This window comes from Mustela erminea, chromosome 18 (assembly GCF_009829155.1).
Source record: "Mustela erminea isolate mMusErm1 chromosome 18, mMusErm1.Pri, whole genome shotgun sequence".
Taxonomy (NCBI): domain Eukaryota; kingdom Metazoa; phylum Chordata; class Mammalia; order Carnivora; family Mustelidae; genus Mustela; species Mustela erminea.
In genome coordinates this window covers 43888404-44098885 of record NC_045631.1, presented here as the reverse complement: position 1 = coordinate 44098885, position 210482 = coordinate 43888404, and the positions used below count along the sequence as shown (strand labels likewise).

The 210482-nt window shown below is 49.3% G+C and overlaps 8 protein-coding genes and 1 pseudogene across 24 annotated transcripts; 5 read left to right on the top strand and 4 right to left on the bottom strand.

The window, feature by feature from the left end:
- The first annotated feature begins 39308 nt into the window (after positions 1 to 39308).
- On the top strand, positions 39309 to 46318 carry C1QL1 (complement C1q like 1). Its single transcript, XM_032322299.1, has 2 exons — positions 39309 to 40201; positions 45632 to 46318. The coding sequence occupies exons 1-2, from the start codon at positions 39605 to 39607 to the stop codon at positions 45809 to 45811; spliced, it is 777 nt and encodes a 258-aa protein (XP_032178190.1). The 5' UTR covers positions 39309 to 39604; the 3' UTR covers positions 45812 to 46318.
- A 7627-nt stretch (positions 46319 to 53945) lies between these two features.
- Positions 53946 to 73031, top strand: KIF18B (kinesin family member 18B). Of its 2 annotated transcripts, XM_032321909.1 has the most exons (17): positions 53959 to 54105; positions 59082 to 59154; positions 62469 to 62795; positions 63631 to 63788; positions 64072 to 64176; positions 64355 to 64465; positions 64568 to 64765; positions 64923 to 65099; positions 65656 to 65730; positions 65836 to 65936; positions 66399 to 66588; positions 66932 to 67059; positions 69864 to 70063; positions 70269 to 70800; positions 71757 to 71846; positions 72323 to 72426; positions 72626 to 73031. In XM_032321909.1, exons 3-17 carry the CDS (start codon positions 62477 to 62479, stop codon positions 72736 to 72738), a joined length of 2601 nt encoding a protein of 866 aa, XP_032177800.1. In that variant the 5' UTR covers positions 53959 to 54105; positions 59082 to 59154; positions 62469 to 62476; the 3' UTR covers positions 72739 to 73031. The 2 variants fall into 2 exon arrangements, with proteins under 2 accessions (XP_032177799.1, XP_032177800.1); XM_032321908.1 differs by lacking the exon at positions 59082 to 59154 and having other exon boundaries at positions 53946 to 54105.
- A 7561-nt stretch (positions 73032 to 80592) lies between these two features.
- Positions 80593 to 89959, top strand: GFAP (glial fibrillary acidic protein). 2 transcript variants are annotated; one of them, XM_032320606.1, is made up of 10 exons: positions 80593 to 81075; positions 81989 to 82049; positions 82260 to 82355; positions 83075 to 83236; positions 84806 to 84931; positions 85117 to 85337; positions 85908 to 85951; positions 86308 to 86427; positions 87661 to 87746; positions 88411 to 89959. In XM_032320606.1, the coding sequence occupies exons 1-10, from the start codon at positions 80615 to 80617 to the stop codon at positions 88450 to 88452; spliced, it is 1419 nt and encodes a 472-aa protein (XP_032176497.1). In that variant the 5' UTR covers positions 80593 to 80614; the 3' UTR covers positions 88453 to 89959. The 2 variants fall into 2 exon arrangements, with proteins under 2 accessions (XP_032176497.1, XP_032176499.1); XM_032320608.1 differs by lacking the exon at positions 86308 to 86427.
- Positions 89960 to 90071: 112 nt separating this feature from the next.
- Positions 90072 to 91929, bottom strand: FAM187A (family with sequence similarity 187 member A). The gene has a single exon (XM_032320609.1). It carries the CDS (start codon positions 91909 to 91911, stop codon positions 90670 to 90672), a length of 1242 nt encoding a protein of 413 aa, XP_032176500.1. The 5' UTR covers positions 91912 to 91929; the 3' UTR covers positions 90072 to 90669.
- Positions 91924 to 96282, bottom strand: CCDC103 (coiled-coil domain containing 103). 5 transcript variants are annotated; one of them, XM_032320613.1, is made up of 4 exons: positions 96200 to 96282; positions 95007 to 95158; positions 94441 to 94576; positions 91924 to 93335 (listed from the first exon to the last, which is right to left on the bottom strand). In XM_032320613.1, exons 2-4 carry the CDS (start codon positions 95147 to 95149, stop codon positions 92892 to 92894), a joined length of 723 nt encoding a protein of 240 aa, XP_032176504.1. In that variant the 5' UTR covers positions 95150 to 95158; positions 96200 to 96282; the 3' UTR covers positions 91924 to 92891. The 5 variants fall into 5 exon arrangements, with proteins under 5 accessions (XP_032176504.1, XP_032176501.1, XP_032176502.1 ...); XM_032320610.1 differs by having other exon boundaries at positions 95984 to 96252; XM_032320611.1 differs by having other exon boundaries at positions 96116 to 96252.
- A 186-nt stretch (positions 96283 to 96468) lies between these two features.
- On the top strand, positions 96469 to 137553 carry EFTUD2 (elongation factor Tu GTP binding domain containing 2). Its single transcript, XM_032320605.1, has 28 exons — positions 96469 to 96577; positions 99466 to 99574; positions 107598 to 107763; positions 109037 to 109115; positions 110578 to 110653; positions 111155 to 111220; positions 111988 to 112023; positions 114501 to 114591; positions 115473 to 115555; positions 118304 to 118470; positions 121074 to 121198; positions 124945 to 125008; positions 125342 to 125432; positions 127117 to 127252; positions 128386 to 128513; positions 129408 to 129601; positions 130827 to 130938; positions 131308 to 131448; positions 132081 to 132182; positions 133107 to 133189; positions 134134 to 134220; positions 134382 to 134508; positions 134706 to 134793; positions 135475 to 135593; positions 135746 to 135840; positions 136345 to 136498; positions 136646 to 136753; positions 137091 to 137553. The coding sequence occupies exons 2-28, from the start codon at positions 99470 to 99472 to the stop codon at positions 137184 to 137186; spliced, it is 2919 nt and encodes a 972-aa protein (XP_032176496.1). The 5' UTR covers positions 96469 to 96577; positions 99466 to 99469; the 3' UTR covers positions 137187 to 137553.
- LOC116577867 lies at positions 112783 to 113915 on the bottom strand (annotated as a pseudogene).
- Positions 137554 to 138035: 482 nt separating the features above from the next.
- HIGD1B (HIG1 hypoxia inducible domain family member 1B) lies at positions 138036 to 140664 on the bottom strand. 2 transcript variants are annotated; one of them, XM_032320615.1, is made up of 4 exons: positions 140547 to 140664; positions 139542 to 139691; positions 138803 to 138937; positions 138036 to 138180 (listed from the first exon to the last, which is right to left on the bottom strand). In XM_032320615.1, the coding sequence occupies exons 2-4, from the start codon at positions 139639 to 139641 to the stop codon at positions 138116 to 138118; spliced, it is 300 nt and encodes a 99-aa protein (XP_032176506.1). In that variant the 5' UTR covers positions 139642 to 139691; positions 140547 to 140664; the 3' UTR covers positions 138036 to 138115. The 2 variants fall into 2 exon arrangements, with proteins under 2 accessions (XP_032176506.1, XP_032176507.1); XM_032320616.1 differs by lacking the exon at positions 140547 to 140664 and adding an exon at positions 139780 to 140122.
- Positions 140665 to 149155: 8491 nt separating this feature from the next.
- Positions 149156 to 188099, top strand: GJC1 (gap junction protein gamma 1). 10 transcript variants are annotated; one of them, XM_032321455.1, is made up of 4 exons: positions 150260 to 150709; positions 150887 to 151191; positions 183517 to 183592; positions 185270 to 188099. In XM_032321455.1, exon 4 carries the CDS (start codon positions 185290 to 185292, stop codon positions 186478 to 186480), a length of 1191 nt encoding a protein of 396 aa, XP_032177346.1. In that variant the 5' UTR covers positions 150260 to 150709; positions 150887 to 151191; positions 183517 to 183592; positions 185270 to 185289; the 3' UTR covers positions 186481 to 188099. The 10 variants fall into 10 exon arrangements, with proteins under 10 accessions (XP_032177350.1, XP_032177348.1, XP_032177346.1 ...); XM_032321456.1 differs by lacking the exons at positions 150260 to 150709; positions 150887 to 151191 and adding exons at positions 169504 to 169543; positions 171647 to 171756; XM_032321459.1 differs by lacking the exons at positions 150260 to 150709; positions 150887 to 151191 and adding an exon at positions 149156 to 149615.
- The last annotated feature ends 22383 nt before the right edge of the window (positions 188100 to 210482 follow it).

Sequence of the window (210482 nt, the reverse complement as noted above, 5' to 3'; positions counted from 1 at the left end):
AAGGGAGGGGGGGAGGGAATGGGAGGGAGCGGGCGCCCAGCTTGCAGGCTGGAAAGCGGTTTGGCTTCAGCAGAGGAGGGCTGCAGTGCCTAGGAGGAACTGGGGTGGGAGAGCAGGGGTGGATGGGGAGGCTTATGAGGGCGGTCCAGTGAGGTCTCTAACTCATCCTTACAGGGTGCTCTGGGTCCAGCTTCTCTGTAGTAAAGACCGATGCTCCAAGCCACAGAGAGAGAGAACTGAGGGCCCATGAGGAGGGTCCAGGAAGTGAGGCTTGGAGTAGAAGGGGACAGAAGGGAGATGGTGAGACCAATCTCCTCTAGAGCCCTGGGGTTGAGAATGGGAATGGCTCCCAGGTCTCCCTGGCCCAGAGGAGCACCACCAAGCCATCTGAGTGCCTGGAAGCTGGGCACAGCGGCAGCACCTGTGATCCCACACCTAGCACTGAACCAGGGGGATCCTGGGAGGCCAGGGGAGGGGGTCTGAAGGGGAGGACGAGAGGAAAGGGGCTGCAGCCTGCAGCTGAGTGGACCAGCAGCAGCCTTGCTTAGTGAAGGGGTAAGTCTGGAAGTGACCCTTCTACCCCAGAAGGGGTGCAGCAGTGTGGGAGGGGACAGGGCTTCCGTGCTTCCCTTCCCAGATCCTCTGCCTTACTTCTCACCGCTGGCCCTCAAGAAATGTTCACTTGGATGGAAGGACCCCGACTCCCCTCCACTGTCAATCCATCTGAACTTACCCTACCTTCCACACTGACCTGGATGTCTCTTCGCTCCCTCCGCCCCAATCTCTCATCACACCTTTCCCAGAACTGTCTGATCCAGCCCTCAGGCTGCCCCAGCCAGCAGACCCTGAGATCCCTCCACTTCTCACCTCCAGTGACTGATTAGCTCCCCTTCCCAGCCTGTAGGGTCTCTCCCCCAAAGAAGGACAGAAACTTTTTTGTGGACTAATGTGCCCAGTGAATGACGTTGCTATGTTCATCTGGAACCCCACAAGGAGGCAACTGTGACCCAAAGATCCTTCCCCTGCCCAGGCTGTAGCTATCTCCCTGGCACACCTCCCCAATTCCCCAGGACCTCTCTGCTCCTCCCAGCTCCAAACCCTCTCCTTCAGGCCCCGCCAAGGGTGGGACGTGGGTTAGATTCACCCTCAGCGCTGAGGCCAACCCAAGGGTAAACAAATGCGCAGACATAAGAGAGGAGATAGATGGACCTCAGAGCCGGGTGCACCAGGCACGCAGCGGAGCCCAGGAAAGACGCTGAGTGAATGCTGTTGAAGGGCAAAGCCATCATCAGGGTTCCTTGGATGGGTGCACGGGGACGGGGGTCAGAGTTCTGGGACCCCCTACTTCCCCGGGATCCCTTGCCCGAGTACAGAGGCTTGGACGTTCGGAGTGGGGTGTCCAGGCCGGCCCTATTCTGTCCCCCGCCCGGCGCTCCGTCGAGCTGATTAAGCCGCAGTTCAAAGCGCCGCCTCCGCCTGCCCTCCCTCGGGCTCTGCCTGTCGCGGGCCGGGCTCCCGGAGCTCGGCGATCCGGAAGAGGGCGCCCGCCCCGCCCGCGTCCGCGGTGCCCCCCGCCCGGCGCGTGGGGCTCGCAGCCCGCAGGCTCCGCGCCATCGATCGGGCCGCGGGGACCCGGGCGCAGCCCCCCCCCCACCCCCTCGCTTTTCGCTTTTAATTGAAGTTTGTTTGAGCAGAGTGCGGAGCGGGCAGAGGCAGAAACCAAATATTTAGTTGCTGCAAATTGGCACCTCCAGATCAATTACCCGGCCCGTGTCAGGGCCTGCGCCGCCCCCCCGCGCCCCGCGGAATCTCAATGCCGCGCTGCCCCCGCCCGCGCCTCCTGCCTCTGTTCCGTGGCACGTTTCTCATCAGCTCCAGCCATACATCACCCGTGGCCGCGAGGGGAACAGATTTTCAATGGGAAAAGTTCCCCGGGAGGGTCCTCGTTGCTGATTCCCGCCGCGCCCTGCGCTGTCTGGCCCCCGCCCTCATCCAGCCTGTCTGATGGGGACAGCCCCCGAGTCGGAGTGAGCTTATAATAAAGAAGGGAAAAAAAAAAAAAAGGAGTAAGCTCCAAAGCAAGGACTTTGGGTCACACGGACTTGACCCAATCCTAACTCTTCTCACCCTCTGGGTGACCTAGCAGAAGTTATTTATGCTCTCTGAGCCTCAGTTTCCCCAAGTGTGATAGAAGGTCAGCCTTCACCTGGCAGTGTTGTTGTGGAGGTCAAGAGCAGAGAGGGCCAGAGCCCTGCACTGGGCTAGCACACCGTGGCTCTCCACAGATTTTAGTTATCAGCCCTGCTGGGGGGTGAAACAGGTTCCAGAATGAAGTGACATACACCAGGTTGGAAATGGCTCAGTCAAGCCACTGGGAAATAACCACAGGGAAAGCAGGGGGGCAGCGGGGCTCTCAGAGTCCCCAGCAGAGGCCGAGCCCGCTGCGGGACCCGGTCAGGCTCCATTAGGGAAAGGTTTGACCCTTAGCACAGGTGCATCTGGGTACAACCAGAAGAGAAACTGCTTCTCAGTGTCAGGGACAGAGTTAGCTGGGCCTGGAGCGAGCCAACAGAGCCGTGACCCCAAGGTTGGGCCAAGGAAAGAAAGAGGCTGGGAAGGTTCTGAAGGTCACCGAACGCTGAGTGTCAAGAAGCTAAGCCCATGCAGAGGGCGAAGCAGTGAGCCCTGGGAAGAATCAGGAAGCTGGGCTGTAGCTGAGGCCTGCCTTTTCCCAGAGGCATGACCCCAGGCAAGTTCCTTAACCCGAATTTCCCCTAGTATAAGATGGGGCCAACATGCTCTACCTCCCAGAGCATTTGTGAAGAATAAAGGAGACAAGGTATGTGACAGGGAGAGAAACACACCGACAGGCATTAAGAAGCTAGGGCTGGGGCACTTGGCTGGCTCGGTTGGTGGAGCATGCGACTCTTGATCTTAGGGTTGTGAGTTCAAGTCCCACGTTGGGTGTAGAGATTACTTAAAAAATAAAATGAAATAAAAAGAGAAGAAGATGGCGCTGGGTTTGTGAGTTCTCATGCTCAATGTTGTTTCCATTCCAAGAGCCCCTTGAGGGAACTGGAGTCAAATAGTTTGGCATTTTTAAATGGCTGCCTTGCCTGACAGTGTGATAGTCATTCTGGGAGGGAGGAGAGGTGTGGGGAGAGGCTGTGGGGCCAAGCTTAGGTCTCTGAGAGCCTTTCCTCCCCTCATCTTACCTTAAAGAGTCTCCAGACTCTCTCTCCTCCCCCTGGCTTCCAACACCACCACCTCCCTCCAGGCAGAAACCGATGCGCCCACCTTGAGTCCTCAGGACGGGGGTCACCCATGCCTGGAAGAAAGGTTCGTTCCCATCAGCTTCAGAGTCTGGCTGGAAAGTCAAGGCTGACCTGGACTCTGGAAACCCAGTAGCAAGTAAACTCACTCCCCAGCTTCTTGATTTTCCCAGCTGTGAAATGGGACCATAAATGGCGAGCCACTGATGATAAGGCACTATTTGGACTGGTGGGTGACCTCTAGGAGTTACTGAATCCTTTGCCCCATCTTCCATACAGGCTCCTACTCCTCCCTTCCCTAACTTGCAACAGGATTATCTCTGCCAGCATCCTTGGGGACAGCAGCCACTGTCAAGACAGGAAGACCGTCCAACAGTCTATCTTAAATCCCTCACTGCCTCCTTCAGGGAGAAGTTAAAGAACAAACAACAAAAGATAAATGCTTATGGATAGGCAATGCCACACTATTTAAAAAAAAAAAAAAAACCCTCAAAGAGGCCAGGGGGTGGGAATTAGCTTCGGACACAATGCTCTTTACACTAAACATCTTGGCGATAAATATAGCTATGTAATTCTTTTTTTTTTTCTCCTTGGCAGAGAGAAAGGCTGAGGCTGGGCAGAAAGGCAGAGGGACCCAAAAATATAAATCAATATGTGACTTTAATATATGTGCTCTCGGTGTCTGTGTGTGCTGGGGGATTATTAGTAACCTTGATTCCAGCTCAGTGTCCATGTGAGGCGGAGAGACGCGCGGCCCCCGGGGAGGAGAAGAGAAATTAGGAAGCCAAATTCTTCTCCTGATTGACACCTGGGTAAACATTATCCCCGGCAGAAGGGGAAGAAAAAAAGATCAATGCCCGGTATTTTTATCACGTTCCAGGGACGGACGGGGGGGGGGGGGGGACATTAAAGAAACAGTCTTCTCGCCTCATTAGAATATGCTCGTCTCTGAGAAGGAGGCAGGCGGGGTGGAGTCCAGGTGGACAGAGGTCAGCGAAGATCAGGACAGGGAGCGACAGAAGTGGGTGCGACCCAGGCAGCGGTGGTCCGCTGCTGCTTCTGCCCTGGGGCACTTCTGTGAGCAGAGGCAGGTACAAAAGAGCGGCGCTCTTAATGATAGGTCAAAGGCACCCGCTTTGATGGGGAGAATCACAGGCCATGGAGTCTAATGTGAAATAAGGATCTGGTTTCAGTGGAGGGCCAAGGGGTATCCATCATCATGGGGTTACCGGTGAGGCTGCTCCTAGTGGGGGGGGGGGCTCCTGTAGCATGGGGAGGGGAGAGTGGCGTCAGCAGGGGAGGGGTCTGGGGAGAAGGAGCGGGAAGAGGGAGGGTCAGCACCCCTGTGGAGAAAGGGGCATCTTTCTGGAGGGTCTTGGAAAGTGGGCCTCAGTTCTAGAGTCAGGAAACACCTGGGTTCATGTTTGGTCTCCATCCCTTCTTGGCTGTATGACCTTGGCGAAGTCATTTGACCTCATGGAGTCAAACAGAGGCAGGTCGCTCCCACTCCTCTCTCCCAGTTTTCAAGACAAAACGCTGCCGAGGGTGAAGGACTAATGTTATCTAGAGTGGCACTGTCGAAAAGAAACACAATGCAAGACACATATGTGCTTTTAAATGTTCTAGCAGCCGAGGTGAAACAGTCTAATGAGATAAGTAAAATTAACTTGCATCATTTTTTTTAAACAATGTAACCCAATATATCATCTCAACCTGGGGCACTAGCCACGCTCCAGGGCCTCAGTCACCGCATGTGGCAAGCGGCTACCGTATTGGACCAGCCAAGATCTAGAGTAAGAAAACCACAGGGCAGGGGCTTTTGCTCCTGTGACAGTGGGGAGGCAGAGGGCAAAGTGCGCCCCTCTGATCTAGGAAACAAACGGAGAGTTGCTGGAGGGGAGAGGGACGTGGGAAAGGATACTTGGGTGACAGGCATTAAGGGGGGCACTCGACGTAGGGAGCCCTGGGTATTCTATGCACCTGATGAATCACTAAATTCTGCCTCTGAAATGAATTTAAAAAAATAACAGATTAAAATAAAATCATTGTAAAAAAAATAAATAAAATAAAAACATTGTACCGGGACGCCTGGGTGGCTCAGTGGGTTAAGCCGCTGCCTTCGGCTCAGGTCATGATCTCAGGGTCCTGGGATCGAGTCCCACATCAGGCTCTCTGCTCTGTGGGGAGCCTGCTTCCTCCTCTCTCTCTCTCTGCCTACCTGTCTGCCTACTTGTGATCTCTGTCTGTCAAATAAATAAAATCTAAAAAAAAAAAAAAAAAAAAACATTGTACCGATAGGATAATTCAATAAAGTCATCAAAAATATATAAAATAAAACTGCTATTTATGATCTTTAAAAAAAAAAAAGAACTCCCCCTTTGCATAAAGAGGTCCCAGCACCCTAACAGGATTGGGAGGGGAGGCTGACTGATGGCAGCATCTTTCTTTGGGGAGTCACCACAGGTCCCCGGCTCCCCTGGGCAGGACCTGGCCCCAGGAGGACGCCGAGCCTCCTGGCATCCCTGGGCACTTGCGGCAGCCCGGTGTGGAGGGACAAGCCTGCCAGCTGAACTTGGAAATGCCTTTCATTCCTGGTGCCTCTGCTTTCTGGCTGTGGGGTCTAAGGCAAGGTCCCTCCCTGAGCTTGATGGGCTCTCAGCGGGGATGGTCACAATCAACTCTACTGCAGCCAGAAGAGAATGTGCATTTTGTAAGCCATGAGCCTGTGTAAGCAGAGGAGGAAGTGGGGAGGGTGGGCTGCCCCTTCCATGGTGGTGGTTGCTGGGCACGTTCTCAGGGTCTGCAGGGGTCACCCTACTTCTGGGGGAGTCAGGCTCTAGCTAGAGAAAGAGGATAGGGGCAGAGGCCCAGGAAGGGTGTGATTTTCCAGGAGTCACACAGCAAATCCAGAAACAGCTTAGCAGAAGCTTCCAGGTTTAGAACCAGGACACCTGGGTCCCGCTTCTCAGCTGCTCTAGACTCTTAAGATTTGTGGGAAGGAACAAACAGGGCTTATATCAGCACAATGTAAAGGGTGCTCGGTGCTGGCAGGGGGGCAACCCTCCTGGGTCCAGACTGACATTTTCTGCTGATGCTGGGAGTTAGAGAGGAGGAATTGGCAGCCTGGTGCTCTCACCCCTGGGCTGGCTGGTCCTATGCCCGAGGAGCCCCCACCATATTGCCCAGTAGTACTCCCAGTCCCGGCAGCAGAATTATCCTGCCAGGGGACAGGTGTGGGGAGAGGCACCCAAATGCCCAGGACCAAGGGCCCCAGGTACTCCTGCAGGGTCCTGAGAGGCATGCTAAGGTCTGAGTTCCAGCTTTTGCAGACCCTGCAACGAAGGATAAGCACCGAGATTTTGGGAGATCTAAACCCAGGGAGGTCTGGCGCATGGACTTCAGAAGCTCCAAGGGCATGCCTCCTGTCCCCTTCATGAAAGCAAAACCTTGAGTATGTGCATTTTTTAAAGCTAAGTGTCTAAGCTTCTGTGAAGGCTTAGAAGGGTCTGTGAGTCCTAAAAGGGTAAGAACTACTGCTCCAGACACACACACACACACTCACAAATACACACGCACATTAAACACACTCACACAGACACACAAATACATATACATACTTACACATATGCACACACGTAACCACACACAGACATGTACACACATACACACATATGCGCGCACACACACATACACACATTCTCTTCCTGTTTCGGATTTCTTCCATTTTTCTATCCTGCACAGAACTTCCTCCACATACGTCCTCTCTGCAAAACTGCTTTCAGCCCATTTTTCCCAGCGAGAGACCCGGGGTGATCCCTAGTGCCCACCAAATGCATTTCAGATACCTTGGTTTGCTATTCAAAGGTCCTTCCCCCGTAAGGCCCTCTCTCCGGGACACAGACAAGAACCTCATTTCCAGGCTGGCTTGTGAGGCTCACTGACCCTGCCGGGCGCCATCCAGCTCCCTGCCTTCTTGCAATTCCCCTTCCAGGCGACTTTCCCTTCCTGCAACAGCGGTCCCCTCCTTGTCCACCTCCCACCCAGCTGCAAGGCCCCCCGTTCACAAGCCACCTCTTCAGGACAGCCTTTCACAGCCTCATCAGAAACGCCTGCCTTCCTCCCATTCATCCCCGTGTCCCTTGCGTGTCCCCGGCCCTGGACCCTTATCTATCAGAGCCTCACACTCTGGGTCTCTGGGCCGTGCACCCAGCTTGCCACCCTGTGAAAACTAATACCAGGGCAGGGCCAGGCGGGGCTGGCCATGAGTCCGCTGAATCCAGATCCCACCATCACCCTTCCTGCCCTGCTCCCCCGAACCCGCAAGGTAATACCAAGGTCAGATATAAGAAAAAGTAGAGGAAACAATGTTTTGCAAATCACCGGGTGAACTCCCTTCAAGGGCTCCCCTCCTCCCCATATTCTTCCTGGACAGCTGCCCGCCCTTGGCTCCAGTTCCCCCCGCCTCTCCCTGTCCCCCTGGCCCAGATGTCCAGAGCCTGACTCAACTGTAGAGACTGTGTCTCTCTGTCTCTGAGTCTGGATCTCTGCCTGTGTCTCCAGACATCTGGTCTCCCCCCATCAGATTGGGATCACTGGGAATGTGAGGACCCACCTTTTTTTTTGTTGTTTTTTTTCCTCTTTCTTTCTTTCTTTCTCTCTCTCTCTCTTTCTTTTCCCCCTCCATTCAAATAAGGATTCCAAACAGCTTTCAGACACACGTGACAAGATAAAAAAATGAGAGAGGAAGCCAGGAGTGGAAAAGGTCCTGCCTTCCCCTTCCCCAGGCTCTGTCTCTGGCACCCAACAAAGGGCACCTTTCAGAACGGCCCATCCTGGGCCTCAGCTAAGCCCATTCATCCTGCTTTGCAGGGACCTCAGGTGTGGACTTGGCCAGCGCCCTCCTCCCTCACCAAACCACCAGGCTGTGCTGCCAGCCCCGGCCCTGCCAGCCGCCGCTCACCTGACCCAGCCCTTCATGCTCTGCCTCTTTCTCTCCGGCCTCCATCTGCAACCACAGCACATCCCAGCTGTCTGATTAACTCAATTGATTAATTAAGCTCTAATGAGAGCTGTGACTCACCCCTGCAGCTGCTGACCAGGAGGCCAGCCATGCCAGGAAGGGCTTAGGGGCCACGGGCACAGGCTTCAGAGGGCCCAGAGGATGGGAAGCTCCTGTGGCTGGTGCCACTGGTGAGGGAAACACGAGGCTCGCCCAAGGCTCAGTCTCCTCCAGAGCCCTGGAGGGCGAAGGGGTTCTGTGGGCTCTCTTGGCCAGCCAGTCAGCTCCAGAAGGATCCATCTAGCACCAACCTTGCTGAAGGCAAGGAGGGCAGAGCAGGGATCGATTGACAGAGAGGTGCAGGGAGAGGACTAGATCCCTTCAGTCTCAACATGTCTCGAGGGGCCCAGACGGTGCTGGCCACCGACCACAGCAGCCAGCCCCGCCAGCGGCTCACCAGCTTGGCAGTTCCCGGCCCGCACAACTCCCAGCCGGGTGGTCTCCGGCTGCTGGCTCCCAGTCCCATGTAACCTCGGTGGCTCTGCAGAGCAAGTCCTGAATTCCAGTCCCCCCTGCCTCCAGCCTGCCCCACCAGCCCTGACCACTGACCAACCCTCCCCCAGGCTCTGCCCCCTTGTCTGGGGTGGGGGACAAACGCCCCCCCCCATTAACAACAATAATCATCTCATCATCGTTTTCCATCTCACAAAGAACATCCATATCCAGGGCGCCTGGGTGGCTCAGTGGGTTAAAGCCTCTGCCTTCTGCTCGGGTCGTGATCTTAGGGTCCTGGGATCGAGCCCCACATCAGGCTCTCTGCTCAGCGGGGAGCCTGCTCCCCCTCTCTCTGCTTGCCTCTCTGCCTACTTGTGATCTCTGTCTGTCAAATAAGGAAATAAAATCTTAAAAAAAAAAAAAAAGAACATCCATATCCATTCTTCTCCAGAATCTTGTGAGGCACACAGAGCAGGGAGTCCATTCTAGAGATGAGGAAACTGAGGCCTCCGCTTGCCCAAGATGACACCTGGCTTTTTCAAGATGACACCTTGCTTCTTGGACTTGGCATTCATTGTAGGAAAACACTCCTCTTCAGCTCGGCGTAGGGGTCACTGCGACTGGGAAGCTGCCTGTCTCCCCAGCTGCGGGAAGGCACTTCCTATCTCGTCCCACTTGGGAAGTGGTTCATGTGGGCCATTGGACCATGAGGGCCGCTGCCGGTCTGTCTGTCCTGACTTACCCCTGGTGCCCTGCTCAGGGCCTCACGTGCCTTAAGGCATAGTGAATATTTTCAGGAGGAAGCAGAGAAGGAAGAAATGAATAAGCCACTGCAAGTGACAGATATTCTGATCCCCAGCCCAGGGCTGGCAGGAAGGATGCTACAGGGGACAGGCGAGTCTGACTGGTATGGACATTCCAGATGAGGGTTTGCATGGAATCTACAGCAAGCCAGGGCTGCCCTGGGACCAGGCAGCAAGCATGGAAACCCCTCCCCTTTCCACCCCCCCCACCCCCCCGGAGAGAATATGGTAGGGCCTGGGGTGGGGGGTGGGAGATGGTGGGGCAGGAGAGGGTGGGGAGGGCGTAGCTCTGGGGCACTGGAGCTTCCTACAGGGGAGACAGGAAATCTGGGGTGAAGACAGAGCCCTGGCTGGAGAGGAAGACTGCATTGGAGTCCTCGATTTGCCTGACACGCTCCCCTCCCCCCACACCGTGACTTTGGGCATGTGGCCTCCCTCTCTAGGCCTGTGAATTGAGAATGTCCCATGATAGAGGCTCAGCATCTGTCCTCCTCCACTGGTTTGGGAGCCCTGCCACCCTAAGAGACATCAGTGACCAGGGGAAGTAAGTAAATGGTGATGAACAGTAGGAGAGGGGGTTGTGACACAGCCAGGAGCCTCTGATCCCCACCCAGGACCCCCTCCACTCCTCCCAGCCCCTCCTAGTCAATTACCAGCTCCGCTTTCAAATCGGGCTCCAGCCAGTGACTTTACTGGAGAAAATGACCATGTGATCATTGCAACCTTGTTCCAAACACCATGTTAATTGGATCTGGGAAAAGGCTATTTGGGCATGGAGGGGCCGCTCGGGGGGCGGCAGCGGAGCAGCATGGGAATGTCAAGGAGGGGTCTGCTAGCCCCTGAGCCTTGAGCAGCTGTGCATGCTTCTGTACCAGTCCTCTGAGACCACCACCCTTGCTCTGATCTTCATCGTGGACCTGGGGTTAGCTTTAGCAGGAAAGAAGAAGATGGTGGTGGTAGTGGGGGTGCTTCACAGGCAAGCAGGTTGCGGGGGCGGGGGTTATGATTCCAGCAGCTGACTTTCCTGCCCAAAGCAGCCCTCAGCGACTTAGGAAACTGTTTTTCTGCCAATATCCTTTCTCTACCTTCAGCCCCAGCCCACCTGGGAGTAAACTGTTGCTCAAACACTAGCCCCGAGGAAGCAGAATTGGAAAGAACATCTGATTTTCCAGAATCCAGCAGAGCCTTCTAGAGGGATTGGGGATTATCTGCTCCAGGGATCACTCTGTCAACCTTCTCCCTATTAGGCAGATAATTGGGATTTGAGTACATACTAATCTTTCTGAGCCTCCGCTTCCCCAGCTGTCAAAGGGACAGTTGGTCCTAGGTGACCCCGAAGGCACCCTCCCAACTCAGGAGGAAGCCATTTCAGCTGATTCCCCATGTGTCCTCCACGAGGCTGGAGAATTCAAACCCCAAGCCCTCAGTGGCCGATTCTGGGGGTGCCTGTGGGCTCCAAGCCTTGCAGGGTCCATCGACCCTGGCCCCTAAGTTGTCCCTCCCCACCCCTGAGCCAGAGCTCTACCAGGGGCCAGGTGGAGAGCGTGAGCCTGGGATCAGGGCAGGAAGGCAGGGTTGGGATGTGCCCTAGAAGGTGAAGGGTTGGGAAGAAGGACACAAGAAAAGGCACCTCCCCCCCCCCCCCCCAACTGTGACTCCATCTTCATGTGTCTCCAGGTCTGGTCTTCCCAGGGCTCTCTCTAACGACTTTTTTCCATTGCCTAAATGAAAACTGTGTCAACGCTTTGTTAAAAAATTGCTTAAAAGCTGCCATTTTGGTGAATGGCTCCAGAATGCTGCTCACAGCAGGAGGGAATGTGTCCCCTTGCACCTCCAAACAAGACATGGGTGCCGGGACTCCAGGGAAGACTGGCTGGGCCCTGGGAGAGCCCAGCAACTGCCAGTCAGCGACAAGCACTTCCAGGCACTTGGTGGGCAAGGGTGGAGGGACAGTGGGTCAAGTACAAACGGAAGAGAAAATGTTGGTTAAATTCATCCATCTGAATTTAGCCCCTCCTGATGCCAGGAATGGGGCCAGTGTGGCCTCTGGGAAGCTGACAATCTTGTCTGTAAGGTAGGACACATTTTTCCTGGAATAACCTGGGACTTTAAGACATGGCAGAAAAGAGGATAAAGAAATGAGACCCGGGGCGCCTAGGTGGCTCAGTGGGTTAAGCCACTGCCTTCGGTTCGGGTCATGATCTCAGGGTCCTAGGATCGAGTCCCACATCGGGCTCTCTGCTCAGCAGGGAGTCTGCTTCCTCCTCTCTCTCTCTGCCTGCCTCTCTGCCTACTTGTGATCTCTCTCTGTCAAATAAATAAATAAAATCTTTAAAAAAAAAAAAAAAAGAATTGAGACCCTGGGCACTTACAAGCCATCAGTGTCCATGGGACGAAACCCAGGAGGACTTCCTGCAGGAAGGAGGTCTGGGTGTGGTTTGGTCACGGGGACATCGGTGGGCACTTTGGAGGACCACACAGCTGGGATGCTCAGGGTGAAGAGGCAAGTGGGAGAAAAGCAAGCAAGTAAGCATTGTGGTTGTATATTTTGCCTCTCAACACCTGAGAGAAGGGGCAATGATTATCTCCATCTTACAGACCAGAATCCCAAGATGAAGACTAGCTCACACACTTGCTGGGGCCACATGCAACCAGAAGGGACAGAAAGAAGTTCTGCTTCCCCTCTCCCTGAGCCCCGAGACGGCCGGCCTCATGCCGAGAGCACCAGCTGGCAAAAGCCCAGGGCTCCACTGGGATTTAGGCAGCCAGTGTCCTGGGGATGTCTGGGATCCACAAGGATCCAGGAATAAGATCTGAGACAAACAGGACCCCAGCCCTCCAGGGGAGTGGCTGGTGGGAGTAGAGGGGCTCAAAGGCATGGATGAAGGGAAAATTATATTGTCAAAGAGGAAAGCCAGCGCTGCCATCCCTCTTTCACTCATTAATTTCTGGGGAAGTATTAGCTGTCAGCAAGTAGCGGCCCTCCAATTCAAATTACAGAATTTGAATTCTTAATTTCTCCTAATCCATCAGTGAGCTGCCTTCCTGGGCTAATATTAGCAGCGCTGGCGAGGCTCATAGCGCAGTCATTGATGTCTCCCCCATCCCCAAGAAAGCCCTAATCGATAGGGTTGGGCTTGGGGTGGGCTCTCAGAGGCAGGGACCCCCCACCCTACACCTCAGCTGCCTCTAGTCCCAGGAAGAGTGCGGAGTTTGGGGGAGGTCCCTGGAGAGACAGGACAGCAAAGGAGAGATCAGGAAGGCAGAATCAGAGCCTGAGAGACTTGGAACAAGAGAGGGAGGGAGGCTGAGACCGGGGGAAAGACAAAATTAGCGAGACTAAGGGAGGTGGAAGCAAAGTGATGGGGATATTGGGCCAGAGGCCCAAAGAGATGGATGGAGATGAGGTGGAGAGGAGAGGGAGAGCCCTTCAGAATCTAGGGTCGTAGCAATCCACACGCTGACTTTGTTCACAGGAAAAGCACAGCAAAACCAAAGCCCTGTGGGACCCCGCGGGGTCATGGGAGCATTGTGTCTCATAGATACCAAGGAGCCCATAGTCCACTTTGCTTATAGATGTTCTGGAGTCAGTCATTTCTAATAAAATCTTAGCTCAAAGGTCTCCTCTGCCAAGAAGCCCTCTTGCTTTCCATCTGGCCGCATCATTTCACCACCTTTCAGCAGCAGCGCCCTCTCCTGGTCAGCTATTTGGGTCCTGGAGATGCCCTGTAAGGATGTTTCTTTGTACAGGTGTATTGAGAAAGAAAGACAGGAGGGATGGCTGCTAGGCAAAGCATTTATGTGCATTTCTATCTCTCTCTCCAACAAGACCCCGAAGTAGGAACTATTCTTACCCCCATTTAATAGGTGAGGAAACAGGTGGTAAGCCACAAGGTCATGGGGCCATGAAGTAGCAATGTCAGGATTTGAACCCAAACTTGCTGACTCCAAAGCAAGATGTTTAACACCATGTGACAGAATCTTGAGGGAAACCTCCAGGGGATTGTGATGCAGTCCCTGTCCTTGTTGAACTATGGAAGGGTGAAGGACACGTCAGACCAGCTCCATGACTTCCTCACGTGACCCTGCTTCCATCAGCCAAACTTATTAACAGCCAGATAGCCTCGTACCTTCTAGCCCCCGCACCCAGCCCACACCTCTCTCTCCTGCTTTTCCATCTCCCTAAATCCGACCCTTCATCCAGACAGGCCCGGTTCAAATCAGGCCTTCTGCCACAAGCCTTCCCGTAGCCCCATCTCTGGCCTCTGCAGCCTGTCCCTCCCTGGCCCAGTCCTCATCCTTTCTGTGAAAGTTCTGCCTTCTCAGCAAGTTGTGAGGCTCTCCGTGTGGAGCCCAGGTGCCCTCGGATGTCCTAGGAGCTCAGCCTTGCCCAGACAAGTGCTCAGTAAATATTTGTGGGCTTATCTACTGATTGATTAGGGAGTGAAGGCAGGAGGCCTAGCACAAAGACAGCTCAAGTGAGCAGTGTCCCTCCCATCCTGGGCCCCAGGGAGGTATCCAGGAGCTGGAGACACACAGGTGGGGACTCCAGGCCCCGGCACCTGTGAGTGGCCCAATATGGGCCATGCAGCTGTCCCTGTTGTCCCAGTCCCAGCTGTCCCTTGGGGGATCCTGTCCCCCAGGCTGGAGGAATTGGGAATATGAGTGGGGAAGGGAAAAAGAGGGGCCCCTCAGCTTGGGAAGGGAGCTCTGTAGGTGGCTCTTGAAGTTCCTCTTCCCTCTCCAGCTCTGCCCAGGTCCCCGAGGTCTCCAGGATCTCCCCCAGGGTTGAGGTCACTGTGCACACTCCCTTTGCTGTCCCTGCTACTCCTACTCCCCTCTCTGAGAGGCTGGGCCCGAACAGAACTATTTCAGGCCAAACTTCTGAATTATACATGCTCTGGCCAGTGAGGCCATCACTCCTGATCTATGGCAGTGGGGGTGGGAGTCGGCGAACACTGCATCTCACTTTAGGCTCAAGTGTTCTGGGTCTTCCCAGAACACTTCCAGAACCTTCCAGAAGGAACGTGATGGGGTTGCCTACATGCACTAATGTAAAGTTTGTGACCGAGGGATGAAGGGTGTGGATAATTCACTGTGGGTTCAAAGGTAGGACATACAGTTTCTCTCTCTCAGAAGCTCCAGGATGGTGCTAGTCCAACACCTTGTGGTCTCCCAGTCTGTGTGAGGTCAACATACAGGATGAATCGGGACCCAGATTCACGAGGGATGATACCACAAGTCATCCTGCCTTGGCTGGTTGTGGGATCCTCAGGAGCCAGATGGACAGAAAAGACATATTACCCCATCAGGACCAGACATGGGAGAAGTGAAGGCCAGGCCCTTAACTGCTGGTAAAAAAAACGACAGAGATGTTCACATGAGTCGAGGACCTCCTCTGCATGCAGACATTTTACATATAGGAACTGAGTTAAATGGCATAACACCTCTGTACCATACATACTATTATCCCCATTCTATTGACAAGGAAGCTACGGGTCAGAAAGGCTAAGCAACTAGCTCAAGATTGCACACAAGGAACTAGCAGAATCAAGATTAAGACAGCTAAGAAAATAACAGGGCAAGCCACAGCCTGGGAGAAAATATTTACCCTACCTATATCTGACAAAGGAATTAGATCCAGCGAACTCTTACAACTCAAGAACAAGACGATTACCTCATTTTTTAAATGGTCAGGAGAAGATAGAGAATGACCGGTATGCACATGAAAAAGATTTTCAACATCATTCATTAACAGGAAAATTCAAATTAAAACTACAAGGAGGGGGCACGTGGGTGGCTCAGTGGGTTAAGCCTCTGCCTTCGGCTCAGGTCATGATCTCAGGGTCCTGGGATCAAGTCCCATGTCGGGCTCTCTGCTCAGCGGGGAGCTTGCTTCTCTCTGTCTCTCTCTGTCTCTCTCTGCCTGCCTCTCTGCCTACTGGTGATCTCTCTGTCAAACAAACTAATAAAATCTTAAAAAAAAAACTACAATGAGATATCACTATACACCCATTAGAAGTCTGCCCACACTGAGCGTTGGAGAGGTTATGAAGAAGCTAAAACTCTCCTACAGGATGGCAGAAATGTACAAGGGTGCAACTACTTTAGAGAACAGTCTGTCAGTTTCATATAAAGTTCAGCATTCAATGACCATAGGATCCAGTGGTTCCACTCCTGGGTATTTACCCCAGCAAAATGAAAATATGCATTCACACAAAGACTTGTACACACACGTTCACAAACAGCCCAAACCTGGAAACAACACAGATGTCCGTCAACAAGTGGCCAAATGATCACATATTCATACAGTGGGCTCTGACTCGGCGATAAAAAGGTATAAGCTACTGACAGAACAACGACAGGGATGAATTTCATAAACATTATGAAAAGTGAAAAGCAGCCAGACACCAAAGAGTACATATTACATAATTCCATTTATATGAAACTCTAGAAGAGACAAACCTAATCTATACTGACAGAAAGCAGATCGGTTGTTGCCTGGGGCTGGGGGGAGGCTAGGGATCGACTGGGAAGGGGCATGAGGGAGCTTTTGGGGATGATGAAAATGTTCTATATCCTGATGGTAGTGGTGGTTATATGTGCATATAAATTTGTCAAGACTCATCAAACTGAACACTTAAAATGTGTGCATTTTGTCGTATGTAAATTGTACTTCAATAAAATTGAAGAAAGAAACCCAGGTAAGCAGAGCTGAAATCCATACCTGTAACTATTATATTGTGTCTCCTGAGATAGTGGCAGGTGAGCAGTGGGGAGGCAGGTGAGTAGGAGGAGAAAGACCTGGGGATCTAGAACTGATTACCTGGAGGAAGCTTTGAGCTTTCCTCCGCCTTACTGCCCACCCCCCCACTCAGGCTGTCTGTGGCTTTCCCTATAACCTGGGGAACTGACCACCTGGGAGTGTCTAGTCTCCTGCTGGGATTCCCCTCTTTGACTCACAACATCCTGCTTAGTGGGTCAGGAATCCCCAGAGGGGGTTAGTATTTTGTTTTCTTCCACCTCTAAGGATCAAGTCCAGCCTGCGTGTCCCCCCCCACCCCCGCCCCGCACCGAGAGGCCCCTCCTCCCCACCACCCAGGGGACTGTTCGGTGCTGCGCTTCCAGTGCCATGGGAGGGGCATGGGTGCTCAGCACTGGGGCAGGCCTCAGGGTCACCCACCCAGGAACCCCCAGGAGAGGCCAGTGTGCCGTGCTCAGAACCCTTGGTCCTTGCTATTAGCATCAATAGTTTCTTTTTCAAGATTTTATTTATCTATTTGACAGAAAAAGAAAGAGAAAGCATGCGCATAAGCAGGGGGAGGGGGAGAAGCAGGCTCCTTGCTCAGCAGGGAGCCCACCTCAGGGCTCCATCCCACCACCGAGGGATCATGACCTGAGCAGAAGGCAGATGCTTAACTGACTGAGCCACCCAGGAGCCCCTCATAAATCGTTTCTTGAATGCCTATTGGGTGCTAGGCTTTGAGTTAAGCTTTATGCCTGCATTTTCTCCAGCAATCCTCTGGGCAGCCCTAGAAGGCTAAAGCTGTTGCTGCCCTCATGTTACAGACAAGGATGCTGAAGCACAGAGAGGGTAAGTAAGGGCACACAGCCAGCGGGTGTAAGGAACGCTGACAGCAGCCAATGCATTTAATTTCCCAGCCCCATTTGAATCCCCTGAAGGACTTTTTAAAAATACAAATTCCTGGGGGAAAAAAATGTAAAAAAAAAAAAATAATAATAATAAAAGGAGCAATATGTCAGTTATTTAAAAATAAATAAATAAATAAATAAAAATAAAAATACAGATTCCTGGAACACCTGGGTGGCTCGATCAGTCAAGCATCTGCCTTTGGCTCAGGTCATGAGCCCAAGGTCCTGGAATCGAGTCTGGTATCAGGCTTCTTGCTCAGCAGGGAGCCTGTTTCTTCTTCTGCCTGCTGCCCCCACCCCCCACAACTTGTGCGCTCTCGTTCTCTCTCTGATAAATAAATAAATAAAATATTTTTTAAAAAATACAGATTCCTGGGTTGCTGCTTTGCTTTGTCCTTATTCCCTCTAGATTCTCAGGAGTGTATCCAGGTGAAGGACCAGCCCTGTCCCCCACCGGGCCATGGGACTCCCCCACCCCCAGGTACTGAGAACTAAGCTCTGCTTGGCTGGGCACCATGTCAGTCCATTGGACTGGGGAGAGAGGCAGGGCTGAACCTGGTCGGAACAGGCTGGGGTTGGGGGCCGGCAGGGAAAGAGGATCTACAAATAGCAGCAAATTGCTCATTGATTTCTGTCCTGTTGGGGGGAGCCCTGGGACCAGCAAGAATGGGATTGGGTTTTAACTAGAGAAGTGGAAAGGGCAGGCGTGCAAAGTCAGCAAGCTAGATACCAGAGCCCCCGTGCCCCTTAGGGCCTTGTGGTCCTGGGGAGCCCCCTCCACCCCTGGGGATGCAGGTTCCTGGAGGCTGACCCCAGGGTCCAACTGGTATGATCTGCAACCAGGGAAGGGGTGAGGAAAACACAGAGGAAAGTGTTCCACTACCAAAAATACCCGCTTTTCCAGGATGACCCATATTTCATTTACCCTATCAGACCCTTAAGCACACACACCAGTCACACCAAATGCCTGGATGCAGGAATCAGAAAATAACCTGTATGCCTAGAAAGAGCACTGGGGAGGCCTCCTAACAAGTCTTCCTCCTCCTGCCCGAGCTCCAGTCTCCTCGAAGTTCTTTACATGTCCCGCCTGCCCTCCCCTGCCCCCCCACTCCAGCCCCTCCATATCTCTGCACAGGCTCTTCCTTCCGTCTGGAACCTCTTCTCCAACTCCTCCCCACCAGTCCATGCCCTGTGCCATCCTGAAGACCCAGACTAACTCTGCTTCCCGCCCAAACCTGCCAAGCTGTCAAAAGCCTTCTGGGGTTCTGCTTCCCCTAAAGAAATTCATACCTGGCGTCTCCGTGCGCGCGCACGCGCGCGCACGCGCGCGCTCATGAGAAGGCTCAGTGAAGGCTGCAGTCCTGGGATTTCTTGGGCAGGAGTCCCATTTCTTCCACAGGTCAGTAAGGGTCTGAGTGCCAGGAGCCACACCTTAACCATGACCGTCATGCCCCCTCTCACAGCAGACAGCACAGCACACAGATACTGCCTGGTCAGCCGTAGACTCATTGCCTCAGAAACCCCTGCAGCTGGAAAGAACCATGGCGGCATCTTGTCCCCTTCGCCCTGCTCAGCATGTTCTAACAGTGGACGGCTGTCCTTGCCTCACTCCAGGAATTTCTGCCCCGTCATCTGGAACGGGCAGGTATCTTGACCTCAGTCTGCCTTTCATCTCGGTCTCCAACTCCTTCAGCTCCCAAGGCCCCCTGTGATTCCCCTGAGCCATCCTCTGTTGTGACCCAGGGGACCCCAAGCCCACCCTGCTTTTGTGCCAGGGGACGATGGTGACTCTCCTTGGATCCCTGAGATGAGGCTAGAGAGCAGGAAAGGGGTGGAGAAGCCAAGAGAAGGCATCACACTCAGCCTCGTTTTCGGCTCAGGACAAGTTACAGGGGTCTCTGGCCAGGCCCCAGGAGAAGAAGTGAGGAGCCCAGATATCACCCCTCAGGGCAGTGGGGGCAGCAGCCATCCTCCTTGGAATAATGGGGAAACTGAGGCCTGAGGAAGGGACATGATTTGACCATGGATGCCCATTTCAGAGTCCAATCCAGGAGCCAGTTTCTCACCTGGGGTGTGGGGTCTGCTGCGCTCTGGCTCCAATGTCAGCGGCAGTCAGGGTACCACGGATGGCACACACAGGTCCCTGGACGAGCCCCACAGAGGATGAGGATGGACAGAGAGCCTCCCAACCCTGAGGCTGGGGCTGGGCCAGAGCTTCCAGGGACAGAATGATTTCCTGTCACTTGGCCCCTAAGCCCAGAGCAGCTGCTCCCTCGTCTAATTAATGGCCCTGGTTCCAAGTCCTTGGTGAAGGGGGATCATAAGCAATCACTCTGTATGAGGCTCCACGGAGCTTTCCATTAAGCAGGGAACCAGGAGGGACCAGGAGCAGCCGGGGCAGCGCACAGTCCCGCCATGCCGAAGACTGCACCCCCTTCCCGCCTCGCATCCCCTTCTCTGCCCGCCATTCCTCAGCTCTTCACCCCTCCCCTTGGCCATCTGTCCGCTGCCCTTACAGACCCCTCACCTTCCAGTTCACCTTATCCCCGCCCCTCCTCAGAGCCTGCCCCTAACTCCTTCACCCTGAGCTCCCACCATCCACCCCTTCCCGGGCTTCAGGAAGGGAGTGGGCAGGGAGCGGTGCCACCGTCCCCCTAGAGCTCGCATGGAAGGGAGCAGTTTCGGAGCTTTCCCTGTGAGATCAGTCCAGGTCAGAACCATGACCTTCCACAGACTGTCACTCCTAGTAACGAACACCCTGGCTTGGGGGTGCGCGGGGTGGGGTGATGGAGGCACCCAGCAAGCAGCAGCCAGACTTTTCTGGGGACAGCCCCGAGACAGTGAGGAAAACCCTCCCAACCAAATTCTGCTGCTGGTCAGTGCCAGCTGGGAAGAGTCCTCAGGGCCTGGTCAGCTGAAAAGGGGCAAGACTAGAGACACAACAGTCCACCACTGGCTGACAGGACAGGTGCCAGGAGCCAGAGAAAGTTTGGATTATGTGCCCAGTTAGGGTTAGGGCAGTCCAGCTGTGACCAGCAGATGTCTGAAGAGTGGTAGGTAAAGCGTGGGATCCGGCAGAAAGCAACAGATGACAGTCAGTGGTAGGGGGTAGGGTCCTTGTTGGATACAGTGTCAGATGGCCAGTGGAGATTGGATTGGAGTGGTTAGTTTGGGGTAGTCAATTTGGGGAACTCCATATTGAGGTCACTACTGGATGTTGGGATAAAGATGTTGGTATGGGTGGCCAGTGTTGAAAGGATGTATGAGGGGCGCCTGTGTGGCTCAGTGGGTTAAAGCCTCTGTCTTCGGCTCGGGTCATGAACCCAGGGTCCTGGGATGGAGCCCTGCATTAGGCTCTCTGCTCAGCAGGGAGCCTGCTTCCCTTCCTCTCTCTCTGGCTGCCTCTCTGCCTCCTTGTGATCTCTATCTGTCAAATAAATAAATAAAATCTTAAAAAAAAAAAAAAAGAAAGGATGTATTAACATGCTGATGTTGGGCCATTAGGTATGGCTAGTCAGTGATGGTCATTGTGGCCGGTCAGTGATGGATGGTTGACATTGAAGAGCTAGTTGGGTGGGGCCACCAGTGTTGCAGTGTTGGGAGGTTGTGGGTGGGTCAAAAGGTGGTCAGGACTGCTGGAGATGGTCACTTGGCTAGTCAGCGTTAAGAGGTAGATGTTGAATGGTCAGTGCTTGGAGGCTGTGGCATGGCACCCACTTTCCCGCTCTGCATGTTGCATGATAAAGCAATACCGAGTTCAGCCCCTGGTTCCCTACCCCAGGGCTTCCTCCAGTCCCAAGCTACATTCCTGCCTTTGTCAAAGCAAAGCTATCCGGGGCCTGAGGTGGGGGGTTAATGTCTGGGATTATGGCAGACCCAGAGGCAGGTCAAGGTCTCTAAAAAGTGATGGGGAGTGAAGGGGATAAGGGGAGGGCAGGGAGCTGAAGTGCTTAGAGATGTAGCCAAACTCCACAGGGGCTGTGGGCCTCAAGGCCAGGATGCTTATTGATGAATCGATTCCCATTATTGATGCTGCTTGGAGAAGTTTCGAAAGATGGAGCTGGGGGAAGAGGATGGAGTTCTGGAGAAAACCACAGAACCTCCTGGCCGCCCAGAATACAAATAAGGCCATCTACTCACCTGGCCCTTCACGGCTGCCTCCCTACCCACCACCACCAGCAGTGCTGATGAGAGTGGGGGGGCGTGCCCTGAGTTGCAGATAGGGGTGCAGGGGGATCCATGGTGGGCGGTGGGCTCCAGCTCTTGGGCAGCACCCCAGCTCTGGGCAAAGCTGCAGGCTTGTGGGCACATGTGCAGGGAGCACCAGGTTTGCATGCGGCAGTCACGAGAGATGGAGTTTGACCACCTGTCAGAAGTTTTTCCAAAAAGCAGGTCATTCTCTGTAAGAGAAACTTCCCGACTTCCAGATGCACGGAGTGCCCCGGACTGAAAGTGTCCAGCAGAGTTTGGAAGACCCCACTCAAAAGCCCCCAAGTCCAAAGGGAAAAAAAGACTGTGCCTGCTCCGAGTGCCTTCATCCCTTGAGAGGAAAGCAAGCAGCAGGTTGTCCCGGGGTACCTGGCTGGCTCAGTCGGTAGAGTGGGCGACACTTGATCTCAAAGTTGGCAGTTTAAGCCCCACGTTGGGTGTAGAGATTACTTAAAAATAAAATCTTTAGGGGCACCTAAGGTAGCCTAGGGTGGCTCAGTGGGTTAAAGCCTCTGCCTTCAGCTCTGGTCATGATCCCAGGGTCCTAGGATTGAGCCCCGCATCGGGCTCTCTGCTCAGCAGGAAGCCTGCTTCCTCCTCTCTCTCTGCCTGCCTCTCTGCCTACTTGTGATCTCTGTCTGTCAAATAAATAAATAAAATCTTAAAAAAAAAGAGAGAGAAAAAAACAATAAAATCTTTGAGGGGAAAAGAAAGAGAGAGAGAGAGAGAGAGAAAGAGAGGCAGGTTGTCCTGATTAAAGGAGAAGGCAGTGCCCCAGACCTGGTATTGGAGGCAGACGTGGAGGCCAGGGGGGTGCCAAGTCTGCAGGGAGAGGTTCAGGCTGAGGACCCAAGCCCAAGGACCAAGCCCGAGGACTTCCCATCTCCAGCTTCCCTGGGGCTGGCCTCCATTCACCACCACTTGCTGTGACACTCTCCACCCCACCTTCTGCTTGCTGTTCCCGGCTCCTCTCTGTCCCTGATGAATTATTGAATATACTCAAACCAGCAGGAGGCCGGGCCTGCCCCCTCCTGGCAGACTGGGGACATTCTCTGCGTAGGCGGCCCTCCGTGCATGCACACATGCCACCTCCCAGGAGGCCAGCCTTGTCCACCTCTTTTCCCCTCACCCAGGCACCCCGCCCACAAGACATCTCCCAAGGGGATTTCGGCTCAGAAGGTGCAACAATCCCTTCTGTCTCAGACCTGAATCCACAGCCGAATTCTGGCAACTTGCTTTGGGACTTTGGACAAGTCACTTACCCTGTGTCCCTCTGGACCATGAGTGGGTTGGCCTGCCAGGTCCCTGCGAGTGCTGACCCTCTCTGAGCAGGAATGATTAGGAGCAGTCTCTGCTTGAGACCATGACTTGTGACCTCAGGCAGTGACTCAACCTCCTGGAGCCTCAGTTTCCTGTAAAATGGGCACAAGGCATGGGGAGATGGGCCCAAGGGCAGCAGTTGCCTCTCAGAATCATTGGGAAGAACAATGTGATCAAGGCAGGAGGTGCTCAATACAGGGCCTGCCATGTGGCTACCTGCCTGGTAAACGTTACTTATGTTGTTGCGATTCCCCTGCCAGGGGTAGTAACTGTCTCTCCGGCGGCTCTTCTGTGGACCCCATTCCTCTTCTCCAGGCAGCTCGGCCACGGCTGGGACTTCTGCCCAATTCTTGTCCCACGTGAACAGCGCCTGCACAGCCTACCGTCTGATTTCCGTAAGTGCCACCTTCACCGGGCTCCCCTTGCCAGGGACAAGGCTGCGCAGCCCCCTCCCTGTGCACCCGCTACCACCCCTACCGCGGGGAGGGCCGCCTCCAGGCCCCCCTCTCCTGCAATTATGTAGAGCAAACAAAAGCAGCTGATGGGAAAGGAGCTGCTATTAGCTTAACCTTTCGGGACTGGAGCTGCTGGGACGATGTGAGGAGGCCCGTGGGGAGGGGGCTCCTCATGCAGGTGGGGCTGGGAGAGAGGGAAGGCAGAGGAAGGGAGGCGGGGGGCACACTTGCTCTGAGCTACTGATGGGTAGGACGCAGGCTCAGAAAAAGCAAGAGAAGGGACAGAGAACGAAAAGAAGACATGGAAATGGAATGGAGGAGACTGGTATGGGAGAGGGGGAGGCAGACAGAGCCTGGGGAAATAGAGCCCAGAGCTGTGCTTCGAGCTCCCGCCATGGGGGTCAGAGCACACCGCCCCTTCGCACAGTGGGATGGGACATCGGAGGCCACAGACAGCTTTTCTCCATCTGTTGCTATGGAGAGTTGTAGAATGAGGATTGCCGGAGCTAAAAGAGGCCTTGGACATCACATGGCCCAACTCTCCCACTTTCCAGATAGGGAAACGGAGACCCAGAGAGGGCTTTCGGCTCTGCCAAAGTCACAGCAAATGCTCACAGTAGTCAGGTGAACATTTAGGTTCCTGACCTCATGATGCTGAACTCTTTCCTCTCTTTCACTTCCCATCCATCCTTCTGTCTCTGCATCCATCCGTCCATCCATCCATCCACCTCTCTAAGCAGGCCAGCTGGGTTCCCAGTCTGAAGGCATTAGTATATGGTGGGGGTGACAACACAAGGAAACAAAACACAGGATGGAGAGAGTCCCACAAGAGACAAAGTTCCCATAAGGCATGACTGCTTCTCCTCTGTAAATTTAATATTATGAAAGTGTGTCAGTTTGTACTGTGAATAAATATCTCCTGCTGGGTGAATCAGGGAGACTTTCGGGAGGAGGTGACTTTGCTGGGAGGCCTGAAGGATGAACTGGAGGAAGCTGTGAGAATTGCAACTTTCCCAGCAGAGCCAGGCTCGCGTGCTGCTAGAAGCTTGGGTTTCGGGAAGGCCTTTCCTCCTTTCTCCTCTGAGTTCTGGGAGGACAATGAAGCAGGTGTTCAAGGAGCTTGGACCTTGGTTCCATGCTGGCCTCTCCTTCCAGGTGGGCAGGATGGTGGACGGGGCCATCCGTGGGCAATGGGTCAGGAGTTGCGGGGTGGGGGGCATTGCTGAGGGTGATCAGGTAGCAAAAGGGGACTTCTGCCTTTCTTCCTGTTCCCACCGGTGTCTCAGTCCCAGCTCAGGTGGGCTAGCTGAAGGGGGTTGGTGAGTCAGAGACCTATAGAGCCTGGGCAAGAGCCTTCCTTCTGCCTGACCTGGGCTTGGTCAAGCACGGAGACTGACTTCGACCCCTTCATCCTGCAGCCCACTCAGGGGGGCCGCGGGAGGGGGAGGGGAAGGGGTGGGAGGCTTGACTCACACTTAGCCCACAGCCTCGGCGAGACAGCAAGGAATATTTTTAGGAGCTCATTAAACAGGGAAGAAAGAAAGGGAAGGGAAGGAAGGAAGACGAGGATTATGCATTATTTTTCATCCAAGTGACAGCTCTGAGCGTCTCCACTGGAACTGTCATGCAAAAGAAATGGCATGTCTAATATTATTACGGGACGGGTGTGCATGTGCGTGCGTGTGCGCGCGTGAGCGGGTGCGCCACTGGTGTGCAACCCTGTGGGGTGGGGGGCCCTCAGGTGAAACTGGTGGGCCCATGTGGGTGACACCAGGCCAGCGTGCTCGTGTGTGTGAGCAGCGGCGGGGCTGCATGTGTGAAGGCGATGTGTGCCCTGGATGAGGGGACGGGAGCCCAGTGACTGTCACTGTGGGGGAGACTCTGCGGAACTGTGTGTAATGGGGCATGCAGACTGTGTACAACACTGTGTAATTGGGTGTGTCTAACTGGGTGTATGAGACAGTGCCGTGAAGCTTGTATGTCCCATCCCCCTCCCCGGAGAGGTGTGGGGAGGGCATGGGGGTGGGGGAGGGGACAGCATCCCAGGTGAGGGGGCAGCGGGGATGCACAGCAGGGTGGGGACACACAGAGAGGAGGGAAGAATGGGTGGTGGGCACCACGGGAGGTCTCCTTGGCTTTCTGCCCTCTGCCGGGGCAGGGACTGTCATCCTTTCTGTTTCATGAGTAAAGTGCTCATGAGGAAGTTGAGGCTCAGAGGGGTTCAAAAGCAACCCCAGCCTCCCAGAAGCCAGCAGGGAGCTGAGCTGGGATTTGAACCGGCGTCTGCTGAGTCTCCATGTGCTTGTGGCCTCCAGGGTTTGCAGAGCGGAGCCTGAGATCTGGGGCAGTGGAAAGGATCGGCCCGGGAGGCTGTGACCATGAACTGGGAGTTTAGAGAGGCTTGCAGGGCTGCTTCGGGGTTCTCGGGGGGTCTCTTTGGATGACAGGTGTCCAGCATGGGGAGGGGTCCCAGAGAGCTGGTGGGATGCCCAGAGCGGCCAGCCTGGTGGAGTGTAGAGATCCGCCGCTGTCAGCGGCTGAGCCGTGGCGCGGGCCTGCCGACTCGGTAACTAAAGCCAACCTCGTAAGTGGCTAATTGATTTCTGTTCCCTGATTAAATGTGCGGCACTTTACATGGCAGCAGAAGGAGGTCAGCACTCCCCCCACTTCTCCAGCGCCGCGTGCGGAGAGACAAAGAAATTGATTTTCCAATCGATGCTCTGAGCAATGATTAAATGTTCTCTGCACAGCGGGCCTAATGAGTCCCCGAGGGGCGTGCCGGTCCTTTAATTAGAGACTCCCATGGGGGCCTGGGGTAGGTGCTGTCCTGGAGTGAGGGGGTCCAGCCCCCGGAGCAGACCTCACCCCCAGGGGCTGGTGGATGGGGTCCCTGAGGGAGCACTTTGGTCTAAGAGATGCTGTATAGGGGACTCTGGGCCTAGAGATCCTGGGGAGGGGTCCCTGCCAAGGCCTCTCTGCCCTCTGCCTCCCAGCATCCAGCTAGCCAGTGGTTCTCTTTTCCATGGGTCAGTCCAGTTCCTCCATGGCGGTGGCGGTGGCTGCCGCGATCAGACTGGACAGGAAATGAATCCCCTGTAAGCGACTGCGTTTTCATTACCCGGCTGCCCCACTGGAGGACTAAAGACTTTAGAAATTCAAATGAGGCTCTCGGGGGAGAGCGGGGCTTAAACATTCCCCTGCGCAGGCGGCTTTATTGAAGGAATAAAACTATATTTGCAAAGTAAGATATTGAGGCTGTCAGTTTCTCTTAGGGATATAATGAGATCCTGGGAGGGAGGGAGGCCAGCCGGATGGAGCTCCCGAGGGCGGGAGCCCTAGGCAGAAACTGGGGTGAGCTGCCAGCAGCAGGCCAGGCAGAGTGTCCTCTGCTCTCCCATTCTGTGACCACCAACTGGTGGGACCTAGACTCCTTCCACAGATGCAAGATCCCCACCTCCCTTGCCAGAATTCCCAAGAGAGATGCAGGCCAGAAGATAGTCAGATGGCACTGCTTGGCCATAGAAACCTCAAGACGGTGGAGACTTAAAGTCCCATATACACACAACAGATACACACACACACACACACACACACACACACACCCTCTACCCACCAGCTCTCTTGTATGTAGGAGATGCTGGTGTGAGACTGTGGCTGAGTCTGAGTCTTGGTTCTGCTACTTTCTAGCTGCATGACCTTAGGCAAGTTACTTAACCACTCTGTGCCTCAGCTCTCTTATCTCTAAAATATTAGTGCCTGGGCTATTGAGAAGATTAAATGAATGATTACATATAAAGTACTGAGCATACACTTGTTTTATGGGCGACATGCAGTAAATAGTAGCTGTTATTAAAGAGGTAGGAAAAGAGATAGAGGAAGGTAGCAATCAGCCAAGCTCCCCACTCCCTCCAGGAGGCCTTACCTTATTCTTATCATCCAAGAGCTACTATCACAGGCCCTACAGCACCACCACCACCACTGCCATCTCTACCACCACCACCATCATCATCACCATGGCTCAAGATTAGAGTCAGAGAGATAGTTTTGAGATGGAAGGGATGGTCAGAGGAGTCAGAGGGAGTGAAACTGTGTGGGATGAATCCCAGAAGGCTTCCTGGAAGAGGAAGTTTGTGAACAATGTGCAACCAAGGCGCAATTCTTCTGTTCTTTTTCCTTTTTTCACTAACCCTTGGTGGGTCGAGGTGTTCTTATCTGCAAAAGGAGATTGTGATCTCCCTGCATTGCTATGGAAACGATGCAAGTACCATGGGACCCGGCTGGCGCATGGTAGGCCCTCAGTGGATTAGCGAGAACTGAGCTCTCTCCTAGCTCTCAAAATCTGAGCTTAGGGTTCTGAACTGACCTCCTACACTGCCATCATCTACCACCAGCAGTACCAACCATCATCACTGTCTACCACCATCTGCCACCATCTACCACCACCTTCACTGTGGTGGTGGTAGATGCTTCTCCATCACCATCACCATCAACACCACCTTCACGATCACCACCTCCACTGCCACCAATACCACCAACATCTCCACATCACCTCCACCATCGCCACCTTCACCACCACCACATACCCACAATGATGCTTTTTTATTGAGAGGCAGAGGGGCATCTGGGTGGCTAAGTGGGTTGAGCCTCTGCCTTCGGCTCAGATCATGATCTCAGGGTCCTGGGATCGAGTCCCGCATCGGGCTCTCTGCTCAGCATGGGGCCTGCTTTCCCCTTCTCTCTTTGCCTGCCTCTCTGCCTGCTTGGGATCTCTCTCTGTGTCAAATAAATAAATAAAATCTTAAAAAAAAAATTACAAACTTGAGAGCCAGAGAGAGGTGAAACAGGATGAAGAAAAGGGCTGTTCCTCTGGAATGTTCAGAGAGTCCAGGGGGCAAAGCCAGGCTTTTTCACTCTCTTCTCCTCAAAGAGGAGGCTCTCTTCAGAGCAGAACTGGGTGTCTGCTCCTCATGGAGGACGGCATGAGGCATAGATTCATAATGCCTGGACACCCAAGTTCTCCTGCACCCTCCACCCGAGCTTCTTCCCCTCTGCCGGTGAAGAAAGATGCGGTGTATAACCCTGGAAAAGGGGTGGGGTGGGGGTGGCTAGCATAAGCTGAGGTCCTACTGTGTGCTGGGCACCATCTTTTGAGATGGAAGGAATGGTCAGAGGAGTCAGCACCATTTAGATACTTAAATCTTATTTGATGCTGGTGGTACCACTGTGATGGGTACTAGTTACTCTTTTAACATAGAAGGACACTGTGACTGGGAGAGAAGAATGATTTGCCTGAGGTCACCTGGCCAGTGAGTGTCCAAGCTGAGAGTCATTCTCACCTTCACACACTGTCCAACATCCTCAGATGGTCTGTCTGCCCAGGAGGCAAGACCTGCAGACGTGGGGGGAGGGAATGTGGACCCTGGGATGAGAGAAGGATTCTGCGTCACTTTCAAGCATTCAGCTGGAAGAGCAGGACATCTGGGTCCCCAGGCAGGGCGCCTGGACACTGCTCCCTGGCCTCCTGGGGGCATGATACGTTGTTGTGCATTTGTTGTCTTCTTCGATCAACTCTAAATACCGCACAGGCAAGAGCCCTGTCTGGCTTTCACACTGGCTCCCGGGACGCAGCACAGAGCCTGGCACCTGGATGAATCATGGCTGTTGAGCAAATACATGAATGAACCCGTGAAAGCATGAATCAATCAGAACGTCAAAAACTGGGTGGAAGGCTGCACCGACAATTGAAAAACAGGAAAACAGCAGCCAACGCCATTTCCCCTGCTTTTTATTATTATTATTATTTGTTTGCCTTTCTGATTTTATAGAAATGGTCATTCCCAGACTTCAGAGCACACACTGACTGATTGATGCCCCAGAATGAACACCCTGAGACAGACCCTAGGCGAGAGCGATGATTATTTAACACGGCACCCAGGGGCCCAGGGCACGAGGACATCATTCGTGTGCATGGAAAAGCAGATGAAATAAAAAGCTTATGCCAAAAACATGTTTGGTTCCGCATAGTGGCTTTCTTTCCCAAGCCCTTCCGCAAGCCCCTGCCTAACACACAGGGTCCTGTCCATGTCTGGTGGGTCCTGGGTGCCCCGGAGCTGAGAGATCCCATGGTTCCCAAGCTCAGATTCAGTGGCCAGGGGCCTGGGCAAGGTCTTTCAGAGAGCAGGGTCCAGTTGCCTCCCTCCCCCTGGGGTGGTCCTTGTGAGGTAAGGGCAGCTGAGCAGGTCACTGGTCTTATCTGGGCCCCTGTGGGTGATGAGATGGGTGCTGATGGGTGTGTTGGCAAGCCGGCCAGAGTGGCACATCCAGCCGCCCTGGGCACTGTCTTCTCCGCTTGTCACCACTCCCAGCTGCCCAAGCAGCAAAGCAAAGTCACAGTGACAAGGTCCAGAGGGGAGAGGCTCCAGCTGGGGGGTGGGGCTGGTCTCACAGGCCAATGGAGCAAGAATATGACAGCTTCTCATCCAGGGGGGCCCTCTGTCTCCAGTTCCTGCCCCATCTGTCCTGAGCCTGCTCAGTCTCCATGTCCGTGTCTTGCCTTTGTCTCTGTCTTGCTTCTGTTCCAAGCTGGTGGCAGCTCTGAATGGCTCTTGGACCACACCTCTATCCACTCCTCCTCCCTCTTCCTCACCCCAGACCTCAGGGCCAATGCACACACACACACACACACACACACACAGAGCCCACCTCACACAGGAAGCAAGAGGTTCCCTCCCAGGACCTGTGATTAAGACCTGTGGGGAGTGGCTGGGACCTGGGAATCCCAGGGGATCCTGAGAGCGAGTTGGTGTGTGTGTGCAAAGGTGTGAGCTTGTGTGTGTGAGAGTGAGATCAGTGTGGATGTTAGAAAGTGTGTGTGTACACGTGTGAGCGTGTATGTACATGAGTCCATGAGACCGTGAATGTACATCAGTGTTGAAAGGATGTGTGCGAGGGTGAGTCAGTGTGACAATAGTGTGACAATGGGTGCACGAGCGGGTGGGAGCTGGGCTGGGGCTGGAAAGAGGAAGGCAACTCTCGGTATGAAAGCAGAGCCCAGTGGTGGAGACACAAATGCATCCTTTGAGCTTCTGTTTCCAAATGTGGAGGCCACCGGCCCCATCCCCAGCTTGATCACCCCCATCTCTGTCATCCTGGGCTCCCTCAAATCAGGTCAGCGTGTGGGGAAGGGGGAATGGAGCTTCTGAGCTCCAGGCAGGGCCCCTGCCCGCTCCTTGGGCCTGTCAGCCACTGATCTGCTCCCTGTTCCTATAAATATTTACAAATCCCAGCTGCTGAGGAGCAAGATATCCTCCACCAGCTGGGTCTCCCAGCCTGGAAGCTGAAAGGGAGGGAACGTGGGGGACGGAAAGGCAGAGCTGCCCTGGAGGGGCCGGCGGCCAGGACCCCTGGGTTCAGCTCCTCGTTTCGCCAAAGGGGAGCCTGTGTGCCCCAGTGTGACCTCTTCAGGAATGGTGGAGCCAGAAATCTCCTCAGCGGCCTCTGCTTCAGGACTCCCTGCACCATCCCTACCTGAGGGGAGAGGGGTCGGGGATCTTGGGTTGGGGGAGGGGGCCTCCTTAATGGCCAAGCCTCCTGCCTCCTATTAATGTTTCTCAATTAGGGGTAAAGGGAGGGGGGCTTATTTTTTAAAAGATACAGAATTCTCCCTGAGCCCCTAGAGAGTACAGTCTCTCTGAACTTAAAATCTTCCCCAGGACGCCTTGATAAATCTATCTGGATATTTCTACACTGGAGGCTGAGGACCTGCAGCTTGGGAGATTCCAATCACAAGAGTCCCTTCTGTAGCCTCCCTCAGGAGTAAAGCATTTCCATCTGACCTCACGCTCTACCCCAGTCATTGGTTTCGGGAGCTGGGCTGCTTGAGGGACCTGGAGGAGGTTATGTTAGGTGACAGCCCTGGGGAGGGCTCACTTGTCCCAGTTTGTCAACACCATGGCCCAGGCTGATGGTCAGACACCCTGAGGAACCAGCCCAAGAGAGTATCTCTTCTCGGGCAGATTCCTTATCAATTATAGATCTATTCCCGGTGTCCTGTGTAGTATCAGGCATAACACAGGCCGTTGGGCACTTCTGTGGAATCATCAGTCATATTCCGGGATCTCCAAATTGAGTTTTCCCAATGGCACTTGGCAGTGACTTCCAATGCCTAGACCCAGAAGGCATTGTGCCCGGGAGGATGGTACCAAAGTCCAAGGTGACCGGGGTCTCCTACCTCAAACAGGCCCAGCACAGACACAGGAATTCCCAGCGCCAAGTCAGCTGAGATTTCTTCCTCTGTCTTAACTAGAATTTCAGATTTATTATTTATTTATTTATTTATTTATTTATTTATTTATTTTAGAATTTCAAAGTTATTAATGGTAGACCCTCCTGGGCCCCAGTGGACTTCCCTTGGCCTTGCCCAGGTAACGCCTGTGTCCTGGCCTAGATTTGTCCAAGAAGCCAGGCATTGGAGTGGAAGAAAAAAGTAGGAAGCAGGTATCCCATGACATTGTGGGGTCCTGGCTGCTTGTGTGGGACACCCAACTGGAAATTTGGCCCTAATGGGACATTAAAGTCAAAGTCAAGCAGGGAGTAGAGGCCATGACTGTGGTTTCCCATCTTCTCCCAGGGGCCCAGGCCAGCTGTTCCCTATGGCCAGAGAACCGAACCAGCGCAATTTCACAGGGTGAGAAGGAGCTAGGGAAATGCTAAAATCTGCCAGTCTCCTTAGGCTAGAGCCACAATGAAGACAAGAGGGAGAAGACACAGGTCAGGGCAAAAAGGGAAGCTCAGGTGGCCAGAAATGGGAGCTTTCCTTGGCAAAAAAAAAACATCTGGCCTCACCTCAGGGAAAACTGTGACCTTCTCAGCTGCCAGAGAGGAAAAGCAGGGACAGGGGAGGAGGGATCAGGAGGAGGACGGTCTGGAGCTGGCAGAGAGGTCCGGTGATGACAGTGGCAGGGGAAGAGTTAAGAATATTCCTAAAATAGCCCAGCCAGAGCCTAAACCAGCCAGCTAGTGCCTCTCCTGGAGAGCAGATCTATAGCGGGAAAAGTCAGCCTGCTCTGCGCCCACCGCCTGCTGCCTGGCTCAAGCTGCTAATTAAGCCTCCCATCCCACCCCACCCCTCGCCAGCCCCTTCTGCCCTAGCAGGGGACGGGTGCACACCAGCAGAGGGGCCCATGTCTCCCCCAGGGACAGGGAACTCCAGCTGGGACCAGCAGTTGTGTCCTGGAACCCACCTCCACACACCCTGCACCCCCGCCCCCCACCTGGGTCCAGGATGGACATACAGATAGACAGACGGGCAAAGTGCAGGCCTATGGACAAGAGGGACACTAGCAGGTCAGAGCAGCCAGGTTCTCCCAACCCGCCCCGGCCCTGCCATGCACAGTTAGCCGTTATAGGCCAGAGACCCTCAGATGCCCTCACATGCCCACTTCTCCTAGCTCTGTGCTCCCGTTTGCTTGGGACACCCTGGGCTGAGGCTGAGGCAGGGAAAAGCCAGGGGAGCCCCTCCGAGAATAAACCACATCTCTGTTTCGGGGCGGGACTAGCGATGTACTTTCCAGGACCCAGGCTCAAGAGGAAAATGTGGAACTCCATTCAAAAATTGTGAAGAACTTCGAGACAGTGAGATCGCATGTCCTTGGAGCTGGCCCTGTTCGGGGTATTGGTTTAATGAACATTTACTAAGGCCCCGCCGCCCTGCTCCGTGGCTCTCGGGGCTATGCCACCTCAGACAGCCTGTCTCAGTTACTGAAGATACAGAGCTGAGGCGCTCCAATGTGAGCGCCCGAATACGGACAAGGGACTGGACCACCCCTCCCCCTGGTTGATTTGGACCCTCCAAGGATAGTGCTGCAGACAGTGCCAACCCGCACACCCAGCCTTCAGACCTCTCTGAGCGGCAACCTCTGCAATGCCCCCAAAGGGTCTGTGGGGACCACCTAGTACAGGGGTGAGTAATCAGCCCCTCCTCCCCTTGCCTCCCGACCCCCACTGATGGGGCCCCAAAAAGAGCTCAAGGGGCTCCCATCTGGCTCTGCCTCGGATAGGTATGACCTGGGGCAAGCCACTTCTCCTCTCTGGGCCTCAGTTTCCCCGTCTGTCAAAGGAGAGGTCTCTAAGACCTTTCCAGACCTTAAGTTCTAAGTCCCCTGGAGTAAGAATACGGGAAAGCTTTTTCCTAGAAGAGACAGGGCTTCCAAAGAAAAGACCTTCCCCAGTCAATCTTGGGAGGAGGAAGCTTTCTCCCCAGAACCCAGGAAAACCAGCTGCTGCCCAACTCCCAGTTCCTGCTCCCCTGTCCTCTCCCCAGTCCTTCCCTTCTTCTATGCCTTCTACCGCCTGGCCTGGGAGCAGGGGGTTCTGGAATAGTCAATGCCTGTGGGAGGAGGGGAGAAGCAAGCAGACCCTGCTGGCCAGGCGGGGGCCTTCTCCCTGCTGCCTTTGCAAGAGGCTCAGCATAATTGCGCTGCCTGTCACTCCCGCGTCCTACTATCTGTCTCTCCGGCTGACCCTGTGCACCCGCCATTATATTGGTTCCTGTTGGGGCTACAGAACCTCATTACTTATACATGAAGCCGGGAGATGCAGGCTGCGCTGAGGGGAGATGAACCTCCTACTAGGTCTCCTGTCCCACAGCCGGGGCTTTTCGGGGGTCTCCCCAGTGTTGGGTTGGGACAGGCAGCAGGCGGCTGCTGGTCTGAGGTGGGGAGAGAAGCAGGTCTCTGGATCCCCCAGGCACAAAGCCCAGACTTCTCTGGAGAAGGAACATGTGAAAACCTGACTGTGACTTGGGTGCTTGGGCTCTGCCCCCCTTAATCCCATTCACTTCTCCTCCAGATATGGGGCTGGGGGAGGGGCTCCTAAAGAGGGTTCCTCACCAGCCTCTGAGACTCAGCCAGACCAAGGAATCCTAATCCCAGGCTGGTTCAGCCCACTGAGGTGTGTCCTGGTCCTTCATCCCAAATCACAATACAACTTGCATTCTCCCGTACTTTCTGACCAAACGTTCCCTCTCCAAAGGGGGCTGAAATTATGGAGGCTTTTCCTATGGAGGATCTGGAAAAGTGTCTGAGTTAAAAGGTAATAAGGGGATTTTAAATATTTTAATGGATGTCAGTGGAGAGTTTTAATAGGAGAATCGCAGCCTCTTGGGGCTGCCCTGGACAGTTCTCCAGTGCAAAGGAAGACATGAAAGCCCTAAAGATGTGATGAGACTTCCCTAAACACACGCGGCAAGTTCACCGCCTACCAGCCTAGAGAGAGCCAGCCTGTCTCCTGCTCTAGCTCTCCATCCTGCCCAAGCCAGGACCCGAGGCCAGTGACTTCGACCCAAAACCAAAAACATGCCTTTTATACAGCTGGACCTTTATCCAAGCTGTTCTCACTCAAGTGCCTTTGCTTGATTTTCCTACCAACGGAAAATGCCTGTTGGGCTGGTGGTAAAGAGCCCCTACCTGGGGTCAAACAGACTTGAATTCTAATCCTCTCTCTCACCAGTTGTGTGATCCCAAGCAAGTTACTTCTCTAAGCCACCACATCATCATGTCCAAGGCGAAGATGATGATGCTTATTCCCTAGCCTTCCAGGGAGGATGAAATGAAATACAGTATGTACATCTGTTCCCAGGTGACGACAAAAACATTAGTCCATCTTCAATCATTTCATAAAATTTCAAGATCCTTCTGGAAACCTGGAAATTCCTGCTCCCCACCCCACTCCTATCCCATCAAGACATCAAGATCAGGCCACAATCAGCTGTCACCTAGAGTCTGACAAATCTGATTATATCACTCACTCAACACCATTCAGTAGTTTCTAATGGCCCTTAGGATGGATGATACACTCCTTTTCACAGCCCACAATGTCCTGCAAGCTGTTCCCTAGGCCTGGAATAATTTTCGTGCCCTCCCTCTTAACTCCACCTCAGGTGGCCTCCCTCCTCAACTTGCCATTTTTTCATCAGGGCTTAACTTGATGTCGCCTCCTCCAGGAAGCTTCCCGTGATTGCCTCCCTCCAGCTGAATTTAGCTGACCTTGCTGCATGCTCCTACAGCACCCCACATGTTCCCAGGCAGCTTGTCAAGCTACACAAGCAGTTGCTTGTCCAGGTTCCTGCCATACAGTGTAAACTACAAAGGGTCAGAAGCCTTTGCACGCTCATCACTTTGTCCTGTGATAACAAGAGATGTGGTGGACAGTCAGTTAATATGAGCTTATAGAATGAATGGAAGTTGGATGCCTGGGTACATAGACAGATGGAAAAAAGTGACACCTCCCCTATGAAGTCTTCCGGGAGTGGTCTGGGCATGGAGTTTTTCATCTGTACTTCATAAAGCCTAGTGCAAACCTCCTCTCAAGCCTTATTTTTTTCTCAGCTATAAAAAGGGGAAAATAACACTGCCTACCTCATGGGGTTACTGATATTAAATGATATAAGCCATGTAATAGTTTAAGTCCAGGATAATAGGTTGTTAAATTTGAATAAGATAATCCACTTAAAGTGCTTAGAACAAGATCTTGCCCTTAATAAGTGCTGGGAGAACGTTAATAACTATCATAACATTTACCGTTGCTTGCTGCCTAAGTCACTTGTCAAAGAGTGAGCTCCTCAGGGGTATGGTTTAGGTCTTCCTCATTGGGGGGCACACCAGCCCAACCACACCACATTCCCTCGCAAGAAGGGGACAAATGAATGCAAATTTCCCAGTCTGATGATTCAGGGCACAGCACCCCCGTCATCACTCACAAACTCAGACACACGCTAACACAAACCATCTCTTACACATTCACACCCACTCACATTCATTCAAAGAACCCCAAAATACCACAGAGCAGCCACCTGGTTTCCTAAAGCCAGCCATGTGGAAATGAAGAATCTTGCTCAATTTACCGCACCCTCCACACACCACGGCCATGCCCAGCACCCTCCCCCAAAACAACAGGGGCTGTAGGAGTGAGGGGGCTCCCCCTCACGGGAGCAAAAGCTGGGTCTTCAGCCCCCAGCACAGGCAACATCGCAGCCAGGGATAATGCTGTTCTCCATCCCTTCCATCAGGGCTCATGTCTTCCCCCTTCTATAAACCGGGTCCTTGGCCTTGGCAGGTGGTTGAGGAAAAGGCCAGAAAGCCAGAACACCTGGGGTCCTTCTTCACTCATCTAGTCTTGTCTCTGAATCTGGAAGCATAGGCCATTGTCCTCCTATCCTAGTGCCAAGCACAGCAACCTGTAGGAAGATGTCAGGAGAAGAAGACCCAAGGCCTAGGGTGGTGGAAGGGACTTCTTAGCCTGGGGGTGAAATAATTATATTAGCCACCATTTACTGGCCTAACCGGGGTCAGACACTGAGCCCAGTGTTTCCAGTACATGATCCTTCATTGAATTCTCACAACCCTTTTTCCGGAGAAGGACACTTGAGGCGCTGCAGGTTAGACTATCCTAAAATCACCAGAGGGGACAGACACACAGATATCTAATTCCAGAATCCTCAACCACCAAGCTCTAGCGAATTTGGGGTGGGTGGAGTGGGAGGACTGGGAGGGTCCTCAGTCAGTAAAAGGGGGGGCACACATCCCCCAAGGCATCGCTGGTCCCGCAATCGGCCAGGTCCTCACTTCCCCCAAGGAAAAGGGACGCCCGATACAGCGGTGGGGGTTCGTCTCCCCTCACCCGGGGTGGGGGTGGGGACCTGGGCGGGGCCGAGGTGGGGCGGGGGGTTGGGGGAGACCGGAGCCGGTGGCCCAGGCTCACAGGCCAAGATGGCTGTTAATTAAAGTGCTGGCACCAGCTCCTCTCTGCAAAGTTTGAAGCCGTTATTTTCCACTCCAGCGAAGCGGGGAGAATCCGGCTGGGCTGACAGAGACGCCACACCGCGCCAGGGAGCCGGCGCTCTTTCGGGGGGCGGGGGGCAGGCCGCCTCGCCGCGCGGAGCCCGCCCCACGGACTGGGCGAGAGCCCGGGTTGGGGGGGGCAGTGCGGGCGCTCCCTCCTGGTCCTCCGCCTGGGGCGTCCGCCGCACTTTCCCGGCCGGTCCTGGGAGGGCTGTGGGTGACAGCCGAGTCCCAGCTGCACAGCAGGGGAGAGCCCCATGTGCGTGAGAACCTGGGGGGAGGGGGACTGTGCAAATCACACGCTAAAGGCCACGCAATTGTCCCTCGGGTCACCAGCCTTGTCACTTTACGAAGAGACATATTGGGGGAAACCAAGGTGGGGGACGGGAGGCCGGCTGACAGCTGAAGACGACTCTTTCGGAGTCTGGGAGGTCTAGCTCCTCAGACAGCCTAGCGCCCCCCTCCTCCCGGACTTAACACTTTCCTCCCTTTGGGCATTGAGCGTACCTGGAGACCCAGTCGCGCTCCGGTTGGAAGGGAGTCCGGCTGCCGGTTTGAATCCCGACTCTACCACTTATTAGTTGTGTGACTTTGGGAAAAATCTCTTCACTTGCCAGAGCCTCGGCTTTCCATCTGTAAAATGAGAAAAACGATGGGCTTTACCTCTAGGGCTTGGTGTGAAGCTCCAGTGTGATCATGTATGTAAAGCATTCAATACAGAGCCTGGCACACATTAAGCCCCAAATAAATGCTATTTATTGAATTGATTTAACTCCCTCCTTGGTGCTCGGGGGTCCCTCCAACTGGGCTCTGCCATCAGAGCCCTCTCTCATAGCCCTTCATTTGATATCCTCATGTCCTTTTCCTCCTTCCGGTGCTGCGTGGGGTAAGCAGTCTCATCTGAGGGTAGAGAAAGCCAGAGAACCATAAGAACAGTTGTGACCAGTCAGCACTAGGAGAGTGGGAGGTGGGAGGGGGACCTCTCAGAAGAAGAGGAAGAGGCTGGAGGGTCATCCTTTAGCTGCAACCAGAGGCCTCTGGAGGCAGAGCCCTCCTTGGTGGGCTGGGTAAAGGAGGGTGAAGGAGAAAATGTGGGGCAGCATGAATGGGGCCTCAAATAATGTGACAAATATTTTGATGGAAGCAGACACATTTCCGTTTATGCAAGCTAAACACTTTACTGCACTTGAGGAAGAGGGTGGCCTCATGCAACCTGATGGGGAGAAGAGGCAGGGGGCTGCTGAGGAGGCCAGGGTGGTGGAGGAGCTGAGGGGCTGGGTGAAACCAGTCTCCCCTTTTGGAGGCTGGAAAAGGGAGCTACCACCCAGGGACTGCTTGTATTGGTCAGAATGAAGACATGAAGTGGGATGGATGCCCACTTTCTTAGGGCCCTCATTTCTCCCTTGTCTAAAAGCAGGGACAACCGGAGTGATCAGAGGAAAATGGAGGACACCCCTCCCCCCCAGGAAAAAAGCAGCCTTGTCTGGCCTGGAGCTCGGTGAGGAAGGGGCAGAGGCAAGATGGCATGCTTAGAAGATCCCGCCATTCCTGGAGGAAGACGGGGTCAGGGAACAGCCAGCATCCAGAAAAGGGAAGGGGTAGCGGCTGTTAGTTACTCGGGATCTCACCGGGCACCCCGACAGGCACATGACCCCCAGGTCTCCTGAATGGGTGGTCTGGGAGGGCTGAATGCAGAATGGCCCCCTCCCCATCTCCCTTTTGCCTTCTACGCTTCTTCCCTCTCAGCGTCTTCCTTGTCCCTTTTTGCTCCCCACTCTATACGCCCCTCAATTGCTCTTTGTCCCCAGCAGACTGGGGAACCGTCCACCCCGGCCTCCACCCCCTGCGTGCGGTGGCCCCTAGAGCCTTCCTCTCGGTTTTCTTGATTTTCTTTAAAACCAACACTCGAGGCCTCTCCTCTCCGTCTCCCTCGGCGCTCTCTAGCTCTCCCTGTGGCCCTCTCTTCCATTCGGTCTTTGGCCCCTACTCTCCCCTTCCCTGTAGGAAACTCTACAGTTTCTCAGACTCTAGCATCCTCCCCATTTCCGAATCTCAGTCTCTAGCTCCCTGAGCCTCCCGGCTCCTCTCCCGGCTCCGGCCTTCTTCCCGCGGCCCCGCCCCCCTCGGTGGGCAGAGCCCTACCACCAGCGGCCCAATTAGGTGCCGGCCCCTCCCACAGCCCCACCCCTCGCGGGCGCAGAGCCGCGCGAAGCTGGTGGGGCGGGGCGGGGCGGGGCGGAGGGGGCGGTGGCTCGAGAGCTAGGAGGCGGGAGGAGCCGGGCAGGACGCGGCCGCCGCGGCTCTTAGTCCGGCCGCGCAGCGGGAGGGAGGCGCGAGGCAGGAGCCGGCGGCTGGGCTCGGCGGCGCATCCAGCGCAGCGCGGCGCTCCGGGCCCGGCCCCATGCCCGCAGCCCCGCCGGACCGCCCTTGAGCGCGGGCGCCCTGCCCGCGCCCCCCGCCCGCCGGCACCATTGCCCCGACGGCGCGGCCGGGCGGCCCGGCGCTCCCCAGGCTCCGCGCCGGCCGGAAAACGCTGCTGGCGGCCGCTGCGGGCGTGGTGATGCTGCTGGTGCTGGTGGTGCTCATCCCCGTGCTGGTGAGCTCGGGCGGCCCGGACGGCCACTATGAGATGCTGGGCACCTGCCGCATGGTATGCGACCCCTACCCCGCGCGGGGCCCCGGCGCCGGCGCGCGGCCCGACGGCGGCGACGCCCTGAGCGAGCAGAGCGGCGCGCCCCCGCCTTCCACGCTGGTGCAGGGCCCCCAGGGGAAGCCGGGCCGCACAGGCAAGCCGGGCCCCCCGGGGCCCCCTGGGGACCCAGGTCCTCCGGGTCCTGTGGGGCCACCAGGGGAGAAGGGTGAGCCGGGCAAGACCGGCCCTCCCGGGTTGCCGGGTGCAGGAGGCAGTGGCGCCATCAGCACGGCCACCTACACCACGGTGCCACGCGTGGCCTTTTACGCTGGCCTCAAGAACCCTCACGAGGGTTACGAGGTGCTCAAGTTCGACGACGTGGTCACCAACCTAGGCAACAACTACGACGCGACCAGCGGCAAGTTTACGTGCAACATTCCCGGCACCTACTTTTTCACCTACCACGTCCTCATGCGCGGCGGCGACGGCACCAGTATGTGGGCGGACCTCTGCAAGAACGGCCAGGTGGGCCCGGCGGGGGCATGGGGCTGGCCTGGGGGCAGGGCACCCAGGGAGCCCGGGACGTATGGGTACCAGCGGGCACAGGTGGAGACCCTACAGCGGCCCCGCTTAGGCATCACATGCGGGAATGGTGGACCGGTTGGCACTAACTCCTCGGCTCCTGGGCACTGGCTGCAAGGCAGACGCTGCTGGGCACCCGCGCGCAGCATGGAAATGCGGGAGATAAAACCAAATAACGAGGGCGCAGCTCTCCCAGAGGCGCGGACTGGTGCTTGGGGGCTTGGCCCTTGGGATGCGCTATCTGGGAGCTGGGACTGTGGTTGATACCAGCGGGCGATTAGGGGAGGGCAAAGATGGGCTCTGAGGAAAGGCAGCCTCTGGCGCCCGCGGGCGTCCAGGCGCACCGCTAGGCGCGCAAGCCGAGAAAGCAAGACGTTTTGGTCACAGAGGCAAAGGGAGCCAGGGGCGCAAAGCCTTAGCTGCAATACAGCCTCTGACCCTGAGAAGGGACCCCTGGGCCAATCGACACCCTTGCAAAACCCGGGGACATCCCAGTGGCTGCCCGCTGCGTTAGAGGGGCAGGCATAAGAAAGCAGCCTGGGGGGAAAAGTTTTTCCTCCTGAGGCTGGGCAAAGAGGTGGAAACTCCCCCTCCCTGGATCATGCAGCTGCAGCTCCTGACTCCAGGAGTGTCTGGGGATCCTCTTCGTCCCCTATCCCCATCTCAGAGACTCAAGCCTGCACTCAGATCGGGGAACTGGGGAGGTAGTGCATGGCGCTCTCAGAAACTGCTGCCTCCCCCGCCTCCAGGACCAACCTCGACCTAACCCTGCCCCAGGGTGACAATTTTGCCCAGCTGCCTTCCCTTTTGATACACCCTCCCTTTCCAGAGCTCCTAGACCACGGTGGCCTAGGGCACTCCCCGCTCATGGGGATGGGGTGGGGTGGGAGGGTGAGGCAGAGCATTCCTGTGGAAGAAGGAGACTAGCAAGGGTCTGGAGTAAAGCTAGGAGGTGGGAGTTGGGAAGGAATCTCCCACGCCTGGGACCCAAGACCCTGTTGGAACCCTTCCCACTGCAGTATTACCCTGAGGCAGAGCCTGGCTTGGGGGTGGGGGAAAGGACAGGCATGGGAGTCAGCACAACGATTACAAGGCACCTGTAAGTCTACCCCCTCTTCTTTTTCTCCTGCCTGCCTCTTTGCCTACTCTCTCGTCCCTGGCTCTCTCCTGTGTCCGCCAGTCCTATCTGCCTCTCTGGGGTTTCTGGCTTCTTTCCCTGGGCTTCACACCCCTCTTTATTCCTTGAGTGTCTCTCTCCCACTTGTGTCTGTCAGGCTTCCTGCATCTCTCCTCTTTGTCCTTGGTTCCTGACCCAATGGGAGGCCTCAGTGTCCAGTGAGGGCTCACTCAGCAGACAGCCCCATGATTCCCCTTATTAATCACCTATAAGGGATGCAGCAATGTCACCTTCATCAATGGAATGTCTTCCTTTCCCAAAGAAAGTTTGGGCTGGCCCAGAGATGAGGTTTCAGGGGACTGAGGGCCCATTTTGCCTGGAGAGGGAGCTGGTCACCAGACCCCCAGTGGGCCCTAGACCTTGCGTGACCTGGAAAGGTTGCAGCAGGGCCCTAGAGATGAGGCAAGAGGTGGCCCTGCAGGTGATGTGTCCTTGGACAGGGGCACTTGCTTTAGTCACTGGGAGGTGAAACTGTCTCAAAGGCTCTCCTTTCCCCGTCAGCAGGGGCAAGGCATTCTCAGAGCCTCACAAGGAGGTACTCATGGGAGATGGGACCCCAGGCTAGTAGGAAAAAGCAGGTGGCTTTTTCCTACTAGTTTTTAACGGTTTCACAGACCCAGCATTTTAAGTTACTCAAACCATCCCATCCACACACAAAAAAGGGGGTCTACACCCCCTTTCCTCTACATCCTTTGTGACTTGTCTTTCCAGATAGCTCAAGAGACTCATTCAATCTCTCGAGTCATCCCCCATATTCATTTTGAACCCTACTGGGTGCCAGGTTCAGAGCTAGGTAGCCAGGGGGCAGCTCCACCTGCCCTCAGGGACCTCGCGGTCTGTGCAGGGGGGATAGTGGCAACCACACGACAACACACCCCAGCAACTAGTGTGTTAAAGGAGGACTGGGAGCCCAGCTGGTGACTCCTGTCCCCAAACGTGTTAGCTGGAGGGAATGATTCAGTGGGCCCTGCCCCAACTCAGACCAACCTGGTCAAGGGAGAAGATGGCAAACCCGGGGCAGTCCCCAAGATAAGGAGACATGTCTAGAGAGAAAATAAGAAGATCAAGTGTAGGAAAAGTCTGCCTTAGAGGTAGAAGAGGACATTCAAGTGAGCAGAGAAAGAAGCACGGCCCTAGGCAATGGATGGGAACAGAACAGAGGGGCTTCTGCCTCAATTGACTTCAAGACCAGAGGCAATGCTGGGCTCTGTGCTTTTCCTTTCTGGCTCTCCGCCTGCAGAAAAGCTTCCAGAATTTCCTCAAGGAAGCTGAGCTGAAATTGTTCCCTGGCAAGACAGGGGGAGGGGACACTACCTTCCTGCCTGGTACAAGGCCCCCCACCTCCCTCATCCTTGCCACCAGTCCCTCTCCCTAAGGGGAGCCTGAGTCACCACTGCACAGCCTGATAGCACCAAGCCCTGGTCATTAGGACATGGGATTTGAGGAGCCCCAGGAAGGGACTCTAAGTTGGGGGTTACCTGAGTGAGGTAAGCTCCCCGCAGCTGCCTCAAGGGTCCCCGGTTCAGATGGGTCAGGGAAGATAGGAAACTAATAAACTGGGCTGGGAGAGTGGACTGTGTGGGAATGGGCCAGAGCCCATGGCCAGGGTGCAAACCGTCCAGGGCAGGGGCTTTGGGAAGGTGTGTGTATTACAAATGGGGAAGGGCTCAGACAGAGCCTGGGGGGCGGAGTGTATGAGTTGAAGACTCCCGTGGAAAGGCCTCACTGGAGCCCAGCCTGGAGCCCAACAGTGGGAGAGGGGCTCCTGCTGTCCTTTTCTAGCCTTGAATACCTTTCAGGGTGCAGACCTCTGTGCCTAGCACAGTAGGGACCCTGTCAGTGCGTGGCAGCACATGTCCCCAGCGAGCCCGGTGGGCTGCCTGTGGGAGCCCTTCCTGCACCTCTGACACTGCAGCATGACCCGGGGGCAGGGGCATGCTTTCTGGGTTCTCCCCCTCCTCCTGCCAGGGCCCTGGTCAGACCACTGCCTCAGTTTCCCTTCGGGAAGCACTCGCAGAGGTGATTCTACAGCACCCCCTCGTGACAAGTCCCAGACTTGCTTTCCTGCTTCCATGGCAACCTCCAGTCCCCAAATTTCCCCTTGGCCCCCAGGAGGAGTTGGATGCCTCCACCGTTTCCAGTCGCAGGCAGAGAATCAGGACCCCTGGGTTCTGTTCCTGGATCCCCCACCGTCTAAGGATGGAGGGGCATAAATTCTCCCTGCCTCCATGGATAATTAGGATAATCACAGCAACAATCATGGTGATGAATAAATAATAAACATAAGCGTAACTGTTCTGACGCCTGTCATATCACCAGGAGAACCCCGATGACAGATGACTCTATTCTGATGGATTTGGCTATTAAGAAGCACATTGTTTTAATGAGTTAAGGCTAAATTAATCTGGGTAATAAAAATAATTGTTATTAGTAGTAATTTATTAGCAAAGATAATGAAATGCATGTGTAATAATAAATACTATGAGGATTAGGGCCCAGGGAACAATACAGAAGTTGGCTGCTTGCTTTGAGCACTTGCCTAGTAGCACAAAAGCCCCATCAAGATTAAAATTTTTTTCTTCACCACCAAAGGCTTTTATAAAGGTTGCAGTGGTGAGGCGGGATCTTCTTATCCATTTTCTAAACAGAAAAACTGAACTTCTAGACAGACAGCGCCTTCCCCTTGTTTGATTTTCTCTCCCTTTGGCTGAATTGCGAGCTTTCCTAGCTAAGTGCCCCCCAAACAGTGCCTTCCCTGAGAGGAGGGAAGGGGCTGGAAGGATCTGGACTTTAAATGGCAGACCGCATGCAAATGCATTGAGTCCTCCTGTTGCGGACATATTGCTGAGTCAGCAACTGTGGCCCAGCGGACCTGGCAATTCTGCTGCCCGCCCAAGAAGGAGATGGGGCCCTTCCCCTTATTTGCCTGTGGCCAGGCCAGACTCTCAGCCCTTGGGGGAGAGCTGCCTTCACGGTAGGGGCAGGGTGGAGAGGGGCTGTTGAGGAGCCGGGCTGAGGGAACCCCTCAACACAAGCCTGCACCTTGGAGATGGCCCCTCTCTTCCCGTTCTCCACCCAGGATATCCTGGAGAGGCCCCAGATCCTATGGCTCAGGCCTTGGGTTGCCTCAGTTGTGGAAAAAGCATGCGTTGAGGGAATTTGCCCACCGCCACCGCCCACCCTCGATATCTTATGATTATAGTTAGAGCCCCCAAGAGTGACAGCAGGCTTCACACCCAAAGGCTGGGGCTCTCTTGTTCACTGTCCTGCCTGTCCCTCCCTCCCCCACCAAAACAAGGACAGCAAGGATATCAGATCAGACTGAGGGTCACAGAAAAATGTAAAACCTGGATGTCTCTTCTTCCCACCTACTTCCTTTCTACCACCCTGGGGTGAGAGATAAGAGGAGCCAGAAGTCCTCTGTCGGTGGAGTGGTGGTGGTTGTAATAGTCTAGGGCTATGTAGCAATAGCTCTTTGGAGACCAGGATGCAGGCTCAAACTGAGCCTTGGGAGGAGAAGTAATTACCAGGACTTCCCTCTCACTGCTCCACTGTGAAAGACTCCAGAATGAACTACAGACGAGAGTTGAAAGATTGGGTTCTGGTGCTAGGGTGGTTGCTTAGTAGCAGCTAGCGTTTGTCTAGCCACCTGGCCTTTGGGGCCAAGGAGCACCCTTGTGTCCATCCACTGATGCAAGCACAGGTGGGTATGGCTGAAAAGTAAGGCATTATTGGTACAGTTAAAGCAGAGAGGAAGGAATGATAAGGAGAGAAGGGGTGGTCCTCCATCAGCTAGTATTCCAGAGAATTCCTCTTTGCAAGGAGGGTGGTCCAGGCTGGGACATCCTGGAGGCATTGTTGAGGGCCTCAGCAGGCCAGAGGGAAAGACCTAGAGGCATTAAGGAGGCCAACTCCACCTCGATTCCTAATTCAGATCCAGATGACACCAGCCCTAGAAATCCTGGGCTCCTCTAGAACCCGGTACCAAAACACGCAGTTAGCATTGGGAGGGGGGGGGTGATGGGAGAGAAGCCGGCTGAGAGCTGAAGGCGGGGCTTTGAGGGCCTCCAAGATCCGCTGCCCCCACCCTCCCGTGGCTTCCGTACCTCTGACAGTCCCCCTCCCTCCCCGACCCTACTTCTCTCCCTCCTCCCCCCTACCCTCTCACACACACCACCCCTAACCGCCCCCCGCAGGTGCGGGCCAGCGCCATAGCCCAGGACGCAGACCAGAACTACGACTACGCCAGCAACAGCGTGATCCTGCACCTGGACGCGGGCGACGAGGTCTTCATCAAGCTGGACGGAGGCAAAGCGCACGGCGGCAACAGCAACAAATACAGCACATTCTCGGGCTTCATCATCTACTCCGACTGAGCTCCCCGCGCCCCTCTCGGTCCCGTGTCCGTCCGCCCACACCCCTGCCCGGGACTCCCCTCCCGGCTGGCTGAGGACCACCCAACCCCTCTCTGCCCAGCCCCGGCTGCCGGCCCATCCCGGTTATGACGCCCCCCGGCCCGCCCTCACCACCGCCCCGGCCGAAGGCTAGGCTCTCCTGCGGGCTCACCGCAGAGCCGGGTCCAGAGCGCGCCCCGTCCCGGTCCGCCGGAGGCGGTGTCTACAGCCCTCGCCCCGGCTCGCGCTGTACATTTGTACTATAGGACTGTTTATGGCCCACCCTGCTCGCCAGCCGGCCCCAGAGTGGGGACAGGTCTCGGCGGGGACCCTTCCCGTGCTCGGATGAGCTGCCCTCCGGCTCCAGGGTGGCGCCTCCTGGGAGAGGGGTGGGTTGGGGCCGGATTGCGTCCCAGCACCTGCTAAAGCCCCAGCCCGGCTGCGCCCCGTCTGACCAAAGCTCTAATAAAAACACTTCCACCCCGCTGGCTTTGCGTCTGTGCCCTGGAGAGGAGTTGCAGGAGGGGACCACAAACCCTGCCCTGTTCCAGAAAGGAAAGGGGTCTGATGGAAGTTTCTCATGGATCTGGGGGCAGCCAGGTGCTAGAATCTGAGCTGCTCCAGCCTGGGTAGCAGAAATGGGAAGCAGCCCAGTTCCATCATCACCTTCCATGGCGGAAAAGTTCCATTTGTTTGTCCTTGAAAGCGCCATCAGCAAGGTCTCAACTGGGACACCCCGGTTCTCAGTCCGGTACCACTGTCTGTGATCTTGGGCAAGTCCCTCCTCTTTCAGTTCTGGGTTAGTGACAGCAATGACAGGAACACACTTTGCACCGAAAACTGGTTGACTTTGGCCCAGGCGCTTCACCTCTGGGCCTCAGTTTTCTCATAAAATTTAAGTGACAAGACTCACCTTGCGTGACTGAGGAGGATTCGAGAGGTATCATGTCTGTGTCCAATAAACGCAGCTTTTATTATTTCTACGTCACTGAAAGCTCGCACAGCACTTCCAGTAATGGCGTCTCACTCAACCATCCCGAGAGCCCTGAGAGGCTGGGTGAGGAGATTTTGTTCTTCTTCCAGGGAGGTCAGAAATCTTGCTTCATGTGACATAGTCACTAAGTTCTGTGACTGCACTCGAATCCCAGAAGCCCGGCTCCAGACAACACACCGAGTTCTCCTTGTCCTGCCCCAGCCGACCTCCCCTCCTATAACTGGGACCCACAACAGTTGGCATTAGGACATTGCTAAATAATAATAACTGATACTCAGGGACACCTGGGGGACATAGCCGGTTAAGCACCGGACTCTTGGTTTCAGCTCAGGTCATGATCTCGGGGTCTTGGGATCGAGCCCCACATTGAGCCCTGGGCATGGAGGCTGCTTGGGATTCTCTTCTCCCCCTCCCCTTGCTTCTCCCTCCCCCACTCTGGCTCATGCGTGCTCTCTCACTCAAATAAATGAATAACTGTTAAAAAAAAAAAAAGAGCTAAGATTTAGAGAGTACCCAGTCCATGTCAGGTACCACATGACAACCTTATGGATACTATCTCATAGATATGTAGGTGGGGGGGTGGACTGGCAGGAAATGCTCCCATGTCCAATGACATGGGCACTGTTATCTTACCCATTTCAGATCGGGAAACTGAGAGAGGTTAATAACTTGCCAGGGTCACAGAGCTAGGAAAAGGCCAATGTCAGTATTTGAACCAAAGACCTTGCTCTTCGTCGGGATGCCATACTTCATAAAGGTTTGGGATACTTAAAGCAGAATTGGAGAAGAATGGCTTTGAGGCAGCTCTGTCCCTGCTGGGCCCAGCCCTTCCACTCCCACCCCCGCCCTACAGAAGCTTGGTGTACTTACAGGCATCTGTGCTGGGCAGCAATCCTGGGGTGAGCCTCTTGGAGAGTCCCAAGGCTCTATATTGAGGAAAAGTCCCATCTGGCCTCCCCTCCCCCAGCCGGCTCAGCTGGAGAGACAGGAAGGAGGGGTGGCCTCCTTCCCAGTGAGGCCCCATGTATGGACCCTTGTCATGGCTGGCAGTCTTGAATGACTTTCTTTATTCTGCCTTCTCTCCCCTACTTCCCCCTACTGCCAGCTGTGGCCATTTAATAAAATTAGCTTAATGCTTGTTCCTTCCCTGTGGGGTCTGGAGATTGAAATCCGCGGGTCCCCACAAACCCAATAAAACCCCTGGCAGGTCTGGCTGGAATGAGAGTCTCCTCGGGAAAAGTGATTAGATTAGAAGGCGCTTCCCCCTGCCCCCAGTGCCACCCACAGCCCCCTGTGATTCTTTAATGGCCACATTGGCCTGGAATCACACAGCCACATGCCTGGGAGGGCTCCCCCCCCCCCCCCGAGACAACAAGGACTGGTCTGGGACCTCTGCTACAGTAAAAAGCGTGTTAATCATTTCTGTAGGGAGTGCCTGGCTGGCTTGTTTGCTTTGATTTCTGGTGACCAGAAGATCCTCATGTCATTTTGAGAGATGGGCCTCATATCTCCATTTTGCAGATGAGAAAATCACAGTCTGATGAAAATCTGTGACTTGCCCATGGTCATGCAGCAAGTGTGTGGCACAACAAGGACTGGACAGAAGCCAAGTGCTTCTTTTCTTTTGCAGGGCACCTGGAATACCCAAAGTCACTAAGGCAGCATCTCAGCCACAGGGGAACCATTAGGAAAGTGTCTCCCTCATCAGACAGGGCATCCCCAAGGGCAAAGTCTGTTTTGTTTTGTTTCCTCTCAGACTTGAGATACCCGAGGGCAAGGACTGTGTCTTCACCATCAGAAATGAGAAGCTTCCTGAAGGCAAGATCTCTGTGTCCTCCATCAGACTGGGGGTCCTTAAAGACAGTGTTTTTGAACAAGTAGAGGGTAAGGTGTGTATCTTCACTAAGACCAGGATTGGGAGGGGGGAGTCCTAGATGCAGAGATTGTGGCTTTCCTCAGTGGCTCTGAGGGTAGATACTGCTTTTCCTATTAAACGAGGGCATTCTAAATCAGCCCCTGGGACTGGGGGTTCCCTGAAGGACAAACTCTGTCTCTTTATCTAGCTAGGGGGGTCTCTGAGAGCAGGAGCTGTGTCTCCCCTCAGACTGGGGGCTCCCTGAAAGCAGGGCCTGTGTCTCTCCCCTTTCTCAGTCAAGGGCTTTCTGGCACAAGATCATTCCAGGAGGGCAGGGCTGGCTGGGTGGTAGAAAGGAGGCTGCCCAGGCAGAATGGCGGTCCCACTCTGGAGGAAGGAAGAAAGCTCCCCAGACTGCCTCCCCTTTAGAAAGATGTGTGATTAATTAATGAATAATGTCCCTGCCAGGGGGTACGAGGATGGAGGTGGGCCTGGAGCTCACCCACACAAGGAACGGTAGGCCATCCTGTGCCCAGCGAGCTGCTAGCCCTAGGGGCTGGGGCTGCCCTGCTTTCTGGGGTCATGGGCACCAGAGGGGACAGCAGGAGCCCACCGCTGGGGACCGTCCTAATTGGATGACTTTGCAGGACGGCAAGGCAGGTGCGCTCAGCTCGCCGCATCAGCTTGCTACAAACACATCTGCCATGGCGAGGTCTGGGGGTTAATTGCCTCCCGCCTCACTCCTGGTAACCGATATTCCATTTACTGCTCGGAGGGGGAGCTGCCCGGAGAATCAATCCCGGACAAGCATCCAGGAGACAGGGGAGCTACGGAGGCATGGGAGCTGTTTCCCCGGAGGATCTCTGAACGCCAGAGGAGGAGGCAGGAGGCAAGGGCCCAGAGAAGACAGCCGATTGCTCCAGGCTCCCGGGGCCTCACCTGCATTCTCGCGACCCTCACAGGACCCCAAGGGCCAGGAGAAAATCCCAGGGGTCCAAAGGCCGCACTACCCCAGCTAGCCGTGCTGTTTCCCCTGCCCTGGTTCCTTCAGCATTTATTTATCTGAGTGCCCCCATAAGCTGTAGCAGGTTAGATGCTGTTAATAAGATTATTTTCACAAGCAATGAAGGTATATTTGAAAAGCGGAACTGGAGGTGTGAGCTCCCCGCTCCCTTCCAGGTAACAAACCTTAAAATCCTACAAATGAGGTGATAATAAAGTGGAAGTGAAGAGTCTGCACATATGGGGAACTGGGAGGGGGAGCAGGGTTCCTGAGAGGTGGCAGCTGGGGGCTGGAGGGGAAAAGGGGGGAACTACCTGCTTTCAACGTGCTCCCCATTTGTCCCATCCACTGAGAATCAAAACCACCGAAAGGGTGACTCCTTATTCCACAGCCGGGAAAACGGAGACCCCGAGAGGAAGCAAGGATTGCTCAGGTTGGTTCAGAGACAGCAGAAAACGGTAGACATGGAGCAAGTGGAGACAGAAGAAGTGGGTTCAAGTCCTGGCCAGGCTCGGTGTTTCTGGAAAAGACATGTGACCTCTGTGAGCCCCGGTTTCCTCATCTATATAACGGGGCCAGTCAAATTATCTACTTGAAGGATCGTTGTGAGATAGTGCCTTAAGAACCTGTTTTCCTAAGTTATAAAGCAAAATGCAAATGCATTACTAGCATGACCACCCAAGTCCCCTGAGCCCTGTGATTTAAACATCTTTTGGTGGCACTTCAATGCCTGGGATGGTGATGAGGATCATAGAAGAAGATGAAGGTGTTCACCCACCCCAGTAACCCCAAAGTGAATGTGGGGCCCTAGGGAAAGGGTCTGCTGGGCGTACCCAAGATGTGGAGCTAAGTATTGAGAAAAGGCGTGCTGAGTTATCCTGTGTCCCACGTGGACTCTCCCCCACCTCCCCCAACCCCCACCTTCTGTTCTATGGCCTCCGTTTGGGGATGAGAACACAGGGATATCTCGAGGCCGTGGTCCGCCTGTCTCTACTTGCTCTGCTTGTTCCAACATTACTGAACATCTTCAGTGGGTCAGGTCCTTGTTTGTGTGGATTCCAAGAGACACCCAAGAAACCCTCTGCCCAGTCCCGCTTCCCTTCCTTCTCTTCCACACCTGTTTGTTCCAACAGCACACCCCAGTAAACGTCCTGCCCCATGATCCCTGCCTCAGTCTGCTCCACAGAGGACCCAACCTGTGACACCTGCCCCCGATCCATCCATTTTCTAATCCCTTCTGCCAGTTTCACTGAGGACCCATTATGTGTCAGGCCTGAAGCTAATTATCCAATGGGTGATCACATCTCCTACCTCCCACCAATTTCTACTGTAAAATCCACAAAATTCTCTGCATCTGGGCCTCTCCTCTCCCCCCATTGCCTCCATGGGAGAGCAGTTCCCCCCTTCCAAGGCCCAGCCTGCCCCTATGCTCTGCATCCAAGCCCCCCTCCCCCATCAGGATGACCAAATCTGTCCTTGTATGCCCAAGAATGTCCTGGTTTTCAAACCAGAAGTCCCATATTCTGGTAAACCCCTCAGTCCCAGCTAAGCTAATAGGAGTGGTTGATCACTGTATCTCCCACCTTTTTGGGGACTTCTAACTGATCCTTACAGCTCTTCTTACTCTTCAGCAGCTCCCTCAGTATCTAGCCCCTTCCGTCATCATTTACGCGTCTCCTTAAAAATCCTCCCTTGACCGCACATCTCCCTCCAGCCTCTGCCTCCTTCCTCTGCTCCCCTGGACAGCCAGATGCCTTAAAAGAGTAGTTACTCCTTTCTCACTTCCCTCTCCGGCTGCTGCCCTTCTCTGAAGCTGCTCCTGCCAAGGCCACCTATGAGGACCTTCTTGTTGATAAAACGAGGGGACACTTTTCAATCCTCATTGCGCTTGACTTCCGTGCTAGGCCAGACCTTAAACAAGGTCTCGGACTTGGTTAAAGGACCTTTTAAAATCGCTCTATATCTGAAGCAGCGACTGCCACGCCTGCGTGCAAAGGACGGGCAGTGAGAAGGGTGCAGTTGAAAGGAGTGCCCCCCGCCCCCGGCCTCCTCTGAGCACCTAGGGTGGGGGGTCTTGCCTGTTGCAGAGCGTAAGATATCCACACACCTCACAGGAGCAGAGAGCCTGTCGCCTTTCACAGCATATTGGCCGTATCAGTTCAGAAACACCTGCCACCATAGAGGGCAAAAATTCTTCACCTAACCCTCACATCTGGGTTCTAGGCCTCGAAATTCGGATTAGGCCCAAGCCAGGCTAATCTCCCTTTATCAACATCTGTAGCATAGGACCCAGGGGTTTTCCATTTTTATTCCCTTAGGAGGGCCTGGGCATGCCCTACCAAGTCTTCTCAACATCACGGACTCCGTTGACTCTCATGCCTGCAAAACCTCTTTCCCTTGACTTCTGAGATCCAAAGAACAGCTCCTTTTGCTCCAACTTGCATGCCACTTTCCCCCAACCCCCTCTATTGTTCTCGTTATAGTCCATATATCACATCGTTTTTAGTACTTGCTTAATTGTCTATTTTCTCCCATAGACTGGCAAGCTCCATGAAGGTAGGAGGTGGCATTTATCACTCTCCACTCTATCTTCTGGGCCCACCAATAAATACTTATTGGAAGAATGAACACAAGAACAGCTATGACCATTTCACCGGATGTCTGCAGTGTGCTATACTTGCATTATTTCTAATCTTTGCAACAAGCTAAGTGTCCCCTTCCCATTGCCCACAGCCGGGACAGCCTCTGCCCTCTGCCTCGCCTCACCTTCTCCAGCTCATTATCCAAAACAGAAATGGACCAAGGTAAGACCTGTCTGACAAGGACACAAGAGGAACTTGTTCCCTTGGTGGCTCCTGGGGACCCCAAGCCCTTAACTACACCCTGAACCTCTGTTAAAATGCATGCATACCCCTGGGGTGCCTGGGTGGCTCAGTGGGTTAAACCTCTGCCTTGGGCTTAGGTCATGATCTCAGGATCCTGGGATCCAGCCCCACATTGGGCTCTCTGCTCAGCAGGGAGCCTGCTTCCCCCACCCCCCACCTGCCTCTCTGCCTACTTGTGATCCCTCTCTGTCAAATAAATAAATAAAATCTTTTTAAAAAAAACGCCTACCCCTGTGAGAGGGGAGGGGACCCCTAAACTGGAATCTGTTCTTTAACAGTTGTATTTCTCTTGGGTAGTGCAGATGGCAAGAATACCCTGGTTTTCTTGTAGCTTTACAGTGACAGCACCTTTCTGTTGTTTTCTTTTTATTCTCCCCCAAAACAACAAAGCTAATCCATTGTGTATCAGGCAAGGGAGGTCCAGGTAGGTGAATGAAGAGTCTGGGTCAAATCAACCGGGTATTAAACAGTGACTCCACTCTCTTGAGGAAATTTTGCCTCCTACCCTCTCACATACCTCAGACCTGCTCATTGGCCCAGGGTGGGGACAGATCAGGCGAATGAAACTGGCAAGCTCCTGGCGGCCACCACCTGTTTCATCCTGATCAGATTCATACAAAGCTATCCCCTTCCAAATGCTGGGGGTTTGGAGGACTTTCACATACGTGCTGTGTTAGGTGAGAAGGAAGGGCAGGGTATTCACCCCATTTTATGGATGAGTAAACTGACACTTCCCAGGTCTCGGCACTAATTGTGGCTGAAACCAAGCTCCCTGATTTCAATGCAGGGCTCTCTCTTTGACCACCACAACCTCCAGTGTTGAGGATCAGCATGAGGTTGGCCTACCGGAATCCAAGAAACAGGCGGTTATGAAGGATGTAGACAGTGGTGCTCTAAGGGGCCAAGTCTCGTATTCAACAATCAGTTCATTGTATTCCTGACACCGTTGAAAGGGTGGAATTGCCATTCTCTGTCTCTGATGGCTTTCCCATCTGAAGGTTGTTCTCAAAGTCCATTCTTTGGAGCGTCGCGGAGAGAGAAGAGGCCCTGGACGGCGGCTAAAATGTCCCTCTTGAATGGGTAGACGCCGTCTTAGTCCACAGAAAAAGACTTGAAAACGTGTTCGGTATCTGTTTGCTGCAGCTGGTGATGAACCCAGTCCCAGGTACGACAAAGGGGCCGCGCTTTCCCAGTACCCGAGCCCCATACAGGTGTCCGTGGGTTTGGCGAGGCCAGCCAGAGACGGTCTCAAAACCAGCAAGCAGGAAGGGCAAGTGCGCAGGCGCACAGTTGACTGCACCCGCCACCTCCGAGCTTGTACTTTGTTACTTAGGAAACAGCCAATCAGCGGTCCGGACGGGAACCAATGGGAAGCGGGGATGAGCCGACCCGGCTAATTTGAACGCGCTGCGCGGGGCTCAGGTTGGCGCGGGTGGGAAGGAGGGTGTGGGGAGCGCCTTCGGGTGGTCTGGGGCTCCGGACTGCGGCGGAGGGACCCGGCTGCGAGCGGCGACAGCAGCGGCGGGGAATCGACGAAGGGTAAGCTCTGACCCACGGCGGAGTCTGCCCCGCGGGCTCCAGCGCACAGGTGGACCCCGCCGCTCAGGGCGGAAGCAGTTTTTGTGCCAGACCCAAAGGTGCAGCGTGGAGACAGAGCAGGTTCTGGGTGGTGTCCTCTGAACAGGACGGGGGGGCGGTGCGGGGAGCAAGGCTCTTCCTTCCACATCTGCGTGGAGATCAGCGTCCCTCTGTTCATTTGTAAGGCATCTGGGCTGGGTCCGCACAACTGCACCGGGTCCTGCCCTCTGTGCATCTGATCTGTGAAAGGTCCTCCCGCTCACTAGAACTGGAGACCTGGGACTCCTGCACACCTGTGTGGAGTAGCTAAGACCCTCTCCGCGCATCCCTACGGAAGAATTGATTGCAGAGCTGTGCCAGCTGCCGAAAATTAGTTACTGGGGAGGGGGGGGTGCTCAGTAAATAATTTGATGGAATAAAGGAAGGAATGGAAAGACTGTCTGTATGACAAAAAGCTATGCCTTTTGCTACGGCTCCTAGGATGCCTCCCTTCTTAATTTTGGTACTTCTGGCCCTTTCAGATAGAACAGAACAACAGAATACATGTGTAGGAATTTTTTTAAAAGGAGTTCAAAGACATTAGTGAAATAGGATTTTATTATGTGGTAGAGAGGATTAACTTAACCAAAAGCTGTATCTTGAAAAAGACTAGTTAAAAAAGCCAAACCTCTGGCAATGTTGATTAAGATATAAGGAAAAGAAACAAAGAATGATCTTAGGAATGAAAATAGGGGCATAACTTCAGTTACTTGGAGAATAAAGAGAAAAAGAGACTTCAGTGGAACACCCTTTTGACAATGCTTTTGGACAATTTTCTAGAGAAAAAAAAACCAGCAAAATTAACTCAAGAAGTTATGGAAATTTTGAACACACCTGGAACCACTGAGGAATTGAATTCATTTAAAATCTCCCCATCAAACTAAACAAAACAACACCCCCCCATGAAACTCCACCAGAAATGTATAAGCAATTACAAGAAATTATTCTAATCTTATACAAACTCTCCCTAAAAAAAAAAAAAAGAACGCTTCCAGTCTATTTTGTGATATCAACAAAGAAATTTATACATTTACTGTATAAATGTATACAGTATAATAAATGTATACAGTATATATATATACTGTATACATTTTTCATAAACTGTATAAATGTAGTTGTAAAAATCTCAAAATATTAGCAATCAGAAGCCAACGATTTATATTTAAAAATATATCATGACCAAATGGGGTTTATCCCAGGAATATGAAAATGGTTTGAGATTAGAAAATCAAATACAGGGACGCCTGGGTGGCTCAGTTGGTTAAGCAGCTGCCTTCGGCTCAGGTCATGATCCCAGCGTCCGGGGATCGAGTCCCACATCGGGCTCCTTGCTCAGCAGGGAGCCTGCTTCTCCCTCTGCCTCTGCCTGCCATTCTGTCTGCCTGTGCTCGCTCTCTCCCCCTCTCTCTCTCTGATAAATAAATTAAAAAAAAATCTTTAAAAAAAAAAAAAGAAAATCAAATACAATTTACACATTTACAGATTAAAGAAGAAAACCTATCCCATTAGGCACAGAAATAGAATTCAATAAAATTCAGTACCCATCCATGAATTTTTTAAAATTTGGTAAACTAGGGTTGCCTGGTGGCTCAGTTGGTTAAATGTCTGGCTCTTTTTTTTTTTTTTTTTTTTTTTTTAATTTATTTTTTTTTATTTCCAGCATAAATGTCTGGCTCTTGATTTTAGTTCAGGTCATGATCTCAGGGTCATGAGATTGAGCCCTGCCTCAGGCTCTGCATGGAGTTGGCTTGAGAGTCTCTCTCTCTGCCCCTGTTCTCTCCTGCTTGCTCTTTCTCTCTCTCTCTCAAAATAAATAAGTGAAATCTTTAAGGGGCACCTGGGTGGCTCAGTCGGTTAAGCATCTGTCTTCAGCTCAGGTCATTGTTCCAGGGTCCTGGAATGGAGCTCCCTGTTGGGTCACCTGCTCAACAAGAAACCTGCTTCTCCCTCTCCCTCTACTGTTCCTCCTGCTTGTGCTCACTCACTCTCTCTCTCAAATAAACAAAAATAAATAAAATCTTAAAAAAAATTTTTTGGGGGGACGCCTGGGTGGCTCAGTTGGTTAAGCAGCTGCCTTCAGCTCAGGTCATGGTCCCAGCGTCCGGGGATCGAGTCCCACATCGGGCTCCTTGCTCGGCAGGGAGCCTGCTTCTCTCTCTGCCTCTGCCTGCCATTCTGTCTGCCTGTGCTCGCTCTCTCTTCCTCTCTCTCTCTGACAAATAAATAAAATCTTAAAAAATAAAAATAAAAATAAAAGCTTAGCTAAAAAAAATTTTTTGGTAAACTACAAATAGAGGTAAATTTCCTTAAACCAACAGAAAGTGAAATAACAGGACATCTCCTATACAATTAGGAAAAAGATACGATCATTCACTATTGTTGCCACCATTCAAGATTGTACTAGAGGTCCTAGCCAGAACCATAAGACAAGAGAAAGAAATACAAATAAAATTAGAAAGAAATAAACAAAATTATCATCAGTTATGGCCTTATGATTGTCTATATAAAAAGCCCAAAAAGACAGCTCCTTCCTCTGAACGACCCTGGTGGAAAGAACCAGTGGTCTCTGGATGTTGCCCTGTGGGTACTAAAGTCAAGGGAGGTGGGAACTGCAGAAACCAGGCTACAGAGCAGAATAGCCTAGGATGAAGGATAATGTCTCTGGTGACCATCAGAACAAGGTCAGGTTTTGGCCTTGCTACTTACCATCCCTGTGACAAGCGCCTTCCTGAGCCTCAGTTTCCCTTGTAGAGTAGGACTGTAACAATTGTATCAGTAACTACAGACTGAGGTTGTTGCAGAAGTTAAATGACACCATTTGTAAAGCCTCTAGCATAGGGCTTGATGCATAATTACGCGCTCAACAAATGGCAGCTATAATAGTAATTGTTTTTAAACTTTGGGATTCAGACTCTGCTCTTCCCTGGCTCTCATTCATTCCTAGGACAAACACCATACAACATCTGGGGTTGTTCTGGGGTTCACAGACTACATCAGAAGGGGGTCCTGCTCTCTTGAAGCTTGAGGACAAGAAACACACTTGTGTGAGAGATTTAAGAGAGTGAGGAAGGGGGCTACAGCAACCCTTGTGAAAACAGAACATCCAGGGGCTAGCTGCCTTCACCTTCCCAGTTCCCAGTGTCTGCAGGCAGATCCCCTCAAGTCCTCAGAAATTCTCCAGGGGCTTCTAGAGAGGTGGGGCTTGTTCAACCCTAACCCTAAGAAAGTGGGCAGAGGAGCCTACCCCAAAAACAACTGAATCTTGGCTTCCCAGTCCCAGCTCGGCAGCGAACTAGCCTCTGGGTTTTAATGAGCTGCCCTGGGTTAGAAACAGGACGTGATTGTGGCTGGCTCGGAACCCTGAAGATCTTATTAAAGAATCATCTCCCTTGTACTTTGGGCTGAAATGCTCTTTCCAACAGGGGATCAAAGCAAACTTGACAAACGTTCTCTCATTAATCTCCCCATCCCCCTGGGGTGGGAGCAGATCCGTAGCTGTTCTCGCTCTGGCTCTCAAAGAGGGGAAGCTGATGCGACATTGCCATTGCTGGTGGAAAGAGCTCCCCACCGGTCAGACGCAGGGCAGACACCAGGACCCAGGCATCCCAGCTGCAGCCCTGCCAAGTGTCACCCTAACTGCACCCCCCCACCCTGTGCCCCCAGCGCAGTCTCAGGAAGAAGGAAAACATCTCATTAGGCAAACAGTCTGCCTCACTGGCCCTCAGGAGGCGGAGAGGAGAGGACTGTAAAGGTTATGCGCATTCCGTTGCCAGTGCCCTTTTTAATTTCCTGCTTAGAATGTTGGGCTGCTCTGTGGCTCTTCCTCAGCTCAAACCCTCCCCGCGGGGAGCTGGGACTGCCATTAAGCCAGACAGCATAGACCTAGACGGCGGGGCCAGGCACCCTCTGCCCTCACTTCTCTGGGTACAAGAGTGGGGCTCCCTGGGGGGGCAGGAATGCAAAGATGAGAGTCAGGAACTCTCTCTGGGTGCTGAAAATTAGGTACAGTCCATATATCTGAAAGTGTTTGCTGAATACATAATGCTAGTTACATAAAAAGGATTATAATTATTATATAAACATATGGGACTATTACAACAATGTGATCATGAGAGCGTAATATATAATACCATTGTAAGGCAGTAGAGCAGACTCTGCCGTCAGACTGCCTGGGTTGGAACCAAGCTCCATCACTTACTAGCCTTGGGATCTTGGGCAAGTTGCTTACCCTTCTCAGTCTCAATTTTATTGTTGAAAAATGAATCTAATAATAGTATCTATCTTGTGGGATTGCGATGGAGCTGAAAAGGAGATGGTATGCATAGGGTGTTTAAAACAACCCCTGCCACAGTGAGCACTCAGCTTTTCTGTTTATTGTGGCAGTCCGATGGCTGGGACAAGGAAAGAACTATGCAATGTAACAAGATGTTTATTGGTTGATAGCTTTCCCTTGTTCTGCATGAGGAAGGAATGAAGACATGTTGGGGGTAGGGGACAAGAGTTTCAAATCAGCTCAATTCTGCCTCATTCCCAAAGGAAAACATGAGTTATTTACTAGAGTAGTAGAGAGAAATCTTACTTTTCTTTGCTTAATGACCTGGGTTCTAACAGTGGGACCTAAAAAAATCTTTCCTGGGAAAACATTCATCTATTTATATCCCCCAGAAATAGCCCCTATTCCTTAACCCTTTTAATATATCCCAAGAGTTGGGATGAGCTTTTCCAGGATAACCATGACTCCTGCATTCCAGAAATCCCATCTGTACCCTTGGTAGGCTGGCTTGATGGAGAAATGAGAAAAGCAGGGAGAGAGGTATGAGGGAAATACAAGAGGGAATAGATAATAATTATCTATAATAATTATTATTATAGATAATAATTATCCTTATTATTACCAGGTCAACATCAGGAAATCGACCCACGTCACCTCCTGGATTAACGGATTAAAGGATGGGACACCTGGCCAGCTCAGTCAGTGGAGCCTGGAAATCTTGATCTCAGGGTTGAGAGTTTGAGCCCCACATTGGGCACAAGAGTCCTACCAAAAAACCCCCAAAACAAAAACAAAAAAGATTAAAGGAGAAGCACTGTTATCATCTCAGCCCTTGTCAAAAACATTTGATAAAATTTAATGCCCATTTCATGGGGCGCCTGGGTGGCTCAGTGGGTTAAAGCCTCTATTCTCGGGTCATGATCTCAGGGTCCTGGGATGGAGCCCAGCATGGGGCTCTTTGCTCAGCAGGAAGCCTGCTTCCTCCTCTCTCTCTCTCCCCGCCTGCCTCTCCGCCTACTTGTGATCTCTGTCAAATAAATAAATAAATAAAATCTTTATTAAAAAAATTAATGCCCATTCCTAATGGGCAGTGGAGGGTAGGGAACTAAATATAGAAGGGCTAAAGATAGAAAGTATCTGTCATTATTTGCAAACTATATCATCATTTAATTGAAAAACCTAAGAGAACCCATGACAGTCTATTAGAGAGATCAGTAATGTGGCCAAATACAAGATCTGCATCCAGAAAGCAGTTGCTTTCCTCCATTCTGGCAAATAAAAAAAAAATGAATCAGAAAACACAATTTTATTTATTTATTATTTTTGTTGCTTTTTTAAAGACTTTATTTTTTAAAGATTTATTTATTTTATTTCGAGAGAGAGAGAGTGTGTGTGAGCGAGCAGAGGGGCAGAGGGAGAGGAGAATCCAAAGCAGACTCCCTGCTGAGTAGGGAGCCAGACACGGGGCTCAATCTCACGACCCTGAGATCGCAGCCTGAGCTAAAATCAAGAGTCAGAAGCTCGACTGACTGAGCAACCCAGGCGTACCATTAAAGATTTAGTTTTTAAGTAATCTCTCCACTCAATGCAGGGCTCAAACCCACGGCCTTGAGTTTTTTTTGTTTTTTTTTTGTTTTTTTTAAGATTTATTTGTTTATTTGACAGACAGCGAGAGAGAGGGAACACAAGCAGGGGGAATGGGAGAGGGAGAAGCAGGCTTCCCACTGAGCAGGGAGCCTGATATGGGGCTCAATCCCAGGAATCTGCGATCGTGACCTGAGCCAAAGGCAGACGCTCAACCGACATACCCCAACCCTGAGATTAAGAGTCGCACACTCCACCCACTGACCCAGCCCTGTGTTCTTGAAAATGCAATTTTGAAAAGGGCCTATTCATGATATAATAAAGACTAGACAATAACCAGTAACAAACCTATCAAGAAATAGGCAAAACTCACGTGAGAAAAGCTATGAAATTTTTCTGATGGTTTATATAAAACAAATAAAGAAAAGAGATATGGGGCACCTGGGTAGCTCAGTGGGTTAAAGCCTCTGCCTTCGGCTCAGATCATGGTCCCAGGGTCCTGGGATCGAGCCCCACATCGGGCTCTCTGCTCAGCAGGGAGCCTGCTTCCTCCTCTCTCTCTCTGCCTGCTTCTCTGCCTACTTATGATCTCTGTCTGTCAAATAAATAAATAAATAATATCTTTTAAAAAGAAAGAAAAGAAAAGAGATATGAAGTTCCGAGATAGGAAGACTTGATATGGTAAAGATGTCAGTTGTCCTCATAATAATTTATAGATGCAAAATACTCCCAAAATCTTAAGCAAGTTTTTTTCATAGAATTCTGTAAGCTGATTCTAAAATCATATGCAAGACAAGATGCCCAAGGACAGTGAAGAAAAAGAACAAGGTGTGGTGTAATATAGAACCACAGCAAGTTCCTATGAAAGGAGCTTATCAGAGTAGCACAGAGTGCCCCAAAATAAATTCATGTTCATATGAGAATTTAGTTCTGTTAAATGTGCCATTTCAAACTGGTAGAGAAAGAATGCACTTTTGTAAACGATATAATCACTTACCATTTGGAAAGAAAAGACATTTAGAAACCTCATTAAAAAAAAAAAAAAAAGAGTTCCATCTGGGTAAAGACCTAAATGTAAGAAAGAAAAAGTATCAGACAAAAATCTAAGAAAATTACCCTGGGGAAGGAGTCTTCTTAAATATGACATAAAAACCGTACAGAGAAGATTGACACATTTAGCCATTTAAAAATGAAAAACCTGAGGGTAAGAATTTTTCCCAAGAATGCATAGTTGGTTTGATACCAAAAGTAATATAAAAAAATTTACCACATCAACAAAATAAAGGAGGAAAAAACCCACATAAACATATCAGGAGGTGCTGAGAGATCATTAAATAAAGTTCTAGACATTTCCGATAACAAGTCTAAGTCAAATAAGAGTGGAGGAAATTCCTATTATGATAATTAACTATTTGTCCAAAACTAATTTCTAATTAGTGATGCACTAGCAACAGTTCCTTGAAGATCAAGAGCAGGACTAGGATGCCCCTTATCATCACTATTATTTAATATTGTTTTGGAAGTTCTAGGAAATGCAATACATAAGAAATAAAATAGTTGGTATAACCATGGAGAAAAAAAGGTAAAAAAGGGCGGGGGGAGAGGTTTTCTGACGTATAACTGTATACTCAGAAAACCCAGTAAGCTTTAATAAAAAAACAGTTGGAACTAATCAGAGAGTTTAAGGGTGGCGGGTAAAAGGCAAATGTATAATTATCAATTGTGTTTCTCCAATACTAGCGATCAGTACAGAAATGGGGGAGGGCACTCCATTCATAAGAGCAATTAAAGTACTTGGGAATTATCTTAAAAAGACAATTACAGGGGTGCCTGGGTGGCTCAGTGGATTAAGGCCTCTGCCTTCGGCTCAGGTTATGATCCCAGGGTCTTGGGATCGAGCCCCGCATTGAGTGGGGGGTGTCTCTGCTCAGCAGGGGGTTTGCTTCTCCCTCTCCCACTTCCCCTGCTTGTGTTCCCTCTTTCGCTGTGTCTCTCCCTGTCAAATAAATAAATAAAATCTTTTTTAAAAGGGGGGGGTGTAGAACAATAAATGTCTGAAAATAGTTCAGAAAATTAGGAGAAAGAAAGCCTAACAGTAGTGGTTGGGAGGGAATGGTTCTTGCCTCACTAGGTAAGCAGCATGCTATAAGGGACTGGAATTTCTAGAAACGGGAGTATTGGCGCAGGAGTAGACAGATTAGTGGGACAGAAAAGCCCAGTCATACACCTCTGAAGAAACCTCAAGTCATTTGGCTATGACAAAGAGATATTTATTAATAATAATATTCTTATTCTCTTGAGGTATCACATGGAGATCACCTGCTGGAGAGGGCGTGGGAGAAGGTCCTCGAACACTAGTCAGGCTAAGGGCGTACCTAGTCAGGGCTGGGGTCAGATCGTTCCTTCTCTGTGTTGTGTGTCTGCCCAGGTGTTGCCATGGTGATGCCAGTGGAGGACAGCAAGGTGCGGGTCGTGGTGCGGGTCCGGCCCCCCACTCCGAGAGAGCTGGAGAGTCAGCGGCGGCCTGTGGTTCAGGTGGTGGATGAGCGGGTGCTGGTGTTTGACCCTGAGGAGCCCGACGGGGGCTTCCTTGGCCTCAAGTGGGGCAGCACCCACGATGGCGCCAAGAAGAAGGGCAAAGACCTGACGTTTGTCTTTGACCGGGTCTTTGGTGAGGCGGCCACCCAACAGGATGTGTTCCAGCACACCACCCACAGCGTTCTGGACAGCTTCCTCCAGGGCTACAACTGCTCAGGTGAGAGCTGGGGCAGGGAGGAGGGAAAGCCCCAGCTGGTAGCGGCCTTGCCGCCCTGCTTCCTTCTTTTTTTTTTTAAAGATTTTATTTATTTATTTGAAAGACAGAGATCACAAGTAGGCAGAGAGGCAGACAGAGATAGAGGGGGAAGCAGGCTCCCCGCTGAGCAGAGAGCCCAATGCAGGGCTCGATCCCAGGACCCTGAGATCATGACCCGAGCCGAAGGCAGAGGCTTAGCCCACTGAGACACCCAGGCACCCCTCCCTGCTTCCTTCTGAGGGCTTCCTGCGTCCTGTGACTGTGCCCTCCTTACCCTCAGCTGGGCACTTGCCCAGGAGGATGCTGGCCCTTTCATTCTGTGTGCGACACACCCTCCCAGGCTCTAGTAGTGGGTCACACAGACGTGGTTCCTGTCCTCTTGAGGCTTGTATTCTAGAGGGGGGAGAAGATACTAATCACAAATCACCCCCAAAATGTGTGATTATAAACTGAGGTAAGTGATATGAGGAACAGAGAACCGCAGGCCTTAGACGGAGGAAGCTGCCTAGCCTGGAGAAGGGCCCCCCGGGAATAGGAGAAGCTCCCATGCGCAGTGGAGACCCTCTGCCCTGGCATCCACAGGCCCTCGGGGAGCTAGGCCATAGTCACAGGGAGCTGCAATGCTGCAGTGTGAACACGGAGGGGTGGAGGTGCGAGTGTGTAGGAGCCCTGGAACCGACCACAGGAAGGGGCTTGGGGAGAAAGGGGGCGCCAGGCTGGGTGGCAATGCACAGAGGGATTCCTAGGGCAGGCGGATCGGGCCCCCCCCACCCTCCCCTGACTCTCTCCCCCACAGTGTTTGCCTATGGGGCCACCGGGGCTGGGAAGACACACACCATGCTGGGAAGAGAGGGGGACCCTGGCATCATGTACCTGACAACCATGGAACTCTACAGGCGGCTTGAGGCCCACCAGAAGGAGAAGCGATTTGAGGTTCTCATCAGCTACCAGGAGGTAGGGCTGTTCCCTCCCAGGCCCGAGTGGCCCCAGTGACAGATAGTGTGGGAAGGAGTCAGCAGCCCAGAGGGCACAGATGAGGCTCTGAGAGACACCACATTGGAGCAAAACCTGTCTATCTTGCTCTCACCGTGTACCGATGTCCTGCAGAGGGCCACTCCTGGCTCGGTGTCCTGCCAGGCTTTCCCAGCCTGCACCTCTGCCTGCCTCTGGCCTCTGGGAAGAGGGTTCCTGAAGGGCCCTCTCTCTCAGGCCTCTCTCTTGCCTCCTTCCTCCTCAGGTGTACAATGAGCAGATCCATGACCTCCTGGAGCCCAAGGGGCCCCTCGCCATCCGGGAGGACCCCGACAAGGGCGTGGTGGTGCCAGGACTCTCCTTCCACCAGGTGTGGGACGGGGCTCGGGTGGCGGGAGGAGCCCCGCTGCTTCTCCAGGGTTCTCTCTCACCAGGCGGTCTGGGGATGCCCTGGATCCTGGGGTGGTTCTAGAGAGCAGCTCTTCCGGCTGGGGGAGAAGCCCTGGCTGGGGAGACCACAGCGCCCTTCCTGGGCATCTCCTCTGTAGCCCACCTCCGCGGAGCAGCTGCTGGAGCTGCTGACCAGGGGGAACCACAACCGCACGCAGCACCCAACTGACGCCAACGCTACATCCTCCCGCTCCCATGCCATCTTCCAGGTGAGACGGGTCGAGGGTTGGAGCCCGAAGCTGGGGCTCCTGATGCCCAGCACCCCTCACACCTGCTGTCTGCCCTCCATTCCCTCCCCCTCACCCCCCCAGATCTTCGTGAAGCAGCAGGACCGGGTTCCAGGTCTGACTCAGGCCCTTCGAGTGGCCAAGATGAGCCTGATTGACCTGGCCGGTTCGGAGCGGGCGTCCAGCACCCATGCGAAGGGGGAGCGGCTGCGGGAGGGCGCCAACATCAACCGGTCCCTGCTGGCCCTCATCAATGTCCTCAACGCCCTAGCCGATGCCAAGGTAAAGCCACACAGCCCCGGGGGCCTGCCTGGGACAGCCACTGAGTGCCCAAAGCCCAGGGTCCTTCCCTCCAGCCCTGGGCCAGCGGCCACTGGGTCTCAGCCGGGATCAGTCCGGTCCAGCCATCTCAGCTCATGCCCTCTTGCTGTCGCCCCAGGGCCGTAAGTCTCACGTGCCCTACCGGGACAGCAAGCTGACCCGTCTGCTCAAGGACTCCATCGGGGGCAACTGCCACACGGTGATGATCGCTACCGTCAGCCCCTCCAGTCTGACCTACGAGGACACCTACAACACCCTCAAGTATGCCGACCGCGCCAAGGAGATCAAGCTCGCGGTGTGTGCCGGCCAGAAATGGCCCACCCGGTGTGGGGTGGGGGGCAGGAGGAGGAAGGGATAGGACCCACCAGCGTTTTCCGGTACCCAGAGCAAGCATTTCCCCAAGGCAGAGGGGAAAAGTTCCCTAGCCTCCATCTTCAGGGAAATTCTTTGGGATAGAAGTGACTCAGTCCCCATCCTTGGGCAGACTCCAGCTCGGGGAGAGGCAGGACAGTCTCCAGGCTTGAAAAAGAGAGGAAGCTATCACAGCAGTGGGCTAACAGGCAGAATCATCTCAAGAGGGAGATGACAGAAAGGTGACCACACGCTGGCCCATGAGAGCTGCCCTGGCCTGGTGAGGGCGTACTGGTCAGGGAGTCAGGAGTCTCAGGTTCAAAGGCATCCTTCTGCCTTTTGCTGTGGCCTCAGGCAAGCCACTCACTGCCCTTCTGCAGTCTGGTTCCCCCTTGGGGAGGGTGAGGGAAGTGTCTCGCTCAGAACCTGACTCTTGCAAGCGGTTGCCAAAAGCCGCTTTGAATGAACACATGAACCTCTCCCCTGGGCCCCCATCTCAGCTTAAGAGCAACGTGATCAGCCTGGACTGTCACATCAGCCAGTATGCCACCGTCTGCCAGCAGCTGCAGGCTGAGGTTAGCGGCCCGCCTGGGGAGCTTGATGGGGAGGCAGGGCAGGGCAGGGCGGGAGGGTCAGAGCTGGACCCTGGGGCTCTGAGGGACTGGTTGCTTTGATGGCAGGTGGCCGCCCTGAGGGAGAAGCTCCAAGTATATGAGGCGAGAGCGGGGGCCAGACCGCAGGACCTCCTGAAATCCCCCAAATCGGGCCCTTCCCAGCAACTGTGAGTCCTGTGGGCGCACTTGTCCTCTTTGGTTCAGCAGGGAAAGCCCCCCTTCTCCAGCTTCTGTGCTGCCTCCTGGGGTCCGGGGTTCCCAGCCTGTGCCCAGCACACGGATTATCACTCTCGACGACACTGATTGTTGCCTCTAGTGCTTGCTCTCATAGGACACAGTGCCTTCTAGATTGTCCTAAGAGCAACTCTAAGTAACATTAAAGTAGAAGAAATGCTCCACACCAGATGACTAAGTGACACCCCCAGCCCACAGAAGCAGCATATACTCCCTTAAAAGAAGGTGAAGTTAGGGAGGAGGCAGCATTGTTTCCTAAACCAGGAAATCACGGACGCTTCCTACCCTTTGCTACTGCCCCCTTGTTACTCGAGCTGGGCCCTAGACCACCTTGTGCCACAGAGACCCTGCCCTGCCCGCTTTCCCACCTGTCAACCCTTCCCTCTCCCCACTAGCCTTCCCAGCCAGCCCTCACCCTCCGGCCTTCCCAGCCAGCCCTGCACTCCAGAGCTCCACCCAGGGTCTGCAGTCCTTCAGGAGGAGAGCCTGGGGCCAGAGATCCTAGTGGGGAGGGTCGTGGAAAGGAACTCCCCAGACCTGGAGCTGCCCCAGGAAGATAAGGACAAAGACGCAGTGGAGAAGGAGGTAGGACAGAGGGGATGGAAATTTGGGAAGCAGTGGCCCTCCCCAACTCATAGACTCCCTTCATTTCTGGGTTCCTTACTTGGATGTCTTTCATCTTAGTCATTAGGGGGCTTTCAGATCCTATGCAGGAAGGGTAGCTCCTCTGTGTCTGCATTGAGGGGCAAGCCCCCAGAAGGTGAGCAGGGAGGGGGAAGCGGCCTGGCAAAGAGAAAGTCTCAACTAGGACCCAGCCAATCCAAGAGTCCTCATTCCCACTCTTGCGGATGGAAAGGTTTTAAGATCTGCTTATGTAGGGGAGGGTGGCCATCCAGGGCCCTCTATCTATGACTTCCTTCCTCCTTAGGTTCCCATCCAGGTACCAAAGCAGACCCTCGGACACCAGCTGCCAAGGTCCGCTAGCCTGACCCTGCAGACCAAGCCAGACGTGGGCTGCCTCTCCCCACAGAACTTGGGCAGAGACCATTCTAAGCAGTAGGTGTCTTCTTGCACTCCTCTGGGGTTTAGAGTGGCAGTTGATGGGTTCCAGACTTCCTGGGGTGGGAGCTGGTATTAAGTACATTGCAAAAGTTTTGGTTTTGCCCTAGTTGAGAGTTGCATCTTTTTTCCTCAACATTGTCCCTTAACCACTTTCAACGAACTGGAAATTCTCACCTACTCTGTCTACTTACCATCCTCTCTATTCATTTTTTTATTTTATTTTATTTATTTATTTGACAGAGATCACAAGTAGGCAGACAGGCAGGCAGAGAGAGAGGAAGGGAAGCAGGCTCCCTGCTGAGCAGAGCCCAATGTGGGGCTCGATCCCAGGGCCCCTGGGATCATGACCTGAGCTGAAGGCAGCGGCTTTAACCCACTGAGCCACCCAGGCGCCCCCATCCTCTCTATTCTTCCACTCTGTCCATTTGGTGGAAAAAAACACCCAATTCCATCCCAGATTTGGCTGGCAAGTTAGCCCCCAAGTTAGCGTGGGGCTCCCGGGCCTAGCGTTCTGCTTCCCAGTCTGGGGGCTGAGCTGCCTGTCCCCTGCAGGGAGGAACCAAGCAACCGAGAGAAGTTGGGTGACGAACTCAGGAAGGGACCACCTTCTTGAGCCAGGTGCTTACCATGTGTCTTCACCAACAGATTGTGGCCATTTCTTCTCAGAAGTAAATACAGACCACTACCCAAAGCCAAAGAGAAATGGATTCTGGATCCTTCTTTCTGTCTTTAATAGAGAGGTCCTGCTAGTGTGTTTTTTCTTGGCCCCTAGAACATAAATCCCCGGCCACTTAGCTTTGCTGCTGCCAACCCCACTCCTGCCTCCCCAGCACGCTTCACGCTAGGCAGTATATTTAAAGCTTCCGGACAGAAGGGCTTGTTTAATTTTATTTCTTGTTGGGGAGTGTCTGTTCCCGACTCAGCAAAAATGCCGCAGCCTGAATAATCAGCGGCTCATTATCTGTCTGCGGTGCTGACTCCCCAGGGCCCTGGAGTGGCAGGGATGCACTGGCAGGAGGTCCCCTTGGCCCCGGGGCTCCCACCGATGAGTCAGGGTCTCTGTGCCCTGGTGTCCCCTTACTGTGAGGACGGAAGACACCAGGGTTCTCATTTCCGCTTTGCCTCTAGTTTTGCGGTACCTGAAAGGTGCTTCAGTCCTAGCTGTGATTTGGGGATCGGTCTTCATTCTCCCTACTTCTTAGAGCTAATAATAGATACTAATAAAATGTGACAGATAGACCCCACATATCAGGGGCTGCAGAACATGCTAGATCTTCTCCATACTTGGAGACACCCTAACAACCAGATAATGAAAAATCATTTCTCTTTGGCTTTAGACTTTAGAATCTTAGACCACCAGGGCCCTGAGTGGATCTTAGATTTTCCAGTTCAATGGTTTTTTCAGAATTTTTTTAGCTACCAAGTCCTTTTTTCAAATGGAATCTTACGCTGAAGTTTAATATGTAGAACAGATGAAGCAGAGTGACTCCCATTTTCAAGGTCCTCTGATGGGTTTCTAGAAACCTAATTTGGAAATCTCTGGTAAAGCTCTGCTCCCCGCTGGCCAGATCGGGACCTGAGGCATTCACCCAGGGCCACATGGCCAGAGGGACAGGGAGAGGCTTGAGTCCCCAACAGCCAGGCCAATGCATTTCTCCCTAGACACCCCCTTCTCTCAGTGGTCTAATCTTCTTATAATGTGTGGCTTGGGCAGACGTCGAATGAGTTTCTGCTATGTCCTTTTTAATTTATATCCTGCCTTCTTTCAGAAAGGCCTGGAGGCTGCTTTGTAAAATGAGTTTGGATTCCCTGAGCACACACTGAAGGCAGAGGAGGGGGCCCAGAGATGTCCAGGCAGGTCCTGCTACCTGAGGATAAATGATTGGCCATGAATAATCCCCACCGAGATAATTGTGTTCATTCTTTTATCACAGGTGTGCCTCACGGGAAGGAAATTTGCTTTATTAGAATCTAAATTTATACCATCAATAATCGCATTACCCTCATAATTCCCTTTAAATAACCCCTCAGTGCATATGAAGTGGGCACTGATTCGTACGGGCTCTTCTGGGATCCCAGCCACTGAGTAGGGAGGGAAGACTATTTGTGTTTTTGAGGGGTCTCTCAGAACCAAGACCAATACGGCCTATCTCATTCTGTCTCCTCTTGTCCTCACAAGGTAGACGTTTTCATTTTACAGAAAATCATTAACCTTACAGTGCTTCACATGGGGTAGGTACTCTTTAAACACTTCACGTATCTAATAATTCATCTCCTCTTCCCATAACCCTAAGACGTGGGTGCATCAGTTATCCCCATTTTGAGGATGTGGAGACTGAGGTCAAGGAGTGCTTCTGAGGTCACGCAGTGGGAAGTGTTGGAGCCTGGGCTTGAGCCGATAGGCTGACTTGAGCCTAGCTCCTCCCTGATGCTGCCTCATGTTGCGCCCTGGGTCAAAGAACTAATTCGAGATCATAGCAGCAGTGAATGGCAGAGCTGAGAAGAGGATGCAGACCTTCTGTTCTGAGGCCATTTAGTGCCCTTTCCTACTTCCCAGGTCCCTATCTTCGTTGGGGGGCATATTTAGGGATGAAGCCCCACCCCCACCTTGCTTGTGGCCATCTCTGCCAGCCTTGGTCTTTAACAAGGGCCCGGCAGAGCAGCACCCACTGCTGGGAGGGCAGGGTGAGGCCAGGCAGGAGGGAGCCGGGGGACCGGCTCCTCGTGGGCTCCTCACCACGCCTGGAGCCATGGCACCGGGTCTGAGGTGGGCTGGGACCCCCTTCCCTCTCTTCCAGGTTGGCCTTGAAGGTGCTGTGCCTGGCGCGGCGGCAGTACTCCCTGCTCCAAGAGGCCAACCTGCTGACCCCCGATATGATCATGGAGTTCGAGACGCTGCAGCAGCTGGTGCAAGAGGGAAATGCTGAGCCTGAGGCAAAGGCCTCAGGCACACCCAGTCTGGCCCAGGGGCTGCCTCTGGAGCCGTGTTCTGAGTCCGGTGAGTTTCGCTCCTGCTCTGTGTCCAGCAGGGTGACTGGGGCCTCCAATGCTGGGTCGTGTTGTGCTACACGGGACCCGTGGCCCACCTGTGGAATTAGGGGCTCCTGTGTGTCTCCAGTGTCTCTCTCCCCAAATTCTACCCATTCGCCTTCCTTCTGGCCGGTCCCTGATCTCTCCTCAGCACCCGCCTTCTCTGTGCCCAGATTCTCCAGGCTATTCTGGCCCCGTGACCCGGACCATGGCAAAGCAACTGAGTGGCCTCATGCCCACCCTTGGGGTCCTACCAGGACACGACCGCACCCAAGCCCAGGTATCCCGGCGGCCCACAGAGAAGAAGAAGAGGAGGAGGAGACCAAGCCCCTCGGAGCCAGACAGACCCCCAGCCCCAAAGCCGGGAACCAAGCGCCAGCGCCAGTCCTTCTTGCCCTGCCTGAGGAGGGGGTCCCTGCCTGAGGCTCAGCCTTCACTCGGGCCCACCACCCCCAAAGGGGGAAAGGCCTCCGTGTCCTGCCACTCCCCTCGCCTCTGCTCAGCCACAGTCATCAAAAGCCGGGTGCCCCTGGGCCCCTCTGCTATGCAGAACTGCTCCACCCCTCTGTCCCTGCCTGCTCGGGACCTCAATGCCACCTTTGATCTCTCGGAGGAAGCCCCCTCGAAGCTGGGTTTCCAGGAACGCGTTGGCTGGGAGGATGTCCCCCAGGAGCTGAACAGGCTGGATCAGCCCTTCATCCCCAGGTGGGTCCCCCGGGCTCCCTCCCAGCCTCCCTCCCAGCCCTCCAGACAGAGACTCGGGGGTCAGCAAGGGACAGAGGTGCTGCCGAGAGGAGTAGAAGCAGGCCTGATTTTTGGAGCCTGGTTTGCTGTCTCCCTCCTTTTGGTCTGACCAGTGTCAGTCCCCAGGCCCAGGAGGGCTGCTTCTCTTGGGGCCGCCCCTGCCTTGTCTGTCCATACTCCAAAGCTGCCAGCTCTGGGACAGTTTGTGGCATGCCCACGAGTGGCTAACGGGGACCCCACCCAGACTTGGGGAGGGTCAGTGGGAGCAGGAATAAGGAGGTGACCTTGTCCTCTCTATTCCTCTGTATCACTCACACCCCCTGGCCCAGTCTTAGTTCCACATCCCGCTGAGAAATGCGTATTTCTGCCATTTCCACCCTGATTTTACCCCCTAGCCCAGCATCTGGACGGGAAAGGGATCCTCAGAAAACTCTATTCAGCATTTTTTGGTGAAAAGATGAAGCTCTCACCTTTGCCTTCCACTCACCTGCCAGGGTTAGGGAAACAGTGACCAGCTGAGGAAAGTCCAAGGCCAAGGACAAACAGCAGACTGACCTTGTACTTGTGAGGCTGAGGGCAGCAGGCTGCCCACCGCACCCCCTGCCCCTCCTACCGCCGGAGCCACTTCTCAGTAACAAGCTCACAGCCGGGCAGGTGGAAGGGTCAAATTGTTTGAACTCCAGTTCCCTGAACGTGCCAGAAGCTGACATCTGGATGTTCTCCCAGAACAGGCCTGTCACTCAGCTGTCAGCCCAGGCCGAGCAAGGCAGGGAGAGGAATCCACCTCTAAGTAGGAAGAAACCTCAGAGGTCATCCTGTCCAACCTCCCCACCCTCCAAGCTGGGGGCTGGAGGGAGGAAGGGCCCTTTTCTGGTTCCTTCCTGATCTGCCTCCCTTTGCCTTCCTCCCTCCCACAGTGGACCTGTGCCCCTGTTCACCATGAAAGGCCCCAAAACGACATCTTCCTTCCCTGGGACCTCAGCCCGCAAGAAGAGGCGAGCTGCCAGGTGAGGCTGGGGCGGCAGATGGGGAGAGACAGAACTTTCCCCAGGGCGGTAAGCACTGAGTCAACTACGGGGTCTTGGCTGTGTGTCTGGACCCCTCGGAGCCCGTAGCAGGGGTCTCATGAGCAGGGCCGGCGTCAGGTTCCCTGACTGAAGGGGATTCCCTTGGCCCTTGCGAGTACTAGAAGGGAAAGGTAGCTCCCTCCGTCAGTGAAAGACTAGAGGCTCCCTCTCCTTGAAGGGGACATTCGGTGTTCACTGGTTAAACTGGGGGACAGACCCCCACCTCCCACCTCTACTTCCCTCCCACACCCCACTAAGCCCCCTCCCCACTGCCTCTCCTGCCTTCAGATCTGGCCTTGTTGGTGCTCAGCCTCCCCCCTGCTCTCAAGACTTAGTGTCCAGCGGTACCCCCTAACCCTACCCCGTAGCTCAAGGCACGGCTGTGACCTTCCTACCTTCCTTCCTTCCCTCTCCAGTTCCTCAGTCTCCCGCTCCCTGGGAGTGGCCCGTGGCCACAGCCGCATCGCCCGCCTCCCCAGCAGCACCTTGAAGAAGCCAGCTGGGCTCTTCGCAATCCCAGGTGACTGGCACTGGGGTCAGGGATGGTCTGGGCCGATGAAGACAGGAAGTAGGAGGGGACAGGATGGGCCAACCCCCAGGTGAAAGGAGGGCCTGGGGTATTTCCCAGCATCGCAGGGACCCTGATGAGAGGTGGAGGGGAGGTGGGGGAGGGGAGCAGTGGGACAGAGCCTCACCATCTTCCTCCCTGCCTGCCCCAGTCAACTGGCCCGTGGAGGCCCCCTCCGGTCTCCGCTGCCCTGGCAACCAGCAGGAACTGACGGGGATTGGGAGAGCCCTGTCGTCTGGGAGCTGTGTCGCCAAGGTGTCCTGACCCACCGACTCCTCCTGGTCCCCAGAACTGCCTGTGCCTGGAGCCCTGATCTGCCTTCCTGGGCTTGGAGCAATGAATGCCAACACCTTCTTCCTTTATGAACACTCATCACCATTCATTCTACCTGCCCTCTTTATCAATCTCTTGTTACACTCAGCTTCTCAGCAGGCAGATAATCATCTTGAATGTTAACACGTTTCTATTCTGAAGGTGCAGCCACTGAGGTGCCTGGGTGGCTCAGTCGGTTAAGCATCTGCCTTTGGCTCAGGTCATGAGGCCAGGGTCCTGGGATCGAGTCCCACGTCAGGCTCCCCACTTTACGGGGAGCCAGCTTCTCCCTCTCCCTTTCTGCCTGCCACCCCTCCTGCTTGTGCTCTCTCTCTCTTTCTGTCAAATAAATAAAATCTTTTAAAAAATAAATTTAAAAAGAAAAGGTGCAGCCATCATACCCCGCTAGTTCACAATGCTCTCCGTGCAAGCAGGTGGCTTTGGGGGAGATTGCTCCCCACCTCCCATCTGACAGAGGGCTCTGTGTGCTCCTGGCCACTGTGCAAGGGAGAAGGACAGGGTAGGGGGTCCCAGTTCAACTCTCCCTGGTTGGTGAGAGAGGGGGACACACTCAGCCTCATCCCCGCGGCCTGGAGCAGGAGCCCCAGCCCCAGCCCCAGGCCACCATCCTGGCGCTGATGCAGAGGATACTAGTGTCTCGATTTCCAAATGAAGTCAGCTTTATTGTTCTTGCCCTGTTGGGAACAGGATGCACACTCCGTGTAAAAAGAAGGATAAAGAAGAAAGGGACAGTCAGTTTTAATGCTACCACCTGGGCATAAGCGCTGTTCATACTCGATTTATAGCCTCTGATCCTTTATTTCTGCATATACACTTCTATATGTACTTGTAGATATATATTTTTTTATTACAATGATTAATAAACCATCTCCATCATCAGTGTATGTGTCTCTGTGTACCTGGGTGGGATAATAACACCTCCCCACTCTCCCAGACTTCAGGAAACTAAGTATAGAAAACATCCCCTACTGCCTCCTCCAGGGCCTTAGTTTGGGGCCTCGGGGTGAGCCCCCCCTCTACTCTGCGGCCCCATCTTCCACTAAGGGCCTCTTCTCCTGAGCAGGTGCAGAAGCCGTCACATCTACAGGCCTGCTCCATCCATCTGCAGTCGGGCATAAGTTGCAGAGAGTTTTGCTGTCAGAGACCGTGTTTAGGAGCCCCAGACCTCAGGCGAGGCCCCAGGCTAACCCCTGACCGCAGGAACCCCGTTCAGTCTTCCTCCCGTGGCCCCAGAAGCCCCATTCCCACCCCGGTTCAGTTCGTGGCTTTCCTCTGCTCTGCACCTGTTCCCATGGTGAGGGTTCCACCCAAGTTTACCTCCGTCTCTCTAGGAAGATGCAGCGGGCTGAGTGAATGAATAGTGTAAACAGGATGATAGGAGTCTGTGTTTAACTTGCTCGGGAAAACAAACATGTTCAAGGTATTTAGCACATTGCGAGCCGTGTGTAAATAATGCTGCTAATTTCAAATGAGTCCTTGATGTGCTGGGGAAGCAGCCGCCCCCTCTACCTGGTGAGCCCCGCCCCATTCAGTTTGGCCTCCATTTTTGGAGGAGGAGAGAGAAAAACCCGCAAGAGGAGCACTGGGTCCCTCCCGGCTGCAGGCAGCATACAAAACTTTGCGACCTAAGAGGTATAATGAGGACAGATTCCAGAAGGTTCACAGAACACGCCCAGGGTTAGACAGCAAGCAGCCGTGCCAGGATTCAGACCAGGGTCTGGTTCTTCACATGACGCCGAACTGCTTCCCTTTAGAAGCGAACAGGCATCATCTCTTTCCGTGCGCCTGGCGTTCCCGCCTCTGCAATTAGTCTTAATGAGTTTTTTTTCCCCCTTGGTGCTCCGTGATTCCCACAGAAGCCGCCACAGCCTCCCATCTGTAGCCCCCAGCGGCCTGGCGTGGTGCCTTGACCTTGGGAGGCCTTGCGGAGCGCTGGTTGGATTCAAATTGAATAACTTGCCCGTTTCCCGGGGCGCTCACATATATTATCTCATCTGATGGTCACCGTCACCCCTGCAAGCGCCGAGGCAGTGGGCGCAGGACAAGGCGGCTGGTAACGAGGGCCAGAAGGGCAAGCTTCACACGACGGGGTCCGCGGCACGAGGCAGATTTCTCCGAGGCTGGGGGCAGCTTGCCAGTGGAAGGGGTCACTCTTGACAAGGATGTTCTGCACCCGGCCATTGGCTTGGCAAACATTCGTGGCTCCGTGGTGGAAAATGTGCTCTCGGGTGACCCATTAAATGTACAAAGACTCTGCCAGTGGAGTTAAGGACGTGAGGCTCCTGCCCTCAATCACAGGAGGTCGGGTGGAGAGTGCTTGCCGCATGGCGTCCTGCTGGCCGGGGGGCAGCCTGGCTGGTCTCAGCCTCACAGGGAGCTGGTAGGGGCTGGGCAGGGGGGCAGCGAGCTGACAGCCAGCTCCCAGCTGACCTCCATGGGCGGCGACGAGGCTCTGAGATTGGATTGTTCTTACATAAAGAGAGTCATCCCTGAGATGCGGCCATCAATGGCTCCCCCAGACACGGCAGACCCCTTGTCCTGCTTCGCTGACCTTCTCCTACCTTGGGGCTCAGCACAGAGCCACCCTGGAGTCCAAAGTCCTGCCCAGTTGACAGAACCAGACTCAGTGCCAGGAGCGGCAGACGCAGAGAACAAGACACTGTCCCTCCCTGCGGGGAGTCAGGGGAGCACCTGTCCCTGTCACCTGAGGGTAAGCCCAAACCTCCTTTGGTGTTGGGACCTGTCAAGGTGGGGGGACTGGGCTCTCCCTTCAGGAGTCCTCCCTCTCACACCCCTGTTTGACTGTCTCTGGGTTTTCCCAGGAATGCCCCTCTGGCTTTTAGTTAAGTTTGGGGGACCCTGGCTCCCAGAGAGAATCTAGTTTGTGATTGTCTCCCCCGACTCCCATGGTTCTTTCCATGAAGAGGGATCTCAGAGGGCTTGGGATGGAGGCTGTTGGGGGGAGAAAGGGACCAGAGTCACCCCGAGGGGCCTGGAGACCATGGCTGTGTTTTCCAGCCCTCCCAAAGCGTTCCCCTGAGCCCGCCTACAGCCCTTCCATCCTGTTCCCTGGCTCATCCTGTCCATTTGGAGGACCACTGGATTGGAAATAACAGGCTGCCCGCCAGCCCTCTCCTCCCACCAGGGACACATCTGGGCCCCCGCTTCTCACCCTCCCAGAGGGACGCAGTCAGGCAAGGAGACAGAGGGGAGCAGAGAGCAGAACAGATCAGGGAAAGCAATTAAAAAGCAGATCTCAGGGTTAGAGGCTGGAAAGTGGGGGGCAGGCTGGGGCGCCCAGGAGGGTGGGAAGAGGGGGATTGGAGAGAAAGGACCTGCACTTATTAACTCCAGCACAGCAGCCTGCCGCCTTGGTGTGCGAGGTGAGCAAGGTGATGCCTCCAACAATGTGCTGACCGAGGCCAGGAAGGAGGCAGGGGAAGGAGTCTTGGTGGGGGGGGGGGGGGGGTTCATCTAAGAACACTTCAACAGCCACAGGAGCTGGGTACTTCTCAACAGCAGAGCTGGCTCGGCACAGGCTGACAGATGATAGGAGAGGGGACAGACCCTGGCCTGAGACAGCCCTCCTCCAGCCTGAGAGGGGAGGGCCCCTGCCCTCGAGGAGCTTCCATCCGACAGTGAACCATGGGTGCACACATCAGGGAACCCCCACAGCAGAGAGGGTGTCCTGATGGACCCTATCCTTAGGGAGACTCCATTCTGATGGGAGGTCATTGGTCCTAACTTCTGGAAGCCCCTATCCAGGGGGACCTTCTTCTGGGGAAGCCTCAGGCTGAGGGATAGGAGAGACCCCCTCCCACGTGACATGATAACACACCAAGAACTTCTCAAACTGATGGAACTGTGGGCCTCAAGTCTATGGCTGGGGAAGGGCAAGGATGGAGGGACAGAGCCCCAGGGGGAGTCAGGGAGGTGAGAAAGCAGGCTGGGAAACAGCCTCTACTCTCAGTCTCCTCCAGGGCAGGTAGAGATGACCCATGTGTGGTCCCTGGCAGACCCAAAGCCACGAGCAACTTGTGATCTGGGCGCAAATGGGGCTACCTCCCACCCTCTCTCCCTTGGTTGCTGCCCCCTGTGTCCTGTCCACACTCCCAGGTAACGGTGCTGGGGAGATACTTATATGATGTCCCTGTCCACCCCCAGTGGGGTCAACAAGACATGGCAGTGCCCAGGCAGTGCCCCGGCCCAGCCCCTGTCCCTCCAGGCCCACCCCGTCGCTGACAAAGAAATAAGTAAAGCTTCGGGTAGGTGTTGTTAAATGCAAGCTGTGATTTGTCGAGCAACTTCTGTGTCCAGCTTTCCCTGAATTTATCCTCCCTGCCACCTTGGAAGTAAGTGTTGTGAGTCCCCATTTTACAGGTGTGAAAATGGAGACTCTGAGAAGTTCCTGAAGTCGTCCAAGATCATGGAGCAGCTGAATGGCCGTGACCTCGCTCGCCTCTAGAGGGCGCTGTCAGAGCAGTCAGAAGCAACGCTAGAGAGTACAAGGGATGATCCTTCTGGGTGATAGGAATCTGGGTTTTGGAAAGCAGGCTCGCGGCTTTGAGACCCGCTCCCTCCCCACTGCAGGACCCTGCTGCTGCTCGGACACTGCCATCTAGTGGCTAGCAGGGCCTGTTTCCTTTCCTCAGGGAGGGGGCTCGTGTGGGAGGGATGGACTCAGTAGTAACCAAGGAGTCAGCCCCTTCGAGACTCCCAACTTCTCTTCCTCCTGCCCTCGCATGAGGACCACCATGCTGTGCCAGGCACTGGAACGGGGTGGGGGCCCTAGGGGAGTCAGTGAGCAGCCGTCTAGTGGCTTGAATCTAAGACTGGCAATTTAGAAAACACAGGGCACCCTCATGGGTGCTTTGAGGCCCCTTGCGGTACTGATCTGTCCCAAGAGGCAGGAGGACATCCTGGCGGATTCTCCCCACGCAGGGGAGGGGCGTGGAGGCAGGAGACCATCTCGTCTCCCTCTCAGCTTGAACTGGGTCTTGGCTTGGCTGAAGGTCCCGCCGAGAGATATCTGGGCATCCTCTCTCCAAGGCCTGCCGCTTTCTGTGGTCTGTGCAGAAGTCAGTCTAGGATTGGTTGGGGCTTGGGACGTTGAGGCCCTCCGATTAGGGAACCAGGAGAGGAGAAGCCACAGAAGGGGCCTGAGCCAGACCAGGAGGGCGGGAGTAGTCAGAGGCTGGGAGCTGCATCTGCCTGGGGCAATGGTGCAGCATAGTGGGATCTAGAACAGAACCAGAGAGGGAGGGAGGTAGGGAGGGAAGGGAGGCGCAGCAGGGGGTGGGAGTGGGAGTGGAGGGGGGGGAAGACAACTGTGTGTCTAACAGTAGGGCTTGGGTAAATTAATGCATACAGTGGAAAACCATGCAGCTGTTAAAATGATGATGCGGATAATATTTATTGATATGGAAAGATGTTCACAACATATTGCTGAGTGAAAAAAAAAACAAATTACAAAATAATTTGTACAGCATGAGCCCACTTGTAAAAAAGAAAACGAATTTATATATGTGGGGGAAATCTGGTAGTGTTTATCCCCAGGTGGTGAAATCATGGCTAATTAAATTTTTTTGTTTTGCTTATTTGTATTTTCTGATTTTTCTACCACGAATGTGTCATACAAAATAATGAAAGTTTGGCAAACAACCACGGCCCTATCGGTCTACCACTCTGGTTCTTGCGTGGACATCCGTGGATAGTTAAGGGCTGAGTGTGGGGAATGGGTCTAGGGTCAGATGGAGGTTGAGGGCAGAGCCAGGAAGCCTGGGTGACACAGGTCCAGGGAGGGGCCTCTCCCTGCTGCTGCTGGGTCACACACCACACAGGGACCTGTCACTGAGCCTCCCTGACAAGCCTTTCCTGCTCTCGTTCCATCTCCCCCCTTCCCCAAGATGGCTTTGCCCTCACTGTAACTACATTTCACTGGAACAAAGAGAGAAGGCTGCACACTGTGACTTGCCCAATGTGAGCTAGATGGACAGCCACTCCTAGTCACAGAGACACTTGGGATGAGGGTTTGTCCCATCTTTTTCTTCTTTTAATGCCCCATGACTTTCCCAGCTCCTCCACTCATAGCAGGATCAAAAGTCACGGGGCACCCCATCCCCAAGGGTCCCTTCCCCATGTTACTGTCCCAGGGTCAGCTGTGGCTGAAGACTTAGAGAACCTCACCTTCCCTCTCTGTGCTGGGATTCACCAGGGAAAACCTCGGCAGGCAGCCCATAACATGCCCAAATGGAGCGCGTCTCCCCAGCGTGGGGTAGGAGCTCAGGGGTGTGAGCTGGCTCTGGAAGCTGGGGAGGGGCAAGCAGCCAGGCCTTGTCTGCAGAGCTGGAGACCTGGCAGTGCCCAGCTGGCCGCCCCCACGGGGCCTTCCTCTTGTGCCCACTGAATGACTCACCTTGGCACAGACACAATGGCCGGGGGTGGGCACAGAGCCTGCTCCCCACTGTATCCCGGCCCCCTCGGAGGCTTCCGAGAAGCTCTTTGAGCTGGGGGCTTGGGGGGCTGTACTCTGCCTAATAGCCTGGCATCTTGGGATTAAAAACAGCGCAGCCCCCCGGGGGCTGCCCTCTCCGTGTGGCGCCCTGACCAGTGGTGGAAAACAAGGCTCTATTCAGCAAGTGTCCAGGAGAAGGGATCAGAGGCCCAGGCATGGGCGGGCGGGGGGGGGGCGTGGAGAGGAGGGCTTCCCAGAAGTCCAAGGGCACAGAGAGGTGAGGGGCCTGCGTGAGGCTCTGGCCCCCAGTAGGATCAGAACACAAGGGTGGACAGATCTGAAGGGTCAGGCTACAGGACGCCGGCCCTGGGCTCCTAGTGTTGACCCAGTGGCTCCCAAGTTCCCAAACTGACCCGTCCCCACAGGCCTTTCCATCCTCTCAGCCTGATGCATGGGAACTCAAAGGAGATAAATCTCCAGTGTGAAAGGGAGGTGAGGGGTAGCTGGGGAAACAGGGTGATGCGGGAACAAAGATGGGAGCAGGGACAGCCAGCTCATCCGTAAGTGTTTTTTGTGTAGCTGTCAGGGCCGGCTCCGGACGGGGGTGCAGAGCGGCCAGGCAAGGGGTGAGGGAGCCCCGTGGGACTGAGGCAGGGGCTTATGTGTGGTCCAGGGAGAAGGTCAGGGAGTGCAGCACCCGTGGCTCTGGCCCCCTCAAAGCTTCCCTATTCCTCCCTTCATTACCACCCCCCAACTGCTAGACAGAGGCCTCAAGTGACCCTCTAGACAAAGGGCTGGTGTCCTGTTGCAGCCCACAGCCCTAGACCTCCGGGGAAGGGAGAGCAGGCAGGAATGCTGGATGCCCATGTTCGGACCGAGGAGTCCAAAGGTCTGCTGGAAATGGGGCTCAGCAGGAAACTGTAGTGCAGGCTGTTTTCTGAGAGGAGGGAACACATTTGTTCTTTGCAAGTTCCCAGCACTTAGCAGGAGGAGCTCCGTGATGGGGTCTAAGAGGTGGAAAGCAGGTCAGAGTTTATCTGATCCAGATCTTTCTTGGCCCATCTTCCCAGGGAAAGGGCCTCCTGGCCCAGTGGTTGCCGCCGCTGACCAAGCATCCAGTCCCAGGCACAGCCCATGAGGACCTCTGTTGGTGGCCAGGCTGGGGTCGCCCTGCCTCTGGGCACAGGGACCTCAATGGAGTGAGACGAGCTCTCCCCATGGCCGAGATGTGGCCCAGCCCCTCCCCCTCAGGCTATGCCAGTGGGCGTTGCCAGGGGCAGCCTGGGCAGCGCCAGGCCGGCCCACGCCTCCATAAAGCCCTCACTTCCCAGGAGCGGCCAGAGCCCAGCCAGCATGGAGAGGAGACGGGTCGCCTCGGCTGCTCGCCGCTCCTATGCCTCCTCCTTGGACATGGTAGGGGGAAGCCTGGTCTCTGGCCGCCGGCTAGGGCCGGGCACCCGCCTCTCCCTGGCCAGGATGCCACTTCCACTCCCGGCCCGGGTGGACTTCTCCCTGGCCGGGGCCCTCAACACCGGCTTCAAGGAGACCCGGGCCAGTGAGCGGGCAGAGATGATGGAGCTCAACGACCGCTTTGCCAGCTACATCGAGAAGGTGCGCTTCCTGGAACAGCAGAACAAGGCGCTGGCCGCAGAGCTGAACCAGCTGCGGGCCAAGGAGCCCACCAAGCTGGCCGATGTCTACCAGGCTGAGTTACGAGAGCTAAGGCTGCGGCTCGACCAGCTCACAGCCAGCAGCGCCCGGCTCGAAGTTGAGAGAGACAATCTGGCACAGGACCTGGGCACCCTGAGGCAGAAGTGAGGAGGGGGCCCGGGGAGAGGGACCTCATGAACAGGGAAGATGCCCCCACACCCCAGCCCAGCCCCAGCGGGAGCCCCTGCAGACCTGCAGGATCTCGGGCAGGGGACTTTGCCTCCATGATACTTGGCTCCGCTGTTTCCCCGTCTCTGGGAGGATAGGGCTGTCCTTCCTCCCCGAGATAATGGGAGGGACAGGGAGGAGGCCCACAGTCTTAGGGGTCTGATTGCCAAGGAGCCAGAGTATTCTCAGCACCTCCGCAGCTGGGAGAGCTGTGCAGGGAGAGTCAGGGACTCTATAAGCAGGGACCCCACAGGCAGGGGCCCAACGGGCGGGGTCTTCGCATTTCATTCACTGGGGGGCCTGATGGCCTTGTGGGTCCGCAGAAAGGAGGAATGGGAAGGGAAGATTGCTGTGCACCAGGGGGCTGGGGCTCCGGGGGAGAGGAGGAGAGGGAAAGGGCCTGGCCTAGGAACACAGGTTGGTTCACCAGTGTGACCCTGGTCAAGCCGCTTTGGCCTGCAGGGCTGTGAGGCAGGGATTCTAATAAAACTGTTTCCAAAGGTCAGAGGAGATCCCAGGGACGGCGGGTTTTGCTGAGCTGGCAGGGCACGCATGTGTGCCCTCAAGGGCGGGAGGATGAGTGTGTTTGTGTATGCAACAGTGAGTGTGTGTTGGTGAAAGCTCTGGTGTGAGCAGGAGCAGGTGCACTGGTCTTGATAAAACACGTTAGTAATGAGCTAAAGCAAAGGCCCTAGTCTGCTCACCCTCCGGGCTAGGGCTCCTGCCATTCCACTGGCTCTGGGCAGGGGGCGGGGGAGGGGTCTCTCTGGCAGCACCCTCCAGGGAGATTGGGGAGGGGTCCAAGATCCTCAGAAGACCCTCACCCAGGGATGTGTTCCCCTACCCCAGGCTCCAGGATGAAACCAACCTGAGGCTGGATGCTGAGAACAACCTGGCCACCTATCGACAGGTGTGGGGGAGGGGCGGCGCAAAGGGAGGGGAGCGGAGGGGAGGGGAGGTGGGGGGTAAATGGTTGATGGCAGTTCACACAAACAGCCCCTAAGTCCTGCCCTCCAGAGCAATGTGCTGCTCTCCCCAGCCACAGGAGGGATCAGACAAGGATAAGGAGTGGGGAGGAGGAGTCTGGGGTCAGAGCAGCCTTTGCCCCTCCCTGCTCCAGGAGGCAGATGAAGCCACCCTAGCGCGCCTGGATCTGGAGAGGAAGATTGAGTCTCTAGAGGAGGAAATCCGGTTTTTGAGGAAGATCCATGAGGAGGTAAGGCCAACACAGAGATTGGGATGGATAGAGACAGAGAGGCCGAGCCTGAGAAATACTCAGAGAGAGAGAGAGAGAAAGAAAATGAGAAAGACTGAAGGAGACAGACCTAGAGACAAGAGAGCACCCTCAGCCCCTGGTGAAATTCACACGGACACACCCCACTTACTAAGAATTATAACAGACCTTGTTGCCCCATTTGTTATTTCACTACAGCCTTGTGAGATAGGGACCCATGACCTCTGTGAAACAGAGGAGGACATTGAAGCCCAGACAGGATAAAGAACTTGCTGAGGTCACACATCTCTCCGATATCACCCCTACTGCCACCTGTCTCCATTTAAGTGAAAGCCATTCGTTTTAAAAAGACACCACTGAGCTCTCTGACTTCAGATTATGGATTCCAAGTCCATGATATGGTAGAATCTGGGAACCCACAGACACACCCACACCACAGGGACTCGGTCGCTCATAACAACACAGGCATGCTTTCAGGGCTCCTGCCTCGCCGAACCTGGGAGGAGGACACTATGAGGCCCCCCAAACTACCCTCTGCTCCCCTAGCCTAGGCCATGCCCTTTCCTCTAACCAGGACTGCCCCGTTTCCCTTAGCCAATGTCGGTGTCCAAGGGGCAGCCAGACAAGGGCGTAAAACCGTGGGGAAACCCCAGGGGCAGCTTGGGGCCCTGGCTGGCCATCCCTTCTCTCATTCTGGCCAGGAGGTGCAGGAGCTCCAGGAGCAGCTGGCCCGGCAGCAGGTCCACGTGGAGCTGGATGTGGCCAAGCCAGACCTCACGGCGGCCCTGCGAGAGATCCGCACGCAGTATGAAGCCATGGCGTCCAGCAACATGCACGAGGCCGAGGAGTGGTACCGGTCCAAGGTAGCCCTGACTGTGGGCCAGTAGGCAGCCCTGCTGGCTCCATACCAGAGAACTGGGGAGCAAGGGAGGAGGAAGCTGGGAGAGGACTGATCGTCACTAGAGTAACTGACCGTCACTAGAGAAATGAGGTGGCTTGCCCAGGGTCACACAGGCACCATTACTTCCAATAAGTATTTCTTTTCTTTTCTGTTTTTTAAGGATTTTATTTACTTTAGATATAAAGAGCATGAGGAGGGGGAGGAGCCAAAGGGGAGGGAGACAGAGGGAGAAAGAGTCTCAGACTCCCGCTGAGCATGGAGCCCCATGCAGGGCTCGATCTCACCACCCTGAATTCGTGACCTGAGCCAAAACCAAGAGCTGGATGCTTAACCGACTGAGCCAAGCAGATGCTCCCCCGAATAAGTACTTCTTCTTTTTTTTTTTTAATATTTTATATATTTATTTGACAGAGAGAGATCACAAGTAGACAGAGAGGCAGGCAAAGAGAGAGGGGGGAAGCAGGCTCCCTGCGGAGCAGAGAGCCCGATGCGGGGCTCGATCCCAGGACCCTGAGATCATGACCTGAGCCAAGGGCAGAGGCTTTAACCCACTGAGCCACCCAGGTGCCCCTACCCGAATAAGTACTTCTTATTACTATTATTATTGTTATTACTGTTATTATTAGCCAACATTGTTGCGTGCCAGGCCTTGAGCTTTACATGCATTATCTTACTTACTATGAAGAAAGTACTGTTCTTTGACAGATGAGAGAACTGAAGTCCAGAGAGGTTAACGAGTTTGCCCAAAGTCACACAGCTCGTCAATGGTAGAGCCGGATGTCTAAGCCCAGCCATTGCTCTTGGGAGCCTGCATTCCTGATGCCTCTGCTGTCTGTGTCCTGGGTTACTGAGCAACCACTGTGTGCCAGCACTGCCCGGGGTCCAGAGACCTGTCCCACCCGGGGGACGTGATGTGCACCCAAATACGGTGTCTAGAGAGAACACTGCTGGGCAGAGTTTATACAGATGCAATGTGGGGACAGGGAGGGTATCATAGAAGGGAGGGCCTTGGGGCTAGGCGGGCCTGGCAGCCAAAGAACAAGAAGAGGGAAGAGGCATTTGAAGTGCAAGAAAGCACAGGGCAAGGGCCCAGAGATGCCAGCCCAGGGCAACGTGAGTGGCAGAAGCTGGCGATGGCTCCAAGCAGGTCAAGGCTGGGTGGAGCCGCGAGAGCTTCACTGCAAGCTGGGGAGAGAGAAGGATCAGAACCCAGGGTACTGCTCACCAGAACGCCCCGGCCACCTTGAGAGAGGCCAGGGTTCAGGCTCCTGGATAGTGCAGGGGATTCTGGTTCTGGGTTCTGGCAAACATCATTTGGTCCTTCATTCCCTACCCAGGCACTGTGCTAGGTGCTAGAGACGTGGCAGGGGCCTCCTGTGCCCTCTGCATAGGGGCCCCAGTCCTGGGGAGACCTGGACACCAAGCCTGGGGTCCTGCTCATCTCCCTGAATTCCCAGAGACCCACTGGCCCACAAAGCTCCCGCGATGTGGGGCCCAGCCGCCCCTCAGCGTAGGGCCCTCTCCCCCCTAGTTTGCCGACCTGAACGACGCCGCTGCCCGCAATGCCGAGCTGCTCCGCCAGGCCAAGCACGAGGCCAACGACTACCGTCGCCAGCTTCAGGCCCTGACCTGTGACCTGGAGTCCTTGCGGGGCACGGTGAGCTCCAGCAGGGCCACCAGCGGGGCGGAGGGGACCCGGGTGCACCCCGCAAGCCAGGGACGGGACCAGAACTGAGGGCGGGGGTTCTGAAAACTTACTTGGGGGACAGCGGGGAGACTGGGGACAGGCCAGGACGAGCAGTGTGACCCCGCGCTGAGGCACCTGTCCACTCCACCCTACAGAACGAGTCCCTGGAGAGGCAGATGCGGGAGCAGGAGGAGCGCCACGCACGGGAGGCGGCGAGTTACCAGGAGGCACTGGCCCGGCTGGAGGAGGAGGGGCAGAGCCTCAAAGACGAGATGGCCCGCCATCTGCAGGAGTACCAGGACTTGTTAAACATCAAGCTGGCCCTGGACATAGAGATTGCCACGTACAGGAAGCTGCTGGAGGGCGAGGAGAACCGGTGAGCTGCAAAGCCCCCACCCCCCACCCCGTGGCCCTGCAGCGTCTTCCCTGCTGTCCCTCCCTGGAGTCTCCTTTCTCCCTTCAGGGACTGTCATAATCCGCCTGTGTCCTGCCCCCTCCTATCTCAGTGCTCAGCATGATGCTTGCCTAACACACAGTAGGTAGCCAGTAAATGGTCAAGAAATGAATGGATTCGAGTCAAGCAATGTTGACGAGGCCACAGGGTGAGGACTTGGGTCAGCCCCCAAACTAAGAGGCTCACTCCCACCCTCCCAATGAAGACTGGACTTCTTTTCCCCTGACCCATCTCTTTTGGTCTTGGAACTTTCCCCCCACTTCCTCCTCCCCCTGCCATCCTCCAGGCCTCCACTCTTGCAAATAGAGACTTTTCCCCTAGCCGACAACACCCAAGCCCCTTGCAGACTCCTGCAGCCCCAGGGAGCATGTTGGCGGCTGGAGAAAGCCAGGAGATGGGCCTTGAGGCTGTCATGCTAAGCCCGGACCAGGGCCTGGCTCCAGGGATGTCCCTGGGCAGCGCGGTCACTCTTCTGCCTTTGCTGTCTTGCAGCATCACCATCCCCGTGCAGACCTTCTCCAACCTGCAGATCCGAGGTCAGTAGAGCAGGGCCTTGTGGGCAAGGGGTTGGATTCCTGCCCTTTCCCCCAGGTGGGCTGCTACTCTGGCCTGGAGCTAAGGACCAGGGCAAAGGGGTCCGGTCCAGGGGTCTCCTTGGGATCTTCATAATTCACCGCAGAGCTCCCAGCCAGAACACAGCAGCCCAGGGCATTCCAGGTGGGGCTTGTGGCTGCTCCTGTCCTGCACCCCATTCCCTACCCCTCCACCCCCTCCTACAGCAGAACTGGGTGAAGGTCTCAGCCTCTGCCCTGTCTGCAGATCCCTGAGCAGGCTCTTCCCATCCGAGTGTTTTATGTTTTTGTTTTTGTTTTTGAACTGCTTGTCACTACAGGGGGCAAAAGTACCAAAGAAGGGGAAAGTCACCAGGTCACAAGACATCTCAAAAGCCTCACAATACAAGTTATACCAATACAGGCTCACCAGATTGTAAACGGAGCCCCGCCGGCTCTCGGTTAGCAGCCTGCCCCTCAGACTCTCAGACACGGTGCTTTTCTCGTTTTCCCCGCCCTCCTGGGCTCCTTCCTCCCGAGTTTCCCTAAAGGGCCAAGCTTGCATCATTTCCCCAGCGACCTCAGTGCACAGCCCAGAATGTGGCACAGGGTAAATGTAGGCTAAACTAGCCGAGCTGGCGGCTGTTCAAAGTGGTACGTCCTCTGGTGCTCGGAGGAGATGCTCTGGGGCCTCTGGGCGAGTGCCAGCCTCTGCCTCACCTCTTCCCATCCCTGGGAGGGCCCCTGGGGTCTTGCCGTGCCTGGTGGCTGGGTTCTCTGCTCCATTCTTCTGTCCCCGAGGCTCTGCGGCTCAGCTCAGTGCTGATTCAGCCCACAGGATTATTTCCCCCTGGACCGCTGCTCTTGCAGTGAATAAAGTTTTATGCTCCCTGCTCTTAATTTTAAATATTAGTGAGTGTGACATGTTACATTTTTCTCTCGGGGGCACCAGGGAGCTAAATTACTTCTTACTTGGATGTGGCCCTCAAATGATTCTTATCTAAAGGGGGAAAAAGAAAACCCTACTTCTGCTCTAGAAATTGAAGAACATGAGCTATACATGGCCTAGGGGCCAAGTTCAGGATCAGAAGTTTAATCAGGCAGAGCAGGAGGAGGGAATACTGCCAAGTGCCAAACAGTAAAGGGTCAGTAGGGCCCAGAGAAGTGGCAGAGAGGAGGGAAGGAGGGACAGGGGAACAGGAAAGGGACCCGCGTATATTGGACACTAATACGTGCTAGGCACTTAACATGTATGATCTCAGTGAACTGACTCTTTGCTCCCACGTAGAGAGGTAGATGCCATCATCCCCATTTTGCAGATAGGAAACTGAGGCTGGGACAGGTAGATTAACTTGCCTACAGCCTATGGCTGAGCTGAGACTTGAGCTCTGCCTGATTTCAAAGCCCGTGTGCTCCTTCCTTAGCCCAGCACTGGGGTGTCAGAAGGCCAGGGGGCAGATGAGAGCTTGCAGAGGGACGGAAATGCAGCCAGACCAGGAAAATGGGCAAAGCACTGGATGGAGCGGTCATGTCTTGTCTAGCACCATGGGGATTTGGGGGTCTAGGCCCTCTCTGCCTGCTTGGATAGACTTTCAGTCCCCATCACTATGGGTTTCATGGGGAAGCTGGGTGGGGGGAGGATGTTTGGTGGCTCAGGAGCCAACAGGAGACCTCTCCTGTCTCCGTGCCTGCAGAAACCAGCCTGGACACCAAGTCCGTGTCAGAAGGCCACCTCAAGAGGAACATCGTGGTAAAGACCGTGGAGATGCGGGACGGAGAGGTAAGGGGAGAAGACCTGAAATTCTGGCCCCGGCAAGCTTGGGCTGCCTCCAGGAATTTTTGAGGGCAGGCTTTGGAAGAAAGCCTAAACTGGCACACAGAAGATTCTCGGTCACTCAGAAGAGTTTCTGGGGAGGCTCTGGAAGAGGGGAAGGACCCTGGATGTAATTCAGTTCCCTGTCCCCTCCACTGGCAGATCCAGGGATCCTGGGTGTAGAGGCCACCGGCTGGAGTCCTGACTCGGACTTTCTCACTGAAAGCCCGCAGGCTCCCCCAGCACCAGGCCTGGGGAGAGAGAGAAAGAAAATTAAAGTTAGTAGCTTTCACTCCCAACTTTCAACATCTGGCTTGATAAAAGGAACCAGCAGGAGGAATAAGAAGGGGGGGTGGATTTGACATAAGCCCTCCCCGTCACACCCACGACAGTCCTAGCCAAACTTACATCAGCTCGCCACGTGCTGGGCAGGGTGCTAAAGGCTCGCTAGTGTTACCTCATTTCCTGGCGGCTGCGAGGCAGGAGTCCTGGTTACTCTCATAGAAAAAAAAAAAAAAAAAGACCCAGGAAGTCTGGGGATTTCTCCAAGGTCACAAGGCCTAGCAGAGGTGGGCCTGGTGTCTGTGTGAGCCCCTGACTAGTGTGCTATGTGTTTTTCTGTCCCCTGCAGGTCATTAAGGAGTCCAAGCAGGAGCACAAGGACGTGATGTGAGGCAGGACCCAGCTGGTGGCCCCACAGTGGGCCTGAGCAGATGGGATTGTTGCCGCCTCCTCTGATAGCGGACTTCCCCAGACCCGAGTTTCCACCCACCCCGACTGCTCCCTTCATCCCGCCACCTCTACACCAGCTTGCTGCCCTAGACTCTGTGGGTACTAGACCCGCAGACAGCACCTACCTACACCCAGTAACTCCAGCTAACGAGGCACCCAACCCAAAGGTGCGGCCTGGAGGGGCGTGGCCAGCAGCTGGGGTTAGAACTGGGAGAAGTTGGGGAGGGCCTGGGACCCCATAAATTGCCCTCCACATCCCTAATCTCCATTGTCATGGCAACTGTTGCCAGAGCCGGAGGTCCCTGGGGGTAACTGGGAAGTGGGCCTTCGAGTTTCCTAGGGCTGCTGGAGGACAACAGAGACTCTGAGACAGGAAGGGGAACTCCCCATAGGCAAGATAGCCCTGGCCAGAGGTTTCTTCTTCTAGACTGACCCTGAACAGTCTTGAGAGTGGGCGGTGACATCCCGCCACTTGGGAGTAGTTTCTAGACAGAATGCCTGGCCTGCCCGGATCCCCAAGGGGCCTCCTGAGTGACGATTAAGTGTCTCGGTCCCACTGAGCTGACATGGGGGCACACTGTGGGCATGCCACGGGCGTGTCGGAGTGTGATTCTCAGCACTTGGGGGATCTATAGTGTAAGTGGAGAGGGAAGGGGTGCTGGGAAGGAGTAGACGGGGGCTGCCTGGCCCCTAGGTTGGATACAGAGAGAGGTCAAGCCCAGGAGTCCTCCCTCCATAAGGCTGGAGGGGAGGCAGGTGGAGATGGTGGAGGAAGCAGCTGGCAGGACGCCGGACATCAGAGCTGGGGGTTCTGGGCAATCAGGTGCCCCTGGCCTGTGGGTCTTGGGAGCCAAGGAAGTGACTCATCCTCTTGAAGTTGCTAAAACAGGACAGAGGGGCTGCTGTCCCCAGGACACGCTTTGTCCCATTTCTAAAGGCCCCTTCCTTGCTGCATAACCCCTCCATCCAGGCCTCAGAGTCACTGTAGCTGCTGCCTCGAGACCCCAGCAGACATGGCTGGGTGAAGCCACCGCCATACATGTGACACTCTCCACCCTACGGTGACCTGCTGCTTTTCCCTAACCAAGGGTCCTTGTGGTTCCTCTCCTACTCAAATACAAAATGTACCCTCGTATTGTAGGTAGCACTCTATTTTACCATTTGGGAAGTGGAGGCCGAGTGAAGGCTCTGGTTTGTGCTCTGGTTTTCCATGGAAAGACCGTGGGGGACAGTCACAGGACTATCTGTGCCCAGAAGTAGGCTGAAAGGGCCCACTCCAGGGTCCCCCTCGCCCCTCTAAAGCCAGAGAAATGAGAGTCCCTCCCTCTTTCCGAGCCCTGGTGCCTCTTCCCCCTCTCTCCCTCCTGCCACCCACTGCTGCTAACCTTCAGGGCACCACCACAGCCTTTACTCACTAAGGTAAATAAAGACAATTGCCGTGGCCTTCACCAGAGTGGACGCTGATCTGTTCAGGAGAGGCTGGGGCTGGGGAAAGGGCAGGAAGTAGCCTTGGACAAGACTCAACTTGCTTACTGCTGATCATCTTGGGACCCCCAAACCCCCCAGCGGCAGCCACCGGACAGATCCCAACTCCAACCCTGCTCCACATGGCACCCCAGTGCCCTCCACTCGGCCCCTCTTCTCACCTCCCAGCCCTGGGGAAAGCCCTGACTTTGACTTCCACTTTTCTCACCCATTTTCCCTGTTCTGGTCTTTACCTTTATTCCCAAACCTGCCATTCCAGAGTCGAGGACATATTCTAGGCTCCCCCACTCCCTCTTCCTTTCCCTGCTGCCCCCAATTCAACCAGCGACCACTTGGCAATCCTCCAAGGCAGAAAATAAAAGCACCCCAAACACTGTTCCAACATCAAAAAGGCCATTTGATAAATATCAGCTTCACTTCTTCCCTCTCTGAGCATGAAGTTGGAAGAGGCACGCTCTGGCTCCTTCCATACTGGCCTCCGTCCCCCATCTCTCATCTGCCTCGGGCTTCTCCACCTGCCAGGAGCAGGTTGTAACTAACATATTTACACACACACACACACACACACACACACACACACCCTTGCCGCACAGCCCAGCCAGAGGCATCCGGGATTACTTAACAAACACATCTGAGCACAACTGGTCTTCCAAGCCGGGGAAGAGGAGGGGACCTAGGGGGAGTAGTTGGGCCAACAGCGAGATAAGTAACAGCAGCAGCGACAGAGGTGAATGGTGACAAAGATGGCTGTGATGACCAGGTAGCCTATCAGGGTGAGCTGCACAGCGGAGCGAGTCTCAGGGTCCGAGAATGAGGCCCGGTAGTGGCCTCGGGCTGTGACACCCAGCCGCAAGCCGGCGACCCTCACGCCCTGCCGCCAGCAGTAGTAGATGCCCCGGTCACTGAGCTGGGTGAAGCGGATGTGGAGGTGGTTGCCATGGTCGATGAACACCCGCATGGACCGGTTGACACCTCGCAGGTACTGCGTGCGGTAGAAGTACTGGCGGTCCTTGTCCCAGGCCACGGCGTGCTCTGGCCGGGCCCCGGGGCAGGAGATAATGAGTCCTTGGCCCAGCCTCTGCTGGTGGAACTGGATGGGCACCTGAGGCAGCCAGGGCCGGCTGCCCACCTTGGACACGTAGCTGAGGATGGCCACCAGGCCCTCACGAACCTCCTTCTTCTCACAGGGCACCACGCAGCTCTGCACCAGGAGCTCGGGGGTGTGCTCCCTGGCCTGGGCCCGAAGCTTCTGGGGCACGGCCTGCGAGCCACAGGACACCACGTCAGGCAGGGTCCTGCGGAAGCGCGGGGACAGCCCCGGGCTCTGCAGGTAGCACAGGCCAATCCGCCACTGCTCCCCTCGCACCCCACAGCGGTCGCACGGGGTCCACTCCCAGAAGGTGGTGAAGATGTGCAGGTTCCCGCGGTGCTCGTCTGCGAACGGCTCCTGGCCCTGGTCCTTGAAGGTGGCCACCATGTCCTCCCCGCTTTGGATGTCCACGTCGTAGGCATAAAAGTAGTCCCCCTTGCGGGTGCCGCAGAAATACAAGCCCGAGTCCTCGGGCTGCGCCCGGAAAACCAGCAGGCTGAACATGCGGATGCTGAAGCGAACCAGCATGTCGCTGCCCACGCGCACCTGGGACTCCTCCGTCAGCACCCGCCCGTCGAAGTCCGTGAGCACTCTGGTGTGGTCGCTGCCCAGGTGCTTCTGATAGTACCAGACCACGGTGGACACCTCCTCAGGCTTGCAGCGGCAGGGAAGCTCGAAGCTCATGTCTGCCAGGTAGGCTGCGTTGTCAAACATCAGAAAGGCTGGGCAGGGGGTCCGCTGGAAAATATTCTCCTGCTCCACAATTTCGAAGGCCTGGAGGCTCCCCCACACCCACAGGAGCACAGCGGTGTGGGCGAGGTTCATGCCCACAAGAGGCAAAAGTCAGAGGGGGCGGGGCAAAACCAAGGCACTCAAGGCCTACGGGGTTTCTAGAAATCCCTGCCAGGAGCGGGTAGTCTCTAGGAGAAAGGACCGAGCAGCCAGGAGAGGAGTAAGAATCTACCGGGGAAGCGGCCAAAGGCAAGGCAAGTTTATTCCCAGCTGATGTACAAGATGCCCTTCTCGTGTTCTAGATGCGATCTTGAGGGAAAGACCATTCTAGAACCTGGCCCTCTCTCCCCTTTCTAGAACACTGGCACTCACCCAAGAATGGGTCGGGAAACCGGAATGAAGAGCAAGGGCACAGGTGCTAGAACAGGCAAATCTCTTGCCTTCCTGCTTTAGGCCCTGCCTGCCTGCTTTGGGTAATTCAGGAGTTGAAGAAGACTCACCTGCCTGCACGTCTGGCCATCTGAAACCTGGGAGGCTGGCCTGACCCAGGCTGATGGCTTGGGGCTTTCCCAGGCCCAACCTACACAGGAATTCAGCCCCCAAGGAAAATACTGGACCTCGAAGAGGTAGCATTTGATTATTTGCTGATTAAATGTCCATTTATTGATTTGGGATGTTCTTGTTAAGAGCTATGGAGATCAGTATTTGTTTACCAAGGAAGATTGATGATTTTCTTTTCTTTTCTTTTTAAGTAGAGGATTTAACTGGTATAGCCAGCATTTGGTTGGGCACACACTCATCTCTCAGGGCTGCAGGCTAGAGGCTTGGCAGACTCTAAGGGTGGGAAATGAACCTCTTTCAAGTTCTTGGGTCCTTGACCATTGTGCTGCTCTACATAGATCAGAATACTGAGCCACCAAGGTGGCTGGAGAAGTGGGGAAGATTCGATTCCTGCATATCCTCTGTAAATTCCAAGTTGAGAAGGGAATTAGGGGTGGGCACTCATTACAGTCCTGCGCAGCCCCCAGGACGACAAGCAAGTCACTGGGGGCCTCTGCAGGTAACTGGTCCTGTTAATCCATCTGGTACAGCACTAGCAGCTCTTGCAGGAGCCTTTCCTCCTCCTGGAGCTCACCAGGCTGCTCCTCCAGACCCCGCTCCTTCTGGCTGAGCCCCTCCTTTGTGGGCCCGGGAGCCTGCAGCTTCTGAAACAGGCCTCTGCAGCTCTCTCTCTCCGCGGGGCTCAGCAGGCTCAGGTTCAGGGCGAAGCGCCCAGTGCCGGCCAGGCTGTGCAGGATCCCTAGCACCATCAACCGGTCGGCTGGCCTCACCTGATCAGCCAGTGCCACCAGCAGCTCCCCTAGAAGTCCAAACCCCACGTCCGTCTGGAAGAGGTGACCCAGCTTTGGACCTCCGAGCTGCAGCAGAGCCTCATAGCGCTCTGGCCCGCTCTGCAAGTGCCGCCGCCAATCACGGTAGAACTCTGCGGAGGTCTCAGGCTGGAAAAGTGTTTTCTCCTGGATCACAAGGAAGGAAAGAAAGTCCCAAGCTCTTCCAGCTGCTCTGCGGCAGTGAGAGAGTGACAGTGAGGGGAGCCTGTGGGTTTTTGTCTTAGCTGTAGTGTTGCTCTCTGAGCCCTGGGTAGGATGTGGTCGCTGTGGGCCTGGTTTTCAGATCAGGGAACTGGGAAGGGACAGGGAGGGAGGGGGCCCCAAGGAACCCAGGCCACGATTTGAGAATCTCAGTTGCACCAGGATTTTCCACTGATGAACGTGAACACAGTCGTGCTCTGTGAGAGTAAGTCAGGCTTTACTCTGAGCAGGGCACAGGGGATGACTGGAAGCCTCAGAAAGAGAAAAAGGAATTCAAGGTGAGTGTTAAAAATCTGACGGGCAGGGCGCCTGGCTGGCTCAGTGGGTTAAGCCCCTGCTTTCGGCTCAGGTCATGATCTCAGGGTCCTGGGATTGAGCCCCAAACCAGACTCTTTGCTCAGCAGGGAGCCTGCTTCCCCCACCCCTCTCTCTGCCTACTTGTGATCTCTATCTGTCAAATAAACAGATAAATCTTTTTTAAAAAAAGTCTGGTGGGCTGGGCCTCTCTCCCAACACTGACACAGAGGATTACACCATATACCATATAATGTGGGGGCAGAGCACCTTAAATCTGATCTGGGAGTGCAAGCCAAAGTCTGAGTGAAAAAGACCGCCTAGTCCATTTTTCTGACTTGTTCTGCCCAGTTTAACTCACACTCACTATCTGCTGGTTGCTTTTCTCTCTCCGATGGGAGGCAGAAACCTGCCTCTGTTGGCTTAACATGAGAAAGAAGGAAGAAGTGTGTGTTGTAAGAAAATAGGATTGGGGGGGCACCTGGGTGGCTCAGTGGGTTAAAGCCTCCGCCTTCGGCTCAGGTCCTGAGCCCAGGGTTCTGGGATTGAGCCCCACACTGGGCTCTCTGCTCAGCAGGGTACCTGCTCCCCCGCCCCCGCCTGCCTCTCTGCCTACTTGTGATCTCTGTCTGTCAAATAAATAAATAAAATCTTTAAAAATAAGAAAGAAAGAAACCAGGATTGGAGGTTTAGGGCAGAGGATCCTACTGGGCAGAGGAGGCTGGGCCTCCCCTACCTGGGAGATTTCAGTGGCTTCATCCTGAGACTCGGTCTCTCGCTGAGTAGCTTGACAGTTCCAGGCCACAGTCCTCTTCCCTCCTATCTTGTCCTTCCGCTCCAGTGGCTTCAGATGTGATGCAAGGACAATCCCCCTGTGGGCAAAGGAAAGAGATCGGAGGATAGACATCATGCTATGAAGTGGGTGTGGCTGCGAGGTGGCTGCACTTTGCATGTTAGAGGTGAAATTTCCAGCAAGCCAATAGGACAGCAACAGCAACGGCAACAATAGCTGACCATTTTGAGCACCTCCCATGTGCCAGACTCTGTGCTCAACATCTTACATGTAACAATTTACTCAATGTTAACAATAGTCGCTCTCTTTTACAGATGAGGAATAGAGGCTCAGAGAGGTTAAATCACTTGCATGAGACCACACAGGTAGGGCCAGGACCCAGCCCAAAATTATCTGACTTCAAAGCACATGCTCTTATCCACTACAGTTCACCAAAACAGGAGGGTCTGAGAAAAACTGCATTAAGCTGAAAAAAAAAAAAAAAAGGAAAAAAATTGCGTTACACCAACCTGAACTCCTCATAGGAAGCCACCCTCTGTTCCACGGCCCGTAACTTAGCAGCATTCTCCCGTTTGTATTTCTCATCAGCAGTGAGTGCAGCTTGTAGCTCTTTCTCCAAAGCCTTGAAATCAATGATGTCATTCCTTTCCATGGCCTGTTTCTAGGAAGGCAAAGGGAATGGACATCAGTGGAAGATCAATATCGGGGGAGGAGGATGTGTCTGTATTCTTTGCCAGCCTACAGTATGACCCCAAAGTGCTCTGGATAACTTTCTACTTATCTTGGAGGGTGTTAAAACAATCTAGTTCTCTACTTTATAGACGGGAGCTAAGTTTGTTACACAGTGAGGACTTGCTTAAGACTTGCCACTGAAAATAGAATCCAGAGTTCTGACTTTCAGTTTGGAGCCCTATCTTAATTTTGTTCTCTGCCTCCAGAAGTATTTTAATTTTGGTGCTTCTGCTGAGGACACATTTGGATCTCAGAATTCAGTATTCAGTCCCTTCACTCTTCCATATGGGCTCACTCCATACAAAGTGACAGAGGACCTCCCACAAAAGCAGAACTATTGTGAAGTATACTCCTGAGCCCAGGGATAAAATTTCACCCATCATTCAGTGTTTTCAACGGGGAAAGATACTTTTCATCCAAACCAGATGCAATGACTGAATAGGAAGTCAATCAAAAGTGGCAGAGGAAGGGGTTTAGGGATCTCCGTTCCCAAATCCCTCGGTCCAGACCAGGTCTGGATCATAGATCTGTAGGTTCTTGAGCAACCTCTTTACTTCTGCCACTGTACTTCTGCACCCTCTGAGTATGTGAGGCTGATTGATCCGTTCTACAGGGAAATCATCTGTATGAGTACTAGTGAGGGCTCTGGCTTTTACTTCCTGTGAGACCTCCCTGAACCTCGGACGCGCGCTGAGCTAGAGTTTGTGGCCAGCCGTAGGGCAGGGAAGCAGGAGGTCTGCGACCAAACCCATACCTTTTCCCTCCACCCCGGCGTGGGTGAACGAACACCGAGAAAGGGGCGGGGCAGGCTAGGAACTGAACTCAGGTGTCTCGACTCCTGTCCAGTTCTGAGCCCTCCCCAGACTGAAGAGAGAGAACAACTAACCCTTCCGCCCCCCAGCACTTCACCCCAGAACCTGAGGCCTAGGTTTCCTTGCTTTCCTTAGAAATACTTAGATGAAAACCGCGCAGCTCAGCGTAGACCACGCCCAGCAGCTCTGGTTGCTCAGCAACTGCTCAAACAGCCTGACCACGTGATCGTCCCGAAGGCCCCCTTTCAGGGTGGCTCCGAAGCGCCTGACCAGATTCTTGCCTCCTAAGGCCTCGGTCTTTTTGGAGCAGCCCACGCCTTGGTTTGAGGGCCCACGACCCCACGTCGCCGGTGTCTGGATACGTGGTTGGCATTCCTCCCAGCCGGTCCTCAGGCATAGGGCTGTCCTCGGGGCAGAAACGCGACGGCAGCGTCTGCGGGGTCCTTCCTGACGGCGGGCGCAGCGGAGCGGCGGCGTGTGGCGGAAGCGCGGTCTCCGGCGGCGGACTTGGAGCTTTAGGCTGCGCGGGCCGGCAGGTGAGCTGGCGCTGGTCAGCGACGGGGGGAAGTTGCTCCGGTTGGGGTGGGAAATTAAATAATGTCAGATCTGCAAAAGACGTTGTAGGTTTTCTGTCCCCTTTCACGTTACGGATGGGTAAACTGAAACGTGGAGCGGGAAAGGGAATGAAAGACTCTCCCCACTACCCGCCACCCACCCCCCCAGCACATATCTCGATTCCAGGGTTCCCTCATTGTCCCTTCCCTGGACAGGGGTCGTTGTCTTACTCCCTCTTCCATCTGTGCCTTCTTCACCCCTTCTCTACTAAGCTCCCTCCGTCCTTACTGTGTATTCGTTTGAGAGCCGGTGTTCTAGCGGGAAGCTGCATTGAGGTTTGGTGACTAGTTTTATGCAACTGTGGGCAAGTCAGCTATCTTCTCTGTGCCTTGTAGGAGCCATTCACTCATTCAACAAAAACTTATCGAGGTTTCGTTTTGTGCCAGCACAGTTCTAAGAGAAAAAAAAAAAAAATCCTTTGCTTAAATTGTAGTTGGGGAGATGATAGTGAAAGTAACGTGAATAGATAAATGTGAGCGAGGGACTAGTACTACTACCAATAAAGTAATAATAAAACCGTTAAAGTGGGGGGTGGTTGGAGAGTGTGTTGAGAGGACTGTTTTATGGTGACATTCTCAGAAGTGACGTTTTAGTAGGGAGCTGAGTGAAACAATAGAACAAAGTATAAATATCTAAGGGAAGAGCATTTCAGAAAAGAGTTTCAAGTGGAGCAGAAATGAGCTTGATTTGTCCTACGAGCAGCCTTTTATAAAAATGTATGCAGGCACTTCATGGATCTTGGAAGAATGAAATGAGCACAGATGTGATAGCTCTTGGGAAATACAAAGAATCCCTAATATGAAAGTTTCCATTATAATTTACATGTAATTACAAGGCCCTGAAGCCAGTCCTTTACTTGGATAAATACCGCTATCTCAAAATTAAATATTCTGTTCAGTTAACATCCAGTTCCTGCTTATGCAAGGCACTATGTTGGGCATTGGTAGGAAGGCACAAGGAACACAGGGTTCCTGTATTCAAGAATGGCCAAAAAATAATGCTTGTTGACATTTATTAAGCTGAGAACTGTGATAAGTTGTTTACACAGACTATTTTGCTGTAAGTCTGAAAACTTTATGCAGTGGGGATTACTCGCTCCATTTTCCAGTTAAGGAAATAGATTTGGAGAAGTGAAGTAATTAACCTGAAAGTACCTCGTATAAGTGACAAAGTTAGGATTCAAGTCTAGGCCTTTCAACCCCAGAGCCCTAACCCTTACACGACCTCTGGCTTGTTGTTTATTAGTTATAAACTGTAGGGTTGTTGGGGGAGGGTAATTAGTAGTTAACTGCCATTTAAGGCAGAATTAAATGCTGATTAAGGTACGAAAGGCTATAGCAGTGTAGGGGAATGAGAAATTGAGAATCTAGAAAAGCCTGAAGGAGGTGGCATTTGAATTTTTACTTTGGATAGAATTTCAGTAATTGAAGTGGAGAAAACCCACAGAATACTTAAGAATTACAAAGAGAAAACAAAAAACTTTATATTGGAAAAGGTTGGCAGATACTACCATTACTTGTGAATCAAGTGATTTAATTAACATCACTACTAATGGGACGGATTAAAATCATGTACCACCTGATAGGAGATGTACTGAAAAGAACACCGCATTACTTCTGAGGTATCCCTGCCAAAAATGCAAAACCGGACTCCAATCATGAGGAAACAGACATACCCAAATTAAGGGACATTTTGCAAAAATCAGTCTCCTGTAATCTTCAAAAGCATCAGGTCGTAAAAGTCAAGGAGAGACTGAGGAGCTGTTCCTGAGTACAGGAGACTAAACACATGACCGTTAAATGGAAACATGTGATCCTGGATTGGAACCTTTGCTGTGCAGGACATTACTAGAACACTTTGTTCTAAGGGCACCTCGGTGGCTCCGTCGGTTAAGTGTCCAACTCTTGATCTCAGCTCAGGTCTTGATATCAGGGTCATGAGTTCAAGCCTCGTGTTGGACTCCACACTGGGCATGCAGAGCTTACTTTAAAAAAAAAAAAAAAAAAAGAAAAAGAAAGAAGTTTGTTCTAATAATGGAGATCTGTGGATTAGGTGGTAGTAACATGTCACTATTAATTTTCTGATTTTGATTGTCATATTGTGGTTATGTGGGAAAATGTCCTGGTTTGTAGGAATCACACTAAAGCAGGGGTTGGCAAACTTTCTACCAAGGGCCAGATAGTAAATATTTTAGGCTTTGTGGGCCATATGGTCTCAGTTACAACTACTCAACTTTGCTGTTACAGTGTGAAAGCAGCCACAGACATTATAAATGAATGAGCCTGGCTGTGTTCCAATAAAGCTGTTTTTTTAGATGCTGAAATTTGAATTTTATATAATTTGCACATATCATGAAATATTCTTTTGATATTTTCCAACTATTTAAAAATGTAAAAGGCATTTCTAGCTTGGGGGCTGTGTGAAAACAGGCAGCAGGCCATGTTGGCCCCAGGCCATAGTTTGCCAACTCCTGCATTCAAGTATTAGGAGGTGATGAAGCACTGTGTCAGCAACTATCCTTGAGTCATTTAGGAAAAAGAAAAATATTTGTGCTACTTTGCAACTTTCCGGTATTAAGTTAAAAAATTTTTTAGTGTTATGTAAGAGTGAAAGAAGAGAATGTAAACAGGTAGAACCATGAGGACGGTAAAGTACAGAGCTTTGGGAGGAGCCGCCAGTAGGCTGGTCTAACTGGAAAGGAGATGTGTTGAAGGGATATGGTCAACCATAAGGTTAGAATTGTGGGGCCGTGTTGTGGCGGCCTTGGTTACCTCGCCGGAATCTAACGCTTCTTTTCCTTGAATTTTAGCATCATGGATACCGACTTGTATGATGAGTTTGGGAATTATATTGGGCCAGAGCTTGATTCTGATGAAGATGATGATGAATTGGGCAGAGAGACCAAAGATCTTGATGAGGTAAAACAAATACATTGCTGTTTTCATCTCTCTCTTTTAAAAAAAAAAAATTAAAAAGACACTGTATCCTCTGTGCTCCCATAGTATCCTGTGTACATCTCTCACATTGTACCATTTATTAATTTTTTTTTAAGATTTTATTTATTTATTTGAAGAGAGAGATCACAAGTAGGCAGAGAGGCAGGCAGAGAGAGAGAGAGAGAGGGAAGCAGGTTCCCTGCTGAGCAGAGAGCCCAATGTGGGACTCGATCCCAGGACCCTGAGATCATGACCTGAGCTGAAGGCAGCGGCTTAACCCACTGAGCCACCCAGGCGCCCTTGTTGGGGTCTTATTCTGCCCGTACAAAGCTTAGCTACTGAAGGTCCGAAAGGGGATATAAGGTAGTTTCATGCATGGGGTGGTTTTTTTGTTTTTGTTTTTGTTTTTTGTATTTTAAAGATTTTGTTTATTTGACAGAGGCGGACACAACAAGAGAGGGAACACAAGCATGGAGAATGGGAGAGGGTGAAACAGGCTTCCCGCAGAGCAGGAAGCCCAGTGTGGGGCTCAATCACATCCAGGACCCTGGGATCATGACCTGAACTGAAGGCAGATGCTTAGCGACCCACCCAGGCACCCCCAGGTGTTTTTATAATACAGGCTCTGGTTCACGGTAATAGCTCTCCTTCCGTTTACCTGAAGTTTTTTTTGACAGTTAATGAGTAATACCAGCTTAGAAAAGGTAGTCCGTTTTTCCAAGTGCAGCTGCACTGACAACTTCCTCATAAGCTTGGGTTTTGAAAGGTGAATAAAAGCAATAGAAAGGGAAGATACAGGGGTGCCTGGGTGGCTCAGTCGCTTAACCGTTTACCTTCGGCTTAGGTCATGATCCCAGGGTCCTGGGATGAACCTGCATCCAGCTCCCTGCTCAGTTGGGAGTCTGTTTCTCCCTCTGCCCCTCCCCACTCATGCTCACACTGTCTCCCTCTCTCTCTAATTTAAAAAAAAAAAAAAAAAAAAAAGAGGGGAAGGGTGGTACAGATTCTCACGACTCCCTTCGGGAGAGTTATGGAGGATGAGTCCAGAGTGGTCTGAGGCTTGCAGAAGACATCAGAGGTTAGCAGTGTTCAGAACAAGATGAGCAAAAAGTAGACCGGCCCACTGTGTAAGACTAATAGGATGGCAGGAAGGCAGACCAAAGTCCTCGCTGCTGTCTGCTCCTTTTGGGAAAATGTCCTTCAAATTAGAAAAAATAGAATAAACATTGGAAGAAGAACATTGAAGGTGAGGTAAAAAGAGAGCATCTTGAAGCTTTAGGTGTGTTCAAGTCTTCCTGCCCAGATGAATTATTTCCTGGGTCGGCATGGTGGGGGAGACCTGGCAGAGGTAAGCTGAGAGAGCCATTGTGGTCATCTTTAGTAAACTGGGGAATGGCTGTGGTGCTAGCAAGTGAATCAGGCAACTTTTCTACTTTTCAAAGATGGAGATATGGCACTACGTTTCCAGAAACTACCAACTAGTGGGGCTCCTGGTTGGCTCAGTTGTTAAGCATCTGCCTTCAGCTCAGGTCATGATCCCAGAGTCCTGCGATCAAGCCCCACATCGGGCTCCCTGCTTAGCCAGAGGCCTGCTTTTCCCTCTCCCACTCCCCTTGCCCATGTTCCCTCTCTTGCTGTGTCTCTCTCTGTCAAATAGATAAATAAAATCTTAAAAAAAAAAAAAGAAAAGAAAGAAACTACCAAGTAGTATGTGTAATGTATATCCACGGTAAAAATGATGGAAGGAATTTTAAAACAAATGATTGTTGCAGTCTTAGGAAGCTCATATGAGTTTTATAAAAATGATTTTCCTCGGGGTGCCTGCGTGGCTCAGTGGGTTAAGCCTCTGCCTTCGGCTCAGGTCATGATCTCAGGGTCCTGGGATCCAGCCCTGCATCAGGCTCTCTGCCCAGTGGGGAGCCTGCTTCCTGCCTGCCTCTCTGCCTACTTGTGATCTCTCTCTCTGTCAAATGAACAAATAAAATATTTTTTTTAAATAAATAAATAAAAATTATTTTCTCAATATGATTACTAGATTGAGATACAGGTCAAGGGTATGCTGTGGATATTATATATATTGATTTGAGCAAGGCATTTAAAGTTTTTAATTCTTTTTATAAACCAGGTTTTTCTTTTTAAAAATATTTTAAAGAGGTAGTTTTCATTTTACAAGCAATTTGTGAGTACTTTTCATGCAGTTCTAATAAATAGAAAGTCTTCTTGGTCCTTATTCCAGTTCACTTTCCCTAAGGTAATCACTGTAACTCACGATGTCCCTGTGAAAAGAATATGGGTTGGGTCATAATAAAGTTAGGAGAGGTCACAGCTGATAGAACTGTGAGACCCAAAGAGTGTTGATTAATGGATCACCACCAGAGGTGACATGCCCTGGTCATCCATGCTTGGTTCCATTCTTTTCAACCTTTTTATCAGTGGCTTAGGTGAAGATAGGGGAGTTTATAAAATTCACACGTGACGGGGTGCTTGGGTGGCTCAGTGGGTTAAAGCCTCTGCCTTCGGCTCTCAGTTCATGGTCCCAGGGTCCTGGGATTGAGCTCCACATTGGGCTCTCTGCTTACGGGGATCTTGCTTCCTCCTCTCTCTCTCTCTGCCTACTTGTGATCTCTGTCAAATAAGTAAATAAAATCTTAAAAAAAAAAAAAATTCACACATGACATAAGCTAATACACTGGATAAAAAACTCTAAATTCAAAGTGATCTCAACTTGAATTCCAGGCTAAGTAAATAAATAAATTCATTCATTAAATATTTGTAATCAGGGCAGCTGGATGGCTCAGTGGGTTAAAGCCTCTGTCTTCGGCTCAGGTCATGATCCCAGGGTCCTGGGATGGGGCCCCACATTGGGCGCTGTGCTCAACGGGGAGCCTCCTTCCTCCTCTCTCTCTCTCTCTCTGCTTGCCTGCCTCTCCGCCTGCTTGTGATCTCTCTCTCTCTGCCAAATAAATAAATAAAATCTTTAAAAATAAATAAATAAATAAATATTTGCAGTCACTTACATTTGTAATCCCTCTATCCAAGGAATCACGATACTGAGAGCCAAGGCACTATCTCTGCCCTCCAGGAACGTACTGCTCACCAGGGGAGATGAAGTACAAAAAAAACTTAAGTATAAAGCAGGGAAGGACAAGTACTTAGATTATTTTATCTTACTTTATTATTATTTTTTAAGATTTTATTTTTTTTAAAGATTTTATTTATTCATTTGACAGAGATCACAAGTAGGCAGAAAGGCAGGCAGAGAGAGGGGGGGAAGCAGGCTCCCTGCTGAGCAGAGAGCCTGATGTGGGGCTCAATCCTAGGACCCTGAGATCATGAACCAAGCCGAAGGCAGAGACTTAACCCACTGAGCCACCCAGGCGCCCCAAGATTTTATTTTTAAGTAATTTCCACACCCAATGTGGGACTCAAAATCCTAAGGCAAGAGTTGTGTACTCCACCAACTGAGCCAGCCAGGTGCCCCATTCAGATCATTTTGACTTAGTACTGTAGTAATAGCTAGTAAGGAGGGAATCATTCTCGGCTGATTTGACCAAGAAAGTATCTTGAGGAAGTGACATTCCTAGTGGAGCTGAAGACTGAGTAGACATCTATAGGGAGAGGAAGTAGAGTGAGTGATTAGTGGTTGCCTTCGTTTTGGAGCATGGAATTGGGGAGTGATGGCTAAAGGGTACAGGATTTCTTTTTAGGATGACTGTCTGACATTTTGGTGATGGCTGCACAGTTCGGAATATACTAAAAACCACTGAATCGTGCCTTGAAAATGGGTGAATTGTGTGGCATGTGAATTCTGTTTTACTAAAGCTGGTAAAAAAAAGATACCCTATAAAGGAAAAGGACTGCTTGGGCCCTGTGTGAACGTTTTCACCTCAGTACCGAGTGTTGAGTTCATCCCACTCCGGTTCCTGCCCTTTGGTAATGTCGCTTGTGCAGGGCTCTGCTCCTATGTAGTTAACTTATTAATGCCTTTGTATTTCCTTCTCACGAATTACTGTTGTAGCTTGTGTGTGTGTGTGTGTGTGTGTCTTTTTGTGTGTATGAGCTACCAAATGTGAACGATTGCGTTGTTGATATAAGTAGTGTAAGGGGTTGTCTTGTGTGCCTCATTCTGCTTCTCACATTTGCCACCCAGCCTTGGCAAGTGATGAGGTTTAGGGTCCATCTCTGGTGCCGCATGTCTGTTTGGTCTGTCATCTGACTGCTGCTCGGTCATCCCTGGTGTGTAGTACCCTCTCAGCGATGGGCACAGGGTGACCTGCCACCACTGTCGCCTTCCCTCACAACAAATAACACTGCAGTGGATGGGTATTTGCAGATATGTCCTTCCTGCACCACATGAAAATGTCTTTGAGTTATATTCCCAAAAGCAGAGTTGTTGATCACAGGATGGTGTCCATGTTTAATGTGTTTATAGTTAATTAAGCGTTTTTTACTAAGTGCGGTCAGATGGCGCCTCAGCTTACCAGCACCAGTCCATACTCCTCCCGGCAGAATGGGAGTTCCTAGAGCCTCCCAGTCCACACAGGGTGCATGTATGTTCTTTTTTTTTTTTTTTTTAAGATTTTTATTTGACAGAGATCACAAATAGGCAGAGAGGCAGGCAGAGAAAGAGAGGAGGAAGCAGGCTCCCCGCTGAGCAGAGAGCCCAACGTGGGGCTCGATCCCAGGACCCTGGGATCATGACCTGAGCCGAAGGCAGCGGCCTAACCCACTGAGCCACCCAGGCGCCCGGGTGCACGGATGTTCTTAAAAAACTTTTTTTTTTTTTTAAGATTTTGTTTATTTGAGGGAGAGCAAAAGCAAGAGAGATCACAGAGGGAGAGGGAGAAGCAGACTCGCCGCTGAGTAGAGAGCTCAACGTGGGGCTCGATTCCAGGACCCTGAGATCATGACCTGAGCCAAAGGCAGAGCCCAACTGACTAAGCCACATAGGTGCCCCTATAAACATTTTTTTATTGAAGTATATACAAGTAAATAGTTGCACAGGATTTTGATAATGGAGACAGGAGGGAAGGAGGGACATTCTCGAAAGGCATGCTGTGACCAGGGGCCCAGAGGTAGTGTGTTAAGAGGAAAAGATTTCTCCTCCCAATTGCCAAAGCAGTTGGTCTCTGGGAGACAGCTCAAGAGGAGGGACCAGACCCTGGAAGGCCTTGGCTGGAGAACGTGGAGGAAGGGGTGACATGATCAAAGCAAGATCCTGGGACCCCTCCTTTACTGAAGAAAGGGTCAGGAGGCCAGGAGCTCTTCACCGTGGAAGGCTGCACAGGTTTGGAGTTGGAGGGGAGAAATTGGGGTGGGCGGGATAATTAGCAGAACACTGGTTATTTTTTTTTTTTTTTAAAGATTTTATTTATTTATTTGACAGACAGAGATTAGAAGTAGGCAGAGAGAGAGAGAGGAGGAAGCAGGCTCTCCGCGGAGCGGACAGCCTGATGCGGGGCTCGATCCCAGGACCCTGGGATCATGACCTGAGCCGAAGGCAGAGGCTTTAACCCACTGAGCCACCCAGGCGCCCCAGCAGAACACTGGTTATTAACAGACAAATGAGAGAAAGATGCTTACGTGGTTTTATTTTAGACTGGTCACGTTTGACTTACTGACAGGACACTCAGCTAGAAGTAATTACAGGTAGTTGGAAATTAATTGCATAAAATCCTACAATTAATTGCAAAATGCATTCAGCATTTTGGGGCAGGAAGAAACTGGCTTGATAGCTGTTTCGGGGCCCCCACCAGTGGGATATGGCTAAGCCAGGAACTACTGTACTGTCAGGCCATGTTAATTGAAGAAGAGCGTAAGGACGGGAGGAGGTGGTGGTGGTCAACACACCACTGGAGGGTTTTCTGTTCTTTTTAAGAAAGCAGTTGACATGCTGGGATTTGTGTGAAGGAAAACGGGCTCCCACCAGTACCTCCACCCGCCTCCCTACATCTGTGCCGTCTGTCTTCCCTCCTGTTCATAGGGATGGTCTGTTTATGTTCTTATCTACCAGAAATTAGGTCCCATCCCTCCTCACCTGCACCAGACACTCACCCCGGCATTTCCCCCCACCCCCGTGTCAGTTTTCCCTCTGCTGGACCATCCCCGTCCGCATACGGGCATCTCAGTATTTCTCCGAACTCATCCCAAATCCCCTTCCCCTCGCCCTGCTTCCTACTGCAGCACTCTCAAAACAGTTTTTGATACTTACTGTCTCCACATCCTCTCAAACCCATTTTTGTCCTCTGCCTCTCCCGTTCCACAGCACCTGCTCTTGTTAGCGTCACCAGTAACCTTGACCCCAGGCCCTGTCCTCATCATACTTGACCAGTCCGCCGTGTCTGACCTGGCTCATCACTTCCTCCTTAAAATCCCCTCTTCCATCAGCTTCCTTGGAACCCCCTGGTTTTCCTTCTCCCTGGCCCGTTCCTTCATCGTCTTTGCTTCTGCGGCCTCCTCGTCTCCCTGACCTCTGAGTGTCAGCAGACCCCAAGGACTCCGTTCCCCACCCCTCTCCTCTCAGAACACTCGCTCCCGGTGAACTCATCCATCAGATGTGTTCTGTTCGCTAAGGACTCTCGTGTTTCTCTGCTCTTCTCCTCATCCTGGCTTCCTTGCTAATCCTCTTGGCCCAGGTCCTTCGCATTTGTTGTTCCAGTCAACTAGAATGTTCTTCCTCAGCCACTTGTAGAGCTTTCTCTCTTTCTTCAGAGTTTTACTCAAATGTCATCACCTTTTTTTTTTCCCCATTGCTGTATTATCAATACCAGAGCAGTACCTGGGACATAGTATGTGCCCAGTAAGTATTTGTTGAGGGACCCCTGGGTGTCGCAGTCCGTTAAGCTCTGACTCTTGGTTTTGGCTCACGTCATGATCTCACGGTTGTGAGATCGAGCCCCGTGTCAGCCTCCACATGAAATCTGCTTCAGACTCTCCCTCACCTTCTCTCTCTGCTCCTCCCCCAGCTTGCTCACTCTTGATTGCTCTCTAAAAATAAATAAATCTTTTTTTTTTTTTTTAAAGGTATTTGTTGAGGGATGCCTGGGTGGCTCAGTCATTAAGCCTCTGCCTTCGGCTCAGGTCATGATCCTGGGGTCCTGGGATCGAGCCCCACATCGGGCTCTGTACTCAGCAAGAAGCCTGCTTTCCCTCTCCCACTCGCCCTGCCCATTCTCCCCCTCTCACTGTCTCTTTCTCTCTGTCAAATAAATAAACAAAATCTTCAAAAAAAAATGTGTTGAATAAATGAAAGAAACAGGATGTTTTAGAACATGAAAGGTGGTGTAGTAGCCACTTTTAATTATTCAAAGGACTCTTTGGCAGAAGAGGGCATAGCTTCCTTCAGTGTTGCTTATGACCACGGTTCACTTATAAGGAGGTGCTTTAAAGTCCTTTACCAAGACCTGCTTTCCAGCTGTGCTTAACTGCGGGGAAATGCGCCATCTTGTGAGAGTGCCATGTTACTGCAAGTATTCAACAGGGGCAGGAATATGTAGAAAAAATTGATTCAGGGTGCCTAGGTGGCTCAGTTGGTTGAGCGTCTGCATTTAGCTTGGGTTGTGATCTCAGGGTCCTGTGATGAAGGCCTGCTTTGGACTCCCTGCTCAGTGGTGAGCCAGCTTCTCCCTCTGCCTACAGCTCCCTCTGCTCGTGCTCTGTCTTTCACTATCTCTCTCCCTCTATATGTCAAAGGACTAAATAGAATCTTAAAAAAAAAAAAATGATATGCTATGATAAGCCATTTTTTTTCTCCAATTACAATCCATTTGTGAGTGGTGACCCACATTTAAAGAAGGGGCTGGCTTAGAGCAGGACTGCTGGCAGTAGCCATGGCTTACCGTGAAGGACCACATAAGAGCAGGACCTGCCCTGCTGATTCTTTGGCCCAAAACTCAAAATAAGAAGCTGTCCAACCTGAGGAGCCATTGCTCTTAACTCGTACAACATAGTCACCGAGAAGGGAGGGCACGCACCTCTCCTGACCTCGTCCCCTCTGTTCTCTTAGATGGACGACGATGACGACGAGGATGACGTAGGAGACCATGACGAGGACCACCCAGGGATGGAGGTGGTGCTGCACGAGGACAAGAAGTACTACCCCACGGCCGAGGAGGTGTACGGCCCCGAAGTGGAGACCATCGTTCAGGAGGAAGACACCCAGCCTCTCACCGGTGAGTCAGGAGGCGGCGGGCTAGGAGAGGTGAGAGGGAATCTAGAACTTGAGGTCGTGGCCATCGGCAGTGTTGAGAGGTCAGTGAATGGACTGATTGATTTCTCTCTACTACTTTCTGGTACTGCTTCTGGATTGAGCTTCCTTTCACCCTGTTTTAATATTCAGTACAACTCGTAGCTTATTACGAAGCAAATGGGAGTTATTTTTTTATTTACTGAATATCTGTTTAGGTGCTTAAAAACTATTTTTGTTAGTTTTGTTTTGGGATCTTTGGTTTTTGTTTTGTTTTTAGTATTTATTTATTTATTTATTTATTTTTAAAGATTTAATTTATTTCTTTGTCAGAGAAAGAGAGAGCACAAGCAGGGGGAGTAGCAGGCAGAGGGAGAAGCAAGCTTCCCACCGAGCAGGTAACCCAGTGTGGGACTTGATCCCTGGACTCTGGGATCATGACCTGAGCCAAAGGCAGACTCTTCACTGACTGAGCCACCCAGGCATCCCCTGTTTTTTTTTATGTAGGCTCCATGCCCAGGGTGGAACCCAACAAGGGGCTTGAGCTTACAACCCCGATTTTAAGACCTGAGCTGAGATGAAGAGTTCAACACTTAACCGACTGAGCCACCCAAGTGCCCCAACTTCAAGACTGTTTTTAAGTTCTCCCTCTGGTGTGATCTGTTCTTCCATCGAAATAATTCTAACTCCTTCCAGTCCTCATAGTGCCGATTTTCCACTTCTTTTATCCTTCTCATTGACCTTCTGGGAAGTGGTTAGATTTTATAAATGGGAGGAGAGGTTTTGAACTGACATTAACCTCAGCCTATATCCAGTCCCCCTCCCTTCCTTCACAAAGTGAAGTCCAAATCTCTCAGTCCACAGTTCCAGATCCTTCACTGTCTTGTGTCGGACAGCATTTCCAGAACTTGTTTCAACCTATGAATAGTCCTTAGAATAACATAAGTTAATGTCACATATACATTATGAAAGCTCAGTCTAGGGGCGCCTGGGCGGTCTAGTCGGTTGAGCATCTGACTCTTGCTTTTGGCTCAGATCATGGTTGTGAGATCAAGCCCTGCGTTAGGCTCGGTGCTTGCCGGGAAGTCTGCTTGAGATTTTCTTTTTCCTTCTTCCTCAGTTTCCCCTGCATATTCTCTCTCTCTTTCTGTCAAATAAGTAAATAAATTTAAAAAAAAAATGAAAGCTCAGTTTAATGGAATGGAGCTGTGTATTTTTGTTTTATGCCAACCTACACATCACTACTCTTTTCCCCCCAGAACCTATTATTAAGCCGGTGAAAACCAAGAAGTTCACTCTGATGGAGCAGACATTACCTGTCACGGTGTATGAAATGGAGTAAGTTTTCAGGTCTCTCTGCCTCTCTGCACAAATAGTGTGGGTTCATTTTTCTGTGGAGGTGGGATGTGGTGTGTGATTGAAGTAGGTAGTGAACTGAAAAAGCAAAGATCCTCTCCTACAATTTGCCAGAATTTTCCTTGAGCATGCATGGTTGCTGGAAAAGTTAAGCCCATCTTAACTTTTTCTCTTGGCTCTCATTCAGATCTCAGCCTTTTCTCTTCCAGCTCTTTAATTGGGTAAAAGAGGCTGGCCTTTGAGGCAGAACTGAGGATTGTAATTGTCATTGTTGGGGCCACCAGAACCTATTTTGATGTGGTAGGATCACTTAGCTTAGTTTGGGGAATATAACAACTCTTTATTTTGGAGACAAGGGCGCAGGTAGGTGGATTCATGTGGAGAGCGCTTTAGACTTCATGCCGCAGGCTTTCTGAAAATATTTTCGTTGGTGAAATGCACTTGTAAGTCCTCATATATAAAAGTGCTTGGGACTCATTATTAGATAATGAAATTTCTTTCTTTCTCTCTTTTTTTTTTAAAACATACTGACATCTAATTTGTCCAGAAGAGTGGGGTCCCTTCCGAATGCTCAGCTCGCCTACCAACATTCAGCCATTTTCAAAACGACTTTTCAGTTGTCTTTAGAACTTGCTTCAGATTCCCTTGTGTTCTCAATGGTGATTTTGTAAAATCTCAAATCTTTGAAAGTGAGCTTGATGTTTCAAAGAGCCAAAGTCCTCTGAAGGTGACTTGCCATGAGTTATGTGGGTGGTATGCAAGAAAGACAGTGCTGGTTTTGATCAAGCTAGAACTCCTCGGCATCATTAATGAGGTGGAGTTTTCTGAAAAGTTTCGTTAACTGGCTCTGAGGGCAGTTTTGAAAGAAGCTGAGGTGCCCGGGGGAGCTTAGCGTCCCACTCTTGATTTCGGCTCAGGTCGTGATCTTAGAGTCACGGGATCAGGCCGCACATCAGACTCTGCGTTCAGCAAGGAGTCTGCTTGTCCCTCTCTCTCTGCTCCTCACCACCCCTCCCCGCACTCTATCTCTATCTAAAATTTTTTACGTCTTTTAAAAAAGAAAGAGAAACTCACAGTAATTTTAAGTCCCCTTTGCATTAACAGAGTAGATGCATAAATGGAACAAGTCTAGCCTGAGGATTTTGAAAGGAACCAGGCTTGTGTATGTGCATGCGTGCCTGCTGGTCTTTTTTTTTTTTTTTTTTTTTTTTTTTTTGCTTTTCTTCTTCTTGCTTTTGAAATCTCATTTCGTGGGTTGTGTTACATAAGTCTGTTCCGTTTCCAAAACCAGACCTGTGTAGATATAGAAATTCATGTCTGCCTCTGAGCATTCTCCAGTTGGTCTGAAAGTTGTTCCTGACAAGATACATGAAACACCTTTGCACCACTTTGCATTTGGAAGCTTTTGCCCAAGTCCGTTTTCTCTTTTCCTATCTCCTTTCAGTTTCTTGGCAGATCTGATGGATAACTCGGAACTCATCAGAAATGTGACCCTCTGTGGCCATCTCCACCACGGCAAGGTGAGAGAACTTTCAGCTACTTGGAACAGGATTTCTCTTTGTTCCTGCTCATTTTTTCAGCCCTCAGAGTCACAGGTTGGGGTTTGAGGCCACAATGCTGGACCTCCCGACTCCGTGTGTGTGTGTGTGTGGCGGGGGGGCCCTCCATGCCTAGTGTGAAAACTGCTGTGAAATTCTAGCTTTTCCTGAGCAGCAGATGGAGCCTGTTTCTAAGCCACTTCCAGCCTTGTGTCTACATCTGGACAGAAGAGGGGAAATTGAGCTGTACTCTGATTTTATAAGTTTTCATTTCCTGGGGGAATGCTTGTCCAAGAAAGATTTCATCTTTCATTTGAAAATAATCCTGTGGCTTCAGTGTTAATCCCTTGCTGTCCCATAATCCTCCTTGCTCACTTCTTCCTCTCCTTATCCCTAAATTATATGGTGTATTGGGCACTGAGAGAAGGGTAGAGTAGATTTTCCTTTGTGTTTGGCAGATCTTAACCTTCTCCTCCCTTTCAGACGTGTTTTGTGGATTGCTTAATAGAGCAGACTCACCCGGAAATCAGGAAGCGTTATGACCAAGATGTAAGTAGAAAATCTGTGGAGGGTTTAGGATGAACCATTGAGAATAGACAGGGGTGTCTCTCTCCTTCCCCTTCCTTCCACCTTCCCATTTTCATTATAAATAATGATGCTTCCAAAGTGCTGCTTTATAATTGTAATCTCTATTCATAGCCTTAAAGAAAGTAATTTAACTTTCTTAGGAGCGTAGAGAATATTAACCTGCAGTATTTTTGGATGATCTGTTCTGCACTTGGGATCTTTCCTCTGTTCTGATATATCCTGACTTTTATAGCCTATTCTTTCCTGTCTTGGTATTAATAGCCTACTCTATAAATATAATACAATTGGACCTTGTTGTTTCCATGATAAATTTAAATGCCTCTGAATGAGGCTGAATATGGCTACAGGTCTCAGTGCAATAAATGCTCTGTGTCTGCTGGATTGAGTGTTCTGACACACGGGGGTTCCATAAAGGCCGTGTCTCCCTTTACCACTTTAGAATTCAGACCATTTGATAAAATTTAGGTCTCCAGCCATACCTGGTCCTCAGTGACCACCCTGACACCCACCCCCCGCCCCCAAAAATCCACCCATCCAGGAGCATTTTCCACCTGAGAGGCACTGGTTTTATTGTCTAGAATTTCTGTAGGATACCCTTCTGTCTTCCATCTGTCCTCCTGAGGCAGAAAGCCTTGAGTTGGGAGTTGGTGGAGGAAAGTGATTGATGGTTTGTGTGGGAGAGGAGTTTGGAGTCAGGTGGTAACAGCACTTTTTTTTTTTTTTTTAAGCTGTGCTATACTGACATCCTCTTCACAGAGCAGGAGGTAAGTGTGCCTGGGGAAGTCTGACTGTTCCCCACACTTGACCAAGCAGGAGTTGTGCAGGGAATGTGGGGGAGCCTTTATGCTAACAGTTTGTTCTGTACCCTCTCTCATTCCCACCTCGTACCTCTTTATCTTGCAGCTTCTGCCAGTTATCCCCTGATGTAGTACTTAAAAGAGGGCAGGGCAGGAAGTGGTGGGGTGGGTGGAGGGACCTTCCTACCCTTGACTGGATTTAATTTGGCTTAGTAGGGCAATGCTAAGAGATGATATCTACATTTATGCTGTAAGTTATTACAGAAACTCAACAGATTTTTTTTTTTTTGAATTTATTTATTTGACAGCCAGAGATCACAAGTAGGCAGAGAGGCAGGCAGAGAGAGGGAGGAAGCAGGCTCCCCACTGAGCAGAGAGACTGATGTGGGGCTCTATCCCAGGACCCTGAGATCATGACCTTGGCCTAAGGCAGAGGCTTAACCCACTGAGCCACCCAGGCGCCCCAAATAACATCATTCTAAAAACCTGTACGATGATTCCATCCATATGATGATCTCTTTCTAGGACTAACTTCTCTTTGAGAGTGTGTTCCTCTGTCTTTGCGCTTCTCTGCTGTGTAAAGCAGTGAGCATACATCGCTGTCTTTCCCACTCCAGCTGGTGGGTCCTTCTTCCATCTGGATCTTTCCCCTACTCTCCAAACCTTCTCTTTCCTCTCTCCTTTATTTACTGATGTCTCTTTTTCTTAAATCACCATATGGAGAGCTCAAGTTCGTAACTGTGGTTTACGAAAAGAGCTTTGAACAGTGCAGGCTTATGACATGCAATCAACATGTTAGCTATTATTGTTTTTTAATATATTTGGCTAGATATTTTTAAACACTTACTTCTTGTTAAAACTTTTTTTGGGGGGGAGCGCCTGGGGGGCTCAGTGGGTTAATAAGCTTCCGCCTTTGGCTCAGGTCATGATCTCAGGGTCCTGGGATCTAGCCCCGCATCAGGCTCTCTGTTCAGCGGGAAGCCTACTTCCGCCTCTCTCTCTCTGTCTGCCTCTCTGCAAACTTGTGATCTATTTCTCTCTCTCTCTCTCTCTCTGTCAAATAAATAAGTAAATAAATCTTTTTTAAAAAGCAACACTTTTTTTTTTTTAAGTAGGCTCCACCTCCCAGCATGGAGCCCAACTCTGTGCTTGAGCTCACAACTCTGAATCAAGACTTGGATATTTAACCAACTGAGTCACCCAGGTGCCCTTATCTTTTTTTTTTTTTTTAATAGATCCCCCCCCCCCTTTTTTTTTAAAGTAATCTCTACACTCAATGTGGGGCTTGAATTCCCAACCTCAAGATAGAGTCTCTTGCTCTATTGACTGAGCTGGCTAGGAGCCCCCCTTATTAGAGCTTCTATATATGTATGTGTGTTGCAGGGAATCAGTTTTTTGTTTTGTTTTTGTTTTTTTTTTTTTTTGATTCCCAAGATTCAATCAAGAATTCATGTAAGATATTTCCGATAAATACGTTTGAATCTTGCTCTTCATCCTGGTTAATCTGGAAGTGAACACAGTTCATGACTCTCTTTGCAGTTAGCAACTGCACGCAGTCCTGTAGATTCTTCTTCACATATTTTTTAGTGAGATCTATCAAATACCTTTTGGAAAAAGGCACATCAGAAGTTAGAGTAATCTTGCTCATGCACCTTTCAGTAGTTACAACCCAGTCTCCACCAAGATTCCCAGCTTTGCCATTCACTTTCATTCTCTTTTGAAGAAACTGCTCGAAATTAGAGGCATTCATGATTCTCCATCTTCCGCAGGGCGGGTGCAGTCAAGGTAGACTGCAGAACTTGCTTTTTTTACTGGGGGGGACACCCCTCCCCCGCCACAAGCTTTTTCACAGGCTCCATGGTGGCAGCAGGGGCAGAACGGGTACCGTGTTTTTTTAAATCCTTAAATGCCCAGGATGTCTTTTTACTTACATGATACTTCAGTTGTTGTGGTTTTTTTAGACTTTATTTATTTATTTGACAGAGAGAGACACAGTGAGAGAAGGAACACAACCAGAGGGAGTGGGAGACAGGCTCCCCACTTATCAGGGAGCCCAATGCGGGGCTCGATCCCAGGACCCTGGGATCACAACCTGAGCTGAAGGTAGACACTTAACAACTGAGCCACCCAGGCGCCCTGATACTTCATTTATTTTTGTTAACCATATATGAAGTTAAGATTATAGGACACTGGGTTCTCTGTTAGGTTTAATCCTGCTTTACTTGCTTGTTCATTTTTATTTTCACTCTTTTTTTTTATTTGAACCAAACCCCCGCAAAAATTATGTTTAATACCAAGATATTTCATCTTCAAGGGCCACTCTGGTTAGAGGCCACTCAAGGAGAGAGGTCAGTGTAACTTACTCGCAGCTGGCAAGCCCCAGGAGCAGAAGGAAGCCCTCTTGTAGGACACAGTCTTGACCTCTCTGCCTTTGTGACTTTCAGAGAGGTGTTGGCATCAAAAGCACTCCCGTGACGGTGGTCTTGCCAGATACCAAAGGAAAATCTTACCTCTTCAATATCATGGACACTCCAGGTAGGATATTCCATTTACTATCAGAACCTTATCCTCTTTGTATTTTGTGCTTTTGCTCTTTCCAGCACAGAGCAGAGCATTTCATCTTTGCGTTTATGTTCCCTTCACTTCTCCTTCCATTGAAATAATTTCTGTTTCCCTCAGTCTCTTTTGCTTCTGACTAGCTAATTAGCAGGGACTGTGCACCAGGCTTTCTATTTCGCTCCTCTCTGCTCTGCTCTAAAATATTTAAACCTCATTCATTTACTCATTTCAGCGTGTCAGGCCCCGTGCTAGGCGCTTGCTAACGAGGGTGAGTCAGACATGGCCTTGGCCTCAGGCACTCCCAGTCTTTTGAAGGAGGCCATGGGGTCAGCACACAAACTGGTAGTGCCCATACAGGTCACCGCAAGAGCAGCGTACCTTGCCCTGTGGCTGCCTCTGTCTTCATCTTAGGGAAAGGATCAACTTGGGGCAGAGTTTTAAATAGAAACATTGGAGTTTTGACAAACTGACCTTCTCACCCTCAGGCGCCCCGTGCCCTGATACCTCTCAGCCTCTGTCTGCCAGCAGCAGCACCTTGCCAGCAATTGTCTCCTGTGCACCAGGCCCTTCTTGCCCTTTCTCCTGCCTCTGAATTGTCCTGTGCCCCCGCAGAACTCTGCTGACTGCTGTTGAGAGCAAGCTGGTGTGTGAATGTCGATCTGTTAGGTCCTCCTAGGGCATACAGAGCACACTTTGTGCTTTTGATGTTTGGGGACCTGCTGTATGAAAGTTTAATCCAAGCATGTGACTCTAACTGGTTCACATGCTTTGCAATGTTCCCTCAGACCTCCTACACGTTAATTGTGCCTCATCCTGGTACCCTGCGGGTAGTGACTTACTTGGTATTTGTCTTACAGGACATGTGAATTTTTCTGATGAGGTCACGGCTGGCTTGCGCATCTCAGATGGAGTTGTCCTGTTCATTGATGCCGCTGAAGGCGTGAGTCTGCCTCTACTCTTATGACCCCTCCTGCCTTTTGGGGTTGCCCCACCCAATGCCCAGAGTGGAATCAGAGATGATTACAAGTCTGTGGGATTAAGGCTCACGTTTGCTCTGAAATTAAGGCAGCATATGAAGTTCAAAATTAGTTCTCAGTGTGAGTCCCTCACTCCCTGCTCAGTGAGGCTCAAAATGATAGGACCCAAAATAAAATGACAAATGTAATTAAAAGAGAAGGAGGCAAGTATATTCATGTAAATTGACTTTAAATATTAATGCGCTTTTCGAAACTAGAGAGACTGGAGTTAAAAGGCCCAAAGTGTCTTGTATATTTCTAAATTGAAAGGTAATTTGGCTAATCCTGTTTATGTTGTCATTGATGAGATAGCCAGCAGAGGGAGCCAGAGTTGCTTTTTTTTAACCCCCTTTCCTAATTGACTTCATTTTGGAATAATTTCAAATTTATTGAAAAGTTGCAAAAAACGGTACAGGGAGTGCACTCTCATCTGCTTTGTAATTCTTTCTCTGTACACGTGCCCCCACGAGGACATTCACTGACGTGATCAAAATACAATTACCAAAATCAGGGAATTTAACACTGGTAGAATATATTATATAGATCTTTTTCTCTGGATCTTACTGTCCCAGTAGTGTCCTTCATGGAATTTATTTTTTTCCTGATCAAGGATGCTGGCTAGCATTCAGTCCCTGAGTCTCTTAATTGAAACTGTTGAGTAACCTTTCTTGGTCCTTTGTGATGGCATTTTTGAAGAGGGTAAGCTATATTTGTTTTATAGAATGTCTCCGTTTGGGTTTGCTGAATGTTCGCTCATGATTACGTTCAGGTTATTTTTGGCAGGAACGCTACATGAACATAGTTGTGTCCTTCTTAGTCCCGTCTCATCAGGAGGCCCTGAGGGTCACTTTATCCCATTACTGGTGATACTAACTTTGGTCGCTCGGTTCAGGTGGGTTTGCCAGGTTTCCCCAGTGTAAAGTTACTATTTTCCCTTTAGTAATAAATAATTTGTGGGGATATATGTTGAGTCTGTATATACATTCTCCTTTCCAAACTTTGCGTGCTAGTTTTATCATCCATTACTTTTTTCTTCTTCTTTTTCTTTTCTTTTTTTTTTTTTTTTTTTAAGATTTTATTTATTTGCCAGAGAGAGAGAGAGAGTGAGTGCAAGTGAGCACAAGCAGGAGGAGCAGCAGGCAGAGTGAGAGGGAGAAGCAGGCTCCGCACTGAAGCAGGGAGCCTGACGTGGGACTTGATCCCAGGACCCTGGGATCGTAACCTGAGCTGAAGGCAGCCACTTAACCAACTGAGCCACTCAGGTGTCCATGTTACTTTTTTTCTTAAGATTTATTTATTCATTTAAGAGAGAAAGAGTGGATACAGGTTGGGGAGGGGCAGAGGGAGAGAATCTCAAGCCAATTCCCCACTGAGTGCAGAGGCAGATGCTAGGCTCAGTTCCATGACTCATCAGATCACAACCTAAGACAAAACTGAGAATTGGAAGCTTGACCAACAGAACCACCTAGGTGCCCCACATTTCTTTACTCTTTGCACCTAACACAGGGCTCAAACTCATGACCCCAAGACTAGTAGTCACACCCTCCAGCCCAAAGTTGTATCTTCCATAGATGATTCCTAGTTTATTTCCATAGTAGTTGCACATGGTGATTTTCTAACTTTTATTATTCCTTCTATATTTTTTGGTTGGAATTCTGTTTTAAGGAAGAACTTTCCCTTCTCCCTCATTTGTTTACTTATTGTCAGTATGGATACACGGATTTTTATTTCATCAGTAGGTTATACTCCACTGCTATCCTTACTTGATACCCTTATCCATATCTTGATACTCTGCCTATCCCAGATTCAGTTAGGTAGAGCTCCTTTGGGTTGGCTTCTTTGTCTTTTTGACATGTCCCATCTTCTTTCAAGTACTTCCTTTCTCTTAGGCATAAAAAGATGTTCTAGACTCATTTTGTGCTTTCTCTGCACCAATTCTGGAATCAGCTGTTTCTTTTTTTTTTTTTTTTTTTAAGATTTTTATTTATTTATTTGACAGAGAAAGATCACAAGTAGGCAGAGAGACAGGCAGAGAGAGAGGAAGGGAAGCAGGCTCACTGCTGAGCAGAGAACCCGATGTGGGACTTGATCCCAGGACCCTGGGATCATGACCTGAGCCGAAGGCAGCGGCTTAACCCACTGAGCCACCCAGGCGCCCTGGAATCAGCTGTTTCTTAAGGAGTTCTGGCTCCTTACAGTGGGGACTAGTATTTAGAAATAAAGGTCAGGATGTGTTCACTGCTTTGGGGTCCATTCCTTCTAGACCCTTTCACTGAACACAGGCATCCCCGCACACATCCATAACAATTTCTGCACATGTACAGGAAACGTGATTAACAATAAAAAAAGAAGAAAGTGTGTGTCGATCATAATACCTGCACTTCTGTCCAGCACCCCAAGTGTTCCCTGGGCCTGGCTCCACCCCTTTTCCAGGCCTGAGAGACCTGGCTCCCAGCATCATTCATGTGGTTGTCTGTCCTGCCAGGTGCCCTCTTCAAGGTTCTGAATCAGCCTCTGGCCAACATACCCTCTGCTTCCACCCAACAATCTATTTCCGCAGGTCCTCTTTTCCTCATATTTCATATTTTCTGATAGTACCCTCTTTGGCTTTGCTCTGGACTTTTCTGCCCGTTTTGCTCTTCTCACCACCTTCTGGGCCTTGTGTGTCTCAGGTGATGCTGAACACAGAGCGGCTGATCAAGCACGCGGTGCAGGAGAGGCTGGCGGTTACCGTGTGCATCAACAAGATTGACCGGCTGATTCTGGAGCTGAAGTTGCCTCCCACCGATGCTTATTACAAGCTGCGGCACATCGTGGATGAGGTCAATGGACTCATAAGGTATAGGACCCCGGGCATGGCTTTCCTGTCCTTGGGAGCTCTGTGTTTTATCAGTCTTAACCTTAAACACCCGTGAGAGGCAATGCTGATCTCTTGGGAGTGCTTAATGGGCTTTTTGGACCAGGCTCTGGGCCTGTTCCAGGTTCCTCTAGGGTTTGATTCAACACCCTTGGCCTCATTGACCCTGGGCCTTCACCAGCTGTGCAGCTGAAGACACATGTTCACTTCTGCATCGTGCTTAGTACCTGGGCCTCTAGAACTGGTCTCATTTTTACCCCATACCAAGTGTGTGAAGCTGGGCAAGTGACTTATGCTCCTAGAGCATCAGCTTCCACCTCTGTGAAAGGGGAATAATAATGTTAGCCTAATGGGATGTTTTAAGAAGCTTGATAGATATTTGATGCAACACGCTGAGCACACTGCTTAGCATACAGGACCTGCCTGGTGAATCGTTAGCTGCTGTTACCTTCTAACGCAGACTCAGTAAATGAAGGAACTCTTGGCTGTTGTTTCTGTGGCCCTGGTTGCTTTTCTGCAAGATGCATCTCAGGCTTCTATTAACAAGTATGAGTGACGGCTGGGAGACCTTAGAACGCAGTATCAAGGTGACTTGGAAGAATAGGTTATAAATATATCTTAACCACAGTCTTATCTGCAGGCTGACAGATGGACTGCATGACTTCTTGAGGCCCCTCAAAGGGCCCAGAACAAAGCTGTTCTTTTGAGGGAAGACCTCTCCAGTTAAGGACTGGGGATAGTATCTCCATGACCAGAGACAGATTTACCTTCAGGAGCCTCCTCATATGTAGTCCTAATTCCAACAGCGATCTCTCTCCCTGGCCCCAGAAGGGCTAAGAATGACTGGAGACTAACATAACATTAGGAGCCCCCAAATGAAATGTTAGACGTCTCTATGCATCCCTGTTAAAGTGGGAGATGGGGTAAATCCTCATCACCAGACTAGGAAGTCCAATCTCAGCCTCTAAACAAATTGAGGGCAACATAAACATTTTCTTTAGAAGTACGGGACAAGTGATCTGAGAGCTTTAAGAGTTGAAAGCAGGCGTGCCTGGTGGCTCAGTGGGTTAAAGCTTCTGCCTTCGGCTCGGGTCATAATCCCAGGGTCCTGGGATCGAGCCCCGCATTGGGCTCTCTGTTCAGCAGGGAGCCTGCTTCCCTTCCCCTCTCTCTCTCCACCTGCTTGTGATCTCTGTCTGTCAAATAAATAAATAAATATATTTTTTAAAATCATTAAAAAAAAAGTTGAAAGCAGTTGCTTCTGGGGAGTATAACTTGAATAGGTAGGGAACTGCTCTTTATAAGTCAGTACTTTCACCTCTAAATTCTTGGGTGCCTGCGTGGCAAAGTTGGTTAAGCAACAGCCTTCAGCTTCGGTCATTATCCTGGAGTCTGGGGATCAAGTCCCACATCGGGCTCCCTGCTCAGTGGGGAGTCTGCTTCTCCCTATGACCTCTCCCCTCTCATGCTGTCTCATTCTCTCTTTCTCTCTCAGATAAATAAATAAAATCTTTTTAAAAATAATAATAAGGGGTGCCTGGGTGGCTCAGTGGGTTAAGCCGCTGCCTTCGGCTCAGGTCATGATCTCAGGGTCCTGGGATCGAGTCCCGCATCGGGCTCTCTGCTCGGCAGGGAGCCTGCTTCCCTCTCTCTCTCTCTCTGCCTGCCTCTCCATCTACTTGTGATTTCTCTCTGTCAAATAAATAAATAAAATCTTTAAAAAAATAATAATAATAATAATAAAATGAGTTAAGACGTTCTGTAAAACGGCACCTGGGTGACTCAGTTGGTTACGTGTCTACCTTTGGCTCAGGTTATGGCCTGGGATTGAGCCCCACATTAGGCTCCCTGATCCTTGAAGAGGCTGCTTCTCCCTCTCCCTCAGCCTGCCCCTCCCTCAGCGTGTGCCCTTGCTCCCATGTGCACGCGCTGTTTCTCACTGTCTCTGTCAAATAGATAAATCTGAAAAGAAGGGAAATTCCATAAAACAATCTGTCAGTAAGGCTAGGATTATGGATTGGATTCCTGTGTTCAACTGGTTTTCTTTTAAACGTCAGTGAACGTGGGATGCTGTGGCTTCTGCATGGCTTTTAAGACAAAATTTTAATGTGAATTTGTATAACAAAGCCAAACAAAACAATAAAGAACAGGGTAATTAAAGCGGGGAGCAAAGTTACTCTTATCTTCTGTTATTTATCCCATTTCTAGTGTTTATGTCTGTTTGTATTTGTGAAATTGAGATTTCTCCAAAATACACTCCTTCCACATTAGATTGATTTCCTGCTTTCCAGGAGCTTTGTCTCTGACCTCCAAGTTTTCCCTTGTCTGTCCCGTGTGGTTAACTTTTCTAGGATCCTGCATGAAGTTCCCGGCTCTGGGAAATTAGCTCGTTACTGGGAGCTAGGGCGCGACTCCACCGTGTCCACTTTCTTGGGCCAGGCCGCTGGCAAAGCTGAGTGTGTGATGCCGGCACGTGCCGAGGGCAAGGGCTGGAGAGAGGCTGGGACCCTGAGTGGTGGGACCCCTGTGCGGTGTCAGTGTTGCTGCTTGGCCTGGCTCTGCACTCACGACTCTCTCTGTTTCAGCATGTATTCCACCGATGAGAACCTGATCCTTTCCCCACTCCTGGGCAACGTCTGCTTCTCCAGCTCCCAGTACAGCATCTGCTTCACGCTGGGCTCCTTTGCCAAGATCTATGCTGACACCTTCGGTAAGCTCCGGCTGGCAGTCTGCCTTCCAGCTTCTCCAGAGCCATGTGCGCCTTTCCTGCGGAAGAGTTCCGAAGTGGCTTCATGCCAGCATCCCCTGTTGGGGGAGCAGCTTATCAGCTGTTATTGTCACAACCATTATTGTCACTCTCTTTGGCCCCTAGATCCCTTCTTTTGGCTAAGTGGTTCCTAAAGAATAGAAAGATAAAGGTGCCTGGGGAAGAAGTGGGGGGAGGGGGAGCTCGTTTTAGGAATAGGAATCTCTCACAGTGTGAGACAGATACTGTCCGGAAGGAGTGATCCGTGCCCACGAAGCCCTTTCAGACCTCTTCCTCAGAGGTGGGTCTCGTAACTGTGCTTCCCGCTGTCTTTCTGACCGTATGTAGGCACATCGACATTTTGTAGGCCTCCCCGAGAGCTCATGTTGGATTCGCAGCCCGCCGGGATGCCCAGCCGAATGATTTCACAGGTCCCGGGAGCCTTGACGCCAGAGCCCTGGGACCCACTTCCCAACTCCAGAGACTGCCACTCTCTGCCTCTGGGCCTCCCGGTTCCCTCCGATTCCGATGATAACAACCGTGTCCTGAGGGCTGAATTCTCTGCCCCATTAGGGGGTGATGATCACCCAGCTGGCGCTCCAGTGTTTCTGTTCTCTCCAGAGTTGTCCTTCACTTGCTCTTATGAAAGAAATAGGCAAATACAACTTTCTTCTTTAAAATATGTACATATTTACCGAGTCCTCACTGTAGAAAACTGAGAGATACAGTAAAATCCAATCCAGAAAGCAAATCTACCCTTAACTTCATTATTGTAAGTGCTGCAGACATTTGTCAGCTCTCTCTCTGTGGAGTGTTCTACATAAGCGAGATCACGTTTTATAGAGAGAGAGATAACACATATAAAATATGTAATAACACACGATAGATTTTCACTCAGCAGTGGCTTATAAGCATTTGCCTGTTTTATTAAAATTCATTTCTAAAAATTATTTTCTCTAATTGCCTGTGGCTCCAGGGTACAGATAGTTGTGTTGTAACTTAACTGCTTTATCATTAGGCGTATATTTTAGTTGTTTGTAGCTGGCTCTTTGGAACGGGGAGAAATAGATGGACCGTAAATGAAACCCCTCTGAGGAGGGTTCTAGTTTATAGGTTTCTGAATGTTCTTTATATCAGCATGTGAAGCAAAGACCGTCTCTGTAACTACCATGTATTAATGGTTCAGCTCCTGAGTGGAAATGGCCCTAGGCCTCCGGAGAGTATTACCCATCCTCAGACCCACTGTTCATTTACAGAGCAGCCAGCTGGGGGCTCTGATGTCATCGTGAAAAACCACACGTGGACTTGTAGAAAGTTAGCTCTGGAAGGACTATCAAAGATCACTGAATCCTTCTTTTTCATTTCATGTATGGGCAAGTGTACAGAACCTGATGGGTACAGAACCTGATGGGTTGGGGACTAGAATCAATTTGGGGGTCTTTCCCGTCACACTGTACTGCCACAGTGGATGCCCTGTCCTAGATAAGAGGGGGTAGACAGAAACCCACGGAGTATGAACAGCAGTGCATGGCATCAGCTTGGGCAGGAGGAGATGGGGTTTGGTGGACAGGGGTAGAGTAGGGAGCTGGGAATCCCAGACTCACAGTGTTGGGCAGGGAGGCCCAGAAGCAGGTGGTTTGGACGCATGGCCTGCTTTAATATTGGTGGACCGTCTCACCAAGGAGAAGAGTTGAAGTAAAACTGTGGGCAGGCAGGGGTGGGACCACATCGAGGAGGGTTTGAAATGCCCGACAAAAGAATTTTGACTTTATCCTTTAGGCAGTTGGGAGCTATTAAAGAATGGGGGTGCTATAGCCACATGGTCTCTGTCACCACCATTTCACTTCCCTGACAGAGCACAAAAGCAGCCGCAGACGATACGTAAGTGAACGAGTGTCACCGTGTTCCTATAAAACTTCACTTACGAGTGTGGAATATGAACGCACATGTCACAAACTACTCTTCTTCTTTCCGTTTAGTCAACCATTTAAACCTGCAGACAGAGCCTGTCCTTTGCTACAAGGACATGCATCATCTGTGGGCTGAACTTAACCTTGAGGGGCAGAACCCTCACCAGGCTCCCCCGCACCAGCTTACGGCCCTGACCCTTCTTTGCCAAACATTCAGAGAGTGCTCTGAGGGGGGACGGGGAAGATTTCTTGCGTAAATCAATACCTCAACTAATTCTCCTTTCCCAGGAGCTAGACTTCCTGCACCGTGGCCGACCTAAACCTGACTCTGTACTTTGACAACATTCCCTCCACCCTGTTCCCTCACCTGTTCACATACTGACCCCAGAAGTCCTCCAGTAAGATTGATGCTTCTGGGCAGGACAGAAGCCTGTGTCCCAAGGCGGCTTCTTTCCCCAGGCCGTCTTAAGCAAACAAGACATGAAATTCGTGTCCCCAGGCCACTTTCCCAGCCCCTGTAGTATCCTGAGGGCTGTATGTGTTTCCCAAGATCCAACTTCTCCCTCACAACCTGCTTAAGAAAGATTTACATATAAAATAAATGGGGAAAATGCCACAAAGTAATGTTTAAAAAATTAATAAATGAAAATAAAGATTGGGGTGGGCTGACATGGGCAAAGCTGATGGAAGGTGGGCCAGAGAGAGGAGAGGATGCTGGAAGGAACACCCACTTAGACACTTCTACCAGTATTCAGATACAGGCTTGCAAGTGCTGGATTCCTGTTCTCTGTGAGTTGGACAAGGAGGAGTTGGGTCGGAGAGCCGTGCTCCCGTTCTTTCAGTGAGCGTTTGTCCTACGTCTGTAGCACGCTAGGCCTGGTTCTTGTGAGTGTGCGCTGCGTGAGTGTGCTGTGCTGTGTGTGTAATAGATACAGTGGTGCAGAGGAGAGAGCTTCACTAATGGGGGAAAGAAGGGGAGAACTTGGTAATCAACAAAGTGCGGAAGAAACAGATTTTTAACTTGGTTGAAGTGCCAAGGAGCCTACTGAGAGAGAGAACAGTCTGAAGGGGAACGTAGCTTTAGGGAAAAGATGAATTCCCTGTATGCCATCTCGAGTGAGAGGAAACAGTCTGACATCTGGATAGAAATACTCGGGAGCTAGTTGGTGACGTCAGTGATCTAGCTGACTGTATTACAGGAGCTCTTGACTGAGAAGATCTTGAATTTTAAAAGGCCCCATTGCTTGGCTTAGACTGACCAGGATTAAGGGTTACAATCAAACTAAAAAGATTAATTGGTAAAAGATGAGATGAAGGTTGGCTTTGGTGTTTTTCTCTCCAGAGGACTGGCTGTCTGCCTTCCAGAAGCTTAGGGCTAGTCAGAACTTCAGCATGGCACTGCAGCCGGAAGACTGCCCACACTGGCTGCAGAGAGTTTCTGTAGATCCAGGAAGAATGAGGGAGCCATTAAGCTCCACTTCTAGAAGGAACAGTGTTTGTAGAGCATAACACGTGAATAGCTGAGCCTGTTTTCTCGCAGGAAAGAGTATAAACCGTACCCTTGTCCATAGCTCAGTTTTTTGCTTGCTAGACATGGAGAGCCATTTAGGTGCTCATTTTGGCTCCAGCATAGTCTTGTTGACTTTGGGCCAGTGCTATCCTTGTCTGCCTGCCTGAAGGAAATGTCGAGACCTTGGAAAGGAAGATGCTAGAATTCCTCAGCTGTAAACCACTTACACACCTGAAACAGACTTTCAAACAGTACTCGGGCAGGTTATAATCGTATGTCTTCTCTTACAGGTGACATTAACTACCAGGAATTTGCTAAAAGACTCTGGGGTGACATTTATTTCAACCCCAAAACGTAAGTAGAGTGGGGACAGAGAAAGAGTTCCTAAGATTAAAACCTACATTTTTATAAGCCACGATCCTGCCTCCTGTAAGTGGAGTGGCTTCCTGAGCTCTTAGCAGAATGAAGCTGTTCCTCTTGAGGACGTTCACAGCTCAGTTCAGGCGTGCGTGCGAGTCAGAACCATATGCCCTCTCAGGAATCTCTCTTTGGAAATGTTATGATCACATACACACTCCTTCCCTTTGACCGTGCTCAGATTCAGAACTTTAGGAGATATACCCTTAGGATCAGTGACATGCCTTCTCCCTGCTGGCTCACCCATAACTCTTGTTTTTTCCTCTTTAGACGAAAGTTCACCAAAAAGGCCCCAACCAGCAGCTCCCAGAGGAGCTTTGTGGAGTTTATCTTGGAGCCCCTTTATAAGATCCTCGCTCAGGTGAGTGTGTCAGGCCACCTGGTTCAGGTCTGCCCTCGTAAGCATGAGGTGGAAAAGCTAGTGAACTCACACCTCCCCTTGCCCATAAACCAGCTCAGTTTCGTATCACTAAGTATGAGGATAGTTGATCACCAGTCTTCTCGATCTAGAACACTACAGTCCTCTAGATGCTGTTGAATTCAGAGTGAAGAGGAAAGATACAGAAGGAAAAGGCTCTGGAGAATTGGGTGTAAAGATTTTGTATTCAAAGGATTATGATGCTTAAGAATTAATAATGTCAGTTGCGGGGATTTGATTTACAGATCAAGTTGAGAAAGTCCTCCAGGTTTAACATATGTATATAATGTATAAGTCAAAGCATTATTTAAAAACTGGAAATAAGTTAAATGCTTACCAATGAGAATCAGGTTAAATGAATTATGGTACATCTCAAATGATTTAAGTATTTTGCATCCATTAACAGAATGGCTTATGAGCTAGCTTTTAATGACTTTTGTGGGTGTGTATGTATGTGATGTTTGTCAAATTGAAAAGGATGCATCATGGGGCCCCTGGCTGGCTCAGTGGGTAGAGCATGCGACTCTTGATCTCCGGGTCTTGAGTTCAAGCCCTGTGTTGGGCATAGAGCTTACTAGAAAAAAGGAAGAAAGGATCCATCAGACAGTGGTAAAGATGTAGTTAAACATGTGGGATGCAGGGCGCCTGGGTGGCTCAGTGGGTTAAAGCCTCTGCCTTCAGCTCAGGTCATGGTCCCACGTCCTGGGATAGAGCCCCGAATCAGGCTCTCTGCTCAGCAGGGTGCCTGCCTCCCCCTCTCTGCCGGCCTCTCTGCCTGCTTGTGATTTTTCTCTGTCAAATAAATAAATAAAATATTAAAAACAAAAAACAAAAAACCCATGGGATGCTTCATAGAAAAGAGCATAGCATTGCATTTGCGTGAATTTGTGCTACCTAAAAGTCAGAAGAAAGAAGTAAAAGGGTGACATTGTATTGGAATTTTCATAGACCTTTTTTCCAAGACAGTTATAAAATATTCCAGTGTTTAATAAGCCCAGTGCACAGTGGGCACATACACATACACAAAATGTGTGTGGCCATTCCAACTGACAAAAAAGTAGAACATAGCAACAACAAGACAAAATAGCATGATTAAAATTTATTGGTGCTGAAAAATGCTTAGTATCTTGTGTCAGACTGGAATGGATTAATAAAAGAAATTTATAGAATCTGTCTCAGTAGAGACCTTGAGTCTGTTGAGAATGATTTAGCTTGGCTTTGCCCGACCAGTGGGTGGACTGCTAGGTGACCTTTTTTGGTTCCTTCCAGTGCAACAATGCTCTCAATTGGAGAAGTCTCTAAAATAGGGAAGGGTGAGGGATTTCCTGAGTTTGAGGAGATGCTGCTTTGCAGACACCAGGGGGCAGCACTGAAGGTCCGTTCCAGAGGTCCAGGTTTATTGGCTGGTGTGGCATTTAACCAATCTTCCCCCCACCCACACCCCCCGGTTGGTTTAAAGAGTAGGTACCGAAGATTTCCCTGGAACCTAATGGTTGTCCTTGCCAAGAGCCCTTCCTATAGAAGAGAACTTAGTGGAGTGACCCTTGAAATTGCCCTCTGGCCTTCCCTGGTAGCAGGCACCACACCAAGGCTGTCACTGCAGCTGACATGTCTCGTACCCACACAGGTGGTGGGTGACGTGGACACCAGCCTCCCCAGGACTCTGGATGAGCTTGGCATTCACCTGACCAAGGAGGAACTGAAGCTGAACATCCGCCCCCTGCTCAGGCTGGTCTGCAAAAAATTCTTTGGCGAGTTCACAGGTAACAGAAGAGCTCACGGCCCCTTTCCCATCCTCATCGCCACATTCTGCCACAGGTGTCATGCGGAGCTCTTTCTCCTCCCACAGGGGTGTTCAGAGGTGTGAGGCTCTTGTAAATAAACTGCAGGCTGGGATCCCTGCCTGGCACCCAGATTTTCTCCCAGCTCTCTTCTTCAGTGGACAGTACCAAGGACTCTCTCTTGGGAAACAGAAGCAATTATATTTCCCTACCAGGAGGAGCATGCAAATAAAGGAGATGGGGAAGCAGATTCTGAGGTTCTAGTGTTTTTGCCAGGAGCCCATCAGGAAGGTAGACTCCTGAGGGATATGAAGTAGTGGGAAAGCACCCGGCTCGGATTTCTTTCCCCCGAACTCTTGTCTCCTCTAGTTGAGTGACACGGAAGGCAGGTGCCTCAGTGGAAGAAGCCCTAGCCTGGTTAGGAAAAGACCTGAGTCTTGCTCCTGTTATGGCCCTGACCCTTCCATGTGGTGAGACCCTGGGCTAGACCCCCAGTTCTTCTGTGACTCGATTTCTCATCTGTAAAATAAGGGAGGCAGAAAAGGCAATGGCTAAGGGCCCCCTCAGCAGTCTCTTGGTTCTAAGTTGGGTGGTAATTAGGTGTCTGAATCCTCCAAGGGCTAATTCTAGTAGTTCATTCTGGGCAGGCCATCAGCCCAGCCTAGGAGATACCCACTGAAAACAGATCTGCCTTTAGCAGGGTGCTAATGGAGGTCCTCTCTGGCGTGGCTCATTAGCTGTTAGAAAAACAGGAACATGTATAGAACAGAAATGTGCAGCGTTTCCCAAAAGGAAAGAATCGATTTAGGGATTGTTCTAAGTAGATCTTAAAGAGATAGGGTACTTACTTAGTGTAAGCGCTCAGTGAGTGTTTATATTCATTGAAAGATTGTGGATTGGTAGAGATACTTGAAAATTTTTGTCTGCTGAGTTCCACGGAACCAGTGAGCCCTGCTTCTTACTCTTCCCTGGCGTAAGTGTGGCGCCGTAAGTTTCAGAGCTGAACATCAGTCCCCTCGCTTTTAGCTCTCTGGCCATCACAAGTAGACCCATAACTCGCCACCCACTTCCCCCGTGAGAGCGTATGCTAATGGCCTGCTCTTCTCCTTCCACAGGCTTTGTGGACATGTGTGTGCAGCATATCCCCTCTCCAAAGGTGGGCGCCAAGCCCAAGATTGAGCACACCTACACCGGTGGCGTGGATTCTGATCTCGGCGAGGCCATGAGCGACTGTGACCCCGACGTAAGGGAAAGCCCCCATTTCTCTTAATGTTTGTTCCCTCATATGTGGGGAAGTTGTTTTCTGGGTCATAGAAAGAATGCCTTCTTTCCATCCTTGCTTGTCACCCACTCTCCGTGAGCAAAGTCAAAGAGACCTGGATTCAGAGCCTAGTGTTACGGTGGTGTGAGCTTGGGAACATTATTCAGTCTTTCTAAGAGTCTTGGTCTGTAAAATGAGGATAATAATTTGTATGGGATTGTTACAGGAATTGAATAAGATAGAGAAAGTATTATACTGTGTTCTGCGCGGTGTCTGACAGAGAGTAAAGATTCAACAATGGGAGCTAACCTTGTTAGCCTTGGGCTTTAAAAAGATCTTTCCCAGGGGTGCCTGACTGGCTCTGTCAGTAGAGCGTGTGAGCAATGATCTCAGGGTCATGAGTTCAAGATCTGCACTGAGTGTACAGCTTACTTTAAAAATAAGTAAATAAATAAAATTTAAAATAAAAAAATAGAACAGTTTTTCCCAGCCGTTCCTAAGTCAGTCTAGTTTTTTGGCATAAACACCCAACCAGTTGAGAAGTGAGTTCCATCTTCAGAAAGAATTTGGGACAAGCAACTTGTAATTTTGCAAGTGAATAGTGCCAGTCTGCCATCTTAAACCTGCTTTTCTTTGCCATTGCCCTCATCCCCCTAAAGAAAAGGAAAAGAGTTCTGTTGCTCTGCCTGTGACATCTGTTAACTAAGCAGGGGTCAGGGCGTGGTTTGGAATTTTCCCAGGAGATTGACGCATCTTCCTCTAGGTCTGGGCGGTCTTTTCTCGGACCTCATGTCATTGCTATCAAGGGAGATAGAGACCGTGGTATTTACCGTGGGAATATGTGTGGTTGACCCCGCACTCCGTCCCAATCTCCAGGGTCCCCTGATGTGCCACACTACCAAGATGTACAGCACAGATGATGGAGTTCAATTTCATGCCTTTGGCCGGGTGCTGAGCGGCACCATCCACGCCGGGCAGCCTGTGAAGGTGCTGGGGGAGAACTACACCCTGGAGGATGAGGAGGACTCCCAGATATGCACCGTGGGCCGCCTCTGGATCTCTGTAGCCAGGTACCGCCAACCAGAGCCCATAGAGGCACACCTTGGCCTTGTCACTGGAGCCACCGCAAGGAGCTGGAGGGAGTGGTCCTGCTTGGAAGCACAGTAGCTGCATGGCCCCCTGTAATAGATCAGCTGACCCTCCCTCACATCTGTTGACTTCCAGTTCTTACTACCCAGAGTTGCTAGGGCCAAAAGGCAGCTACTCTTGGGATAATGCCAAGAGCCTTGCCTTTGCATTTGGAATGGCTTGTATAAACTTTGGTGGCAGGATTTCTATTTTTACTCTTAATCCTCTCTTCCTTTTCTGTGTTCCTAAGTCATAACCTCTATGTTTCTTCCCAAAAGAAATGGTCTCCCAGCCTCCACTGACTATTCTTTGACTAAGAAGATTTTGCTGGATCCCTTGTAGCTCCCCCATCTGCAGAATCAGACTTAGCTTGGGCCTCTGGGCTGCTTGTGAGTTCCTAAGTTTGGCTTCTCAGCTAGCAAGCAGAGCGGAGGCAGTCCTGTTCCTGACACCGCTGCCGCACCTTGCCGACAGCCCCCGTCCCCTCCAGGCCCACCCATTCCCACTCCCAAGAAGGTAGAAGACTGATGAGCCAAGATAGTTACAGTATCTTCTGTGATGCTTTTGGCATGTCTTTACCTTGTACCCCTTGGCCAGTGCCTTGCTTACCACTAGTACTAACTGGAACTGGGTTTTCCTATAGTCCTCTTATAGTACCACAGGCTTTTCTCTCATGTGCTAATCTGTTGGTAACTCCACTTGACCCTTGAACAACACAGATTTGAACTACATGGGTCCACTTTAATGTGGGTTTTTGTTTTTTTGTTTTTGTTTTGTTTTTGTTTTTTTCAATAAGTATGCTATAGTCCTATAAACATATTTTCTCTTGTTTAGGACTTAACTTAGTATTTTCTTTTTTCTTTATTTTATTATAAGAATACAGTGTAGAATACATATAACACACAGAATATGTGTTACTCGATTATTTATGTTATCATAGCCAACAGTAGGCTGTTAGTAGTTAAGTTTTGGGAAAAGTCAGCACATACAAGTGGAGTTTGGCACCCCTAACCTCTGCATTGACAAGGTGTCACCTATACATATGTGAGGTTTTATGATTGGTTGTTTATTGTGTCCCTCCCCTGCTGGAATGTGTCTGTCTGCTTCATCCCTGCTCCTGGCTCAGTGCCTGGCACCCCTCCTTATTTCGCTTCTCTGTTGCTCCAGGTACCACATTGAGGTGAACCGTGTTCCTGCTGGCAACTGGGTTCTGATCGAAGGTGTTGATCAACCAATTGTGAAGACAGCGACCATAACTGAACCTCGAGGCAATGAGGAGGTAGAGTTTTTGAAAAGGCAGCTGGATTTATTTAAGCTAGAGGGTCACATGGAGCCGTACCACCCATGAACAACCAGCAGCAGAACTCACGGGGTACTAACCCGCAGTCATGGCTACTTCCTGGTCCTGGGCCTCGGCAAGGCTCAGTGTTCTACATCTGACCCTGCTTGATTCTCCCTGTACTCTGCTCAGAGGCTAGGAACTACGGGGAGTTCCTTTATCTTTCCCTCTTTGTTCTGCCAGAATGCGCAGGAGTAACTCCAAGCAGCACAATGGTTCCTGGTGGGGTGGTCTGCTCCTCTCTGACCTCTGCACCTCTGGTGCCCACTCAGGCCAGGTGTCCTCATTTTTCTGCATTTTGAATTTCAGGCTCAGATTTTCCGGCCCCTGAAGTTCAACACCACGTCTGTTATCAAGATTGCTGTGGAACCGGTCAACCCCTCAGAGCTGCCCAAGATGCTGGACGGTCTGCGCAAGGTCAACAAGAGCTATCCATCCCTCACCACCAAGGTACGCTCAGGGCGTGCATGAGCTGCTAGGCCCCACTGCCCAGCCGACGGGTCGGTGCTGCCCACGGCTTCATGTCCACCAGGGGTGTCTGATCCCCTTCCAGCAGCCTGCGTCAGGAGCAGATGTTCCCATCTGCTGCTGTCATCTCAAAGCAGGACATGTTGGGGAGAGGGTGAGAATGCACGTGTGTGTGTTCATAGCCCACGGTATGGGAAAGAGATGTGTCCTGGGTATGTGTCCAGAAAATATAGAGGGAAAAGTGAGTCATTTTGATCCTTCTGCATTCCTGAGCCTTCTGGCGTACTTCTCTGAGTAGCTGGCTGGGGCTGAGGGGTCAGCTTATGTCCTTAGACATAGGGCAGAGTGTTCCCTAAACGGTTGTGACGGGAATAAGTCAGTGACCTTATGCCTAGCAGCACTATGCTGAATGGTCCAAGTGTCTTGAGAATTAACCCATAGGCCCCTGCTCCCCACTGGTCCTTCTTGAAGAGGCTAGAACTGAGGCTGAGCAGTGGCTCGCTGAGACTGGGTTCAGGCACCGCCTCCTGGGCTCGTCGCGTTGCTTCTGTTGCTAGCTGTTGTGGCTGGCACAAGAGGTCCAGGCTGTGACCCCCAGGGCTGTTGCATTTCAGGTGGAAGAGTCCGGGGAGCATGTGATTCTGGGTACCGGGGAGCTCTACCTGGACTGTGTGATGCACGACTTGCGGAAGATGTACTCAGAGATCGACATCAAGGTAAGTTAGCGTTCCCTTTCTTGAGCGCCTGCCCGGCCAGGAGCTTGACTCATGACTCCAGACTGATTTTATAAGTATCCAAACCCTTGATTCGCCTGGAAGGCCTGCGTAAAGAGGGGGTTGCTAGGGGAGGAGATGTGTTTGGGAAGAGCATGACCTGTTGCTCCCTATATGGGAAGGTATTTGAGATCTGGTTTGGCCCTTTCTACAGGGTTATTCTCAGTGTCATACGTTTAAAGTCAAAGCTCCCAAGCCAAAGTGATTCTTGGTCTTCTGTTAAAAAAACAGTTAACACAACCCATCTTTGGCAGTGAGGGCTCAGTGGATGGTTTCAGGGAGTGAGGACTGGCCCTCCTGAATTTGCTCTCAGGTCATGATATAGCCCCTCAGTTCAAGTGCGCCTTTTTGGTAAACGTGTTTTCTCCCAGCCCCTGTGGTGGTGGGGGCGGGTGCCCTCATGTACCTGTCTTAAGCGCTTCTCCTGATGTGCCGAGGATGGGTGCTCTGGAAGACACTGGGTTCCCAGTAGCCAGCCCTGTGGGAGCTTCTGGGAGAGTGGAACGGGGACCTAGCAGGCTGTCCCTAGTGCCCTCAGTGACAGAGCCACACGATGTTCAGTGAGCGGTGGGGGGGGGTTGGCTGAACGGATGTTGGAAGACACCTTGAGGGACTATCATTTATGCCCAGGTTCAACTCACACTTACCCTTGGCTGAGGAACACAAACTCCACAGTCTGCTAGGTTTTCTCAGGCTGCTTAGTGCCGGTCTGCACTTTGCGCCAGTTGTGGGGCTTGTTGCCGACGCTGATTGAGAACGGAGGGTTGTTGCAGAGGTGGTGCCAAGCAGACCTCAGAATTCCCTTTGGCACAAGGTTGTCCTTCCAACAAATTGGGACCTTGCCTAACAATTTATTCTGTTCCCCAGGTGGCTGACCCTGTTGTCACATTTTGTGAGACGGTAGTGGAAACCTCTTCACTCAAGTGCTTTGCTGAAACACCCAATAAGAAGTGAGCTGGGGAGGGGCACTCCTGGGTGGCTCAGTGGGTTAAAGCCTCTGCCTTCAGCTCAGGTCATGGTCTCGGGGTCCTGGGATGGAGCCCCACATTGGGCTCTCTGCTCAGCAGGGAGCCTCCTTCCTCCTCTCTCTGCCTACTTGTGATCTGTCGAATAAATAAAAAAATAATCTTAAAAAAAACAAACTGAGCTGGTGGGTCCGAGTGCCCCTGGGACGGACAGGGGACACTTTACTTTCCCCACGCCTCTCCACCTTAATCACAAGCACTGTGGAGAAAGAGACCCTCAAGCCTTGGGATGGGGTCTTAGGATGCTTGAATTTTACCCCAGCACTCTCATCCCTTAGGCCTGTAGACATGATGCTGTGGTGTTCTTTGCTGGAGGTACCCCAAGAATGAGTGGCCTTGTCTTTCTGTATAATATGATCATCTTATGGGGCGCCTGGGTGGCTCAGTGGGTTAAAGCCTCTGCCTTCGGCTCAGGTCATGATCTCAGGGTCCTGGGATCGAGCCCCGCATTGGGCTCTCTGCTCAGCGGGGAGCCTGCTTCCCCTCTGTCTCTGGCTGCTGTTCTGCCTACTTGTGATCTCTCTCTCTCTGTGTCAAATAAATAAATAAAATCTTTAAAAAAAAAAAAAAAATGATCATCTTAAAATTTTGCCCTAGCAGCAGCTCCACTGTTTCTTGGTTTTTTAAGATTCTATTTTTAAGTGATCTCTACACCCAGCATGGGGCTCAAAGTCACACCCCTGAGATTAAGAGCCACCTGCTGCACTGAATGATAGATTTGAATGAAAGAAAACAGAAGATGAACCCTTTTTGCTCTACTCTAGCCCTCTGGCTTCTACTGGTGTCACTGCCTTGCCAGCCTTTTCTTAGGAATGCCCCTTCTGCAAGTCCTGCTGATCTTTATCATTACCTGTGTCCGTTATTACTAGGAACAAGATCACCATGATTGCTGAGCCCCTTGAGAAGGGCCTCGCCGAGGACATAGAGAACGAGGTGGTCCAGATCACGTGGAACAGGTGAGAACGTGGCTGTGGTTCCCAGGCTGAAAGGAGAGGAGGCGCCACAGCCTGCCCACCCAGTCTCTAACGCCACCTGTCCCAGGAATCGAACTGTGACCCCAGCAGGCAGGAATCAACAGAGCTGCCGGATGCCTTCATTGTCTCCTTCTTCCCCCCAGGAAGAAACTCGGAGAATTCTTCCAGACCAAGTACGATTGGGATCTGCTGGCTGCACGTTCCATCTGGGCTTTTGGCCCTGATGCCACCGGCCCCAACATCCTGGTGGATGATACCCTGCCCTCTGAGGTACAGCAGAGCTGGTGGGAGCCATTGGGGTGGTTTCTTTGCTGTTGAGTGGAAGAAACTACAAAGTGTAATTCTTTTCCCCGAAGTGTTTTGTGGCTTCTGGTGAATCTTCTTACCAGTATACCTACCTTCTCCTCCCTCTAAACTCTGGTTGTTGCTGGGGTCACTGCTCATACATGCCCTCATGTTCTGTGCAGGTGGACAAGGCTCTTCTTGGCTCAGTGAAGGACAGTATCGTTCAAGGTTTCCAGTGGGGAACCCGAGAGGGACCCCTCTGTGATGAGCGTAAGTTCCACCCGAGCCTCGGCCTCCCCTGCCCCAGCCCTCCAGAGGCCTCGTGCCTGGGTATTTGAGGTGAGTTGGGCTCATCTATGGGCCCTGGCAGGAGAAGCAGCTCAGGACACACAGGGCCAGCCCCCGTCCTGGGGCAGCATCCTCTCCCCTCCTCCGTCCCCGTCCTAGTGCTATTGCTTGGGACATTGTGGAAATGAAGTTACTCCTAGACTGACACTTGCTCTCCAGTCCTGAGAAGGAATGTGTTCGAGGAGGGGTATCAGGTGGGAGGTTGGATCAGAGTGGTTTATAGACCAGGATTGGATTTAGTGGGAAGCAATGTGCAATTCCTCGAACTTACTCTTTATCCAAAAACAATTAAACATTTATCCAAAACAATTATCCAAAATGATTAAATCCTTTATCCAAAACAATTAAACAGCAAGAAAAACACATAAACTTTTAGGAAGGCTTTACGATTCTTGAGCATGATCTGAAACAAACACGAAGAATGTGTGCTTCACCTCTGTGCTCTTCTGTAGGCCTTGGTGCCCTATCAGAACGCCCATCTGCAGGGTGATTGGCCTCAAGCCAGCTGCCACGCTGCTAGAGGCTCCTGGCTGCTCTGCTCTTGGGCTCTTGACGAGTACCACAACTGCTCCTCGCTCAGCAGCTCCCCCATCTCCGTTTCAGTGATTCGAAATGTCAAGTTTAAGATCCTGGATGCAGTGGTTGCCCAAGAGCCCCTGCACCGGGGCGGGGGCCAAATCATCCCCACGGCAAGGAGAGTCGTCTATTCTGCCTTCCTCATGGTGAGTAGATGGTGGTGACCTGGTGCGGAGCATTAGGTAGAAGTCCAAGCTTTGGGGGCATCAAGACTATGGCCTTTCCAGTCTTTTCTTTGCCCGGATCCTTGGTCCCCAGCCTTCCCCAAGCTGAGGAAGCTTTTCTTGTCCCACTGCAGGCCACTCCTCGTCTGATGGAGCCTTACTACTTTGTGGAGGTCCAGGCCCCTGCAGATTGTGTCTCCGCTGTATACACCGTCCTGGCCAGGCGCAGGCGAGTCACCAGGATGGCGTGTCAGGGAGGGTGCAGAGAGCAGGAAGGAGCACAGCAAGAAGTTACCGGGCTCCTGTGGGGAAGCAGTTGGGCCTCCTGCACAGTCTCTGTTCCTAAAAACCCACTGAGCTGGTTTTTCAGAAGGAAGTGCGAAAGATTTAAGGCAATCCCCAGCTTCACCACAGATAAAAATTTTGAGATTCCTTCTTGGGTCCTCTCTCCTTGGAGAGCCCTTGGGGAAAGTACTGAAATGTGTCAGTGGGGGGAAAGTCTGTAGGACCTTGTCTCGTCAGTGTTTCCACTCTCGCCTAGCGGTCACTGCCCCCTTTGACAGCCACAGGAAAGGACACTGAGGGCCTCAAGCCTTTTCCGCCCACTATAGCATGATTGTGGTTATTCTTTCTTTGATGGGAACTCTGTGTTGTGATACATTTGGGGCCAGATTCTTTCTTTGCTTTTGGTCTCCGTAGGACAAGGGACTCAGCCTTTCTTTTTCTGTCGCAGGGGGCACGTGACTCAGGATGCACCCATCCCAGGCTCCCCTCTCTACACCATCAAAGCTTTCATCCCCGCCATTGATTCTTTTGGCTTTGAGACTGATCTGCGGACTCACACCCAAGGGCAAGCCTTTTCCTTGTCTGTCTTCCACCATTGGCAGGTGAGAAAACGGTGCAGGCTGGCCAGCGTGGCCTCCCACCTGTTCAAGGCCAGTCCCCTCTGGCCTGTTCCCCTTCCAAGCCCCAAGTGAGATTTCTAACATCTTAGACAAGAGTCGTAGACCTCCTGAAACCACTTTACCTTCCAGATTGTGCCCGGTGATCCTCTGGACAAGAGCATTGTCATCCGCCCGCTGGAGCCACAACCTGCTCCTCACCTGGCCCGGGAATTCATGATCAAAACCCGTCGCAGGAAGGTATGCGTCCCTCCGGCCCATGGCCAGCCCTCATTCCCCGGGGCTCTTGGCAGGGGTTGGATCTCTTTTCATTTCTTCCTTTGGGACCTTTTTCCTAAAGAGTGGGAGCAGTTCACTGCACAGTGCAGAGAGGTGGTCTGTACAGCCCTCCAGTCCCCAGACCCAGGGCCCAGTCCGGCTGGCAGGGGAGCACCTTTTCCCATTGGCGATTCCTGAAATAGCTGGCCCAGTTCTCCCACACCAGCACACACTCCCACCCCCAGCACGGGTCTCAGATGGCCTTCAGCTCTGTCGGCCACCACACAGGCTCTTCCCTGCGTCGCCCCCACTCCTGCAGGGCCTGAGCGAGGACGTAAGCATCAGCAAGTTCTTCGATGACCCCATGTTGCTGGAGCTCGCCAAGCAGGATGTTGTGCTCAACTACCCCATGTGAGTGCTGGGGCTCCCAGCGGCCCCTGCTCCCTGCAGCAGGCTGTGTCCTGCACTTGAAGCTGGGACCTGGCGGACCCGGACTCCACGTTGTCAGCGTCAGAGAGCTGCTGTGGCCGTTTTTAACCACCCCAAACCCTCCGACCCAGAGTCCCAGGAAGGAAGAAGTATCTGGCCTCCCAGTTCCTCTGCAGCCTCTGCCTGGCTCCATGCCCAGGGACCAGAGCGGAGCTTGGACTGCGGGAGGGAGAAGGGGATGAAGTGTTTAACCCCAGGGGGCCCTGTCTTCAGGATTTACATGGAATGTTTTTTGTTGTTTTTTATTAAAGTTTGACCTTAGACATGGTTTTTAAGTGAACAGAACATTCTGACCTCTGCCTTGCTCTGTTCCTTTCATCTTCACCCCCATCCCCTTCCCTCCAGCACAGTGTGGTCCTGCCACTTGGGTTCTGAATATATGTCGTCTCCTATGGCTCTGCTCCCAGCTGCAGTCTTCCTGCCTGGATGCTCTGGGCAGCAGCCTGTGCTGGGAAGGATGCCGGTCTCTCGATTCAGTGCTCCCGTGAATGTCGAGGCCACTTCCTTACCTCTGCCCTTCCCCTTCCCGCGCTTGCCTCTTTACTTTCCTCCTCCTGGGTAGGACCTGGGCTGGCTTGGGAGGTGTCAGGCTTCTGGGACCAGAGGCTCTTGCCCCTGGAGAATCTCCCTTGCCCTGGGGCTGGGGGCTTCAGTCCAGGACTCCGACTTCTAAACCTTTCTCTAAACCACACACACACAGACACACACAGACACACACACACACACTGCTATCAGTCCCTTACTCTACTATCCCCCATGTGAAGAAGAGACTTGATTTTCTTCAAAACTGCTTTATTAGGAACGTACCAGGGATTGATGGACGAGGCTCTGACTGCCCCAGGCCCTACAGGAGTCCTACTTCTCCCCGGGGTCCTGTGCTGATCTCTTGATGTAGTCTCTGTACATCGTGTACACAGCACCTGCGAGAGGGAGGAGAAACGTCCCATAACACCGAACCCTGTACCCATCCTCTGGCTCGCCCAGGAGTCTGACTCCAGCCATTCCCCTGAGAGTCCAGCTTCCCTGCTCGTCTTGTTGCTCTAGGTCTCAACAGCTGCTGCCAGCGCCCAGCCACAGGGCCTAGGGAAACACCCCGCTGGCAGTTCACAGAGCACTTCCACGCAGATCCCCTGTCTGGGACGCCTCACAGCAGCCTGCGAGGTGGGCCAGCCAGGGTGCTCATCATCCTGTCAGGGCAACCAAGGCTCAGAGAAGGGCGTTTGTCCACTGTCACACAGCTAGTCCGGAGTGTCTGCCTCTTGACCCAGAGAGGAAGAGAAGTTCAGCATATGTTCTGCTCTGTGATATTTCTCATCTCTAGAACCGACTGTCACGAAACCAATGGAGCACCACCCCCACAGGCCCTGGGATGGGAGATAAAACAGGGAACCCTGAGATGGCTTGGGTTGAGGAATTCATCCAAGACTTGCTGTGGAGCCCAGTATAGGGAACAGGGACTAAAATCATAATCGCTTAACTGTCCGGACTCACAGCCAGATTTTGCCTAATCAGCTCTGTTCTGAGACCCCAGCAGCCACTCACCTAGCATGACCGCACCCACGGCACAGGCCTGCGCTGCCACGCGGGTGTGAATCAGGTGTATGGACATCTTGGTGGAACCACGTGCCTTCAGCCGATAAATCCGGTAGGCTGCCACTGCCAGGCAGCATCCTAAGCCTGTAGGCAGAGAACATGACCATTGGGCCTCAGTCACCACTGGCATGCCTCCCCTGATGAGCAACCCCCTCCCTAGGCAACCTGGGTATCTGGAATAAACCCCAGCTTTCCTGCCACTTCATGGAGGGAGAGGGGGACCGTCATCCGAATATTGAGTTGTTTCCACTCCGTGGTGTTTTCGGAGTGGCTGCTTCCCTCCAGTGTCACCCACCCTGAACCCCCTCCCCCCACTGGCTCTGCCCGGGCCCTTCTCCAACCACTGTTGGCTCCCACAGCCGCTTTCCTGCTCTCAAGACCCTGAGGAAGGAAGGCCTGGGAGACCCCAAGTGGCTCCTTCCTCTCCTGACACTGTGTCGATGCCCCACATTTCCCTGCACCCCAAGCCCTCAGTTGGCCACCGCCTCCACCTGTCCAGGCTCCCTCATTTCCTTGTTGGGCATGTCCCTTTGTTCCTTGGCACCTTTGCTGCTGGTTCACTCCTCTCCTGGCTGTTGAGTGCTCCGTGGGCAGAACACTTGAGTTCTCTGCTTCATTTGAAAAGACCAGGAGACCATTCTCTGAGGGCAGGCCCCTCCTTGCCCTCTTCCCTTACTTTCCTACTCACCGACAGGCACCAGCGGAGACTCCCTGGTCTTCCTCAGGAACTTCTGAGACACACTGTCTTCGCCCTCAGGTGGTGCCCACCAGCCTTTGTTTGCAGACATGGTCCTGGCCCCAGGGTTTTCAGCTGGGTCTCTGAGGCTTCAGCCCAGTCCTAGAAAGAGGAACCCCATAATAAGAACTCTGATTCTCCTCAGTCTACGGTAGAAAGGAGGGAGTTGCCCGCTAAGACCCTCTCTTACCATGCCCCAACACAGCCACTACTTGAAAAGATGTCCCAAGTCTCCTGTGTCAGAAGGCTGGACCACTACTACCGTTTCTTCCATCCCTTCTTTCTAACATAGGCCTCTTCCTCTGCTCATTCTGACTTCACTCTTTTCCCTGCTCTCCCCTCCCGTCCCCAAACTTCCATTTGTATCCCTATGTGATCCTTGGGTCAAGAAAAGCAGCTGGAAAAATCCGCAGATGAGGGTGGGAGGAACAGGCCTTGAGCCTTGGGACCCCCACTGGCCTTGAATCTGTGACGGCTGTTCCTGAGGGAGCTACAGAACGGGATCTGGCCCCAGGGAGCCAGAGTCATCCCAGTGTTAAGAGCACTGGTTACTGAATCACCAGAGCCAAAGACTAAAATGAGTGGACATTGATTTGTGAATAATTTAGCATAGATTTGGGACATTAGTACTAATGGAAATAATTCTGGTCCCTGAACTGCTCCCATTTCCATCTCTTGCCAAGTTCTTTGCCATTGCCGAACCCCTGCCTCCCTCCCTGGGCAGGTGACCCCTATTGCTCTACTTGCTAACCCCAGTAAACATTTTCCCTGATCATAAACTAGACGGAGTCGCAGCGTCCTGGTCCACAGACCAGGGCTTCTGCCTGTGAGGTGCCTTCTAGGTCTGACCATGAGACCGCCTCCCTGCGGGAGGTGGCCTCCATTCCTAGTTGCCTCTTCTCTCGTGGAGGAGCAAGGACTGTCGGCCCCACAAGTTCTCAGCATGCTGGTGCTTACCCTAGGAGATGGCTAGAAAGTAGAATGCGAGCAGCCCGGCCAGGGCTCAGCATCTGTTGTTTTGAACCGGCCAGGAGCCGATGATGGAGCTGCCACTGTGGGGTCAGGGAAGCAAGCTTTAATGGGGACTTTGAAGTCAGGAATGGAGAGGGGAGGAGATAGGCCAGGGCATCAGTCTTAACCCCCCATTTGCTGAGTTCCAGGCCGCAGCTCCAAGCGCTGGAAAGTAATGAAAGATAGATGGCGGGAGCCCTTAACTAGATTCAGTCTGTTAATTCCCATGGCAGTAAGGGGCTGGATCAGACAGGGACTTGCTATGGAGAACAGAGCTGGAAACACAGAGGCGAGAAACGATAGAGATCCTTGGTTCTCCTGCAAGCTACACTGCTTCAAACACGAACAATGTGGGATGTAAATAAAACGCCCCAAATCCCAATCGTGGTCTTGATCCTTCAAAGGAGGCTTTCTAGATCAAGCAGATTCATCCAGGGTATGACCACTAGGACTTCCTCACGTCTCCAGGGCTCCTTGGACTGCCCATGGGGCTAAGATGCTCACTCATGCTCCCTCGGGACAGAGATGACAACGACCTGCGTTATCATCTACTTTGTTTGAGGTGCTTACATTGCAGGCCTCCCAACTGTTGTGTACGGTAAGTAGTAGTTTATTCACAGACCGGGAACTGAGCTTCTGAGAGGCTCAGAGACTTATCCAAGAGTGCCTAGCACCCTTGGCCATGTCAGGATCTGAATCTAGGTCTGACCGTCTCCAGGCTTTGTCCTTGTAGTCCGCTTCCCACAGGCTGACCAAGCAAAGACCCTCCATCCAGGCTGAAGCTTAGGACGGCTGATCAGTTGTGGCACCCTGGATTCAGAGAAGAGGAGAAAAGAACTTTCTTGTTCGTAAGCAAGTGGACAAAGATTGAAGTACACTATGGAGAGTCCCACTCCATCCCAGGCCTTTGCTCCTGCCCTAGATCCTCAGCCCTACGTGTCTGTCCAAAAGGGGCTTTTCAGCCCTGGATATCTGTCCAGCAGCTGAAGTCTTTCTTTTCTCTCCCCAAGCACTCACTGCTCTAGGAAAAGACCCGGGGTCACAGCAGCTCCCCAGGGCCTTCGCGTATCCCCAGCGTCCATGGGAACTCTCCTTCCAGTCATTCACACACACTCTCCCGGGCCACCCCTCCTGGTCCCAGCGGTGGCCTGAATTCTCAAGAGATGGATGGTCTGGGCCAGAGGCAGAGGGATGGAACTTCTTGGATGAGACAGAGCAAGAATCAGGATCAACTTCATGCTCTTTGGAGAACAGGGGCCAAGCTATGGAGAGCAAAGTTCAACTTCCTTGAGAGGTTCTCCCTTCTTGCTGGGCTTCTGTTGATGTTCCTGGAGCCTCTCAGCCCAGGATTGAGAAAAGAATAAAACACATGGGGCGCCTGGGTAGCTCAGTGAGCCTCTCCTTTGGGCTCAGGTCATGATCCCAGGGTCCTGGGATCGAGCCCCGCATCAGGCTCTCTGCTCAGCAGGGAGCCTGCTTCTCTGCCTACTTGTGGTCTCTGTCTGTCAAATAAATAAATAAATAAAAATCTTTTAAAAAAAAAAAAGAAGAAGAAGAAGAATACACATGTTTGCTATGATTTTCTGAGCACCTACAAGGCCAGAAATGTGCTCATTGCTTTAAGTAGGTTATTTTATTTAATCCTCACAATTCTGTTAAGGTGGGTACTATTATTCCCATTTCACGGATGAAAAACTGAGGCTTGGGTAAAAGGTCTTGCTCCAGGTCACAGTAAGTGACAGAAAAAAAACAGCCAGACTAATAACTGTTCCTAAAATCAAATCTCACTGCTCTGGACTAATGGGAGAAGGATTGTAAACCGGAGGGAAGCTCTTGAAACAGAGGAAATAAAATTGCTTTTTACTTCTGAGAGCACACTAAAACTTCAAAGAACAGACTTCTGTAGAGTACCACTTCAGTAAACAGCTAAGATAAATTATGATAACATTTTTGTTACTATGCCAAGTCTTCAGTAATTATTTCTTTAAGCATTTCTACATTTAATTTACTTAGTAAACCTTTTTTCCTTCCAGGTCATGTCACACTCATAGAAATTCTAATTTAGAAGGGTCTAATTGAGTGATGCAGACAGACTTAATGGATCTGGAGCGTAGGCCACAAGCAGACATGGGGTCAGTCAGCTGCTTGAATGACCACTCTCTGAATACTTGGTCTTTTGCCACTCTGTCTTTTGAGTCTATGCCGTCATCTGTAAAATGGAGAATGGAGGTAGCATCTACCCCTAGGATTATTGTAAGAGTTAAATAAGATGATTGTTAGAATCCCCCTGCACACGGCCTGCTCCTATTCCTCCAGAATGAGCAAGCATCAGGATAGAGAGAGCAGGCTGGGGGAGAAGTGGAAAGTCCCTAACAACAGATGGAAAGGTTGCCACGTTCCGGGTGGTCCCAATTCAGCATACCCTTGTCCCTCCCCAACCTTCTTTTCTTTCTTGGCCTTCCTTACCCTAACTGGAAGCTTCAGGGTTGTTCTCCCTATTGTGTTGAGAGGCGGGTGGCTAAGACTTTAAGTGCTGCGTGAATTAAGACATTTGCTATACTATATATAGCCCAAGGGAGCTGAGGGACCAGACAGGGAAAGGAGGGCCAGCAACTCTTTCACCTTGAACTAAGGAGTGCTGTGAGTGAGGGGATGCTGAAGAATGAACTGGACAAGGAACAGAAGATGCTTGAATTGGGGTTGGAATGCGGAGGACCCAGGCTGAAGGGCTGGGGGAAATCACAGGAGAGAAAACACGAGGCCATATATAGTAGTGTCTCAGGGACTTGAGGTGCTGGGAGTGGGGGGGAACAGGAGCAGGCTGGAAGCTTCCAGATAATAGGGCTAGGCGGAGGCAGCCTCTCCAGAAAGTGCCTGGGGTGACATCCCCTCCCCTAAAAGCAGGCAGGGAGTTCAAAGGACCTTGCAGTATTTGTCCAAGGACAGCCCCAAGAGCCACAGGCCTGGGGCCAGGAAAGTGCCTTTGTTACCACCAATCTTTCTGGGGAGACTACTCACACATTTAAAAAGCTTCTAAGAGGGGCGCCTGGGTGGCTCAGTGGGTTAAGCCGCTGCCTTCGGCTGGGGTCATGATCTCAGGGTCCTGGGATCGAGCCCACATCGGGCTCTCTGCTCAGCAAGGAGCCTGGTTCCTCCTCTCCCTCTGCCTGCCTCTCTGCTTGCTTGTCATCTCTCTCTCTGTCAAATAAATAAAAATTTAAAAAAACAAAAACAAAAAACTCCCTCTTTAAAAAAAAAAAAAAAGCTTCTAAGAGGGTGTGGATGGTAGTGATTGGAAGGCTGCCTCCGACTGTAGTAGTGCTGACGATGTAGGATCACTTCTTGTGAAGGACCAATTTTGAGCACACCTGTCTCAGATGATGAATGGATGTGCCAGAGATTTGAATGTTTTGCTAAGATCCTTGTGTTGGGTGCTTTTGAATACCCAAATTACCTGGCTTCCACTGAAGAGCACTGGGAGGACTAATGCCTTTGGAGCCTACAAGATTTAGGCACTTCACGTATTTTACTTCATCCTCACAACAGCCCCCAACAGATGGATCTCGTCCCCATTTTACAGATGAAGAAACCACGGCTCAGAAAGGTTAAGTAACGGCCAGATCGCACAGCAGGTAAATGGCCGAGCTATCCAACCAATAATATTAACCACTATAGACCAGCTGACAGTGGAAAATTAACATAGCAAATAATAATGGGACTTCATGTACATTTCACCATCACTTTCTCCCACCATCCACCATCGTAGCAATATAAGTAAACAAGTACAAACAGCTGGGCAGAGAGAACTTCCAGAAATTCAAAGACTGCACCTACCGCACCACTTCTCACCAACGCAGGGTGGTTCCTGAGCCAGCACACTGCGATCTAGGTGCATCCAGAAGTCCTCGCCTGGTGGGTGGTACCAGAACCGGTCCTCTCCCAGATGCTTCTCCCCACCCCTATCTCCTGCACACACTTCACCTATCCCTCATTTGCAAGTAAATCGACCGTAATTTAAAATTCTGCCTTAGTACGTAGGAACTGCTAACTGGGCTCAAGGAAGCACGGGGGAGAGGGTGGGGATGGGAGGGGGGAAGAGGGTCATCCTACTGTTCTTTCTAATCTTTCTATCTGTACAAACACATTCAAAAAAAATTTTTACAACAAAAAAATATGCTTCACCCACCATCCCTGGAGGCAGGGAGAAATAATATAATGTGTCCCATAAGTCAACTGAAACTGCCGGGGATTCTGGGGAGAAGGGTGTGCTACTCATCCTCGCAACCCCCCCCCCCCCCCAAGCACATGCAATCAAGACCTGGTTTAACAGGAAGCTTCCTCACTACCCAGCCTGTCTGGGGCCCACAGGGCTTCCCGTTGCCAGCAGGCAGCTTTCTGAAAATCCTACCTCTCTGAGCCTTTGCTCCCATCCCCCGGGACACAGCAATCTACTCTTGAGTTTATCAGCCAAGTGGGGACCCTGGAAAATGTGTAATGGAAATAGTGACACACACTGCAGTCTTCAAGTTGACCCTGCAGTTCCCAAACCACAGAGCCCCAGGGTGACTCTCAAGTTCTCAAACTGGGTTTTGATCCTTTCCTGCCTGGGCCCCATGTGAATAAAAAGTGATGCGGTTCTCACAACACCCGCCTCCACCACTCTCTGCCAGAGGCTTGGAAACCAGACCCCTTCCCTGTTTGAAGCTGGGGCTCTTTTTCTGCCCTCAGGTAGCCGGTCTTTTTGCGCTAGCCCGGGCAAGCGCTCAGTCACTCATTCACTCTGCTTGTACTTGCTAAGCACCTACTACGTGGTGTGCTCTGCTCTAGAAGCTGAGAGCCAGTGGCCCTCCCTTCAGGGAACTCACATTGTAGCGGTTGCCCTCCTGCTCTAGACCCTGGTTGACGAGGGAGCAGAAGGCAAGCTGAAGACACAGCACAAGCTGACACGCGATGACCCCCTCCCCCACCCAGGTGGGATCTAGGTGACATTCCTCAGCCCTAAAGCTAAGAGAATGAAAAACAAATGGCTCCCCATGACGAACCCTTCCCCTAGGTAACCTCTATAGAGGTTACACTCCTTCAAGACCGAGTTTCCCTCCGTTTACAATAGTCTTAGTGATTTACAGGGAAAAAGCATTCTTATCAATAACCTAGCTTCCAGAAGGAACTGTAGATAAAATTAAATGTTTTTATACCTGCAGCCCGTTGACCCATACTTGAGGCAGGCAAAGTATAACTTCCTCCAGGAAGCTCCCAACTGTCTTAATGTTAATGCCTTGCCAGAGGGGAAAACAACCTTAGCTCGACAAGGGCAAAGCCTCCAGCACCTGGTAGGTCCTCTTTAGCATATGAAAATTCTTCTGAAAACCTCCCTTTTCCCTTACCTCCCCCAACTCCAAGTACTTCATCAATTGCTCCTCACAACTCCTGCACCACTCTTTCCGCCCACAGTCCAGTCCCCGGTGCTTTAATAAAACCATATATATATATTTTTTAAGATTTTATTTATTTATTTGACAGACAGAGATCACAAGTAGGCAGAGAGGCAAGTAGAGAGAGAGGGAGGAAAGCAGGCTCCCTGCTGAGCAGAGAATCCCATATGGGGCTTGATCCCAGGACCCTGAGATCGTGACCTGGCCAAAGGCAGAGACTTAACCCACTGAGCCACCCAGGCGCCCCAATAAAACCACCTTTTTGCACCAAGACGTCTCAAGAATTCTTTTTTGGCTGTTAGCTTTGATCCCTAACATCTTTCCTATATCACTGGGACCGCCTGGATCAGAGATCCTCTGACTTGGGTTTCTGGCTTCAGTTTATCACCTATAACTAAATTAAAAGATGTCATTATCTGGGAAGGTGATAAAAGAGAGAAGAGTTACATTTCTGGGGTTATTTTCAACTATGCGCAGGTAAAACAACTTAGCTTCCATGGATCTTATTATTTCCATTTTTTAAGATATTTCAGTTATTTATTTGAGAGAGAGAGAGGGCATGAACAGGGGTTAGTGGCAGAGGGAAGGAGAGAAGCAGACCCTCCAGCTAAGCAGGGAGCCTGATATGGGGCTCGATCCCAACACTCTGGGATTGTGACCTGATCCAAAGGCAGCTGCATAACTGACTGAGCCACCCAGGCGCCCCTCATTATTTCCATCTACCAAAAGAGAGATGGGCTGGCTGCAGGCTGGGTAGTAAGGTAACAATTATAGAAAGTGTATTGTTCCCAAGCTCCATGAGGAATGGTCAATCCTAAAAGACCGTGAGCCTTCCTCAGCAGTTTCATCCATGAACAGGAAAATAATACCTAATGAACATTTAATATAAGCTATTAATATATAATATATACATATGTAATCAAATATTTTGACACCCTTCAAAGGTTTGGGTTTGTTTTTTTTTTTTTTAAGATCTATTTATTTCAGGGGCACCTGGCTCAGTCGTTAAAGTGTCTGCTTTCAGCTCAGGTCGTGATCCCAAGGTCCTGGGATGGAGCCCTACATCGGGCTCCCTGCTCAGCTAGAAGCCTGCTTCTCCCTCTCCCACTTTCCCTGTTTGTGTTCTCTTTCTCTGTGTGTCTCTTTGTCAAATAAATAAATTAAATCTTAAAAAAAAAAAAAAGATATATTTATCTGAGTGAGAGAGGGTGTGGGACAAGAGGCAGAGGGAGAGAATCTCAAGCAGGCTCCCTGCCAGGTGCAGAGCCTGACACAGGGCTCAATTCCACAACGCTGAGATCACGACTTGAGCAAAAGCCAAGAGTCGGACACCCAACCAACCGCGCCACCGAGGAGCCCCACCATTTTAAAGATTTTTGTTGAAGTCTTAATATGCTGCACAAAAGTGCACTATCAAAAGTGTATAGCTCAGATGTGTATGAACACATTCGTGTATTTAACCTTCAGATCAAGAAAAGAACAGGATCAGTCCCCCAGAAGCCCCCTCATGCTCCCCGTGACTAAACTTACCCCTAGGTATCCATTAACCTAACAGCACAGGACACTTCAGCCTGTTTTTGAACTTCATATAAATGGAGTTTTGTGAGATTCATCTATCTTTTTTTTTTTAAAGATTTTATTTATTTGACACAGAGAGAGAAAGCAAGAGAGGGAACACAAGCAGGGGGAATGGGAGAAGGAGAAGCAGGCTTCCCTCCAAGCAGGGAGCCCAACACAGGGCTCGATCCCAGGACCCCAGGACCACGACCTGAGCTGAAGGCAGATGCCCAACCGACTGAGCCACCCAAGCATCCCCTATCTTTTTTTTTTTTTTTTTTTAAGATTTTATTTACTTCTTTGACAGAGAGAGATCACAAGTAGGCAGAGCAGCAGGCAGAGAGAGGGTAAGCAGGCTCCCTGCTGAGCACAGAGCTCGATGCAGGGCTTGATCCCAAGACCCTGAGACCATGACCTGAGGTGAAGGCGGAGGCTTAACCCACTGAGCCACCCAGGCACCCCAAGAGATTAATTTACATTGTGTGTAATTGTAGATTGTTCATTCTCCTTGCATTGTGTGACTACAACATTTCATCTATCCTTTCTACAATTGTTGGACACTTGGGGGGTTTCCAGTTTTTTTGGCTATTGCAAATAGTGCTGCTATGAACACACTGATACATGTGGTTGTACATCTGTACACATTTCTGTGGAATTTCCATGGAATTCCAGTCATAGTGTAGACGTAGTTTTGGTCTTAGTAGATATTGCCATTTTCCAAAGCAATTTGTACGAATACAGAGTTGCACTAGCAAGACGTTAGTTTGAATATTTTAATCAGCATAGTGATGTTGTCTCCTGTGTTTAGTTTGACATGTTCTTTACCATACTTCCATATAATTACAAGGTCCTCGCACTTGTCATCTTAAATACATTTGTAGAGGGAATGTGATAAGGAAGGTGGCTGGGGATGACTGGGGCATGGCGAGTTCCATGGGGAGAGAGGAGAACTTAAATTCAAAGGGCAAAAAAGGTAATGAAAATGATTCAAGCAGCTAAGTGGGAACAGAGCCTGTCCTGCGTAAAAAATACTACTCAGAAGTAGCCAGTGATGGGGCGCCTGGGTGGCTCAGTGGTTTGGGCTGCTGCCTTCGGCTCGGGTCATGATCTCAGGGTCCTGGGATCGAGCCCCGCATCGGGCTCTCTGCTCTGCAGGAAGCCTGCTTCACTCTCTCTCTCTCTCTGCCTGCCTCTCTGCCTACTTGTGATCTCTGTCTGTCAAATAAATAAATAAAATCTTTAAAAAAAAAAAAAAAAAAAAAAGTAGCCAGTGAAACTAAAGGGCTCAAAGGAAACAAACTTTTTTTTTTTTCATTATTTAGAGAGAAGCCAAAAATCTGGATTTTAAACTTTTGGCAATTAATTCATACTTTTGAAAACATCATACTGGCCAAACAAAACTTGTCAGTGGGCCAGATGGCCAGCCCTCTGGGCTAGCCGTTAGTTCCGGCCCGGCTTTGGGAATGGGAGGGTTTGACCTGTAGCAAGTCACCTCATTTGTTAGAGCTTAATTTCCTCTGTGGTCAAAGGGTAAAATGGAAGCCTATTCTTGATGGTCAGATGAGATAATTCAGGAGTAGAGGAGTTGTCAAACTCCATACAAAGTGAAGTACTCGCCCATCTCCTTGAGATGCCTTCCGTTGTTATGCACGGACTGGCTGGACTTAAAGCATTTGAGGAGTTTCCAGATTCCTTGGAGGCGAGGCCGTTTAAAGCGGGAGATTCCCAAGCGTACAAATTCTTCAGAAAGTCCTTTGAATGGGATCCTGCTGGGATGCAAGGGGTTAAGAGGAAATGGCCTATTAGGGTCTTGCTAATCTGAGAAGTCCAGGACCTCGAGAAAGTATCTAGAACGCCACTAAAAGCCAAGACTCAAAGGAGCTAGGATGATTGACCCGACGAGGGCCAGTAGGAGCAGAACCTAGAACCGAGAGTGAGCAACCTGATGTGTCACACCGGACCCAGGCCTCGGCGGAGCGCACGGAAGACAACTCCGGGGCTCGTAGGACCGACTTAGGATGCTCAGGTAAGGCGTGTCCTCACGGCGCCGTTAGTACCCCGCCCAAAGAGAGGCGCGGGCCTCGGGGGACGGCTATCCCGAGAGCCAAGCTAGAGGAATGAGTTGTCCCGCGGGCGAGGTCTGCGCCCACCCAGGTCCAGACTCCACGCGGGGGGTACCGACACGCTCGGCGCCACCGGGACCGCCCGAGAGCGCGCGAGGGCCCGACCGTAGAAAGTTGGGACGCCAGAGCCGCAGCCCGCGCGCTCCGGGGCGCCCCCTCCCACCCGAGCGCCACGTGCCGCGCGCCCCCAGCTCCCAGGCCGCGGCGGGACGCCCCCGCCCCCACCGCGGCGCGTAGTGCGCAGGCGCCTCCCCGCGGGTCCCGGCGGCGGGAGCGGGAGGCGGCGGCGGGAGCGGCTTTGGCCTCGGCTGGAGACTGAGGCGAGGGCGGTGACGGCGGCGAGAGTTGGAGGAGAGGCGCGGGTGGCAGCGAAGGCGATGGCGACGCGGGGCACATGAGGCGGCGGCCGGCGGGACGGGCCGAGGCCCGGCGGAGGAGGCGGCTCCGGGGGAACACGCCGCCCGGTGAGGGGCGGCCGCAGTGCCGGCTGAGGAGCGGGCAAGGGGCGGGGCCGGGGGGGGCGGGAGAACTTCTGGGGAGGATGGAGGAGGGGCGGGGGGGGAACGCAGGGGACAGGGGTCCCAGGAAGAGTGCGGCGAGGGGGGGCCGCTGCTGCCGAGACTTCCCGCCGATCCCGGAGGGGCGTCTGACCAGCGGCCGCCCGCTGCCCCCTGCGCGCCCTCCCTCTTTGTCCCTGGGCGCGCGGTTCCCAAATTGGGAGGGAAACGGCCCGGGGGTGGGCCCGGGCGGCGGGGGCCGCGCTGGGCGGGCGGAGAGCCCGGAGGACCCCGGGCGCGCACTTGGGCGGCGCTCGGCGGTGCTCGCAACTCGTCGGGGCGGTTAGGGGCGCAGGGCCGCGCCGGGGCCGCCCCTCGCCGCCGGGGCGCTTCGCGGGCTGGTCTTTGTCTCCCGACGCTCGGCCCCTGACATCTCTCCCGGCGGCGTGCGGTTCGTTTGACTCCTTCCTCGAACACCGCTACCGGGACTCCTGCCTCCCGTTAGTGATTGAGACAAGATTTAGTTCGAGGGCTGGAAGGAGGGAGTCGGGGCGGGGGGGCGGTGAATGGCGCGGTCGCCTCCTGATTTACATGTTTCCTTTACTTAAAATGGGTTTTTTTTCACCTCCGCTGCGTGAAACTTTGGACAACTGTTTTGTTTTCCCTTCGATCTGCAGATTCAAAATGAAGAGAAGGCGCTAAAGCTGCGATTGTAGCCAATTATGTGGTTGGTGGCTGCGTTTGGAGCTTTGAGTTGAAAGGCTTTACGTGAATGTGTGTTTTAGAATTTGGGTTGTTTTCCTTCCCTTGCGATTGTTTTCTAAGATTGGGATTACTTTTTCTTTGCGAAGCGGGCGGGTTCGGATTTATGATTTGAAGGAATGTTTGTTCATTGAGAACCTGCGATGCTCCAGATTTCATTGTGCTCACGCTTTATTTTGTTAGCCTCAAGACCGGACTTGGTGGAATCGAGTAAATCAAGGTAGAATAAGTTCTGGATAAGCTTTATCTTGCGCCTGATTAGTCTAAAATTATATGTTCGTGTTGTGTATACTTGGAAATGAGTATATGGGAAAACGCTATAAAAATCAAACTGTGTACATGAAGGGGATTTTGGTTTTTGATAAACGGAGAAACAGCATATCTCGACTACTTCACGTATCTGTAGAAAAGGGGATTAATAATGTAATTTAGGGATCAAATCCTTTACCCCCCTAAAGAGGGTTTAGATATTATTCAAAGTAAGAATGCAGAAAAATAAACTTAATTCCAAAGGTTCTGATTAAATGTATTGTGAATTGTAGTTACCACGTTTCCAGGAGTTTTGTTGGGTTTATTTTTTTGGAATTTAGCATAGTGTATTGTAGTTGCTTTAGATTTCTTAAGTGCTGTATAATGGCAGAATTGAAGCAATGCACCGACCCTTCTGGGTAGAAGGAAAAAAGCTGTGGTCTTAGTGTTCGCCAGATCTTTGTGAGCGGAGTGTTGTAAGGAAAGGGTATTTTGAAGAGAATACATAGGAGCCATATGAAAGCTCTTTCTTTTTTTTAATTTGTCCTGATCTGTAGTTGTTTGATACTGTCTACCACTTGTTTTAAACTGTTGTGCAGTTTTCCAGAGCCTTTGAAACATCCTTTCTAAAAGCCAACGCTTTTAGCTTCTTTTTTAGGTTGTGTGACTTCAGAATTGGTTTTCTGTCTGTGCCAGGTAGCCACCACAGTTCTCTCTCAAAAAAAAAAAAAAAAGCTAAGGACCCAGAGACTTTCAATTCAGTTCATGAAGGTAGAATTGACTTTCAGCCTTCACTCTAAAGGATTTAAGAAGTTTGTTTTGTTTTGTTTTTTTAAGATTTTATTTATTTATTTGACAGAGATCAGAAGTAGGCAGAGAGAGAGGAAGCAGGCTCCCCGCTGAGCAGAGAGCCTGATGCAGGGCTCGATCCCAGGACCCTGGACCATGACCTGAGCCGAAGGCAGAGGCTTTAACCCACTGAGCCACCCAGGCGCCCCAGGATTTAAGAAGTTAACATATCTTCAACATAACAATTTTACTTAAATACTGTTCCCCTTAATATTTTTATTCATATTTTATATTTGTGTAAATTAGCAAAAGGGAAGGAATAGAGGGTCTGTCTCTGATTAGCGGCACCACAACCCTAACTCCAGGCTCTCCTATAAAGTCAGTAATTGGGATCCTAGAATACAAAATATGTAATTAAAATCTAGAGTATCATAGTCTTAATAAATGAATAGTTTGTTCTATGCCTAATTCAGTGCAAAGAGATGAGTTCCAAAAAGTTGGGTTTTTTATCTGAGGTTTGTTCCCATTTCAGAATAAATGAGCTGTGCACCCCCCCCCCCCCCCCCCCCCCCGCCATTATCATTAGTCTGGATAGTTAGTGCAACTGGGAGTATACTTTTTTTCCAAACTGGTGCTTTCTTTTTTTATTTTTTAATTTGCAAATGTATGTATTTTTATTAATTGGTGCTTGTTGCATAGAAACATGTGTGGCTTCTATCCAAAATATCTGAAAAGAAATTTAGGCAGAGAAAAACGGGATTACTTTTTTTTTTTAGACCATTTCTTTGAGAATACATATGGTAATAGATTTTAGTTGATATCATTAACCTAAAACACAGTTCAGAACTGTTGATATCGGCTAAGTGCCAACAATTTTCAGACATAACTACTGCAACTGATGAGTTTAGTTTTTGTGGAAATATAAGGACTTATTCTTTTAAGTGTGAGCATTGCTATTTTCTACTGCTCTTTAGAATGAATGACCAGACAGTACTGGCTGGCATACTGTAGTAGTACATTCTTGAATTTTGGAAACATTGTAGGGGTTGACAACCTTCAAGTTTGTCATTGAAACCTGTGTGTGGAATGTGTTGCCCAAAGTGTTTTTTCCCCCCTAGGACAAGGACAAGATCTCTTTGCAGAAACCATTTTATTTCTGAGAAAAGAAGTGTTCTGTGGAATGAGTAGAGCCCTCAGTTAAAGTTTGTACTTTTGATCTGTATTGCTTATAGCATCAGCACAACTTGGACAAAAGTACTCAGTGGCTGTTCATTCATTTAAGGAAGATTTTTTTGTGGGTTTTTTTTTTTTTTTCCATTCAGTTATTTTTGAGAATGCTGTAAGATGCTGAAGATGAATACTACGTGGTTTTTGCTCTCAAAATGCTTGCAGTTTAACATGAAAGGTTTAGCAATTTGGAAATTCTCAGAAATATTTGAAACAAAAGAAATGTTCAGGATTTTGGAGTAAATTTTTGTTTTTTCTATATAGAAATGGAATAAACTTCATATATCCCTATTTTCCTTTAATCTCTAAACTGGATGTTCAAGTCTTATATAGTTACAAAGATTATTTTCATCTACATCTTTGTATGATTTATCAGTTTTGACTGAGTTTATTGTTACTTAACTGAGTTATAACATTTGGGGGGGGATGTTCAGAATAAGGTAGATCTGAACTTTCTGTTTTTAGGGAATTCTATTTGACTCATTCTTGAACCTCAGGTTCCTAAATGCCCATTTCAGAATAGGTGTTTATTTTATTTTATTTTTATTTCCATTTTTTAAGATTTTATTTACTTGGGTGCCTGGGTGGTACAGTTAGTTAAGCATCTTTCTTCAGCTCACATGATCCCAGAACCCTGGGATCAAGTCCTGCATTGGGCTCCTTGCTCAGTGGGGAGCCTGCTTCTCCCTCTGCATGCTCTACCTGCTGCTCCTTGGTTGTGCTGTCTGACAAATAAATAAAAATCTTTTTAAAAAAATATTTTATTTTATTTATTTATTTGAGAGAGAGAGCGTGCATGTGATGAGCACAAGGTGGGGAGGGGCAGAGGGAGAAGCAGACTCCCAGGGAGCCAGACATAGGGCTCAATCCCGGGACTCTGAGATCATGACCTGAGTGGAAGGCAGACACCTTAACCAACTGAGCCACCCCGGCATCCCAGTAGGTGTTTATTTCTGTTCAAAAATTTCTTCCTGAAGTACTCTTTATTTCCTGGCTTCTGATTTTACCACCTTGCTCTCTGGCTGTTCCTTCAAGTCCCTTTGGCCGCCGCCTGCCATCCTCTTCTACCAGATTTTTTTTTTTTTTTTTTAAGATTTTATTCATTCATGAGAGAGAGAGACCTGGAGAAGCAGGCTGCCTGCGGGGTGCCCAGTGAGGGACTTGATCCCAGAAGCCTGGGATCAAGACCTGAGCCGAAGGCAGACACTTAACTGACTGAGCCACTCAGGTGCCCCTCTACCAGATATTTAATTGATGGACTTTCTCAAGTCTTAGTCCTCTGATTTCATCCATTCTGTGGCTTCAGTTACAATATGTATTTTGAATATTCCCAAATTTTTGTCTGCCTCCCAAACTTCTTTTCTGATCCCAGCTGCCTACTCACCATCTGTACTTAGTTTCAAGAGGCACTTTGCTCGAGATGCGCAGACTGACCTCTTGATTTTGGCTCCAGACCTAGACCTTCTTCACTGTACTATTTAATTAAGTGGCTCTATCAACAACTTACTGAGGCCAGACTTGTGATTTTTCTCTACCTTTAGTCTCCATTCTAGTCTAGGTCACCTTTCCCTAGGATTATTACAGTCAATTATAAATGGTCTTTCCACATTGACTCTTGTTTTTAAAAGGGGGGTAATATGAGATATTTAAGATAGAAAAAGTAATAAATAATACTACAATAAATACTTAACATAACCACCTTGCAGCTTAGGAAAATAAAATATTGCCAGTAAAGTTCAGGTGTTTCCCCACCTGATTGCATCCTCCTTTCCCCAACCTCCATTGTAGACCTCCTTGCCAGAGGTAATTACTAATTGAATTTATTTTTATTTATTTTTTTAAGATTTTATTTATTTATTTAATTGACAGAAAGAGAGAGAAGACAAGTAGAGGGAGTGTGAGGGGAGAAGCAGGCTTCTGGCTGAGCAGGGAGCCTGATGCAGGGCTTGATCCCAGAACACTGGGATCACCACCAGAGCCAAAGGCAGGTTCTTAACCAACTGAGCCACCCAGGTGCCCCACTAATTGAATTTATTACTCCTTTGCATTTCATTGTACTTTTACTACATACATATATGCTCTAAGCAGTATATCCTCATCTTTTCTTCTCAGAACAGCTAGAATTGTCTTTATAAAACAAATTTAACCAAGTCATTTACCTGAAGACTTCTGTTTTCCATTTAAGACTTTCCCTCTTCATTTAAGAAGGTGTGATCTGGCCTTGCTTACTCCTCCAGCATCATGTCTTTGTACCTAACCTTCTTATTATGAGTGGTCTGGCTTGCTGATCTTGCTGATCTCCCCCCCCCTCATTCCTTAAAGGTTCAAAGTTCACCCAAGGCCTTTGGGCATGTAGTAGCTAATTCTTCTGCCTGGAAGGCAGCTTCTCAGTTCTTCAAAATATGCTTAAATAGCAGTTTTGTGGAGAAATCTTCTGATCCTCCTAGATTCAGTTAATAGTATGCTGCACTTCTCTTTTATAGGGTTTATCACAATATTGATTAATTATTTGTATAATGCCTATTTCACCATTAGTCTGTTCTGTATATTTCATAAAGTCAGGAGTAATAACTGTCTTGGGCAGCCCAGTGTCACAGCACCTAGCTCGTAGTTCGTATCTGTATTCAACAATTAATTGAGTGCTTACTAATTATTTATAATTGCTGATAGTAGCAAAGTAACTTCTGACAAAGCTTTTGTTATTCTAATTAGAAGCCTCGTTATTGGGGCACCTGGGTGGTGCAGTCAGTTGAGCATAGTCATGATTAGGTCGTGAAATTGAGCTTTACATCAGGCTCTGAGCTCAGTGCAGAGACTGCTTGAGTTTCTCTCCTTCTCCCTTTGCCCCTCCCCCACTCACTCTCAAGTAAGTAAATAAAATCTTTATTAAAAAAGAAAAGAAGCCTCATTATTTTATGTTGTTTTTTGCTCTGTTGGTCTTATATGCCAATATAGTGTTAGTTCCTTAGTAAATATTTATTGATGTAAACTTGCTAATAGCCATGGCCTAAGCAATCTTCAGTAGTTTTAGTAGACCAGAAATACAGTGGTCACCACTGGTGTAATATACACAATGGTTACACTTGCCTGGAAAGTGTCATAGGAAATAATCATAGCTGGCTTAGGCAGGCTGTCAGATGTAATAAAGAAATTGAAGATTAGGTTTTTTCTTTGACATTCTGTACCTAGTTCTGATTTTCATTTCTTCTTCCTATTTGCTGGGCCAAGCTTCAGTATAATTAATGTCCCAAGAAACTGGGACAGTTTATACATTACGGCCAATGTTGATAGTTTCGCACTTGAGTATTTTACTTTGTAGACTTTTTTTTTTCTTTTGACAGGCAAAGATCACAAGTTGGCAGAGATGCAGGCAGAGAGAAAGGAGGAAGCAGGCTCCCCACTTCCTGAGCAGAGAGCCTGATGCGGGGTGTGATCCCAGGACCCTGGGATCATGACCCGGGCTGAAGGCAGAGGCTTTAACCCATTTCACTGAGCCACCCAGGTGCCCCTGTAGACTTTTTTAAACATTGCTTTTTGCGGGGGCACCTGAGTGTCTTGGTCATTAGGCGTCTGCCTTCGGCTTGGGTCGTGGTCTCGGGGTCCTGGGATTGAGCTCCACATTGGGCTGTCTGCTCCTCAGGAAGCCTGCTTCCCCTCTCCCTCTGCTGCTGCCCTGCTTGTGTTCCCTCCCTCGCTGTGTCTCTCTGTCAGATAAGTAATGGCTCAGCGGGTTAAGCCGCTGCCTTCGGCTCAGGTCATGATCTCAGGGTCCTGGGATCGAGTCCCATATCGGGCTCTCTGCTCGGCAGGGAGCCTGCTTCCCTCTCTCTCTCTCTCTCTGCCTGCCTCTCTCTCTGTCAAATAAATAAATAAAATCTTTAAAAAAAAAAAAAATCTTTATGGAAGAATTTTTTTTTAATTCCTTTTTTGGAGTAGGTAATGTATTAGGTATTATATAATCCCAAAGGTATAAAAGGATTTGCAGTGAAAAGTAAGTCTTCCTTTATTCTCTTCTCACTCATTTTCTTTCTGCTGAAGCAATTATTATTTACCCTTTTTTATGAATTCCTCTGGAGGTATCCATGGACTCAGTAATTCTCCACACATACACATAAATGGTAGCATACATAGGCACTGTTGTGCAGCCTGAATTGTTGGCTGATATATCTTAGTTTATTTCTATCATTAGAGATAAATGTGTCTCCTACTTTTTGACTACCAGATGTGCTGTAATTTGTTTACCCAATCCCTTCCAGATAGACTTTTAAATTTTTTCCAGCACATTATCAACAGTGCTACAGTGAATATTCTATGTATGTAAGCATATTTATTAGATGAACATTCAGAATTGGAATTGCTGGGTCAAAAAGAGTGTGTGTTCTTCATATAACCAGTTCACCTCACCATATATATAACCAGTTCACCTCACCATATACCCTATTCTGTATTCTTCCTTGTCAGTGATTGGCTGTCACTTCTTAAATTTTTTCCAATTGGATAAATAAAAAGTAGTATGTTGGTATAGTTTTAATTTGTAAGTCTTTAATTACAAGTGATAATTATATATCTTCTCATATCCTTAAAAAACATTTCTATTTCTGGGGCACCATAGGCGGTTAAGCATCTGCTTTGGCTGAGGTCATGATCCCAGGGTCCTGGGATCAACCTCCATGTGGGGCTCCCTGCTTAGTGAGAGCCTGCTTCTCTCTCTTCTCCCCCCTTGTGCTCTCTCTCGCTGTCTCTGTCACTAACTGTCTCTCTTTCAAATAAATAAAATCTTTTTTTAAAAAATTTATATTTCTTTTTCTGAGACCTCTCTCTATCCATTGCACATTTTTCTATTGAGTGGTCTTTATTATTATTATTATTTTATAAAGATTTTATTTATTTATTTGACAAAGAGATCACAAGTAGGCAGAGAGGCGGTTGGGGGTGGGGTAAGCAGGCTCCCCGCTGAGCAGAGAGCCCGTCGCAGGTCTCAGTCCCAGGACCCTGAGATCATGATCTGAGCCGAAGGCAAAGGCTTAACCCACTGAGCCACCCAGGCACCCTTTTTTATTATTGATGTTAGAGTTCTTTATGTGTTAGAGAAATAAAGCCTTTTATTCTGAGAGCTGCAAATCATTTTAAGCATTCAGTATATCTTTTGAGTTTTCTACAGGTTTTTTTTTTTTTTTTTGCTTTCCAAAAATTACACTGGATAATTGAATTTATCATTTCTTTCATTTGACCTTTAGGTTTTTGTATCATTTTAGAAGTCTTCTCTACTCAGATTATCAAGGGGAAAAAATGTCCATGGCTTTTTCTAACTGCCATTGTTTTTAATTTAATTTAATTTTTATTTCTTTAAAGGTGTGCTTGGCGTATTAGTAAGCCCTCCGTACATGTTAATTTTTTTTTATTTTTTTTTATGTTAGATTTTATTTATCCATTTGAGACAGAGAGATACAAAGAGAGAGCATAGGGAGGGAGAGGGAGAAGCAGACTCCCCTCTGTGCCAGGAGCCCACTGTGGGGCTCCATCCCAGGACCCCAGGATCATGACCTGAGCTGAAGGCAGATGCTTAACCATCTGAGCCACCCAGGGGTCCTGTTTTTAATTTTAAATCCTTGATTCATCTGGAATTTATTTATTTGACAAGAGAGAGAGAAAGCGAGAGAGGGAACCCAAGCCCGGGGAGTGGGAGAAGGACAGCAGGCTTCCCACTGAGTGGGGAGCGCATGCAGGGCTGTATCCCAGGACCCTGGGATAATGACCTGAGCCAAGGCAGACGATTAACAACTGAGCCACCCAGGTGCCCGTCATCTGGAATTTAAAAACCCAACTTTAATTTTTTCCAGAGAGCTACCTATGGTAGTTTATTACAATTTATTAAATATTCCATGTTTTGTCCATTGCTTTGAAATGCCACCTTATCATACATTACATTTCCAGTTGTATTTTGATCTTCTGGACTTTGTGTTATGTTCCATTCCATTGATCTGTTAATCTTTTTGCCAGTTCCACCTTTTAAAATGATTAGTTTTATAATCTATATCTAGAGAAGCTTGTGTGCCCTTCTTACTCTTTAAGAAAAGTTCCCAAATGGGGGCGCCTGGGTGGCTCAGTTGTTAAGCTACTGTCTTTGGCTCTGGTCATTATCACAGCGACCTGCGATCAAGCCCCACGTTAGGCTCCCTGCTCAGCGGGAAGCCTGCTTCTCCCTCTCTCACTCCCCCTGCTTGTGTTTCCTCTCTGGCTGTCTCTCTCTGTGTCAAATAAGTAAATTAAATCTCAAAAAAAAAGAAAAAGTTCCCAACCATTCTTAACTTTATTTTTCATATTAAATGTGTTTATTCATTATTTGATTTATTTAAGTTTATTTTTTTAAGGAATCTCAACACCCTATGTGGGCTCAAATGCACGACCCCCAGATCAAAGCCACATGCTCTTCTGACTGAGTCAGCCAGGCACCCCTTCACGTTAAATTTAGAATCAGGTTGTCTGCTTCCTAAGAAATCTGATTGGCATTTTTAGAAATCAAGATTACATTACATCTTAGATCAGTTTAAGGAAAACTAATATCTTATGATGGCTTTTGTATCTAAGAATATGTAATATTTTAAGCTTTTTTTTTTTTTTAAGATTTTTTTATTCATTTATTTGACAGAAAGAGCAGGAGAACACAGGCAGGGGTTAGCAGCAGAGGGAGAGGGAGAAGAAGCATGCTCCCTGCTGTGCTGGGAGCTGGATACAGGGCTCAACCTCGGGATCTTGGGATCATGGCCCAAGCCAAAGGCAGTTGCTTAACCAACTGAGCCACCCAGGTGCCCAGTTTTCAGTCTTCAAAGCATTTACAAAAATTTTTTTTTTCAATTTTATTTATTTGACAGAGAGAGATCACAAGTAGGCAGAGAGGCAGACAGAAGGGCGGGGAATAGGCTCCCCGCTGAGCAGAGAGCCCAGTGTGGGGCTCTATCTCAGGACCCTGAGATCATGACCTGAGCCAAAGGCAGAGGTTTAACCCTCTGAGCCACCCAGGCGCCCTAGATTTTATTTTTAAGTAATCTCTACACCCAACATGGGGCTCCAACTCACAACCTCAAGATCAAGAGTCCGCATGCTCTTCTGACTCAGCCAGCCAGGTACCCCTTGGGATCTCTTTTTAAGAGACCTGATTGACTAGCCTATCTAGATTTGTATAAAGAATGTTTCATGGGCGCCTGGGTGGCTCAGTGGGTTAAGCCGCTGCCTTCGGCTCAGGTCATGATCTCAGGGTCCTGGGATCGAGTCCCGCATCGGGCTCTCTGCTCAGCAGGGAGCCTGCTTCCTCCCCTCTCTCTCTCTGCCTGCCTCTCTGCCTACTTGTGATCTCTCTCTGTCAAATAAATAAATAAAATCTTTAAAAAAAAAAATAAAGAATGTTTCATGAGAGAAACCGTATAATACTTTCTGAAGGGGAATTTGTTGTTTGTGTGTCTGACTCAACTAGCTTGCTTTGACCTTAATGTTCCAATTTAGTAGTGTGAAAGCTTTGTATTTATTGTAGGTTGAGCAGGTCAAGCAGATGTGCGTTTCTCAGAATTACTTAGGAATAGGGTTTTTTTTGTTTGGTTGGTTGGTTTTTGTTTTGTTTTGTTTTTTGAGTTTGGAAAGATTGTTAGGAATTGGGGGAGCATCTCGGTTCTTTTACTGAATTGTGTATCTGAAGCCGTTGTATCCTATTACTTGAACTCAGAAAAGAGGGTGGCAAAATATGTTTATGATTGAGATGTGTCCTGGGGAGGAAATTATATATACATACCTTGCAAAGCATTCTACTGATTAGATTTATTTTGATTACCAGTTCATTATGGTTACTAGTTCAGGGAGAAATTTAAATCAACCTTACATTTCTTTTTAAAAAGCTCTACAACACCCAGTGTGGGGCCCAAACTTACTATCCCAAGATCAAGAGTCCCAGGCTCCACCAGCCAGCACCACCCCCATCTTAGCATTTGGAACCCATAGTAGAATGCTTTTTTTTTTTTTTTTTTTTTTTTTAATTGAGAGAGAGAGAGAGTACTAGCTTGTGGAAAGGGCAGAGGGAGGGGAAGAAGCAGACTCCCCACCGAGGGAGCCCCACATGAGGCTTGATCCCAGGACCCTGGGATCATGACCTTCCAGAAGGCAGGTGCATAACAGACTAAAACCCCACTAGAATGCTCTTTTTTTTTTTTTTTTTTTTAAGATTTTATTTATTTATTTGACAGAGAGAGATCACAAGTAGGGAGAGAGGCAGGCAGAAGCAGGCTCCCTTCTGAGCAGAAAGTCCAGTGTGGGGCGCGATCCCAGGACTGTGGGATCATGACCTGAGCCTAAGGCAGAGGCTTTAATCCACTGAGCCACCCAGGCGCCCCCAGAATGCTCTTAATAGAAGTTTATTTCCTATGGGTACCTGGCTGGCTCAGTCAGTGAGGCATGCAACCCTTGATTTTTTTTTTTTTTTAAAGATTTTATTTATTTATTTGACAGAGAGAGCGAGATCACAAAGTAGGCAGAGGGGCAGACAGAGAGAGGGGGAAGCGGGCTCCCCACTGAGCAGAGAGCCCGATACTGGGCTCGATCCCAGAACCCTAAGATCATGACCCGAGCCAAAGGCAGAGGCTTAACCCACTGAGCCACCCAGGTACCCCTAGAGCTTACTTTAAAAAGAAAAGAAAAAATTCCCTGCTGTATTTTATTTATGTGCCACAGAAAACTGTTGGTTTTTTTGTTTTTTTGTCTTGTTTTGTTTTGTTTTTTCTTTGTGGTTTGAAATTACATACATACTGGCATGTTTGTTTTTTTTTTTTAAGATTTTATTTATTTATTTGACAGACAGAGACTACAAGTAGGCAGAGAGGCAGGCAGAGAGAGAGGAGGAAGCAGGCTCCCTGCTGAGCAGAGAGCCCGATGTGGGTCTCGATCCCAGGACCCTGGGATCATGACCCGAGGTAAAGGCAGAGGCTTTAACCCACTGAGCCACCCAGGCACCCCTGGCATGGTTTTTTGAGGTAGGAAAATGGGAGATGAAATCTGTGCTCAGAATAGTGGTCTTATTAGATTCCAGTTTAGCTAATCTTCAAAGCCCTAAAGTAATAGATGATTTTGTTTTAAATAATCAGCATGTTAGCATTTAGTATTTTCTCTCAGGAGAAATCTCTTGGGTTTATACTGAATCTCATGGGCATATTCTTAGCCCACCAGAAGAATCCTTGATATGAAGGGGAAAAAAATGAAGTGGAGTGATTAGGACAGAAAGTATGAGTTTTTTTTTTTGTTGTTTTTTTTTTTTGTTGTTGTTGTTTTTTTATTAATTTGACAGAAATCACAAGTAGATGGAGAGGCAGCCAGAGAGAGAGAGATAGGGAAGCAGGCTCCCTGCTGAGCAGAGAGCCCGATGCGGGACTCGATCCCAGGACCCTGAGATCATGACCTGAGCCGAAGGCAGCGGCTTAACCCACTGAGCCACCCAGGCGCCCCCAGAAAGTATGAGTTTTATAACATTTTCACATGTCAAATAAAGATTTACTAGAACTCACTTATAATAGAGACTGGGAGGCGCCTGAGTGGCTTGGTTGGTTAAGCAGCTGACTTCGGCTTGGGTCACCATCTCGGGGTCCTAGGACCAAGCCAGCAGGAAGTCTGCTTGTTCCTCTCCCTGCTCCTGTGCATGCTCACTTGCTATCCCGCTCTCTTAAATAAATAAAATCTTAAAAAAGAAATAATGGAGACTGATTAAGTTTGGGTGGCATTTTAATAATAATTTCCCCAAATAAGGTAGCTCTTTCCAAATACTCAGTAGCAGACATTCAATAAGCAGATAGCAATGGCAACAACTGTATATTTAAAGGGACTGTTGGATATGTTAATTTTCCATGTTGCTTCTGAACCATATTAAAATCTATTTATTTATTTATTTGAGAGAGAGAGAGGGAGCATGAGCAGGGGGAAGGCTTGGAGGGAGAGGGAGGAGCAGACTCCCTGCTGAACAGTGAACCTGATACGGGGCTCCATCCCAGGACTCCAAAATTGTGACCCAAGCTGAAGTCAGACACCCAACCAAGTGAGCAACCCAGGCACCCCTTAATGATTTTATAGTGTTTCTAAAGGAATGTAAAGAGCAATATTATGATATAGTAAGCTGTGATATACGACATCATGTCAGAATACTAGTCTTCTGGGGTGCCTGGCTGGCTCAGTTGGTAGAGCACCTGACGCTTGATCTCAGGGTCATGAGTTTGAGCCTCATGTTGGATGTAGAGATTGCTTAAATAAATAAACTTTTTTAAAAACTTAAAAAAAAAAGAATAGTGCTATCTTTTGATATATCCTTACAAATTACGAATTACCTTCTAGACACTGTTTTACTCTGGAGTGGAATTTTACGCAAATTCTGTCTTGGACCCCTTTCTGCAGGGGGGTGTAGTAACTGTATCAAAGGTTTTATGAGATAGTTAACACTTTTCTGTGATATACCCATTACTTAATTAGGTCTTTATGAATGTGTGCAAATATGAAATTTGTGCCCTGACCTACTTTTTAAATTTCCTTCAGGGCTTTTGTTGCATAGAAAAAAGCTTTTCCAATTCCTTTATTACATGTTTGTTATAGAAAATATGGAAAAGCAAATAGAAATTGTTCAAAGGCCATTGTCAATGTTGCTGTATTTCCATTCAGACATATTATTACTGGAGGGTTTTTGTTTGGTTGGTTTTTGTCTCTGCTACATAGGAGCATTTTCCCACATGATGAAATATTCTTTTTAAACAGGTCACCAATTGACAGGCTTTATTCAGCCAATAAGATTATCTGACTCCATAGTATTTAAATGTTGGGTTACATGGGTGGTACAGTCAGTTAAGTGTCCAATTCTGGATTTTGGCTCAGGTTATGGTCTCAGGGTCTTTTTTGTTTTTGTTTTTAGATTTTTATTTATTTATTTGACAGACAGAGATCACAAGTAGGCAGAGAGGCAGGCAGAGAGAAGGAGGGAAGCAGGCTCCCCACCGAGCAGAGAGCCCGATGCGGGGCTTGATCCCAGGACACCGACATCATGACCTGAGCCGAAGGCAGAGGCTTAACCACTGAGCCACCCAGGCGCCCCTGGTCTCAGGGTTTTGAGATCAGGCTCTGCACTGGGCATGGAGCCTGCTTAAGATTCTCTCTCTTGCTCTGCATCTCCCCTCCCCTGCAAAAAATATATAATATATATTTTATAATATATAGTAATTTATATATATTATAGTTAGTTGCTGACGTGAACAAAAAGGAGACAAGAAATAATGTGAATTGATACAACCCTCTTTGGAAAAGTACTAACCTATGGAAGCTGACATGACAGTTTGCTTCTAGGTATTCAACAGGAATTCATACACGGATTCACCAGACGACATACATGGAATGTTCATAGTAGCATTATTCATAATATTCAAAACTGGAAACTGCTTAAATGCCCATCAGCAGTAGAATGGATACATTGTGATACATTCACACAATAGTAATATAGTAAAGAGAAGAGTGAACGGACTAGAGCTTTAGGTTTAGTAAAATTGGTGACTCTCAATAGATGCTGAACAAAAGAAGTCAGACACAAAAGATTATATTCTTTTTGATTCTGATACAAGAAAGCCCATTTTGTATGATTTCATTTACATTAAGTTCAAGAACAGGTAAACAAGTGGGTCTTAATGTGGTTGTGGTATAATATTGTACCCCAAGGGGGATTTGGCAATGTGTAGAGACATCTTTGGTTGCCACAACTGGAAGAGACCAGGAATGCTGCAGAACACCCAAAGTTCATAGGACAGTCTCTTAAAACAAACAACTATCCCTGGGCTAAACTTACATATACTGTTGGAGGAAGGATGGTGGTTTCCCTTAGGTATGATTGTGGCTGTAGGTGGATGGTAATGTTCTTGATTTTAGTGCTGGTTACAGGCGTATGTTCGGTTTGTGACAATTCACTGAACTTCATGCTTACATTTATACACCTTTCTCTAGTTATTTTCCACTTCAGTCAAAAATTAAAAAAAAAAAAAATCAGGGCAGCTGGATGGCTTTTTCAGTTAAGGGTCTGCTTTTGACTCCCGTTATGATCCCAGGGTCCCATATTAGACTCCCTGCTCGGTGGGGAGTCTGCTTCTCTCTCTGCCTCCCCCTGCTTGTGCTGGTATTTTCTCTCTCAAACAAAATCTTTAAAATAATTTAATTTTAAAAAATTGTAAAAGGGGCGCCTGGGTGGCTCAGTGGGTTAAAGCCTCTGCCTTCAGCTCAGGTCATGATCTCAGGGTCCGGGGATCGAGTCCCGCATCGGGCTCTCTGCTTGGCAGGGAGCCTGCTTCCTCCTCTCTCTGCCTTCCTCTCTGCCTACTTCTGATCTGTCTCTGTCAAAGGAATAAATAAAATCTTTAAAAAAAAAAAAAATTGTAGGGGCGCCTGGGTGGCTCAGTGGGTTAAGCCGCTGCCTTCGGCTCAGGTCATGATCTCAGGGTCCTGGGATCGAGTCCCGCATCGGGCTCTCTGCTCAGCAGGGAGCCTGCTTCCTTCTCTCTCTCTCTCTGCCTGCCTCTCAGTGTACTTGTAATTTCTCTCTGTCAAATAAATAAATAAAATATTTTTAAAAAAAAATTGTAAAAAATCAGACTTGACATAAACATCCAGGTCAAAGATATGAAAGCCTTGAGGTGCCTGGGTAGCTCAGCTGGTTGAGCCTCTGACTCTTGGTTTTGGCTCCGATCAGGATCTCATGGGTTATTAGATCAAGCCCCAGGTTGTCCTCCTTGCTGAGCAGGCAGTCTACTTGAAGAGTCTCTCCCTCTGCCCTTTCCCGCACTTGCACGCGAGCATGCTCTCCCCCCAAAAAATAAATCTTTTTTTTTTTTTTTTAAGATTTTGTGTATTAATTTGACAGAGAGAGAGATGGTGAGAGAGAACACAAGCAGGGTGGGTGGGAAGGTGAGAAGCAGACTTCCTACTGAGTTGGGATTCTGATGCGGGGCTCAGTCCCAGGACTCTGGGATCATGACCTGAACCAAAGGCAGGCGCCTAACGACTGAGCCACCCAGTCGCCCCAAATAAATAAATTTAAAAAAAAAAAAAAAAAGAGGATATAACCATCTGGTAGCTCCATAGCTGTAGCTTATAAGCAGTAAGCCCCCACTTTGGCTGGTATTTTTTCCAGGCCCTATTTTCCTATTTTGGTTACTTTCATCTCCTCACTGGTATCTAGATGTTTAAAAAATACCTTAAATAGCTTGAGTGAGATATAACTCATACCCTGTACAGTAACCTATTTAAAGTGTACAATTCAAAATTTTCAGTGTATTAACAGGGTTGGGGAGCCATGGCACAATTTAATTTTAGAATATTTTCATTGTCCAAAAAGAAACCCCCTACTTACTAGGGATCACTCCCTGTTTCCCCCTGTCCCATACCTTTCAGATCTAGGCAACCACTAGTCTATTTTTTTGTCTTTAGATAATTGTATACATTTGAATTTTGTGATTTCTACTCTAAAACAATATTTATAGTAGTTGTGCAGTATTTTGTCATGAGGTTATATCCTAAATTGCATAAAATTTGTCTTATTTTTGGTCATTTATTTTGGATAAATTACTAGATGTGAAGTTACTGATCAAAGGATATAAACAACTTAATAGTTTCTTCTTTTTTTCTGTTTTTTTTTTTAACGATTTTTTTTTTTTTAAGATTTTATTTGTTGGGCGCCTGGGTGGCTCAGTGGGTTAAGCCGCTGCCTTCGGCTCAGGTCATGATCTCAGGGTCCTGGGATCGAGTCCCGCATCGGGTTCTCTGCTCCGCGGGGAGCCTGCTTCCTCCTCTCTCTCTCTCTGCCTGCCTCTCTGCCTACTTGTGATCTCTCTGTCAAATGAATAAATAAAATCTTAAAAAAAAAAAAAAGATTTTATTTGTTTATTTGACAGACAGAGATCACAAGTAGGCAGAGAGGCAGGCAGAGAGTGAGAGAGGGAAGCAGGCTCCCTGCTGAGCAGAGATCCCGATGTGGGACTCCATCCCAGGACCCCGAGATCATGACCTGAGCCGTAGGCAGCGGCTTAACCCATTGAGCCACCCAGGCGTAGTCTCTGTACCCAGCGTGGGGCTTGAACCCACTACCCCAAGATAAGAGTCGCATGCTCTTTGACTGAGCCAGCCAGGCACCCCAGAATGTAAACACTTTAAAGTTCCCAGTAAGTATTAACCACAGTACCTTCCAGAGAAGTTATACCAGACTGCCCTCACCATTAGTGGATGATAGGGTTTTTTTTGTGGGTTTTTGTTTTTGTTTTTTTGTTTTTTTTTTTCAAATTTTATGCTGTGAACCTAGTCATACTGGAAATGCTACACATTTTTTGTTTTGTCTTAGAGGTGTTCATTCTCCTAGAGTGATTATTATTCAGACAGTTGATTTGACCTAAACTCAAGCTGTTTTGGGCAAGTGTACCAATACTGTCCTTTTTTACATGAAGATAGTACCACTTAGGATGTGAATGAATGCATTATTCCCAGGTTACTCATACTTCTCCAGCTGGTTCCTGAAGGTTCTTAGATTCAAATAGAGTGGCTTTTTGCCAGCACAAATTGACACTTCAGCCCACAGTGATGTATTTTGTGTCCTTGTTGGTTAACAGAGCCAAGATTTCAAACTACATTCTCTCTACTAGGTTTTATAATTCGACTCACAACAAATTATATTGTGTTTCTCAAATACTGTCCATAGCCAAGAGCTCTTTTGAAAACAAGTTTTTATGTTTGTAATACATAGATTACTGTTTGCTAGTGAACTGCCATAATGCTTTTGCTTGGAAATTGTCACTAGCTAGTTATTAAACATCTATTACCGCTCATGCAGAATTAACTTCCACTTAAAACATTTCCAGTTGAACAAAACTTCATTGTAAACCCTTTAATTGATTCCTTGTCTCTGTACATAAAGCAGTCTCATTCAGGAGTGTGAGTCACTAGCACGATTCTTAGTGGATTGCTCAGCTTGTGACCCGGGATACCCAGATAGTTAATATTTTAGAATCATGGTGAGTCGGTATTGAAATCTTTTAGCTTGATTTAACCACAGATTTTCTGGGATGACTTGTTGGGGAAGTGCCTTCTTGACACTTTGACATCTTATCATTGTTAATTTCACTGCAGTTAGTTCACCTCTTTCTTGCTCCCTAGAGTTCTGAATTCCACATAATTTGATGGTTGGCTTGGTTTTGTTTTTGTTTTTTGTTTTTTAATTTTTATTCTGCCTGAGGTGATTTTCATCAAGTGTTAATAGCCAGGACCTTAGAAATTATCTGATATTCTCCACTTATTTTACAAATGAAAAAATGGAAAGAAATACTCCTGAAGCGCCTGTTAAAATCTCTTGGCTCCTAGTTCAGTGCTTACTTCATCTTGGTTTCATAAAATTCAACATTAGGAATGACTATTCTAGAAAATTAATTTTAGTTCATCCTGGACTTTTTTTTTATTTTAAAAAGAAACTAAGATTTTAAAATCTGGCTTATGATAGGTTTGGGTTTTTTTTTTTTTTTAATTAGAAGGAGATTAAAGCTTGGCTCTGATCCATTTGGACTTCGTTTTTGGATTTGCAAAACATTTAGAATAGCACTACCTACTTTAAAATTTTAAATTTCCTGGTTATAATAGTTTAGTAAGACTAAAAATTGACAAGGGACAAGTTACTGGGTTTTTTAATTATTGATCTGGAACCCTTGGGAGCTTTTTTAACATGAGTACTAGAGAGTCCTTTCCAAAGATATATATATATTAAAGTGATATTTTTAGATTAACAGTTGTTTTTTGTGGCCAACATAATAATAAAGAGCTTGCAGTGGAAAAAATGAATCAGATAAACTGAAAAGTAAAGTGTTTCCCTGTAGTGTTACTATACTCTAAAATGTTTAAACTTTAACAGATGATTCTAGTTAGCTTCTGCTACTCCTTTGTTGCTTGGCATATGTAACTGTATTTTTAAAAATTTTTTTATTTATATAACTGTATATTAACTATCTCTTGAATACAACTGTAGTTTTTTTAAAAAGTGTAAATTTCTTATAAACTGCTGGATTGCAAGCTTCTTGATGGTAGGTGAATACCAATTGAGTGAATGAATTTTAGTCTAAAACTTTTTTTTTTTTTTTAAGATTTTATTTATTTATTTGAGGGAGAGGAAGAAGAAGAAGGCTCCCCACTGAGCAGGTAGCCCAACTTAGGCTGGATCCCAGGACCCTGGAGTCATGAACTGAGCTGAAGATAGATGCTTAACTGACTGAGCCATTCAGGTGCCCCATCGTCTAAAACTTTTTTTATCCTTTTTTATTATGGTAAAATATACTTAACATAAAATTTATCATTTTACCCATTTTTTTAAGTGTATAGTTCTGTGGCATTAAGTAAATTTACATCATTATACAACCATCTCCCCAACTTCTGAATCTTACCAACAGAAACTATACCTATTAAATATAGTTCCCTGTTCCTCTCAGCTCCTGGCAATCACCATTTTGTTTTGTTTCTATGAATTTGCTTAGTGTAGCTATTTCATGTAACTGGAATCATATAACATTTGTCCTGTTGTGACTGACTTTCACTTGGCATAATTTTGTCAAGCTTCATCCATGTGTCAGAATTTCCTTCCTTTCAAGGCTGAAGAACATTCCATTGTATATTAACGAAATGTCCTGTTTTGTTTATTCATCTGGCAGTGGACACTTGGGTTGCTTCTTACCTTTTTTGGCCCTTGTTAATAATTCCGTGAACATGAGTATACAGAATCTGTTTGAGTCCCTGCTTTTGTTTCTTTGGGTATATACCCAGAAGGAGATTTGCTGGATCATATGGTAGTTGTATATTTAATATTTTGAGGAAATTATAACCATACTGTTTTCTCTGTAGCAGCTGCACCATTTTAGATTCCCAGCAAAGGTTTCACTTTCTCCACAGCTTTGTCAGCACTTGCTCTTTTCTTGTTCTGTGATATACATTCTGATGGGTGATGTGATGTATCTTATGGGTTTTTTGTTTAAGATTTTATTTATTTGTTTGTCAGAGAGAGAGAGAGAGTGCGAGTGAACAAGCAGGGTTCATGGCAGGGCAGAGGGAGAAGCCAGGCAACCTGATGTGGACTCTATCCCAGGACCACCTAGGTGCCCCAATTTAAACTCCTATTAACCCAAACTTTGTTTCTTTCTTTTTTTTTTTTTTTAAAGATTTTATTTATTTATTTGATAGAGAGAGATCACAAGTAGACGGAGAGGCAGGCAGAGAGAGAGAGAGAGGGAAGCAGGCTCCCTGCCGAACAGAGAGCCCGATGCGGGACTCAATCCCAGGACCCTGAGATCATGACCTGAGCCGAAGGCAGTGGCTTAACCCACTGAGCCACCCAGGCGCCCCCAAACTTTGTTTCTTAAAAAATATATTAAGGGGCGCCTGAGTGGCTCAATGGGTTAAAGCCTACTTGTGATCTCTGTCAAATAAATAAATAAAATCTTTAAAATATATATATATATGTATATATATAAATTGGGGCACCTGGGTGGCTCAGTGGGTTAAGCCTTTGCCTTCAGCTCAGGTCATGATTCCAGCGTCCTGGGATCAAGCCCCACATTGGGCTCTCTGCTCAGCGGGGAGCCTGCTTCCTCCTCTCCTCTTTCTCTCTCTGCCTGCCTCTCTGCCTACTTGGGATCTCTGTCAAATAAATAAATAAAATCTTTAATATATATATATATATATATATATAGAAATTATTGGTGAGGGAGTGAGGAAACCAGCATTCTCATACTCTAGTAGTGGAGATATAAGTAGGCACCAGCTTTTTGGAGGGGTAATTTGGTAATACAGATCAAAAGCTTTAGAATTTTTGAAGAGAGAGTGGGCAAAAAAGTTGACCTTTTCTTGTAAACACGCACACACTGCCTCTCTGCCCTCTTGTGATTTCTCTCTCTGTGTGTCAGATAAATAAAATCTCTAAAAAAAATTATCTCTTTCCCTTCTCTGAGGTTTTTTTGGTTTTGGTTTTTGGTTTTGTTTAAGATCTTGTTTGTTTGTTTGTTTGACTTGAACAAGCACAAGGATGGGGTACAGCAGGCAGAGGGAGAGGGAGAAACAGGCTACCCACTGAGCAGAGAACCTGATTCAGGGCTCCATCCCAGGACCCTGGGATTATGACCTGAGTGAAAGGTAGACACTTAGCCGACTGAGTCACCCAGGCACTTCCTTCTCTAAGTATTTTCACGTTTCGTACTTTTATACTATTCATTGTATTCTGTCCTGAAATATGATTGTATCCGTGAACATGATTTACATTTTCTACTTAATACATATTCATTCAAATCTTCTGTTTAATATAGCACACATTCATTGAGTGCTTTTTGTGTCCTGGGCAGCATACTAGGAGCTAAGTGTCCAGAAAATTTTAAAGAAACAGACTTTCCAGACTTCAAGGAACTCCTATTCCAGCAGAAGAAACCAGTGTCACTAATGTTGATTTAATAGAGTAAGTCCTGGTACTGTGGGAATGAAGAATTATTATGGGCTTTGGGGGTTGGTTGATTGAGGAGGTCAAGGAAACTTTAAGTGACCTTTGATTAGATCTTAAAGGATGAAATTTTTCCAGGTAATAAATTGTGGAAAGACATTTTAAAGCGGAGGAGGGTTGCCTGCCTGGCTTAATTGGTAGAGCGTGAAACTCGTGATCTCAGGGTGGGAGAAGAGAATACTTAAGGTTGAGGAAAAGTCAATGAGCAGAGATTTAAATTTATTTATTTATTTTTATTTATTAGAGAGAGACACAACGAAAGAAAGTACACAAGCAGGGGGAGTGTGAGAGGCCGCGTGGGGAGGCGGACACTTAACTGACTGAGCCACCCAGGTGCCTTGGGGGAAGTGGATTTAATAGAGGAAACAACAAATCATAACAATTCATATATGAAAGTGCATAGTGTGAATTAATACAAATAATGAATTTCTTCAATTTGAAGTAAAACACATTAAGATGAACACAAAACATTGAGGTTTTTGAAGAAGAATTTGTTAAAAAGTTACAAAAGAATTTTTTTTTTTTAAATCTCAAGCAGACTTTATTCTATAGGGCACGGAATGCCTTTAGAGGTATTTTCTTTTAAAAGCTAATATATTCATTTAGTTCAAAAAAAAACAAGACAATATTAAAGGATGCATAGGGGCACCTGAGTGGCTCTGTCAGTTGGAGACTGACTCTTGTTTCAGCTCAGGTCATGATCTCGGGGTCTGAGTTGATGCCCCATGTTGGGTTCCACCCTCAGCAGGGAATCTGAGATTTTTCTCCCTTTTTCTCTGCCCCTACCTGTGCTCGCTTGCACACACACTCTCTCCCTTAAGTAAATCTTTTTTTTTTTAAAAGATATATAGGACACTTGGGTGGCTCAGTTGGTTAAGCGTCTACCTTCAGCTGAGTGTCCTGGGATCACACTTGATTCCAGTGTCCTGGGATCAAGTACAGCATTGGGCTCCCTGCTCAGTGAGGAGTCAGCTTCTCTGTTTACCCCTCCCACTGCTCTCTCTCTGTCTCTGTGTGTGTCTCTCAAATAAAATCTTTCTTAAAAGATTTAAAAAATAAAAATTAAAAAGATATATAATCAAAAGTGTTGATTCTACCGTGTCCTCCTTACTCTCGTACTTTTGTTGGTTTTTTTTTTTTATGTCCTTGTAAGCCTTTTTTTTTTTTTTTTTTTTAAGTTTGTTTATTCATTTAAGTACTCTCTACACCCAGTGTGGGGCTCGAAACTACAACTCCAGGATCAAGAGTCCCATGCTCTTCCAACTGAGCCAGCCCATTGCCCCCTTGTGTGTCTTTATAGAAAGAAAAGGAAAAACACATTGGAATTTTTTTTCCTCTCTACATAAAAGGCATGCCTTAATATATACTTACTTACCTTGCTATTTCCACTGATTAAATGTCTTGAATGTCTTTCTATACAGGGAGAGCATTCTTCCTTATTTGTGTAGATAGACCATAGTGAATTTAACCATTGCTAGATAGTGGACATTTGAGTCCATTATAAAAATAATGTGATTATTCCCAAAAGTGAGATTATAGGTCAAAGGATGGGTGTGTTTATACTTTTGTTGGATCTTGCCAATTTGCCATCAGAAGTTATACCACTCCCATCAATGATGTATGAGAAATCTATTTCTCCATAGCCTCCCCAACTGTTTTATTTTTATCAACATGATAGAAGAATTATATCTCAAAGTAGTTTGTTTTATTTTAGAGATATAATTCACATGCCTTACATTTCATCCTTTTAAGGTGTACAGTTCAGTGATTTTTTAGTGTATTCAGAAGGTTGTGTAGCTGTCACCCCTGTCAAATTTTCATCATCCCAAAGAGATACCCCTGTGTCCATTAATAGTCACATTCTATTTCTCAAAGCCTCAGACAACTACTAATCTTTCTGTCTCTGGATTTGCATTTCATAGAAATGGAATCCTATAAAGTTTGACTTTTTTGTGTTTGACTTATTTCACTTAGCTTTATTTTTTCAAGGTTCATCCATGTTGTGCATCTTTTTTAAGGCGAACTTATAGGGGGTTTTGCCATGGAATGTGTGTTTGTGTACCTTGCCTATTTTCTGTTGGATTGATGGATGGGGTTTTTTGTTTGTAAGTTTGGGTTGGTTTTTTTTGTTGTTGTCGTTGTTGGGTTTTTTTTGTTGTTGTTTTTCTTTTTTGTAACTCTTTTTTTTTTTTTTTTTTTTTAAAGATTTTATTTATTTATTTTGCAGAGAGAGATCACAAGTAGGCAGAGAGGCAGGCAGAGAGAGAGAGGAGGAAGCAGGCTCCCCACTGAGCAGAGAGCCGGATGCGGGACTCGATCCCAGGACCCTGAGATCATGACCTGAGCCGAAGGCAGCGGCTTAACCCACTGAGCCACCCAGGCGCCCCTCTTTTTTGTAACTCTTTATATGATAGCAAAATTAGGTCTTTACCTATAAAAGACTTAACAAAGGGGCATCTGGCTAGTTAGCATCTGGTTAGTGGAGTGTGCAGTTCTTGATCTCAGGGTTGTGAATTCGAGCCCCACATTGGTGTAGAGATTGCTTAGAAATAAAATCTAAAAAATATTTTATTAGGTGTGCCTGCATTGCAGTCATTCAGCCAACTGAGCCACCCAGGAGCCCCTCTTCTAAGATTTTTTTTTTTTTTTTAAAGATTTTATTTATTTATTTGACAGAGATCACTAGTAGACAGAGAGGCAGGCAGAGAGGAGGAGGAAGCAGGCTCCCCGCTGAGCAGAGAGCCCAATGCGGGACGAGATCCCAGGACCCTGGGATCATGACCTGAGCCAAAGGCTGAGGCTTAACCCACTGAGCCACCCGGACACCCCTGTATCCTATATTTTATCACCAGCATTTTTATTTTTTCAAATGTTTGAATTTATTTATTGAACAGATACTTATTGAGCACCTACCACCCTTTGTCAGGCCATAGGGTTTTTGATACTAGGGATAAAGGAACAAAATTCTGCCCTCAGAGAGCTTCTATTCTATAAACAATGAAATTATAAATAAGGAATATATATATTTTTTGAGAGTTAAGTGCTTATAAAGAAAATTAAAGCAGAGTAAAGGGGCTGGTCTGGGGGAGGTCTCTTTTTTTATTACTACTATTTTTTAAGTTTTTTTGTTTGTTTTGGTTTTGTTTTGTTTTGTTTTGTTTTTTTAAGATTTTATTTGTTTATTTGAGAGAGAGACAGTGAGAGAGAACATGAGTGAGGAGAAGGTCAGAGGGAGAAGTAGACTCCCCAAAGAGCTGGGAGCCCGATGCAGGACTCGATCCCGGGACTTCAGGATCATGACCTGAGCCGAAGGCAGTCGTCCAACCAACTGAGCCACCCAGGCGCCCCTGTTTTGTTTTGTTTTTTAAGTATGCCCAGCATGAGGATTGAACTTAACCCCAAAATCAAGAGTAGCATGTTCTACTGACTGAACCAACCAGCTGCCCCTGGGGGACATTTCATTATGGAGGTGACATTTGAGCAGACTTGAATGAGACAGTCCTGCCAACTAGCTATGCAAACAGTGTTCAAAGCAGTGAAAATAGCAAGTGTAGAAGTCTTGAGACGAAAGCATGGCATATTAGGTATGATCTGAGGAGGATAGGATGCAGGTGTTCCTGAGTCAGAATGAGCAAAAGGGAGAATGGAAGGAGTATGCAACCAGAAAGTGAGCTGTGGCTGTATGACAGGGGGTGTTACAGACTGTGGTAAAGATTTTTGGTTTTATTCCAAAAGTTTTGAGCAGAAAAGGGAAATGATCTGACTGACTTTTTATTTTTTTTTTCCTAGATTTTATCTATTTATATGACAGAGAGATCACAAGTAGGCAGAGATGCAGGCAGAGAGAGGGGGAAGCAGGCTCCCCGCTGAGCAGAGAGCCTAACACAGAACTCAGTCCCAGGACCCTGAGATCATGACCTGAGCCAAAGGCCAAGGCCCAAATCACTGAACCACCTAGGCGCCCCCTGACTTACTTTTTAAAGCTTTACTCTGGTTGCTTTTTGGAGAAAGATTTGAAAGGGATAAGATCATAAGCTAGGAGGCCAGTTAGAAGACTTTTGCTTTGGGGCGCCTGGGTGGCTCAGTGGGTTAAGCCGCTGCCTTCGGCTTGGGTCATGATCTCAGGGTCCTGGGATCGAGCCCCTCGTGGGGCTCTGCTCAGCAGTGAGCCTGCTTCCCTTCCTCTCTCTCTGCCTGCCTCTCTGCCTACTTGTGATCTCTGTCTGTCAAGTAAATAAATAAAAAATCTTTAAAAAAAAAAAAAATGAAGAAGAAGACTTTTGCTTTTACCGTAGTCTTTGTTAGAAATGAAGGTGACTTGGATCAGAGTGGTTGTCATGCAGGTGGTAATAAGTGGTTGGACTGTGGTTATATTTTGAAGATAAAATTAATAGGATTTACTAGTAGCTTGGCTTGAAGTGATAAAAGGAGTGAGGCTGACTTGAAGGTTTTTGGCTAGAGGAACTACATGAATGGTGGAGGCATTTACTTAGATTTGGATAACTGAAGACAGAGTCGGTCTTTAGAGGATAGGAGGATTGGTTTGGGGTATGTTAAATTTGGTGCCTATTAGACATCCAAGAGAAGTTGTCAAGTAGCAGTTGAATTTCCAGTCTAAAATTCAAGGAAGGTGTTAAAGCAAATGTGACATCACTTCCAGCTTGAATTCAGGTTGGAGGAACCCACAAAGAAGACTGAGGAGGGTAGGCCAATAAGATAGGATAAAGATCAGGATATGTATTTAGAAGTGTTCAAAGGAGAAGTGAGACTGAAGTGGAAATTGAAAAATAATAGCCAGAGGACCATGATACCAGGGAAACCACAGGTGTGGGGGCACGGGGAGTATTTCAGAGAGGAAGGAGTGATCAGGTATATCAAATATAGCTTAAAAGGTTGAATAAGAGAGGGGCGCCTGGGTGGCTCAGTGGGTTAAAGCCTCTGCCTTCCGCTCAGGTCATGATCTCAAGGTCCGGGCCCTGCATCGGGAGCCTGCTTCCCTTCCTCTCTCTCCCTGCCTCTCTGCCTGTCAAATAAATAAAATCTTTTTTTAAAAAAGGTTGAATAAGAGAATTGACCATTGATTTGGCAGTGTAGAACTTATCTTTGGTAAGTTTTGGTAGATTGGTGGTATGAAGGTTTATTGGTATGTATACTGTATTCACCACTCATCATCAGTTATTAACCATTTAGTAGTTTTCAGTTCTTTTTTTAAAAATATTTTATTTATTTATTTTGACAGAGATCACAAGTAGGCAGAGAGGCAGGCAGAGGGGGAAGCAGGCTCCCTCCTAAGCCAAGAGAGCCTGACGTGGGGCTGGATCCCAGGACCCTGGGATCATGACCTGAATGGAAGGCAGACACTTAACAACTGAGCCACCGAGGTGCCCCTTATTATTTAGTTTAATTCTGATGCCAAAGATTGGGTTTAGTTCCTCCCATCTGTGTTCACATGAAACCTATATATAGTTTCATCTGTAATGTAATTCTTTATTAGTGGTTAAGGCCTAGCTTCACCAGTTTAATAACTGTATGATCTTGGGCAACTTTTATATGCTTTCTAGACTTCACTTCTTCATTTTTAGAAGGGATCTAGTCATATAATCTGCCTCCTGGAATAATCCAAGTAATATGCTTTGTATTTAATCTTCAAAAATCCTGTGAGGTTTTTTTTTACAGAAAAATGTGGTTAACTTAGACTTGATCCTATTAGGGTATAACTGTAGAAACTTCAAATACAAATAATTTGGAAGGGAATTAGGTAATTTATTACCATGTTTATGCCAACTAATTTGGAAAATTGTTTTCTAGTACAAGACAAGGTAGATTTGTAACTGTAGTTATTTGGAAAATGGACTAAAAATAGCACATTTGGTTTCTGCCCGATAAATGTTATATAAGCAAACATAATTTTCTTTAGTGTGTTTGTGTGTGTGTGTGTGTGAGTCTTTTTGAATTATGGGCTACCATGAATTGCAGGGTTTTTTTTGTTTTTTTTTTTTGAGATTTTATTTATTTATTTGACAGAGATCACAAGTAGGCAGAGAGGCAGGCAGAGGGGAAGGCAGGCTCCCCGCTGAGCAGAGAGCCTGATTGGGGGCCCGATCCCAGGATCCTAGGATCATGGCCTGAGCTGAAGGCAGAGGCTCTAACCCACTGAGCCACCCTGGTGCCCAAATTGGAGTATTCTTTTTTTTTTTCAGTATTCTTTTTTTTTTTTTTTTTTTTAAAGATTTTTTTATTTATTAATTTGACAGAGAGAAATCACAAGTAGACGGAGAGGCAGCCAGAGAGAGAGAGAGAGGGAAGCAGGCTCTATGCTGAGCAGAGAGCCCGATGCGGGACTCGATCCCAGGACTCTGAGATCATGACCTGAGCCGAAGGCAGCGGCTTAACCCACTGAGCCACCCAGGCGCCCTGCAGTATTCTTTACTTAAAAATTCGTCCTAGAAAAAATAAAAAGTTTTCCACCTTTGAATTTAATCAAGAAATTGATCGATGAGACTATATAAAATAAGAAAATTTGAAGCAAGACGATAAACTGAAGTGTTTACATTAAAGGTCAGATGGTTAATGTCTGTCTATACTATGTTGAGAATACATTCTCCAAATAAATGGGCAAAAGTCTAGAAATAGTCAGTGAAGGGGGGTGGATATGGGATACCATGTCCTGATACATTAAAAACAAAAACTGGGGGCGCCTGGGTGGCTCAGTGGGTTGAGGCCTCTGCCTTCGGCTCAGGTTATGATCCCAGGGTTCTGGGATCGAGTCCCACATCCCACATCCGGCTCTCTGCTCATTGGGGAGCCTGCTTCCTCCTCTCTCTCTGCCTGCCTCTCTGACTATTTGTGCTTTCTATCAAATAAATAAATAAATAATATTTTAAAAAAACAAAAACAAAAACCAAAAACTGGGGGGCGCCTGGGGCTCCTGGCTGACTCAGGAGAGCATGCAACTCTTGATCTTGGGGTTGTGAGTTTGAGCCACATGTTGGGTTTAACAATTACTTTAAAATAAAATCTTAAAAAAAAATTTCAGGACACCTGGGTGACAATCAGTTAAGTGTCTGCCTTCAACTCGGGTTATGATCCCAGGGTCCTGGGATTGAGCCCCACATCAGTCACCTTGTTCAGCGGGGAGCCTGCTTCTCCCTCTCCCTGCCTCTCTCCCTCTTTCTCTGACAAATAAGTAAAATCTTTTAAAAAACAACATACAGGGGGGACGCCTGGGTGGCTCAGTGGGTTAAGCCGCTGCCTTCGGCTCAGGTCATGATCCCAGCGTCCTGGGATCGAGTCCCACATCGGGCTCCTTGCTTGGCAGGGAGCCTGCTTCTCCCTCTGCCTCTGTCTGCCATTGTGTCCGCCTGTGCTCGCTCTCTCTCCCTCTCTCTCTGACAAATAAATAAATAAAATATTAAAAAAAAAAAAACACACCAACAACAACAACATACAGGGGAGCCTGGGTGGCTCAGTGGTTTAAGCCTCTGCCTTCGGCTCGGGTCATAATCTCAGGGTTCTGGGATCAAGCCCCACATCAGGCTCTCTGCTCAGCGGGGAGCCTGCTTCCCCCTCTCTCTCTGCCTGCCTTCTGCCTACTTGTGATCTCTCTCTGTCTATAATTTAAAAAAAAAAAAAAAAAAACCAACATACAAATTGACATAATTTTTAAATGCGATTGGCATCTGTGTGAAGTAGCGTAACAGTGCTGATGAGGTTGAGGTGAAATTATAATTGTTCTTTGCCAGGCATTAGTAAATTGCTAGGATCTTTTTAGAAAGTTGGATGACAATGGTGGCTCTGAAGGTTAAGGGTCCAACTCTTTATTTTTTTTAAATATATTTATTTGTTTGTTTGTTTATTTGACAGAGAAAGCACAAGCAGGAAGAGGGAGAAGTAGGCTTCCTGCTGAGCAGGGAACCCGATGTGGGACTAGATCCCAGGACCCTGGGCCCATGAGGGTCCAACTCTTCATTTTAGCTCACACGCTGATCTCAGGGTTGTGAGTTCAAGATTCACTTTGGCCTCCACGCCCAGCCTGGAGCCTAATTTGACTGATTGATAAATAAATAAATAAATAAATAAATAAATAAGTTAGATGACAGTACAAAGCAAGAGCCATGCAGGTTTACATTTCCTGTGACCTAATACCGTTTCTTAGAATTTGTCTATAGATAAATTCAACAAAAGCATAAAGAATCTATTTTTTCAAAAAGCTATTAAGTTCAAAAGTACGTGTAAGTCAGTTGGGGCTTTCTTAGCAAGAAACTTTGAGGTATTTGCCATCCCCCTCCTCTCACCACCACTTGTCACATGCTCTTCTGTCACTTCCCTTCATAGATAGAGAGTATGGAAATGACTCTTCCTTTTTCATGAGAGCCATTCACAGGTAAATTACAAACTCTCACTCCCCATTCCTTATCCATGTCTGGTTGCTGAAACAGGGAAGTCAGAAAAGACTATGTCCTAAATTTTAGGCTTCTGATAGCAGAGCAAAAAACGGCAGAAGAGAGGGAACTGTAGTAGAGCAAGAACACAATGAGACCACACTTGGTAATGACATGTTCTGCTTAGAAATGGCAATTCCAGAACCCACCCTTCTACTCATTCCATTTTCTCTCTCTCTCATTACCTCCCTCCCTCTCCCCGCCGCTCCCCCCCCACACCCTTGGAGCAGTGTAGTCTGATATTTAAGGCATTCTCTTTAATGTTTGCAAGGAAAGGAAAGGAATTTGGAAAGAGTATCAAATCTGTTGACTCTTTTTTTTTAAAAAATTTTTTTTAAAGATTTTATTTATTTATTTGACAGAGAGAAATCACAAGTAGATGGAGAGGCAGGCAGAGAGAGAGAGAGAGGGAACAGGCTCCCTGCTGAGCAGAGAGCCCAATGCGGGACTCGATCCCAAGACCATGAGATCACGACCTGAACCGAAGGCAGCGGCCCAACCCACTGAGCCACCCAGGCGCCCCAATCTGTTGACTCTTTAGTAGAATAGTGATGGCTGCCATTGATTTTAGGAAGCCCATGGTTATTTTAGAAAGAAAATTTCCCAGGCCCCTTTTTATGAGATGCTGAAATTAAGTTACTAAACACAGCATTGCTTATACTCTAGCTGTGGGTGTGGGGTGCTTTGGCACTTAAAAATGCCCCTGGGAAAGCAGGTTCTAAGGGTTCACCATTTTCTAGGCCTACCCCACAACTTAGCCAATGTGCAGTGCTCACTTCCGGTGTGTTTCACTGCTTTATAACTTATATGAGGTTTGAGGGACATACCCCATTCCTCCTCCCCCAAAGAACTTAGATTATTACATGAGATGGTGAACTGTTGAGAGATTCTTTCATAGCAATAATTACTAAAAAGATACTTGTTGGGGTGGCTCAGTCAGTTAAGCGGCTGATTCAGTTTCTGCTTAGGTCATGATGTCAGACGCATGAGATCAAGCCCCACGTCAGGCTTTACACTCAGCACGGAGTCTGCTTCAGATGCTGTCTCCCTCTGCCCCTCCTGCTCATTCTCTCTGTCTCAAATAAATTTTAAAAATCTTTTTTTTAAATGATATTCATTTGTCTTTGGTATGGAGGAAGGTGTAGAGGATGAATTTTCTAACTAATTAACAATAGTACTTTGATGATTTTGACTCACTGGAATAAATAGAATTTCGGGCTTCAGGGGAAATGCTTTCGATGGGGTATTTGGGAACAGTCTGAACTTGGATGTGAATCATGACGGGAGTTCCGTGTTGGAAGCTTGAGTTATGTCACCATTTAAAGAATATATATTTCTATGTTGTGGTTTTATAGCTTGTGTATTCAGTGAGAGAAGTGCTGAGCTCGGGGCGCCTGGGTGGCTCAGTGGGTTAAGCCGCTGCCTTCGGCTCAGGTCATGATCTCAGAGTCCTGGGATCAAGCCCCGCATCGGGCTCTCTGCTCAGCGGGGAGCCTGCTTCCTCCTCTCTCTCTGCCTGCCTCTCTGCCTGCTTGTGATCTCTCTGTCAAATAAATGAATAAAATCTTAAAAAAAAAAAAAGAAGTGCTGAGCTCATAGACTTTAGGGCTGGGAATGTACTTGAAGTCCTATGGTAAGATGCTTGTGTGCTCGGATCCTGTACGTAAGGAGATACTCTCATATTTTGTAGGTGCCTGGACTGATATCTTTTCTTATTTTCACTGACCTTTTGAAAATCGCTCTAGGGGTGCCTGGGTGGCTCAGTGGGTTAAACCTCTGCCTTTTGCTCAGGTCATGATCTCAGGGTCCTGGGATCAAGCCCTGCATCGGGCTCTCTGCTCAGCGGGGAGCCTGCTTTCCCCTCTCTCTCTGCCTACTTGTGATCTCTCTTTCTGTCAGATGAATAAAATCTTAAAAGAAAAAAAAGAAAAGAAAAAAAAATTGTTCTAGGTTTTTCCCCTATATCTTAACCCCCTCCCCAGATTTTTCTAAGTTACCATGAACATGTAACACTTATGGATTGTTTTAAATTTATTAAATTAAATGATAGCCAGTGAACAAATTTGCCATCTTATGGATGCCTCTTAGCCACAGCTACTCAGAGCTGGTAGAACTTGATAATAAACAATACTTTATCCTGGGTTGGTTGGTTTGTTTGTTTTTAAGTTTTTTGTTTTTTTTTTTTAAGATTTTATTTATTTGAGAGAGAGCATGAGAGGGGAGAAAGTCAGAGGGAGAAGCAGACTCTCCAAGGAGCAGGGAGCCTGAAGTGGGACTCAATCCCAGGACTGTGGGATCATGACCTGAGCTGAAGGCAGTACCTTAACCAACTGAGCCACCCAGCCGCCCTTTAAGATTTTATTTTTAAGTAATTTCTATACCCAGCACAGGGTTGAACCCATAACCCTGAGATCAGGAGTTGCATAGTTCACCACCTGAGCCAGCCAGGCGCCCCTGGGACTTTTTTATTTTATTTTATTTTATTTTATTTTATTTTTTTAATCGCAGTACAGATGCAGGTGTTTTCTTTCTGTGAGCAGTTTCTTTGTGTGAATTTATAAATCACCCCATGTGGATTCGGATGTCCCAGTGACTGAGAGCCAGCTGTTGGGTGTTTTAACTAAACAGCTTACTCCCAGTTGGCCGCTTAAATCCCGGTGAGAGGTATTAGCTGCTCAGAGCATCCAGGGTGAAGATTTTCACAAGGCTTTTTGTGACCTGTTTTAAATTTGTTGAGATTTTTCTGCCTTGGCTTTTTCCTATAGGTGCCAGAGTTGATCTGCTTCAGATTTCCACAAATGACTCATCTTCCTGTCATATTTTCTTAGACTACAATGACTTAAGATTATCTCTGGGTTACTTTTAAACATAGTTTTTTCTACTGCATGCATTGGGAGGAATAAACAGTGGTATTGAAATTCAAGCCTGGGGCGCCTGGGTGGCTCAGTGGGCTATAAGCCTCGCCTTCGTTCTGCTCAGGTTATGATCTCAGGGTCCTGGGATCGAGTCCCGAATCGGGGGGTCTCTGCTCAGCAGGGAGCCTGATTCCCTCTCTCTCTCTCTCTCTGCCTGCCTCTCTGTCTACTTGTGATCTCTGTCAAATAAACAAATAAAATCTTTAAAAAAAAGAAAGAAAGAAAGAAATTCAAGCCTGTTTCTAGCTCATTCTGATTGATTCCTGCGCTCCATTCATTTCTTCCTGAAAATTGCACTTTAATGATTCATTATTTTCTATGGGAGGAAGCTTGTGACCTTCTTTTGTCTTTTTTCCTTCCAGAGGGAATCTGGAAAAGTTGTAAGCAAAACATCATTTGTCTAAGAAAGTACTGGGTAACAGAAGTTCCGGATAACAGGTAAAGTATAAACTTCAATCATGCTGATAATCACCGATAATCTGCAAAAGTAAACTGGGAGAGAGAAGTGTGCTTTGTGTCAGGTGTTGCGTTAGGGATTTTAATTTTTTTTTAAAGATTTTATTTATTTATTTTTAAAGATTTTATTTATTTATCTGATAGAGAGATCACAAGAAGGCAAAGAGGCAAGCAGGGCGGAGGGTTCCCCGCTGAGCAGAGAGCCGGATGTGGGGCTTAATCCCAGGGCCCTGAGATCACCACCTGTGCTGAAGGCAGAGGCCCAATCCACTGAGCCACCCAGGTGCCCCAAGATTTTATTTTTATTTGAGAGAGAGTGAGAGAACAGGAGAGGGGAGAAAGTCATAGGGAGAAGCAGGCTCCCTGTGGAGTTGGGAATCCAATGCGGACCCAGTCCTGGGTCTCCAGGATCATGACCTGAGCCAAAGGCAGTGGCCCAACCAACTAAGCCAACCAGGCGCCCTGTATTAGGGATTTTATATACATCACTTCATTTAGATGATTTTTAGTAGGATTCTGGACAGAGATCTAAGACTCTCAGAATAAAGCTGTCCTTGAAAACGCAGTTTCAGGGGCACCTGGGTGGCTCAGTGGGTTAAGCCTCTGCTTTCAGCTCAGATCATGATCTCAGGGTCCTGGCATCAGACTCTCTGCTCAGCGGGGAGCCTGCTTCCCCTTCTCTTTGGCTTCCTCTCTGCCTACTTGTGATATCTCTCTCTCTCTGTGTCAAGTAAAGAAATAATTTAAAAAAAAATTTTTTTTTAAATGCTGTTTCAAATGGATTTGCCTGTTGATTGGATTTAATGTCCTCACAATTCAGTTTGGAAACATTTTTAACATCTACCAAAAACAAAGTACAGCAACATAGAGAATCCTAGAATCTGTTACGCTGTGCAGCCCAGCTAGGGAGTGACTTCCTAGTTCCTTTCTGTCTTTTGTTTTAGTTCTTGATCGTTGCCAGTTATTTGCAGCTGTATCATCTCCTTAATTCTTTCTAATACTTTGTCACCAGGTCTAAAATTTAAATTTCTCATACAGTGCCTCTTTACAATGGAGTCCAGCTCAAGTGTCCACATTATGCCTGTTTGTTTGTTTGTTTGTTTGTTTTTAAGATTTTATTTATTTATTTGACAGAGAGAGAGTGAGAGAGCAAGTGCACAAGCAGGGGGGTGTGGCAGGCAGAGGGAGAAGGAGAAGCTGGGTCCCTGCTGAGCTGGGGGAACCCGATTTGGGACTCGAACCCAGGACCCCAGGATCGTGACCTGAGCTGGAGGCAGTTGCTTAACCAACTGAGCCATCCAGGTGCCCTCCACATTATGTTTTTAGTGATAATCTCACCATGACTGAACAGAATAAGCTACACTTTGTTCTTTTTTCTTATTTATATCTCACAAATAAGTCTTATGACATGATAGTATACATAAAGAATCCAGTATGCTGAGTCTGAGAAATATATCTCAGATGTTAGCTACAATTTGACCTTTGGGACTAGGGAAGACCGGAAAGCCAACCAGACTTCCTAGTGTTCTGCAGCCCCAAACAAGTGCTCACAGACTGAGATGTATTATTCTATGTGAGATAGTGGAGCGTGAGGTGCTCTTCATGCTATCATTTTAATAATTTGTTGATTTTCCTTTGGGGTTTTTCCATTTTTATCAGGGCAAAGCAGTTCGGTCACCATGAGCTGGAGCTTCCTGACACGCCTGCTAGAGGAGATCCACAACCATTCGACATTTGTGGGGAAGATCTGGCTCACTGTACTGATTGTCTTCCGGATTGTCCTTACGGCTGTAGGAGGGGAGTCCATCTATTATGATGAGCAAAGCAAATTTGTATGTAACACAGAGCAGCCAGGCTGCGAGAACGTCTGCTATGATGCCTTCGCGCCCCTCTCCCATGTGCGCTTCTGGGTGTTCCAGATCATCCTGGTGGCAACCCCGTCTGTGATGTACCTGGGCTACGCCATCCACAAGATCGCCAAGATGGAGCACGGCGAAGCAGACAAGAAGGCGGCTCGGAGCAAACCCTATGCCATGCGTTGGAAACAGCACCGGGCTCTGGAGGAAACAGAAGAGGACCATGAAGAGGATCCCATGATGTATCCGGAAATGGAATTGGAGAGTGAAAAAGAAAATAAGGAGCAGAACCAACCTAAACCCAAGCATGATGGCCGACGGCGGATTCGGGAAGATGGACTTATGAAAATCTACGTGCTGCAGTTGCTGGCAAGGACTGTGTTTGAGGTGGGTTTTCTGATAGGGCAGTACTTCCTGTATGGCTTCCAAGTCCACCCATTTTATGTGTGCAGCAGACTTCCTTGCCCTCATAAAATCGACTGCTTTATATCTAGGCCCACTGAAAAGACCATCTTCCTTCTAATAATGTATGGTGTTACAGGCCTTTGCCTATTGCTTAACATTTGGGAAATGCTTCATTTAGGGTTTGGGACAATTCGAGACTCACTAAACAATAAAAGGAGGGAACTGGAAGATCCGGGTGCTTATAATTACCCTTTCACTTGGAATACTCCATCTGCTCCCCCTGGCTATAACATTGCCGTCAAACCAGATCAGATACAGTACACCGAACTGTCCAACGCTAAGATCGCCTACAAGCAAAACAAGGCCAACATCGCCCAGGAACAACAGTATGGCAGCCATGAGGAGAACCTCCCAGCCGACCTGGAGACTCTGCAGCGGGAGATCAGAATGGCCCAGGAACGCTTGGATCTCGCAATCCAGGCCTACAGTCACCAAAACAACCCCCATGGACCCCGAGAAAAAAAAGCCAAAGCAGGGTCCAAAGCTGGGTCCAACAAGAGCAGTGCTAGTAGCAAATCAGGGGATGGGAAGACCTCCGTCTGGATTTAATCTTGGCGGGGCTTGAAACCAGTGCTTTTCATAGTGCATGGTAAGCAGCGGCTCACTGAATAATGACTTCCATTGAGTAAACATTTGGCTCTGGTTATCTTCAGGGATGCTGTTGGCTCATGATCCAAGCTCAGGGGACTCTGAAAGCGGGGCTGGGACAAGGGAAAGAAAAGGGGAAAACACAGTGTTCCTGGGCACATATTCCAGCAATAATACAGTTATGGAACTTTACATATATGTCTTCCAGATCTGGAAAAGAACAAATATATTTAAATCATTCTTTTTGAAAAGTTTTTGTATGTACAGTATTATGGTACTTTTTTTAGTATGAGAATTTTTTTTGTATTTGTATATTGGACCACTGTAGTTATACTTTTATATTAAAGGAAAAAAAATCCTTAAGGTAATGCCTACTAGGCTAGTGTTATTACTTTTCAGCAAATGCAACCCTGGGTTTAAAGGTTTCATAGATGCTACACCTAATAAAAGTGGCTCTTGTGTTGCCAGGAAGAGTTCAGATATGTAAGGAGCCAGAGGAGGAAGCATCAGTTTTTAGTCTTGGAAAGAAAGTCCACAGTAGCAGGAGGCTCGGGTCTTTTCTCCTTTACTTAAGAGGTTCTTGAGTCTCATTCATGTACCGAGACTTGTATCTCATCTTTGAAAACCTGTTTGTGTTTTCAAAGGGTATAAATGATTCCCTGCAAGATTCCTGTAGTTACCAAGCATTACCAGCATTTCCCTTGGTGGTGTGTATATAATTTAAGTTCTTTCAAAAGGCTTGCAGACAGAGGTATCTCCAGCCTGGTAGCAGTGCAGAGTCCCTGTCCTGAGGTGTGACGAAGAGTCCTGTTGCACAGCAAAGCGTCAGAAATGAGCCCCACCACGCTGCAGTTCAGTTGTGGACCTGTTGCCTGAAATCTCTACCTAGAAACCTGCCTCTTGGGTTGCTCAAGAAACCAGTGACGGATATTTTCTTTACATATTAACATTAGAAATACAAAAATTCCCCTATAGGCTAAGAAAACTCAGAGCTTCTTGCACTGTGTATGGCAGAAGGCCTAAATCTGAATTCAATAATTTTTTATAATTTACTGTAAAACTTAAAATTTCTATACTTCTGCCAGTGTGGATTTCTGTGTGGAAACCAGTCAGGACAGGGATTCTGCCTGTAAATAGACCTAAAGAGAATTTCAGTATTTATTCCTTATAGGCATATCTGTTTGTTAATGACAAGCATGAGGGTTCACATAACACCCCTAATTTGTAGCATTTTATTGATGTTTTCCGTCCTGGATTATGTTGGAGAGCTTTGCTCTCGCATCACGTTCACATTATTTGTCTCTGAGTGTATAAGCATCTGAGTAAGAATTTGGTAAAGATTTAAAGGAAGGGGGGCTTTTGCTTCCCAGGGAGCATTTCCATTTGAGTGTGTCACTCTCCTAAGACGAAGCAAGCCACCTCTGACTTTGGAATTCCCAAAGTATTACTTTTTATGTCTTAGTTTTAGAACATCAGTTCTTTATTATTTAGGAGAATCCTGGGGCAGCACCCTTAGGTCATTTCTTTTTCATTTCTTTCTTTCTTTGTTCTACTCAGTAGAAAATTTAAAATGATCTTCTAGCCATGCGTTAACCCTTATTTTGCTTTTCTTTTCTTTTCTTTTTTTTTTTTTTTTTTTAATCTATAAATTTTAGCCCAGAGAAGCTCCTTAGAATCTCTAAACGTCTTAAGCAGGAAGGAAACTCAGGTGAGACTAAAAGGGAATTTTCAAAGAACAGGAGACCTGATGTCTTGGATGATTAGTAAACACGCATAGTTTCCTTCATACTACATGTTTTATAAGGAAATTCAAGTGATTCTTCTTAGAAAACAAGCAAGATTTTAAACACCAAAGCTTAGCTAAGATGAAGAGCCATCAGTTCAGTCTTGTGTCTCTAGAGCTTCAAGGAGATTTCTTAATCAAAGGACAGAAAACACACAGACACTCGCATCCATCTACACAGAGCCTGAAGGAGAACAGAGTGGCTTCGCCAGCGGAAAGGTTGGGGACTCGGGAGTGACCGAGAGGGAAAGGAGCCGAGCAGAAATGCCAGGCAAAGACGTGCGGCGCCAGGAGCATCCACTTAGTTCCTGCACACAGTGCCCTGGGCGTTTCTTCTTGGCTTATTCCGAGGAGAATGTTATTTTGTATCTGGATAATTTCTTCAACATCTAAGTCACTTCACATGTACACACACTTTAAAAACCTATTTTTTTTTTAATTCTCTTGCCAGAGCTTTAATTATGACATGGAGTTCCCAACCCTCACTACTTTCCTGGTACATTTCTTTCAGCCTTTGAACATGGGAGTTGGCCAAAGCCATTTTCCCCTCATGGCATGTCACGGACCTCCATTAGGAAGACAGCCCTACCAATGTCTACCTTAACCCATTAATTGGGTTGACGTTGAATCTATTAAAAATGCCGTTCTGGTTATTCTGGAACGTGCAGTTATCAGTATAAAAAGCAAGTGAGCAGTATTTTTTTTCTTACCAAAATCCTGTTCCTTTGGATTGCCGCATCGACCTGCTCTGTCTGTCGTGTGACCTCTACTTTTCTAAATTGTTAAGGTCTTAGTCTTCCCACACCAGAACTAGGGAACAGTCAACACATTTATATTTCTTAACACGGTATTAGAATTATTCAGATGTGGTGTGTCTTTTTGCTCTTCATCTGTGTTAAAATCTGTTATTCAGAAGAGATTATAAAACAGACTTCTTTCTTAGTCAAACTGAAAGGGAGAATTAGAATACATTTTTGCCTAAGAATTGTTAATGTTCGCTTTGTGGCTTCATCTTCGCTTATGACTTCATTTTTCCTGTCTCTATATTTGCTTACTTAAACCCACAAGTGTGTTACCTCAATCGAAGTCATTCTTCTGGGGATTTTCCTTGACTAATATCTCTAGAATTACTTTTTGATAAAAATGAACTTTGCCATCTAAAATATGTTTCACGGTCCCAACAACTCTTACCCATCTGTCTTTCAGAAGGACACCTATGTCTTTAAAGAGAAAAAATGTCATCATTTGGTACCTTAACTCTGTCATTTCTCCATGGTATGAAATTAAGCAGTTTATTCGCCCTTTCCAAGTTTCGGGAGCTGCTTGCTTCTCCAAAATGTTATGAAGTAGTTAGACCCTCTGGTAAAAGATACTAAAAAAATCATCTATGGGTCATTTGTCTGAACCTGGAACTTCAAGGAAAAGAGAGTTGACAGAAGAGCTTGACAGTAGTAAGACATCCTTCAGTGCCCTCCATCTCGGGCGTCAGTGATGGTTTAAAACACTCGCTTGAAGCAGTCTATACCAAGAATGGACTTCAGTGTTAACTCCCGTTAGTCATACCAATGCTTTGCCCTTTCAGCTTATAAATGTCCGTGTTTTATTCCTCTGTCTCATTTAAGAGACAGTACACCTCTAAAAATAACATCTATAGTTTACGATAAATTTTTGGCCAGCCAGCCTTCAGTAAAAGGCAAGTATGTTCTACTTGAACCTACTTCAAGAACCTTTTTATAAAAGGGTCTTTTCTGACTGAAGAAAAGCACCTGAAGTCAAAGATACACAGTTGCTAGTCATTTTGATTGGAAGATTCCAAATATTAGATTAATTGTATCTCTATAAAATCATGCACTCTCATGAAGGGTCTTACCACCTGAAAATAAGAAAGCCCCGGCGCCTATACAGTATTTGGAAATAAAACTTCACCTCTATACTCTAAATCTGTAATAACTCGTAGTCACCATCAAATGTTAGAACCATTAGGTTGAATTGCATACTTGTCACTCATTCTGGCCACAGATCATGGAGAGATTAAAAGATTTTATTTGTTGTCCCTGATGCAATTGTGTTGTTCTTAATAATGATGTTGAGTTTGGGTCATGCATATTCCACCTTAATAGTCATAACTTAAAGAAGCAATCCTTAGTATTGCAAAATACAGGAGTCCAAACAAACAAAAGAAAATCTTACTCCCATGCAAAACCTCTACAGAAGTAAAAGGAGTAAGCATTTTGCATTTCAGGATTGGCTTGTTGAGCCAGCCAAGACCTTTGGCTATATGCTTCCAAGATTGGAAATGTTTTTTATTACACTGTTTTGGGTTTTGTTTTGTTTTTTAAGATTTTATTTATTTGACAGAGACCATGAGAGAAGGAACACAAGTTGGGGGTGGGGGGAGCTGGAGAGGGAGAAGCAGGCTTCCCTCCCACTAAACAGGGAGCCCGATGAGGGGGCTCGATCCCGCATATAGCAATCATAAGCTATAATTTCCCATATGCAGTTATTCTCAAGCAGAATGAAAAAAGTTCACTTGATAGTAAAGATGGGAGCCCAGTTCACCGCCACATGCTCTTCAAGGACTTTCTGCAGCCTCCCCCACAATATGCCTGACATCAGGCTATAGCTATAAACCCGTAACTCCAAAAGTAACACCATTTTAAGGAAGGCGCTAGAAAGAGCTGTCCTCCTGTCGCCACTCTTCTTATGCAATCAGTATACTTACTGTTATCACACACTTTGGGTTGTAGTGTGGTTTTAATTATTTAAGCCAAGTAGAGAATATTTCATGTTTTTATGAAATACTTTCGTTGAGAAGTCTAATTTTATTTTAATCATAGCATCTTGCTCTCATATGGTTGAATATTTCTCTTTCATTTCCACTTGGTTTGACGGGTTTTTCCCCCCCACAATATATACTTTGCCTTTTCCCTAATCAGTAACTATAATTTGCACAAATTTTTTTCTATTATGTGAGTCAAGATTTATTTGTACAGTTTTGGTATATAAATGCAGGCTTTGGAGATTTTGGCAGTTCTATGAGGGCTTTGGTTCCTTTAAAAATCTGCATAGCAGTGACTCAAATAAGTTTTATCTTTTACCCTCCCCCCCAAAAAAAAGACCCTGGAATCATGACCCGAGCTGAAAGCAGACAGTTAACAACTGAGCCACCCCAATTTTACTCTCCTTTTGTATTCTCACTTGTGTTTTCTTTAATAAAGCTCTTAGAGAAGTCTCTTCCCCAGGCACTAAGTATTAGATGTGGTTAACATACGGATATGAAAAAGGTAGCTAAGACCTCCAGTTATTTAAGGTAATTTAAATGTAAACTTCAGGGGCGCCTGGGTGGCTCAGTGGGTTAAGCTGCTGCCTTCGGCTCAGGTCATGATCTCAGGGTCCTGGGATAAAGTCCTGCATCGGGCTCTGCTCAGCGGGGAGTCTGCTTCCTCCTCTCTCTCTCTCTCTGCCTGCCTCTCTGCCTACTTGTGATCTCTCTCTGTCAAATAAATAAATAAAATCTTTTTTAAAAATAAATAAATAAATGTGAAATTCATCTCTTTTTTTTTTTTAAAGATTTTTATTTATTTATTTGACAGACAGAGATCACAAGTAGGCAGAGAGGCAGGCAGAGAGAGAGAGAGAGGAGGAAGCAGGCTCCCTGCAGAGCAGAGAGCCCGATGCGGGGCTCGATCCCAGGACCCTGGGATCATGACCTGAGCCGAAGGCAGAGACTTTAACCCACTGAGCCACCCAGGCGCCCCTGAAATTCATCTCTTAAGCAGCAATCGAAGGTCATGTGGTGTGCAGCTTAGATGTTGTATGAACAGCTAAAGAATTACCATTCTAGTGCCAGAGATCACCCAATGCTAATTTTGTTCTGTATGTTGATGTAAAACTTAGTGGTGGGACAGACTGCTCGTGGCCACGTCTCGTGAAGACGGGTCCGTGCCACATACAGTTAAGATTAATTCGTGGTCAGTGCATCTTTTCCCAAACTTGAAAACTCAGCTGCCAGTAAGTATCATATTGAGTATTTACCCCATTCTTTGTGTAAAATAGTACCTGAGAGCTTAATGGTTTGTGCAGAAAACCTGATACGAAAACCTGTGGACCTGGCATTGCACAGTAAATTGATCTCAGTGGGAATGCACGACCAGGAAGATATCCAAGTAGATGTTTGGGCTCAAAACCTGCCCTTTTTCACAGCTGAGTTACAACCCCTGGCAGTGCTGTGGCTGTATGGACGGGCTTATTTCTGGCATCCTAATCCGGGAAGGATGAGGTCTAAGCATAGAAACTGGGATCACACCCTGTCTCAGGCTCCCTTTCGTTCTCAGGGCCTTTACTCCGGGAGGAGCGCCTTCTGGAGGGCTGTTTCCCACAGACCCAGCCCAATCTTGGTATGGCTAATCTGCCCTCTGCGGGAAGTGCAGGAGAGGGTAGCATCTGTTGCAAGCGTGGCCTCTGTTCCCCCAGACACAGGAGATTGGCTGGTAGGTCATGCACAGAGCGCACCCTCAGCAGCACAGATTGTAAACTGGTCAGCCAACCATATTTGGTAATGAACTTGTGAGCTGTTGGGAAAGCTGTCCAAGCAGGGAAGGCCCTCTCTTCCTTCTGAAAGTGGATTCTTTGGCAGATTTGCTATCAGAACAGAAACTAACACCTGGAAAAGGTGTCCTCAGAGTTAAAAATCTTTGCTACATGGAGTTTAAAACTATTTCTAGGGCTTATATAAATTATAATATACAATAGTTTATGGGTTTTCTCTCCTTTGGTTACCTCAAATTTGGAAGCACGTTACCCAGGGGCGTGAAAAATTTGGAGGTTGAGGCAGAGCTGAGAACAGAATCCTGGTCTACACAGTGGCTCTGTCTAGCACCCTTGGAGCTTTTCCTGGAGGGGCAGCAGCTGCTGCTGGGGCTTCCTCATGGGGGCAGGCGGGTCTGGGTCTGTGGATCTTTGCTGCGGGAACCTTGCTGTCTAGAGCGTGTTTTCCAAATGCGACCATTGAGCCGCCTGTGGAAGAAACAGGAATGCCTATTAAAATGTAGGTTCCAAGGCGCCTGGGTGGCTCAGTCAGTAAGCATCTGCCTTCGACTCAGGTCCTGATCCCAGGGTCCAGGAATCGAGCCCTGCATTGGGCTTCCTGCCCAGTGGGAAGCCTGCTTCTCCCTCTCCCATTCCCACTGCTTGTATTTCCTCTCTCTGTGTGTCAAATAAATAAATAAAATCTTTAAAATAAAATGTAGGTTCCTTGGATACATCTCAGGCCTTCGTAATCAGATCTAAGTTCTCTAGGCAGTTGTTTAAAAATCTTTTAAGGTAGGGGCGCCTGTGTAGCTCAGTGGGTTAGAGCCTCTGTCTTGAGCTCAGGTCATGATCCCAGGGTTCTGGGATCAAGCCCTACATCAGGCTCTCTGCTCAACCAGGCACCTGCTTCCCCCTCTCTCTCTGCCTGCCTCTCTGCCTACTTGTGATCTCTGTCTGTCAAATAAATAAATAGAACATTAAAAAGATATTTTAAGGTAGAATTTCACATGTGAAATTCACTATTTAGTATATAGTTGCAAATGCATACGGTTGAGTAACCACCCCTGGAAGGTACAGAATAGGTGCCTCACCCAACAATTTTCTGCATATAATAATCACATTAAGTTTTGAGAACCACTGATCTTAGGAAAAAGAAACAAAAACTTCAAGTGTGTGCCAGGGAGAGGGTTTATTTTGAATGGTCTCCTTTCCAGGTTTAGACCTGGCATTGCACAGGAGCCCACAATGCCTGATGGCCTGGAGTGGAGCACTGTAGAGTGATGGGCAGAAGAAGCCGTAAGGGACTTGCAGGGGCTGGGTGCTGGGAAGCATGCGGTCCTGGACTAGATACAGAAGTGTTTTAAAATCTCGTGCAGTACAGACTCCGACTTCCACTTTATGGCTATGACGAGCCGCACGTAAAGAGACTCCTCTCCCCTTCTGTGTCATGAGTTGGTATCATTACTTAGAAGTTCCCCCACCCTACGTTGAATGGCATCTTTGAGGAAATGAGAAATGGGAAGTGACTCAGGAGTGGAAAACAAGAAAAAGAGAAGATGACATGGTGACAGGCATTCGCTGTCGGTTGGCTTTCTCCTGCCCTCTCAATCCTGAGGAAATGGCACAGCATTTCCTTGCCCTGTCCTTGACACGGTAGGCCTATTTTCTACTAGATTCAGGGATTGTGAGAGAAAACCCAAGGAAGCCCACTGCTAGTGCCTGGAGGAAAAGCTGACCGGATTCCCTCTTTACCCTCGGCCGAACCTTCCACAAGTATCCTTGTCTGCTCTGCTCTCTGGGGCCATCACAGAGGGCACGGCTGGCTGACAGCCTTAAACCCCAGGCAAGGCAGAGCCAAGCAACTGTTCATAACCGATTTCCCTGCACAGCCAGTGACCTGAATGGGACCTGACCATGGGGAAAAATGATACAGAACTAGATCGCTTTTTTTTCCAATTTTATTTTTAGTTTGTGTAGTCCTGTGAAAGTGAAATTTTATCTTTGCACTGGGAACATTGAAAAGCACTGACAGGGAGCCCCTTTGGCCTGGCCCATTTTTCTGAAAGCACGTTGCAGCTGTGGCTTGTGCCCAGCAGGCAGAGATGGATGTTTGATTCTGTACCCAGGTGCTGTGGACAGCAGTGACAGGCCCCAGCCTCTGCAGAATGGTCTGCATGAGGATTGGGGCTCCTTGAGATGCCTTTAAAGGCAAAAGCCCTGGAAATAGGGTAAGTGCAAATTGTCAGCAGATTGTTTACTTCACGTTTTGCTGGGAAAATGATCGTGGACAAAGTCTGCAGCGTTTGACCCCGTCTCGATCATAGACCAGCTTGCGATGATGCTGCTTGATTCCAGCGGTCGGTCTGCTTTTGGGGACTCGTTGGCCTAGAAGAGACAGCGTGGGGTGGTTACTGCTTTTCTTCTCATTTAACTCATTGCCCTTAGGCAGTGAGTGGCCACTCAAGCTGGCTCTTCTGAGTAGTCTCCATGAACCTGGGAAGAAATAGGAGAGGGAAGGGCCGAGCTTGCACCGTGGGGCTGGGGTGTTGCGGTCAGGAGGGCCTTGTGCGGTCAGGAGGGATCTGATGTGCCCGAGCACAACCAGGGACTGCCAGAGAAGACTGAATAGATCAGCATAGGTTGGCCTGAAATACATGGCCTGGCCAGGAACCCATTACCTTTGGCTTAGGGTTGCCAGATAAAACACACGACGCCTCGTTAAATTTGAAGTTCAAATCCACAACGAATCGGTTTTTATATATCGTATATTATATACAGGCAATACTGATATGTTCAAAATTATTTGTCATTTTTCCAAAATTCAAACGTTACTGAGTGTCCTATGTTATTTGCTAAAACTAGCAACCCCATCTTGATTGGACTCAGGCACGGGTTCTGAGGCTGGTAACAGAGGATGGAAAAGGCTTTTAGTCTGGGACACCTGGGTGGCTCAGTTGGTTAAGCATCTGCCTTTGGCTCATCACGATCCCTGGGTCCTGAGTTTGAGTCCTGCTGAGAAGGGAGCCTGGTTCTCCCTCTGCCTGTGGTTTCCCTGGCTTGTGCACTCTCACTCTCTCTTGACAAATAAATAAAACCTTAAAAAAAAAAAAAAAAAGGCTTTAGTCAACTATTAGAAAAACAGCAAGCAAAGCACTGTGCCAAGTCTGAGCCCTTGATGAGGAAAGGTAAGAAATCATGCTCCTGGTACACAGTGTGTTTTGGACTTCCCTGTTTATAGCAATTCTTCTCTAATGCAAACCATTTTTTGGTTCTGTGATTTTATCAGCAATTTACTAGCCATATCAACCCAAACTCGGGCCAGCAACCAGCCTGCTTTTTTTTTTTTTTTTTTTTAAGATTTTATTTATTTATTTGACAGAGAGAGATCACAAGTAGGCAGAGTGGCAGGCAGAGAGAGAGAGGAGGAAGCAGGCTCCCTGCTGAGCAGAGAGCCCGATGCGGGACTCGATCCCAGGACCCTGAGATCATGACCCGAGCCAAAGGCAGCGGCTCAACCCACTGAGCCACCCAGGCGCCCAACCAGCCTGCTTTTTAAAAAACTCATTTATTGGGATACTTGGCTGCTTCAGTCAGTAGAGATGTGACTTTTGATTTGGGGGTTGTGAATCTGAGCCCTACGTTGGACAGAGAGCTTTAAAAAAAATGGGGGGGCACCTGAGTGGCTCAGTCTGTTAAGCATCCGACTCCTGATTTTGGCTCCAGTCGTGATCTCAGAGTTACAAGATCAAGCCCCTCGTCAGGCTCTGTACTGAGTGTGGAGCCTGCTTAAGAACCTCTCCCTCTAGGGCACGTGGGTGGCTCAGTTGTTAAGTCTCTGCCTTAGGCTCAGGTCATGATCCTAGGGTCTTGAGATGGAGCCCCACATCAGGCTCCTTGCTCAGCGGGAAGCCTGCTTCTCCTTCTCCCTCTGCTTGTGTTCCCTCTCTTGCTGTGTCTCTATTGAATAAATAAAAATTTAAAAAAAAAAAACCTCTCCCTCTCCTTCTGCCCCTCCCCTGCTCACACTCTTTCTTTAAAAATAAAAATGACAAACTTACTAAAACGAAATAATAAAAGCATCTTGATCAGTACTAAAAGATATAAAACAGAAAAAGTCTCTCTCATTTCTTCCTATTACTATTCCTCAGAGCTAATCACTGCAGGAATATTTATGCACATACAAGAATATACACATGATTATTTGTTGCTTAAACACCATTTATTTGTGTTTTTTTTTGTTGTTAAAAGTTTTATTTATGGGGCGCCTGTGTGGCTCAGTGGGCTAAAGCCTCTGCCTTCAGCTCAGGTCATGATCTCAGGGTCCTGGGATCGGGCCCCACATCGGGCTCTCTGCTTGGCGGGGAGCCTGCTTCCCCCCACCCTCTCTGCCTGCCTCTCTGCCTACTTGTGATCTCTCTCTCTCTGTCAAATAAATAAAAACTTAAAAAGAAAAAAAAGTTTTATTTATTTAAGTAATCGCTACACCCAGTGTGGGGCTCAAACTCATGACCCAGAGATCAAGAGTTGCATGCTCTTCCAACCGAGCCAGCCAGGCGCCCCATTAAGCAAACTATTTATTCAAGAGAATTACAAATGTCATCTTTAATAATAGGCTGTAGGACCCCAAACCCAGAATTGGTGACACCAAAGTTAGCTTTAATGAATTGTCTTGCAAGGGGGCACATAGAAATTTCACAGGAGGGGCGCCTGGGCGGCTCAGTGGGTTTAAGCCTCTGCCTTTAGCTCAGGTCATGGTCTCAGGGTCCTGGGATGGAACCCTGCATCGGGCTCTCTGCTCAGCGGGGAGCCTGCTTCCTCCTCTCTCTCTCTGCCTGCTGCTCTGCCTGCCTCTCTGCCTTCTTGTGATCTGTCAAATATAAAATCTTAAAAAAAAAAAAAAAAAAAAGAAAAAGAAAAAAGAAATTTCACAGGAGTGGCTAGTGCTGGTGTTCATGAATTTACTCACCAGGAAGTTGATGAGCTCTGCACGACAACATGGATGGCTTAAAATGAAATGTAAGAGCTCTAAAGCTTTTTTAATTTCTTAAAATGAACTTTAGTGGGGGTGCCTGGGTAGCTTAGCCAGTCAAGAGTCTGCCTTCAGCTCAGGTCATGATCCCAGGGTCCTGGGATTGAGCCCTGAGCAGGGAGCCTGCTTCTCCCTCTGCCTGCAGCTCCCCCTGCTCCTGCTCTCACTCTCTCTCTCAAATAAAATCTTTAAAAAAAAAAAAAAAAACTTTATGGGGCATAATTTGCAGACAATAAAGGTGACCTTATCTAGTGTACAGTTCAATGACTTTTGTGAGGGTTTGTTTTTGTTTTTATTGTTGTTTTAATGCAAATACCATTGCCTGCTGGGGCTTTTTGCATGGTTGGTTATTCAACTTCAATGACATCTTTTCTGGTTATGAGGATATTATCACATGGTCCTTATAAAAGACTTGGAAAATTCAGGAACGAATAAAGAGAAAACAAAAGATGTCAATACTTGCCCCTCCCTAAAAAAGTCATTCTCTTGTTCAAAGCACACATGCAGGGGCGCCTGGGTGGCTCAGTGGGTTAAAGCCTCTGCCTTCAGCTTGGGTCCTAGGATCGAGGCCCGCATCAGGTTCTTTGCTTGGCTTCCCCCAGTCTCTGCCTGCCTCTCTGCCTACTTGTGATCTATGTCTGTTAAATAAATAAAATCTTTTTTTTTTAAATTACCACCCTGAGCGCACAGTGAGGGTAGAGTGGCCTTTGGCTCCGTGGCCCAACATCCCTCCAAGCAGAGGTTTCCAGCAGCCCACAAACCACAGCATGGCAGTGGCCTCATTCGTGGTCAACCATGACTGTCACCAGTGCCACTGGGCTGTCATGTCCAGTTACAGGTCCTGAGCAAGTGCAGACAATCCTGGGGAAGCCAGTCCCGGCTACATGGGTCTCCAAGTTGCACCCGAGGCACCGGGGCACAGGCTTCTTTTGCAGGAAGTCCACTCTCCCATCCATCCATCCATGGCCACCATGTTGGAGTCCCCGGAACAGGGAGTCCACCCACCTGGGGGCCAGTGTGGGAGATGGGGGCAGGTGGAAGCAGCCTCTGACCCTACGTTCTCCCCCAGCGGGGACTCTCCCTGGGCCTCCAGGGGCAGGGTCACCTGTGACTTGGCTCTGGAAACCCTGAGGGAGCAGCCTGGTGGGGAGCCTGGCAAAGCCAACAGTGGGGCCCAGTCCTGAGCAGCCACTGCCAGGCGTCAGGGGTTGCTGAGCTCATCAGAGACCCTCTCCTCCCCGTGGACTCCAGGCTGCAGCCCGCTGAAGAATATGGGTTCTTTTAGAGCAAAACAGCAAAACACCAAAGGGGAAGTTGAGAGAACCCCGGTCCCCTTTACTATCCAGGCCCCACGTAAGTCTTCGTGACACCCTGTAACCGTATGCCTTGCACCAAGTGGAAAATAAACTCCAAGCAGCCAGGAAATAAATAAATAAAAATTAATTAATTAATAAAAGTGTATTAAATGCTTTTTCTCTTTAAGATTTTTTAAAAAATATTTTATTTATTTATTTGACAGAGATCACAAGTAGGCAGAGAGGCAGAGAGAGGGGAGGAAGCAGGCTCCCCGCTGAGCAGAGAGCCTGATGTGGGGGCTCGATCCCAGGACCTTGGGATCATGACCTGAGCCAAAGGCAGAGGCTTTACCCCACTGAGCCACCCAGGCGCCCCATCTTTTTAAGATTTTTTAATTTATATTGACAGAGAGAGAGAGGGGAGCATAAATGGGCGGAGTGGGAGAAGAAGAAGCAGGCTTCCTGCTGAGCAGGGAGCCCAATGCGGGGCTTGATCCCAGGACCCTGAAATCATGACCTGAATTGAAGCTTCAAACAACGGAGCCAGCCAGCCACCAAAATGTATTAAATGAATGAAAAATAAAAATCCCTACATCCGGTTTCCCAGCAGCGTTTCTCCCTCGTGTAGCCACTGCTCCACTTCTTCGAATTCTCCCACAGTTTTTTCCTGTGTGGATCGCAGCTAGCACGGAAGGTATCACCTTGTCCTGTGCACCTGCTGCACTGTGTCAATGACCATGTGGCCGGCGACACAGCTGGGCCCACCTTCAGCTTCAGATTTCCAGCCCCCAGTAACATGGCCTTGCCTGGCTCCATGTTCTCAAGAGAACAAGAGAGATCACCTCCCGGAAGGGGCTTTGCAGGTACCAGAAGGAAAGAGCTTGCAGATCTTTAATGGGGGGTCCCTCCGCTGTCCCTCCAAGCACAGCTTCTAGTTTTAACGTGTAGTCAGTTCTTCGAACAAGGACTGATATACAGTCTCTGGTACCTTCCTAAAAACGAAAAGCTACATCAATTTCGTTCAAAGAACTTCCTCAGGGGCACCTGGAACAGAGCATGTGACTCTTGAGCTTGGGGTGATGGGTTTGAGCCCCACACTGGGTGTAGAGATTATTTAAAAATAAACTCTTGGGGCACCCAGGTGGCTCAGTTGTTAAGAATCTGCCTTCCACTCAGGTCACCATCACAGGGTCCTGGGATCGAGCCCCGCATCAGGCTCCCTGCTTCACAAGAAGCCTGCTTCTCCCTCTCCCACTCACCCTGCTTGTGTTCCCTCTCTCGTTGTATCTCTCTCTGTCAAATAAATAAAATCTTTTTAAAGATTTTTTTTTTAAAGATTTTATTTATTTGTCAGAGAGAGAGAGGGAAAGAGCGAGCACAGGCAGACAGAGTGGCAGGCAGAGACAGAGGCTCCTGCCAAGCAAGGAGCCCGATGTGGGACTCGATCCCAGGACGCTGGGATCATGACCTGAGCCGAAGGCAGCTGCTTAACCAACTGAGCCACCCAGGCATCCCAAATAAAATCTTTTTAAAAATTTAAAATGAAGGGGCGCCTGGGTGGCTCAGTGGGTTAAAGCCTCTGCCTTTGGCTCATGTCATGATCCCAGGGTCTTGGGATCGAGTCCCGCATCAGGCTCTCTGCTCAGCAGGGAGCCTGCTTCCTCCTCTCTCTGCCTGCCTTTCTGCCTACTTGTGATCTCTCTCTCTCTCTGTCAAATAAATAAATAAAAATCTTTAAAAAAAAATCTTTAGGGGCACCTGGGTGGCTCAGTGGGTTAAAGCCTCTGCCTTCAGCTCAGGTCATGATCTCAGGGTCCTGGGATTGAGCCCCACATCGGGCTCTCTGCTCAGCGGGGAGCCTGCTTCCCTTCCTCTCTCTCTCTCTGCCTCTCTGCCTACTTGTGATTTCTGTCTGTCAAATAAATAAATAACATCTTTAAAAAAATGAAAATGAAAATAAAAGAAATTTTTAAAAATCTTTAAAAATAACAACTTTCTCAGATTTCCTGTCTACGGATTTAGGCCAAATCATGGTAAGACGAAGGCGAATGAATGCACGTTGCTGCTGTGGTCTGATCTGGGCACCGTTACTACTGGGTAGAGATAGGATTTTTCATCCACGAAGGCGACGGGCCCATGGTTCTGGCTCTACTGGGTTCGGCGCACTGGGCTTCTCTCTGTCTTTGGGCAGGTTGGGGGGTACCCAGAAGACAATGGCAGCACAGGTCAGACAATGAGGAGCACTTGAATCCAAAGGATGATGAGCCTGAGGAAGAGAAGACTTGCCCCCGCGGTCTTCACATACTTCAAGGACTGTCCCAGTCCTACGTCTCCGGATCCTGCACTTCTGTCAGAATAAGCAGGATTTCAGTCTCCATTCCCTTTGCAACAGCACCGGTCACTAAATTCTTTTTCTTCACATCCTTGATTCTTTCTCCTTAAGCTGCTAGAGATGCTGGGCAAGTATTTTAGCAAATAAACACTAAGTCTTTGACATTTATGAGAGACTCAGAAAGGGGAAGCACCCATAAATGTCCTTTGAAGGGAGCGTTTGGCCCTGGTGTTGGAGCCGCAGACCTGTTGTCCCTCGCGTTCTGGACCACGGGGACGGCGCAGGGTGCCCTGCCCTCAACCATGAGGCTGTGCGAGGTGATCCTGGGTAGAGAGGCCCTGGGGAAGATGCAGGGAGAAAATGAGACTCGTGGGGGGCTTCACAACGCTGCAGAAAATAGGACCTTCACATAAAAGTGAGAGTGTCAGACCAGTGCTACAGGAACAGTGAGTTCAAGGGGGCGCGTCCTCTAAGGCCAGGTACGCTTCTCTGTGCTGTGGGGCTGGTGATGGCAAGTGAGGACTACGGGAGGTGCTGCCCCAGTGCCTGGCCCCCGGGGAGCACTCTGCTGGGGCCTCATAGACAGGGGTTGCCTGATGTTGGAAGCATAAGATTTCCACGGATCCATCTGGAAAGGCTAACAAGGGAAGCTAGTTGGGGAGGGAGGTGGATTTGCGAATATATTCCTAATTCTTTTTTTTTTTTTTTTTTTTTTTTACAGCAGCAAGTCAATTTTTCTTTCTGTTGTGCTTTGGGAAAGAAGTTTCCACAGTGATGGGATACCTGGGTGGCTCAGTCAGTTAGGCATCTGCCTTTGGCTGAGTCCTGGGATCTAGTCCCTCATCGGGCTCCTTGCTCAGCAGGAAGCCTGCTTCTCCCTCTGCTTGTGCTCTCTCTCTCTCTCCGACAAATGAATAAAATCTTAAAAATAAAAAATATAAAAAAAGAAAGAAAGAAAGAAAAAGAAATTTCCACTGTGAGCACATGCCATGGGGTACAGGCTCAAATGAAACTCTTTTTGCCTCCACACCCCGAAGTCACTCAAATTCCAGATTAAACTCCAGCTAAACAGGAGCAATCCTGAGCCAGCCCGATGTTCAGGCCCAATTTTATGTTTCTCCTTTTTCTTCTAACTCAACACACAACCCACCAGCCTGCTCTAGTCTTTGGACGGCCCCACTTCGACAAACATTGATTGAGCGCTATGGAGTGTTGCACGTGCTGGAAATATGGTAAAAACCAGAGCTGGCCCACCCTTCACGACCTTGGGAGTGCTGGAGAGCCTGCAGGGGACACCCAAACCAGGTTGGCCTTCTGGAGCAAATGACATAAACTGAGAGCCAGGAGACGCCTGGGTAGCTCAGTCAGTTATGCAGCTGCCTTTGGCTCAGGTCATGATCCCAGGGTCCCGGGATCAATTGAATCCCCGCATCAGGATCCCAGCTCAGGGGGACTTCTGCTTCTCCCTCTGCCCTCACCCCCATCCAGCTGCTCGTGCTTACTCTCTCTTGCAAAAATAAAATCTTTAAAAAAGAAATAAAATAAAGTAAGTTGAGAGCAAAAGGTAGAATAAGAATTAGCCAGGTAAAGTGAGAGATGAAACTGTAAATAGGGAGAAATTCCAAGGGCAAGAATTGTCAAGGAACCGAAAGACATTGGAGCTGAGAGGTGAGCATGGCCCTGAGAGGGAGGAGGGGGCAAACAGGTGAGCCAGAGCTGGGGGGGGTGGGGGGGGCGGGGCGGGGCCCGAGGCAGGACTGGAGAGTGCAGGCCCAGAGGTGGCCATTGCCAGGATCCGGATCCGGATCCGGATGATGGGGTGGAGTAGGATTTGGATTCCGAGTTGGCAACCTCCACTGTTGGCTCCGAGGACTGGATGGGTGGTGAGGAAATGGGGCTGTTCTATCAACAGATGTGGCTCTGAAGACAGGGGGCTGGTAGCCACGGGCTGTTTTTGACGTGGTGGTTTTTGTTTTTATTTATTTATTTTTATTTATTCTTTTTTTTTTTTTTATTTTTTAAGATTTATTTATTTATTTATTTGACAGACACCGATCACAAGTAGGCAGAGAGGCAGGGCAGAGAGAGAGGAGGGAGGAAGCAGGCTCCCTGCTGAGCAGAGAGCCCGATGCGGGGCTCGATCCCAGGACCCTGAGATCATGACTGTAAGGACCTATTTAGCTAGAGGCTTCCATCAAGGTTAAAACAATAACGTTGTTTAACCCTTAAACTGTCCCTGCGCCCCTTCCCCAGGGAACTTACTTAAAAACAAGTCCCAGAAACAAGCTCCAGGTAACAAAGCTCAAATACAAGGGTGGGTCAGGCCAGGTGGAGACATCCGATCAGTGGGGGGATGCATACTGTCTCCCTAGTTACCAAGGAGTGTGGTCCCCGCCCTTTGGGCACCTTTTGGGTGCCAATTCTGATCAAGGTGGTAGGCTGGTTCAAATGTCTACTAGGGTAAATTGTAATTCAATTGGTCACCTAGAATGACTGTGCAGCTTTCTCTGTGTGTTACAGTCCCATTGGCCACCTGTGTGTGGCCAGGCCCAACCGCATGGCCTTTGCCCTTAAAAGCTAGTCTGGGAAACAGAGAAAGTTCGCCCTCTCTGTAAGAGGCAAGGCCCTGGCTGGTCAGTTTGATTCTTGATGCTTGGCGTGAAATAAAGCTTTGCTTGACCTTCGCTTTATATCAGTCTCACTGCTTTAATCACGGACCCATTTTGGGGGCGGATAACATATGGGGGATCTGTCGGGATTAAACAATGAGAACTGAGCCAGCATCAGAATTTCCGGGAAAAGCCTCAAGGTAAGATCTCACAGATTTTACTCTGTGGGATCCACTGATCTCCAGGTGCTCTGTGAGATCGGTCTGTCTGTCTGGGTGGAGATCCAGGTATAGCCCACCGGGGAGAAGCGGCCATGCTCCCCAGGGCTGGAGAGGCTGCGGGGACACCCCTTCCCTCCACTGGCAGATTGCCAGGGGGTTCGAGTCCCCCTGGACGGCCAGAAGATCAAAAAGTCCCCACCGGTGGCAGGTTCTGGCTAAGAACTTCTGGGCCTGTAGTTGTCTTTGTCTTGTCTTTTTGTTGTCTCCTGTGCTGTTTGCTGTGTTTGAAGGAATGGGGCAAGCAGAGAGTAAGGGACTCTGACTTTTAATGGCTTTACTGGAGCCAGTTGGGGGTAGTCTAACTTGAGACAGAGACTTTAAGGAATATTCCCAAGCAGCTGCCGAAACAACTTTGTTTCGGGGACATTCCTTGCCCTCTCTGGCCCGACAGGGACTGCCTAGCCCCTCCCCCTTGCTGGTGGGAAAGCATGGCGTCTGTTCCTCTCTTGGAGCTGATGAGTCCTAGAACTGGGAACCCTTTCTCTGCATTCTGCTGGCACTTTTTTCTGTTCTTCACTGTTGGGAAACAAGAAGAGCCCCCCCTGGACCCAATACCCCCCACTCCAGATCTTCCCACCTGGGTCTCAGGTAAACATTCGAAACAGAGTGGCCTAGGTGGAACAGAAATCAGTATTTGAACTAAGTTAAATTTGTTGGGTTAATTAGGATAAACATGCCCTTTGAGTTCACAGTAGTAAATGTGAAACTTCAGAATTTTTACTTCAGGTCAGATAAGCTCGTGTTATGTGTTAAAATCTGTTAAAATCTGTGTTAAATCTGTCAGCAAAGAGATGACTAAACTGATGGTTAATTGTCTCAAAGTTTTTTTTTTTTAAATATATTTATTTATTTATTTATTTGACAGAGATCACAAGTAGGCAGAGAGGCAGGCAGAGAGAGAGGAGGAAGCAGGCTCCCGCCGAGCAGAGAGCCTGATGCGGTAATCAATCCCAATGATGAGGGAGCAAGAGGCTGGCTGAGGACAAAGCAAAAGCTGGCGCCTTGCACCCCCCCCTTCATCTGTTCCCCTCCATATGTGTAGCAGGCACCCCTGACTGCCATAAAATGATAAATAGTTAACTTGCTGAGATCGCAATCCTGCAAGACAGGAATCTCCCTTGGTTTGCAAATTTCCTTGAGATTACAACAAAGAAGTTACCTTATCACTAGCCCAATCTCCAAAGACACAGAACTCAGTTCCTCAAGCCTAATGTTACCCTCCCCTCCATAAAAACTGAAGGAGGTGGAAGTAGAAGGAAAAGTAAATAAAGTTAAATTTCTTCTAAACCTAAATCTTATTAACAAGGATGCTTGATAGCAGGAATGGTACATTCCACCAGACTTCCAATTGTCTTTACTCGATAGCAACTAAGCCTTCAATATCCTGATAGTATTCTTTGCCCCAATAGCCCTTCTGAACACCCCTTTGTCCTCACCTACCCAACCGTGGGGTATATAACATGCCCACCTTCACAACCCGGGGCAGCCGCATCTCTGCCTGCCCACGGGCCCTGTCCCCGTGCTCTAATAAATCACCTTTTGCACCAACGACGTCTTAAGAATTCTTTCTTTAGTCGTCAGCTCCGAACCTCCTCACCCCACCGAACCTGACTTGGGTTCTGGGACTTCATCACCAGGACCCTGAGATCATGACCTGAGCCGAAGGCAGAGGCCCAACTCACTGAGCCACCCAGGCGCCCAACTGGTCTCAAAGTTTTAGTGGATAATTGTTAAAGCAGCTTTCAAAGTCTTTGCTAACCTGAAACTTTAAACCAAATGGGATAAAATGCTAGAGCGCTGGTCGCTGGAACTAGGTTTGTGCTTTTGAAATCTGTTGGTAAACATGTTTTGTGCTTAACTGATTGATAAACGTGTCATCTAAAGAATTCTGTTGTAACAGTTCACAATTGGTTTATATTTAGTCTTCAGTAGAGGTTAAGGTATTTCTAAGAGTACAAAATTCTGGGACGCCTGGGTGGCTCAGTTGGTTGAGCAGCTGCCTTCGGCTCGGGTCATGATCCCAGCGTCCTGGGATCGAGTCCCGCATCGGGCTCCTTGCTCAGCGGGGAGCCTGCTTCTCCCTCTGCCTCTGCCTGCCATTCTGTCTGCCTGTGCTCGCTCTCTCCCTCTTTCTCTCTGATAAATAAATAAAATCTTTAAAAAAAAAAAAAAGACTACAAAATAGTGCTAAGTGTAACTAAGACTGATGGAAATACGGGAAACAACTCTGTATGTAGAAAAGTAGGAGATGTGTAAAAAGGAGAGAAAAGACCAGAAGCCTGATCCTGTTTGAATAAAAAAGAAAAACAGCCCCGGGGCCACTGTCTGAGCTAGATCCATTCATAAAGAACGGAAGGGGAGACTGATTGCCTCCCATTAGCCAGGGATACCCAGAGCGGGGTGTCCAACCTCTTTGAATGAAGAGGGCCTGATTCTGTGAATGTGTCTGTGTGGCTCCACCACTTTGGCTACAGAGTCTGAGTGGGCTGCATCGTGAGTCTCGCGGGGTGTCATATGGCCTTACGGTCATCTTCTCCACGGAGTAGCCTGGTCCGGGGCTTATACGGACAGACCTTAGCTAAGATGCTTCTAAGTTCCCGCAAGGGATGCAAGCAGGACAGCATCTGAAAGATCCCCTCCCTTTGTCTGCGACATCATTCACGATGGGAGGGAAACCCAGAAAACACTATTTTAGAAAAAAGAGAGGAGAAACACTGGTATAAAACAAACAAACAAACAAACAAACAAACACCTGGTTTTGTCTCTGTTTAAAAGGGCAAGGTTTTCTTAGATTAATTGATCTGTTTAAAAAAAAATGTAGGGGCACCTGGGTGGCTCAGTGGGTTAAAGCCTCTGCCTTTGGCTCAGGTCATGATCCCAGGGTCCTGGGATCGAGCCCCGAATCAGGGTCTCTGCTCACCAGGGAGCCTGCTTCCTCCTCTCACTCTCTGCCTGCCTGTCTGCCTACTTGTGATCTCTACCTGTCAAATAAATAAATAAAGTATTTTTAAGAAAATGTAAATGGTTTTCTCTTTGTGCCTGCCCAGAGTTTTAAATGAGATCTCTTTGACTCCAGGTTTTTCCTTGATATGCTAAATTACTCTGGGAGTACTGCTAAACCAATGATAAACCTTGGGTTACATTTGGGTAAATGCTGTAACTACTCTAGAGGTTCTATACATTTCCTAGAGTTTAATGTTTTGGTAAGGATCATCACTTGATATTTAACCGTATCTATTCTGAGTTTTTGTCATTTGTAATTGTTTTAATTCTCTTGTAAGATGAATTCTGCCTTAAAGGAAATTCATATGGGAGACTTTCAGGATAAATACAGGTCTTTGATATGTTAAAAATCCTGGGAACTGGGGCACCTGGGTGGCTCAGTGGGTTAAAGACTCTGCTTTTGGGCGCCTGGGTGGCTCAGTGGGTTAAGCCGCTGCCTTCGGCTCAGGTCATGTTCTCAGGGTCCTGGGATCGAGTCCCGCATCGGGCTCTCTGCTTGGCAGGGAGCCTGCTTCCCTCTCTCTCTCTCTGCCTGCCTCTCCATCTACTTGTGATTTCTCTCTGTCAAATAAATAAATAAAGTCTTTAAAAAAAAAAAAAAAAAGACTCTGCTTTTGGCTCAGGTCATGGTCTCAGAGTCCTGGGATCGAGCCTGCTTCCCTGGCTCTCTCGCTGCCTGCCTCTCTGCCTACTTGTGATCTCTGTCTTTCAAATAAATTAAAAAAAATAAATTTAAAATAAAATAAAATAAAATAAAATAAAATCCTGGGAACTGTAATGGGTAAGAATTTACAGAAGTAAGGGCTACATTCGGACTAAACCAGAATTAACATGGGACTAGGTGAACTGAAAGGTTGTAATGTTATGTTTCTTAATGTTTTGTCTTATTTTATTTTTATTTATTTATTTATTTTTAAAGATTTTATTTATTCATTTGACAGACAGAGATCACAAGCAGGCAGAGAGGTAGGCAGAGAGAGAGGAGGAAGCAGGCTCCCTGCTGAGCAGAGAGCCCGATGTGGGGCTCGATCCCAGGACTCTGAGATCATGACCTGAGCCAAAGGCAACGGCTTAACCCACTGAGCCACCCAGGCGCCCCTGTTTTGTCTTATTTTAAACATGACTACTTCTGTAATGTTTGCTCCTCCATACTAGGGAAAATTTTTCTTAAGTTATCTGTAACTTACAGAGATGTAAAAGTACTCATTTGTAAACGAACCAAGGCATTCAACTTTTCTCTCTATCTGAACCCTCTGAAACCAAAAGGTCTCAGTAAATACTCTTTCTTCCTTGGCAATCAGTCATTTGCATAAACTCAATAAGAATCTGTTCTCCTTGTAACAGGACACCATTGGGAACTGGTTATTTTACCAAGGCTTTGACGGAATGTCATATTTGAAAAGACTCAGATATGACCAGCAGCTTAAAGGAACTAAGGTTGGCTTTATAAAACCTGGAGCCATAAAGCCCTTTGGAACTGTTGGCCTGATACCTTGCTTACAGAGTTCCCAGCAGCCTCACCAGGTGAGTAAAGAATGTCACTCCCTGGTAGGAGTAGGAGCCTCAGGATACTTTGGGGACCTCAGGGAGAGGCAGTTGCCCAAGTCAACAGGTATTGCAGGCACGTCTGATGGCAAGTACGTGGCTTGGCTTCTGGCTCGGAGAGACTATTAAAAGTTCAACCTAGAGATTCCTTATAAGAAGTTCCAGGGGTGCCTGGGTGACTCAATGGGTTAAAGCCTCTGCCTTCAGCTCAGGTCATGATCCCCGGGTCCTGGGATCGAGCCCCGCATCGGGCTCTCTGTTCAGCCAGGAGCCTGCTTCCTCCTCTCTCTCTGCCTGCCTCTCTGTCTACTTGTGATCTCTGTCTGTCAAATAAATAAATAAAATATTTTTTAAAAAGTTCCAACAAAGCAGATTCTAAAAGATCTATATGATTACTTACTGTTCTTGCTGAGCTTATGTAAATAATTAGGCCAAGTTTGTTAAAACTGGACTTGTTTTTCAAATGAATTAGTCCTGATTTGGCTAGCTCTGGAAATGAGGGTTATTTTAGAGAGAAAAATTATGTTTTAATAACATGCCTTTATGGGTGTTAAATTCTAGATTAGAATGTTATTAAATGTTTATTTACCTAAGCTAGACAGCTTAAGGTAAACTTCAGAGAAGTTGCTAGATAACTCGTGTAGACAGTCTTGTTTTTTGCCAGTCAGTCAGCCCCAGGTATAAGGAGGAAACTTCATAAAATGGAAGGATTTGAAAGGAAGAATCTGCTGAGTTCGTAGGAATAGTAGAAATAGCCGCTGAGGACTATGGGTCATGCTTGCAAGGGACGAGAGCTCTCTTACAGACTCTGCGGGGGAAAGGGTATCGGGTGTCAGCAATAGAAGCACAGCTTTGTAAGAGCCACGCCACGTATTTAGGCTTTGGTCTCCACGAGGGAGTTCCTTTGGACGGTGGGCCACTGCAGGCTGAGGATACTGCGGTTCGTGGAGATGGCGCGACCTCTCTACGAACTGGCTAAGGGAGGACTCACGAAGGTAGAGTGGACGCTGAGACAGAAGGAGCATTTCGGGAATTACAAACAGCCTTACTGCGGGCCCCAGCCCTGGCCATCCCAGACGTTCATCCACTTGTATGTGGATGAAAAGGCAGGGTGACTGAAGGAGTTTTGACTCAGACTCTGGGGCCTTGGCAAAGGCCAACAGCCTATCTTAGCAAGAAACTAGGTCCAGTAGCGGCTGAGTTCCCCCTTGCCTCCGCGTAATTGCTGCCACGGCCCTCCTGGTCAAGCATGCGGTATATTTACAGAAGTGGACTGAATTAGACTATGAAGGGGATTGGGCTAAGACTAGAACAGGAAAGTTAATTCTTCCTCGAAGACTAGGAAGAAAATTAGTAAGCCAAATACATCAGGGCACTCATTTAGGGACACGCAAGCTTAAAGAGCTTATGGGCAAGCAATTCCAGGTTTCTAAATTACGGCGTATGGCTCAGGATGTGGGTAGTAGATGTACTCAATATCAGGCGGTAAATGCAGAAAGAACTAGAATGGGAAGAGGGAAAAGAGAAAGAGGTAAGGAACCAGGAGTTTATTGGGA

Coding starts and splice junctions, on each gene's coding strand:
- C1QL1 (XM_032322299.1), top strand. CDS start 39,605: ATGCTGCTGGTGCTGGTGGTGCTCATCCCCGTGCTGGTGAGCTCGGGC. Junction 40,202..45,631: donor ACCTCTGCAAGAACGGCCAG/GTGGGCCCGGCG, acceptor CGCCCCCCGCAG/GTGCGGGCCAGCGCCATAGC.
- KIF18B (XM_032321908.1), top strand. CDS start 62,477: ATGGTGATGCCAGTGGAGGACAGCAAGGTGCGGGTCGTGGTGCGGGTC. Junction 64,466..64,567: donor GCTCCCATGCCATCTTCCAG/GTGAGACGGGTC, acceptor TCACCCCCCCAG/ATCTTCGTGAAGCAGCAGGA. Junction 72,427..72,625: donor TGGGCTCTTCGCAATCCCAG/GTGACTGGCACT, acceptor TGCCTGCCCCAG/TCAACTGGCCCGTGGAGGCC.
- GFAP (XM_032320606.1), top strand. CDS start 80,615: ATGGAGAGGAGACGGGTCGCCTCGGCTGCTCGCCGCTCCTATGCCTCC. Junction 82,050..82,259: donor ACCTGGCCACCTATCGACAG/GTGTGGGGGAGG, acceptor TCCCTGCTCCAG/GAGGCAGATGAAGCCACCCT. Junction 83,237..84,805: donor AGGAGTGGTACCGGTCCAAG/GTAGCCCTGACT, acceptor TCTCCCCCCTAG/TTTGCCGACCTGAACGACGC.
- FAM187A (XM_032320609.1), bottom strand. CDS start 91,911: ATGAACCTCGCCCACACCGCTGTGCTCCTGTGGGTGTGGGGGAGCCTC.
- CCDC103 (XM_032320613.1), bottom strand. CDS start 95,149: ATGGAAAGGAATGACATCATTGATTTCAAGGCTTTGGAGAAAGAGCTA. Junction 94,577..95,006: donor GCTTCCTATGAGGAGTTCAG/GTTGGTGTAACG, acceptor CTTTGCCCACAG/GGGGATTGTCCTTGCATCAC. Junction 93,336..94,440: donor AAGCCACTGAAATCTCCCAG/GTAGGGGAGGCC, acceptor CTTGTGATCCAG/GAGAAAACACTTTTCCAGCC.
- EFTUD2 (XM_032320605.1), top strand. CDS start 99,470: ATGGATACCGACTTGTATGATGAGTTTGGGAATTATATTGGGCCAGAG. Junction 99,575..107,597: donor AGACCAAAGATCTTGATGAG/GTAAAACAAATA, acceptor CTGTTCTCTTAG/ATGGACGACGATGACGACGA. Junction 114,592..115,472: donor CAATATCATGGACACTCCAG/GTAGGATATTCC, acceptor TTTGTCTTACAG/GACATGTGAATTTTTCTGAT.
- HIGD1B (XM_032320615.1), bottom strand. CDS start 139,641: ATGTCTGCAAACAAAGGCTGGTGGGCACCACCTGAGGGCGAAGACAGT. Junction 138,938..139,541: donor GTCTCCGCTGGTGCCTGTCG/GTGAGTAGGAAA, acceptor CTCTGCCTACAG/GCTTAGGATGCTGCCTGGCA. Junction 138,181..138,802: donor CGTGGGTGCGGTCATGCTAG/GTGAGTGGCTGC, acceptor TCCCTCTCGCAG/GTGCTGTGTACACGATGTAC.
- GJC1 (XM_032321459.1), top strand. CDS start 185,290: ATGAGCTGGAGCTTCCTGACACGCCTGCTAGAGGAGATCCACAACCAT.